The sequence below is a fragment of the Stegostoma tigrinum genome, chromosome 12 (genome assembly GCF_030684315.1).
Source record: "Stegostoma tigrinum isolate sSteTig4 chromosome 12, sSteTig4.hap1, whole genome shotgun sequence".
Lineage (NCBI taxonomy): Eukaryota > Metazoa > Chordata > Chondrichthyes > Orectolobiformes > Stegostomatidae > Stegostoma > Stegostoma tigrinum.
In genome coordinates this window covers 80,647,452-80,931,405 of record NC_081365.1, presented here as the reverse complement: position 1 = coordinate 80,931,405, position 283,954 = coordinate 80,647,452, and the positions used below count along the sequence as shown (strand labels likewise).

At 44.1% G+C, this 283,954-nt stretch overlaps 4 protein-coding genes and 2 non-coding genes across 8 annotated transcripts in view; 3 read left to right on the top strand and 3 right to left on the bottom strand.

Moving 5' to 3' along the window:
* The first annotated feature begins 57,745 nt into the window (after positions 1 to 57,745).
* On the top strand, positions 57,746 to 59,477 carry LOC132210421 (probable G-protein coupled receptor 139). The gene is made up of 2 exons (XM_059650011.1): positions 57,746 to 57,854; positions 58,546 to 59,477. The coding sequence occupies exons 1-2, from the start codon at positions 57,785 to 57,787 to the stop codon at positions 59,475 to 59,477; spliced, it is 1,002 nt and encodes a 333-aa protein (XP_059505994.1). The 5' UTR covers positions 57,746 to 57,784.
* A 68,584-nt stretch (positions 59,478 to 128,061) lies between these two features.
* Positions 128,062 to 128,133, top strand: trnag-ucc (transfer RNA glycine (anticodon UCC)). The gene has a single exon. It is a non-coding gene; the product is annotated as a tRNA-Gly (tRNA).
* A 920-nt stretch (positions 128,134 to 129,053) lies between these two features.
* Positions 129,054 to 129,125, bottom strand: trnag-ucc (transfer RNA glycine (anticodon UCC)). The gene has a single exon. It is a non-coding gene; the product is annotated as a tRNA-Gly (tRNA).
* Positions 129,126 to 138,890: 9,765 nt separating this feature from the next.
* epsti1 (epithelial stromal interaction 1) lies at positions 138,891 to 245,829 on the top strand. Of its 3 annotated transcripts, none has more exons than XM_059650050.1 (10): positions 138,891 to 138,988; positions 184,292 to 184,350; positions 185,596 to 185,679; positions 195,999 to 196,072; positions 214,453 to 214,610; positions 230,002 to 230,095; positions 239,560 to 239,643; positions 240,807 to 240,880; positions 240,997 to 241,211; positions 245,156 to 245,829. In XM_059650050.1, the coding sequence occupies exons 2-10, from the start codon at positions 184,347 to 184,349 to the stop codon at positions 245,290 to 245,292; spliced, it is 924 nt and encodes a 307-aa protein (XP_059506033.1). In that variant the 5' UTR covers positions 138,891 to 138,988; positions 184,292 to 184,346; the 3' UTR covers positions 245,293 to 245,829. The 3 variants fall into 3 exon arrangements, with proteins under 3 accessions (XP_059506033.1, XP_059506031.1, XP_059506032.1); XM_059650048.1 differs by having other exon boundaries at positions 245,153 to 245,829; XM_059650049.1 differs by having other exon boundaries at positions 183,970 to 184,350; positions 245,153 to 245,829.
* On the bottom strand, positions 147,172 to 181,701 carry LOC125457351 (zinc finger protein 239-like). The gene is made up of 5 exons (XM_059650010.1): positions 181,653 to 181,701; positions 171,428 to 171,498; positions 164,832 to 164,861; positions 162,059 to 162,189; positions 147,172 to 151,878 (listed from the first exon to the last, which is right to left on the bottom strand). Exons 1-5 carry the CDS (start codon positions 181,699 to 181,701, stop codon positions 151,149 to 151,151), a joined length of 1,011 nt encoding a protein of 336 aa, XP_059505993.1. The 3' UTR covers positions 147,172 to 151,148.
* A 23,701-nt stretch (positions 245,830 to 269,530) lies between the features above and the next one.
* Positions 269,531 to 283,954, bottom strand: part of tnfsf11 (TNF superfamily member 11) — a 118,466-nt gene continuing 104,042 nt past the window's right edge. Inside the window, exons 3-5 of the mRNA XM_048541192.2 lie at positions 283,455 to 283,491; positions 281,509 to 281,598; positions 269,531 to 270,860 (exon numbers count right to left, since the gene is read on the bottom strand). Of these exons, the coding sequence (XP_048397149.1) occupies positions 270,439 to 270,860; positions 281,509 to 281,598; positions 283,455 to 283,491 (549 nt within the window). The 3' untranslated portion in view covers positions 269,531 to 270,438. The remainder of the gene's footprint in view (positions 270,861 to 281,508; positions 281,599 to 283,454; positions 283,492 to 283,954) is intronic.

Here is a 283,954-nt window from a genome sequence, read left to right as displayed (position 1 = left end):
TTAGTAAAACTAATGAAAGGGGTAGAAATAACTTCTTAAAATGCCACCTGAATTTTTGTCATAATTACCTCAAGTTCTTAACCTTTGAGAATTATACTCTTCTTTATTTCCTCCCCCACAGCATCACAAAACCAGCCCAGCTCATCCCCTCCCCGCATTGCATCCCAAAACCAGCCCAGCCTGTCCCCACCTCCCTAACCTGTTCTTCCTCTCACCCATCCTTTCCTCCCACCTCAAGCCACACCTCCATTTCCTACCTACCACTCATCCCACCTCCTTGACCTGTCCGTCTTCCCTGGACTGACCTATCCCCTCCCTACCTCCTCACCTATACTCTCTCCACCTATCTTCTTTTCTCTCCATCTTGGGTCCGCCTCCCCCTCTCTCCCTATTTATTCCAGTTCCCTCTCCCCATCCCCCTCTCTGATGAAGGGTCTAGGCCCGAAACGTCAGCTTTTGTGCTCCTGAGATGCTGCTTGGCCTGCTGTGTTCATCCAGCTCCACACTTTGTTCTATTGGATTCTCCAGCATCTGCAGTTCCCATTATCCATGGTACAATGCTGGATCTGGTTCTGGGGTAAGAAGCCAGACAATTTATCAATGAGGCCATAGGGGAGCATTTTAGCAATAGCAATCACAACATAGTATCGTACAAATTTCTTACGTACAAGGTAAAAAAATGGCCTGAAAAAGACAACTTTGGGGGATGGCAGAGTGGAAACAACTACTTGCAGGGAGGTCTATAGCAGAGCAATGGAGTGGTGGGGCGTGGGGGGGGGGGGGTTTCAGTCAAAACAGAGCTGGGAGGAGAGTCTAAAATGTACTCTTTTTAGGGTAAAATGTAAGAGCAACAAGTTCAGAAAACCCTGGATATCTAGGGCTATTCAGCGCTGAATAAAGAGGAAAATAGAGCTTTCAGCAAGTCCAAAGGGAGCAACTCAGCATGCGGCCCAGGAGGAAGGTAGTGCAGACAGAAATTAAGGAAGCAATTAGAAGAACGGAAAGGGGACATGAGAAAGGGCTTGTGAACAGGATTTGGGAGCATCCTAAGATTTAATAAATATATTAAAGGGAAGAGGTTAACCAGAGAAAGAGTAGAGCCATTAGAGAACAAGGGGTTAACCTGTATGTGAAGCGGAGGATATTAGAAGGGTGTTCAATGAATACTTCTTTTTGTTCTTCAGTCTGGAAAAGGAGTTCATTGATTCAGATTTCATGAAAAGTGACTATGAAGAACTTGCACTGATTAACACAGAAATGGGGAGTTGTTGGAGGCTCTGTCCGGCTTAAAAACACACAAATCCCTTTGCCCAATTGAATTGCATCCAAGCTGCTGAGACACGCTGGGAAGAATATTGCAAAGGTTTTGACATGAATTTTAAGTTCTTCTCTGGTCATGGGGGAAGTGCCTGAGGACTGGACGATGGCTACTATGTTCCACTTTCTCAGAATGGTGGTGTAGATGAACCAGGAAATTATAGACCAGTGACTCTCGTGTAATTGGTAGGGAAATGTTTGGAGAAAATTATGTAGAAGTGAATTAGTATCGACTTGGAAAAGCAAGGGTCAATTAGGGATAGTCAGAATGGCTTTGCGGGATGGAGGTCATGCCGAACAAATTTGTTAGAATTGTTTGAACATATGATCAAATATGTAGATGAGGGAAGTTTAGTTAATGTATTTATATAGATTTTAGCAAAGGTTTTGACAAGTTTACACATGGGAGGTTGATTGAGAAGGTTAGTAAGAATTGAGGGAAATTTAGAGATGGATCAAAAATTCGCTTTCGTAATAGTACATAAGGAGTGATGGTAAAAGGTTGTTAGAGAGACTGGAAGCTGGTGACCAGCGGTGCACCATAAGGATCAGTACTGTGACCCTTATTGTTTGTAATATACACAAATGGTATTGATGAAAATGTGGGGGTACTGCTGAACAAATTTGCAGGCTGAAACAGAATTGGAAAAGTAGTTAATCCTATCAGTTATTATCTTCTGAACTCTTTGCAATTCATGTTTTACAACAACTAGATCCATGGGTACAGAGATCTGCACCTATTGTAGGCATAGAAGATAAGTTTATATAGGACATAAGAATATAAGAACTAGGAGCAGGAACAGATGATTCAGCAGCCCCAGGTCATTTGAATCGATCAAGGCGGATTTTGTGTCTGCTCCAACTCCACTTTACTTGACACTCTTCATGACCCTTCGACTCATTGCTCATAATTTGCTTCTTTTCATTCTGCTGTCAAAAATAGACATTTGCACATCTCCACAATCGAAGTCCATTTTCTTACTTGCTTAATTACACTTTATTGCCCTATGATGCAACCTTCTATCCATTTCATTACTTATTTTTCAAGATTTGATTGCTTCATGAGCAAACCTTGCAACTTCTGCCTTATCATCCATTCTTCTGCTCCTAGTTCTTATATTCTTATCATCCAGGCCAAACACATAACTAGGAAACGGTTGAAATCCCAGATTTTCTCCCTGTATATTTGCTAACCCAAATAACACCCACGAATACCCACTCTCAGTTTCATTTGAGACAGTGAATCATTTGTCCACACTGATATATGACACCAGGACCTCACACACACCCTTATGGTGTCTCAGACAAACAAAGATAGTGATCATGAGGGAGGGATGAAATCGACAGGGTACTTGAATCACCAGAAAAATTGGCAGTGAGTTTCATGAGTCACACTGAAGAGTAAGAGAGAAATAGATGATAGAGAGAGTAGAACTAGAAAGAGAAAGATTGGATTGGATGGATTTAAGTGAGAGAAAAAAAGAAATTGACTGTGACAATCTGGCAATAATGAAAGGAAGACAAGCTCAGTAGAGTGTTTCTGAAAGAAAAGAATGATATATGAATGTTCATATTGATTTCAAGCATCTGCAGTATTTTCACTTCCATAAGGAGAGATTTATTCTATTTGCATATCTCCAGGAAAAGTACGATGAGATATGAAGACATTGAGGTATTTGAGATATCGTGGTGGACATCTCTTCTCCTGTTATGAAGCCAGTACCATACCTCCTTCAGCCTGGATCACAACTGCCCCTGCAGTTATCACATGCTCGCAGCTTGTGCTACTCCTGCTTTTCGCTCTTTTAAGAGTCTTCAGACAACGTTCCACCTGTGAACTTATATCACTGCAACCTGCCACTAGGGTGGTCCCAGTTGGCCTGTTCATGAACGACTTCAAATCATTGATGCAATTGGGTATATCGCCAGGAGTTGGTCCCCAAACATCAACTGAGTAGCCACGTCAATAAATGTATTTGTGCAGCAACTTAAATTCCACAGCATAAAGCCATCACGTTGAAATGTGAATTCCCAATTGTTGTAATCCCTGGTATATTCTAACACAACCTGGTGCGATATAAGAAACGTAGGACAAAGACCAACCACAGTAGGATGAAACTGCCAGATATGTGGAAAAGCAAAATCATAGACTTCTCTCTAGGTCAATATGATTCTCTACTTTTCTTCCACCTGTTAGTAGCCAGTCACGTCTATAAGGGACTAAGATGTGTCTGACTAATTAAGGTGAATAGAAGCAATGGGATTATAATCTTGTCAAACCAATCGAATTCTATCAATCCAGGCTCAGTACAAAAGTTTATTTTTATATAACAGAACCACGGGACATTGTTGATTACCTTGACAACTTCAAGTATAAAGTAAAGTGGGGTGGGCACTTCTTAAACAGAGCAGAATACAAATTATTGATAGAAGTGCCAGAGTTACTTTCTCAGTGCAGTAATTTGTTTTCAGTCTTTGGCAACAAATGGCCTCAAATTGATCAAAGGAGAAAGTGACGGTGAACCAAACAGGTCAGTTGCTGCAAACTTCAGGATATTCATAACACTGTATACAGGAATAATATACAGGAAAGAACCTGGGACATAATAATAAAGGATGCGCCACAGCATGACCTCAGTGATAGTAACAAGTAGGTCCACAGATGTCATGGAAACCAGGTGTCGATAGGTACAGGTGCAGAGGCCACACTCTCCCTGGGACAGAATGAGAATCGCCAGTAAATTAACTGTCAACAGATAGGAAACAAAAGAGACTGTAATTTATTTACAAATAAACTCTATCTGACTCAGAGGAAGGATGGGAATTCAACACAGAAAGAAAATGATAGAATAGATTTCAAAAGGATAAATAACACAAAATATTCAGTCCTAAGTTCAACATGTCTGAATCCACCCTCATTCTCATTTAAAACTGTCATGATACTGATTACAACAAGCAGAGTTAATGAAATAAACCATCCAAAATTTCTCACTCACAGGATCAGTCATCAAATGGATCAAACCCTCAATGCGGACAAAACTACCTGAACAGAGAAGGACCCTAGAAGAGGATTAGAACTAACTCAGAATCAAACTTATCCCAAGAACACACCTATCCCACCAATAGATCAAACACAATCCAGCTCAGAATGTTCCTGGTGTTTGAATGACCATATTAGGACTGTAGCAATGTTGTCCAAACTGAGATTCTACCTTGCCTTTGATTGGACCTTCATCTTGAATCAGAACTCAGAAATCAGACACTTTTCTGATGTTCCACAGGACTACGCCCAATGTTTCCGTACACTCTCCAGATTCCATACGGGGAACATAGAAACATAGGAATTAGTGTGGGAGTACATATCTCAGCCTTTTGAGCCAAGTTCACTATTTAATTTGTTCTTGGCTGAGCTTACCTTGTCTCAACTCCATTTTCCTGCCTGCTCCCTCTTGCCCTTTATCCCAATTTTCAGAAGAAATATATTCATTTCCTTCTTGAATTTTTTTTTAAAGATTAGATTCCCTACTGTGTGGAAACAGGCCCTTCAGCCCAACAAGTCCAGACTGCCACTTGCAGCATCCCACCCAGACCCATCCCCCTATAACTCACACACCCCTGAACACTGCGGGCAATTTAGCATGGCCGATCCACCTAGCCTGCACAAGTTTGGACTGTGGGAGGACACCGAAACACCCAGAGGAAACACACACAGACACGGGGAGAATGTGCAAACTCCACACAGACAGTTACCCGAGGCTGGAATCGAACCTGGGTCCCTGGCGCTGTGAGGCTGCAGTGCTAACCACTGAGCCACCGTGTCATCCCAAAGAATGATTGATTCTGATCAATTGATTCTGCCTCCACTGTTCTCTGGGGCAGTGAGCTCAACAGATTCAGAAGCCTCAGAGAAATAGGGATGGGTGAGAGGAAGAACAGGTTAGGGAGGCAGAGACAGGCTGGGCTGGTTTTGGGATGCGGTGGGGGAAGGGGAGATTTTGAAGATGAAGTCCACATTGATACCATTGGGCTGCAGGGTTCCCAAGCGGAATATGAGTTGCTGTTCCTGCAACCTTTGGGTGGCATCATTGTGGCACTGCAGGAGGCCCATGATGGACATGTCATCTAAAGAATGGGAGAGGGAGTTGAAATGGTTCGCGACTGGGAGGTGCAGTTGTTTATTGCGAACCGAGCGGAGGAAACCCTGCAGCCCAATGGTATCAATGTGGACTTCACCAGCTTCAAAATCTCCCCTTCCCCCACTACATCCCAAAACCAGCCCAGCCTGTCTCTGCCTCCCTAACTTGTTCTTCCTCTCACCCATCCCTTCCTCCCACCCCAAGCCGCACTTCCATTTCCTACCTACTAACCTCATCCCACCTCTTTGACCTGTCCGTCTTCACTGGACTGACCTATCCCCTCCCTACCTCCTCACCTATACTCTCCTCTCCACCTTCGGTCCGCCTCCCCCTCTCTCCCTATTTATTTTAGAACCCTCACCCCATCCCCCTCTCTGATGAAGGGTCTAGGCCCGAAACGTCAGCTTTTGTGCTCCTGAGGTGCTGCTTGGCCTGCTGTGTTCATCCAGCTTCACACTTCAGTGTCTACGACTGATGTCAGGTTCACTAGCTAGTTGCTCCCTGGCTTGTCTTTGCTAACTTTCTTAAACAATGGAACACATTAGCCACCCTCCTGTCTTCCAGAACTTGACCAGTGGCTAAAAATGAAGTAAAAAATCTCTGCAAGGGCCTCTCCAGTTTCTTCCCTAGCCTCCCACAATGTCCAGGGATGGACATGATCAGGCCCAAGGGATTTATCCACCTTCATGTGCTTTAAGGCTGCAAACACTTCCTCTCCGGGAATGTGTATGCGGTCCAAAACATCCCCACTTGTTGCCTCTATTGCCTTAGAATCCTGATTCTATCCTCAGTAAATACTGTAGAGAAATGTTTATTAAAAGTCTCCCCCATCTCATATCTCCACACACAGGCGGCCATGCTGATCTTTAAGGGGACTATTCTCTCCCGAGCCACCTCATTACTCTCAATATAGCTTAAAACCTTCTGGGATTATCTTTAACTTTGCCAGATCAATCTCATATCATCTTTTTGCTCCTGATATCCCTTTTGAATGTGCTTCTACGCTTTTTATAGTCATCTAGAGATTAACTTCAGCTTGATTGCTTCAACCTAATGAATGCCACCTTCTTTTTCCTGACCAGAACCTCAATATTCCTCGTCAGCCTGAGATCCCTATACCTGCCAGCTTTTCCCTTCACCTTAACAGGGACAAATTGTGTCTTGATATCACAGTTCTAAAAATGTGTCCCATTTGCCATTCTTTCCTTTTCTTTCAAACTGTCTCACTCAACTGAATTCTCCTAGATCATGCCTAATGGCCCCAGAATTGGCCCTGCTCCAGTGTAGCACCCTAACCTGTGGACTTGTCCTATCTTTTTCCATAACTATGTTAGAACAAAGAGTTATGGTCACTGGACCCAAAGTGCTCTCTGACTGACACATCAGTCACTTGCCCAACCTTGTGTCCTCGGAGGGAGTACAGTGCTGCACCCTCCTGAGTAAGGCCCTCTACATCTTGATTTAGACAACTTTCTTTGACAGATTTGACAAATTTTACCATGTCTTGGCCTTTTACACTCTGGGTGGCCCAGTCATTAGAGGGGAAATTAAAATCTCCATCCAAAACTACTCTATTATTCCTACAGGTATCTGCAATCTCTCCATACATCTGCTCCTCTAGTACCTGCTGTCTTTTTGGAGGTCTATAATATAGTCCAAACAGACATCGCCTTGTTTCCACGTTCTATCCATATGGCCTCATTTGATGACCCCTTAAGAATACACTCTCTAAGCACTGCTGTTATGTCCCGCCTTAGCAAAAAGGCAACTCCCCCTACTCGCTTACTTGTACTTCTGTCATGCCTGTAGCTTCTGTATCCTGGAACATTCAGCTGCAAATTCTGCCCTTCTCTAAGCCCGGCTTCTGTTGTGGCTATAATATCCCAGATCTCAGAGCCAATCCATGCTCTGATCTCATCTGCCTTACCAGTTGGACCTCGAAGTCTCGAACCAGAAGTCTTTTTCTTCCATTCACTGTGCCTCTAATTTGTTTAAGTGCAACCTGTCCCTCTTATATAGGTCTACCCCAAAAGATATCCCAATGATCCAAGAACTGAAAACCCCACCCACAACACCACCTCATCATCCACGCATTCATCTGGCCTATCTTTCTATTTCCATTCTCACTAACACGTGGCACTGGGGAATCCGATGATCAGTACACTTGAGATCCTGTTTTTTAACTTCTTAACGAACTCATGATATTCATTCCCCAGGACCCCATCCCTTTGTCTACCTCTGTTATTTGTACTGATGTGCACAATGACTTCTGGCTGTTGAACATCCCTCTTCAGAATGTTCTGCAACTGCTGATACAGCCTTGATCCTGGTACCCAGGAGGCAACACAGCGTCCTAGTGTCTCTTCTGCAGCCACAATTTCTCCTCACACTTGAGTCTCCTATCAGTATTGCTCTGCCTAACAGCACCCTTTCCCTCTGGGCTTCAGAGCCAGTCACAGTGCCACCGACCTGGCTGCTGCTGCTAACCCCTCAGAGGTCATCACCGCCAATAATATCCAAAGCGATCTTACGATTAATGAGGGGAATGGCCATGAGGAAACCCTGCACTATCTAACTTCCCCCTTTACCTCTTCTGGCGGTCACCCAGCTTCCTGCAGCCTACACCTTGGGAGTGACCACTTCCTATAGCTCTTATCAATGATGTTCTCTGTATTCTGAATGATCCTGAGTGCATTCGATTCCAGCTCTGGTTCCCAAACTACTCTGCCAGGAGCTGCAGCCAGGTGTACTTCTCGCATGTGTAGCCACCAGGAAAACTGGGAGGCTCCCTGGTCTCCCACATCCTGTAAGAGGAGCATGCCACTGCCCTAACTGCTATCCCCATTGCCTTCAATCTGGACAGAATGCAAGTAGATTTTAAGAGCTCTTTTCTGCTCTTACTTGTACCCCTGCTCATCCTCATCACGCTGAAGCCTTTCGCGCAAAAGCCTCAGCACTTCCAATCTAACACTGGCCCATTCTCTTCAAGGCTGCTCTCTTTTACATCTTTACCTTGCCAATCGTCTTCTTCATTGAAGCCTTTTTTTTGGGTCAGATGAGGGAGGAAGGATGAGGAACAACAATATAATGTTTCAGCTTTATCCACACCTGACCTGCTACACTGTAATGATGACTGTCTCAATGTCTCCCATGTCCCCACTCATTCTTCTGAACTCCAACATGTATAAGTCCTAGCTATTCAACGGCTTCTCACATGACAGTCCCTTTTTTCCCCTGGAATCAACATTATGAAGCTCCTCTGAACTGCCTCCCACACCACCACATTCTTCCTCAAGTAAGGATACAAAAAGTGGACACAGTACTCCACGTGGACTCACCAATGCCTTATACAATAGCAACAACACTTCTTTACTTTTATAATCCAGTCTTTTTGGGATCGCACACCCACTTCCAGGTGATTCACAATGATGCACAAAGCCACCGAGATCCCTCTGCACTGACGCACTTTGAATCTGCTTCCCCTTTAAATAATAATTTGCCTTGATCTTTTTCCAGCCAATGTGAACAATCTTGCACTTACCCACATTAAACTCCATCTGTCAGAATCCAGCGTGTTCTCCTCACCAATCAAAATGTATCTGCAAACTCTTCATTGGCTCATCACAGCCTACTTGTCCATATATTTTAGTATCATCCACGAATTTTGCTATGTTATAGAGTCATTGTGTCATACAGCACAGGAAAAGATTTACAGTCCAATATATCCATGCCAACCAAGTTCCTAAACTAAACTATTTCCATTTTCCTGTGTGTTTGGCTCACTTCCTTGTATCTTTCTTCTCCCACCATAAAATTATGCCCTCTAGTTTGAACTTCCCTATCCTAGGGAAAAGGCCTTTGCTATTCACCATATCTATGCTCACCACATTTTTATAAACCTCAATAAAGGTGACCCTGTCAACATCCTACACTCCACTGAAACAAAATCCAGCGAATCCAGCCTCTCTTGTAAACTCAAACACTCCAGTGCCGGTGACCAGGACTACACGCTGTACTCAAAAATGGCCTCACCAACATCCTGCAAAATGAAGCCCCAGCTCCTAAATTCAATGGTTTCAGTCATGAACGCTGGTGTGTCAAATGCGTTCTTTACCATTCTGTCCAACTGTGATACAATTTTCAATGAACTATGTATCTGAACCCCAAGATCTGTCTGTTCTACAACACTCTCCAGGGCCCTAAGTATCTGTCTCAGTTTTGGATAGATTCAATTCTGGAACACCTGCATTAGAGAATTTCAAAAATTTATACCCCTTTGAATGATGAAATTTCTCCTCATCTCAGTTCTAAACCAGTGACTCTTTGTCTTGAGACTGTGCTGCTGTGCTTTAGATTCCCCTGTCAGGGAAATCATCTTTCTCATTTTGTCAAGTTCCTTTTGGATCTTCCATGTTTCAATAGATCACTCATTCTCATTATCTCCAGGAATATATGATCCAACTTACTTAGTCAGATACAGTAAGGATCGTCTCATCACAAGATCCAAACTAGTGAATCAACTGTGGTACCTCCTTCAATGCAAATGCATCCTTCCACAGAGACCAAACTGCATGCACCATTTTCACTACATTAAGTGTCAGGTTAAGTAGTCTGGTGTTTCCTTCTTTTATCAATTTTCTGCTTCTTTCAATCAGAATGTTACAATTGGCAACTTCCAGTTAACAAGGGCTGTTCTGGGATCTGTGGAATTTTTGAAATTCTTAGATATCGTGTCCATTATCTCTTGTAGAAAATAAACTGTAGGCCATCAGGTCACAGGGTCAAGGTCACAGAGCCATTCAGCATAGAAACAGACTCTTTTTCCAATTCATCCACACCGATCAGACATCCTTATCTTATTTCACCCCACTTGCCAGCATTTGGCCCATTCAAGCCCTTCCTATTCATGAAGTCCTCCAGGTGACTTTTAAATGTTGCAATTAAACTCCCCTTCAGCACATCCTCTTGTGGCATATTCCATACTTGCACCACCCCCTGCATCCTTTTTAAATTTTTCTCCTCTCAAAACTATACCCTTAGTTTTGAACTCACCCACCTAGAGAAAATGACCATGACCACTCACCATATTATTGTTTCTCATGATTTTATTGGCCTCTATAAAGTCACTCCCAGTATCCATTACTCCAGGGGAAAATAGTCCCAGTCTATTCAGCCTCTTCCAAAAGAGGAAACACTCCGTCTTGCAAAATGCTTGTGAACCATATCTGCACTCTCAATTTAGCAACATCTGTCCTGTAGCAGGGCAATCGTTATTGCCTCACCAATGTCCTACACAGCTGGAACATGACATCCCAAGTCCTATAACCAGTGCACTGACCAATTATGCCTCGCATGCCAAGCATCTTCTTTACCACCCTGTCTACCTGTGACTCAGAAATGCAGAGAGATACAGCATGGAAACATACCTTTCAATCCAACTCATCTGTGATGACCAGATATGCTAAATTAATCAGATTCCATTTGCCAGCATTTGGCCCATATCCCTCTAAACACTTTTTATTCATGTACTCATACAGATGTCTTTTAAATTGTAAATTGTAATTGTACCAGCTTCCACCACCTCCTCCGGCAGCTCATACCATACATGCACCACCCATTGCATGAAAAAGTTGCTCTTTGAGTTCCTTTCAAATCTTTCACACCTCACCTTAATTCTATGCCCCACAGCATTTGGACTCTCATACCCTAAAGATAAAACCTTGGCTATTCACCCTGTTCATGCTCATGATTTTATAAACTCTGCCTCTGCACTCCAGGGAAAATAGCCCCAGCCTATTCAACCTCTCCCTACATCTCAAATTCTCCAACGCTGGCAAAATTCTTCTAAATCTTTTCTGAACACTTTCAAGTTTCACAACATCATTCCTATAGCAGAGAGGCCAGAATTGAAGCATATTCCAAACATCGCCTAACCAATGTCCTGTACAGCCATAACATGCTCAGCAGCTCATGTACTTAAAAGACCCTATACAGACAACATCACATCCTTAAACTCCATCTGCCACCTCTCAACCATCATATCAAGGTTCTCGGAGGTAAACCTCTTGGCTGTCCAATACACCTCAATTTTGGTGTCATCTGCAAACTTTCTACTCATACCTCCTATATTCACATTTATTTGTGTAAGTGATAAAAAGCAGTGGAGCCATCACTAATGTTTGTGGCACTGGCCTTTATTCAGAAAGGTAACTCTCCACCACTACCCTCTCTCTCCTACCTTCGAGCTAGTTATATATCCACATGACCAGTTGTCCTTATATTCTCTGATCTAACTTTTCTAACCAGTCTACCATGAAGAAACTTGTCAAACGCCTTGCTGAAGTCCATCCAGACCATACATCACTTTGCCTTCATCAATTTTCTTCATCATTTCCTCAAAAAACTCCATCAAGTTAGTGAGTCATGATTTCTCACTCATACAGCCATGTTAACTGGACAAAATCAGTCCTTGCGTTTTCAAATACTTGCAAATCCTGTCACTCAGAATCCCTTTGAATAGCATGCCCATCACTGATGTCTGTCTTACCGGTCTATAGGTCCCTGGCTTTTCCTTATCAACTTTCTTAAATTGTGGCTCCACGTTAGCCAACATCCAGTCTTCCAGCATCTCACCTGTGGCTATTGATGACACAAATATCTCAGCAAGGGGCCCAGCAATCACTTCCATAGCTTTCCCATAAAGTTCTGGGGTAGACCTGATCAGATCCCAGGGATGTATCTCCTTTTATGCTTTTTGAGATATCCAGCACCACCTCTTCTGTAACGTGGATACTTTAAGATTTTGCTGTTTATTTCCCCAGGTTCTTTAGCCTCCATATCCTTCTCCACAGAAAGCACAAACACCGATGCAAAATTCTCATTTAGTGTCTCACCCATCTCTTGCAGTTCCTCATGGAGATGGCCTTGCTAATCTTTAAGAAGTACCCTTTTGTCCCAATATGCTTGAAGGATCAATTTGGATTTGCCTTAATTCTCCAACTGTACTTGCACTCTTCCTCAAATTCTCTAGACGTCTAGCATCCCCTATACCTTCCAGTCTTACTGTTCACCCTAATATTGTCTCTGGATTCGCATCTCATTTTTGAAGGCTTTCCATATTCTAGCCATCTGTTTACCTATGAAAAGCCTCCCCCAATCAACTTTTGCAAGTTCTTGTCTACTACCATCAAAATTTGCCTTCGTCCAAATTAGAATTTAAACTTTTAGATCAAGTCTGGCCTTTTCCATCATTATTTTAATATTAATAGAATTATGTTCATCTGACCCAAAGTTCGCCCCCAGTTGCCCTGCCTTATTTCCAAGAGGAAGGTCAGGTTTTGCTTTTGCTCCTTCTCCAGGTACATCCACACACTGAATCAGAAAATATTATTGTACGTATTTAACAAATTCATCTCCATTCAAGTCATTAACACTATGGCAGTACCAGACTATACTTGGAAGTTTAAAATCCCCAACCATTACCACTCTAATATTCTTACAGATAACTGAGATCTCCATACAAATTTACTTCTCAATTTCCTACTGATGACTGGGGGATCCTTTGTATAATCCCGATAAAGGTAATTGTATCAGAGATACTGGGAACTGCAGATGCTGGAGAATCCAAGATAACAAAGTATGGAGCTGGATGAACACAGCAGGCCAAGCAGCATCTTAGGAGCACAAAAGCTGACATTTTGGGGCCTAGACCCTCCCAAAACAGATGAGATTAGATTCTCTACAGTGTGGAAACAGGTCCTTCGACCCAACAAGTCCACACCGCCCCTGAAGCATCCCACCCAGACCCATCCCCCTATAACCTACACGCCCCTGAACACTACGGGCAATTTAGCGTGGCCGATCCACCGAGCCTGCACCTCTTTGGATTGTGGGAGGAAACCCACACACACACACGGGGAGAATGTACAAACTCCACATAGACAGGTTTGATTCCAGCCTCGGGCGACTGTCTATGTGGAGTTTGTACATTCTCCGTGTGTGTGTGTGGGTTTCCTCCCACAATCCAAAGAGGTGCAGGCTCGGTGGATCGGCCACGCTAAATTGCCCGTAGTGTTCAGGGGCGTGTAGATTTTAGGGGGATGGGTCTGGGTGGGATGCTTCAGGGGCGGTGTGGACTTGTTGGGTCGAAGGACCTGTTTCCACACTGTAGAGAATCTAATCTCATCTGTTTTGGGAGGGTCTAGGCCCCAAAATGTCAGCTTTTGTGCTCCTAAGATGCTGCTTGGCCTGCTGTGTTCATCCAGCTCCACTCTGTTATCCCAATAAGGTAATCTTCCCTTTCTTATTCCTCAGTTCCACCCAAATGACTGCACTGAATGCATTTCCCGGAATATCCTCCCTAACTACGGCTGTGATGTTATCCCTAATCAAAAATGCCTCTACCACTCATCTCTTAAAGTAACAGAGTATTACCACATGGAAATAGGCCCTTCAGACCAAACTGGTCTGTGCTGACCATAGTACCCACTCAGCTAGTTCCAATTGCCCACATTTGGTCCATATCCTTCTAAATCCTTCCCATTCACGTCCCTGCGCAAATGTTATTGAAATGTTGTTATTCTGCCTGCCTCAACCACTTACTCTGGTAGCCCATTCCATGTACACACCACTCTCTGCATGAAGGAAGTGCCCCTCAGGTCCTTCTTAAATCTTTCCCCCTCACCTTAAACCTTTGCCCTCTAGTTTTCAATTTCCCATCCCTGGGGAAAAAAGACTATGAATTCATCCTATCTATGCCCTCATGATTAGATACTCCTCAATCAGACCACCACTCATTCTCCTAAGTTCCACGGAATAAAGGCCTATCCTGGCCAACCTCTCGCTATAACTCAGGCCAACTAATCCTGGCAATATCCATGTCAATCTACTTTGCACACTTTCCAGTTTACCTGCGTCTTTCCTATAACAGGATGACCAAAACTGTGTATAATACTCCAAATACAGCCTCAATGACTTGTACAAGTGGAGCATAATGCCCAACTCCTGGTCAGTCAGTTGTGCAGGTTCACTTCCCCCTTTTTCTCCTTCCACGTGGTACGGGCTCTATAATTTCCTCCCATTTTAAAAGGACCTTTATTTTGATTTTTTTTTCCTGAAGTTCCAGAACAATGCAACAGTTTATAAAACAGTAATTACCGCTCCACAAATGTGAGCGAAATCAGCTCCAATACTGAAAAACAAAACCTTCAAAAAAAGCAGCTCTTACAGCTGCATCTTTATTCTGTCTTCCATCTTGGATTACACCTTCAAGGAACTACGTAGTTGAACCTTTGGGTATCTTTGTTGAGCAACACTCTCCAGGGCCCTATCGTTAACTGTACAAATGCTACCTGAGGTTTGCCTTCTGGCTTCTTCCATTCGCCCGCATGGTCATGCTGTGTTGAATTTGCTGTCTGTCGTGTGGACATTTTCTCCAGTTCACACCGTCGTTAACACCCATTTGACATCTCAATTGCTCCTTCACCACCATTCGCAACTTCTGCTTTTCAATCTGTGCACTCTCACCATCTTTTTCTCTTGCTCTTACTTCCCCGCCCTCCCCCCTTCCCACCCTTGTCTACAACATAAAAACGTCATTTTCCAGCACTTTTCGGGTCCTGAATTTTTCTAACACTATTTCTCTGTTTTTCTTACACAAATATGCTCACTTATTAGCTCCTTGCTGACTCTCCATTTCTGGTAAGTACCATCTAATCAACGATGCAAATGATGTACAAAGTCCCAGCCATTTTTGCATTCCTGATGTTAATTTCTCCGACCACTGCTTCAACGACAGCTTTCATTTTAGCTACGCTCCTTTTTTTTAAAATCTATTCCTGAAACTGTCACAATTTTCTTTATATTCCTCGTCAGGTTATTCACATATTCAAGTTTTTTTAAACACTTTTCCAACTTTTTGATCACCCTCTCATGGTTCCTACAGGATTCCCAAATCTCAAGCTTACCTTACTAATCTTTGCAATATTATAAACTTCTTTTAATCTAATACCATCCTGAGCCGCCCTGTGAAACGAAGGATGTTTTTTTTTTGATTGAGATTTTATCCTTTGATGGAATGCATTTGATTTGAACCCATCATTCTAAATTAGTTTGTTCTGAAATTTTCTCTCAGTCATGATTTCCTATGTAAAATGTCATGGGGGTTGACTAATATATCAGGGAATCCACAGGAAACAGATGGTACTCACTGTCCCTGCTTGCAGATCATTTATATCGATTGAGACCTGAGAACCGAACCTTATGGTACTCTACTAGTCACAGTTTGCCATCCAGAGGAGGTCCCATTTATCCCAAACCCTCTGCTTTCTGTCAGTCAGTCAAACCTCTATTCAAGTTAATACTTAACCCCCTGGGATCTAACACTCTTGATCAGCCTTTTATACAGTACGTTGTCAAATGCCTTTTGGAAGTCTAGATATATTACATCCACTGGATTCTCATTGAGGATGTCACCAGCAAGATGGGCAAAGAACTCCAGCAAGTTTGTCAAGCATGACTAACCCTTCATGAAACAGTGCTGACACTGACAGTGGTAATGCTACAATTCAGTTCAGCATTCCGCACATTCATGCATTGGAATTGAATACACTCCAAGATATCACACTTTCCAGCTGTTGGGAAACCAGGTTACAAACAACATCCATTGATGTTTTAAACCTGATGCTTCCCCTTTAGTTCTCACCCTCCAAAAATCTGAGGAAGTCACAGGGTTGGAGATCCTCCGTGGGTTGATGGCTCAGGCAGTCCATTCTTCCCCTTCCATTCCGTGTCCTGCTCCATGGTTTGATACCTCACGAGAGGATAAGAATATCTTCTTGCAATTAGGAAGCAGACTGCCATGGATCCCTTCTACTGTTTCCTTCAGTCAGAATATGTAGTATGATGAGAACTCACTGACCATTGTCAATTTTCAATACCTCAGTGGTAAGAAATACTAGAAGATATAACCTTTCCAACCGTTATACAGGCAAATATTGGGACATAGAGAAAGCAAGGTGAATGTCAGCGATTGGATGGCGTGCAAGAGATGAAATGTTGAAACTCATCAGATCACAAGAAGATTGGTATAATTGAATATTTATTTTACATTTGCATGAATGAGGGCATTCTCACATCAGAATGACTGGAATGGGGGACATATGGGAAACCTGGTAAATGGTAGAATCTTAGACTCAGAGACATATAGTGCAGACAAGGTCTTCCAGCCCATCAAGTCTGTGCCATCAAATTACATTATTACCTGCATTAGCTCTACTTCCCCCCTCCCCCCCAACACGAGACTCATAGATTTGAACATTATGACATTCACCCATGAACTTTTTAAAATTGGTGAGGTTACCACCTCTACAACCCTTCTGGGTTGTGCATTCCAGATTGTCACCAGCCTCTAGATGAGAAATATTTTTCCTCAAATCCCTTCTAAGCCTCCTGCCTTTCATGTTGAGTGTATGCCCCCTTGTTTTGAATCCTCGGCTAAAGTCAACAGCTGCAATATGTTCATGCTTCTCATGATCTAATCCATCTCTATCAGGACTCCCTTCAACTTCCTCTGCTCTAAAGGAAAACTACCTGAGCACATCTAGTTAGTCTTTGTCACTAAAATGCTCCATCCCAGGCAACATCATGGAGAAGCTCCTGTGCATTCCTGCCCGTGCAATTATATCCTTCTTATAGTGTGGTGACCAGAACTGCTCGTAGTACCCCAGCTGTCACCTAAAAAAAGTTCTGTGCAGCTCCAACTTGATCACCGAGCTCTTATAGTCAACGCTTCGACTGACAAATGCAGGTTTCCCGTATGCCTTCTCAGCTAACTCATTAATTTGTCCTGCCACCTTCAGGGATCTTTGGACAAGCACCCCAAGATCCCATTTTCACTCTGAGCTTCCTGATATCATTCAGTACTCCTTTGCATTGTCCCATATTCAAAACTGCATTGCTTCAGGTTTCAGAAACCTTGGTCAGGTTTACATAACATCTGCTACTGTTCTGCCTTTCAGTTTAGATCTTCCTTGAATCTAGCACCTTCCTTCTCACCAATCACCAGGCCAATGCTTGTGTCATCTGTCAAGTTACTTAATGTCCAACAAAATTCTCACTTTCATAATCTATGAGTACCCAACAATGATCTTATGGTACACCACAGCAGACGGGCTCCAGCCACACAAACAATCTTCGACCTCACCCTGCTTCCTGTCACGAAGGCAATGTTGAATCTAACTTGCCAATTTACCATGAATCCCATGAGATTTTCCTTCTTTCCCAGTTTCTCATGCAGGGTCTTGTCAAAGGCTTTGCTGAAATCCATATGAACTACATCAACCACCCTACCCTCATCGACACAGTTGGTCACCTTCTATAATATTTCACTAGATTTGTCAGGTATGACTTCTGTCTAGATAAGACATACTAACAATCCCTGATCAAACCTTGTTAATCTAAATGTGGATTAATTTTCTATTTTTCTACCTTCTCCAATAATTTCCCTACTTTTAATGTTTGAGTCACTGGCCTCTAGTTCCTCAGCCTATCTCTCTGACCCTACTTGAAAAAAGGAATCACACTACCTTCCCTCCAGTCCTCCAGCATCTCTCCTGTGGACAGAGATGATTTGTATATCAGTCAGAGCCCCCTGTAATTTCAACCCTGATCTTCCCCAATGGCCTGTGATACAACTTGTCCAGACCTGGGGATTCTAAATCTACAAAAACCATCTAACACCTTCTCCCTTCTTATCTCGCTCTGCTGAATAACTTCACAGCCCATCTTCACAAATCCTGTATTTTCATCCTCCTCCTCCTGGAGGAAGACAGATTGAAATATTCATTTAACAATCAACCAGTGTCCAGGGCTTCATGTGCAGGTTGCCTCCTTGGTCCATAATAGACCCTAATATTGCAATGGTTGTTCCCTTTCCCTCGATGTACTTGTACAACTGTCTTGAGCTTCTCCTTTTTCTTGCCCTGATGCTGTGAAGTAACAATGGTTACCATGGAGACACTGTACCATGAGATGTAAACACATGTACAAAGTGGTCTGGTATTTTCTTGATTCAAATAGGCTATCAAATATGAGAGTTGCATACCGAACAGAATACCAATCTGTTCATAATAGAGAAAATCTGTTTCGAATTGTTAAAAAAAAACGGTGGGAAATTCCTGACCAACAGCATGAGAATGTGTCGGAGATAACGGGAACTGCAGATGCTGGAGAATTCCGAGATAATAAAATGTGAGGCTGGATGAACACAGCAGGCCAAGCAGCATCTCAGGAGCACAAAAGCTGACGTTTCGGGCCTAGACCCTTCAGAGAGGGGGATGGGGAGAGGGTACTGGAATAAACAGGGAGAGAGGGGGAGGCGGACCGAAGATGGAGAGTAAAGAAGATAGGTGGAGAGAGTGTAGGTGGGGAGGTAGGGAGGGGATAGGTCAGTCCAGGGAAGACGGACAGGTCAAGGAGGTGGGATGAGGTTAGTAGGTAGCTGGGGGTGCGGCTTGGGGTGGGAGGCTGCGAAGCCTCTTCCAGGGATGCCTAACCTGAAGAAGTTACCCTCCTCCCTCCGGACCAACCTCAGGGAATCTCTCTCCCATTGCAACTCTCTTGTAATCTCTTCGGCCTTGAAACTGCTCGACCATGTCCTGAAGCAAACCAGGTACCACAGCCACATCACCTTCCTCAGCACCTGCCTACGGAACCAGATCATCCCCAAGGGACTACAGTCCACATTTCAGCCTTCCCAATTTGGTCCCAACCGTGACCACCTCTACACCCAGAATATTCAGACCCTTCAGAAGCGTTTCTCCCTGTGACTCCTGAAACAGACACTTGCAGCCATGCGCCAGCACCTCCACACACTGCAATCCAGCCTGCCCCAGCTCAGAGCCTCCCTCTCCCAGACCTGCAAAGGACCTCAGCTGTTTTTCATCCTCCGCAGGATCCACAGACTGAACACCCAGTTCCACTCAGCTTTACTGGACACCAAAAATCGTAAGTACAACCAACTCACGGGCCCCTGCCACCCACAAGAGGATTCCTGCGCCTCCCAAATCCCGACTCTGTCCCTGCCCCTCCCCCACCATGTACCCGCCACCATTGACCATGAGGACACGGCCGGAGACCCCACCGATGACATCACATCCGCCTCCGCGGCCACAGAACTTCCGGAACCGCTGCTGCAGTCACCACCTCCACGTCCAGGTACAACACCCCACACACCACCCTCACCGCAGCTGCTGCCGCCCACCCCCATCCTCCAACCGCCGGCGGAACCCCGCCCACAACCTCCACAGCCAGCAACCCCAGAGGAGACGGCCACACTGAGCCCTGCCGCATCTTCACCATCCCCCCAGACCTCCCACTGACTGAGGACGAACGGTCAGTCCTTAGCAAGGGGCTCATCTTTGTCCCCTACAACCACACATCAACAAATACCAGTCACGGTTGGACATAGACGGCGGAAAAACTGCTCTTCGCCTCCATGCCTACTTCTTCAACCGGGAACCCAACCCTTCTTCCACTGACCCCTTCACCCGCTTCCAACACAAGTCCTCCTCCTGGACACCACCCCCAGGCCTCCTACCCTCCCTCGACCTCTTCATCTCCAACTGCCGTCGAGACATTAACCGCCTCAACCTCTCCACCCCTCCAACCTCTCCTCCGCAGAACGGGCAGCCCTCCGCTCCCTCCGCTCCAACCCCAACCTCACCATCAAACCCGCAGACAAGGGTGGCGCAGTGGTAGTATGGCGCACTGACCTCTACATCGCCGAGGCCAGACGCTAACTCTCCGACACCACCTCCTACCGCCTCCTCGATCATGACCCCACACCCGAGCACCAAACCATCATCTCCAACACTATTCATGACCTCATCACCACAGGGGACCTCTCACCCACAGCCTCCAACCTTATTGTTCCCCAACCCCGCACGGCCCGTTTCTATATCCTTCCCGAAACCCACAAACCTGCCTGCCCTGGTCGACCCATCGTCTCAGCCTGCTCCTGCCCCACCGAACTCATCTCCACCTATCTGGACTCCATTTTCTCCCCTTTGGTCCAGGAACTCCCCACCTACGTCCGTGACACCACTCACGCCCTCCACCTCCTCCAGAACTTCCAATTCCCTGTCCCCCAACACCTCATATTCACCATGGACGTCCAGTCCCTGTACACCTGCATTCCGCATGGAGAGGGTTCAGAGGAGGTTTACCAGGATGCTGCCTGGACTGGAGGGCTTATCTTATGAAGACAGGTTGACTGAGCTCGGCCTCTTTTCATTGGAGAAAAGGAGGAGGAGAGGGGACCTAATTGAGCTATACAAGATAATGATAGAGTATATCATAGATAGAGTTGATAGCCAGAGACTATTTCCCAGGGCAGAAATGGCTAGCACGAGGGGTCATAGTTTTAAGCTGGTTGGTGGAAAGTATAGAGGGGATGTCAGAGGCAGGTTCTTTACGCAGAGAGTTGTGAGAGCATGGAATGCGTTGCCAGCAGCAGTTGTGGAAGCAAGGTCATTGGGGTCATTTAAGAGACTGCTGGACATGTATATGGTCACAGAAATTTGAGGGTGCATACATGAGGATCAATGGTCGGCACAACATTGTGGGCTGAAGGGCCTGTTCTGTGCTGTACTGTTCTATGTTCTATGTTCTATATTCTATGAGATGGCCTCAAGGCCCTCCGCTTCTTCCTGTCCCGCAGGCCCGACCAGTCCCCCTCCACCGACACTCTCATCCGCCTAGCTGAACTCGTCCTCACACTCAACAACTTCTCTTTTGACTCCTCCCACTTCCTACAGACTAAGGGGGTGGCCATGGGCACCCGCATGGGCCCCAGCTATGCCTGCCTCTTTGTAGGTTACGTGGAACAGTCCCTCTTCCGCACCTACACAGGCCCCAAACCCCACCTCTTCCTCCGGTACATTGATGACTGTATCGGCGCCGCCTCTTGCTCCCCAGAGGAGCTCGAACAGTTCATCCACTTCACCAACACCTTCCACCCCAACCTTCAGTTCACCTGGGCTATCTCCAGCACATCCCTCACCTTCCTGGACCTCTCAGTCTCCATCTCAGGCAACCAGCTTGTAACTGATGTCCATTTCAAGCCCACCGACTCCCACAGCTACCTAGAATACACCTCCTCCCACCCACCCTCCTGCAAAAATTCCATCCCCTATTCCCAATTCCTCCGCCGCATCTGTTCCCACGATAAGACATTCCACTCCCGCACATCCCAGATGTCCAAGTTCTTTAAGGACCGCAACTTTCCCCCCACAGTGACCGAGAACACCCTTGACCGCGTCTCCCATATTTCCCGCAACACATCCCTCACACCCCGCCCCCGCCACAACCGCCCCAAGAGGATCCCCCTCGTTCTCACACACCACCCTACCAACCTCCGGATACAACGCATTATTCTCCGACACTTCCGCCATTTACAATCCGACCCCACCACCCAAGACATTTTTCCATCCCCTCCCCTGTCAGCTTTCCGGAGAGACCACTCTCTCCATGACTCCCTTGTTCGCTCCACACTGCCCTCCAACCCCACCACACCCGGCACCTTCCCCTGCAACTGCAGGAAATGCTACACTTGTCCCCACACCTCCTCCCTCACCCCCATCCCAGGCCCCAAGATGACATTCCACATTAAGCAGAGATTCACCTGCACATCTGCCAATGAGGTATACTGCATCCACTGTACCCGGTGCGGCTTCCTCTACATTGGGGAAACCAAGCGGAGGCTTGGGGACCGCTTTGCAGAACACCTCCGCTCAGTTCGCAACAAACAACTGCACCTCTCAGTCGCAAACCATTTCCACTCCCCCTCCCATTCTTTAGATGACATGTCCATCATGGGCCTCCTGCAGTGCCACAATGATGCCACCCGAAGGTTGCAGGAACAGCAACTCATATTCCGCCTGGGAACCCTGCAGCCATATAGTATCAATGTGGACTTCACCAGTTTCAAAATCTCCCCTTCCCCTACTGCATCCCTAAACCAGCCCAGTTCGTCTCCTCCCCCCACTGCACCACACAACCAGCCCAGCTCTTCCCCCCCACCCACTGCATCCCAAAACCAGTCCAACCTGTCTCTGCCTCCCTAACCGGTTCTTCCTCTCACCCATCCCTTCCACCCACCCCAAGCCGCACCCCCATCTACCTACTAACCTCATCCCACCTCCTTGACCTGTCCGTCTTCCCTGGACTGACCTATCTTCTTTACTCTCCATCTTCGGTCCGCCTCCCCCTCTCCCCATCCCCCTCTCTGAAGGGTCTAGGCCCGAAACGTCAGCTTTTGTGCTCCTGAGATGCTACTTGGCCTGCTGTGTTCATCCAGCCTCACATTTTATTAGCATGAGAATGTGTGCTGAGCCACAAAAAACACAATTGTTAGGATGGAGAGAATGGATCTGAGGTGTCAGGTTGCAGACAGAGAAATCTCTGTTTTTACACACCCTGAAAACAGAGTTTGAGTTTTGTGATTGTTGCAACTGGTGCAAAATACTGAACATCACATCAAACAAAGAAAAGAAACAGGAAAAGTAGGACTTTTCCCCAGAATGGAAAGATGGCATAATGGTAACAATACTGCATGAGTAGTTTGATTTACCCGTATTAATAACAAAAATAAAACTTTGTAAACATGAGTTAAAATCTCAGAATGGTGAATGGGTAAATAAATTTCAATTGCAACCAGACCATGCTGCTCTGTTATACTTTATTTACCTGGTAGAAATCTTGTCTTTGCTATATTTCACTTCATATTAGTTGATGGAATAAGATGTAAAGGGAAAGGAGAATCAATACATCCAAAAGAATCTAGCAAAATGAAGAGAGAAATGGAGGCATTCAGATGGCTTCTATTCCAGGGAAATCTCTTACTTTTCAAATTACAAGAGTCCTAATTCCATTTTACGAGATTTTTGACACTTCATCTCTTTCTGTTCCCGAACAACTGACATTCCTCTTTTTTCCATCCCACATGTTGGAAAACTATTGCATTTTAACTTCCCTCAGTTTTGGTGAAATGTTAATGGAAAGTCAACACTATTTTATTTTCCCAACCAGCAATATTCCTGCTCTACTCAGTGGTTCTCTGCTTTTCTGTTCTATCTCGTGGCAGATCAGGCATGGTTTAATTGAAATGTTTGTGCATAGCATGATGGCTCAGTGGTCAGCACAACCTCACGGCACCAGGGAGCTGGACTCGATTCAGCCGTTGGGTGATTATGTGGAGTTTGCGCATTCTATCCGTATCTGCGTGGGTTTCCTCCAGGTGCTCAGGTTTCCACCCACAGTCCAAAGATGTGCAGTTTTGGTGGAAGGACTGTGCTAAATTGTCCACTGTGTCCAGCGATGGGTAGGATCGGTGGACTAGCCATGGGAAGTAAAGGGTTACAGGAATAACGCAGCATGGAGTAGGGTAGGATGGTGGGGTAAAATGTTCTTCCGAGAGTTGGTGTGGCCTCAATGTCCAGCTTCAACACTAAGGATTCTGTGAATTCATTCAGGTTTCACCTTAGAAATTAAAAAAAAACCTTGTTTCTTATACCTAAAAACAGGATAATGTTCTTCTATAACAAACAAGGAGAATACTTAAGAAATTCAGCAGGTCTCCCAGAATTTGTAGACTGATTGGGTATGATATAGTACCATCTATTCTCCACTTTTCTGACACCCTCTACATTTGTGTGTCTTGTTAGTTTGCACTTCATGGAGAGGAGAAAATGTCTCCATTTCATATCCTAATTAAAACCACATCTTACATCTTATTATTTCTTTATCTATCATTAGCAACTGTGGAGAGTTGGAGATGCAGAACCAAAAAGTCACGTCACCTTTTCTCCAACAGACAAGAAATTAATTAGATTAGATTCCTTACAGTGTGGAAACAGGGCCTTCGGCCCAACAAGTCCACACCGCCCCTTGGAGCATCCCACCCAGGCCCATCCCCCTATAACCCACAAGCATTTAGTTGGTACACAGGCTCCTCACTGATACAGAAACAGGGAGAGGGAAAAAGACAAAGTTAGACTGAAACAGAAACAAATATCAGGACATAGACAGAAGCCATGATATAGAGACAGAGAGATGGCGACAATTTTAATACATAAACCCTGACTTTTTCCAGGATTAACGCAAGATGTTTGGGAACAGGTACTGTCTTGTACAAGACAATGAGTGGGAAATACAGGAGACAATAGAACATTTCTCGAAGACACAGGACAAGCATCATTCATTCAGATAGTGGCTTCACATTCGTCCTCTTGGTCCCTTTTTGTCTCCTCATTGTTTTGGTCCTCCAAGCATTCCTTGTGAGTCCAATCACGGACACAATGGCCATCTTGGAGTGATGACAACACACACATACCGCTCAGACCCCTGAACTTTTCTGTGACTCAGCGACAGCATTTGCTGACACATTGGAGCATGCTCACTACGAGCTGATTAATACATGTGCTCGGAATTCAGGCGAACACAGCAGTGTGGGGTTGATCGTGTCTAGGGCCAAAGAGATGGGAAGTGGAGTTGAATGGGGGGGGGTGGAGATATGACATGAGGCAAAATAACTGGCACTTGGGGTGGGGTAGAGAGATCAGATTCAGTGATAAAGAGCCTGGGACTGAGGGGATGGTGGGATCAGGCTAAGAATCTGGGTCTGGGAGTGGGAGGGAGAGTTTGGGACAAGAGATGAAGACATTGGGACTTGGGAGGTTGGAGACATAATGATGGGGACAAAGAGACTGGGACAAGGGAGGGGGATAAATCAGGAAAAAGGGGTAAAATTTCCTGAATAAAAGGTAATACCCAAAACAGAGGCTTCTCCTTATCTCCAGATACTGCCTGGCTTGCTATGTTCTTCCAGCCTGTTTGTCTGCCTTGAATTCCAGCATCTGCAGTGTTTTTTGTCTCTCAAGAGATTGTAGCTGTTTGGTGAGAGATTGTGGGGGGGGGGGGGGAGGGGGGGGGGGTGGTGGTGTTGGGAAAACGTAACTGTAATGGAGGTAAGTGTGAGCGATGAGGACAGAGGGCAAAGAGGCTGGGAGGTCAGGGCCAGAGAAGAGATCGGGTCAAGGGACGAAATGTTTGTGCATGGGAGTGGGGGGAGTGAGATCAGGACAAGGGACAGGGAGACTTGGACTAGGGCTGTAAAGAGATCAGGACAAGAGGTGGAGAGACTGGGACGTGGGTGGGGGTGGAGAGAGAAAAATACCAGGCCAAGGACAAAGAGACTTGGACCGGGGTGCGATGAAAGATGATGTCAGTGGAATGATCGTAACTGGGTTGGAAGAAATCATGACAGGGGAAGAAGTCAGGACTGGGGAGCAATAGATAGGAAATTGGAAAGCATGAGAAGCAACAAAAACAGAAATTGCTGGAAAAGCTCAGCAAATCTGGTAGCATCCTTGGAAAGAAATCAGATTAACTATTTGGTCCAGAAATCCTTCTTCAGAACTGATGTTAGTGAGAAAAAGGTTGGTTTTTATGCAGAAGAGGAGAGGAAGTGAGGCGTAAAGGATAGGTTGTGCTCAAGTTCAAAGATAATGAAGAACGGTTGAACAGACAAGAGTGTATACGATCTGCCTGGTAGAATGAATGGCTGAAAATGGGGACTACTTGTGGCCACCAATGAGTTGTGTGTAACAGCAGACCATGTGATAATAAGGCCTGGTGTGTGGGAGTTGGGGGAAGGACATGGGACAAGGTGTCTCAAGCCCTAAAATTGTACGACTCAATACTGAGTCCAGGAGGCTGCAGGGTCCTCAAGAGGAAAGTGAGGCGTTATTCTTCCAGTTTGCACTCAGCTTCATGGGAACACTGCAGCAAGCCTGAAACAGAGATGTTTGGTCAGGGAACAAGGTGGCGTTGATGTTGCAGGCAACAAGAAGCTCGTGTCATTTTTGTGGACAGAATGTAGATGTTCTGCAAAACAATTTCCGAGTCTATGGTTTGTTTCCCCAGCGTAGAGGAGGCTACATTGTGAACAGCGAATTCTGTCGACTAGATTGAGTGAAGTGCAGGTAAAGCGCTGCTTCACCTGAAAGGAGTGTTTGGTCCCTTGGATACTGAGGACAGAGAAAGTGAACAGTCAAGCTTTCCAACTTCCGCTGTTGCATGGAAACGTTTTGGGAGTGAAGGTGGTTTCTACCACTATGTCCCAGAGGGAATGGTCTCTGCAGAAGGCTGACAGTCAAGGGAGAGGAATGTGTGTCTGGTGGTGGTATTGGAGGTGATGGAATTGGTGGCTAATGATCTAATTGTGGATGCTGGTGGGATGGTAGGTGAGAACAAAGGAGACCCTATCACCGTTATGGGAGGCAAGGAAGGGGGAGACGGCTGAAGTGCAGGAGATGGGTCGGATCCAGGTGAGGAATCCTCAGTTGAGGAAGAAGGTGGGCCCTTTGTTGAAGTTGGCATCATCAGAACAGATGTGGCCGAGACTGGAAGTGGAAGAAAGGAACAGAGTCTGTTCAGGAAGCAGGGTGTGAGAATGCATAGTCAAGGTAATTTAGTCAGTGGTGTTCATACTGGTTGCCGATCCCCAGAAATGGAAACAGATGTCAAGAAAGGAAGGGCAGTCAGAGGTGGACCAGTTGAAATTTGAAGCTAAATTGATAATTTTTTCTAATTCCAGATGAGAGAAGGAAGCAGTACAGGTGATATCATTGATATGTCGGAGAAAGAGTTGTGGGCGAGACCCAGAATAGGACTGCCACAAGAAATCTTCCATGTACACTACAAAGAGCCAGGCAATTACTGGAGCTCATGAAGGAGCTGAGTATAGTGGCCATCACCAAGGATAATGTGCTAGAAAAGCTGAATGGCCTGAAGGCAGACAAGTCACCTGGACCAGATGGACAACACCCTAGAGTTCACATGGAAATAGCTGAATAGATAGGAGAGGCGTTAGTGATAATCTTTCAGGAATTGCCAGAATCAGGGAGAGTCACAGCGAACTGGAAAAATCACTATCATGACACCCCTGTTTAAAAAAGGAGTAAGGCAAAAGACTGGAAATTACAGGCTGATTAGCCTAACCTCAATCATGGGTAAGATTTTAGAGTCCATTATGACGAATAAGATTTGTGAATACTTGGAAATCCATGGTAAAATAGGGCAAAGTCAGCACAGCTTCATCAAGGGGAGGTCATGCCTGACAAATCTTTTAAAAGTCTTTGAAGAAATAATAAGCAGTTTAGACCAAAGAGAGATAATAGATATTATCTATCTGGACTTCAAGAAGGCCACTGACAAGGTGCCATACAGGAGACTGCTGAGCAAGTTAAGGGCCTGTGGTGTTCAAGGCAAAGGGATAGGATGGATAGAAGATTGGCTGTCTGGAAGAAAGCAGAGAGTGGGGATAAAAGAGTCTCTCTCAGGATGGCAGCCATTGACAAGTGGTGTTCCGCAAGGGTCTGTGTTGGGACCACAACTTTTCACATTAATGATCTAGATGAAGGAACTGTGGGCATTCCGGCTAAGTTTGTTGATGATACAAAGATAGGTGGAAGGATGGGTAGATTAGATTCCCTACAGTGTGGAAACAGGCCCTTCGGCCCAACAGGTCCACACAGCCCCTTAGAGCATCCCACCCAGATCCATCCCCCCACCCCCCACAACCCACACACCCCTGAACACTACGGGCAATTTAGCATGGCCGATCCACCTAGCCTGCACATCTTTGGACTGCGGGAGGAAACCCACGCAGACACGGGGAGAATGTCTGTGTGGAGTTTGCACAGTTACCCGAGGCTGGAATCGAACCCGGGTCTCTGGTGCTGCGAGGCTGCAGTGCTAATCACTGAGCCACCGTGCTGCCCAATTGTATTGAAGCTGCGGGGAGGCTGCAGAAGGATTTGGGGAGGTTAGGAGAGTGGAAAAAACTGGCAGATGAAATACAATGTGGGAAAGTGTGAGGTCATGCACTTTGGCAGGAAGAATAAAACATGGACTATTTTCTAAATGGGGAGAATATTCAGCAGTCCGAAGTGCAAAGAGACTTGACAGTTCTAGTCCCGGATTCTGTCAAGGTGAACTTGCAGATTGCACCAGTAGTTAGGAAGGCAAATACAACTTTGGCATTTATTTTGAGAGGAAATGAATACAAAAGCAGGGATATACCTCTGAGGTCACATGTGAAGTATTGTGTGCAGTTTTCGTCCCCATGTTTCAGGAAAGATGTAGTGGCTTTGGTGCAGTTTGAGGGGAAGTTCACAAGAATAGTCCCAGGAATGAAAATCTTACTATATGTGGAAAGTTTGAGGACTCTGGTTCAAAACGCGTGGAAGTTTATGGGGATGAGGGTGGGGGGGTTGGATCTAACTGAAACAAAGAAAACTGAATGCCCTGGACACAGTGGATGTTTCCATTGGTAGGAGAGACTAAGACCCAAGAACGCAGCCTTAGAGTGAAGGGAAAACCTTTTGGAAAAAGAGATAAGGAGAAACCCTTTCAGCCAGAATCTACAGAATTCGCTACCACAGAAGGCTGTGGAGGCCAGGTCATTGAGTATATTTAAGACTGAGCTAGATAGGTTCTTGATTATCAAGGGGATCAAGGGTTGGGTGAGAAAGCAGGAGAATGGGGTTGAGAAAGTTATCAGCAATGATCGAGCGGCGGAGTAAACTTGAGCTGAATGGACTAATTTCTGCTTCTGTGTCTTATGGCATTATGTTCAAACAAAAGTATCCATTGGTGAATGGGTAATATTCTTCAAAAAGTTTAAAGTGTTACTCCCTGAAATCTCACAACATTTGAAGCAATTTGTGAGAACGTAAACAGACTGAAACTCAAACAACCAAAAGATGTTAATCAAGCTGAGTTGCAGCTTTTCCAGCAGGATATTGGTTACTTCTATTCTCAGCCAAGACAGTGTGATTTTTTTTAAATTACTGCGACACCAGCAAGTTGTCTGACAAGTAAGTCTACCATATTATCAAAGCACGCAGGAAACCAATCACACTAAAATTACTGCAGCTTCTCAGTGATTCCTCACTGTGTTCAAAATATAATTCCAATTTCTATTTTAGTTTCTGCTTTCACTGTTATGCCTTTAATATTTGAATCAGAATCTTTCTTCATTCAGTCCATGTTCAGGATGACTCAATACTGAGACCAGTGACAATTTCTTGTACTCGAAATAACTGGGGAATCTCATTGCTGAGCAGATTCTTTCCTTTTGCACAAGACCATAATATTTAGGAGCAGAATGAGGCCATTTGGCCCATTGAGTCTGCTCTGCCAATCAATGAGATCATGGCAGACCTGATAACCCTGAGCTCCACTTTTGTGCCTTTTTCCCCATAACCCTTGATTCCCTGATGACTGAAAATCTGTCTCTATCAGCCTTGAATATACTTAATGACCCAGCTTCAATAATCCGCTTTCATTAAAGAAGTCCACAGAGTCACAATTTTCAGAGAGAAGAAATTCCTCCTCATTTCTGTCCAAGCTGGGTGACCACTTACTTTGAGAATATGTCCTCTGGTCCCAGACTCTCCCACAAGTGGAAACAACCTCTCTGCATTTCCACTGTCAAGCCCCCTAAGAGTGTTACATGTTTCAATAAGGTTACCTCTCATTCATCTAAACTTCAGTCAATACCAGATTAACTCATTCAACCATTACCCACAACAAAATCTCTCCATACCTGGGATAACCAGTGAACCTTTTCTAGCGTGCCTTCAATGCCAATATATCTTTTCTTAGATAGGGGACCCAAAACTATACAAAGTTTTCAGCTGTGGTCTGACAATTACTTTGGGTTTTTTAAGCAAGACTTTCCCTTTTTTAAGCTCCAGTTTGAACTCATTCTCAGTATTTATCTTTCAACTCTTCAGTATGTTTATTTTCTTTTAATGAAAGTCACTGAGCTTGTGCAGAAGGGAAACTGTGTGGACAGTTCACAACTTCTCCTGTCTGCCCCTCTTCTGCACTATCTTCACAGCCAGACATCCATCGAGAGGAAACACACAGTGTCCATCAGCACCTATGAAGCTTAGAGATCAGCAAGCTCTGTGGGATGGCAGTGGGGTGGAGTGCATTGTGAAACCCCCGACACTATTCTGACTTACTTCCTCCTCACAGTTTCATTCCTTTTTGCTCCTTTGTTTTTTGTCACACAGCACCCCCCCCACCCCCCCACCATGGGTAATGTTTGCAATTCATTATTAGTTTAAGGAGTCAATTTGGTGGTGGGTTTCTATTCAAAAGTAAAGCTGGGTTTCTCTGTGAAGGCCAGGGTACATTATTTCCCTGTCCAACGTCCTTTTGATTTAGTTCTCTTGGTTTTCTCATATTTTACAACCATGTTACAATGCCCCCCAGGAGCAGCTTTTGTTTTTAATTTGCTTTATTTTAACAAAGGAGTGGGTCTTTTCCCCACTAAAGGAGTTGTCCTCTGGATAGGTAAAGGATCCAGAAGGGAAAGTTCTGCAGGTTACAATAAACCTGTTGTAAATCTCTGAAAATCTTCTGCTGCCTAATTCAATGAACAGATAGTGGTCAGTTGAATGGTAGTAGCAGACAGATTAAATGAGAGACAGGAAATTGGGCAGGAGCTCAACGTAAGAGCAATTGTTGCCTGGAGGCTAGCCAGTCTTCTCTGCCCCTCTTCAAGGTCACACAATTCCCCAAGTAACCAATGCAAGCTACCATACAACACTGGGATTCCTGCAGACCACACCATTAAATTCTAATACTCACTATCCCAACTGATATACAACCAGCATAACGTGGATTTATATTAACATGCTATGTTACGAGCAGGCAAGAGAGCATTCAATTTCACTTTCATAAAAATCTCTATGCTCAGGAAATGTTACAAAAAAGTGTAGCCTTCTTAGTCATTACTTACTTTCAAACGAGGGTTCCATTAACTGATTTTTAATTTCAATACAGACCTCACAGAGTCATATAGTCACAGAGTTGCACAGCATGGAAAGAGACCCCGCAGTCCAACTCGTCCAGGCTAACAGATATCCCAAATTAATCTTGTGCAATTTACCAGCATTTGGCCAACATCCCTCCAAACCCTTCCTACTCACGTGCTCATCCAGACACCTTTAAAATGTTGCAATTTTACCAGCATCCACCACTTCTTCTGGCAGTTCATTCATATATGCACCACCCTCAGCATGAAAAAGTTGCCCCTTGGTCCCTCTTGAATCTTTCCCCTCTCACATTGAACATATGCCTTATAGTTTTGGATTTCCCTACCCTGACAAATGAACATTGGGTATTCACACAATCCATGACACTCATGATTTTATAATATTCTATAAGGTTGCCCCCCCCCCCCCCCCCCCCCCCAACCTCCAACACACCAGGGAAAATAATCTCAGTTTATTCAATCTGTCCCTATCGCTCAAACTCTGAAATCCTGCTAGCATCCTTATAATTTTTTTCTGAACCTCATTAGGCTTCACAACAACTTTCCTACAGCAGGGAGACCAGAATTGAACAGTATTACAAAAGTGGTCTTACCAATGTCTTGTACAGCAGCAACATGACATCCAACTGCTGTATTTAATTGACTGACTAGTAAAGGCAAGTGTATCAAACACCTTCTTCACTTCTGCAAACAACAAATGCTGGTGATCACTGCAGGTCAGGCAGCATCTATGGAAAGAGATCATGCTAATGTTTCAGATGTGGATGACTCTTCATCAGAGTTGAAGTAAAGTGTGGAGGGAACAGCATTTGTGTTAGAGTTTGGAGGAGTGGTGTGGAGTTAGTGGGTGTAGGGTGCTGGTGGAGAAAAGATGTTGTGATAGCTCAGAATAAGTGACTGAAACGAGAAAATGGCAGAACAATGGTATATCTCCTGCCAGATCTGAAAGAACAACAACTGGGATGGGAGGGGGGGGGGGGGGGGGGGGGGGGGACCATGATAATAAGCTAAAAGAAATGGAAGAAATGGTTTCAGAGATAGTAGGAACTGCAGATGCTAGAGAATCTGAGAAAACAAGATGTAGAGCTGGATGAACGCAGCAGGCCAAGCAGCATCAGAGGAGCAGGAAGGCTGACGTCTCGAGCCTAGAAATTTTCTGAAATAGGGTCTAGGCCTGAAACATCAGCCTTCCCGCTCCTCAGATGCTGCTTGAGCTGCTGTGTTCACAGTTTAAAGGTGTTAAACTCAATATTAAGTTCAGAAGGCTGTAAAGTACCTAGTCTGAAGATGAGACATTGTTACTCCAGTTTGCACTGTGATTAATTGGAACATTGCAGTGTGCTGAGAACAGGCATGTGGGCATGAGAGCAGGACACTGTGTTAAAATGACTGGCTACAGGAAGGTCAGGGTTCTGCTTGTGCACAGACTGGAAGTGTTCGGCAAAGCAGTCACCCAGCCGGTGTTTGTTTTTTGCAATGTAGATTAGGCTACATTGGGTGTAGCAAATACAATATACATGGTTGGAGTAGGTACAGGTGAAATGCCGCTTCACCTGGAGCAACTGTTAAGGCCCTTGGATGGTGAGCAGGGAAGAGATGAAGGGGCAGGTGTTACATCTTCTGTGGTTACATGTGAAGGTGCCGTGGGAAGGGGATCTCATGTTGGTGGTTGTGGCAAGAACTTGGGTGTCCTGAAGAAATGATCCCTTTGAAATGCAGACAGTGGGGAGTGAAGGGAAGATGTATTTCATGCTGGAGTTGTCTGAAATGGAGGGGGATGATCTTTTGAATGTTTTTGAGAGTGATGGGAGGGGGGGGCAAGGGTGGAACCAAGGGTGATGGGTCGAATGTGATTGAAGGCCCTGTCAATCACAGTGGGTGAGAAATCACATTCATGGAAGGAACAAGTCATGTCAGCAGCACTGTTTTGAAGGTGGCATCATCTGAACAGATGCGACGTAGGCAAAGGAACTGGGAGAATGAGATGGAGTCCTCGCAGGACTTGAGGCGTGATGGGCTGTAGTGAAAGTAGCTGTGGGAGTCAATGACTTCATAATAGATGGCAGTGGGCAGATTATTCTCTGAAATGGAGTCAGAGGGGTCAAGGAAAGGAAGGGAAGTTTCAGAAATAGACGATGAGGAAGGTATAGGGGGTGGAAACTGGAGGCAAAATGAATGAAGTTTTCAAGGTCCTGATGGGAGCACAAAGTGGCACTGAAGCAGTTGTCGAAGTACCAGGAAAAGAGGTGTGGAAGGGAGCAGTGTAAGACTGGAACAAGGATCCATCCCTCTATAACTTTCACATCATCCTGTTCCGACACATGCCTTCCTTTCCCTGAACTCTGTGATAAAATAAAAGAGCTTAATTTAGAAGAATGCAATATTTCAGAGGAAGGAATTAATCAGCCAGTGCCTGCGCTTTACAAATGCCTAGTACCGAGCTAATTATTCTCTATTTTAATGGATTATGCTGTTGCTTTTTGTTGAAACAAAATCTCTTCTAGTAAACCAACAAAGGGAGATTAACACAAGTTGAACCTTTAATATGAAAATTAGGGCATAAATCCTAAGAGAGAGTGGAAGAAAAGATTGATTCTTGACCAAAAAAAGCATTGTTAACAATGAGAGATAATGGGAACTGCGGATGCTGGAGAATCCGAGATAACAAAGTGTGGAGTGGATGAACACAGCAGGCCAAACAGCATCTAAGGAGCACATGCGCTGACATTTCAGGCCTAGACCCTTCATCAGAAATCGTTAACAATATCCATTATCAACATAAATAGGTTACCGAAAGCAGTTGATAAGAAATTTTCATAAACAAAACTTCAAACTGTACAAGTTTGCATCTTTGGAGATATAAACTGATATAAATTGAGCTCATTTTGTTAATTTGACATATTTACCAGTTGAATCTCAGACAAAAGAGAAAAAATTAGTTTATGGCCTTTATTGACGATATCAGGACAATATTCTCAGATTCTAGATCAATCCATATGCCTGAAAAACATTCAGGCAGAGGCTGACAAATGGCAAATAACAGTCACGCCACACAAATGTTAAGCATTGACTATCCTCGACCAAGGGAGAATCTAACCAATTTCCTTGACATTCAAAAAGCATTATTATTGCTAAATTCCTCACTATTAACATTTTGGGGTCACTATTGACCAGAAACTGAACTGGACTAGCCATTTAAATAGTGTGGTTATGACACCAAGTAAGAGGCTTGGATTCTGTGGTGAGTAACTCCCCAAAGTCTGTCCACCAAACCACAAGTCAATGGTGTAATGGAATACTCGTCACTTGTGAGGATGATGTATTTCAAACAAAACTCAACAGGCTTGACACCATCCAGGACAAAACAGCCCATTTGATCAGCATCGCAGCTACAAATATTCAGTCCCCTAATTATCAATGTTTAGGTGCAGCAATAAGATGCACTGCAGAAATTCATCCAAGATTCTTCGTAATTCCAAACCCATAACCACTTTCATCTCAAAGGACAAGGTCAGCAGATACATGGGAATACCCCCGCCAAGATACTCATCTTTCTGACTTGGAAATATTTCACGGGTCCTTCGCCATTTCTAGGCCAAAATGCTGGAACTCTCCCATTAAGGGCTTTGTAGGCCAACCTACAGCATATGGAGTGCAGTGGTTCAAGAAGACAGCTCTCCACCCACCTTCTCAAAGGGGCAACTAGCTACAGGCAATAAATGCTGGCATCATTAGTGACACCCACATCCCATGAAAGAAGAAAAATTGTCAAACATTTGATATCATTGACAGGCTTGCATACTGAGTCACAAATGATACCTGGAATATTAATCCTGCAGGTAAACAGTCTAGTACCTAGTCGATTATGAAGTATTAGTTCTGGGTTGATTCATACATCAGTTTTCATCATTTAATTTCAGGGCAGGACCTATATATTTAATGGTAAGGTCCTGGGGAGTGCTGCTGAACAAAGAGAGCTTGAAGGTCAAGTTCGTTGTTCCTTGAAAGTAGAGTCACAGGCAGACAAGCCAGTGAGAAAGATGTTTGGTATTCTTGTCTTTATTAGTCAGTATATCAAGTATAGGAGTTGGGAGGTCATGTCACAGCTGTGCAGCACATTGGTTTGGCCACTTTTAGAATACTACATTCAATTTGGCCTCCCTGCTACAAGGAGGATGATGTGCAACTTGAAAGGGTTCAGAAAGATTTACAACGATGTCGCCAGAGTTGGAGTGTTTGAGCTTTGGGAGAGGCCGAAAAGGCTGGGGTGGTTTTCCCTGGAGTGTGTCAGAGGAGGTTGATCAATGACCTTTTAGAAATTTGTAACATCATGAGGGGCACAGATAAGGAGGACAACCAAGGATCCCCCCCACCCCACAGGGTAGGGAACTCCAAAACTAGAAGGCATAGGTTTAAGATGAGAAGGGAAAGGTTTAAGAGGAAACACAGGTGCAACATTTTCACACAGAGGGTGATGCATGTATTGAATGAACTGCCAGAGGCTGGTACAATTACAACATTTAAAAAATATATGGATGGGGCATATGAATAGGAACAGTCCAGAGGCATATGGGCCAAATGGAACTCAATTAATTTAGGATATCTCGTCAACATGGACCATTTGGACTGAAAGGTCTGTTTCCAAATTGTACAGCTCTATGACTCTAATAGCTCTATAAATCACCAATTTCCATAAAATATGGGATGTAAGCAGCAACATAAATGAAACACTTTTCTCCAACTAAGCAATCAATCATTCAGGTTTTTTTTCATTTTTTCATGGGATTGTGGGCATCACTGGCTGGGCCAGCATTTATTACCAAGAGGGCAATTAAGAGTCAACACATTTCTGTGAATCTAGAGAGTCACACGTAGTCCAGACCAGCTAATGAGAGTAGATTCCTTCCCTAAAGGACATGGGTGAAACTGAGGCACTTTTCTAACAAACAGTAGTCATCATTAAACACTTAATTACAGATTTTTATTGATTTCGAATTGTACATCTGCTGTTGTGGGTTTCGAATCCAGAACATCTCACAGGCCATCATTTCCCTTTAGATCAAATAGGTCATTTAGATTATGATGCAACAAACATAGATGAAGGGATATTTAAAACTTTAACACTGTCGAAGAATAGTGTCAAGAGCAATTAGATGTAGCAAATGTAGCTAAAGCTTAGAATTAGAAGTTGGAATGATGGGAAAACAGGTCAAGAAAGAGATATGTGACAAATTGTTGCATGTCTGTAGACAGTTTAGAACTTGCCATTCAATGTTGGCTCAAAGCTTAAGACACGTTCTGCTGAAAGATAACGTTTCAGCTACCGTGAGCTGTGAAACCATGACATCATATGACCTGCCTCAAGGGTATGTGATAAGTGTACATACTTGTCTGCTTGTAAGAACTGTATCAATCTATAACGGCTCGAATAAGTATTGCCTTGTTTTTGTACTCGTTGGAGACTACAGGTCTGACCTTTTCTCAGCATTGACTCCTCGCGAGATCTCATAATAAAGCCTCTTTACCTCGAAGTCTGAAGCTCCAGGGTGTGACTGAATTAATATCCTCAACAATCTGGCGTCGTCTGCAGGATCTGTCTTTACGGCATCCGGACAAATTATTAGGAGTAAGAAAGAGGAGTTCGAGTTTCCCCAGCTTGAGCCACCCGGATCTGATCTCGGGGAGATTGGAAACACGAGGCGGGCAAGATCACGTGTGGAAGACAAGCTCATTGAGGAATAAATGAGCAGTTAGGACAATTGGAACAAAACAGTTTGGGAGGTTGAGGACTGGAGGTGTAACAAGATCTCGGGAAGGGTGAATCAGTTTGTAAGATCAGTGTATAAGAAACGCAATTATAAATTGTGAACGCTCATTTAAATTTAGAGTTTGATCCTTTAGTAAGTGGAGCTTGTTAAGTAATGGGGAGCCAAACAAACAAACAAACAAGCAAGGAAGGCAAGAAACCCGAAGCAAAGGAGTTTCCCGTGAAACAGAAAAAGGCAACTTTTAGGAAGATTCAGGAAATCTAGAAACAGCACAAATTGCTTGGGGACCTGCCGGTTCCTCCCGGATAGGTTTGGCTGGAAACAGGAGACAGCAGATACTCTTAAGTTCTCTGGTGATTTAGTACAGGATAGTTTTGGAAAAAAGAGCGACAGAGGCTGGGGACAGAGACCCAAACCGGGATTATAACTATGATTACTTGTTTTGATAAATGGCTGGGAGTGGCCAGGTGCCATCGACCTCCGAAGCTTAAAAAAAAGGCTATTGCTGATGGAAAGAATATTAAGCGCAGTGCTCCTGCCATGGAATGTATCCAAAGTTAGAACAGTCTGACGAAAGTAAGGAGCAGGTTGGGAATGAGTGCCGTCCCCCCCTAAAAGATAGTTAAGGGCTGTCCTTATTTCTCCTTCTTCTCTTCCCCCACCCCCACAAGGTGGACCCACCGTCTCGCCCACCTCAGGTACCTTTGGACACAGTCGGGGTCCAGACCAGAAGGCGTCGGGCTGCCGAAAGTGAGGTTACTGCCGACAGCATTCCTAAGGAACCCGTTAGTAATACAGATTAACAATGCCCTCGCATCATGGTGGGGGAAGTTGCTGTATCACGCCCCGGGTCCCATCGGATATCTGAAGTATGGCAAGTGAAGACCCGACCACCCCTTAAAAAGAAAACTGGACGCATTTCATAATTTATTAATACAGACGCGTCAAACTTAACCCTTGCCCAGTGATGTGCCGATACTGTTGAAGGTTGCGTAGCACTTCCTAGCCAGTCGTTAAAGATTCGTTTGCTGTCCCATAAGGGCTTGATGGTGACCGGGCTCCTAATGATCTTCAGAATCAGGGAAACGAGTAGAGACAGTTGGCTCCAGACTCGTGCTAAAGATAGCATTATTAATGGAGCTAGGCTATATAGTGATCTTGGTGAGGTGGCTCGTTACATTCAGAAAAAGGGAGAGCAGCCGGCAGACTTCATTGGGAATCCAGTTCTGAGGTGTCTTGAACCCGGCCCAAAGTCCCTGTAACACCCTCATTTTGCCCATTCCTAAACTCGGTAGGAAGGAAGGGTGAGTGGCATTTCGTTCCAAGACCTATGTGCCATCAGATTGTTCTGCCTGTCACCCCCGGTGGTCCCCGACACCGATGTTATTTTGACCACCTTATCCCCTGATGCGACTTGTTACACAGTAACTGACTTCTGCTCAGCCTTTTTTCTTTCTATTCCCCTGCATGAGGATAGCCAAGACCTTTCGCATTTACTTAGTGGCAGACAGTATGCACGGACCCGGCTTCCCCAAGGCTATACTGGCAGTCCGGCTGTCTATGCCGTCACTGTCCGTGCAGACTTTCCTCAAACACACTCCGCCCTGTAACAGTAGAGTTTTACAACATGCCAATGACTTATTAATCGCCTCTATGACTATGACAGCTGTGAAAATGATTCAATTGCTCTCTTCACTTACCTGGCGATTACTGTGTCTCCGCGTCGAAACTGCAGCTCTGTCAGCCTTCTGTATGGTACTTTTAGGTTTTACTTTGGAGAACGGCACACATTGGGGCCTGAACGGGTCGCAGCGGTGCTGAAAGCCCCCCTTGTCCAGTACGCAGAAAGAGATGTTATCTTTTCTTGGTATGGTTAATTATTACAGGCAATGGATACCCGAGTACCGCCGCATGGAGAGATAAGGGGAACTGCAGATGCTGGAGAATCCAAGATAATAAAATGTGAGGCTGGATGAACACAGCAGGCCCAGCAGCATCTCAGGAGCACAAAAGCTCTCTGAAGAAGGGTCTAGGCCTGAAACGTCAGCTTTTATGCTCCTGAGATGCTGCTTGGCCTGCTGTGTTCATCCAGCCTCACATTTTATTACCGCCGCATGGAGCCGTCCTTCGGCAAACTACCTTACGGGGGACATTCCACTGAAAAACATCGCGGAGCCTTGACCAGGCTTAGGACTGCACTGACTCAAGTACCTGCTCCGGGCATTCCAAATTACAACAAGCCTTTTGCACTCCAGGTTGGTGAAAAGGGTTTGCAAGCGGCATACTGACTCCAGTGGGCGGTAGCGCGTTATTCGGTTCAGCTGCCTCCTGTTGAGAGGAATGCCCGGTTGTCTGCATGATATTGCTGTCATCTTTAGAAAATTCAAGTCCTATTGTTTTAGACCACAAATGGGTCACTTTGCGCCCCACCCTCCCCATGCAGACTTACTGCTGCTAAATTCGGCGGTGACTCAGTTTCACTGCACTGGTAATGAAGTCATGTTACTGTCTGAGCCAAATATCTCCTTCCATCGAGCTCCCTCACTAAACCCAACCAGCCTTCTCCCTGACAGTACCACTGTAGACGGCATCGAACACAACTGCCTGCAGCTTGTCGACTCTGTCACATCTCCTGGTCCTGATTTACAGTCAACACCCCTTGCTAATCCCGATTCGGTGCTCTTCACTGGCGGCTCCTCTTACCGGCCTGACGACACCGCCAGTCTAGCAGGCTACACTTATCACTCCCTTTACAGTTCTGGGAGCGTTTGCTTTACCTCCTGGCACTTCCGCCAAACTGTTCGCCCTTACCCGCGCTTGTATTCTCGCAGAGGGTTGCACTACTAACATTTAAACGGACTCGCGGTACGCTTTTGGAGTTCAGAATTTTGGCAGCACCGTGGGCTCATCACCTCTTGTGGTAAGCCCAGTCGCCACGGCACCTTGATTAGCAATTTGCTTCGCGCCGTCCTTCTCCCCTGTGGATTGGCCGTAATTAAGTGTAATGAGCATCCACAGCTCAAGACAATATTTCGCTTGGGATTGCCGCTGCTGATAAAGCAGCCAAAACACCCCGCCCTGTCCTGGGCAACCGTGGTGCCGTCTTTTTTTTGTTTGTCCGCCAATTGATACCAGAGTCAATTGACCTCACCGTCGCGGTACTGGCTCAACAGGGCGCCGGCGCCCCGCCCCACAACAGGAAAAAGATACCTGAGTTATGAAGGGCTGTGCCCAGGACCCCAACCATTTGTGGCCTCCACCCTAATTGTTTGCCCAAAAGTCTCCTCCATGCACTTTGCTGGCCTGGCACATAGGTAAGGGCATGTAGGACGTGGCATCAGGTCACTCAACAATGGTTTGCACCCAGCATAACAACCGCTCTTCAACAAGTAACTGACACATGTGCCATTTGCCAACGGTGTGATCACTGGCCAGTACCGGCTAGACCCTTTGAAAATTTACAAATAGACTTTGTGCATGTGCCATCGTCTGGAGGTTTCAAACATTTACTGGTGATGGTGGCTATGTTCTCCCAAGCGGGTGGAAGCCTTTGCAACCAGGAAAGATGATGCTGGAACAGAGATAGAGTGCCTGATGAAGGATCTCATCCCCAGATTTGAAATACCCATTAAGGTGAACAGCAATAGAGGGGCACATTTTACAAGAAAAATAGTTACAGCCATGGGATTTGAGTGAAAGGTGCACATACCTTACCAACCCCAAACCTCCAGAATATGTCAATGGTACCCTTTTTAAAAAAAAGCTTGAAAATGTCTGTCAGGAAAATGGTTTTAAAATGGCCCAAACCTCTGCTGATGATCCTTTTACACCCTAAGGAATCAGGTAAGTAGAACAACAGGCCTAGCTCCGTTTGAGGTCTTAATGGGAAGACCCATGACTACAGGCGTCAAGCCCTCAATGACAGGGGCTGATGTCGCATTAATTTGGGTCAATGAGAAAACCTACAGTATACACAGGTCCTAAAGTGAGGTAGTCCGGTCATATCATGATAAAGTCTTTGCAGCACGACCAAAGGCCAAGCAGGGGAAGACTCATCCATTTAATCATAGTGATTTTTTTTTGTATGTATCAAAGCACCCAAAAAGAATTCTTTTTCTCCTAGGTGGAAAGGTCCCTATCAAGTGCTACTGGTCACCCGCACTGCGTCAAAGTAGAACAACAGCAGGACTAGATTCATGTCACTCAGTGCAAGCTGCCAAAGAAAGATAAGGTTGCTCTGGAAGTCTAAAGACCTAAAAAGATGCAATGGCTTCTAATGAATCTTGTCTGTCTCCTGGGCAGTCTAGTTAGATTCAATGTACTGGCATCAGTTAGAGTCCACTCACTTTCCAGCTGCTACTGAGCCTCAGTGGTGAAGGAAGTGGATCTTTGTGAAAGTAATGACAAGCAAGTGGGCTGCTTTGTCCTGGATGGTATCAAGTTTCTTGAGTGTTTTTGGATCTGCGCCCATCCAGGCAAGTAGGAATATTGCATCACACTCATTGATTTGTACTTTGTAAATGGTGGACAGGTTTTGGGGAGTCAGGAGGGAGCCTCTGACCTGCTCTTGTAGCCATTATGTTCATGTGGTGAGTCCGGTTGAGCTTATGGTCAGTGATAACCCTCAGATGTTGATAGTGGGGAGTTCAGTGATGGTGACATCAATGAGTGTCAAGGGGTGGTAAGATGATCTCTTATTGGTGAAGGTCATATGTACCTACAGGGGTAACTTGCAAAAGTCTGCACGGAGCTAATTTCTACCAATTGACACTATTGTTCTACGTGTTTATTAGATCACAGTGATTTGAATGAACAGTGAAAGAGAAAGAGTGAATTATAAGGATTAGGCTGGATTTAAGTGAGAGGAAAATGACATTGGCTGTGACAATCTGGCAATAATGGAAGGAAGACAGGCTCAGTAGAGTGTTTCTAAAAGAAGAAAAGAATAATAAATGAATACTCATATCGATTTTCAGCATCTGCAGTACTTTGAATTTATCCTTACGTAAATCATGGTATTTGTATATCTCCAGGAAAAGTACAATGATATTCAAAAACTTTGAGGTGTTTGAGATATTGTGATGGTCTTTCCCTCTCCTCTTCTGCAGCCAGCACCGTACCTCATTCATCCTGGATCACAACTGGTCCTCCATTTAACACATGTTCGCAGCTTGCACTACTCTTGCTTTTGACTCTATTACGAGTCTTTGAGCAAAAATTCCACGTCTGTGAACTCAAATCACCGGAACCTGCCTCTAAAATGCTCCCAGTTGGTTAGCTCATTGACTTCAATCATCGATGCCATTGGTTATTTTGCCAGGTTCCTGAATTGCTCTCTAAACCTCAGCTGAGTAGCTACATAAATTTGTGTAGCAACTTAAATTCCACAGCATAAATCCGACACATTGAAATGTGAATTCTGAGTTGTTGTAATCTTTGGGACTTGCACCAGTTATGTTAGAATATAAGAAATGTAGGACAATGAAGCTGCCAGATATGCAGAAAAACAAAATCATAGATTTCTTCCTGCTCTTCATCTTTGATCAATATGATTATCTGCTTTTCTTCCAACTGTTAGCCCCTTACAGACATGACTGGCTACTAAGATGTGTCTGTCACAGTGTTGAGGAAATAATTGAGGTGAATGGAAAATGGAGTTGTAATTTGTCAAACCAATCAAATCCTATTCATCCAGGCTCAGTATAAAATTATGGGAACTGCAGATGCTGGAGAATCCAAGATAAAGTGTGGGATTGGATGAACACAGCAGGCCCAGCAGCATCTTAGGAGCACAAAAGCTGATGTTTCGGGCCTAGACGCAAAACGTCAGCTTTTGTGCTCCAAAGATGCTGTTTGGCCTGCTGTGTTCATCCAGCCCCACGCTTTGTTATCAGTATATAAGCATAATTTTTTTGTCACAGAACCATGGGGCATTGTTAAATATCTTATCAACTTCAAGTATAAAGTAAAGGGGACACTTTTTAAACAGAACAGAATACAAGTTGTTGATAGAATCACCAGGGTTATTTTCTCAGTGCAGTAACTTGTTTACAACTTTTGGCAACAAATGGCCACGAATCAATCAAAGGAGAAGCTGACATTGAACCAAACAGAACAGTCAGTTGCTGCTCAGAGTATTCATAATGCAGCATTCAGGTGTAACTAACTCAGAATGAAACCCATCCCAAGAACACACCTATCCCACCTATAGATCAAACACAATCCAGCTCAGAATGTTCCTGGTGTTTGAATGACTATATTTGGACCTTTGCAATGTTGTACACAGTGAGATTCAACCTAGCCTTGGATTGGACCTTCATCTTGAATCAGACCTCAGAAATCATATACTTTGCTGATGATCCAAAGGATTACCCCTAATGTAGTTTGTAATGTAATGTTTTACCCCATATTCTCTCCAGATTCAATACATAGGAACACAGAAACAGAGGAATTGCATGTGGGAGTATGTAACTCAGCCCTTTGAGCAGAGTTTACAATTTAACATGATCTTGGCTGGTCTTATCCTGGTCTAAACTCCACTTTCCTGCCTGCTCCCTATAGCCCTCTATCCCAATTTTCATCAGAAACGTATTTATTTCCTTCTTGAAACTGTTGATTGGTTCTGCCTCCACTACACTCTAGGGCCAAACTGTACACAATACTCCAGGCACAGCTTATCAATGACTTACACAACTGTAACTTGACATCCCAATTCCTGTACTCGGTACCTTGAGTAATGAAGGCCAGCATCCTAAATGTTGCATTCACCACCCTGTCAGCCTGCGACGCTACTTTGAATGAACTATGCGCTTGTGCTCCTACATCCTTGTGTTCCACAACACTCCTCTGCATCTTACCACTTACTGTATAAGTCCTAACATGGTTTGACTTTCTAAAGTGCAAAACCTCACACTTGTCTGTATTGAATTGCATTTACCAATCTTCAGCTCTCTTCTCCATCTGATTAAGATTCCTCTGTAATTTTTGATATGAATGTTACCTCTGAATTTTGTCTCATCCGCTGACTCACTAATCATGCCTTGTACATTCACATCCAGATTATTTTTGTAAATAACAAATGACAAAGTTCTCAGCACCGACCCCGAAGCACACCAGTAGTCACATGCCTCCAGTCTAAGAAAAAGCTTTCAGCCATCACTCTTTGCTTCCTACCATTGAACCAATTTTGAATCTAATTAGCCAGCTTTCCTTCAATCCCATGCACCTAACTTTCATGAATAGCCTGCTGTGCGCGATCTTGTCAAAGGCCTTACTAAAGTCCATATAGACAACATCCACTGCCTTACACTCATCCAGCCTCTTGGTTACCTCTTGTAAAACTTTAAAAGATTTATCAGACATGACTTCCCGCACAGAAATCCATGCTGACTATTCCAAATCAGACCTTGATTATACAAATGTTTGATCCTGTCATTCACAATCCTCACCAATAACTTGCCTACCACTGATGTCAAGCTCACTGGCCCATAGTTCCCCAGCTCATCTTTCCCATCTTTCTTAAACAATGGAACAACATTAACCACTCTCCAGTCTTCTGGAATTTCACCAGTGGCTAAGATGAAGCAAAAATCTCTGCAAAGGGCATCTGCAACTTCTTTTCTAGCCTCCCACAATGTCCATGGATGGACTTGGTTTATGCACCTTAATGCACTTTAAGGCTGTAAACACGTCTTCTCTGGTAATATATGTGTGGTTCAAAACATCGCCACTTGTTTCCTTTATTTCCTTAACATCCAGGATTCTCTCCTGAGTAAACACTGAGGAGAAATATTCACCAAAAATCACCCCAGTCTCCTGTAAAAGGCCATGCTGATCTTTAAGGGGACCTATTCTCTCCCTTGCCACCATCTTACTCTTAATTTTGCTATAAAACCTCTTGAAATTATCTTTAACCTTATCTGTCAGATCAACCTCATGCCCTCCTTTTGATCTTCTGATTTCCCTTTTGAATATACTCCTATACTTTCTAGTCATCTAGGATTCACTTGAGCCTGATAGCTTAAACCCAATGTATGCTTTCTTTTCTTCCTGAGCAGAACCTCAAAATTCATCATCAGCCAGGGATCCCTAAACCTGCCTGTTTTTCCCTTCACACTAACATATTGCCCCTTGACTCTTGGAATCACCATTTTAAATGCCATTTGCCACTTGTTTCTTTTCTTTCAAACAGACTCAGCCAATCAACCAGTGCTGGATCCTGCCCAATGGCTCCAGAATTGGCCCTGCTCCTGTTTAGCACCTTAACATGTGGACCTTTCCTATCTTTTTACATAGCAATGTCAAAACTAAGAGAGTTATGGTCACTGGACCCAAAGTGTTCTCTCTTGCCCAACCTTGTTTCCTCAGAGGAGGTCCGGTGATGCAAACTCCGGAGTAGGACCCCCTACATATTGATTTAAAAAACGTTCATGGACACATTTGGCAAATTCAACCCCATGGGAGTGTGTTACATTCTGGATGGCCCAGTCAATACAGAGGAAATTAAACTCTCCAATCAATTTGAGGCTATTTGAGGTCTGTAATATAGTCCAAACAGAGTGACCATCCCCTTCTTGTTTCTAAGTTCTATCCATATCGCCTCATTTGAAAACCCCTTAAGAACATCCTCTCAAAGCACTGTTGTTATGTCCTCCCTTATCAAAAAGGTAACTCCCTCTCCTCACTTACTTGTACTTCAGTCATGCCTATTGCTTCTGTATGCTGGAACATACAGCTGCCAATCTTGCTCAGACTACTCAGTGGCCTTTCTCTTATTCAGACTTCCACCCTTGTGCAAACTAGTTTAAACTCTCCCGGATAACACTAGAAAGGACGTTGGACCCCCTCTGGTCTATAAACCTGTCCCTATAGCACAAGTCATCTGTACCGCAAAAGAGATCCCAATGACTGAAAATCCAAGAACTGTAAGCCACACCCGCTACACTAGCTCCTCATCCACGCATGAGGGGAATAGACAGGGTGGCTGGGAAGAAGCTTTTTCCCAGAGTCGGGGACTCAATTACCAGGGGTCATGAGTTCAAAGTGCGAGGAGGAAAGTTTAAGGGAGATGTGTGTGGAAAGTTCTTTACACAGAGGGTGATGGGTGCCTGGAATGTGTTGCCAGCGGAGGTGGTAGACGCAGACACATTAGCGTCTTTTAAGATGTATCTGGACAGCTACATGGATGGGCGGGGAGCAAAGGAATACAGACCTTAGAAAACAGATGACAGGTTAGACAGAGGATCTCGATCGGCGCAGGCTTGGAGGGCCGAAGGGTCTGTTCCTGTGCTGTAATTTTCTTTGTTCTTTGTTCTTTGCATTCATCTGGCCTATTTCCATTTTCACTAACACGTGGCACTGGGGAATCCAAAGATCAGTACACTTGAGATCCTGCTTTTTAACTTCTTACGTAACTCACAATATTCATTTCCCAGGACCCCATCCCTTTGTCTACCTCTGTTATTTGTATTGACATGCACAATGACTTCTGGCTGTTGAACCTCCCTCTTCAGAATGTTCTGTTACTGCTGATACATCCTTGATCCTGGTATCCAGGAGGGAACACAGTATCCTAGTGTCTCTTCTGCAGCCACAGTTTCTCCTCACACTTGAGTCTCCTATCAGTATTGCTCTGCCTAACAGCACCCTTTCCCTCTGGGCTTCAGAGCCAGTCACAGTGCAACTGACCTGACTGTTCCTGCAAACCCCTCAGAGGTCATCTCACCCATTAGTATCCAAAGCGGTCTTACGATTAATGAGGGGAATGGCCATGAGGAAACCCTGCACTATCTGACTTCCCCCTTTACCTCTTCTGGTGGTCACCCAGCTTCCTGCAGCCTGCACCTTGGGAGTGACCACTTCCTATAGCTCTTATTAATGATGTTCTCTGCATCCTGGATGATCCTGAGTGCATCAGGCTCCAGCTCCTGTTCCCTAACGCAGTCTGACAGGAGCCGCAGCTTGACGTATGTGGCCACCAGGAAAACTGGAAGACTCCCTGATCTCCCACATCCTGTAAGAGGAGCATGCCACTGCACTAACTGCTATCCCCATTACCTTCAATCTGGACAGAATGAAAGTAGATTTTAAGAGCTCTTTCCTGCTCTTACCTGTACCCCTGCTCATCCTCATCACGCTGAAACTGCTCGAACAGAAGCCTCAGCACTTCCACTCTAACACTGGCCCATTCTCTTAGTGGCTGCTCTCTTTTACATATTTACCTTTCCAGTCGTCTTCCTCACAGAGGCCTTTTTTTTGGTCAGATGAGGAGGGAGGATGAGGAACAACAATATAATGTTTCAGTTTTATCCACACCTGACTTGCTACAGGACCTGCTAAAAGATGAAATTACGACTCATTTGGATAGCAGTAACAGAATAGGTCAGAGTCGGCATGGATTTACAAAGGGGAAATTGTGCTTGACTAATCTTCTGGAATTTTTGATGTATCTATGAAGAAGGATAAGGGAGAGTCAGTGGATGTAGTGTATCTGGACTTTCAGAAAGCCTTTGATAAAGTCCCACATAGGAGATTGGTGAGCAAAATTAGGGCACATGGTATTGGGGGCAAAATACTGACTTGGATTGAAAATTGGCTGGCTGACAGGAAGCAAAGAGTAGTGATAAACGGGTACCTTTCGGAATGGCAAGCAGTGACCCTTGAGGTACCACAAGGCTCGGTGCTGGGACCGCAGCTGTTTACAATATACATTAATGATATAGACGAAGGCATTAAAAGTAATATTAGCAAATTTGCTGATGACACAAAGTTGGGTGGCAGTGTGAAATGTGAGGAGGATGTTATTAGAATACAAGGTGACTTGGACAGGCTAGGTGAGTGGACCATGGCAGATGCAGTTTAATGTGGATAAATGTGTGGTTATACACTTTGGTGGCAAGAACAGGAAGGCAGATTACTATCTCAATGGAGTCAAGTTAGGCAATGAGGAAGTACAACGAGATCTGGGTGTTCTTGTACATCAGTCAATGAAAGCAAGCATGCAGGTACAGCAAGTAGTGAAGAAAGCTAATAGCATGCTGGCCTTCATCACAAGAGGAATTGAGTATAGGAGCAAAGAGGTCCTTCTGCAGCTGTACAGGGCCCTGGTGAGACCACACCTGGAGTATTGTGTGCAGTTTTGGTCTCCCAATTTGAGGAAGGACATTCTTGCCTTTGAGGGAGTGCAGCGTAGGTTCACAAGGTCAATTCCCGAATGGCGGGACTATCATATGTTGAAAGATTGGAGCAACTGGGCTTGTATACTCTTGAGTTTAGAAGGATAAGAGGGGATCTGATTGAGACGTGTAAGATTATTAAGGGATTGGACACTCTGGAGGCAGGAAGCATGTTTCTGCTGATGGGTGAGTCCAGGACCAGGAGGACACAGTTTAAAAATAAGGGGTAGGCCATTTAGAACAGAGTTGAGGAAAAGCTTCTTCACCCAGAGAGTGGTGGATATATGGAATGCTCTGCCCCAGAAAGCAGTGGAGGCCAACTCTCTGGATGCTTTCAAGAAAGAGATAGACAGAGCTCTTAAAGATAGTGGAATCAAGGGTTATGGGGATAAAGCAGGAATAGGATACTGATTGTGGATGATCGGCCATGATCATAATGAATGGTGGTGCTGGCTCGATGGGCCAAATGGCCTACTCCAGCACCTATTGTCTATTGTCTACACTGTAATGATGACTGTCTCAATGTTTCCGATATTCCCACTCGTTCTTCTGAACTCCAACAAGTATAAGCCCTGCTATTCAACCACTTCTCACATGACAGTCCTTTTTTTTCCTGGAATCAACATTGTGAACCTCCGCTGAACTGCCTCCAGTGCCACCACATCCTTCCTCAAGTAAGGAGACAAAAACTGGACACAGCACTCCACATGTGGTCTCACCAATGCCTTATACAATAGCAACAACACTTCTTTACTTTTATAATCCAGTCGTTTTGGGATAACTGACATGATTTTGTTAGCCTTCCTTATATGCTGCACCTGCATGCACACTTCCTCTGATTCGTGCACAAAGCCACTCAGATCCCTCTGCACTGACGCACTTTGAATCTGTTTCCCATTTAAATCGTAATTTGACCTGATCCTTTTCCAATCAATGTGGACAATCTCACACTTACCCACATTAAACTCCATCTGCCAGAATCTGCCTATTCTCCTTGCCAATCAATATCCATCTATAAGCTCTTCGTTGACTCATCACAGCCTACTTTCCCACGTAGTTTAGTATCATCCATGAATTTTGCGATGTTTTCAAGTTTTTGACCCGTATCCTTAAATCTTTCACCTTATCCTTGAAAGTTGTCACCCAGGTTGAGACTGTTAAGAAGGCATACAGTGTTTTAGCTTTTATTAATAGAGGGATCGAGTTCCGGAACCAAGAGGCTATGCTGCAACTGTACAAAACTCTGGTGCAGCTGCACTTGGAGTATTACGTACAGTTCTGATCACCGCATTATAAGAAGGATGTGGAAGCTTTGGAAAGGGTGCAGAGGAGATTTACTAGGATGTTGCCTGGTATGGAGGGAAGGTCTTACGAGGAAAGACTGAGGGACTTGAGGCTGTTTTCATTAGAGAGAAGAAGGTTGAGCGGTGACTTAATTGAGACATATAAGATAATCAGAGGGTTAGATAGGGTGGATAGGGAGAGCCTTTTTCCTAGGATGGTGACAGCAAGCACGAGGGGTCATAGCTTTAAATTGAGGGGTGAAAGATATAGGACAGATGTCAGAGGTAGTTTCTTTACTCAGAGAGTAGTACGCTTTGCCTGCAACAGTAGTAGATTCGCCAACTTTAAGTACATTTAAGTCATCGTTGGACAAGCATATGGACGTACACGGAATAGTGTAGGTTAGATGGGCTTCAGATTGGTATGACAGGTTGGCACAACATCGAGGGCCGAAGGGCCAGTACTGTGCTGTAATGTTCTATGTTCTTTTGCCTTAAAACTATGCCCTCTAGTGTTGAACTTACCTTCCCTAAGGAAAAGGCCTTTGCTATTCACCTTAACTATGCTCCTTATGATTTCATAAACCTCTGTAAGGTCACTCCATCAGCCACCTGCACTCCACTGAAAAACATTCCAGCGAGTCCAGCCTCTCCTAATAATTCAAATACTCCAGTACCAGAAACATCTGTGTAAATATCTTCTACACCCTCTCTAATTTAATAATATCTTTCCTTTATCAGGGTGACGAGGACTGCACACAGTACTCCAAAAACGGCCTCACTAATGCCCTGCAACATGAAGCCTCAACCCCTAAACTCAATGTTTTCAGCAATGAAGTTTAGTGTGCCAAATACATTCTTTACCACTCTGTCCAACAATGACACAACGTTCAATGAAATATATATCTGAACCCTGAGGTCCGTCTGTTCTATAGAACTCTGCAGGGCCCTAAGTATCTGACTCAGTTTGGGATTTATTCAATTTTTGAACATCTGCAGTAGAGAATTTCAAAAATTTACACGCATTTAGATGAAGAAATTTCTCCTCATCTCAGTCCTAAACCTCATATTTTCTCGATGTCCAGCATTCCCTACACCTCTCAGCCTTACCTTCACCCTAACAGGAACATATTGTCTCTGGATTCTCGTTATCTCCTTTTTGAAGGCTTTCCACTTTCTAGCCATCGATTCACCCTGTGAATAAGCTCCCCCAATCAACTATTGCATGTTCTCGTCTCATCCCATCAAAATTTGCCTTTGTCCGAATTAGAATTTTAACTTTTAGATCAGGTCTGTCCTTGTCCGTCACTGTTTTAAAACTAATAGAACAGTTCTCCCCCACTGACACCTCAGTCACTTGCCCTGCCTTATTTCTAAAGAGAAGATTGGGTTTACCATCTTCTCCAGGAGAAATATTCATATACTGAATCAAGAAATATTGTGCACACACTTAACAAATTGCAATCCATCGAAGCCATTAACACTATGGCAGTGCCAAACTGTATTTAGAAGTTTAAAATCCCTGACAATTACCACCCTAATATTTTTGCAGATACTTGAGATTTTCTTAGAAATTTTATTCTCAGTTTCCTACTGACTATTTGTTGGGGGGGGGTTCTGTTGTACAATCTCAATAGGGTAACCTTCCCTTCCTTATTTCTCAGTTCCACCCAAATAACTTCACTGGACGTATTCCCCGGAAAATCCTACATACATACAGCTGTAATGTTATCCCTAATCAAAAATGCCTCTCTCACTCATCTCTTATAGTCATAGAGTAATACAGCATAGAAACAGGCCTTTCAGACCAAACTGGTCCATGCTTAACATGGTGCCCACTCAGCTAGTTCCAAATACCCGCATTTTGTCCAAATCCCTATGAATCTTTTCCATCCAAGTACCTGTCCAAATGATTTTTAAGTATTGCTTTTGTACCTGCTTCACGAACCCTCTTTGGCAGCTCATTCCATGTGCGCACCACTTCCTGCGTGAAGGAATTGCCCCTCAGGTCCTTCTTAAACCTTTCCCCTCTCAACTTAAATTTATGCCCTCTAGTTTTCAATTCCCCATCCCGGGGAAAAGACTATATGCATTCATTCTATCTATGCCCCTCATGATTATATACTCCTCAATAAGGTCACCACTCATTCTCCTACATTCGAGGAATAAAATTTTATCCTAGCCAACCTTTCCCTCAGGCCTACTAATCCTGGTAACATCCTTGTAATTTACTTTGCATACTTACCAGTTTAACTGTGGCATTTCTATAACAAGGTGAACGTAATTGGATTCAATACTCCAAGTGTAGCCTCACGAATGATTTTTACAACTTTAACCTAACGTCCCAACTCTTAGTCAGTCAGCTGTACAGGTTCGCTTCGCCTTTCTTCACTGCCCACATGGTACCTGCTCTGTTTTAAAAGGATCTTTATTTTGATTGTTTTTTTCCGAACTTCCAAAACAATGCAACAGTTTATAAAACAGTAATTACTGCTCCACAAATGAGAGCAAATCAGCTCCAACACTGAAAAAAAAACCTCCAAAAAGGAGCAGCTGTTGCAGCCAGATCTTTATTCTGACTTCCATCTTGGATTACTCCTTCAAGGAACAATGTAGTTGCACCCTTATGTTTCTTTGTTCAGCAACACTCTCCAAAGCCCTATGATTACCTGTAAAAGTTCTACACAAGGTTTGCCTTTTCCTGGTTTCTCCCATTTGCCTGCAAGACCGTGTTGCGTTGAATTTACTCCGAGTAGTGTGGACATTTTCTCCAGTTCACACTTTCATTAACACCCATTTGACATCTCAATTGCTCCTTCACCACCATTAGCAACTTCTTCTATTGGCCCTGAGCACTCTCACCATCTGCTCCCCTTGCTCTTTGCAATGTTATAAATTTCTTTTAATCTAATGCTATCCTGAGCTGCTCTGTGAAACTGAGGATGGATTCTTTTGGTTGAGATTTTATTTTTTGATGAAATGCATTTGATTTGAACTGGCTGAGCATATTCAGTCAGTCTTTATAGCTGAAATGCTCCATCCCAGGCAACATCATGCAGAACCACCTCTAAGCTCTGCCTATAGAGTGGTGACCAGGACTGCAACTAGTACCCCAGCTGTCACCTAAAATAATGTTACATACAGCTCCAAAATGATCTCCCTGTTCTTATAATCTATGCTGCGACTGATAAAGGCAAGTTTCCCGTGCACCTTCTTAGCTAATCCATTAACCTGTCCTTCCACTTTCAGGACGAGCACTCCAAGATCCCATTGTCACTCGGAGCTTCCTTATATCATTCATTAGTCCCTTGCATTGTCCCATATTCAAAAGTGCATTGCTTCAGGTTTCAGGAACCTTGGTCAGGTTTACATCACATCTGCCACTGTTCTGCCTATTGGCTTATATCTTCCTGTAATTTAGCACCTTCCTCCTATCAATCACCAGGGCAATGCTCATGGCATCTGTAAACTCACCTATTGTCCTTCAGCGTTCTCATTTTCATAGTTTATGATTGTCACAAACAAAAAGGAACCCAACAATGATCCTGTGGTACACCACAGCATACGGACTCCGGCCACACAAACAATCTTTGACCCCACCTTGCCTCCCGTCATTAAGGCAATGTTGAATCTAACTTGCCAATTTACTATGAATCCCATGAGCTTTTCCTTCTTTCCTAGTTTCTCATGTGGGATCTTGTCAAAGGCTTTGCTGAAATCCATATAAACTTCATCAAGCACTCTGCCCTCATCTACACATTTCGTCACCTCCTGTAATATTTCAATAGATTTGTCAGGTATGACTTCTGTCTGAAAAAGCCATACTGACAATCCCTGATCAAACCTTGACTCTCTAAATAGGGGTAAATTTTGTCTTCCCTGTCTTCTCCAATAATTTCCCTACTGTTGATGTTAGACTCAATGGTCTCTGGTTCCCCAGTCTATGTTTCTGACCCAACTTGTAAAGTGGAATCACATTAACTTCCCTCCAGTCCTTCAGCATCTCTCCTTGGACAGAGGTGATTTATATATTTGGGTCAGAGCCCCCTGCAGTTTCAACCCTGATCTTCCCCAATGGCCTGTAATACAACTTATTCAGACCTGGAAATTCTAAATCTACAAAAACCCTCTAATACCTTCTGCCTCTTATATCACTCTGCTGAATAACTTCACAGCCCATCTTCACAAATCCTGGATTTTCATCGTCCTTCTCCTGGATAAAGACAGATTGAAATATTCATTTAACAATCTACCAGTGTCCTCTGGGCTTCATGCACGGTTTGCCTCCTTAGTCCATAATAGTTATTCCCATGGTTATTCTCTTTCCCTTGATGTACTTGTACAATTGTCTTGGGCTTCTCCTTTCTCTTGACCATCACTGTTTTCTCATATATCCTCTTTACTCTCCTAATTAATTTATTTTGTTCCTTTCACACTTTCTGTACTCCTCTTCAGCCTATGTTGTTTTGCTCCCTTTGCACATGTTATAAGTTTTATTTTTCCTTTTTATCTAGTCCTGAATATTCTCAGACATCTGTGGTTCTCTGAGCTTGTTGTTCTTACATTTTACCCTCGGACACATATAGAATCTGTACCACCACCTCCTACTTTATGAATGTCTCCCACTGTTCTACTGTTGATTTATTCTCAAATTGCTCTTCCCAGTCTAGTTTGTTATGTCGTCAGCTAATTAAATCGGCCTTACCCAATGCAAATGCCACCACCCCACTTTTTGTGCAGAATGTATTTATCCTTTTCCATCACAAACTTAAAACGGACAGAGTTGTGGTTGCTATCACTAACATGTTCCCCCAATATCACATTGAACATCTGTATTATTTAATTCCTGAAAATGAAGCCTCACACTGCACCCTTTCTTGTAGGACCATCTGACATAAAACGCTTTTCTGGATTCATTCAAAAAAAAACCTGCCTCTTCTAGTCCCATTATATTGTGGTTATCTCTGTTATTATTGGGAGAATTGAGACTCCTTAATATAATTGCCCTATCACTATTTTTACATCCTATGTCAGAAATTGTTCATGTCCCAAAAAAACGTCATGACAAGTCTGTGGTGAATGGCCCAGATTAAATTAAATTCTCCATTCAGTGACCTTACAGAAATACACGGTCAGTCACTGTAGTCAGAACTGCTCCAGGTGGCCAACTGCTCATCAGTCTAGACATTTCTCATGAGAGACTTTTCCAGCAATAACTTCACTCAAAGAGTTGCCCTTCACTAAGGCCTGTTTTCACAGTAAAAGTGTTTTCCCTCAAGGCAATAAACTGATATGAGAATGTATGACCAACATACACAACGTTTGTTAGGAAATGATGCAACTTAATGAAATATTTTCATATTTCAGTACAGTTGAATCAACAATGCTATGACACAGAGTGGGAGCCTCCAGTCAGGGAACACTTCAGTGGTCAAGGACATTCAGCCTGCAATCTTTGGCTAAGTGTCCTCTAAGCCAGACTTTGAGATGCACAACGACGTAGAATCACCGAGCAGAGACTGATAGCCAGGCTCCAGACACATGAAGACGACATTAACCGTGATCTTGGGTTCATGCCGTATTACAGGTGACCCTAGCATACTGTTCTGTCTGTGAGACATCTTCCTTACTGTCCTGTTTTGACAGCATTGACAACATTTTGACATCTTGATACTTTAAATAGTTTGTAGAGTTTTGAATTCAGCATGTGAGTCCAGCCATTTAGTTTGTCTCCAGCAACACCTTGTTTTTACCTTTTTGTAATTATATCTCCACCTCAATTAATCGGATTTTAGGTCACTCCTTCACTGGTTATTTAGCTGTTGAAAGTTTTAAGTTACTGAATCACCATCTAACACTCTTGGTCACCTGCAGAGACTTATTATCTTACATTCTACTCACATCAGTTGTGATCTTTTGACCTCTCTGCCCTTGATCTCTTTGCCTACAAACTCTAGGTCTGTATGCTCTACTCTCTCCCTGCACCTAATGAAGGGCCTGAGCTCTAAAAGCTCATGTGATTTCAAATAAACCTGAAGGCAAATACAAAACAAAGAAAGAAGGCTTGAAATAACTTAACATGATTGGAATATGTAACAGAACAATAGATTATTTGCCTGCGAAACAAGAATTGTTCAAATATAGAAATATCCCAGTAGCACAACCTTGACAAAAACAAATTCAGTAAAATAGCTTGTCTCACAATCAATTATAGCAGCAGGAAGAGAACCCAAGCTTTTAGCTGTTAAAGAGAGAGGAATAAGAGCTTCTGCATCGAGCTTCAAGGCTCCACAAATTAGCAAAAGGTACACCAAACTCCTGGTTTTGGTGGTAGATGACCCCACTCTCTCATGCTGCTTCTACTGCTCCAACTTAAAAAAAACCAAGGCATCACAAGCTGGTTACTTTATTTGTTTGGAACTTACTGCTTGCCAGCTCCATCTCAACGTCTCTTCATAAAAAACCAGGACAAACTACAACTCTTACAGCCATTGTATCATCACGTACAATAATTGCTATTCTCAAACTGCATCCACCATGAGTTTAGAAGTTGTTGCTTTCATTCAAATTCACTTTCCAATATCCATCCTTCATATCTAAGAGATGATGACCTTTGCTTTGACAGGTTGTGCTAATGTTTCTTCCAAACCAGAACATATCTTCAAAGCTTAGGTAGGTACTTTCAATTTCAACGCTGTCTTTAAATATCCTAAGATTTTTCCCTGTTACCACAGCTGTTAAACTGAACAGTAGGGGTTTTACTTTCCCCATTACTTCCATCTTTTGAAGCTATTCTATTTTGCTTTACAAGCAAGACATTGAACTGGCTGAAAAGACTCTTGCTAGATGTTGAGTTTGCCTAACAAATTTGCTCGCTTGTACGATAAAGCATATTGCACTCTTCCCTCAATACTGATACCAGAATTAATATTCTAAACTGCTCAGGTTTCTTGATGAACTCTGTGCCAATTTCTTCAATCTGCCATTGATTCTTGCAGAAATTCAAATTTATTTTAATTCTTCCAATGGCCAGTGGGAAATGAAGAAATAACTGAAAATGTAAAAACAGAAGAATTGTTGGAGTTATTTTAGCTTCCTGTGTTGACTGAGACTTCCATAATGCCAGGGGATTAGATGGGGGTGGGAGAGGGGGTGTTTGCAGGTGCATCTAGAGTGTTTCTTGAAACAATATGTACATAGTTCAAATGAGGAAAGGGTCATTCTACGCATGGAATGAAGGAATGTGCTCAGCCAGGTCATCGAAGTTTTTGTGGGGGAGTATTTCAGGAACAGTGATCATAATTCTATAACATTCAAGTTACTCATGGATAAGGTAGCAGTTGTCTTCAGGTGAATGTATTAAGTAGGGAAAAGCTAATGATGACAATATTAGACAGGAACTGGGAAATGTAGATTGGCAAATTTATAGAGGTTCTTAAAATCATGAGGGGCATACATAAGGTAAACAGCAAAAGTCGTTTCCCTGGATAAGGGAGTTCAAAACAAGATAAGGGAGAATGATTTAAAAGAGATGGAGGGGGCAACTTTTTCAGACAGAGAGTGGTTGGTTTGTGAAATGCACTGGCAGAGGAACTGGTAGATGCAGGTACAATTACAACAGTTAAAAGGCATTCGGATCAGTACCTTAAATTAAAAGAATGAAATGGATTAAGGCCAAACGCACGCTCACAGGGCTAGTTTAATGTGGAAAATTTGCTTGATTTGGACAAGTTGGACGTCAGGATCTGCTGCGTTGCTCAATGACTCTCTATCTCAATAAACTAGCAATCTTCATGAATGATATTAAAATAGGTGGTAAACAGGCTGTGATGAGGAGATAGAGGTTGCAGGTGGATATCCATAGGCTAGGAGAATGGGCCAGAATCATGCAGAAAGATAAAAGGAATGTGCATGAACAAGGCAGGAGATTTGCATTGGATAATAAAGTATATTCAGGCAAATGACCTCCTTCTGCACTGTAATTATTCTGTAATACTGTTCCCAGGCGAGGGCAGGGAAGCAGAAAATGTGATGTTATTTGTTTAATGAGTGTAGTTAAAATTCCATATGGTGTAATTGACTTTTATCACCTGGGTACTGCGAGATCCATAAATGGGATTTGCCTGTGGATAGGATCTGCACTTGTCCTGGAACACATCAGTGCAAAGTGAACTCCCATTCCCTTAGAAATAAAATGGGGCTGGCAGCAATCCTCCAGATAAAGGAAATTTACTATCCTGTCCTGGCAACCTTTGGTGTTCCTGGTAAGTCAGTGAATCCTTGTTGGTAAATTGTTGTCACGGGAGGTGAAGGTTTGGTGCCTGATAGATATTTTCGCATTTTCCTCTCTTACACCAGTGCTGCACAATCCCAGAGCCACTGAAATTCAATGTTTCAAATATGTTTGTGGCAAGGGAGGTGTTAATGAAAAATGGGAGCTTGAAATTCATCCATACAGCACAGAATTTCTCTCTCTCACTCTCCCTCTCCCTCCCTCCACCCACCAGCCCCTTGTACAGCTGCAGTGTCTATATTTGAGTGACTCCCATTATTAATCCTCTTTTCAGCCTGCTAACGTTTTGTGTCTGCACCTTCCCATTAATGTATATGATTAAACATTGTAAAGTTAACACCTAATGTACCCGCTAATATATTCCTATTTTTAACTTATTTTGAACTACATATTACTTTTATCAACTACTTTTATCCCTTTGCTGTATTCAAGAATTAGACCTAGGTATTTGTACCTATGATGTTACCATAAGAAGGCAGACATTGGAAAGGTTTTTCACTGTACTATTAGAATGGGACACAAATGACAATTAAAAGGATATTTGATACTGTATATTGTATATGCTATAAACAGCACTCCTGAAAGCCAACGGAAGAAATAATAGATATAACCTTTCCATGTAGGCCACAATAATTTTCCACTTCTCTGTCTGTTTCTTACAGCAAATGTTATGACCATTGTGATTCTCTCCAGGGGTAAGTGTGGCCTTTCGAAATGTGTCTCTGTCTACATGGTGGGCATGGCAGTAGCTGACCTAGTCGTCATGATTTTCAATGTGATTGTGTACTTGATATTTAATTATCACTTTCCATATTCTTTTCTGTCTTACACTGCTGTATGTAAATTTGTGTTGTACATAACTTTCGCCACTCTAGACATGTCAGTGTGGTTCACAGTCACATTCACGTTTGACCGATTTGTGGCAATCTGTTGTCATGACTTTAAAGAAAAGTTCTGCACCAAGAGAATTGCAACAACAGTTATGGTAACATCTTCTGTCCTGACTTGTTTAAAGGGTGTTCCTATGTTCTTTTTATATGAAGCTGAACAGATAATTAACAATGTGCAATGGGGGTGCAGGACAAAAGCAGCTGTTTATACAATACCCGCATGGTCAGTGTACGGTTGGCTGCAGTCAACATCAGTAGTTTTGCTTCCTTTCACTCTCATGGCCTTGTTTAATTCTTTGACTGTCAGACGTATTTTATTGGCTAACAGAACACGCAAGGGACTCCGAACTAAGGGAAGTGAGATACAGAGTGATCCAGAGGTGAAGAATCGGAGGAAATCCATCATATTACTATTCACTGTGTCAGGCAGCTTTATTCTGTTGTGGTTAACATCTGTTGGAAGTTTTGCAGCCACTCGACTATCAAGCAGTGTTTATTATCAAGGTGATTACTCAAATCCTGGATATATAGCCACGGAAACTGGATATCTGCTCATGTATTTGAGTTCCTGCACAAACACATGTATTTATGCAGCAACCCAGAGGAAATTCAGAGAAGAGCTGAGAAATGTTCTGAAGTCTCCTTGGAAAGAATTTCATGATTTTCTTTTAATATGGAGCATGTTAATTCAAACCAAAAAATAAATATCTCGTAACTAAAATGATGTTTTGTCTGGTTTGCTGTATATATGAATGTCAATCGTCCTGAGAATGAGATTCTGACCTTGTCACGGTGGCATGGCAGCACGGTGGATCAGTGGTTAGCAATACTGCACCATAGTACCAGGGACCTGGATTTTATTCCAGCCTCAGGCAAACATCTGTTTGCACATGCAACCCATGTTTGCATGGGTTTCCGAGATAACAAAGTGTGGAGCTGGATGAACCCAGCAAGCCAAACAGCATCTTAGGCTAAGATGCTGCTTGGCCTGCTGTGTTCATCCAGCTCCACACTTGGTTATCTCGGATTCTCCAGCATCTGCAGTTCCCATTATCTCTTTGCATTGGTTTCCTCCAGGTTTTACAGCTTCCTCTCAAAATCGCAAGATGTGCAAGTCACATGGATTGGCCATGCTGAAATGGCCATAGTGTCCAAGGGAGTGCTGGCTAGGTGGATTCGTCATGGAAAATACAGGGTTATGGGGATAGAGTGGGGGTGCTCTTCAGAGGGTCGATGTGGACACAATGGGCCGAATGGCTTATATCCACAATGTAGGAATTGTATGATTCTGTGCAGAAAGTAAGTAAATTCAAACTGTTCACCATGTCAGGGCAGCACTTGCTATGAGGTATCAGTAGTGCCAAAGTAAGCCAATAGAAATTCGCTAAAAACTAGCTGTTAAATTGAACATATGCCCCTCAAGGTAATCATGTTACTTCCATTTGGAAGTATGACAGAAGTAACAATCGTGCCTATAGTTGTGTCTAAGAAAGTTTCTTAGCAAATCCATAGAATCACTTCAGTGTGGAAACAGGCCACTGAGCCCAAATAGGCCACACCGACCCTCTGAAAAGCATCCCATCCAGCCACATCCTACTACCCTATCCCTGCATTTCCCATGGCTAACACACTTAACCTACACATCCTTGAACACTGTGGGTAACTTAACATGGCCCTTCCACCGAACCTGCACATCTTTGGACATCTGTGACAGGAAACTGGAGCACCCGGAGGAAACCCACACAGACATGGGACAATGCGCAAACTCACGCAGACATTCGCCCGAAGGCGGAATCAAACCCAGGTCCTTGACACTGTGAGGAAACAATGATTACCTCTGAGCCACTGTGTTACCAGCAAATGAAATGTAAAAATATATAAAAAGTGATCTGGTATTTTCTTGATTCAAATGGCCCATCAATATGAGAGTTGCATAGCAAACAGAAATCTGTTTCGATTTGTAAAGTCAGTGGGAAATTGCTGACCAATAGCATGAGAATGTGTGTTGGGCCAGAAAAAACACAATTGTTGGAATGCCAAGAATGGATCTGAGGTGTCAGGTTGCATACAGAGAAATCTCTGCTTTTCCACACCCTGAAAACAGAGTTTGAGGTCCGGGATAACAAGGTGTAGAGCTGGATGAACACAGCAGGCTAAGCAGCATTAGAGGAGCAGGAGGCTGACATTTCAGGCCTAAACCCTTCTTCACTGGTGCAAAATACTGAACATCACATTAAACAAAGAAACAAACAGAGGAAACTTCATTAATTTGGTAGAAGTCTAGCCTTTGCTACATTTCACTTCATATTAGTTAATGGAATAAGATGTAAAGGGAAAGGAGAATCAAAACAGCCAAAAGAATCAAGCAAAATGAAAAGAGAAATGGAGGCATTCAGATTATTACAGGGAAATCTCTTACTTTTCATTTTACAAGAGTCCTTCTTCCATTTTACGAGAAAGATTTTTGTCATTTCATCTCTTTCTCTTCCCCAACAACAGACATTCCTCTTTTTTCCATCCTACATGTTTCCACTTGTTGGAAAACTATTGTTTTTTAACTCCTCTCAGTTTTGATGAGATGTTAATGTTTTATTTTCCCAACCAGCAATATTCCTGATCGGCTCAGTGGTTCTCTGCTTTTCTGTTCTGTCTTGTGGCAGATAAGGCATGGAAGATTTTTGACCCAAACATGGGACAGAGGTATTTAAATACTTCAATATGTTTAATTTTCATGATGCTTAACTCAAAACTGGGAGGGCATTCACACCAGTCAAGCAACAACCTCACTTAGTCACAGTCATGGAATGATACTGTGCCTGAGCGATAATGTAAGAATTCTTGATTCACCAACTTGGGGCATTTTCTTAATAACCATCAGGACAGAGGTAGAGGGGCAATAGAATATGATTGGAACTGCATGTCTACTGGAACTATGGAACTATTCATTCCAGAATCATGAAATCTCATGGCATCTTCTGAAGAATGGGACAGAGAACCTGCTGCTGAATCCCATCTCTTCCATCCGACTCATGGGTGATGACTCTGCGCTCCTCCACATTGAGCAGTCTGAGGAGGAAGCACGGATGTTGCATGGACTACCTCTTCATGTGGGACCTAAGTATACATCCCCAACAATCATTTTATAGCACCGATACAGACTGGTGTAGCTAAATGCAAAAGGACATTGCTGCTAGATTGAACTTGTAGCAGGTATTCAGGGAATTTAGAAGGACAGAGAGTGGTGCACGTACAGTATGGGCTGCCAGAGGAAGTGGTTAAGGCATATACAACAGCATCATTTAAATAGCGCTTGGATAGGTACTTGCAATGGAAGGATTTAGGGAAATATTGACCAAGTGTGAGCAATTGGAAGTAACTGAGTGAGTACCATGGTTATTTCCATGTTATTTTACTCTGTGACAAGTGCAACATATCCAAAGCAAGAATATCATTACTTAGGAAAGTCAAGGTTTCATTGTACTGTGTGGGTGTTGGCAATGAGCACTTGGGAAACACAATGTCATCTTTTCATTGGATTCTACACTCCTTGTAAAAGACAGGGACAAAATGGAAAACACATTCTTTATCACTTGTGTTATGAAGAATGCTGATGTTCTTCCTAGTCAAGACAGATCTCAGACTCATATGTCATTTGATATGTATTCTTTATTCTTTTCATTTGACAAGATGGTCTTTCATTGAAACACTACTGTGCATTGCTATAGGGGTCTGGTCTCAACAATAAAACAGCAGTTAATTAAGCAAAAAATGATAAACTAGAATAAGTCAAGCTACATCCAAGTAACACACTTTGAAAGATTTCAACACACACAGTAAACAGACAACACTACATCCACCCCGATGGCACACACACCAGAGAATTTCCTTCTCTGTCACTGATATTCCTTTGATTTAAGTGTTGGTTTCAATGTCTGGTTTTGAGATATTGGTAGCTTCTTCCTTGAGTATTCACTCAACTTTGAGGTCCAACCTTCTCAGCATCAAATAACATTTTATGATTCTAGGAATTCACAGAATTCAGGGGAACACAGCGGAATGGAGTTTGATTAGATCAAGGGCCAAAGAAATGGGAAATTGGGTTGGATGGAGGTGGGGTGGAGATAAGGCAAGAGGCAAAATATCTGGGACTTGTGGGTGGGTTGGAGAGATCAGGTCCAGTCTGTTTCCAGCCACCTGTTTGTCCACCTTGGATTCCAGCATCTGCACTTGTTTTGCCTCTGAAGAGATTGTGACTGATTGGTGAAGAGATCAGGGTGGGGTGTAAAGTCACTGAGATGGAGGTAAATGTGAGTAATCAGGGCAAGGGACAAAGGGACTGGAGGTCAGGGCGAGAGAAGAGATCTGGACAAAGGCAAAGACTTTTTAGGTATAGGAGGGCGATCAGGACAAGGAGCAGTGAGACTTGGACTAGGTCTGTGAAGAGATCAGAACAAGGGGCGGTGAGACTGGGACAGGAAGAGAGAGAGTGAAATTGGGACAAGGGCAAAAAGACTTAGACTGGGGAAGGGTGAAAGAAGATGTCAGTGGACTGATCCAAACGGGGTAGGAAGAAATTATGACAGGGGGAGAGGTCAGGACTGGGGAGTAATAGATAGGAAATTGGAAATCTGACAGCATCTGTGAAAAGAAATCAGAGTTAACTATTTGGTCCAGCGATCCTTCCTCAGATGTTAGTGAGGGAAAGGTTGGTTTTTACGCAGAAGTTGGGAGATGGAGTGAGGAGTGAACAATATTGGAGATAGGGTGCAAAGAGGATGAAGAACTGTTGGACAGACAAAAGAGTGGACAACAAGTTTCGATAGGTATGTCCCTGTCAGGCAGGGAGGAAGGGATAAGGTAAGGGAACCATAGTTTACTAAAGAAATTGTATCTCTCATTGAGACACGATGGTTCAGATGTGGTGATGCAGACTTACAGATTAGCTAGGAAGGATTTAAAGAGTGAGTTAAGAAGAGCAAGGAGGGGTCATGAGCAGACATTAGCAGGTAGAATAAAGGAGAACCCTAAAGCTTTCTATAGGTATGTGACGAATAAGAAGATGAATAGGGTAGGAATAGGGCTAGTCAAAGACAGAAATGGGAAGTTGTGTGTGGACCCTGTGGAGATCAGAGAGGTCCTAAACGAATATTTCTCAACTGTTTTTACTCAGGAAAAGGAGAATATTGTAGAGGAGAAGACTGAGTTACGAGCTACTAGAATTGAAAGGATTGAGGTTAGTAAGGAGGGGGTGTTATCGATCCTAGAAGGTTTGAAGGTAGATAAATCCCCTGGGCCAGATGGGATTTTTTTTCAAGGATTCTCTGGGAAGCAAAGGAGGAGGTGGCGGAGACTTTGGCCTTGATCTTTGGGTCCTCATTGTCTACAGGTTTAGTACCAGAAGGCTGGAGGGTTGCAAATGTTATGCCCTTGTTCAAGAAGGGCAGTGAAGATGATCCAGGTAATTATAGGCCTGTGAGCCTTACGTCTGTTGTAGGAAAAGTTTTGGAAAGGATTATAAGAGATAGGATTTATAATCATCTAGCAAGCAACAATTTGATTGAAGATAGTAAACATGGATTCGTCAAGGGCAGGTCGTGTCTCACAAACCTCATTGAGTTTTTTGAGAAGGTGACCAAGCATGTGGATGAAGATAGGACAGTTGACATGGCGTACATGGACTTCAGTAAAGCTTTTGATAAGGTTCCACATGGTAGGCTATTGGGGAAAATACAGAGGCACGGGATTGAGGGAGATTTAGCAGTTTGGATTAGAAACTGGCTTTCTGTAAGAAGGTAACAAGTGGTGGTTGATGGAAAATATTCAGCCTGGAGTCCGGTTACTAGTGGTGTGCCTCAAGGATCTGTTTTGGGACCACTGCTGTTTTCCATTTTTATAAATGACTTGGACACAGGCATAGGTGGATGGATTAGTAAATTTGCAGATGACACTAAAGTCGGTGGAGTGGTGGACAGTGTGGAAGAATGTTGCAGGTTGCAGGGAGACTTGGATAAACTGCAGAATTGGGCTGAAAGGTGGCAAATGGAGTTCAATGCAGATAAATGTGAGGTGATTCACTTTGGGAAGAATAATAGGAAAGCAGAATACTGGGTCACTGGAAAGATTCTTGGCAGTGTGGATGTGCAGAGGGATCTTGGTGTCCATGTACATGGATCCCTGGAAGTTGCCACCCAGGCTGATGGTGCTGTTAAGAAGGCTTACAGTGTGTTAGGTTTTATTGGTAGAGGGATTGAGTTCCAGAGCCATGATGTCATGCTGCAACTGTACAAAACGCTAGTGCGGCCTCATTTGGAATATTGCGTACAGTTCTGGTCGCCCCATTACTGGAAGGATGTGGAAGCATTGGAAAAGGTGCAGAGGAGATTTACCAGGATGTTGCCTGGTCTGGAGTGAAGACCTTACGAAGAAAGGCTGAGGGACTTGGATCTGTTCTCATTGGAGTGAAGAAGGCTAAGAGGGGATTTAATAGAGACATATAAGATGATCAGAGGATTAGATAGGGTGGACAGTGAGAGTCTTTTTCTGAGGATGATGACGTCAGCTTGTATGAGGGGGCATAGCTACAAATTGAGGGGTAATAGATTTAAGACAGATGTCAGAGGCATGTTCTTTACTCAGAGAGTGGTAAGGGTGTGGAACGCTCTGCCTGCCAATGTAGTTAACTCAGCCACATTAGGGGCATTTAAACAGTTCTTGGATGAGCAGATGGATGATGATGGGATAGTGTGGGGGAGGGGCTTAGACTAGTTCACAGGTCGGCGCAACATCGAGGGCCAAAGGGCCTGTTCTGCACTGTATTGTTCTATGTTCTATGAGTTGCTAAGGAAAATGAATAGCTGCTAATGGGGACTATTCATGGCCACCAATGGGTTGTGTGTAATAGCAGGCCATATAAGAATGCTGGCTGAGATAACAAACTGTCGAGCTGGATGAATACAGCAGACCAAGCAGCATCAGAAGAGCAGGAAGGCTGAAGATTCGGGCCTAGACCCTTCTTCAGAAATCATTTCTGAAGAAGGGTCTAGGCCCGAAACGTCAGCCTTCCTGCTCCTCTGATGCTGCTTGGCCTGCTGTGTTCATCCAACTCTACACCTTGTTATCTCAGATTCTCCAGCATCTGCAGTTCCTACTATCTCGACCCAAGAATAATGCCTGTTGTGTGGGAGTTGGGGGAAGGACATGGGACAAGCTGCCTCAAGCCCTAAAATTATTCAACTCAATATTGAGTCCAGAAGGCTGCAGGGTGCTCAAGAGGGAAATGAGGTGCTATTCTTTCAGCTTGCACTGAGCTTTGTAGGAACACTGCAGCATGCCTGAGACAGAGATGATTAGCCAGAGAACAAGGTGGCATGTTGAAGTGCCAGGCAACAGGAAGCTCTGGGTCATTTCTGCGCAGTGGTCACCCAGTCTATGGTTTGTTTCCCCAGTGTAGAGGAGGCTACATTGTGAACAGCGAATTCTGTCCACTAGATTGAGTGAAGAACAGGTAAAGCACTGCTTCACCTGAAAGGAGTGTTTGGTCCCTTGGATACTGAGGACAGAGAAAGTGAACAGTCAAGCATTTTGACTTCTGCTGTTGCATGGAAACATGTTGGGAGTGAAGAAGGCTTCTACCACTATGCCCCAGAGGGAACAGTCCCTGCAGAAGGCTGACAGTCGAGGGAGAAGAATATGTGTCTGGTGGTGGCATCGCACTGGAGGTGACAGAATTGGTGGCTAATGATCCTCTAATTGTGGATGCTGGTGGGATGGTAGGTGAGGACAAGGGGGACCTTATCACTGTTAGAACATAGAACATAGAACATTACAGCACAGTACAGGCCCTTTGGCCCTCAAAGTTATGCTGACCTGTCATTCCGATCTGAAGCCCATCTAACCTACACTATTTCATGTACGTCCATATCCTTGTCCAATGTGTTGTGGGAGTCAAGGAAGGGGGTGAGGGCTGATGTGCCGGAGATGGATTGGACCCAGGTGAGGAATCCTCCGTTGAGGAAGAAGGTGGGCCCTTTGTTGAAGTTGGTACCATCAGAACAGATGCAACTGAGACAGAGGAAGTGGAAAAAAGGAATAGAGTCTGTTCAGGAAGCTGAGTGTGAGAATGCATGTCAAGGTAATTGAGTCGGCGGGGTGTATAGTTGAAGTTGCTGGCCAGCCAATGCACAGAAACGGAAACAGAGCTGTGAAGAAATGAAAGGGCAGAGCCAGGGATTGACCAATGGAAATTGGTAGCTAAACTGATAAACCTTTCTAATTCCAGACAAGAAAGGGAAGCAGTACAAATGATATCATCGACGCGTCGAAGAAAGAGTTGTGGGTGGCGTCCAGAATAGGTCTGCAGCAAGAAATCTTCCAAGTAACCTTAAAAGGTCCAGGCAGTATCTGGGCCACATGTGTATACCCATGGCCAACCCTCTGACCTGAAGAAAGAGGAGTTAAAAGAGAAGCTGTTCAGATTAAGGATGTAAAGCTTCAAAGGGATCATGGAATATAAGTGGCAAAGCGACTAGACTCAGGGGGACAAAAAACCATGAGGTAGGGAATCCAGTAAGAGATTGTGATTGGGGGTGGTGTGTGTTGGGTGGGAATATGTCAGGACTCGGAGCAAAAAGAGATCAGCGCAAGGTTTTGCACCCCTAGGTTTTGCACATCCCAAATTGCACTTCCCTCCAATGGTCTCTGTCCAACTGCCTGATTTGCACCAAATATAATTCCTTTACTACCCACCTAACATATATGAAAGCTATGTATAGGACTCAGTGAGGAGGTAGGAAATTGTAAACGGATGGAGATACAAATAGGACCATATATTTCCCCTGGTCTTCCCCGGCCATCTGAGATGAATGACTGAGAAATCCAAGAGCTGAAGGAAGAGAGAGGTGTATGTGAGACAGACACATTTTGCTGAGATCAGGATGGGCCCAGAAATGAAAGCCTTCTTTATAAACACATCAATGCCCAAAACACAAAAGGAGTTCATTCAGCCCATGACTGAAATCATCCCATTTTTGGGTTCTCGACCCATAACCCTGGAGGCAATGTTAATACAGTTGACAATCTAAAAATACTGTTAAATGTTATGGTTGCAGCACAAAGGAACATACAGTGTGTCTGCAATGTAAGTTTCTGGCACATGGAACAAGTGTGAAGCTGACATGGCATAGATCCATATAACAAGGACTGATCACTATTGTTAAGCATTACTGATGTCAGCATTAAAATGCGATGCAAGGAAAGGGCAAGGCAAGGATGCTGCATGTTTTAGATATGTTTAAAGTCAGTGAGTGCTAGAACAGCAAGCAATCAGTCCTGAGATGCAACCTGATCATTAGCTGAGTGCCTATCTCCTTATGCACACTATATTCCTGCAGCAACATTGTAATGATAGGTGCAGGCACGCATAAAATTATAACAGAGAACAGAGAACACTACAGCACAATAACAGACCCTTCAGCCCAAGATATTATGCCAAACATGATGCCAAATAAAACTAATCCCTTTTGCCCGCAGTTAGTCCATATCCCTCCAATTCTTGCATGTTCATGTGCTTATCTAAAATTCTTTTAAACTCTCCCATTGCACCTCCACCACCACCCCTGGCAGTGTGTTGCAGACACCTACCACTCACAATGTAAAAAACATACCCCCTCACCTCCTTTGAACTTCTCCCAAATTCCCCCCACCCCCCCACCTTACTTTAAAAGCATGCACCCAGTTTTGGACATTTCAACTCTAGGCTAAAGATTTTGACTGTCAACTCTATGCAGCTTATAATTCTATAACTTCTATAAATGCTGGTGGGATGTTCTTCAAAGGGTTCGTGTGGCCATGAAGACCAATAAAGAGCATTTAGAAAACTTGGACATGGTGTTCAAATATTTCTCCAAGGCAGGTGCATGCCTTAGGAGGGAAAACTATGGGCTCCAGGCACCCAACTTGTACTCCGTACTTGGGCTTGACAGTTGACAAGACCAGGGTATAACTGTTGGAAAATAAAGTGAGGGCAACCTGTGGTGCCCCAGCTCCCATATTAGTACCGGAGCTTAGGTCTTTCCTTGGGCTGGTGAATTATTATGGAAAATTCTAACATAACCTGGCCTCCATCCTGATATCCTTGCACTGACTATTGATAAAGGTCAGACTTGGATATAGTCTCAGAGCCAAGATATAGGTTTTAGGGAAGTGAAGAAATGCCTATCATTGGCACACTATGATCTCAAGTGAGATGTGGTGCTGATGTGAGGCCTCTCTGTACGATATCGGGATAGTTCTGGCTCACTGGTGGTTCAGTGGAGAGGAACGTCCCATAGCATATGCTTCCTGGTCTTTGGCTGCTGCCGAACGAAATTGTGCCCAGTTAGAGAAGGAGGGTTTGGTGGTCATCTTTGGTGTGAGAAAGTTCCATTCATCCCTTTACGGACGCAAATTTGTAACAGTAACGGAACACAAAGCCGCGCAATGACTACTGAACAGGACAGTGCCGTGCCACAAATAGCTTCCTGTCGAATTCAGTGGTGAGCTCTTATTCTGAGTGTACACCATCAGAGGCACCGCTTGAAGAGTCCATTCTGGTTTTGAACTTTCTGAACACTCTTCTGGTCACTGCTAATATTATCCAACTCTGGACAAAAGATGATCCCTCCCTCACCAAACTAAAAGAGTTGGTGGTGATGGAGGATATCAAAGGGGTGATCACAACCAGAACTGAAACTTCTCTGAATTTGGCAAGACCAGATCGTCATCGAGGACAACCTGTGATTATGGGAAGTAAGAGTGATTGTCCTGAGCAAAGGTCACTGCCAGATACTGTCTGAACTCCACCAGGGTCATCCAGCAGCATCCAAAATGAAGATGTTGGCAAGACGTCACGCCTGGTGGCCAGTATTGGATGCCAACAAAGCTGCATTGTTGGGGCTGTGCCCAGCATGTCAACAAGGGCAAAATTTACCACCAGCAGTTCGTCCATATTTGCAGGAATGGCTGGGTAAACCCTGGACTTGCTTAAATATCAACTACACCAGTCATTTCATGAGTTGTACGTTTTTAGTTATTGTGGATACCCATTCCATGTGATTTGATGTGCAGCGAGTTCATTCATCAAAGATGGGCATGACATTTGTAAAGCTGAGAGAATCTTTTGCCATACACAGACTTCCAGAGGTGTTGGTCACAGACATTGGGTCATCAATTACCAGCCAGAATTTGACTATTTCCTAAAGTCGAATGGAATTCAGCATGTAAGGACAGCTCTATCCTATCCACATCCAATGATCTGGCAGAAAGAGCAAGCCAAACTTTGATGACAGACTAAAAAGAGCAAGCCTCCAGCTTCACTCAATACAAACTGTCCATGTTCCTGTTTGATTATAGGACCACCCCTCACCCCAAGTACAGGAACAGCTCCAGCAGAGTTGCTAATGGGATAAAGACACCACACCAGGTTAAATCTGACGTGCCCAGGGCTGGGGGTGCGGGGGGTGGTGGTGAGGGTGTGGGAGTGTTGCGGGTTGAGTGGGGGAGTGGGTGGGGTGTCAGTGGTGGTGAAACGGCATAAGGAGCACCAATGCCGGACATAAGACTCCTCCAAGTGAAAGAGGCAGTTTCACTTCATGGAATAAAATTTGGTGTCAAAGCAACAGGAGTGGCACTGCATAGTTAAGAGGGTCAACGTGAGGACAGGTGCTGGGACATACAAAGTTTGGGTAAGAGCAGTGATCCTGAACATAGAAACTGAAACTTCGCAAGCAGGGTGAGAGCAAAACAAACCTGGCTCCTCAGAGCATCTGGTAATGCTGTCAGAAATGATATGTTATCCACCTCTGCCTAACGTTGAACAAACCCCCGAAGATAAGATCGACACAGAAGGTGTCGAATCTTTGACATCATTACTGCCTGAAGAAGAATATAAATTTCAGCCAAGATGCTCTGGGTGCAAGAGGAGGGATATGCCTCTTGCGCCCCAGATACATGTCTTCCGTATCTGAGGCAGAGTCGGAGGAAGCAGACATGGTGCGAAAATTCCCCAGGAGAAGCTAAATGGGGGAAAGAAAAACAGGATTATGGGCCAGGATTTGGAGGGAGAAGGATGTAGTGAGGTTAGCCAGGTGGACTCATAGAATACGAGTTCCCTGAATAAGACTGATAATTCAATTCGATCAGGGAGCCCTGGCTGACAGATATAAACAAAAGTGAACTTTGTGCCAGCTGGACCAAGTACCATACACATGTAAATAAAGAGTGACTTGGGGACAGGATACTGGGCTTCATGGAGTTATTTCAGCTCAGGTGCTAAACAGTGAGGAGAATAGCCTTAGATTACTGAAGGATGGGCAGTTCAGATCGGTTAATCAGAGGCAAATGGATTTCAATCCAGATAAATGTGAGGCCAAGATTTGGAGATTCTGAGAACCACTGAAGATCACAAGGAACTTGGTATTCATGTCAGATATATAGAAAGGTTATACATGAATGATATTTGTCTTTAATAGCTGTGGCATAGTGTTTGCGCGCAGAGGGATGATGCTGGAATCGTATAAAATGCTAGTTAGGCCACAGCTAGTGTGCGGTTCTGGAATCCACATTATGGGAGAAATGAAATTTCTTTGGAGAGAATGCAGAGCAAATTTACCAGGATGTTGCCTGTGCTGGGAAGTTTTATTTATGAAGGGAAACTGGATCGGTTAGATTTATTTTCCTTGTAGCAGAGGTGATGGAAAGTGGATGTGGTTGAAATTTTTACAATTATGAGAGGCATAGACAGTGTAGACAGCAAGGATCAATCACCGAGGACACAGATTAAATGTGAGGGGCTGGAGGTTTATAGACAACGTGAGGACAAAGGTTTTAACCCAGACAGTGATGGGAGTCTAGAACATAGGGTGGTAGAAGTAAAAATGGCTTAGTGTCCTTACTGCTGAGCCAAAAGGCCTGGGGTCACATTCTATCTGCTTCAGAGGTGTGTCTCAATATCTCTGAGTGGGCTGACAAGAAAATATCAGGAAAAAAATAGTCAGGGTTATAACTATTGCAATTATGACTGTGTGAGTGAAATAAGTTCCTATGGAATGTCAGTAGATGCCAGTGTTTTGCGCAACAGAATGAGCTCTGTAGAAATATGTGAAGTTATTCAGGGTTATGACCTGATGACAGCCATTGGAAGTAAAGTCGAAGCCATATGACACAAAGGTACTCATACCTAGAAGGCACACTAAGCTAAGGGAATAATATAGTGGGAAGGAGGAATACCTACAGTTCCAGCTAGACTCTAAGAAAACTGTCATCACCTCAATGTAACTAAGTCAAAAGATCTGAGTGGCAACCATCCAGAAAAGATTTGTAGGGTCTTGCATTGTCTGTCTCAAGTCACTATCTGTAGAACAGATCCAGACAAATTGCATAGATTTTTTTACAGTGTTGTCTGTATTCTTGACTAATATAATCCCAATAAAGATGAGAGAATTTGTGAAACCAACTCAGTATCTGCTCAGGATATCTTTCAGCTACCCTAATATCTAGCTTTTTAAGACAATAAATGAAATGGAAACTTTTGTTGTTCTGATTAGCAGCTATGGGAGGAGTGAAAGTTGGGAAGGTTCATTCAAAGGCTTGAAAATAAGTCCTCTCCAGACCATTGAAGAAATATTACCCCAACCTTCAACATCCAATGTAAGATAGATATTGATTCATTGAAAGCAGCAGCTTTTTAAAACTTGCAGTGGATGTCATTTGGGATTAGAAATGATAGTATATGTTCTTTGATATTTCCAATGTTCTGGAATGGCATCTGCATAGACAGCATGAAATAGCGAATGATCTGCCAGAGGGGAAAGGGTTGTGAATAACCTGCTAGTCTGTGGATTTGAAGGTACAATAGAAAACAAGCCATAGCAGATTGTGTAACTGAAGATAATTGAGGAAAAATGCGTAACATTCAAAGATGAAGCAGCCAGTGAATATAAAGGTGGTGCAATAATTTTGTTGGATTTGTGAACTAAGACCTGGTCCAGTTTGCCACTCAGAATATGAAGCTCTATGCAATCCAGCTGCAAAGGACATTCACTGGTACCATTTCCTCTTCAGAAACTTTTCTGAAAATGTCACCGGTCATTTCCAGCAGTTCTTTAAATACGTCACAGGTCGCATTATCCTGAAATAAAAAGAATAAAGTTTGTACTTTGTGACGAAAATCTCCACCCTTCCAACCTTGTTTGTGACATGTCCATTACATAAATTAAATAAATCATCAATTATTTGATTATTCCAAATATCCACTTCTTTTCCAGCACTTCCTCTCCCAGAATTCTATGAGAAAAAGAATCTCCTTTGATGCTAGGTTCTACCGAGCAATTTGACTTGTGTGGCATCACAATCAAGATCTGCACATAAAATGAAGAGGTGCAGAGGAGATTTAACAGGATTTTGCCTGGGCTCCAGAGTTTTAGTTATGAAGACAGATTAGACTGATGGGTGTTGTTTTCGTTTGAGCAGTGGAGATTGAGAAGACATTGTTGTGATGTATAAAATTACAATATGGATGAGGTGGACAGGGAAGGAAGTTTTCCCCTAGTTGGAGAGATCAATGGCCAGGGCATTGATTTAAGGTTATGGACAGGGGTTTTACAGGAGATGTGAGGAAATATGTTTTCTCCCAGAGATTGATCTCAAAATCACTGCCTGTAATTGTGGTAGAGGTAGAAGTGGCCTCGTGTCCTTATTGCTGAGCCAGGAGGCACAGTTCAAATTCTGCCTACTCCAGAGGTGTGCTATAGCATCTCTGACCAGATGGGGGTGTACTTTGTGATGAAAATCTCCACCCTTCCAACCTTGTTTGTGATATGTCCATTACATAAATTAAATAAATCATCAATTATTTGATTATTCCAAATATCCACTTCTTTTCCAGCACTTCCTCTTCCAGAATTCTATGAGAAAAAGAATCTCCTTTGATGCTAGGATGCTAGGAAACCACTGGACCACTGTGGTCCAGTGGTTTCCACTGCTGCCTCATAGCACCAGGGGCTTGGGTTTGAGCGAACTGTGTGGAGTTTACTCATTCTCTCCCTGCCTGTGTGAGTTTCCTCCCTCAGTCCAAAAATGTGCTAAAAGTCTGCATGGATCGGCCATGGGAAGTTTGGGTCTGCAGAGATAGGATAGGTCTGGGTGGGATGCTTTTCATAGGGTTGATGTGGACTTGATGGGCTGAATGACCTACTTACACATTATAATCATTTGATGACCAGGTTGACAAGGAAATTTGAAAAAGAACAGGGTTACAGAGAAAATAGGAACTGCCAATCTGGAGAATCTGAGACAAAACGGTGGGGAGCTGGATGAACACAGCAGGCCAAGCTAACATTTTGGGTCGAGCCCCTTCCTGCTCCATGATGCTGCTTGGCCTGCTGTATTCATCCAGGTTCACACCGTTTTATCTCAGGGTTATAACTATCCAAATTATGAGTGTGTATCTATGCGCCAAGTGCCAGTGAATGGGGTTCTCATAGTTACATTGTTATTTTTGAATGGCACAGTTGTTATGGGCTGAAGGGCCTTTATTCTATGCTGTGGATCTCTGTAACTCTAAGTCAGTGACTCCCCATTGTGACTGAAATCTGCGAAGGAAGCACAGTCTAGGATGCAAACTGGGCTCATCCTTATCTAGGCAGTTCTCCATCATTCTGAATGATTTACAAAGTGAGAAGAAGATGAACCTGGACCTGGAAGGTTATTAACCTCAAATATCCATCTGCTCTCCTTTTAAAATCATCAACTGACTTTATTTCCATAAGGAAATATTGTTGCTGTTTGGACTATCAATGTTGGTACAAATGATGTTCCTTCTCTGTAAGTGAGGAGGAACAATACTAAACCATGCAGCTCTCTCGGATTATTCTGCTATTAACACACAAACACACACACACACACACACACACACACACACACACACACACACACACACACACACACACACACACACACACAATTTGTTGATATCCCTCTCCATCCTGCCATACTCTATATTAAGCATACCCAATGTCAGAACTTGCATCCCCCTGCAAGGTAGAGCATTCAAAGGATTCACAACCTGGACTAAAAAAAACTCACGTCCTTGCTGTTAAGTGGTTTCCCTCTTATTTTGAAATAATATTCCACTGGTTCTGTACTTCCCCAGCTGGGGAAAAACATTGTACCTGCTTTAAAAATTTTGTAAGTTTCGATGAGATCACCCGCCATTCTTTGGGACACTAGAGAGCACAAGCCTGATTTACCAACCCCTTTTCAAGAGATAGTCTTGTCATTCTAGCATCATGTCTTATGGACCTTTGTTGTACTCCCTCTACTGTAGAATATCCTGCCTATTTCAGGTCTGGTCTAATAAAGTCTCAATACATTTGAAGCAAGACTTCAATTCTCGCCTTCTCAAATCTGCTTGCAGTAAAAGTTAAAATACCATTATCCTTTGTGATTATCTGTTGTACTTCATGTTAAATGTCAGTGACTTATTATCAAAGACATCCTTTGTACATTTATCTTTTTCACCCTGTTGCCATTTGAGAAATGTCCTGCCCATCTGTATTTCTACCAAAGTGGAGAACCTCACATTTTCAACGTTGTATTTCATTTGCCTTATTATTGCTTACTCATCTGCTCAATTGACAATTTGTAGGAAGGCAATAGATGCTGACCTATCCAGTTATGTCTGAATACCATGAAAGACTCTGTTTTCTGTCTGTTTGACAATCTTCAATTGTTGCCAGGACATTACCTCCTGTATCAAGTGCTTTAATTAGTTAATAGAGTCATAGAGTCATACTGCATGTACCCTTTGGTACAACACCAAACATAGTCCAAACTAAACTAGCCCCAACTGCCTGTTCCTGGTCCACACCCTCTAAACCTTTCCTGTTCATTTATCCATCCAAAGGTCTTTTAAACATTGTAATTGAACCCACATCCACCACTTCATCAGGAAGTTCATTCTGCATGCGAACCACCCTCTGTGCAAAACATTTGCCTTTTTTAAATCTCCCTCTTCTCACCTTAAAAATGTGCTTCTAGTCTTGAAATTCCCCATATTAGAGAAAAGACAACTGCCATCAACTCTATCTATACCTCTCATTATTTTATAAACTTCTATCAGGTCACCTCTGAGCCTCCTAAGCTCCAGTGAAAAATGTTCCAGTCTATCCAACCTTTCCTAATAACTCGAACCTTCCATACCCAACAGCATCCTGGTAAATCTGACCTTTCATTGCAAATTACATCAAAATCTTCTGAAAATCTAACCATGCTATATCTACTGACTCCCCTTTTTCAGTCCTTGAAAGATTCAAACGTATCTCAAACATACTTTGTCATTAACGAGTCCACTCTTCCCATGGAACATCAGTTCATTAGAATCTTAGTGTCTGTTTATCTTCTTTTTATTTCAAAAATATGCTTTATTCATAAAAAGAAATTTATGTATAGTCACAAATGCATTCGTTTTGTACAGTAGTATAAACAAACATTGGAGTTTGGCTCTGTCCAAACAAAGCAAAGTCACCTCTTCCCTGAAACAAATGATGTTTACATGCATTTGAGGCCCCAGGAGGGCTCGATGACTGAACAGACCCCCATTTAACTTCAGTGAGAAGACCTAGTGTCTATTTAACCACATCTTTACCACAGATTCTAAAATTTTCCTGATTACTGATATAAGGCCAACTGGTTTGTTGTTTCATTTAATCTATTCCTCTTTTCTGAAATGATGGACTCGCATTTACTATTTCCAGATTGCAGGAACCATTCCCGAATCTAAAGTAGTTTGGACAATGGATCAGCCTTCGAGGCCTCCTTGCAACACAATGGGAAGTAAGATGTCAGATTCCAGCTTGTGCCAACTTTCAAGTTAAGTTCCTTTAGTTCCTTATTCTGCATCCATCTTCAGATCTCTAAATGTGGGAGATTTCTTTCATCTTCCTCAGTAAAAGTCAAACACAAAGACATAATTCAGCTTCTCTTTTATTTCTTGACTCCCCATTATAATTTTTCTCACTCTACCTATAATGGGGTGATGTTTATCTGAGACAAACATTTCCTTTTCAAGTAGCTTGCAGGACTTTTAGAGCCAACCTTTCTGCCTTTCACACGTTCAAATTCATACATTATTCACCCTTTCTTTATCAGTTTCATAATCCGCCTATGCTATATCCTAAAAGTTTCCTAATCCTTATAGATTCTATTACTATGATTTGTATATATTGTTGTTAATATTATATTTTATTAGCCAGATTTTTGGAGGGTTCTGCGTTATGAAGGAATCTACAGTTGCTGTAAATCATAATTCTGAAAGAATTACCTACATGCTGTGAAACATTTTCATGTATTTTCCTATTGCACTCTAGTAGTTTTTCCCAAATAGCTTTATAAATTACATTGTTTAGATTTATCACCCTGGATTTGGATTGAAATAAAGCTCAAGAGTCCTTTATTCTCTTGTCTAAAAACTGAAAATTACTAAAAGGGAACCCAAGCTGATCCAAATAGATCAAAAGGCAAGCGGGGTTCAGTACCAATGGGGCCAAATAGAACCACATGGAACTATAGTATAAGACTATCTGAAAACATCCTTGATGCGAGATGGTGTTGGCCCAGATGATGTTGGATAAAGGATTCTCAATCAGTAACTGTAACCTAGAGATAATAGAAACTGCAGATGCTGGAGAATCTGAGATAACAAAGTGTGGAGCTGGATGAACACAGCAGTCCAAGCAGCATCGTAGGAGCAGGAAAGGTGATGTTTTGGGCCTAGACCCTTCATCAGAAATAGGGCAGGGGAAGCGGGTTCTGAAATAAATAGGGAGAGAGGGGGAAGCGGATCGAAGATGGATAGAGGAGAAGAGGCGAAGGTGCCAGAAAAACTGTGCAATGTCCAAACATGACCAGTACTAAGAAAGGTGATGTAGCTGTAGTACCTGGTTTGCTTCAGGATATGGTCGAGGAGTTTCAAGGCTGAAGAGATTACGAGAGAGTTGCAGTGGGAGAGAGGTCACCTGAGGTTTGTCCAGAGGGAGGAGGGTAACTTCTTCAGGTTAGGCATCTTTAGAAGAGGCTTTGCAGTGGGGTTAAAAATGTATCATAGATAAGAGGAACTACAGATGCTGGAGAATCATCAGCTTCCCTGTCTGATGAAGGGTCTAGGCCCGAAACACCAGCTTTTGCACTCCTGAGATGCTGCTTGGCCTGCTGTGTTCATCCAGCTTCACACTTTGTTATCAACAGAAATATGAGTCTGGTATCTTTGGCTGAGGGGATAACAAGCAAAAAGGCAAGTTATATCATCCCACACAATATCCCATACCGCAAGCATTCAGGTAGGATCAGAGTCAGTGAGCATTGCGACAGTGAGAGAAAAGCCCAAAGGTACGGCCTGGTCCAGCCTGTGAGCTGGCTGCACGGCCCTGAGTGCGCAGTGACTTTGCTGCAGTGTTACAAGGAACGTTGCTGGTACAACTCAAGGTTCAGCATTGAAGCGCAGAAGTGGCCTGCAAGGGAACAGAAGAGCCAAGAGGATTCTTAAATGCTAACATGTAACAGATGGCCACATGAATTGCAGAGTCATGCTGTTGCCAAGGAGATAACTGGTAGGAGAATGTGGACAGGCAGACTGCCTCAGTTTTCACCAAATTATGACGAATCATATCAGTGTGAATGAAAACTTAAAGCCGGAACACTTCCAATTACGTTCTGGGCAGCAGCACAATGAGTTAACATAAGCTTCGAAGCAAAGCGAAGTGACAATGCTGAATGTCAGTGCATTCCCAGCAGTTAACATCTTACCCGAAGAGAAGCGTAAAGTGGGAAAGAACACAAAAAGTGTTATTATTGCTTTCTCTCTGGGTCAACAATTCTGAATGACTGTTATATAGGAGGAATAACCTGAGTCAAGACTTCATCGTCCAATAACAGAATTATGATCAAACAGGAAAGTTTTACCCAGTAGCATCCATGATTTGCATTAATTTCACCCCAACCCTTTCCTGCAACCAATAGATTTATTCTAGTATGTCAGTTCTTAAATTGATGCCACCGTGCAGTGACTCCATGAGAATTAAGTATTTATATTCTGATGACACCACTTCGAGTTCATAACATGTTCTGTTTTAAGCCATTGGATGATTGAAAAATCCTTTCCAAGGTGCACATCCCCAGCCATATTCCACAATCGTTAATTAAAAACCTGGGTTACCTGTGACTCAGGTTGTGTTTCGGCATCCAGACCAAGCTGCCAACATTTTATCCCCAATAATCACCACAGCTGATGACATAACAGCACCTAGAGAAGAGGCTTTATCATACCTTTGATCGGAATTTAATCTCGGAAGCTGGAGAGAAATGTTGTAGGTAATGTTTATGAAACAAGTTGATTTTTTGTTGCCCGCTGTGTTTTCATCAGTCACATGGTTCAGTTTGTAGAATTCTGAACTTGTATTAACATTGTTGGCTCCAGGTTACCTGAAAGGACTGTTGCTCACATGGGACTGAAACTTAATGGAAAAAAGATAAGGGAAGCACCACTTGTCCAGCCCAAGGCTACAGAGTATATAGTGAGAAATATTCTGAGTTTGCACTGGTATTGTATTCAGTATCCCCTCTCACTCAAGTTTCCAGATGTTGCTAGTGAAATTTATCTCATTAGGACTAGGGTATATTTCAAAGTTTCTAGATGGTTGTAAAGCTCAAAAGGACAGTTAACTGTATTCAAAGGAGATGGAAACAGACTGGTAAAATTGGCTGACAGATGGCACATGATGTTTAACATGGAGAAATGTGAAATAATGCATTTTGTCAGGAAGTATGAGAAGAGGCAATAAGAGCTGAATGATACTGTTTTGAAGGAGGACCAGGAAATTTGCAAATACAAAATCTTGTAAGTGGTGGGAAAGGCAAAAAAGATCTTTGGTTTGATAATTAGAAACACAGCATCAGATTTCCAGACAACACAAGATGAGCGAAATCCTGCATCTGCAAAGCAGCAACCATCTCTTCAGCCCACCATCACATACTTGGCTCAGATTGATGTGGGCAGATGAGGATAGGCTGTGCGAATCTCGATTTGACAAGGACTCAGCTCCACGCCTTGAAGAACCAGTAGAGAGAGGTGGCTGTGTTACATGTTTTACCCAGGTACAAACCTGGAAACCACTCGAGTGGATGTCAACCCATGACGCGTTGTGTACTTACTGTTCATGCCATCCATGTGTGGAAATTGTTGAGTTGTGAGAGCTGGTATATTCAGTGTACATGGCATATATTTAGCATACCGATTAGTCCATCTCTGTTCGCTTGCCATGTTGCCAGTCCACAGGGTGACAGCACAATCTTGTTTTGCTAGAACAGACATGGATGTGAAGAGCCTAGTGTCCTGCCAATTTCCACAAACTCTTAAAACCAAAAGAACTGTGGGTACTGTAAGTCAGAAACAGAAACAGAAGTTGCTAGAAAAGCTCAGCAATTCCTCAGTTCTGAGGAAGGATCTCTCAACCAGTAACATTAACTCTGATTTTCTCTACACAGATGTGGCTGGACCTGCTGACCTTTTTCAGCAATTTATTTCCGCAAAACTGTTTGAGTGTCCCAATTTCAAGTCGGTATTTTTGCACGTTGATGTGGTTATGCAGAGCCTTACTGTATTGCACTGAAAAGATGGATATATAGCTTTAAAGTAATGAACATTGAAGCTTTTGGAACGCTGAATGTTAATCTTCACATTGACAAAAATAAATCCACATCCAGCTTCTAATGTAAATACCACGCATTTGATTTCAAATATGGAAGACTCTACTTTGTTCCATTGTCCACACTATCCACCCTACATCATCCAGGAATAAGATTTGTGCAGATAAGAGCAGGTTTTGTGTCTTGTCCACTTTGATTAAAATGAAACTGATGCAGGTAAAATTTCTACCACTTCCAGGGATTATTTTCATGAAGAACAGGCATAACGCACCCGAAACATTGTCTTTGCAGAGAGTCTGGGATGATGTCCTATTATTTACAGTGTTCAGGAGATTATGTTAGCATTTGCAAAGCATCTAGGGGAGTGTCTTAAAATAAACAGAGGTTCTGGGAGGGGGGGTTAGTACTTACGGAGAGGCCAGGAAAGTGTGTCAGCATTTCCAAAGAGTTTGGTGGATAATGTTCGTGCTTACAAAATGTCGGGGCAGTTTCAGTATTTGCAGAGTGCCTGGAGACAGCTGTGCTATTTACAGAGACTCTCAGATGTGTGCTATTATTTAGAGGGAATCTGGGGAGTGGCGTGGTGACTCAATGGTTAGCACTGCTGCCTCAGAGTGGCAGGAACCCAGGTTAGAACCTAGCATCAGGTCACCGTGCATGTGGAGTTTGCACATTCTCCCCGTATCAGCATGAGTTTCCTCCAGGTGCTCCAGTTTCCTCCCACGGTCCAAAGATGTCAGCAACACATTTCCCCACAAGAGATGGAGACTGGACAATGGACAGATGTTCCTTTCTCAGATATTCAAATAGTAAGGTGGAGCTTGTCCCTTCTGAGTGCTTCTATTCATGCCTTTTCTTTCCATGCCACAATTTGCGAAGCTTGTCTCGTTCAATCCTGCCATCAAAGACAGACCCAGTATGCGGAGAGAATTTTCTCCAGCGAAATGATATTGGGTCAGATGAAAAGAAATGAGTATTTCTCCTGATAGCATGTGGACCCACAGCTTTTATTGACAGCCTAACTGTCCCTGAGCACCAGGTACTAAAACCTTTCAAGACTAGGCAGATTTAGCTAAGCAATATTGAGACTCCAAGCCTCCTCTAATTCTGAGACGCTGTCAGTTTTACTCAGTAATTCGAAAACCGGGGGATCCATATCGGGACTTTTAATTAGGTTAAGATAAGTGGCAGACTTATAGAACTATAAAATCATAGAAACCCTACAGAAAAGAAATCATAGAAACCCATTCATCCCATCAGGTCCACAACGACCCTCTGAAGAACAACCCACCCAAACTCATACCATCCTTGTAACCCTGCATTTCCTGTGGCTAACCCACTTAGCCTCATATCCCTGGACACCATGAGCAATTTATCATGGCCAATCCACCCAACCTGCATATAGAATATGGAACATTACAACACAGTACAGGCCCTTCAGCCCTCAATGTTGTGCCGACCTGTCATACTGATCTCAAGCCCAACTAACCTACAATATTCCACGTACATCCATATGCTTATCCAATGACGACTTAAATGTACCTAAAGTTGGCAAATCTACTACCATTGCAGGCAAAGCGTTCCATTCCCTTACTACTCTCTGAGTAAAGTATCTTTGGACTATCAGAGGAAACTGGAGCACCCAGAGGAAACCCATGCAGACAAGGGGAGAATGCGCAAATTCCAAACAGACAGTTACTCCAGGGTGGAGTCAAAACAAGTCCCTGGAGCTGTGAGACAGCAGTGCTAATCACTGAGCAACCACGATAGTCTGTCTTAACTCAGCTGCCTGAGATCCATTGACAGGTACAGAGAAAAATCGAATCTGCACATTTCTCAGGCTGTTGGCCTGTGTCCCACATACACAAATAGGGAGATGTAGTCTGTAATTAATTGAGGGTGTCCCTGGTCTGTGCTACACCAGCTGACTGACGCAAGTGAGAATGACAATAGAGTGGCACGGTGGCTCAGTGGTTAGCACTGCTGCCTCACAGCACCGGGAACCCAGATTCAATTCCACTCTTAGCTGACTGGCTATGTGGAATTTGCACATTGTCCCCATGGCTGCATGGGTTTCCTACAGGTGCTTTGGTTTCCTCCCACAGTCCGAAGATGCACAGGCTAGATGGATTGGCCAGTAGTATTTACGGATGTGTAGATTAGGGGGATGGGTCTGGGTGGGATGATCTGACGGTCTTGTGGGGCCACGTCAGTGTGGATTTGTTGGGCTACTGTAGGGATTCTATGATCATGATCTATGAATAAGGGATCCGTCCTCTGCACAATTGCTCAATCTGTCCCTGGTCTGTGTTGAAATAGCTGACCAGCGACAATGAACGAGCCATGTCCTTCATAGAACTCAGATTGTCCCAGGTTTGTGTTAATCCAGCTCAATGAACCACTAAAAATGTGACAATGAGGATGCTGTGCTCTGTGTATTTCTTGGTCTTTTCTGGGTTTGTGTAAATCAGCTGACAGAAACCTAAACACACACAGACAAGAAAGGAGCTGCGTTCTGTATATTACTCAGCCTGCTCCTTGTCTGTGTTAACCCAGCTAACTGAGCCCCAACCAAACACAGACATAGCGTGAACTGTGCTCCATATACTAATCCGGCTGCCCTTAGACTGTGTTAACCCAGTTGACTGAGATTCGCACAGAGGCAAATGGGGAGAACTGCTCTGTACTTTATTCAGGCTGTTGCTGCTGTGTTAACACAGTTGAACAAGACCCTCTCACACAATGCCAATGAAGAAACAGTATTTGGCTAAATCGTCGTTTTATCACCGTATGAATGAGTGAATCATATACACAGATCCATGTTTTATAGGTGTGTGTGTGTTAGTGAGGTGTCAGACACATAAATCTTTGTTTTAGTGCTGTGTGTGTGAGCAAGGGTATCACAGACAGAAATCTGTTTTTTTAATCATTGCGCGTGTGTTAGTGTGGGAGGACAGCCACAGACCCTTGTTTTCCCACTGAGTGGGCAAGGAATCACAGACATAGATTCTTGTTCTATTGCTGTGTATTAGTGAGGGAATTACAGACACAGAGATAATGGGAACTGCAGATGCTGGAGAATCCAAGACAACAAAGTGTGGAGCTGGATGAACACAGCAGGCCAAGCAGCATCTCAGGAGCACAAAAGCTGACATTTGGGCCTAGACCCCTCCCTGATGAAGGGTCTAGGCCTGAAACGTCAGCTTTTGTGCTCCTGACATGCTGCTTGGCCTGCTGTGTTCATCCAGCTCCACACTTTGTTATCTACAGGCACAGATACTTGTTTTATTGCTGTGTTAGTGAGTGAGGGAATCATACGTGGCGATGCTTGTTTTATCACTGTGTGCGGGTCAGTCAGGGAAACAGACACAGATCCTTGTTTTCTCACTGTCTGTGTGAGTGAAGGAATATCAGACACAGGTCTTGTTTTATCACTGTGTGCGTGAGGTAATCCCAGAACAGAACCTTGTTTGATCACTGGGTATTCATGAGGGAATCACAGAAACAGATTATTTTGTTATCAGTGTCTGTGTGAGTGAGGGAATCAGACACAAATCTTGTTTTATCACTGTGTGTGTGTGAGAGTGGGGGTATCGCAGACACAGATCATTGATTCATTGTGTGTGTGTTAGTGAGGGAATCACAGGCACTTGTCATTGTATGAGTTTGTGAGGGAATGACAGACATAAATCCTTGTTTTACTGCAATGTGTGTGTCAGTGAGGGAATCACTGACACAGGTCCTTGTTTGATCATTGTGTCAATTGGGGGATCAAAGACACAGATCTTTGTGTTGTTGCCATGTGAGTGAGGGAATCAATGGGAGAGATCCTTGTTTTATCACTGTAAGAATGAGTGAATCATATACACAAACCATGTATCTTCGGTGTGTGCATGTTGGTAACGGGTCAGACACTCAGGTACTTGTTCTATTGCTGTGTGTGAGAGAGAGGGTATCACAGACAATTTTTTTTATTAGTGTGTGTATGAGGATATCAGACGCGGAATCATGTTTTATCGCTGTGTCGGTGAGTGAGAGAATCACACAGTGATCCCTGTTTTACCACTTTGTGTGTGTCAGTCAGGGAATCACAGACACAGTTCCTTCTTTTATCACTGTGTGTGAGGTAATCACATACACAGATCCTTATTTTATCAATGTGTTTTTGTGAGGGAGTCACGAAAACGTAACCTTGTTCGATCATAGAACATAGAACAGAGAACATTGAACATAGAACAATACAATGCAGAACAAGCCCTTCGGCCCTCGATGTTGTGCTGACCTGTGAACTAATCTAAGCCCCTCCTCCTACACTATCCCATCATTATCCATATGCTTATCCAAGGAATCATTGCTTATATTGTGTGAGTGAGGGAATCACAGACACAGGTCCTTGTTTTGTTGCTGTGCCAGTGAAAGGAATCGGAGACACTGATTTTTGCTTTATAACTGTGGGTATAGACAATAGACAATAGGTGCAGGAGTAGGCCATTTGGCCCTTCAAGCCAGCATCACCATTCATTATGATCATGGCTGATCATGCACAATGAGTATCCTGTTCCTGCCTTATCCCCATAACCCTTGATTCCACTATCTTTGAGAGTGCTATCCATCTCTTTCTTGAAAGTATCCAGAGAGTTGGCCTCCACTGCCTTCTGGGGCAGAGCATTCCATATATCCACCACTCTCTAGGTGAAGAAGTTTTTCCTCAACTCTGTTCTAAATGGCCTATCCCTTATTTTTAAACTGTGTCCTCTGGTTATGGGCTCACCCATCAGCAGAAACATGCTTCCTGCCTCCAGAGTGTCCAATCCCTTAATAATCTTACACGTCTCAATCAGATCCCCTCTCATCCTTCTAAACTCAAGTGTATACAAGCCCAGTCACTCCAATCTTTCAACATATGATAGTCCCACCATTCTGGGAATTGACCTCGTGAACCTAGGCTGCACTCCCTCAATAGCAAGAATGTCCTTCCTGAAATTTGGAGACCAAAACTGCACACAATACTCCAGGTGCGGTCTCACCGGGGCCCTGTACAGCTGCAGAAAGACCTCTCTGCTCCTATACTCAATTCCTCTTGTTATGAAGGCCAGCATGCCATTAGCTTACTTCACTGCCGGCTGTACCTGCATGCTTGCTTTCATTGACTGACTCATTGTACTTCCTCTTTACCTAACTTGACTCCATTGAGATAGTAATCTGCCTTCCTGTTCTTGCCACCAAAGTGTATAATCACACATTTATCCACATTAAACTGCACCTGCCATGCATCCGTCCACTCACCTAACCTGTCCAAGTCACCCTGTATTCTAATAACATCCTCCTCACATTTCACACTGCCACCCAACTTTGGGTCATCGGCAAATTTGCTAATATTACTTTAAATGCCTTCGTCTATATCATTAATGAATATTGTAAATAGCTGTGTCCCACCACCAAACCCAGTGGTACCCTACTGGTCACTGCCTGCCATTCCAAAAGGGACCCGTTTATCACTACTCTTTGCTTCCTGTCAGCCAGCCAATTTTCAATCCAAGTCAGTATTTTGCCCTCAATACCATGTGCCCTAATTTTCCTCACCAATCTCCTATGTGGGACTTTATCAAAGGCTTTTTGAAAGTCTAGGTACACTGCATCCACAGGGTCTCCCTTGTCCATCTTCATAGATACATCCTCAAAAAATTCCAGAAGATTAGTCAAGCATGATTTCCCCTTCGTAAATCCATGCTAACTCTGACCTATCCTGTTAGTGCTATCCAAATGAGTCGTAATTTCATCTTTTATAATTGACTCCAGCATCTTACCCACCACTGACGTCAGGCTAACCGGTCTATAATTTCCTGTTTTCTCTCTCCCTCCTTTCTTGAAAAGTGGGACAGCATTAGCAGGAACTGATCCTGAATCTGCAGAACATTGGAAAATGATTACCAATGCATCCACGATTTCTAGAGCCGCCTCCTTAAGTGAGGTATATTATTGAGTGCATCACAGAAAATAATCCATGTTTTATCACTCTCTGAGTGCGGAATTCACAGACACAGATTCTTGTTTCATTACTTTGTGTGTTAGTGAGGGAATCACAGACCCAGAGCCTTGTTTTATCACTGTGTATGAGTGATGGAATCACATGCAGACATCCTTGATATACCACTGGTGTGTTAGTGAAGGAATCACAGACAAATATCCTTGTTTTGTCACTGTGTGAGTGACTAAGTCACAGACACTGATACTCGTTATATCACTGTGTCTCTGAGGGAATCACATGCAGAGATCCTTCTTGTATATCTGTGTGTGAGACTGTGGGAAACACAGACACAAGTCCTTGTTTTAGCATTTGTGTGTGCTAGTGAGGGAATCAAAAAGATAGATCTTGGTTTTATCATTGTGTGTGAGTGAGAGAATCACAGACCAAGATCCTGGTTTTAATGCAGTGTGTGCCATTGAAGGAATCACAGAAACAGATCCTTGTTTCATCACTGTCTACATGAGGGAATCACAGACATAGCTCCTTGTTTCATCACTGTCTACGTGAGGGAATCACAGACATAGATTCTTGTTTCATCACTGTCTACATGAGGGAATCACAGACATAGCTCCTTGTTTCATCACTGTCTACGTGAGGGAATCACAGACATAGATTCTTGTTTCATCACTGTCTACATGAGGGAATCACAGACATAGCTCCTTGTTTCATCACTGTCTACGTGAGGGAATCACAGACATAGATTCTTGTTTCATCACTGTCTACGTGAGGGAATCACAGACATAGATTCTTGTTTCATCACTGTTTTCATTAGTGAGGAGGTCATGGGCACACAGATCCCTCTTTTACCACTGTTTGAGTGACGGAACTAAAGACACACATCCTTGTTTTATCACTGTTTGGGTGAGCAAATCGCACCCACAGATTCTTGTTTTAGCAGTGTGTGTTTGTGAGGGAGTCACCAGCACAGATGCTTTTGTTTTACCGCTGTGTAAATGAGGGAATCGCAGACACAGTTATTTGTTTTATCTTTTGTGTCTGTTAGTTTGGGAATTAGAGACACAGATCAATGCTTTTCCCCTGTGTCAGTAAATGAAACAAAGACACAGCTACTTGTTTTATCACTGTGTGAGTGCATGAGGGACTTGCAGACACAGATCCTTGTTTTATCACAATGTGTATGTTAGTGAGGGAATCTCGGACAAAAATTCTTACAGAGATAGTAGGAACTGCCAATGCTGGAGAATCTGAGATAACACTGTGTGAAGCTAGATGAACACAGCAGGTCAAGCAGCATCAGAGGAGCAGGAAAGTTGATGTTTCGGGTTGAGACCCTTCTTCAGAAATGGGGGTGGGCAAGGGGATTCTGAAATAAATAGAGAGCGCGGGGAGGCGGATAGAAGATGGATAAAGGAGAAGGTGGGGTGAGAGGAGACAGACAGGTCAAAGAGGCGGGTTTAGATCCAGTAAAGATGAGTGTAGGTGGGGAGTTAGGGAGGGGATAGGTCGGTCCAGGGAGAACGGACAGGTCAAGGAGGCGGGATGAGGTTAGTGGGGCGGAGATGGGGGGGTCTTGAGGTGGGAGGAATGGTTAGGGAGGCGGGGACTAGCTGGGCTAGTTTTGGAATGCGATTGGGGGACGGGAGATTTTGAAGCCTGTGAGGTCCATGTTGATACCCTCGGGCTGCAGGGTTCCCAAGCGAAATATGAGATGCTGTTCCTGCATCTTTCAGGTGGCGTCATTGTCGCAATGCAGGAGGCCCAGGATGGTCATGTCATCCGAGGAATTGTTGGGGGAGCTGCTAGTTGAAATGGTTTGCGGCTGGGAGGTGTAGTTGTTTGTTGTGAACTGAGCATGTAGATGAGGCCACAATGGGAACAGCGGATACAGAATATCACATTAACAGATGTGCAGGTGAACATCTGTTTGATGTGGAAGGTTTTTTTAGGGCCTGGGAAGGGGTGAGGGGGTAGGTATAGGGGCAGGTGTAGCACTTGCTTCGGTTGCAGGGAAAAGTGCTGGAGGTGGTGGGGCTGGAGGGGAATGTGGAGCGGACAAGGGAGTCACGGTGAGAGTGGTCCCTCCAAAAAGCATGTAAGGGTGGGGAGGGAAAATATCTTTGGTAATGGGGTAGATTGCAGATGGGGGAAATTTCGGAGCATGATGTGTTGGATTTGGAGGTTTGTGGGGTGGTACGTGAGGACGAGGGGTTCTGTTTTGGTTATTATTGCAGGTAGTGAGTGTGAGGGATGAGTTGCAGGAAATGCGGGAGACACAGTCGAGGGCATTTTCAATCACTCTGGAGGGGAAGTTGCGGTCCTTGAAAAAAGAGGACATCTGGGATGCTCGGGAGGGGACCTGGACAATCCCTGATACCTCTCACTCCTTCCTGGTCCTCTCTGTCTCCATCTCTGGCATCCACCTGGAAACCAATGCCCATTTTAAGCCTACCGACTCCCACAACTACCTAGAATACTCTTCCTCTCACCCACCTTCCTGTAAAAAGGTCATCCCCATGCCCAATTCCTTCACCTCCATTGCATCTGCTCCCAAGATGAGGCATTCCACTCCCCTATTTCTGAAGGAAGGTCTCAATCCAAAATGTCAACTTTCCTGCTCCTCTGATGCTGCTTGGCCTACTGTGTTCCTCCAGCTTCACACCGTGTAATCTCAGTCAAAAGTTCCTTGTTTTATCGCTGTGTGTGTCAGGCAATCGCACAGACAGATTGTTGTGTTATCACTGTTTGTGTGAGTGATGGAACCATAGACAAATTTCATTGTTTTATCACTGTGAGTCTGTGAGTGAGGATATCACAGACACAGATTCTTGTTTTAGCACTGTGTGTGTGAGTGAGGGAATCACAGACGGAGATCTTGTTTCATCATTGTGTGTGTGACAGAATCACAGACAGAAGTCTTGTTTTATCATTGTATGGGTGAGTGAATGTTATACATGGAACCATGTTCCATCAGTCTGTGTGTGTTAGTGAGGAGCCAGACACTCATATCCTTGTTTTATTGCTGCATGTGTGCAAGTGATGGAATCATAAACATAGATCCTTGTTTTGTTACTGTGTATGTGTTAATGAAGAATCACAGACACAGATGTTTGTTTTCATAATGTGTTTGTGTTAGTGAGGGAATCACAGACAAATATCCTTGTTTTGTCACTGTGTGAGTAACTGAATCGGAGACACAGTTACTTGATATATCACTATCTCACTGAGGGAATCACATGCAGAGATCCTTCCTTTATCACCGTATGTGTCTCAGTGAGGGAATCACTGTGTGTGCTCACAGGGCAATCACAGACACAGATCTTGCAAGATCACTATGGGTGTGAGTGAAGAAATCGTGTGCGCCGTTCCTTCATTTATCGCTGTGTGTGTTAGTGAGAGTCACACACAGAGATCCTCATTTTATTATTCTGTTGGTTTGTGCATATGTGAGAAAGAGAGAATCACAGACACAGACCCTTGTTTTATTACTTGACTTTCAGTGAGGAACTCACAGATCCAGATCCTTATTTTATCACTGCGTGCAAGTGAGGAATTACAGTCATGTCCTTGTTTTATTGCTCTATGTTAGTGAGGGAATCGCAGACAAATATCCTTGTTTTGTCACTGTGTGAGTGACTGAATCACAGACACATAACCTTGTTGTACCACTGTCTCAGTGAGGGAATCACAGGCAGGGATCCCTCTTTCATCACATGTGTTTGTTAGTGAAGGAATCACAGTCACAGATCTTTCTTTTCCCACTGTGTGTGTATTAGCAATGGAATCACAGGCGCAAACTTTCAATTTACATTTATGTGTATATATTAGTGGGGGAATCACAGGCACAGAACGTGTTTTGTCACTGTGTGTAAGTGATGGAACCACAGACACAGTTTGTTGTGTTCACACTGTGTGAGTGAATGAATCATAGACACAGATCCTCCTCATTTATCACTGTGCGTGTTAGTGAGGGAGTCACATGCAAACTTTCTTGTTTTATTAGTCTGTGTTGTGTGTGTGTGAATCACAGACACAGACCCTTGTTTTATTACATTGTGTGTTAGGGAATCACAGACACAGATCCTTTTTTTATCACTGTGTGCATGTTTTTGAGGGAATCACAGACACAAATCCATGTTTTGTCACTCTCTGAGTTAGTGAATCACAGACACAGATCCTTGTGTTCTCAATGTTTGTGTAAGGGATTTGCAGACACAGATCCTTGACTTCTCTTCTGTGGAAGGGTCACCAGACCTGAAACATTAACTCTGATGTATTTTCTTCTCAGATGCTGGTTAACCTGCTGAGCATTTCCAGCAACTTCCGTTTTTGTTCTCAGTTACATTCAGGCTGTACTTTATTTAGACTGCCTTCATTTGTGCTAACCCAAGTGACTGAGGCCCAGACATGGACATAATAGTGGGCTGTACTCTATATTGCTCAGGCTGACCTTGATCTGTTTTAACCCAGCAAACTGAGGCCCCACACCGAGTTCAATGAGGAAGCTGGACTTTGCATATTACTCAGGCTGTCCTGGGTCTGTGTTAACCCAGCTGACTGAGCTCTTCTCACAGAGACAATGGGGACCAGTCTGCAGGAAATTACTCAGGCTGTTGCTGGTCTTTGTTAACCCAGCAAACTGAGCTAATTGCACATTGACAATGGGGGAGCTGTACTCTAAATTATTCAGGCTACCCTTGTCTTTTGTTAATCAGTTGACTAAGGCCCATTCACACCGTGACAATGATGCACCTGTCCTCTCCATATTACTCAGTATTTCTCTGGTCTTTGTTAAAATAGCTGGCAAAGGCCAATACACAGAGACGATGAGGAAGCTGTACTCCGAATATTACTGGGCTGCCCTTGCTCAGTGTTAATCCAACTGACTGATATCCACATACAGATAGACTGAAGGGGATCTACACTGTATATTATCACTGTATATTATTTTGAAGCTTGTGAAATCCACATTGATACCATTGGGCTGCCGGGTTCCCAAGCGGAATATGAGTTGCTGTTCCTGAAACCTTCGGGTGGCATCGTTGTGGCCACTGTAGGAGGCCCAGGATGGACATGTCGTCTGAGGCCTATCCCCTCCCTACCTCCCCACCTACTCTCACCTCTACAGGCTCCATCCCCGCCCCTTTAACTTGTCTGTCTCCTCTCCTCTCCACCTATCTTCTCCTCTATCCATCTTTGATCCACGTCCCCCTCTCTCCCTATTTACTTCAGAACCCTCTCCCCCTCCCCCTTTTCTGATGGAGGGTCTAGGCCCGAAACGTCTGTGTTAAATCAGCTGACTGAACTGCTTGGTGTGCTGTCCCCTGTATACTACAGAGCCTGTCCCTTGATTGAGTTAAACCATCAGTCTGAGACCCATCCATACGTATGATGAGGTACTCTGTACATTACAGATAATGGGAACTGCAGATGTTGGAGAATCCGAGATGACAAAGTGTGGAGCTGGATGAACACAGCAGGCCAAGCAGCATCTTAGGAGCACAAAAGCTGACGTTTCAGGCCTAGACCCTCCATCAGAAAAGGGGGAGGGGGAGAGGGTTCTGAAGTAAATAGGGAGAGAGGGGGACGTGGATCAAAGATGGATAGAGGAGAAGATAGGTGGAGAGGAGAGGAGACAGACAAGTTAAAGGGGCGGGGATGGAGCCTGTAGAGGTGAGTGTAGGTGGGGAGGTAGGGAGGGGATAGGCCTCAGACAACATGTCCATCCTGGGCCTCCTACAGTGGCCACAACGATGCCACCCGAAGGTTTCAGGAACAGCAACTCATATTCCGCTTGGGAACCCGGCAGCCCAATGGTATCGATGTGGATTTCACAAGCTTCAAAATCTCCCCTCCCCCCATTGCATTCCAAAACCAGCCCAGCTCATCCCCACCTCCCTAACCTGTTCTTCATCTCACCTATCCCCTCCTCCCACCTCAAGCCGCACGTCCATTTCCTACGTAATAACCTCATCCCGCCCCCTTGAACGGTCTGTCCTCCCCAGACTGACTGATCCCTTCCCTACCTCCCCACCTACACTCACCTCTACAGGCTCCATCCCCACCCCTTTAACTTGTCTGTCTCCTCTCCTCTCCACCTATCTTCTCCTCTATCCATCTTCGATCCACCTCCCCCACTCTCCCTATTTACTTCAGAACCCCCACCCCCTTTTCTGATGAAGGGTCTAGGCCCGAAACTTTTGTGCTCCTAAGATGCTGCTTGGCCTGCTGTGTTCATCCAGCCCCATGCTTTGTTATCTCGAACTCTGTACATTACTAGTTTGCCCCTGGACTGTGTTAACCCCGCTCACAGTGCATCTTACACAGAAACAACAAGGGAATTCTGCTCTCTTTATAACTCAGCTGTTCTGGATTATGTTAAACCAGCAGACCAAATGCCACAACAGAGACAGGATGGATCCTTTTTATACTTAGCCTGTCTCAGGTCTGTTGTCAACCAGCTCACTGAGCCTCTCACAAAGAAACAATGAGGTGCCTGTGCTCTGTGTATTACTCAGTGTATCCCTGTTCTGTGGCTACCCAGCTGACTGAGCCCCACAAATGGACAATAAGGGAACTGTGCTACCTGTACTCCTCAGTCTGTCCCAGGTCTGTGTCAACAGTATGGGCCACTTGCAAGGTTTAGGGTTCATTCTACACAGTCAGTATGGCAGGGTATGAGAAAAACAAGAACTTACGACTGATAACATCCAGTATTCAGGTTTATCAATACTCAGTCTGCAACTTTGAAACATACAGGGAAGCAGATGGTCTCTGTTGCAAGTGATATCATCAAGTGGTCACATCCACATCGTTTTTATTCATAGATGTTTTTAACAACCTATTCAGAGATGCTATGATGTACCTCTGGGGCAGGCGAGACTTGAGCCCATATGTCTGGTCCACAGGTCCACACTACCACTGTGCCACAACTTACATTAAGATTGCGTTGTTAACATTATGTAATGCTCCAAAGTGCTTTATAGTTGAATTACGAAATAAAACATGGATTGAGACACTAAAGCAAATCTGGGGCAAATGACCGAAAGAATGAAATTGCAGGTAGGTTTAAGCAATTCCTAAGGAAATAGAATGAAGTAGAGAGGCAGTGACCTGGATTTGCTTTGAAGCTGTGAGTCCAGTGAGTAAATGATTGAAAAGTGAAGAGCATGAGTCAGGTGGAAAATAAAAAACCTCATTGCTACCTCCATACAACAGAAACAGTATGTTATTACCCAGAACAAAACAAGACTGTCCTTGTCCTTAGGTTACAAGCAGTTACTATATATTTTAATGGGATTGCAGAATGCTGTTAGAATCTTTTCAAGCAAACCTGACAAACTGAGGAGATTTGACAGTCCTGCTGGTGTTAGAGATTGGAGGATGCATGTGTGATTTGCAAAGGTGAAGGAGATAACATCCATCGGGTAAGGGTACAGAGTGACTTGTAAACAGTGATGAGATACGAGAAGTAACTTTTCTGAACTATAGGTAGAGTGTGGCTGTGGAGAGAGTGGACCTGAATGGATGAAGGTGTTGGATCTTGAAACATCTGCAATTTTTTCAGATGGGGAGGCTGGGCTGGTGAACAAACAGTGATAAAGTATTACATTTTGGTGGCAGTGGGTAAGAAATAGCATGTACGCCAAAGGAATAGAGTGGCAAAAATATTGACACAGTTAAAGCCAAAAAGAAGTTTTAGCTTTATCGCTTCTTCCAACTGGTCCCTACCTGGTTTGGCCCACATGTGACTCCAGACCCCCAGCAATATGGTTCACTATTAACAACCCTGTGGACAATTAGAGGTGGGCAATAAATTCTGACCTAACCAGCAGTATCCTCATTCCATGAATGAATTTTTAAAAAAGCACAAGTATATGGTTCATTCATGCTCAAACCTCAGATTGATGAAGAAATAAATGCATGAATGAAAACACAATCCTCAAGGACATGGACATTAATTCAATGTTAATTCATGTAATTTGAGACTCAGTCCTCAAATGCCTGGGAATTTCAGTTGGGTCCAGTTGACTGATTTCCTTTTTAAAGTTGATGAAGACACATTGACATCATCTTTACACCCACTTTTCCAGCAAATACAAGGATTCTTCCTGAATTAAGATTCAAAAGAGATTTGGACAAGAATCATAGAAACCTCACAGTGTGGAAACAGGCCATTCAGCCCATCAAACCTACACAGACTCTCTAAACAGCTTTCCACCAAGACCCATTCCATTCCTGTAACCCTGCATTTCCCATGGCCAATCCACTTAACTTGCACATCTTTAGACTGTAGGATGAAACCAGAGCAACCAGAAGAAACCCACACAGGCACAGGACAAATGTGCAAACTCCACACAGACAGTCACCTAAGAGGGGAGTCAACCCCAGGTCTCCAGCACTGTGAGGCAGCAGTGCAAACATCTGAGCCACCATGCCTCCCTCGTGACAGAATTGGGATCCAGGTTGGTGTGGGTCCTCCCTGGTGCTAGACTCCCAGATGTTGCTGAATGGCTGTATGGCATCCTGTAGGGGGATCAATGATGAGGCAGAGATCAGGCTACATATTGGTACTAATGATATCGGTTGAAAGAGGGATGAGTTCTTGCATTAAGAATTCTGTTTGGCAGTAACCTAAAAAGCAGGACATCTTGGGTTGTAGTCTCCAGTGCCATATGCTAGCAAGCACTGTCTCATAACTTATCCAATCAAGTTCGTTAAAAATTAAAAAGTCCTGAATACAAGAGATGAGAAAAGGTTAGAAATAATGTGAGATAAAAACAAGTGTGGAGCTGGATGGACACAGCAGGCCCAGCAGCATCCTAGGAGCACAAAAGCTGATGTTTTGGGCCTTGAAGGGTCTAGGCCCGAAATGTCAGCTTTTGTGCTCCTGAGATACTGCTTGGCCTGCAGTGTTCATCCAGCTTCACACTTTGTTATCTCGGATTCTCCAGCATCTGCAGTTCCCATTACCTCTAGAAATAATGTGTGCAGCTTTGCTAGTCCTAGTTGAGGATTGGTATCATTATGTTGGAGTGAGTACAGCACAGGTTTACCGAACTTGGCTTTGGGATAGATGTAGCTGTAAGCAAGATGAACAAATTGAGCTGACAATGTCCGAGCTTTAGAAGCTTGAGAGACTATGTGTTTGAAACCTGAAGATTCTAAAACAAATTCATTGGGTAGATGCTAAAACACTGGAGAAGAGTCTCAGTGCAAGGCGGAGCCCATTTTAGTCTGAAATTAAATAAAATTAGTTTGCTCAAATGTTTGGAAGTGGCTGTGACTGTTTAGAATGCTAGAGATTGTGGACGCATTCTTTTGGAATATATTTAAGACTGTGACAGACAGAGTTTAGTTCTGCATGGCACCTGGAGATATTTAGAGCAGGAGGAGAAGTGGAATTAAATGCCAATTTCAGCAATGATTAGACTGAATTGCAGAACAGACCAAATGGAACAAATGATCAATATATGCTTTTTGTTCAGCTGTTTTTGTGTTTCTGTACATAGGTGTGGCATTAATGATGCTGGGTGTTGAAAGGGGGCAACAGATGGATCACCTATCTGCAATAACAGCTCAAAAGTATGTACAAATGCTTCAGACTTTTCAATGCATTCGTATTCAGATTCAGCAAACTTTCGGGGCTGGGCAGAATGTGTGTCCAACCATTTCTTGATATCATGTGGAATGAATTGAATTGGGTGAGGACTGGTATCTGTAATGGGGACCACTGGAGGAGCTCGAGATGGATCATCCACTCGGCTGTGAATACTTCAGCCTTATCTTTTGCAGTGATGTGCTGGGCTCTTCTATCATTGAGGATGGGGCTACTTGTACAGCCTCCTCCTCCTCCAGTGAGTTGTTTAATTGTCCACCACCATTCATGACTGGATGTGGCAGGACTGCAGAGCTTAGATCTGATCCGTTGGTTGTGGCATCGCTTAGCTCTGTCTATCACTTGCTTCTTTCACTGTTTGGCATGCAATTAGTCTTGTTTGGTGGCTTCAACAGGTTGATACCCCATCTTCAGATATTCCCTGTGCTGCTCCTGGCATGCTGTCCTGCACTGTCCATTGAAATAGAGCTGATCCCTTGGCTTGATAGTAATGGTTGAGTGGGGGGTATGTCGGGCTATGAGGCTACAGGTTGTGCTGGAGTACAATTCTGCTGCTGTTGATGGCCAACAGTGCCTCATGGATGCCCAGCCTTGAGTTGCTAGATCTGTGCATAGTCTGTCCCATTTTGCACGGAGGAGGTGCCGCACAAGATGAAAGTTGTTCTGGATGTGTAGGCGGGAATTCTTCCCAACAAGGGCTGTTTAATGGTCACTCTTACTGATACTGTCATGGAGAAATGCAACTGCAGCTGGCAGATTGGTGAGGATAAGGTCGAGTATGTTTTTCCCTCTTGTTGGTTCCCTCACCACCTGCTGCAGACCCAGTCCGGCAGCTGTGTCCTTTAGGACCTGACCAGCTTGATTAGTAGTACAGCTGCTGAGCCACGCTTGGTGGTGGACATTGAAATCCTCCACCCAGAGTCCATTTTGTGCCATTGCCATCCTCAATCCTTCCTTTAAGTTTTGTTCAACATTGAGGAGTACTGATTCATCAGCTGAGGGAGGACGGTACGTGGTAACCAGCAGGAGGTTTCCTTACCCATGTTTAACCTGAAGCCATGAGACTTCATGGGGTCCAGCGTCAATGTTGAGGACTTCTAGAGCAACATCCTCCCTACTGTATACCACTGTGCTGCCACCTCTGCTGGGTCTGTCCTGCCGATGGGACAGGACATGTCCAGGGATGGTTTTGGTGGTGTCTGGGACATTGTTTGTAAGGTATGATTCTGTGAGTATGACTATGTCAGGCTGTTGCTTGGCTAGTCTGTGAGACAGTTCTCCCAATTTTGGCACTAACCCCTAAATATTAGCAAGGAGGACTTTGTGGAGTCAACAGAGCTGTTTCTGCCATTGTATTTTCCAGTGCTTAGGTCAATGCAAGGTGATCCGTCCAGTTTTATTTCTTTGAGACTTTGTAGTGATTGGTACAACTGAGTGGCTTGCTAGGCCATTTCAGAGGGCAATTGAGAGTCAACCACATTGCAGTGGGTCTGGAGTCGCTTGTAGGCCAGACCAGGTAAAGGTGGCAGATTTCCTTCACTGAAGGACATTAGTGAACCAGATGAGTTTTCCCAACAATCGGCAATGATTTCAAGCAGCTCCCATTCCTGGACGTGATGGTAGAATGCAGGGCTAATGGGGAATTTCTGACCAGAAAGATCACACACACGGATCCTAAATTTCAACAATAGCCATCCCAACACCCACAAACACAGTTGCATAAAAACACTGCTCAAACAAGCCACAACACACTGCAGCAACCCAGAACTATACCAAAATGAAGAATATCTCTACCAAGTATCTAGAGACAATGGATACCCAAACAGCTGGGTCTGACTATGCCTGTCACACAAACAACAACAGGGAGATACAGAGATAGTAGGAACTGCAGATGCTGGAGAATCTGAGATAACAAGGGGTAGAGCTGGATGAACAAAGCAGGCCAAGCAGCATCAGAGGAGCAGGAAGGCTGACGTTTTGAGCCATTTCTGAGGAAGGGTCTAGACCTGAAATGTCAGCCTTCCTGCTCCTCTGATACTGCTTGGCCTGCTGTGTTCATCCAGCTCTACACTTTGTTTTAACAGGAAGATACAGAAAACAAAACAGCCCTTCATTGGAGGCTGCACTGATGATGTTACTGAGTAGGATAATGAAACGTCTGCAAACTAACAAACGAGCTCACCAAGCAAACCAACCGCAGCATCCACAACGCAAGCTACAAACCCATTCAAGAACGTTAGATATATTTAATGAATAATTGGTCAAAGAAAATAGGCAGGAAAATGAAGTTGAGGTCGACATAACGTTGGTGTTAAATGGTGAAGCAGCCCTGAAGGGCTGAATGGTCTGCTCCTAGTTCTCATAGTCACTGCAAGGCTCAAGTCCTTGTCTCTTGAACATAGGCTTGGTTCCTGGATTGTTCAATTTGTGTCATTGCCACTTTACCACCCCATTCCCAAATTGGGACAACTCTTGAACAGAATTAATAATAAAACAAAATGATTGTAGAGACAATGGTTTTGACAAAGACACAGGAATGTTGGAAATAGGCAGCAGATTGGAATTGGAGCTTCCTAAATGTGCAGAAATAATAAAGAGAACAGTCACATTGTGGTGCAGTCACAGTGAGAATGAACATGGACAAGTGAACACAGCACTAATGGGTGGCTGGCATTTGTTGGATGAACTTTGCCCATGCATCTTTGTAACAAGGGTGTGGCCAGCTGAGAATCTGAGGAGTTTGAGTTTGCAAATGGGTAGATGTCATTTTAAACATTCCTTGAACCAAGAAATCCTGCCACAGTTTGGAGCTGGTGATAGAAAGGATATGAGATTAATGCACCAGACTGATTGCTGGGATGGCAGGACTGAAGTTGAAAACAGACTGGATCAATGAGGACTGTATTCACTGGAGTTTGGAAGAATGAGATGGTCTGTCATAGACACCTATAAAATTTAAACTGGACTAGACAGGGTAATTGTAGGAAGAATGCTCTCAATAGTCAGGGAGTCAAGATTGGTTACAGTCGAGAGGCAAACTGTAGGACTGAGATTAGGAGAAATGTCTTCATCCAAAGAGTGGTGAGCCTATGGTATTCTCTCCCCCAGAAAGCAGTTTTGTTCAAAATTCTGTTTTTTTTTCCAGAAAGGACTTAGATAAAGTTATTAGGGCTTAAGTGATCAAAGTGTATGGGGAGATAGTATGAACAGAGTACAGGGTTGAATGATTAACCATAATCAGAATGAATGGTGGAGCAGGTTGGAGGGCTGATTGGCCTTCTCCTGCTCTCATTTTCTCTGTTTTGATGTTTCAGTTTGAAATAAAATTGGGGAGGATGGGAACAGCCTGTTTCAACTTCACACTGAAGTGGGGTTGGAGTAAATTGACAGGAAACAAATGTTGCATTCTGCTTCGATATGGATCTTCCCAAAACCAAATGCTATGAGCAGACACAAATCAACCTTTACAGATTGATGAATGAACATTGATACATGGCATTGGCACTCCCTGAATTCAATAATTTCAACACACACTTTAGCCAGTGTCTGGATACAGAGAGTCAACTAAGGCAAAGGAACAGTACATGGGACAATGGGGACAGAACAATTGGCGAGCATGCTCTTGAATTCAAAGGTCACTTTTTTTTTGAATCAATAGCTGAATGGAGATACTTACCAGAAGTTCCAACAAAACCAATGATGGGATAATAATAATGTTCAATATGCTGCAGCTGTACATTATGCTGCAACTGTACAAAACTCTAGTGTGGCCGCACTTGGAGTATTGCGTACAGTTCTGGTCACCGCATTATAAGAAGGATGTGGAAGCTTTGGAAAGGGTGCAGAGGAGATTTACTAGGATGTTGCCTGGTATGGAGGGAAGGTCTTACGAGGAAAGACTGAGGGACGTGAGGCTGTTTTCATTAGAGAGAAGAAGGTTGAGAGGTGACTTAATTGAAACATATAAAATAATCAGAGGGTTAGATAGGGTGGATAGGGAGAGCCTTTTTCTTAGGATGGTGATGGCGAGCATGAGGGGGCATAGCTTTAAATTGAGGGGTGAAAGGTATAGGACAGATGTCAGAGGTAGTTTCTTTACTCAGAGAGTAGTAAGGGAATGGAATGTTTTGCCTGCAACGGTGTAGATTCGCCAAATTTAGGTACATCTAAGTCCTCATTGGATGAACATATGGACATACATGGAATAGTGTGGGTTAGATGGGCTTCAGATCGGTATGACAGGTCGGCACAACATCAAGGGCCGAAGGGCCTGTACTGTGCTGTAATGTTCTATGTTCTATGTTCTATGTAAAATATGGATTGGATTCAGTATTGTAATGACAGGCGTTCAACATGTGGGAAAGAACATAAACATACCAAGGTAGACTCCTGAAATATCTTGTTATGTTGTAGTCTATTGTTCCCAGATTCTGATCCGCTGTGGGAATGTTCCAGGCTATTGTTTCCGAATTCTGTTTGATTGAAGTAACATTCCAATTGATTGTTCTTAAGTTCTGATTGCTTATTCTAAAGTTCCAGCCTTTTGCTCTCAGATTCTGATCTCTCTCTCTCTTTCTCTCTTTCTCTCTTTCCTGTCTCTCTGGAATCACTGATGCTTTCAACTGCAGAGATGATGTTCACACCCACGCTATGGAATAGCTCATTGTAAAGAGCTTTTTAAACACTAGAGGGAAAGCCTCCAGCATAGATCCACAGCAACTGGCCTTATTTGTAAGCTCCAAACAGGTTTAGTTAACACCTTTCACCCTACCATCTCTTACATTTCAATAAGGAGTATTTACCCATTTTAAACTAGCTTTGAATGGGTGCTGTTCAAGGAAGAAATGGTGACTGGTCATCATCTGTCAATACTGCATGTATACTGCACGGTAGTGTCAGAGCTCTGGCAGGTTGCAAATGCCCCACACTGTTTTAAAAAGCAGACAGGTACAAACACTTGAACTTCTGATAAGTTAGTATGATGCCTCCAGTACAAACTGTCAGATAGTCAAGTAGGAGTCATAGTGTAAGGGTCAAGGTAGGACACTTAGAATGGAGCTGAGGAGAAATGGCTTCACCCAGAGATTGGTGAGACTGTGGAATTGTCTGCCATAGAAAGTCATTGAGGCCAAACCATTGGATGTTTTCAAGAAGGAGTTGTGTACAGTTCTTAGGGATTAAGTAAGCTACGGAGAGAAAGTGGGAACAAGAGTACTGAGAACGATGATCAGTCATGATCATATTGAACAGTGGGACAACCTTGAAGGCCGAACGGCCTGCTTCTGCTCCCATTTAGTATGTTTGTAGATGATTGGGTAGCTAACACAAGACAGAGTTGTGATGGGGAGCATGTTTTCAAGAGTGCAGCTTGTAGCGACCAGATTGCCACAGGTAACAAAGTGTCGAGCTGGATGAACACAGGCCAACCAGCATCTGAGGAGCACAAAAGCTTTCGGAGGGAGCAGGGGGTCAGCTGGTACCACAATTATTTACAGTGTATTTCACTGATTTGGATGAGGGAACCGAATGTTCAATGGTGGACGACACAAAAACATACCTGGAAATGCAAGTAGTGAGAATGGCACAAATAATCTGCAGAGGGATACAGACAGGTTAAGCAGGTGAACAAAACCTTGGCAGTTGAAACATAATGTGGGGAAATATGAGTTGATGTACATTGAACAAAGAACAAAGAAAATTTCAGCACAGGAACAGGCCCTTCGGCCCTCCAAGCCTGTGCCAATCCAGATCCTCTGTCTAAACCCGTCATCTATTTTCTAAGGGTCTATATCCCTTTGCTCCCTGCCCATCCATGTACCTGTCCAGATACATCTTAAAAGACACTATCGTGTCTGCATCTACCACCTCCGCTGGCAACGCGTTCCAGGCACCCTCCACCCTCTGCATAAAGAACTTTCCACGCATATCTCCCTTAAACTTTCCTCCTCTCACTTTGAACTCATGATCCATAGTAACTGAATCCCCCACTCTGGGAAAAAGCTTCTTGCTATCCACCTTGTCTATACCCCTCATGATTTTGTAGACCTCAATCAGGTCCCCCCTCAATCTCCGTCTTTCTCATGAAAATAATCCTAATCTACTCAACCTCTCTCCATAGCTAGCACCCTCCATACCAGGCAACATCCTGGTGAACCTCCTCTGCACCCTCCCCAAAGCATCCACATCCTTTTGGTAACGTAGCGACGAGAACTGTATGCAGTACTCTAAACGTGACTGAACCAAAGTCTTAAACAACTGTGACATGACCTGCCAACTTTTGTACCCAATACCCCGTCCGATGAAGGAAAGCATGCCGTATGCCTTCTTGACCACTCTATTGACCTGCGTTGCCACCTTCTGGGAACAATGGACCTGAACACCCAGATCTCTCTGTACATCAATTTTCCCCAGGACCTTTCCATTTACTGTATAGTTTGCTCTTGAATTAGATCTTCCAAAATGCATCACCTCGCATTTTCCCGGATTGAACTCCATCTGCCATTTATCTGCCCAACTCTCCAATCTATCTATATTCTGCTGTAATCTCTGACAGTCCCCTTCACTATCTGCTACTCCACTAATTTTCGTGTCATCTGCAAACTTGCTGATCAGACCACCTATACCTTCCTCCAAATCATTTACGTAAATCACAAACAACTGTGGTCCCAGCACAGATCCCTGTGGAACACCACTGGTCACAGGTCTCCAATTTGAGAAACCCCCTTCTACTACTGTCTGTCTCCTGTTGCCTCGCCAGTTTTTTATCCATCTAGCTAGCACACGCTAGACCCCATGTGCCTTCACTTTCTCCATCAGCCTGCCTTGGGGAACCTTATGAAACGCCTTACTGAAGCCCATGTATATGACATCTACAGCCTTTCCCGCATCAATCAACTTTGTCGTGTTTTCAAAGAATGCTATTAAGTTGGTAAAACATGACCTTCCATGCACAAAACCATGTCGTCTATCACTGACAAGCCCATTTTCTTCCAAATAGGAATAGATCCTATCCCTCAGTATCTTCTCCAGTAGCTTCGCTACCACTGACGTTAGGCTCACCGGTCGATAATTACCTGGATTATCCTTGCTACCCTTCTTAAACAAGGGGACAACATTAGCAAGTCTCCAGTCCTCTGGGACCTCACCCGTGTTCAAGGATGCTGCAAAGACATCAGATAAGGCCCCGACTATTTCTCTCTCGCTTCCCTCAACAACCTGGGATAGATCCCATCTGGACCTGGGGACTTATCCACCTTAATGCCTTTTAGGATACCCAACAATTCCTCCCTCCTTATGCCGACTTGACCTAGAGTAATCAAACATCTATCCCTAACCTCAACATCTGTCATGTCCCTTTCCTTGGTGAATACTGACGTTAAGAATGTCACTCATTTTCTCTCACTCAACGCATAACTTTCCTTCTTTGTCCTTAAGTGGGCCAATCCTTTCTCTAGTTACCCTCTTGCTCTTTATGTATGAATAAAAGGCTTTGGGATTTTCCTTAACCATATTTGCTAAAGATATCTCATGTCCCCTTTTAGCCCTCTTAATTCCTCATTTCAGATTCGCCCTACATTCCCAATATTCTTCCAAAGCTTTGTCTGTACTCAGTCACCTAGACCTTATGTATGCTTCCTTTTTCCTTTTAGCTAGTCTCACAATTTCACCTGTCATCCATGGTTCCCTAATCTTGCCATTTCTATTCCTCATTTTCACAGGAACACGTCTCTCCTGCACGCTAATCAACCTCTCTTTAAAAGCCTCCCACATATCAAATGCAGATTTACCTTCAAACTGTTCCTCCCAATCTACATTCCCCAGATCCTGTAAAATTTGGTATAGTTGGCAGAAGGAATAGCAGAGATGAATATTATTTTAATGAAGAAAGACTGCAGAAAGCCACGGAACGTTGGGATTTAGGAATCCTCCTGCGTGAATCACAAAAAAAATTGCATCCAATATTCAGCATGGAATATGGAAGGCAAACGGAATGTTGGCCTTTATTTCAAAGCAAATGGACTATAAAGGTATGGAGGTTTTGCTAAAGCTCTGCTGTGGCACTCATCAAACCACAGATGAAATACTGTGAACAGGTTTGGGCCCTTTTTTAAAAAAGGGCTCTTCTGGTGTTGGAGGCAGACTCAGCTGATCTCATCAGGGACTGTCGAAGGAGGAGAGCCTGATTATTTTGGCCCTGTATTCATTGGACTATAAAAGAATGAGAGACAATTTTATTGAATCCCCTCTGAACTGATCACTTTAAAGTTGTGCTCCCATGTTATTGATCCTTCAATTAAGGAGAGCGAATGCTTGCTATCCAACTTGTCTATTCATCGGATAATCTTTTACACCTCTTTCAGATCCTTCCAGAGCCTCCAGGGTCGGCACGATGGCTCAGCGGTTAGCACTGCAGCCTCACAGCGCCAGGGACCCGGGTTCAATTCCAGCCTTGGGTAACTGTCCGTGCAGAGTTTGCACATTCTCCCCGTGTCTGCATGGGTTTCCACTGAGTGCTCCAGTTTCCTCCCACAGTCCAAAGATGTGCAGCATAGGTGGATCGGCCATGCTAAATTACCCGTAGTGTTCAGGGGTGCGTGGGTTATAGGGGGATGAGTCTGGGTGGATGCTCCAAGGAGCGGTGTGGACTTATTGGGCCGAAGGGCCTGTTTTCACACTGTGGGGAATCTAATCTAATCAAAGGAAATAACCCGAGCTTATCCAGCCTCCCTTCATAGCTGAACTCCTCTGCGCTCCATCCAGAGAAGTCACATCCTTCCTATAATGTGGTGACAGTACTCTGGCTGTGAAATAATCAAAAGTGTAGCACAGCTCCAACATGACCTCCCAGCTCTTATAATCCATATATCGGCAGGGAAGTCACCTTGATCCAGGGTCTGGGCTGTGGGCCTTTGTCACTAGTGGATCTTGGCAGATCCTGGACGATCATCAGTTGAGCTGGGCTGATTTTGGTGAATCTTTGTGCTGGCTTTGGCCTGGCACGCGTCCAGTAGCTGATCCGCCAGCCAGAGCTAAGGTTAGTGTCTGAACTCTAGGCCAGGCATTCTGCAGCACAGTCGGCCGGCCACACATTCTTCATGAAGGAGAGTCTCCCTGGATTTCTGTGGGTTCCAAGCTCTAGAACATGCCTTTGCAAAGGAAGTCAGGAAGATCATGCAACAGTCCATCCCGATCAGCTCCGTGATGTGGGACACTGTGTTCTACAGTCTGTTTCCTGGGACGCACACCGTGGCAAATGTTGGCTGTACCTGGAGAATCATCAACTCAGTGAAAGATGCTGCTTGGTCTGCCGGAAGCTTGTTGGTCTTCCAGAACAAGGATTTGATCCTGACTGAGTGTTCCAACGTCCAGCACTATGTGCTGAAGGATGCACTAAAGTTCAGGGCAGCTACCTGTAAGGCGCAGTGGGGAAAGACCAGTCTGAGATCTTCAGCTGTTGGGCCCGCCTCATGTGTCATATAGATATAAATATTAGTATTGTATGTGTAAGAGATGTCCTTGATTTTGCATATAGTCAGACGTAAATGAATTGGAGGAAGGTATAGGTGGTCTGATTAGCAAGTTTGCAGATGACACAAAGATTAGTGCAGTAGCAGATAGTGAGAGGGACTGTCAGAGATTACAGCAGAATATAGATAGACTCGAGAGTGTGGCAGATAAATGGCAGATGGAGTTCAATCTGGGCAAATGCGAGGTGATGCATTTTGGAAGATCTAATTCAAGAGCAAACTATACAGTAAATGGAAAAGTCCTGGGGAAAATTGATGTTCAGAGAGATCTGGATATTCAGGTCCATTGTTCCCTGAAAATGGCAACGCAGGTCAATAGAGTGGTCAAGAAGGCATACGGTATGCTTTCCTTCATCGGACGGGGTATTGAGTACAAGAGTTGGCAGGTCATGTCACAGTTGTATAGAATTTGGTTCGGCCACCTTTGGAGTACTGCATACAGTTCTGGTCGCCACATTACCAAAAGGATGTGGATGCTTTGGGGAGGGTGCAGAGGAGGTTCACCAGGATGTTGCCTGGTATGGAGGGTGCTAGCTATGGAGAGAGGTTGAGTAGATTAGGATTATTTTCATGAGAAAGACGGAGATTGAGGGGGGAACCTGATTGAGGGCTACAAAATCATGAGGGGTATAGACAAAGAAGCTTTTTCCCAGAGTGGGGGACTCAATTACTGGGGGTTATGAGTTCAAAGTGAGAGGAGGAAAGTTTAAGGGAGATATGCATGGAAAGTTCCTCACGCAGAGGGTGGAGGGTGCCTGGAACACGTTGCCAGCGGAGGTGGTAGATGCAGACACGATAGTGTCTTTTAAGATGCATCTGGACAGGTACTTGGATGGGCAGGGAGCAAAGGGATACTGACCCTTAGAAAATAGGTGACGGGTTTAGGCAGAGGATCTCGATTTGGGCAGGCTTGGAGGGCCGAAGGGCCTGTTCCTGTGCTGTAATTTTCTTTGTTCCTCGTTATTTGACTCCAACGTTTTGTGTTTACTTGATATGCAACTGTGCAGAATCAAACTGCTTTTATGTCAATGTATATTGACAAACTTTTTTTATGAATAAAGTATATTTTTGAAGTTTAAAAATTAAAAGATATTTTCTGTCTGTGGGTTTTCCCCAGTGGAGACTACTTTAACGTGACCCTTGGGAGCATGAAGCAATGTGAACATCTCTTGAAGGCATTTGAGGAGAAAGGAGGTGAGGGTCCCCTCTCCATCCTGTCTGCATCACCATTGTTTGTTCTCCCTGCACAGAGGAGCCAGGTTACTTCAATGCATTTGTTAAAACCCCCATGTCCTAGCAACAGATGTCCAGACCTTCCAGAGAAGGTCCATGCAGCTTGAAGGAGGCAGCACTGATGGACCCCTTCAGAATCTGATGCCAATGGGAACATCCTCCACCCACCCACCAGCTTCACGATTGGAGGGAGCCAAGGCTACCTGATGTATGCAGAGCAGCCTAGAGTGGACTAAACTCATGGGAGGGCAGGGCACAGAGCAACAGACTGCAAAGTCACCCTCTGCAGTAACTGCAAACAGGAGGGCCACCTGACTAAGGACTGCAAGGAGACCAAGAGCTGCAAGCTGTGTGGGGAAGCAGGCCACCTATATAAGGCCTGCCCAAGACCAGGTTGTGGGCAGGGTGGAACAAGAGGGTCACACCATATGTGCTCAGATGTCCAGAAGTGACACGAGCTGTGGACCCCCAAAGGTCAGTAACGTGCCACCTCCAGCGAGAAAACTAATATAAGGGGTAACAAGAAGGAAGGATGAGCCAGAAAGAAGGTAAAGATAGACAGCATGCAGACACAGCCACTGACACAACCTCTACCTGAACAGGCAGAGTCAATGGAAGAGGAGGAAAGAATAAAGTAGGGAAGTGGATTCTGGTGAGGAATAACCAGAAAATAAAAACATGTCAGGACGCCAAAGCTCCACCGCAAAATAGAAAGAGGCAGCTACACGATGGCTACACCAGCAGTTCCTCTGACAACAAAGACATGCAGCAAGATGGCCATCCAAAAAAAAAGAGCCAGAGCACCAGTGGGGAGAAAGAGAGGAGCACCACACCCCCAGTACAGAAATACCAGAGTTCCCGAGGAGCCCATTGAAGCCCAACCACCAGCCATTGGGAATTACGGGAGCAGTGACTCTCCAAATTATGAGCTCTGCATGACAGTCTCTCCATCAGGATCAGAACTAGACTTGGCTTTGATCTAGTCCCAACAACACCGGAGCAAGGAACTTCCCCTCAGGGAGGAACAGGACAGCTACCAGTTACCTCAGTGCGGAAAGTGTCCAACAGTTCACCCACGCCACAGGGATGCAGGGAGTCCCACCAGTGACAAGACGGCAGGTGAGTGGACTACGTTTACCTGGCCAATGTCGAAGAAAGCCTCCTGTTCTACAAGAAATGGGACCCAGGTTCTTTGATTTGTTCGGGCAAAATGATAGCCGTTCCTTCAGCCTGGCTATTCTGCTGCAATGAGGCAACTTCACCATCTCCAAAGTTAAGAAGATGCGGCTCGGACACCTCCTTGTCGCAGAAGTTACCTACAGAAACACTCCTGTGAGGCTAATTAATATGTACAGCATGTTAGTAAAGAGCAGGCAGCTGAACGTCCTGGCAGTGTCCAGCCTGGATCCGGAGAGGCTGTCAGCAAAATGAACTCCACGTCCAGTTTCCAGATGGAAACAGTTAAAGTCACAAAGCTGCACAATGTCTTCAGCACACCTGAAGATGGAGCGCAGCGTAGATACCTGGTTGCGGCCAGGTGGGTCTGTATGCTCAAGAATAGATTTCCAGTTTGCATCCCACACACTCTCAGTCAGATCCACTAATGTCTCTGACCACTGCCTCCTGCTGACCACCTGTGTCCGACAGGACAACCAGCTGCCTGGCATGAACATGTGGAAGCTGTCTATGAAACTGTTAACCCAGAAAGTATTGAGATGCTCAAAAGGGATTACACAGGCTGGAGAACTGTGAAGGTACTCTTTGACTCTCTGGCCAAGCAGTGGGAAACAGTCAAGGAGAACATCAAAAGGTTCTTTATTCTCAAAGATGTTCAGAAGGTGAGAGAGAGGCAGGGAAAGCTGATAAAACTCCAGAAAGCCATACAGAACTTGCTTCTATTGCAGACAATGGGGGCCAATGTCACAGGAGGTGAAGAGCCAGCTAGCCTCACTCTTTGCCTCAGAGGCCTCCAACATAATCTTCCAATCCAGGGTCCGCACCATGGTGTAGGATGAGGTGTGCTTGAGTTTCTTCTTCCCGAAGGTGCACAAAGCGATCTCAGTGCTCAGTAGCCTGAGGGAAGAAGATGGGATCAGTAACGTTATCTTAGTCCGACATCCTGAGGATCAGCAAATCCTTTTATACCAGACTGTATGACATGAAGCCCACCGATAGTGCAGCCTCCCAGTCATTCCTGTCCTCTGTCACAGAGATGTTAGACAACAACACGTGGGAGAGGTTGGACTAGCATTATCTCTGGATGAGCTGACCAAGGAAAGAAAAGAATAAAACCCCCAGAAGTAACACCTTACCAGCCGAGTTGTATTTGGCTCTGTGGCAATTGATTGGCCAGGGCCTCCTGGAGGTGTAAGACAGGATTCTTCTGGCAGGTGGCATGAGTGATTCCATGAGGAATCAACACCCTCAACTAGAAGTGGAACAGGGAGAGGGAGGAAATTAATAATTGGTGACCAATCTCACTAGTGAATGCAGGCAGGAGAGTGGGCACCTGCCCCATCTACCGGGACCAGGAGAAGGTCTTTGAAGGGTATCTGTCCTTCATGAAGAAATTTGCAAAGAAAAGCACCTTTGACCACAGATCCATCAGGAAGTGGTCAGCACGTGCCATCCTTGTGGGAAAAGAAAAGGATGGACTCTGTCAATACAGTGTGGAGCTGAAGGAACACAGCAGATCAGGCTGAAGGGTGTAAACCCAAAACATCAACTTTCCTGCTCCTCTGATGCTGCCTGACCTGCTGTGTTCCTCCAGCTCCACAATTTATTGACTCCGGCTCCAGCATCTGTATTTCTTGCTGTCTTTTAGGGTGATTCCTGACGCGTGGTTCCCTTAACAAACTATCAAACTCATTTGACAGAATACCTCACCTCCAGAACTTTCCAACAAGCACCAAAACATTGCTTGGCTGATGAATCCTTCATGAATGCCCAGTCAGACTGTACTACCACACTTTGCCTTCAAAGCACCTGCAGGGGTGTTGAGACTGTCACACACCTCTTTTGGAATGAGCATTTTTGTCAAGGTTCGTCCTGAACAGCTCCATGACAGGGGATTCTGTGTTCTTTGGTCTGATCCTCAGGATGCACATTGAAGCAAACATCAATTGCGCCTGAAGGACCATCGACCTGGTGAAAGACACTCTTTGGTCTGCCTGAACCTTGTTGATCTTCCAGAGCATGGAGGTCAACCTCGACCAAGTGTTGTAAACTGGTATATTCCAAGTTCAAGGACTGTGTGTGGGGGACACACTAAAGCTTGGGGCAGCTGTGGGGAAAGACCACAGTCTGAGGTCAGGGTTTATTCAGTTATTAGGCCCTCCTAGTGCCTCAGTGCATGTAAATATAGTCTTGTATGTGTAGGAGATGCCTTTGGTTTGTTTAGATAAAGTCCAACTCCAATGTTTGTTTGGAATAAAACAAAGTTGCTGGAAAAGCTCAGCAGGTCTGGCAGCATCAATGAAAGAGAAAACAGAGTTAACGTTTCGGGTCCAGTGACCCTTCCTCAGAACATGTTTGTATGTTTCCTTGATATGCTACTACACAGAACTGAACTGTATTTGTGATTAGGTATCTTTTATGACTAAAGTATTTTCTTGAAACAAAAAGATTAAAACTTTCATCACAGGTAGACAGAGTGGTAAAGAAGTTGTTTGGCATGCTTAGCTTCATTGCTCAGACAACTGAGTATAGGAGTTGAGATATCATGTCGTAGTTGTACAGTACGTCGGTGAGGCCATCTTTGGAGGGACATGAACTAAACACAGGCAAATGGGGCTTGATTGATTTGGAAAATGTGGTCGGCATAGGCAAATTGGGCAAATGGGTTAGTTTCCAAATAGTATGACTGTAAGATTCTATAACTTGATGGATCTCTTTTTGTTCACAGAACGAAAGACTTGTGTACTTTCACAGCATTTGAACAACTGATCTCATTCATTACATATTTTGCAGGTTTTCCATTTAAAACTGCAATTCCACAATGGCTAGGAATTGAGACTAGGTCAATTGCTTGGAAAGTAGCAAAGCTCACCACTACACCACCATTACTCAGTGGGACAGCTGCTATCAATTCCCAAACAAACTTAACAAGATCCTTATCATTGAAAGTTGAATGTGGCTGAAATAAAAACAGAAAATGCTGGCAAAGCTCAGCACGTGAGAACTCTCAGTTCTGTAGAAGACTCACTGAACTCAAAATGTTAACTCTATTTTCTCCCACACATGTTGCCAAACCTGTTGGGTTTTTGTTTCAAACCTCCATCAACCACCGTTCCTTGTTTCCAATAGAGTTGATATTGACCCACTGAAGGGGGTATGAGATCACTTGACAATAACTCAGTCATAGAGGCAAATGTGAAGGAGCATCTTAAATCAGAAAGGGATTTGGGTAATTGGAGAGTGAAATAACTCCACAGAGGCCAGCATTCTATCACCAAGTCAGCCTTTATTTACACATGAAAAGTTCTTGGCTCTCACATTGCCTTTTCAAAGTCAGCGCTCAGAGTGCCAATCTCTCTGGCATTCCTGTATTTAACGTCAGAGAAGGCTTTCTGATTGGAATTGGATTAACAGCCGCAATCAGAAAACTCATAGTACAATATCCAGCTGGCTGACCTCATTATGATCACTACAGAGTGGTTTAGCAAAGAAGTGGACAGGTTTAGACAGCTTAGCTAAAAGCACAGTGCTTAATACTATAACAAAAACAGAAATTGCTGTAAAAGATCAGAGATAATGGGAACTGCAGATGCTGGAGAATCCAAGATAACAAAGTGTGAAGCTGGATGAACACAACAGGCCAAGCAGCATCTCAGGAGCACAAAAGCTGACGTTTTGGGCCTAGACCCTTCATCAGAGAGGGGGATGGGGAGAGGGAACTGGAATAAATAGGGAGAGAGGGGGAGGCGGACCAAAGATGGAGAGAAAACAAGATAGGTAGAGAGGAGAGTATAGGTGAGGAGGTAGGAAGGGGATAGGTCAGTCCAGGGAAGATGGACAGGTCAAGGAGGTGGGATGAGGTGGTAGGTAGGAAATGGAGGTGCGGCTTGAGATGAGAGGAAGGGATGGGTGAGAGGAAGAACAGGTTAGGGAAGCAGAGACAGGCTGGGCTGGTCTTGTGATGCAGTGGGGGGAGGAGCGGAAGAACTGGGCTGGTTTTGGGACACAGTGGGGGAAGGGGAGAATTTGAAGCTTGTGAAGTCCACATTGCTGCCATTGGGCTGCAGGGTTTCCAAGGTGAATAGGAGTTGCTGTTCCTGCAAACTTCAGGTGGCATCATTGTGGCACTGCAGGAGGCCCATGATGAACATGTCGTCTGAGGAATGGGAGGGGGAGTGGAAATGGTTCACGACTGGGAGGTGCAGTTGTTTGTTGCGAACCAAGTGGAGGTGTTCTGCAAAGCGGTCCCCAAGCCTCCACTTGGTTTCCCCAATGTAGAGGAAGCCACACCGGGTGCAATGGATACAATATACCACATTGGCAGATGTGCAGGTGAACATCTGCTTGATATGGAAGGTCATCTTGGGGCCTGGGATGGGGGTGAGGGAGGTGGTGTGGGGCAAGTGTAGCACTTCCTGCAGTTGCAGGGGAAGGTGCCGGGTGTGGTGGAGTTGGAGGTTGGTGGGGTGGTATGTGAGAACGAGGGAGATCCTCTGGGGGCGGCTGTGGCGGGGGCGGGGTGTGAGGGATGTGTTGCAGGAAATGCGGGAGATGCAGTCAAGGGCGTTCTTGACCACTGCGGGGGGAAAGTTGCAATCCTTGAAGAAAGTGGACATCTGGGATGTGCGGGAGTGGAATGCCTCATCCTGGGAGCAGATGCGGCGGAGGAGGAGGAATTGGGAATAGGGGATGGGATTTTTGCAGGAGGGTGGGTGGGAGGAAGTGTATTCTAGGTGTATTCCCCTTTGTCTGTAGGAAGTGGGAGGAATCGAAAGAGAAGTTGTTGAGGGTGGGGACGAGTTCGGCCAGGCGGATGAGGGTGTCAGTGGAGGGGGATTGGTCGGGTCTGTGGGACAGGAAGAAGCAGAGGGCCTTGAGGCCATCTGCAAGAGGAATACAAAGGGAGTGGCCATTGGTACTCGCATGGGCCCAAGCTATGCCTGCTTCTTTGTAGGTTACGTGGAACAGTCCTTCTTCCGCACCTACACAGGCCCCAAACCCCACCTCTTCCTCCGTTACATTGATGACTGCATCAGCACTGCCTCTTGCTCCCCAGAGGAACTCGAACAGTTCATCCACTTCACCAACACCTTCCACCCCAACCTCAAGTTCACCTGGGCCATCTCCAACACATCCCTCACCTTCCTGGACCTCTCAGTCTCCATCTCAGGTAACCAGCTAGAAACTGACGTCCATTTCAAGCCCACTGACTCCCACAGCTACCTAGAATACACTTCCTCCCACCCACCCTCCTGCAAAAATCCCATCCCCTATTCCCAATTCCTCTGCCTCCGCCGCATCTGCTCCCACGATGAGGCATTCCACTCCCGCACATCCCAGATGCCATCCTGAGAAAGACCCTTGTATCCCCACTCTCAGCTGTCTGCCCTCAGCCAATCTTTTACTTAGGGCCAGGTCATTCAGGAGGAATGTCAGAAAGCACTTCTGGACATAAAAAGTAGTGGAGGATTGGAACTCTCCTCCTCAAGTGGTGGTTGTTTTGCTAATTCAAATGTCCAACCTGAGATAAACATTAATAAGGCATGTATGAGCCCATCATGACCTTTCACTTTGGTGTCACTATCAATCCAACCTATCATTTTAAATAGTTACCACACTGTCACATGGGGTCATGGAATTGGGGACAGTTTACAGCATGGAAAGAAGGCACATGGCTCATCGTGTTTATGTGAGTAAAACCAAGTGAACTCATTGCCAAAACCAGGTTTGAACCAGGCTATAGTTGTAAGAACTGCTGATGCTGGAGTGAGAGATAACACAGTGTGGAGCTGGGGGAACAGTAGGTCAGGCAGCATCAGAGGAGCAGGAAAGTTGATGTTTCAGGTCAGGACCCTTCTTCAGAAAATCCAGAAATTCATTTTCTGAGGAAGGGTGCCGACACAAAACATCAACTTTCCTTATCTTTGAACCAGGTTGGGGATCTTTGGTGAAATATTTCTCACAACTGAACCATTTCAACCAAGAACATAAGGCACTATCCAGCATCTGCAGTGCCTGCTATCTCTGATTCCAATAATCCATTTGGTCTACATCACAAATACTATCTCCATTGACCATTCTTGTTCCTTCAAGGAAAATCAGTCAAGTTCATCCGACACAACCTTCTCCTGAATTAAACTCTCACACCCTAGTTGATGATTTATATTGTGTCTCAGAGATTTTCCAGTTGTTTTCCCACCACAGGAAATATAATAGCAGCCGGTCTCTACTCTTTTCATTTCTAACTCGAACTGTACAACACGAGTGGAACAATCATGTCTGTTATCTTCATCTCTCTAATCTGGGAACTTCGCTCTCCCACAAGCTAGCGTCCACTTCAAGTCGCAAGTGGGAACTGCAACAAGCCCGCATAAAATTTCAGGGTCTGTCAGGGTTAAAGAAACAGCTAATATTAAGAAACAAATTCTGTATGTACATCCCACGCTCCGATTGTGCAAATTTAGATTGAAATATAAAGCAACTGATTCTGTGTCATGATGAATATTGTTTAGACATTTATGAACTTGCCGACTCACATTTTATTCGTGATTGTGCAGTACAAGACAAATTTTGAGTTTAACAATGAATGGGATGAAATACAGAAAGAGTAAATTCCAAATAACTCTGCAAAACCCAGGACCGCTGGTATTTTTGAGGCACCGGTTTACTTTAACCTCTCGTAGATCTGAGACTTTAAGCCTCCCTTTAATACAGGAGTTGCAGATCCTGCTGAGCGGCTCCTGTGATTATTTGAGATCCCCAGTGTGAGCAGCCTCTCACTTCTTGAATACTGAAAGAATTCCTTTGCAGAAATATATATTGAAATATGAAACGGGAAGCAACAGACAAAAAAGAATCGGAATACCAGAGTAATCCTTGAGCTCCTTGAAAACCGTGTTAGGGAAATGGAGCTGGAGCTGGATGAACTACGGATCATTCGGGAGGCAGAGGGGGTAATTGAGAGGAGTTATCGGGAGTTGGTCACTCCTAAGGCTCAGGACGAGGATAGATGGGTTACAGTTAGGGGGAGGAAAGGGGACAGACAGACAGTGCAGAGATCCCCTGTGGGCATTCCCCTCAGCAATAAGTATACCGTTTTGGATACTGCTGGGGGGGTTGACCTACCAGAGGAAAGCCATAGTAGTCAGTTCTCTGGCACTGAGCCTGACACTGTGGCAAAGAAGGGAAGGGGGCAGAATAGAAAAGTACTCGTGGTAGGGGACTCGATAGTTAGGGGAATCGACAGGAGATTTTGTGGGCAAGATCGGGATTCCCGGAAGGTATGTTGCCTCCCTGGTGCCAGGGTCCGGGACGTCTCCGATCGGGTGTATAAAGTTCTGAAAGGGGAGGGTGAACAGCCAGAAATCGTGTTACATATTGGCACAAATGATATAGCCAGAAATAGGTTTGAGGATATAAAAAGTGATTTCAGGGAGTTAGGATGGAAGCTGCAGAGCAGGACGAACAGAGTAGTGTTCTCTGGTTTACTACCGGTGCCACGAGATAGCGAGGTGAGGAACAGGGAGCGGGCGCAGCTGAACACGTGGCTACGCAGCTGGTGTAGGAGGGAGGGTTTCAGATATGTTGATAATTGGGATGCCTTCTGGGCAAGGTGGGACCTGTACAAGAAGGACGGGTTGCATCTGAACTGGAAGGGGACCAATGTCCTGGGTGGAAGGTTTGCTCGAGTAGTTCGAGAGGGTTTAAACTAGTATGGCAGGGGGGTGGGAACCTGAGCTGTATACCAGAGGTGAGCGTTGATGCAGGTGAGGCAGTAGCAAGAGGTAGACCAGCTAGTGGGAAGGATTTTCCTGGGAAGGAACCAAGGGATCGGTTAAAGTGTGTTTGCTTTAATGCAAGGAGTATCAGGAATAAAAGTGATGAACTTAGAGCATGGATCAGTACCTGGTGCTATGATGTTGTGGCCATAACAGAGACATGGGTTTCTCATGGGCTGGAATGGTTGCTGGATATTCCAGGGTTTAGAACATTTAAAAAGAATAGGGAGGGGGGAAAAAGAGGAGGGGGTGTAGCACTACTAATCAGAGAGGGTATCACAGCTACAGAAGCTTCCATTGTCGAGGAAGATCTGCCTACTGAGTCAGTATGGGTGGAAATTAGGAACAGCAAGGGAGTAGTCACCTCGTTAGGGGTTTACTACAGGCCCCCCAATAGCAGCAGGGAGATTGTAGAAAGCATAGGTCGACAGATTTTGGAAAAGTGTGGACGCAGTAGGGTTGTTGTAATGGGTGACTTTAACTTTCCTAATATTGATTGGAACCTCCTTCGAGCAGAAGATTTGAATGGAGCTGTTTTTGTAAGGTGTGTTCAGGAGGGTTTCCTAACGCAGTACGTTGACAGGCCGACGAGGGGAGAGGCCATTCTAGACTTGGTGCTCGGAAACGAGCCAGGGCAGGTATCAGATCTTGTGGTGGGAGAGCATTTTGGTGATAGTGACCATAACACTCTCTCATTCTACATAGCTATGGAGAAGGAGAGGATTAGGCAGAATGGGAGGATATTTAATTGGGGAAGAGGAAACTATGATGCGATTAGACACGAGTTAGGAAGCATGGACTGGGAGCAGTTGTTCCATGGTAAGGGAACTATAGACATGTGGAGATGGTTTAAGGAACAGTTGTTGGGAGTGATGAGTAAATATGTCCCTCTGAGACAGGCAAGACGGGGTAAGATAAAGGAACCTTGGATGACGAGAGCGGTGGAGCTTCTAGTGAAAAGGAAGAAGGTAGCTTACATAAGGTGGAGGAAGCTAGGGTCAAGTTCAGCTAGAGAGGATTACATGCAGGCAAGGAAGGAGCTCAAAAATGGTCTGAGGAGAGCCAGGAGGGGGCACGAGAAAGGCTTGGCAGAAGGAATCCGGGAAAACACAAAGGCATTTTACACTTACGTGAGGAATAAGAGAATGGTCAAAGAAAGAGTAGGGCCGATCAGGGATAGCATAGGGAACTTGTGTGTGGAGCCTGAGGAGGTAGGGGAAGCCCTAAATGAGTTTTTTGCTTCTGTCTTTACGAAAGAAACGACCTGTGTAGTGAATGAAACCTTTGAAGAGCAGGTGTGCATGCTGGAATGGATAGAGATAGAGGAAGCTGATGTACTGAAAATTTTGTCAAACATGAAGATTGACAAGTCGCCAGGCCCGGATCAGATTTGTCCTCGGCTGCTTTGGGAAGCGAGAAATGCAATTGCTTTGCCACTTGCGAAGATCTTTGCATCCTCGCTCTCCACTGGAGTCGTACCTGAGGACTGGAGAGAGGCAAATGTAATTCCTCTCTTCAAGAAAGGAAATAGGGAAATCCCCGGCAATTATAGACCAGTAAGTCTCACGTCTGTTGTCTGCAAGGTGTTAGAAAGGATTCTGAGGGATAAGATTTATGACCATCTGGAAGAGCATGGCTTGATCAAATACAGTCAACACGGCTTTGTGAGGGGTAGGTCATGCCTTACAAACCTTATCGAGTTTTTTGAGGATGTGACTAGTAAGGTTGATGAGGGTCGAGCTGTGGATGTGGTGTATATGGACTTCAGTAAGGCATTTGATAAGGTTCCCCATGGTAGGCTCATTCAGAAGGTCAGGAGGAATGGGATACAGGGGAACTTAGCTGCTTGGATACAGAATTGGCTGGCCAACAGAAGACAGCGAGTGGTAGTAGAAGGAAAATATTCTGCCTGGAAGTCAGTGGTGAGTGGGGTTCCACAGGGCTCTGTCCTTGGGCCTCTACTGTTTGTAATTTTTATTAATGACTTGGACGAGGGAATTGAAGGATGGGTCAGCAAGTTTGCAGACGACACAAAGGTCGGAGGTGTCGTTGACAGTGTAGAGGGCTGTTGTAGGCTGCAGCGGGACATTGACAGGATGCAGAGATGGGCTGAGAGGTGGCAGATGGAGTTCAACCTGGATAAATGCGAGGTGATGCATTTTGGAAGGTCGAATTTGAAAGCTGAGTACAGGATTAAGGATAGGATTCTTGGCAGCGTGGAGGAACAGAGGGATCTTGGTGTGCAGATACATAGATCCCTTAAAATGGCCACCCAAGTGGACAGGGTTGTTAAGAAAGCATATGGTGTTTTGGCTTTCATTAACAGGGGGATTGAGTTTAAGAGTCGTGAGATCTTGTTGCAGCTCTATAAAACTTTGGTTAGACCGCACTTGGAATACTGCGTCCAGTTCTGGGCGCCCTATTATAGGAAAGATGTGGATGCTTTGGAGAGGGTTCAGAGGAGGTTTACCAGGATGCTGCCTGGACTGGAGGGCTTATCTTATGAAGAGAGGTTGACTGAGCTCGGTCTCTTTTCATTGGAGAAAAGGAAGAGGAGAGGGGACCTAATTGAGGTATACAAGATAATGAGAGGCATAGATAGAGTTGATAGCCAGAGACTATTTCCCAGGGCAGAAATGGCTAGCACGAGGGGTCATAGTTTTAAGCTGGTTGGTGGAAAGTATAGAGGGGATGTCAGAGGCAGGTTCTTTACGCAGAGAGTTGTGAGAGCATGGAATGCGTTGCCAGCAGCAGTTGTGGAAGCAAGGTCATTGGGGTCATTTAAGAGACTGCTGGACATGCATATGGTCACAGAAATTTGAGGGTGCATCCATGAGGATCAATGGTCGGCACAACATTGTGGGCTGAAGGGCCTGTTCTGTGCTGTACTGTTCTATGTTCTATGTTCTATGTTCTATGTTCTATGTTCTATGTTCTATGTTCTATGTTCTATGTTCTATGTTCTAATCCTCTGTCGATTCCACAGTGCAAATCATAGAAACCAACATCAGGAGAAACAACAGACACTTTGACGAACCGTTTGCTGTAGAAAGGAAAGCCGGTTTTTAAAGCAACAAACTTGCGAAGGCCGAAGGAGTTGAACCCGGGTCAACTGCTTGGAAGGCAGCTATGCTCACCACTATACCACCATCGCAATACACTGAAAGTCTACCATAATGCCTAAATATACTTTACAAGCCCCTCAAAATGATAAATTTGATAGAACTGAAATAAAACGGAAATTGATGGCAAAATTTAACAGGTCTAGCAGCATCAATCAAAACTTTTCAGTTTCGAAGAAAAAGTCACTGAACTCGAAACATTATCTCTACTTTTTCCCTACAGAGCACGACCAGCGAGTGAGTACAAAAACTGAGACTTTTTCAGCAAAAATCTTTTACATTCTTAAAATCTAAAATTGTGGGTAGTGGTTTTTTTTTTACGTGCTGAAGGCTCTGCCTCCGTACCTATTTCTTTGAACAGGAATCCAACCCAACCTGCCTGCCCTGGTCGACCCATCGTCTCAGCCTGCTCCTGCCCCACCGAACTCATCTCCACCTATCTGGACTCCATTTTCTCCCCTTTGGTCCAGGAACTCCCCACCTACGTCCGTGACACCACCCACGCCCTCCACCTCCTCCAGGACTTCCAATTCCCTGGCCCCCAACACCTCATATTCACCATGGACGTCCAGTCCCTGTACACCTGCATTCCGCATGGAGATGGCCTCAAGGCCCTCCGCTTCTTCCTGTCCCGCAGGCCCGACCAGGCCCCCTCCACCGACACTCTCATCCGCCTAGCTGAACTCGTCCTCACACTCAACAACTTCTCTTTTGACTCCTCCCACTTCCTACAGACTAAGGGGGTGGCCATGGGCACCCGCATGGGCCCCAGCTATGCCTGCCTCTTTGTAGGTTACGTGGAACAGTCCCTCTTCCGCACCTACACAGGCCCCAAACCCCACCTCTTCCTCCGGTACATTGATGACTGTATCGGCGCCGCCTCTTGCTCCCCAGAGGAGCTCGAACAGTTCATCCACTTCACCAACACCTTCCACCCCAACCTTCAGTTCACCTGGGCCATCTCCAGCACATCCCTCACCTTCCTGGACCTCTCAGTCTCCATCTCAGGCAACCAGCTTGTAACTGATGTCCATTTCAAGCCCACCGACTCCCACAGCTACCTAGAATACACCTCCTCCCACCCACCCTCCTGCAAAAATTCCATCCCCTATTCCCAATTCCTCCGCCTCCGCCGCATCTGCTCCCACGATAAGACATTCCACTCCCGCACATCCCAGATATCCAAGTTCTTCAAGGACCGCAACTTTCCCCCCACAGTGATCGAGAACGCCCTTGACCGCGTCTCCCGCATTTCCCGCGACACATCCCTCACACCCCGCCCCCGCCACAACCGCCCCAAGAGGATCCCCCTCGTTCTCACACACCACCCTACCAACCTCCGGATACAACGCATTATCCTCCGACACTTCCGCCATTTACAATCCGACCCCACCACCCAAGACATTTTTCCATCCCCTCCCCTGTCTGCTTTCCGGAGAGACCACTCTCTCCGTGACTCCCTTGTTCGCTCCACACTGCCCTCCAACCCCACCACACCCGGCACCTTCCCCTGCAACCGCAGGAAATGCTACACTTGTCCCCACACCTCCTCCCTCACCCCCATCCCAGGCCCCAAGATGACATTCCACATCAAGCAGAGGTTCACCTGCACATCTGCCAATGTGGTATACTGCATCCACTGTACCCGGTGCGGCTTCCTCTACATTGGGGAAACCAAGCGGAGGCTTGGGGACCGCTTTGCAGAACACCTCCGCTCAGTTCGCAACAAACAACTGCACCTCCCAGTCGCAAACCATTTCCACTCCCCCTCCCATTCTCTTGATGACATGTCCATCATGGGCCTCCTGCACTGCCACAATGATGCCACCCGAAGGTTGCAGGAACAGCAACTCATATTCCACCTGGGAACCCTGCAGCCATATGGTATCAATGTGGACTTCACCAGTTTCAAAATCTCCCCTTCCCCTACTGCATCCCTAAACCAGCCCAGTTCATCCCCTCCCCCCACTGCACCACACAACCAGCCCAGCTCTTCCCCCCCACCCACTGCATCCCAAAACCAGTCCAACCTGTCTCTGCCTCCCTAACCGGTTCTTCCTCTCACCCATCCCTTCCTCCCACCCCAAGCCGCACCCCCAGCTACCTACACACCTCATCCCACCTCCTTGACCTGTCCGTCTTCCCTGGGCTGACCTATCCCCTCCCTACCTATCTTCTTTACTCTCCATCTTCGGTCCGCCTCCCCCTCTCTCCCTATTTATTCCAGTTCCCTCCCCCCATCCCCCTCTCTGATGAAGGGTCTAGACCCGAAACGTCAGCTTTTGTGCTCCTGAGATGCTGCTTGGCCTGCTGTGTTCATCCAGCCTCACATTTTATTATCTACCCTCTAAGGACTCTGATTCCCACCTCCAGTGAACTCCGTCCTCCTGGTTACTACCGCCGGCCTCCTACCCTTCCTCCATCTCTTCATCTCAAAAAGCCATCCACGACATCAATCAAAGAACAAAGAAAATTACAGCATAGGAACAGGCCCTTCGGCCCTCCAAGCCTACCCAAATCGAGATCCTCGGTCTAAACCTGTCATCTCTTTCCTAAGGGTCTGTAGCCTTTTGCTCCCTGCCCATTGACCAAGAAGATAGATGAAGGCACAGCAATAGACATTGTCTACATGGACTTCAGAAAGGGTTTTGACAAGGTTCTTACCTATAGTAGGATCCTGAGAGGTGTTGTGCTGTGGCTGTACAAGACATTGGTAAGGCCACATTTGGAGTACTGTGCTCAATTCTAGTCATCTTGCTGTAGGAAGAATGTTATTAAACAAATTACAAAAAAGATTCACAAGGATGTTACCAAGACTGGAGGGTTTGCAATTTAAAGAAAACCTTGATGGCTAGGATTTCCCCCCCCCACCCCGATTACAGGAGGCTAAGGGCCTTACCACATAGCTGTTTTTAAAAAGGTGTATAGACAAGTTCCCCCCCCGCCCCCCAAGAGTAGGGGAGTCCAAAGCTAGGGGGCAAAGTTTTAAGGTGAGAGGGGAAAGATTTAAAACGTACCAGAGGACAACTGAAATGTTCAGTATTTGGAACAAGCTGCCAAAGGGAGTGGTAGAGGCAAGCACAATTACAACATTGGGAGTACATTTGAACAGGTACATGGTTAGGAAAGGTTTAGAGGGTTATAGGCCAAACACAAGCAAATGGAACTAGTTCAGTTTCAGAAACCGGTCAGCATGGACAAGTTGGGATGAAGACCTTGTTTCCATGCTGTATTTCTCCATAGCAGCTCTGGCAGCATAAAGTCAGAGTTGAGTATGGTTGGCAACTTCTTTTTTTATTGTTGCAGATCTCCAGGCTCTGTAATTCTGTAAGTTAAAGAGAGCTGACCTGCAGAAGGGGATATTAGATTAGGTGATAATAACTCGTTCATACAGGTAGATGTGAAGGAACACCCTAAATTGGAGAGGTTTGGGGGTTGGGGGGAAATGCAGAAGTTTGGACTGCTCAGCTGAAAGCATGTTTCTTAATTCCGTATTGATTAAAACACAGCAGGTGGCAGAGGAGCAGATGAGCTGGATGATGTTTAGGTTGTGCAAGTGCAGTGTGTTCATGTAATGACATTCTATCAGTCTGTCTAATATTAGCCATTCCTGGCACTGGATTCACTAAGGGACAAGTGTTTGTGAACAGAACATAATGTCCCACTTGTTCTATTCCCGATTGCTATTGAGGAAAGGTGCTGTTGCCAATTCTGCCCAATTCCCAGCCTTTATCCTCAGGTGAACTGACAGCTGATGGTCTTATGGTTGTCATTCCTAAATGGCTGCTGTCCAATATAATAACAATTATATAATAAATATAAATAACTAAACATAAAGGTGCCCTCCGTTAATCTGTGACATTCACTGTTCATGAGAGTGGGGACATTTATTGGCTGAAATTTAGGACTGTAATGGAGTTGTTCAAATCTGTAATTAGTTCCAGTGTTATAGACAAGACAATATGTAGTTCGACGGGACACTTAAGATCTCTCTGTAGTTTCATGTTGATTAGTCCATGATAAGGATAACAGATTGGTAACCAATGATTTGTTTACTGAATCCCACCATTCTCCAGGTTGAGAGATAGCAGAAGGGCCCAGACCCGAAACATCAGCTTTCCTGTTCCTCTGATGCTGCTTGGCCTGCTGTGTTCATCCAGCTCTACACCTCGCTACCTCAGAATCTCCACCTTGAATTCCATTTCACAGCTTTTCTGCCCGGCTCACCAGCTGACAAAGATCTTCCTTCAGTCTATAGACGACTTCCCCACTACCAATGACTCATTTATATATGTAAATTCAATATCTTATATCCAATTCCAGATCAGTGATATTTACAAGGAAAAACAGGTGACCAAAACTGAGACCTGAGGATAAGGACTGCAGAACTTCATAGGAAAGAGACTCAGGAGACCTGAAATGTTAACTCTGCTGTCTCCCTACTAAAGGTGCCATACTGCTAACATTCTCCAGCAATTTCTGATTAGCTTCTGGACCTTCAGACACCCAAGTTTCAGCCTAGAACATGCAGCACTCTTCCTAAAATCGATTTGACCTACATCACAAATACTCCCTCCATCATAGATTACAAGAATTGCAGACATTGGAGTCAGAGTTAACACAATGTGGAGCTGGAGGAACACAGCAGGACAAGCAAGATCAGAGGAGCAGGAAAGTTGACGTTTTGGTTCGGGACCCTTTGATTTATTGTTGAGGGCCCCGGGGTTTATTGGTTTAGAACATAGAATATAAAAAAGTACAGCACAGTACAGGCCCTTCGGCCCACGATGTTGTGCTGTGGAATAATCCTAATCCAAAAACAAAACAACCTAACCTACATTCCCCTTAATTCACTGCTGTCCATGTGCATGTCCAGCAGTCGCTTAAATGTCACTAATGACTCCACTTCCACGACTACCACTGGTAAACTATTCCATGCGCTCACAACTCTCTGGGTGAAGAACCTCCCTCTTGACGTCTCCTCTATACCTTCCTCCTAACATCTTAAAACTATGACCCCTCATGGCAGTCAATCCTGCCCTGGGGAAAAGTCTCTGGCTATCGACTCTATCCATGCCTCTCATTACCTTGTACACCTCGATCAGGTCACCTCTCTTCCTCCTTCTCTCCAGGGAGAAAAGTCCGAGCTCAGTCAACCTCTCCTTGTAAGACAAGCCCTCCAAGTCCAGGCAGCATCCTGGTAAACCTCCTTTGCACCTCCAAAGCCTTCACATTTTTCCTATAATAGGGCAACCGGAACTGGACACAATATTCCAAGTGTGGTCTCACCAGGGTTTTGTAGATCTACAGCATAACCTCGCAGCTCTTAAACTCGATCCCTCTGTTAATGAAAGCCAAAACACCATATGCTTTTTTAACAACCTTATCCACTTGGGTGGCAACTTTGAGGGAGCTATGCACTTGAACACCAAGATCCCACTGTTACTCCACACTGCCGAGAATCCTGCCTTTAATCCTATAGTCAGCATTTAAGTTCGATCTTCCAAAATGCATCACTTCGCATTTATCCAGGTTGAACTCCATCTGTCATTTCTCAGCCCAGCTCTGCATTCTGTCACTGTCTCACTGAAGCCTGCAATAGCCCTCGATACTATCAACGGCACCTCCAACCTTTGTGTCATCAGCAAACATGCTAACCCACCCCTCAACCTCCTCATCTAAGTCATTTATAAAAACTACAAAGAGCAGAGGCTCAAGAACAGAGCCCCGTGGGACACCACTCAGCACTGACCTCCAGGCAGAATATTTACCATCTACAACCACTCTCTGCCTCCTGTCAGCCAACCAATTCTGAATTCAGACAGCCAAATCACCCTGTATCCCGTGCCTCCTGACTTTATGAATGTTTAAAAAGAACACGAGGGGCAATGTTTTTACACGGAGTGTGGTTGGTGTGTGGAATGAACTGCCAGCGAAAGTGTTGGATGCAGGTACAGTTACAACATTTAAAAGGACGTTTGGCTAAGCTAATGAAAAGGGAAGCTATGGAGGGATACGGGCGAAGCGCATGCAGGCTGCTTATTTTGGGAACAAGATCAGCGTGGACTGGTTGGAGCGAAAGGTCTGTTTCTATGCTGCATGATTCGATGTGTCTAAAACACTGGAAATTGCCGTGGTTTCTCTCCATCCCAGCAACCCCTCCCCACAACAACTTCGACCCCACCTCTACAAAGTAAAAGAGAAACCTGCAAATCTAGCGGTGGAATCGAAATTTGGATGAAGCACCCATTTCTCGAGAGGTTTCTGCTTCCAGAAATGTTACGTAGAGTTTCCATTCTCCGCAAATAATGCAACATCTGTTCAGTCGATGCAAAAGTTTCTTTTTGCCGCTTTGTTTTACACTTCCTCAGTTGTAGCCCTTCACAAGTTTGATTTCTATGAAAGTTCCAGGGTGCCCTCAGATCTGCTTGAAGTAAGTGTTTTTGATTTACTGCAGGTAGTGAGAAATCAGACAGAAATACTGCTTTGTATCGATTAAAAGGTGACGCGCGGCGTAATAAGAACTATCCAATCAGTGAAGACAGTCCTTTATTACTTCTCGATTCTCCTATTTCGCTGCGAAGTTTCTATCAATATACCAATCACATTTAAACTTAAGAACCAGTGCTCGAACTACATTTGAGATAATGGGAACTGCAGATGCTGGAGAATCCAAGATAATAAAATGTGAGGCTGGATGAACACAGCAGGCCAAGCAGCATCTCAGGAGCACAAAAGCTGACGTTTCAGGCCTAGACCCTTCATCAGAGAGGGGGAGGGGGTGAGGGTTCGAGAATAAATAGGGAGAGAGGGGGAGGCGGACCGAAGGTGGAGAGGAGAGTATAGGTAGGGAGGGGATAGGTCAGTCCAGGAAAGACGGACAGGTCAAGGAGGTGGGATGAGGTTAGTAGGTAGATGGGGGTGCGGCTTGGGGTGGGAGGAAGGGATGGCTGAGAGGAAGAACAGGTTAGGGAGGCAGAGACAGGTTGGACTGGTTTTGGGATGCAGTGGGTGGAGGGGAAGAGCTGGGCTGGTTGTGTGGTGCAGTGGGGGGAGGGGACGAACTGGGGCTGTTTTAGGGATGCAGTTGGGGAAGTGGAGATTTTGAAACTGGTGAAGTCCACATTGATACCATTAGGCTGCAGGGTTCCCAGGCAGAATATGAGTTGCTGTTCCTGCAACCTTCGGGTGGCATCATTGTGGCACTACAGGAGGCCCATGATGGACATGTCATCTAAAGAATGGGAGGGGGAATGGAAATGGTTTGCGACTGGGAGGTGCAGTTGTTTGTTGCGAACTGAGCGGAGGTGTTCTGCAAAGCGGTCTCCAAGCCACTGTAGGAAGTGGGAGGAGTCAAAAGAGAAGTTGTTGAGGGTGAGGACGAGTTCGGCTAGGCGGATGAGGGTGTTGGTGGAGGGGGACTGGTCGGACCTGCGGGACAGGAAGAAGCGGAGGGCCTCCCACTTCTACAGACTAAGGGGGTGGCCATGGGCACCCGCATGGGCCCCAGCTATGCCTGCCTCTTTGTAGGTTACGTGGAACAGTCCCTCTTACGCACCTACACAGGCCCCAAACCCCACCTCTTCCTCCGGTACATTGATGACTGTATCGGCACCGCCTCTTGCTCCCCAGAGGAGCTCAAACAGTTCATCCACTTCACCAACACCTTCCACCCCAAACTTCAGTTCACCTGGGCCATCTGCAGCACATCCCTCACCTTCCTGGACCTCTCAGTCTCCATCTCAGGCAACCAGCTTGTAACTGATGTCCATTTCAAGCCCACCAACTCCCACAGCTACCTAGAATACACCTCCTCCCACCCACCCTCCTGCAAAAATTCCATCCCCTATTCCCAATTCCTCCGCCTCCGCCGCATCTGCTCCCACGATAAGACATTCCACTCCCGCACATCCCAGATGTCCAAGTTCTTCAAGGACCACAACTTTCCCCCCACAGTGATCGAGAACGCCCTGGACCGCGTCTCCCGTATTTCCCGCAACACATCCCTCACACCCCGCCCCCGCCACAACCGCCCAAAGAGGATCCCCCTCGTTCTCACACACCACCCCACCAACCTCCGGATACAACGCATCATCCTCCGACACTTCCGCCATCTACAATCTGACCCCACCACCCAAGACATTTTTTCCATCCCGACCCCTGTCTGCTTTCCGGAGAGACCACTCTCTCCGTGACTTCCTTGTTCGCTCCACACTGCCCTCCAACCCCACCACACCCGGCACCTTCCCCTGCAACCGCAGGAAATGCTACACTTGCCCCTACACCTCCTCCCTCACCCCTATCCCAGGCCCCAAGATGACATTCCACATTAAGCAGAGGTTCACCTGCACATCTGCCAATGTGGTATACTGCATCCACTGTACCCGGTGTGGCTTCCTCTACATTGGGGAAACCAAGCGGAGGCTTGGAGACCGCTTTGCAGAACACCTCCGCTCAGTTCGCAACAAACAACTGCACCTCCCAGTCGCAAACCATTTCCATTCCCCCTCCCATTCTTTAGATGACATGTCCATCATGGGCCTCCTGCAGTGCCACAATGATGCCACCCGAAGGTTGCAGGAACAGCAACTCATATTCTGCCTGGGAACCCTGCAGCCTAATGGTATCAATGTGGACTTCACCAGTTTCAAAATCTCCACTTCCCCAACTGCATCCCTAAAACAGCCCCAGTTCGTCCCCTCCCCCCACTGCACCACACAACCAGCCCAGCTCTTCCCCTCCACCCACTGCATCCCAAAACCAGTCCAACCTGTCTCTGCCTCCCTAACCTGTTCTTCCTCTCAGCCATCCCTTCCTCCCACCCCAAGCCGCACCCCCATCTACCTACTAACCTCATCCCACCTCCTTGACCTGTCCGTCTTTCCTGGACTGACCTATCCCCTCCCTACCTATACTCTCCTCTCCACCTTCGGTCCGCCTCCCCCTCTCTCCCTATTTATTCTCGAACCCTCACCCCCTCCCCCTCTCTGATGAAGGGTGAAACGTCAGCTTTTGTGCTCCTGAGATGCTGCTTGGCCTGCTGTGTTCATCCAGCCTCACATTTTATTATCTCGAACTGCATTTACTTATTTCTGCAAAAAGGCATCGTATAGCGATGGTGGTATAGTGGTGAGCATAGCTGCCTTCCAAGCAGTTGACCCGGGTTCGATTCCCGGCCATCGCAAGTTGCACCTTTTAAATCAGCCAACATAAAAAAAGGTTGAAAATCCTGGTGGGTCCCAAACCGAAGCGTCAACTTTCCTGCTATTTCATCCATCGGCCATTCTTGTCCCTTTAAAGAAAATCAGAAGTTCATCAGATTCGACGAACTTCCTTTAACAAATCCATGCTGACTCTTGGATTAAATTTACTCTCTCTCTCTAGTCATTTATATGGCCTTTCAGAGTTTTCCCAGTCATTTCCCCAACACTTGTAAATGTAATAGCTGCAGCTCTCCACTCATTATTTCTAACCTGCACTATCCAACACAAGGGGGAACAATTATTCTTTTGTTTCCATCAAGGTTCTGCGGGTTAGTGACCACTACTGGCCGCGAGGGAGAATTGCAAGCAACTCGCATAAATTCGCGAAAAAAAGGTTGCTGGAAAAGCTCAGCACGTCTAGTAGCACCTGTGAAGGAAAAAACAGAGTTAACGTTTCGGGTCCGGTGACCCTTCCTCAGAACGCAAAAATTCTCAAGAGTCCGTCCAGGTGAAAGAAGCGGCCTCAGTGAGCAATCTGATTGTGCATTCCACACTCAGATTGGTGTACATTTAGATTGTAAAATAAAACAACCGTTTCGATATAGTAAAGGATATTTATGAACTACCCACCAACGTTTCACTTGATACTGTGCTATTTTTCACAAAAAAAGTGTAACGTTGAAAGGAGTGAAAAACGAGAACATTTCGTTTGAAATTAAAAGAAAAACTTGGGAATTGTACCGTGAGTCCGGTTTATTTGAGCGTTGTACAAACGGGTGCACTCTCAACTTGGTCGTGGTCCCTCTCCAGAGGTTTGGCCGCACGAACTGGGTTGAATGGAAGGATGTGCAAGTCTTTATTTCCTTTTTGCCTTTATTTGGCCGATTTAAAAGGTGCAGCTTGCGATGGCCGGGAATCGAACCCGGGTCAACTGCTTGGAAGGCAGCTATGCTCACCACTATACCACCATCGCTGTGGAAACACGTTCCCAGAAACAAGTAGATGTGCAATTCGAGTACTGATTTTTGATGATAAATGTAATTCATATGTTGATGGAAATTTCACAGCAAAACGGGAGAATCAAGAAGTAATAAAGGACTATGTTTACCGATTGGATAGTTCTTATTATGGTTCGCGTCACTTTTTAAATCGACACAAAGCAGCATTTCTGTCTGATTTCTCACTATCTGAAGTAAATCAAAAACACTCAATCCGTGGCAACCTTGAAGGCGCCCTGGAACTTCCACAGAAATCAAATTTCTGAAGGGCTACAACTGAGGAAGTGTAAAACAAAGCGGCAAAAAGAAACTCTTCCATAGACTGAACAGAGGCAATATTTGTGGCGAATGAAACTCTACGTAACAGTTTGGGAAGCAGAAACCTCTCGAAAAATGGTTGCTTCATCCAAATTTCGATTTCACCGATAGATTTGCAGGTTTCTCTTTTACTTTGTGGAGGTGGGGGCGAAGTTGTTGTGGGGAGGGGTTTCCCTGCTGGGATGGAGAGAAACCACGGTAATTTCCAGTATTTTAGACACATCGAATCATGCAGCATAGAAACACACCTTTCGCTCCAACCAGTCCACGCTGACCTTGTCCCCAAAATAAACTGGTGCCACCTGCATGCGCTTGGCCCACATCCCTCCGAAGCTTCCCAATCATTAACTTATCCAAATGTCTTCTAAATGTTGTAACTGTACCTGCATCCATCGCTTTCTCTGGCGTTTCATTCCACACACGAACCACTCTCCGTTGCCCCTCGTGTTCTTTTAAATCAATGAACCCCAGGGCCATCAACAATAAATCAAAAGTACACCTCAATAAATCCTGGCCATGACGGATGTTTTTTTTAAAATCAATAATCCTCTAGCCCTCATTAATGAATAAATTGGCCATTTAAGTAAATCCTGGCCATTCCCAACATTTTCAATAGTCAATAACCCTCAGACCTCTCATGAGAACATAAAAGTGGAATCACCAACCTCACCCTTTCCCATAGATCTGCCCAACTCATCACAACTCGCTGTATAAAAAGTGTCTCCTTCCAAGATTTTCTGATCTATTTTTTTACTGATGGAAACACTTTGTTTTTCATTATGAAAATGTACTTCACTATGAACTCTTTTATCAATTAGAGGATCATAATTCTGTTTTCTGATGTTTCCAGCATTTTTTCACCAATGGAAGCACATTGAAATCAATCTTCATAATAAAGAACACTTTCACCTCCTTTGTCCAATCCCCCTTTCATCTTTCAGGTGAATATGTTAATTTCTGCAGCCTCTTCATATCAGTGAAGTATTTTTAGTTGTTCATGTCTTGTGAATAAACCCGAAGAAATAGGAGCAGCTTTTCAGCCCATTGAGTTTTCTCTGCCATTTGAACATGGCTGAAATGTTTTTTAACCACATTCTCCTGCCCTCTCTCCATAATCTTTGATCCCCTTACCAACCAAGAACCTACCTATCTCTCTCGTACTTGCACTCGACCACTTGGCCTCCACAGCCCTGTGTGGCAATGAGTTCCACAGATTCACCACCCTCTGGCTGAAGAAATTCCTCCTTGCTTCAGTTCTAAAGAGTCATCCCTTCAAACTGAGGCTGTGCCCTCAGATCCTAGTCACTGGCTCATGGAAAGAGCTTCTCTATATCCACTCTATCCAGGCTTCTCAGGACTCTGTAAGTTGCAAAGATATCTCCCTTCATCCATCTAAACCCCGATGAGTACAGATCAAAAGTTCTCAATCACTTCACATACAACAAGCCCACCATCCTCAGGATCATTCTTGTGAATGTTCTCTGGACTCCCTCCAAGGCCAGCACATTAGAAATGCTTTACTAGAAATGGGGCCGACAACTAATCATAATATTCCAAATATTGTGTGACCAGAGCCTTATACAGCCTCAGCCATACATCCTTGCTGTTCTGTTGAAGCTGTCTCAATGCCGACATTGCATTTGCCTTCCTAACTGCCAACTGAACCTGCATGTTAGACATTGAGAGAATCCTAAATGAGGACTCCTAAGTTCCTTTGTGCCTCAGATTTCCAAAGCCTTCCCCATTTACAAAATAGTCTTTGCTTCTATTCTTGTTACCAAAGTCCGTAACCTTACACTTTCCCATGTTGTATTTCCATCTGCCACTTCTTTGCATAACCTGTCCAAGTCCTTCTGCAGTATCCCCACTTTTTCAACAGTATCCACTTATAGAACATAGAACATAGAACATAGAACAGTACTGCACAGAACAGGCCCTTCAGCCCACAATGTTGTGCCGACCATTGATCCTCATGTATGCACCCTCAAATTTCTGTGACCATATACATGTCCAGCAGTCTCTTAAATGACCCCAATGACCTTGCTTCCACAACTGCTGCTGGCAACGCATTCCATGCTCTCACAACTCTCTGCGTAAAGAACCTGCCTCTGACATCCCCTCTATACTTTCCACCAACCAGCTTAAAACTATGACCCCTCGTGCTAGCCATTTCTGCCCTGGGAAATAGTCTCTGGCTATCAACTCTATCTATGCCTCTCATTATCTTGTATACCTCAATTAGGTCCCCTCTCCTCCTCCTTTTCTCCAATGAAAAGAGACCGAGCTCAGTCAACCTCTCTTCATAAGATAAGCCCTCCAGTCCAGGCAGCATCCTGGTAAACCTCCTCTGAACCCTCTCCAAAGCATCCACATCTTTCCTATAATAGGGCGCCCAGAACTGGACGCAGTATTCCAAGTGCGGTCTAACCAAAGTTTTATAGAGCTGCAACAAGATCTCACGACTCTTAAACTCAATCCCCCTGTTAATGAAAGCCAAAACACCATATGCTTTCTTAACAACCCTGTCCACTTGGGTGGCCATTTTAAGGGATCTATGTATCTGCACACCAAGATCCCTCTGTTCCTCCACGCTGCCAAGAATCCTATCCTTAATCCTGTACTCAGCTTTCAAATTCGACCTTCCAAAATGCATCACCTCGCATTTATCCAGGTTGAACTCCATCTGCCACCTCTCAGCCCATCTCTGCATCCTGTCAATGTCCCGCTGCAGCCTACAACAGCCCTCTACACTGTCAACGACACCTCCGACCTTTGTGTCGTCTGCAAACTTGCTGACCCATCCTTCAATTCCCTCGTCCAAGTCATTAATAAAAATTACAAACAGTAGAGGCCCAAGGACAGAGCCCTGTGGAACTCCACTCACCACTGACTTCCAGGCAGAATATTTTCCTTCTACTACCACTCGCTGTCTTCTGTTGGCCAGCCAATTCTGTATCCAAGCAGCTAAGTTCCCCTGTATCCCATTCCTCCTGACCTTCTGAATGAGCCTACCATGGGGAACCTTATCAAATGCCTTACTGAAGTCCATATACACCACATCCACAGCTCGACCCTCATCAACTTTTCTAGTCACATCTTCAAAAAACTCGATAAGGTTTGTAAGGCATGACCTACCCCTCACAAAGCCGTGTTGACTGTATTTGATCAAGCCATGCTCTTCCAGATGGTTTATCTTTCTTTCATCTGCAAACTTGTAACAGTGTCCTCAGTTCCTTCATCCTAATTGTGGTCCCAACTCTGACCCCTGAAAAACTCTACTAGTAACTGAATGCCATCTTGAAAAAAATCCTTTATCCCAACTCTCTGCCTTCTGTCTCAATGTTGCTTTTAGGATCAACACTTTTTGTCCATTGTTAATTGTCTTTCAGAATGTCATGCTGAGTCACTTGCTGAAGTGCTGCAGTCCATCTGATAAATGCCTTGTCTGTGGCATTGTAATGGTAATTTTGCTCGCATCCTTTCCAGTTCCTGAAATGTGAGACCTACAGTTAGATGCAGTGCTTTTTTTTGGGTCGAAACTAGTAATTAGAAAAGATTAAGTCTAAAATCCTCATTAAAGAGTTATCTCAACATCTCCTGTTTTCATTAAATTTTGTGTGTGTGATTCTTCAAGATTGTCTGTTCTGAGCCACTGTTCAAATTGTACCACAAATTGATATTTTTAATGGAATCTATGATTAAATAAGCATTGGAAGATGAAATTTGCAGATTACATTGGAAAATGTGGGTTAAGGGGTATTTAGACATGAGAATAATGTGGCATTTTAGACCATCTTTAGACACCTCCGCTCGGTTCGCAATAAACAACTGCACCTCCCAGTCGCAAACCATTTCCACTCCCCCTCCCATTCTTTAGATGACATGTCCATCATGGGCCTCCTGCAGTGCCACAATGATGCCACCCGAAGGTTGCAGGAACAGCAACTCATATTCCGCTTGGGAACCCTGCAGCCCAATGGTATCAATGTGGACTTCACCAGTTCAAAATCTCCCTTTCCCACACCGCATCCCAAAACCAGCCCAGTTTGTCCCCTCCCCCCACTGCACCACACAGCCAGCCCAGCTCTTCCCCTCCACCCACTGCATCCCAAAACCAGTCCAGCCTGTCTCTGCCTCCCTAACCTGTTCTTCCTCTCACCCATCCCTTCCTCCCACCCCAAGCCGCACCTCCATCTCCTACCTACTAACTGCATCCCACCTCCTTGGCCTGTCCGTCTTCCCTGGACTGACCTATCCCCTCCCTATCTCCCCACCTATACTCTCCTCTCCACCTATCTTCTTTTCTCTCCATCTTCGGTCCGCCTCCCCCTCTCTCCCTATTTATTCCAGAACCCTCACCCCATCCCCCTCTCTGATAAAGGGTCTAGGCCCGAAACGTCAGCTTTTGTGCTCCTGAGATGCTGCTTGGCCTGCTGTGTTCATCCAGCCTCACATTTCATTATCTTCTGTTATAAGGTTTCTTTGTAGATATCTTGTTTGAAATTTTCCCATCTGTGCCTCTAATCTGATTTACAGAATCTGTACATTCTGACTACTCCTCAATGGATATCAAGGTCTTCTTGTAGAATCACACAATGCAAAAGAGGCCCTTCAGCCAATCAAGTTTATATTCCAAAAATATACTACTTCCACAAGCCCCATTTTATAGCACTAGGCCCATAGCCTTGAACACTTCAAGTGCTTACACAAGAGCTTTTAAAAAAGTTTTGAGGTTTTCCGCCTCAAATACCCTCCCAGACAGTGAATTCCAGATCCCAACATCCTTTGGATGAGAGATAATGGGAATTGCAAATGCTGGAGAATCCAAGATAACAAAGTGTGGAGCTGGATGAACACAGCATGCCAAGCAGCATCTTAGGAGCACAAAATCTGACATTTCGGACCTAGACCCTTTTTCAAGCTCTACACTTTGTTATCCTTCGGATGAAATTGTTTTTCTGCAAATTCCCTCTTAAATCTCCCGCTGTTCACTTTAAAATTTTGCCTCCTTGTTATTGGTCCTTCAACTAAAGGAAACAGCTGCTTTCTATCTGCTCTATCTATGGCCCTCAAAATCTTGCATATGTCCATCAAGACCCCCCTCAATTTTCTCTGCTGTGAAGAAAACAACACAAGCTTATTCCAGCCTCTCTTTGTCACTGAAATGCTCCATCCCAGGCAACATCCTGGTGAATTTCCTATGTAACCCCTCCAGTGCAATCATATCCTTTCTATAATGCCAGTGATGATACATAAGCAGGGCAGGAGATGAAAGCCTGACTAACAATAAATTTTTCAGTTTCATACTGCTAAGTAGTGGAATGCCACAGGGATCAGTACTGTGGCCTCAAATATTTACAGTTGCATTAAATTACTGGATTAGGTTGAGCAAATGGGAAGAAAAAGGTACCTGCAGTATAATGTGGCCATAGCATGAATGTGCCCAATTGACAGGAATAACAGAATACAGAACATTATTTAAAAGGAGACAGACTACAGAGTTCTGTAGTAGATTAGATTAGATTCCCGACAGTGTGGAAACAGGCCCTTCGGCCCAACAAGACCACACCATTCCTTGAAGGATCCCACCCACACACCCCTGAACACTATAGGCAATTTAGCACGGCCAATCCACCTAGCATGCACATCTCTGGACTGTGGGAGGAAACTGGAGCACCTGGAGGAAACCCACGCAGATTCAGGGAGAATGTGCAAACTCCACACAGACAGTTACCTGAGGCTGGAATTGAACCCGGGTCCCCGGTGCTGTGAGGCTACAGTGCTAACCACTGAGCCACCATGCTGCCCTAAAGAGTGATCTGGCTGTTCTTATACATGAATCACAAAAAAATGCAGCATACAGGTACATCAGGTAATTAGGTAGTCAGATGAAATGTTGATCTTTTATGTTAAGAGGGTGACATATAAACCCAGAGAGGTCTTAATACAGATGCGCCAGCCATTGTTTAGACCAGACCTTGAGTACTATATGAAGTTCTGATTTCCTTTGTTTAAAGGATATACCTGCAATGGAAACCATTTCAAGAATAATCACTACACTGATTCATGTGATGAAGGGATCCTTGTTTTAAAAGCTCAATCTCACTGGTCTAGAAACATTAATTCTCTTTTCTCTCCCCACTGATGCTGACACACGTGATGAGGTTATCCAGTGATTTTATTTTTGTGTGTTCCCAGCTATCTGTGTTCCTCCAATTTTGATTGCTTGTGTTTAACCAGTCCCTTGTTGCTTTTGTGAACGTTAATGATTTTGATACAAATGTAGTCTTGATTAATAAGTTCACAGGTTATATGCAAATTAGTTTAGTAAATAACAGGGACAAAAACTTTAGTCTACAAAGCAGTGACAATCGGAATTTCATTCTGAAACATGTGAAAGGATGCATTTTGTGAGGACTAACAAGGGAAAGGAGTGCACAATGAATGGTAAAACCTCAGAAAGTACGGAGGAGCAGACGGACGTTGATACGCATGTCCACAGATCCTTAAAGGCAGCACGACAGGTAGATTGAAGTGGTTTAAAGGTTATAGGGGATACTTACCTTTATTATACTAGGCATTGAGTACAAAGACCAAGGAGTTAGGGAACTATATTAGACAATGGTTAGGCCAAAGCTGGAGTAGTGTGTGCAGTACTGGTTATCAGTCGATAGGAAGAATAGGATTGCACTAGGGAAGGTACAAAGGAGATTCACCAGGATGTTGCCTAGGCTGGAGTGTTTCACCTTTGAAAAGAGTCTAGGTAGGCTGGGCTTGTTTCTCTTGGAGCAGAGAAAGATCTAGATTTTAGTCGACAAATTCATAAGATTAGCTTGATAGGAAGAAACTTTTCCCTTTGGAGTGGAGAGAGTCAATATTGAAAAGAAATTTAAAATAAGGGGCAGGAGATTTAAAGGAATCTTTCACCCTGAGGGTGGTGTACATCTGGCATTCACAGCCTGAAAGGATGGCAGAGGCAGGAATCACCACAACCATTTGAGATGATGTGGAGGTGCCGGGTATTGGATTTGGTGGACAAAGTCAGAAATCACATGACACTAGGTTATAATCCAACAGGTTTATTTGAAATACATTTTCAGAGCGTAAGCCCTTTCAACTGGTGAAGTAAGAGAGAATCACACAGAACACAGAATTTATGGGCAGAGAGATCAAAAGATCATATAAATGGTGTGAGTGCAGTATCAAATAATAAGTCGCGGCAGGTGAAATCTGAAGCATTAGGTTGTGTGAGTAAAGTGTCAACAGTTGAATAACAAGTGAAAGGATGACCTATAATCCAATTAAATGAGGCATAGAAATCATGGTAAAGAATTTAAAATAAGGTGGTGCTGGAGACAAACCAAATGACTGGAATAACATAATAGGTATAAGAGCAGCATATTGAGGGTCTAACCAAAATTATAAGTAATCGAAAACTGTAAAACTAATTAAGGTAGAGATTTCATAACAATTTGTCCAGGTAATGGTGACAAAACAGGACAGTAAAGAACATTTTACGGATACAGAACTGTGTGTGGTGGGGTCACATGTAGCACAACATGAACCCAAGATCGTGGTTGAGGCCGTCTTCATGGGTATGAAACTTGGCTATCAGTTTCTGCTCAGCAATTCTGTATTGTCATGTATCTCAAAGACTGCTCTAGAGGACGCTTACCCAAAGATCATAGAACAGTACGGCACAGCACAGAACAGGCCCTTCGGCCCACAATGTTGTGCTGAAATTTTACCCTAATCCTAAGGTCTATTTAACGTCCATCCCTACCTTATACTATCATCCACATGCTGCCTAATAGCTGCCTAAATGCCCCTAATGAGGCCAACCCAACTACCCTTTCCGGCGATGCATTCCACACCCCTACCACTCTCTGAGTAAAGAGCCTACCTCTGATGTTTCCCCTTTTTCTGCCTCCATTCACTTTAAAACTATGCCCCTTCGTAATAGCTACCTCCACCGTAGGAAAAAGTATCTGGATGTCCACTCCATCTATACCTCTGATCATTTTGTACACCTTATCAAGTCACCCCTCAGCCTTCGTCATTCTAAAGAGAAAAGCTCTCTCAACCTTTCCTCATAAGACTTCCCTCCATTCCAGGCAACATCCTAGTAAATCTCCTCTGTACCTTTTCCAATGCTTCCACATCTTTCGTGTAATGAGGCACCCAGAACTGGACACAATACTCCAGATGTGGCCAAACCAGATCAGAAGTTGAATGTCCTTGACTGCTGAAATGTTCCCCAATCGGGAGGGAACTTTCCTGTCTGGCAATTGTTATGTGGTGTCCATTCATCCATTGTTGCAGGATCTGCATGGTCTTGCCAATATACCATGCCCCAGGACACCCCTGCCTGCAGCATATGAGATAGACAGCATTGACAGTCATGAGTACCTGACATTTTATGGTGTTTTGTGTTCCCATATGTTATAGTAATACCCATGTCAATGATCTGACATGCCTTGCAGATGATGCCATGCAGAGTTGTGTGATGTTGTCCTGAAGGCTGTGTAGTTTGCTGCAAACAATGGTCTGGATTGGTGCTTGTTTGAAGGTGAGAAGTGGGAGTGTAGGGATGATCTTGGTGAGCTGCCCCTCGTCATCTATGATATGTTGAAGGCTGCGAAGAACACAGTATAGTCTTTCCACTCTGTGGCACTACAATGAAAGGTACTCTAGGCTTGAAACGTTAGCTCTCCTGCTCCAAAGCTGCTGTTTGGCCTGTGTTCATCCAGCTCTACACCTTGTTAGCTCTCTGTTGTATATTAGATTCGATACAGTGTGGCCCAAAAGTCCACACCACCCCCTTGGAGGATCCCACCCAGACCCATATAACGCACACACCCCTGAACTACGGGTAATTTAGCATGGCTGATCCACCTATCCTGCACAAGTTTGGACTGTGGGAGGAAACTGGAGCACCCGCAGGAAACCCACACAGACACCCGAGGCTGGATTCGAACCCGGGGCCCTAGTGGTGTGAGGCTGCAGTGCTAACCACTGAGCCAGGGTGCCGCCCTCAGCTTGTATGCTGTGTATGTCTTCTGAGCATGTAATTAGGATTTGTTGCTGTGGCATATTGGAACTTGGAGTTGAGCATTGTGACCCGTTCTTATGATGGCATCCTTCAAATTCTTTAGATCTCCATCGAAGTCTGGAACAGAGAGATTACGCCATGTTCTTCGCAGCCTTCAACGTGTCATCAATTTTAACACATCCCAATCTCCGCCATTCCAGTTCAAAACCAGTCTGCGCCCCACTCCTTCAAACATGACCGTTCGAACTATGAGAACTTACGACACAGTATAAACGTCCGCCTCAGCCTCCTAGTGGTTAGAAAAGGGTAATTGGCAGCCGAGTGGACGAATCGGAACAGGGAAGCAGGAAACCCCGCCCTATAAGAGATACCAAGGTGAAGAGCTGGATGAATACGACAGGCCCAGCAGTATCAGAGGAGCTCTCGTGTTTCCTGCGGTGACAGGTTTCTCGCTGTTTTGTGAAGATGGTAAGAAATGGGACTGTTCTCTCTGGTAATGGTCACTGGAATATTATAGTTATATAACACTATACTCTTTCCCAGATTTGAAATATCTAATACTAGGAGGCATGTAATTAAGGTGACAGAGGGAAATTTTAAAGCAGATGTGAAGGGCAAAATGGCAGGCGAATACCAGATAGGTGGACAGGAGAAAGACAGGTCAAAGAGGTGGGGATGGCGCCAATAAAGGTGAGTGTAGGTGGGCAGCTTTGTTGGAAATAATGCCGTGACATTCATAATGACGTTTTAATGACATGTTTTAAAAAATCCAAGTATCTCTGAAATTTTCAATAGATCCATTCGTCAATAATCTTTCAAAACTACTGTCCTCCAAGTATGTCAGCTGGTTTATTAGTAGCAACAAGAGAGTTATATTGATGAAAATCTTTCTGACAAACTTAATTGATGCTGTATCAGACAGAGTTGGTGGGAATGATGTAGTTCATATTATGCTCATGAGTAAAGAGTGATTTGAGTATCATTTAATGGATGTGTTCACAATATTGAAATATGTGGATTAAATGTACAGTGAGAGCAGGGATGTGGCATTGTTTAGGAGACAGAAAGCAGAGGAGGATGTGAATGTTCACCCTAGAGTGGAATATAATGATATTTGTGGAATTTTGGTATTAAATTACATGCACTAATTAAATGTAATGCAGAGGAAAGTGCAGAAGAGCAGTAGTAAGGGGAGGCATTAGAAACTATAAATGGGATAAATTTAAACAAGGAGCATGAAGTGAGCAACTTGATGTGCACATCTCTTCATTGCTAGAAAGAATGCATGTAGGATGAATGATATTCCAACTTGTAATTATCAACATATATTACAAGATGTGCAAAGTGATGCAAAGACTTTATAAATCATTGAATTTCAGCGGAGGCATTGTGTATTATCTAGGGATGGACAATGAATGGCCAGCCAGCAATAGCCACATTCCACAAAATGAATAAATTTTTAAAAAATTGTGCCCCACTCTGATTCTCCTACCTGTGTCTGTGTCAGGAGCACTATATCTACTTGACAGTAAAACATTTAAATGTTGTTGTGACAGGATATGAAATTTAAGCCTGCTCTCAATGGAACGGAACAAGAAAACCAACAATCTGTTTAGCTGGAGAAGATGCTGCAGAATCCAAATTTTTCAGCACCCTGTTGGGTTTATAATTTGTTGTATCACTTGAGATCCTGTGTGACTGGAAGTTTCAATCTGACTCTTCAAGATATCAGAAGCATTCCCCCATCATGCCTGTGGTCTGTTCCATGATCATAGAACCCCTACTGTGTGGAAGCAGGCAATTCAGCTCATTGAGTCCACACTGGCCCTCCAAAGAGCATCCCACCCAGAACAAGAACCAACCCTATTGCTGCAACCCTGTGTTTCCCATGGTTAGCCTGCACATCCCTGGGCACTACAGGCAATTTAGTATAGCCAATGAACCTAAGCTGCACATCTTTGGATTGTGGGAGGAAACCTGTGCAGACACAGGGACAATGTGAAAACTTCACACAAACAGTCACTTGCAGGTGGAATCAAACCCAGGTCCATGGCATTTGAGGCAGCAGTGCTAACCATTGAGCCACCGTGCCGCCCCTGGTGTAATGCAATAATGTTCCTGGTAGCTCCATTACTCTATGTTCTGTTTGACACCCTCCTGAAATTTATCCCATCTAGTTTCTATTGTCTCCCCTTACTCCTGCTCTTCCTGCCATAGTTGAGACAAATAAAGAACGTTCGTCACTTGAGCTCCAAAAGACCATTGATTAGCAGGAGAAAGGTCTCTGGTAAAGAAGGAATTCCGGGTGAGCTGCTCAAGCACAGGCATTTGCATCGACTCCTGCACCTTCGTGTCGTCCTCCTCTGTTGGGACGTAGGATCTCTTCCACAGGGCAAACTAGATGAAGTCACACAATCTACAACAGTAGAGGTGAAAGAGAAGACTGCAACAAACAGAGGCATTTCATTCATTGGCATCACAGGAAAGGCCTTCCTGAGCTCGTGTAAAGGATTCTATCCACTTGCAGACTGAGTATCTGGAAGTTCAGTGTGCTGTCTGTCTTGTTAGATCTACAGTGGATATGATCTCAAGAAAGCAACTTGTGTAGGTAGCAGGATGTACTCACAACGCAGAATGAGGCCATGCAACTGATCCTGTCCCTTATGATGATCACCTTCAAGATCTAACTACACTAATCCCATTTCCCAGCTCTTGGTCTGTAGCCCTGGAGGCTACGGCAACACAAGCAAATATCTAAACACTGCTGAAATGTTATCAGCCTTTCTGACAAGAATTTTTTTCAATGAGTTTAAGATTCTTATAATCCTCTGGATGACAACTATTCTCAACTCTCCTTCTGGCCTTCTACCACTTACCTTAAACTTATGCCCCATGGTTATTGATCCCCTGCTAACGGAATAAGTGCCCTCTTGTGTTACCTAACTAATCAATACATCTCTATCAGATCTCACCTCAACGTCCACTACTCCAAAGAGAACAAACACCATATCGCCTATCCAATCTTTCCTCCTAGGTCACACCACCTTCTCAAGGGCAACTAGGGAAGGGCAATAAGTGCTGGACAGCAAGCAACACTCACCTCCTAAGAGTAAGTGGAAAAAATCAGACTCTCCAACCCAGGCAGAATCCTGGTAAATATCCTCTGCTCTGTTACCTTATCGCTGATGGTATAATCTACAAGAATAAGGTATTTCTGCAATTTGATGGAATTCTCCATTTTGGATAATGGGCATCTATAAACTTTTAGTTTCTGACTTTTACCTGCCCTCAGCTGTTGTCTCCTCCAACATGACCATGAAATGGTCTGGAAAAAATCCAGAAGATCACTTTTTTACCAATCGTGAGGCTAGAGGCAGGCCTGGGGTGGTTTCCTCCCATTCCCCCAACTGGGGTGGCCCAATCTTCTGGCTGCTTTATAGAACTGCAGAGTTTGGAAGGCCTGGGGCAGGTACAGGAGCAGTGAAGAGTCTGATGCAAAAGTCTCTTTTTTTTTTCCTCTGGAAGGCTTGGATACAGCAGCTGCAAATGCTGTGAACTGAAAATTCCCAGTCTTTGTGAGGTAGCACTGTTATTTCTTTCTATTGTCAAGTGAAAGAAAATGAGATTTTCAAACCCACTTACTGGAAGGAAACCTGTGAAGGTTAATTACTTCACATCCCTCCTGTGCTATAAATGCCTAAGATTCTGTGTTGACAAGTGGCCATACAGTCATATGGATGCATAGCACAGAAACAGACAATTTGGTCCAACTTGCCCATGCCAACCATTTCCTAGATGAAACTAGTTCCATTTGCCAGCATTTGGCTTATTATCCCTCTAAACCGTTCCTATTCATGTACCCATCCAGATGCCTTTTAAACATCGTCATTGTACCAGCCTCCACCAGTTTCTCTAGCAGCTCAGTCCATACACACACACACACCACCCTCTGTGATAAAGTTACCCCTTGAGTCCCACTTAAATCTTTCCCCTCTCACCTTAAATCTATGCTGTCCAGTTTTTGACTCCTTTTCTTCCCCCCCCCACCCCAGGGAAAGGATGTCCCTAATTATCCTATCCATGCCATTTTATAAACCTCTATAAGGTCATCCCTCAGTCGCCAACAGTCCAGGAAAAACAGCCCCAGCTTATTCAGCCGCTCCCTGTAGCTTAAACCCTCCAACCCCGGCAACATCCTTAAGTCTTTTTTGAACGCTTTCAAATTTCACAACGCCTTCTGATAGCAGGGTGACCAGAATTGCACGCAGTATTCCAAAAGTGGACTTAACCAATGTTCCATACAGCCGCAAACTGACCTCTCAACTCCAATACTCAATGCACTGTCCAATACAGGCAAACACAGCAAATGCCTTCTTCACTATCCTATTTTACCTGTGACTCCAGTTTCAAGGAATGATGTCCTTAAGTTATTATCTAGGACTGGCCTCAGTCAAGCCATTTGCACCATGTATTGATGTGATGTTTCAAGCTAAGAGGTATTGGGTATCAGGAGCAGCAGGATGATTTTTTTTTAAATAATGAGATGCCAGTAAATAACAGAACTAATCTGTAACTGATTCTATTTTGATAAGCACCATGTGATAAACACCAGTCCAAAGGTGTGCAGGTTAGGTAGATTGGCCATGCTAAATTGCCCATAATCTTCAGGGTTGTGTGGGTGAGGTTTGGGAAATGCAGGGTTACAGGGATGGGGTGGGTCCGGGTAGGCTGCTCTTCAGAGGGCCAGTGTAGACTCAATGGACTGAATGGCCTGCTTCCACACTGTAGAAATTCTACTATAGAATATGGCCCTCACTCAGAGCCAAGTTATCACATCAAACCACTGTGGAAAATGAGTTTGACCACCCTGAGTTAGACATTGTTAACAAGATCCTCAATCTGTATAACCTCCTCCAGCCCCACAACTCTCTCTGTAAATACAAGCTGTTTTTGGATTACATGCTGAGATACTCAATGTCAATCAGCTTATCTTCATTTCTCCTCATGACATTAACTTCTTCACTAAGCATAGACATGTTTGTATGCAAGAACAGAAACCTGGCAGTAGACTATTCAGAACTGCCCTGCCATTTAGTACAATTGTGGTTAATTGAACACTTCACTGTCTTTCATTCTCACTATACCACAACCATGTAACCAGTGATGTTAATCAGAAATTGAAACACAGCTTTCATACAATCCACCCGTGGAGGCTTTATTCCTTAACTTGTGGCAGCGTCACTGTGACAGTGAAGAGGGATCAGAAAGTGTTGTTTACCATCTCAGTGTGATACCAAAGTACTGTGTCCAACCTGAAATTCTATTCCTGTTGTACAATCTTCCCCTCGAATTATCCTTTCTGAGCTCCAGCCAAGTGTTTTTCAACACTGAGGTGGAAAAGATTGAAATCTACAATGATATATCTCAACCAAACCCGATTCAATCCCAGTTTGAACTTGCTGGTGTTGTGGATTAGACTAACGCTGTTTCCCCCTCAAAATATATGAAAAAGATAGCCTAGACCCTAATGTGTCTTATTTTAAAGGCAAGTACCAGCCACTGCATTCCAGATGCAATTCGATTGGTCAAACTACCAGTCATGAAGCAAAACACTTTATTCATACAAACAAAGAAAATTACAGCACAGGAACAGGCCCTTTGGCCCTCCAAGCCTGCGCCGATCAAGATCCTCTGTCTAACCTGTCATCTATTTTCTAAGGGTAAGTGTCCATTTGCTCCCTGCCCATGCATGTAGCTGTCCAAATATATCTTAAAAGACGCTAACGAGTCTGCGTCTACCACCTTCGCTGGCAAGGTGTCCCAGGCACCCACCACCCTCTGCATAAAGAACTTTCATCGCATATCTCCCTTAAACTTCCCTCCTCTCACTTTGAACTCATGACCCCTAGTAATTGAGTCCCCCACACTGGGGGGGGGAGGGGGGGGGTGGAGGCTACACTATAGTTAAAATGCAACAATTGAAACAACTCTATTGGAAAACTTAACAGAATAATAGATTATCTAACGATTAAGCAGTAAGTGTTCCCATATAGTTAACACATAAACACAAGGCCTCACAAGCTGTTTACATTATGGGCTTTGAATCTGACTGCTCAGCCTTTCTGTCTCAACCTTTCCTCAAACAAAAAGGATGAAATACCCCTCTTAAAGTGATAGTATCGTCACATTCCTCCACTTTTAAAAAAAATCCATCAATACACAAAGATGGCATCATTTTAAATAAAACTTTAGTCTTTTGCTATTAATACACTACAATACATGTACATTACATTGACTCTAAGCATGCAAACATTCACTACGACAGTCCATTTCAGTCCTCCTTTTTCCTGCGACCAAATGTTCCATCTTCCTTCATTAAATACATTAACAATTACTATCTCATCCTGCCACGTGTATAATTTTCAAACTGAATGGCTGTAATAAGAAGTTTGGAATAAACAGTCTGGAAATTTTATCCTTCATTTTTTCCAAAACTTTAAGGGATTATGATCAGTATATACAATTGTCTCAGACACATTACTGGCAATATATACGTTGAAATGTTGCAAAGCCAAGTTACAAGATCAAGGTCTCCTTCACAATTGTGGAATATTTCTGTTGACCATTATTAAGTTTTCTGGAAAAATACCCAATAGGTCTTTCCATTTCCTTATCATCTCCTTGCAAGAGCACAGCACCAAAACCCACGTCACTTGCATCAGTAGCCACTTTAAATGCATTTGTGTAATTGGATGTGGCTAGCGCTGACATTGTGACATTCCTCCATCCACTAAAATTTTCTGCACCACTTCAACAAGTCAGTCAGTGGAGCAACAGCACTTCTAAACTTCAGTGTAAACCTCTGATTTAAAAAAAAACTTGGGCTAATACTGCTCTCTCCGTCAATGGAATGGGAAACTCCCCAATAACATTTATTTCACATCCTGCGGGGCTCTTTCATGTCCGCCGATTTAGCCCAGGAACATGACTTGGGCTTTCGCAAGCTCACTCTTAGCCAGGTTTATCACCAAATCTACCTCATGAAATCGATCAAATAATTTTGATAGATGCTGAAAATGTTCCTTCCACGTGTGACTAAAAATCACCATATATGTACAACACACATTGGGTAATCCAGAAATGACTTTATTGGGTAGTCTTTGAAATGTGGCTAGTGCATTTTTAATGCAAAATGACATAAATTTAAACTTGTACAGTTTATTCTGCACCACAAAAATAGAAATTTCCTTCACTCCTTCGGATAAGAGCACCCTCCGATATCCTCTGTGAAAAGTCCAACTTAGAAATATAAGTTGCTTGTCCCACCTTTTCAATATTGTCTTCCAATGTGGATTAGGATATGAATCAGATTTTGGCACCATTACTATGAGTGAACTCCATTTGCTGCAACTCAGTTTGATTATATTGTCTTTGAGCACGAGTTCAATCTCCTTTTGAATCTGCCAATGTTAAGAGGATTATATCTATAAGGACATTGCTTAACTGGAACAGCATTTCCTATACCAACATCATGCATAATTAGATTTGTATTTCCCAGCTTATTCCCACATATCTCCCAATAAGATTGTAATAACTGTTTTAGTTCATATTGATTTTCATCTGGAAGGTAACAATAATTTATCCCAATTTTTTTAGAACTTCCTCATTGTCCAATTTAATTTGAGGAATATCTAAATTAGTATCGTCTAAACTTAATTCTTTTCTCTGAATTGTAACCAGTACCACATTCTCCTTTTGCTTTCCTTCCTATCAAAATATCTTTTGAGCATGTTCACATGATACAATCTATGAGATTTCCTTCTATATGTCATGCTTATCAAATAATTCACGTCACCCAATTTCTTTTCAATTTGATAAGGCCCACTAATCCTTGCCTTTAAAAGTTTACTTACCACTGAAGTAACTAACACTTTAACCGCACTAACAAAATTGTTTGTCTGCTTTCTATTTCATCATATGCTGTGTTACTTTCAAATGCTGTCTAGCCAACTCACCCACTCTATTTAATCTCTTCCTAAAAGTTGACAAATAATGTAAATGTATGGTCTCTGAATTTTGACTCACCAATTTCTTCTTAATTAATTTCAGTGCTTCTCTCACTTCATGCCAAAAAAGTAATTCAAATGGATGGAATTTAGTTGATTCGTTAGGTGCTTACTTAATTGCACAAAGTACAAATCCAAATCCTCTGGATAGTCTTGACTATAAGCGCTCAACATGGTCTTTTAAAGTTTGATGCCCCCATTCTCATGCTCCCTGCAATTCTGGATGGTACACAGTGGATTTGAATTGTTTTATTCCTAAACTATCCATAACTTCCTTGAATATGTTTGAAGTAAAATTTTACCATGATCTGATAGTTTCACTGTGGACAGTCTGTATCTAGTTAAAAAAGTGAGAAAACCGCTGAAATTAAGAAGAAATTGGTGAGTCAAAGTTCAGAGACCACACATTTACATTATTTGTCAACTTTTAGGAAGAGATTAAATAGAGTGGGTGAGTTGGCTAGACAGCATTTGAAAGTAGCACAGCATATGCTGAGCAAGGTGAGGGCCCATGGTGTTCGAGGTGAGCTACTGGCTTGGATTGAGGATTGGCTGTCTGACAGAAGGCAGAGGTGGGATGAATGGCAACCGGTGACGAGCGGTGTCCCGCAGGGTTCAGTGTTGGGGCCACAGCTGTTCACCTTGTATATTAATGATCTGAATGAAGGGAACGAAGATAGGTGGACAGGCAGGTAGTACTGAGGAGGTGGGGAAGCTGCAGAAAGATTTAGACAGTTTAGGAGAGTGGTCCAGGAAACGGCTGATGAAATTCAATGAGAGTAAATGTGAGGTTTTGCACTTTGGAAAAAAGAATACAGGCATGGACTACTTTCTAAATGGTGAGAAAATTCGCAAATCAGAAGTGCAAAGGATCTGGGAGTGTTGGTCCAGGATTCTCTAAAGGTTAACTTATAGGTAGAGTCCGTAATTAAGAAAGCGAATGTAATGTTGTCATTTATCTCAAGAGGGTTGGAATATAAAAGCAGCGATGTGCTTCTGAGGCTTTATAAGGCTTTAGTTAGGCCCCATTTAGAATACTGTGTCCAATTTTGGACCCCACACCTCAGGAAGGACATACTAGCCCTGTAGCGTGTCCAGCGGAGATTCACACGGATGATCCCTGGAAGGGTAGGTTTAACATATGACGAACAGCTAAGGATCCTGGGATTGTACTCATTAGAGTTTAGAAGGTTGAGGGGAGATCTAATAGAAACTTACAAGATAATGTATGGTTTAGAAGGGGTGGATGCTAGGAAGTTGTTTCCGTTAGGTAGGGAGCCTAGGACCCGTAGGCACAGCCTTAAAATTAGAGGGGGTAAATTTAAAACTGAAATGAGATGACATTTCTTCAGCCAGAGAGTGGTGGGCTTTTGGAATTGATTGCCGCAGATTGCAGTGGAGGCCGGGACGTTGGATGCCTTCAAGGCAGAGATCGACAAATTCTTGATCTCAGAAGGAATCAAGGGCTACAGGGAGAGTGCAGGGAAGTGGTGTTGAAATGCCCATCAGCTATGATTTAAATGGCGGAGTGGACTTGATGGGCCAAATGGCCTTACTTCCACTCCAATGTCTTATGGTCTTATGGAGTAACTCTTCAATCTTGTTAGCTGCAATATTACATACTGTAATTCTAGTAGACAGATATACCAACAAATACCAATTCCCACTTTTTGTTTTAGGTAGGGGTCCTACACAATCAATTAAGACCCTTGTAAAAGTTTCCTCAAATACAGGAATGGGTTTTAAGGGTGCAGGTTTTATCAGTGCCTGAGGTTCTCCAATTACCTGACACATATGACATGTCCAGCAAAATTCAACCACATCCTTATACATTGCAGGCCAAAAAAAAATGTTTTTGCATTTTGGTTCAAGTTTTCCCTACTCCCAAATGACCACCTGTTGGTAATCCGTGTGCTACATGTAACACTTCCTTTTTATGACACACTGGTAATACAACTTGATGAATTTCTATCCATTTCTCATCTGCCTGAACATGCGATGGTCTCCATTTCCTCTCCAAGATGCCATTTTTAAGATAGCAACATTCTGGGGTATACTCATTCTTCTTCTGTTTTTCATTTTGGATACAACTACTTTAGCTTTTCATCTTGCAGTTGTAATTCAGCTAATTTTTTTGAACCAAAAATATCCACTTTGTCCTCCATTTGTTCTTGCTTTTTCTCAAGCATTTGATCAAACATAGTCTCTGCTAATTGAACTTTAAGTTCCTCATCTGAATTCTTTGATTTCTCTCCCTGCTTCAACCTGCAGCTTTGTGACCTTGTTCCAACATAGTCAAGAAAAATCCCAGGACATACTACTTATAACAACGTGTCAGTTGCGTGATATTCCACTGGCTTTTTAACCACACAGTAGGCAACACCCCCACCCCCTGCCCCCATGTCATACAGCTATGTCATCAAAAATAAATTGTATTTCTGGAACTGAGAATTTCTCTATCACTCCTACCAGCTTTTCACCAGACTCTGAAACCTCACCTTATATAATGAAACACTGCTCTTCTCACCATGAATTCCACCTTTTCTGGCAATATTCCTTCTCAATTACATATCTCCTCATCTCTCACCAAAGATTGACCTGCTTCTGTATCTCTTAAAATCTTGATTTCTTTACCTCTCCTCTGACATACACGAGTAAACCTTACCTATTCAAGTAAATCACTTAATGGGACTTGGCACATTCTTCTCAACCAAGCCCTGACCACGTTCTACATTCCTTTGCAGCTTTTAAGCTACCACTGTGCTTTATCACTTCAACAAAACTCATTGGCTTATCCTGTTTTCCCTACTTTGTCTGCCCAGTGCTTTTTCTAAACCACCAACATGACGGCTTCATGTGGCCCACTTTGCTACAGTGAAAACACCTGAGCTTTCTGACTTCTCTTTCCGCCTCATGGGTTTCCTCTTTACCCTGCAGTAAACTATCTTCAGTGAGATCTCCTTTTCCCTCACTACCTGAGAAATTCTCTCTTCCCCAGTTTCAATCTGTGAGAGAGAGAAATTGATGTCAGAAGCCAAACTTTGATTTATGAACAAACTCAATCATCTGCCACTTCCACTGCTAATCTTGCAGTCTTAACTCTTTGCTCTTCCATACAAGCTCTTACTACAATTTTTGAACTCCTGTAAAATAATCGTCTCTCTAACAGCATCATATGTTTGATCTATTTTCAGTGCCCTTATCTACCTATCAAAATTACTTTGTTTCATCCTTTCGAACTCAATGGGTCTCTCCTTAGATTCCGAAAACATTGTTTGTAGGCTTCTGGTACTAGCTCATATGCACTTAGAATAGCACTTTTCACTTGATTATACTCCCCAGATACCTCCTCCAACATTGATGCAAATACCTCACTAGCTCTAGCTATCAGCTTTGTTTGGATCAAACATGGTCACCATAATTCATTAATTAATAATGAATTAATTAATTAATTAATTCATTAATTTAGCTATGTTTTCAAATGAAATGAAAAAGTCTTCTACATCCTTATCATCGAACTTTGGCAATGCTTGAGCATATTTAAACAGATGCCCACCAGGCCTTTGCCTACGATGGGTTTGCTTTCTATTGCTGTCCTCATCACTACTCCAACTTTTCACCTTTTACCTCCACCATTTTAATTCAGTTATGAGTTTTCAGTTCCAACTTACTTTTCTCTTCCTTTTTCTTTTGCCTCTAACTTGGAGCAAGTGAACTGACTCTCCCCAGTATGAACTCGCTGGTGTGTCTGCAGGTGGGCTGACTGACTGAATCCCTTCCCACACTTGGAGCAAGTTAATGGCCTCTCCCCAGTGTGAATTCGCTGGTGCACAGTGAGTTCAGACTGACGTTTGAACCCAGTCCCACAGTGATAGCACCTGAACGGTCTCTCATCAGTGTGAACGCATTGATGGGACACCAGTTCCCCAGAGCTTTTATAACAGTTCCCACAGTCTTGGCATATAAAAGGTTTCTCATCAGTGTGAACTCGCTGGTGTCTCAATAGGTTGGATGACTGTGTGAATCCCTTCCCACACTCGGAGCAGGTGAACGTCCTCTTCCCCAGTGTGAACTCGCCGGTGTCTCAATAGGTTGGATAACTGAGTGAATCCCTTCTCACACTCAGAGCAAGTGAATGGCTTCTCCCCAATGTGAATACGGTGGTGTTTAGTGAGTTGGGACGACCACCTGAACCCAGTTTCGCAGAAAGAGCACCTGAATGGTCTTTCATCGGAGTGAGCCCGCTAATGAGACAGCAATTCCCCAGAACTTTTACAGCACTTCCCACAGTCTGGACACACAAAAGGTTTCATGTCCGTGTGAACTCGCTGGTGTCTCAGTAGGTGGGATGACTGACTGAAATTCTTCCCACACACAGTGCAGTGAATGGCCTCTCTCCTTTGTGAGTTCTCTGGTGTCTCAGTAGGTGGAATGACCGAGTGAATCCCTTCCCACATTCAGTGCAGGTGAAAGGCCTCTTCCCAGTGTGAGATCGCTGGTGTGCTGACAGTTGAGATGATTTTCTGAAACTCAATCCACATTGAGAGCATCTGAATGGTCTCTCATCTGTGTGAACAAGTTGATGCGTTATCAGGTTCCCAGAACGTTGAAAGCACTTTCCACACTCCTGGGCATCGGAAAGGTTTCTCTCCACTATGAGCTTGCTGGTGATGCAGCAGGGTGGACGATTGCCTAAATCCCTTGCCACACTCAGAGCAGGTGTATGGTCTCTCCCCAGTATGAACTTGCTGGTGTCTCTGCAGATCAGATAAGACAACAAAACCTTTCCCACATTCAGAGCAGGTGAATGGCCTATCCCCAATATGAAATCGCTGGTGCTGCAGCAGATTGGATGAGTTAGTGAATCCCTTCCCACACTCAAAGCATTTGTACGGCCTCTCCTTGCTATGAACTCGCTGGTGTTGCCTGAGGTGAGACAACTGAAAAAATCCCTTCCCACACTCTGAGCAGCTGAATGGTCTTTCCCCAGTGTGACTATACTGATGAGCTTCAAACTCAGATGGGTAATTAAATCCCAATCCACAGTTCTCACATTGCCACTGTTTCTTTGCAGTGTGAGTGCGCTTGTGTTTCGAGAGTCCAGATGATCGTTGGAAGCCTCTCCCACACAAAGAACACATGTACCATTTCTCCCCATTGGGAGCAGCACCTTTTCCTTCCACGTTCAAAATCCAATGAGATTCCGTTGACAATGAACTGGGTGATTCCATCAAATCCTGATGTGAAGTCTGGTTTGAGGTTCCCAACTGCAAATGTTCCCTTTCCAATTCCCTGTGAATATGATTTAAAACAGAAAAATGTGAGTAAGGACCGACAAAAAACACAAAGGCAGGTTGTGTAACAGAGCTGAATGAACAGCCAACACTAGGGGAAAGTCAAGAAAGTTACTGGATTCTCATAAAACCCCCAGATACTTCACTATTGCAAGGGGGAGGGGGAGAAGGGGATGCAGGAGAAGGGAAGGAAAGGGTGTGTATGTATGAGAGAAAGTGAGAACAAGAATGAGGGAGAGATAGGAAAGGCAGGTGATGAAAAAATATCATTTTACCAATCAAAAACCTGACCAAAAATTTAAGAAACGTCCCAACAACTCAAAGTCTCGACCATGGAGAAGGACCGGGGTTTGCGAACACCATCGCCATCACGCACCATCCTGACCAGTTCTGGATAAGCACAAATTTCTTCCATTTCAATCTTGAGAAGTCTGAAGCCATTTCCTTTAGTTCCCTACTACAAACTCTGCATTCCACCAACTTTACCCTTCTCCCTCAGTTAACTCTCTGCCAGATTGGTCACAAGAGTGTCAAAAGGATGAGTTTTCAACCATATACACCTTTCATCAATAAGATCTCTGATATCCACCTCAGTAACATTAACTGACTCCAACCAAGCTCAGCTCATCTGCTACTGAAACTCTCACTCATTTCTTGGTTACCTTGATTTGACAGTACTAAAACATTCCCAACTGGCCTCCTACATTCAACTTCTCTGTAGCCTTCAAGTCTTTCCAAAACTCTGCTCCTTGTGTCCTTCCACACACCAAGTCTTACTCATCCATTCACCTGCGCTCACTGGCTTAAAAAGCATCCAGGATAAGATGCACCTAAACTTTAATTTTAATCCTTCTTTTTAAATCCCTTCATGGTCATGCCTTTCCTAATCTCTGGAATCTTCTCCTTCAACCCTGTAAACTATCTGTGCTCCTCTAATTCTTGAACATTCATGGTTTTTACTGTTGCAACTACGATGTCTATTCCTTCAGCTACCAATACCATGAGCTTTAGAATTCCTCCCCTTCATCTATCTACCTCAACTTCCTCTTTTAAGATACTCCTTAAAGCTAAATTTTGGATATGTACCCAAATGCTCTTTCCTCATTACCTCCTTACATTACAAAATTGTGGGGGCACTTTTACCAAAAAGCCTGCAGCAGTTTAATAATGTCAATTATCATCTTCTCCACAGGAGCTGGGGATCAGAAATATCTGTTGTTGGTCTTGTCAGTGAAAGGACAGGGGACTGGAACGAGTTGATTTGTTATAGCAGAGAACCAGCACAGGTGCAGTGGGCTAAACAGTATGTTTCGGTAATTTAACTACTTGATGATTCTGTGACTCGCTTAAAAAGTGCAGGCTCAGGACCAAATGCTGAACAAACCTCAACTTTGACACAAACCTGCTCTTAATTGGTCTGTTTGTGTTGCTAAACTCGACTCTGCATGCATCACCTGCAACAAAATGATAGCAAAATAATGCAGTTGCAGCAAATCTGGAATGAAGACAGTTAATGCTGCAAATACTCAGCAAGTCAGGCCATCTCTGTGGAGGCAGAAGCACAGTTAATGCTTCTGGATGTGCACAGTGAATTATAGGGAATAAAAATGATGCAGAATGTGATGGTCAATACGAGCTCAGAAGAAGGGAAGTTGACTATAATGCAGGAAAAAAAAAAATCAGTTCCTACTGTGAAAAATACTGTGGGAGGATAATTCCAGTAAGTCAGGAGCATGTGGTCAAGGGATTTGTAATGGTGGAGAGTTCACTTAGACCAGTCGACAAAAGTAGCAGTGAACTACTAGAGAGTTAATGTACACAATTTTAGAGACAGGGATTGTCAGACAATAGCAGAGAGTTGACCAGGGAGGACAGATGTGAATCAGTGAAAATGATGGATATGGATTTAAATCACTGTAAATGAGTCATATCAACCCAACAGACATGAAACCTCTTCAAGTTAACAGAATACAGCTCTAAAAGCTCTAAATTGTAGATGCATGGTCAAAAATTCTCACCTTTGAAATAAATTCAGCTTTCAATTTTAAAATCTCCTGTTGGATCCTGCACCTGAAAAGATATCCAAAACACTGGAGTCAGAGAAAAGTCTCTCAGTCGAGGAAATCCCCAGGGAACGGTGGTGTTGTGTTGTCAATGTGCAATTATTGGCTCGTGACATTACAACACATAGTCCTGGTTCTGTGCAAACTGGTGTCCACCACACATTGTGAAGGCTGTCAGGGTGTTCGAAAGGCTGCAGGGAAGATTTGTCAAAAATGGTTTGATGGTTGAAGAATTCTAGTTGCAAGGTTAGATAGAGAAATGGGCTTGTTGTCTTCAGAGCAGGTTAAATTGAGGAGAGTTGGTGGAGGTATGCAAATTTATGTGGATGCTGATATCTCGGACGATTAAAGTCAGTCAAGTCACAAGCACCCACAGGTGGCCTCACATTCCAGGGACGGAGCAGGCTGACGAAGAAGAAAGGAAGAGCTATAGTAACAGGGGATTCTTTAGCCAGGGGCACAAACAGGAGTTTCTGCAGCTGAAGATGTAACTCCAGGATGGCATGTTACTACTTTGGTGCCAGGGTCAGGGCTGTCACTGAACGGCTGCAGGGCCTCCTAAAAGGATAGGGTAATGAGTTAGAGATCAAGGTACACGAGGTTGTAGACTTGCTCCCTGAGCCGGTGTGTTTGATTGTAGATGTTACATGACCCTGCTAGGTAACATCATCAGTGCGTCTCCGTCTGCAACTAAACACACTGGCTTGGCGAGCAAGGCTACAAGCTGATCCACAACCCGAGCTACAAATCTTCTCAAACTTGAGATCATAGTACATGTTGGTGCTAAAGATATAGCCAATAAAGTGAGGAAAGAGGTCTTGCATCGAGAATTCAGGGAGCTAGGTTGTACATTAGAAGGCAAGACCTTGATCATAGAATCCCTACTGTGTGGAAGCAGGTCATTTGGCCATTGAGTTCATACTGACCTTCCAAAGAGCATTCCACCCAGACCCATCCCATCCCTGCAACCTTGTATTTCCCATGGCTAATCTATGGCTAATACACATCCCCGGACAGTATGGGCAATTTAGCATGGCCAATCCACCTAAACTGCAATCAAAGGAAACCCACACAGACACGGGGAGTATGTGCCCAGTTGCCCAGGGGTAGAATTGAACCTGGGTCCCTGGCACTGTTAGGCAACACTGCTTACCAATGAGCCACCGTGATGGTCATAATCTCTGAATTATTCCCAATGCCACATACTAGCGAGTACAGAAATAGGAAAACAACACAGATGAATGTGTTGTTCAAGAGCTGGTGCATTAGGGAAGATCTTATATTCCAGAAAACCTGGGATTGATTTTAGGAAACGTGGGACATGTACAAATGGAATGGTCTGCACGTGAACCACATTGGAGCCAACATCCTTGCAGGCAGGTTTACTAGGGCTGTTGGGAGGTTTTTAGACAAGTCTGGCAGGGGCAGGGAACACAGAATATTGACAAAAGAGAGACACATTATGCTACAGCAAAGGAAGCAGGTCAGAGTGAGTCTAACTATGTTGAGTATCAGGAAATTAAGACAAGCCTAGATGGTCTTTAACATTAGGAGTGTAATATGTAAAACTGATAAGTTAAAGGCGTGCATTGACACATGGAATTATGATATTGTTACCATCAAAGAAACTTAGTTGAGGGAAGGGCTGGACTGGTAATACAACATTCCATGACTTAGAATCTTTAGGACAGACGGAGGAAAGTGTAAAAAGGGTGGTGGTAGTGGAAGTATTAATTAAGGAGTCAATTGCTGCAATAAGGAGGGATGATGTCTTGGAAGAGTCCTCAAATGAGGCTGTGTGGGTAGAATTTAGGAACATTAAGGGGCAGTCATGTTACTCGGACAGTATTAAAGGTCCCTAAAGAGTCAGTGGGAAATAGAGGAGCAAGTATGTAGACAGCTCACAGAGGTGTGTAAAAATAATAATCAACTACACTATACCAGGGGATTTCAACTTTTCCAACATTAATTCAGACAGCCATAATGTTACGGGATTAGTGCGGGCAGATTTCTTGAAATGTATGCAGGCGAGTTTTTTGTGCCAATGTATAGAAGGCCCAATGAGGGACAGCACAATGCTGGACCTGGTTCTGGGGAATAAAGGTAGACAAATGTTAAATGTAGCACTGGGGGAACATTTTTAGCAATAGCAACCACAACATGATATGGTTCAAATTTGTTATGGACCAGGAAAAAGATAACTGCAAAAGATGACTTTGGATTGGAGGAAGACAGAATTTATCAAAATAAAGCAGGATCTTTCCAAAATTTATTGGGAACAGCTCCTCGTGGATATGTCTATAGCAGAGCAGTGGCAGGGAGCATTAAAAAAAAGCTAGAGTGTGTACAGGTCCGTATGTACCATTTTGGGTGAAATACGGGAGCTGTAATTTCCAGGAACCCTGGATATCTAGGACAATGCAGAAATGGATGAGCAATAAAGCAATTGCAATAGCGAACTGAAGAAAGCAATTAGAATAGCAAAAACGGAACATGAGAAAGAACTTATGAACAGGATTAGGAAGGACCCCAAGATATTTTTAAAATACATTGAAGGAAAGAGGTTGACAAGAGAAGTAGTGGGGCCTGTCAGGGGCAGTGTGTGAAGCTGCAGAACATTGTCTTTGGCCTTCACTCTGGAAAAGGAGAATGTAGATACAGGATTCAGGAAAACAAAGTGTGAGGAACTTGCACAGTTTGATATAGGAAATAGGGACATATTGGAGGCTCTGTCAGGCTTAAAAGCAGACAAATCCACTGGCCTGGATGAATTGCTTCCCAGCCTACTCTGGGAGGCAAGGCAGGAAATTGTAGGGGCTCTGACACAAATATTTTATTCATCTCAGGTCACAGGAGAAGTGCCAGAGGACTGGAAGATGACTAATGTGGTTCCACTGTTTAAGAAAGACAGTGGAGGTGGATTCAGGAAATTACAGACCAATGAATCTCACATCAATGGCAGGGAAACCACTGGAGAAAGTTCTGAAGGAGGGAATTAATATCCATTCGGAAAGGCATGGGTTAATTAGGATAGTCTGCATGACTTTGTCAGCGGTTGGACAATTCTAACAAATATTAAATTTTACGAAAATGTGAGCCAGTATGTGGACAGTGAAAGTTCAATAGATATAGTTTATATGGATTTTAGCAAAGCTTTTGACGAGGTTCCACATTGGAGATTGATTGAGAAGGTTAAAGCACATGGAATTCAGGGAAACTTGGTGAGATCGATCAGAAACTGGCCTAATAATAGGATACAAAAGGGTAGTGGTAGAAGGCTGTTTGAGTCCCTGGAGGCTGGTGTCCAGCAGTATACTACAAGGATCAAAACTGCGACCCTTATTGTTTGTTATTTATATAAATGATACCGACGAAAATGTGGGGGTAATGTTAAGCACATTTCCAGAAGACACCAAGATTGACTAATGGTGAAGATGATGGTTGTAGTTTACAGGAAGATATAGATGGGTTGACCAGATGGATTGAGCAGTGGCAGATAATATTTAATCCTGTCAATGACGTGGTGATGCACTTTGGAAGAAACAGGATGAAGCAGTATTTAATGAATGGCAGGACACTGAATACTCAGTGGAACAGAAGGATCTTTGGCTAATTATTTGCAAATCCCTGACATCAGCAGAGCCCATGAACAGGATTGTTAATAACGTATAAGGAACACTTAAACACACTTACATTCATCACTCGTAATACAGAGTAGAACAGCAAGGAGGTAATATTCAAGTTTTACGGAGTGGTGGTTAGGTCACAACTGGAGTACTGTGAGCAGTTCTGGTCATCTCACTACAAGAAGGATGTGATAGCACTCGATGGGATACAGAGGAGGTTCACCAGGATGCTGCCTGCGTTGGAGCAACTGAGCTGTAAGGAAGGCCTGGATAGGCTTGGATTATTTTCTTTAGATCAGAGAAGGCTGAGGGGGGACATGATTATGGTGTATAAGATTATGAGGGGTAATGAACAGGGTGCATAGGAAGCAGCTGTTCCTCTGGGTTGAGGGGTCAATTACAAGGAGGCATAGTTTTAGGGTAAGGGGCAAGAGATTAGGAAGGATTTGAAGAAAAAACATTTTTTGTCAGACGGTGGTTGGAATCACAGAGAATGCACTGCCTGGGAAGATAGTGGAGACCAGAAACCTTACAACCTTAAAACATATTTGGATGAACACTTAAAACATCATAACATTCAAGGATATGATACAAATGCAGGAAAATTGGAATTCATGCACCTTCAGTGGTAGTTATTAGCTGATGCAGACTCAATTGGGTGGAGGGCTTTTTCTACACAGTATGACTCTGAGATAGAAATTTGAAAGAGGCAAACATTTCTCTACCTTTTTGACTTTGTTTCACGGGACACCGCAAGTTCGTGATACAAAAATAACCCACTCTACCCAATCCGTCCATACCATTTGAAAAAGCAGTCACACATCCTGCCTCAATTTGCTAGCATTTGGTCCTTGGCCCTGCAGGTTATAACACTCCAGGTGCACATCCAGGACTTGCTCAATAAGTTGAGGGTTTCTCCTTGCCAAACCTTTCAGGCAGTGAGTCTCAGACCCCAAATACTGTCTGGGTGAAAAAAATGATTCATCATTACTAATCTAATCTTACAACCAATCATTGTAAATCTATTTCCTCTCGTCACTGGCCTCTCTCTTAAGATAAATAGGTCCATTCCAACTGTTCCCCTCATAATTTCAAATATCTTAACAAAGTTACCCCTCAGCCTCTTGTATTTGAGCCTATTCCAGGTTTGCTCATAGCTGCATTTTTCTCATCCTGGCAACATCCTGTGCACCCTTTCTACAATCAGGTGACCAGAACTGCACACTTCGCTCAAGCTGTTGCCTCACGTATGCACACTGCTATCCATTGTCCCACACAAAGATGATGCCTCTAACGTGGGCCCTTACTCCAGGAAAAAGCACTGTGGCCACCAAACTGAAATAATTACAGGGCCAGCAGTTTCAGACCATGTAAAAGTTGTTTTTCCCATCTCTCTCCTAATCTTTTAACAAATAGGTGATGGATTTCAATGTCCACCACAAACAGTGGTTTGGCACAAGCACCACTGATCAAGCTGGTCAAGTGCTGAGGGATCCTGCTGCGAGACTGGGTCAGCAGCAGATAATAAGGGAACCAACAAGTGGGAAAAACATACTTGACCTCATCCTTACCAATCTCCCCACTGCAGATGCATCAGTCCATGACAGTATCAACAAGTGACCACCACACTAGTCCTTGTGGAGTTGAAGCCCTGCCTTCACATTCAGAATAACCATCCATTATGTCATGTGACACTATTTCCATGTGAAATGGGACAGATGTTGAACAGATCTAGAAACTCAAGAATGGACATCCATCCATGAGGTGCTGTGGGCCATCAATAGCAGCAGAATTTTACTCCAGCACGATCTGCAACCTCACAGACCAACGTATCACTCAGTTGATGACCATTGCCACCAACCCAGTGGATCAACCCTGGTTCAATGGAGAGTGCAGGACAGCATGACAGGAACAGCATAAGGCATACCTAAAAACAAAGTGTCGTCCTGATGACCCTAACAAATAGGACTACTTGCACACCAAACAGCAAGTGATTGACAGAGCTAACTGATCCACCACCAACAGGTAAAATCTAGCTCTGCAGTCCTGCCACATCCAACTGTGAATGGTGATGGACAATTAAGCAACTCACTGGAGGAGAAGGCTCCACAAATATACACATCCTTGATAATGGAACAGCCCAGCATATCAGTGCAAAAGATAAGGGTGAAGCCCTTATCTGACCACCACTAAGCCCCAAGCCATTTACATTCTGAAGCAGTCCCCACTGACCAGAAACTAAAAGCCATAAAAGTATTGTGAATAGGAGAGCAAGTCAGAAGCTGGGAATCCTGCAGCAAGTAACTCACCTCCTTATTCCCCAGAGACTCTTCATCATCTGCAAACCACAAGTCAGGAGTATGAGCAAATACACTCCACTTACCTGATTGGATGCGGCTCCAAAAACTCTCAAGAAGCTTAACACCATGTAGGTCAAAGCAGCCTGCTTAACTGGCATCACATCTGCTCCCTCCACCACCAATACAGAGCAGCAGCAATTTGTACTATCTGTAAGAACTACCGAAGAAATTCACCCACATTCCTCAAACAGCACCTTTCAAACTCAACCACTTCCATCTAGAAGGATAAGAGCAGCAGATGCCTCAGAACACCGAACATCGGAACAAGTTCCCCTCCAAGCCACTCACCAACTTGACTTGGAAATATATCACCATTCATTCACTGTTACTAGTTCAAAATCCTGGATTTGCCTACTTTACAAATTTATGGGTCGGGACACAGCAGGTGGACTGCAGTGATTCAAGAAGGCAGCTCACCACTACCTTCAAGGGCAACTAGGGACAGGCAATAAACGCTAGCCAGCCAGCGACACCCACATCCCATGTATGTTGTGATCACTCATCCCCCCCAAGGGTCTCTCACAGCTAGATTAGCAATGAATACCTTCTCATTGCACAGTACCCAGTCTAAATGACCTGGAGTCTAGTTGCTTTCTCCACATATTGGTAAAGAAAACATCCCATACACAGTCTAGAAATTCCTCCTCTCCAACATTGTGGCTAATTTGATTTGCCCAATCTCTGTGCAGATTTACTTTGTAAGCAAAAACAAGGCAGCAGATTACTACCTGATAGCTATAAATTAGGGGAGGGGAGTGTGCAGCAGGACCTGGGTGTCCTTGTGGACTGGTCACTGAAGGTAAGCATGCAGATGATAAAGAAGGCAAATGGTAGTTTAGCCTTCGTTTTGAGTACACGAGCAGAGAAGTGTGTTGCAGTTACACAGGGCCTTGGTGAGGTCACACCTAGAATATTGTATGCAGTTTTAGTCTCCTTTTCTGAGGAAGGATGGTATTGCTCTTGGGGAATTGCAGCAAAGGTTTGAGGCTGATTCCAGTGATGGTGGGACTGACATATGACAAGAGATTGACTTGTTTGGATTGTTTTCACAAAGTGGGGGGGGCAGCAGGGGGGTGGAATCTCAGAGACTTATAAAATTCTAAAGGACTAGACGGGGTAGATGCAGGGAGGATGTTTCTTATGGTGGGTGTGTCCAGAACCAGGGGTCACCGTCTGAGGATTCAGGGTAGACCATTTAGGGCAGAGATGAGGGGATATTTTCTTCACCGAAAGAGTCGTGAGTCTGTGGAATTCATTACCACAGGAAGTAGTTGATGCAAAAACATTGAATGTATTCAAGAGGTGGCTAGGTATAGAACTTGGGGTGAATGAGATCAAAGGATTTGGGGAGAAAGCAGGATTAGGCTATTGAGTTGGGCAATCAACCATAATCATGATGAATGGCAGAACAGTGTTGAAGGGCTGAATGGCCTCCACCTACTCCTCTCTTCTACATTTCTATGAATTTAAAAAATGCTTTTAAATCTATTCCGTCTCATCACTGAACTCTCTGCTAAAGTAGATCCTTCCTATCCGCTCTGTCCAGGCCCTCACATTGTTGAATATCTCAGTCAAAGTTCCCCTTCGCTTCTCCTGTTTCAGCCTTTCCAATCCCTGCTCAAAGCTGTACTTTCCAGGAATGGCAACATTCTTTTAATTCTCCTGTCCAGCCTTTGGAATTGGTTGCAATTCCATCCTTTCTGTAATGTGGTGACCGGAATAGCAGTGACAAGGTGTTGGGCACCCGCATGCGCAATGCTGCCCATTGCTTCTCACAAAGATGGCGGTCACACACGTGCCCTTCTGGATACTGTGCTTCCTAAAGAATAACGAAGTGTGAAGCTGGATGAACACAGCAGGCCAAGCAGCATCTCAGAACAAGAGCTGACCCCTGAAGGGTCTAGGCCCGAAACGTAAGCTTTTGTGCTCCTGAGATGCTGCTTGGCCTGCTGTGTTTATCCAGCCTCACACTTCGTTATCTTTCAAAAAAATATGCCGGGTCTGACAATAACGATAGCAAATCGGTGTAAACGTGAGTCTTCGAGTTATTTTTATTTTACAGCTCGAGGTCAGTATGGTCGCTTATAAAACATCTTTCCTCACATGCCGGCTCATTGATCTTCACTCACCCACTATCTCTGATCTTTCGCTGCCGTCCTCGTTGCTGTAATAACCAAGACCGGTAATACGCATGCTCCAGAGAGGTTTCACTGCGCTTGCCCCAGTCCTTGCTGGTCAGTACGCATGTATCATAATACCCCTGATAGCAAGATAAGGCTTATTCAGACCCCCGATGAATGCTGGGTCAGAGGGCCGCCATTGGAGGATTATATGGCCCAAATCAATGTCACGACTCACGGATACGTGATGGAGAGTGAGCCCATCTATTCAAGGTGTGATCGCAAAAGTTAAAGCATTTACAAGGGAAAAAAAAAGTGCTTGAGAAATTCAGCAGGTCTGGCAGCATCTGTAAAGGTGAAGATCACTCAATTTGAAACCTTAACTATTTACCTCTCTATCGATGCTGCCAGATTAGCTGTGTTTCAACAGCACTGTCTGGTTTTGTTTCAGATTTCCAGCATCAGTACTTGTTTGTGTTTACTGAAGATTTTATGAAGTGTTCAAAATTCCTCAATTTACCAGACTTTAAGAGTCAAATTTATACAAAGGATGGACCAGACTTCTATACTGAACAAGAGATATTATTCCTCACGTAATTAGACTCTAGCTGCAGATAAACAGTTATGTAACGATACTAATTAAAACACTAATCCTCATATATATGTTCCCAATGTACACAAACATACAGACATAGATAATGAAAACTGAAAGAAACATGCAGAGGGAAGGAAATCTCGGAAAGCTGTTCAGTATTTTTTTTATCCACAGGAATATGGTTACAAGGAGATCAAAACTGGGAACTTAACATTCAGGGATATTGGCCTTTAGGAGGAACAGGAAGGATGGATAGCACTGTTAATAAGAAATTAAATGAGGATAGTTAGGAGAGAGGATCTCAGCTCCGACAATGTTGAATCCATTTGGGCAGAAGTAGAAATGGCAGAGCTGTTAAACAGATATCTTGTATCTGTCTTTATGGTAGAAGATACTTTGAACGTACCATTAATGTAAGAAAATGGGGAGGAATTAAGTACAATCACTATCAACAAAGAAGTAGTATTAGAGAAACTAACGGCAGTAAAGGTAGATAAGTCCCCTGACCCCGATGCCTTGCATACTAAGATCCTAAAAGCAGTACCTACAAAGATAATGGATGCCTCCATTGTAATTTTCCAAAATTCACTGCATTCTGGAGAAGTACCAGTTAGTTTGAAAGCTACCACTGTGACACCCTTATTCAAAATGGGAAAGAGGTAAAACTGGGTGACTATAGGTCAAGTCTGAAACCAATTGTTGGAAAAGTATTGGAATCAATTATTAAGGAAGTAATATTTGGAAAATCATAATCTAATCAAGCAGAGTCAGCATGGCTTCATGAAGGGGAAATCATGTCTGACTAATTCATTAGAATTTTTCAAGGAAGACTCAACTAAGTGTTGACAGAGGTGAACCAGTAAATATGATGTATTTTGACTTCCATTTGACAAAGTACCTCACAACTAGTTTAGTCATAAAATAAGAGTCTACAGTGTCCAGGATAGTATATTGACATGGATAGGGCATTGGCTTTAAGACAGGAAACAGCAAGTGAGGATAAGGGCTTCTTTTGTTCACATTGGGAACACATGACTAGTGAGGTTCCACAGGGATTAATGCTGGGACTGCAATGTTTACAATATATATTAATGATTTGATGGAAGGAAGTTAATGTACTGTAGCCAAAATTGCAGACAACACAAGAATAAGTGGAAGGGTGGGTTCGATGTGAGATGCAAACAGTTTACAGAGAGATATTGATATGGTAAGTAAGTGGATTAAAAGTTGGCAAATAATATACAATGTGGGAAACTGAAGTGGTTCATTCTGAAAGGGAGAACAAAGATAACACAGTGTTAGCGAGTTTTGAGAAGATTTGTAGCTCCGGTTGAGGTTCTGGATGTGAGTTTGCTCGCTGAGCTGGAAGGTTCGTTTTCAGACGTTTCGTCACCATTCCAGGTAACATGATCAGTGAGCCTCCGACGAAGCGCAATACGCTAAAACTGGCCCGAAGATGGGAAACCAATGCCATCCGACAGAGTGCCACCCGCGCACAGCTGTACTTCCTGCATGAATGCCTAAGGAAACGGGTACTACCTAAATGTCTCAAATACAAACCTCCCCTTAACACCACTCTAGCCAAAAGAATAGCTGAGCAAAACGGCCGCAGAATGCTTAGAGAAATGATCAATGACGCTCACAACAGACTCCGTAAATACAACCAGGAAATTTCGTGCCAAAAAACTTTACTCACTAACGCGACAAACCATGAATGGACAGACACAGTACAACGAGCCATAGACATCAGACAGCGGCAAACACAAAAAACGAAAAAACTAGACAAACTCACACAAAATAACAACACAGACAGCACAGAAGCATGGATAAAAAACTTCTGACTGACCACTAACAGACACTGAAAAAGCCGTCTTAGTAAGAGGATTAAATTACAACTTCCGGGATGCGGACAAGAAAGATTTCTCAGCTGCGTTAGAAACAACGCTAAAGACAACAAACTCACAGAAGAAGCCCAGCAAACCAACAAACAGACAGTCGCACCTACACTAAGCAGGAAAAAGGAAGAAAACACACTCAATACACAAGAAAGGAAAGCCCTAAAAGGACTCAAAAAAGATAAAAAATATCGTTATCCTACCTGCAGACAAAGGACGCTTGACAGTCATTTTAAACCGAACAGACTACATTGAGAAAGCGAACGCACTGCTTGCAGATACCGACACTTACCAACAGGCGGCGATAGACCTGACCCCACAACTAGAGAACCGAATCATAGCCCTACTCAAAAAACTTCAAAAATCTGGAGAATTAAACAAGAGAGACTTCCAAAAAATGAAACCAGATGGATCCAACACACCACGTTTCTACGGACTACCAAAAATTCACAAACCAGGAGCCCCCCTCAGACCCATAGTGTCACTACCTGGAACACCAACCTGCAGATTAGCCAAGGAACTACACCAAAGACTAAAACACCTAGTAGAAGACTCCCACCACTCTATTCACTCCACCCAAGAATTCCTGAACACCATCAAAGACACCAAGATAGAAGAGGATGAAATAATGGTCTCCTTTGACGTAACAGCCCTGTTCACATCCATCAACATCAACCTGGCCAAAGAAACACTGACGACACTATTAGAAGAACAGAAGACACATACACCAGACACCACCAACCTCATCAGCAAGGACAACATCATCAAGCTAGTGGACCTATGCCTCACCACCCACTTCACTTTCAATAACAAAACCTACAGACAAACCAACGGTACGCCCATGGGATCTCCGATATCAGGGTTCTTAGCAGAGGCAGTAATGCAGAGATTCGAACAAACAGCTCTGCCAATCATCCAACCCAAACTTTGGGTCCGCTATGTGGATGACACCTTTGTCATTACTAAACAAAACAAATTAGAGGAGACCTTCAAGACCATCAATAATACTCTTGCTGGCGTAAAATTCACAAAAGAGGAGGAAACCAACAACAAACTGCCATTCCTAGATGTCACAGTACAGCGAACAGCCAATGGGGAACTTCAAACCAGCGTCTACAGGAAAACAACACATACGGACCAAATACTGAACTACAGGAGCAACCATCCCAACACCCACAAACGAAGCTGCATTAGAACATTATTCCAACGAGCCACCACACACTGCAGCACAGAGGAACTATGCGGAGCAGAGGAAAATCACCTATACAGTGTATTCAAAAAGAATGGGTACCCTACGAATACAGTCTGCCAATTCCTCAGCAATAAACCCAAACAAACAGACAAAACGGGCCCAGAAACCATAACCACTCTCCCCTACATCAAAGACATTTTGGAAATGACTGCCAGACTACTCAGACCTCTTGGCATCAGGGTAGCCCACAAACCCACCAACACACTAAAACAGCAGCTAATGAACTTAAAAGACCCTATACAGACAACAAATAAACCGAACGTCATCTACAAAATACCTTGCAAGAACTGTGACAAACACTACATTGGACAAACTGGCAGAAAGCTAGCCACCAGGATACATGAACATCAACTAGCCACAAAACGACATGACCCACTATCACTTGTATCCTTACATACAGATAAGGAAGGACACCACTTTGATTGGGACAACACATCCATCCTAGGACAAGCCAAACAGAGACATGCACGAGAATTCCGAGAAGCATGGCATTCCAACCGGAACTCCATCAACAAACTCATTGATTTGGAGCCCATCTACCGTCCACTGAGAAAAAGAATAGGAAATGACATCACCAACCCAAGGAAACCTAACCAGATAAATAGAAAGCGGGACATAACACCAGCGCTTCGACGGAGGCTCACTGATGATGTTACCTAGAATGGTGACGAAACGTCTGAAAACTAACCTTCCAGCTCAGCAAACAAACTCACATCCAATAACACAGTGTGGAGCTGGAGAAACACAGCAGGCCCGGCATCATCAAAGGAACAGGAAAGCTGATGTTTTGGGTTGGGAGCCTTCTTCAGAAATCAAAAAGAACAAAAAGAACAGAGTATTATTTAAATGGAGAAAAACTGGCAAAAGCATCAGTACAGATTGATTTGGGGCACTTGTGCATGGAACACAGAAAACTAGCACACAGGTGCAGGAGTAAATCAGGAAGGCTAATGGATTGTTGGCCCTTATTTTGAAGCAGTTGGAGCATAAGAGCAAGGAAGTCTTCTGCAAATATACAAGTTGATGGTGAGACCACATCTGGGGTACAGTGAGCCATTCTGGTCCCTTTTATTGAAGGAAAGATATCATTTTATTGGAGGCAGTTGAGAGAAGGTTTCTTAGGATAATCTTTGGCATGAAGGGATTGTGTTATGAGCAAAGGCTAAACAATGATCAGAGGGCATTGTCTCAGAATTAAGACTGAGATAATAAGGAATTTCTCCTCTCAGAGGGTTGCGAGTCTTTGGAACACTTTGCCACAAAGAGCTGTGCAGGCAGAGTTGTTGTGTGTGTCTAAGGCTGAAATAGATAAATTCTTGATCAGTTGCACATCACTTTCACGACTGTGTTTTAACTGACCTGCATTATTCAATGTCAGAGAAAATAAAATTGCCTTCTATTGTTCAATCAATCCCAAAGAATCTTGACCTATGAGCCAGGACAATGTATGGCCTTACAAATAGGGAATCTCGATGGAGATGGAGTTTGATTGATGGAGTGTATAACTTAAGTCATTGTTTCCCAAACCATTTTCCACAGTGGCACCATACTGAGGGTTGAAAATTGATGTAACACTTCACATTTTTAGCTCTTGGCCCGTAACCCAGGAGACTATAGCAACACGAGTCAATATCTAAACATTGCCAAAGATGCCCAAGAGTGAACTATACAGTAAATGGAAAATTCCTAGGGAAAATTGATGTACAGAGAGATCTGGGTGTTCAGGCCCATTGTTCCTTGAAGGTGGCAATGCAGGTCAAGAGAGTGGTCAAGAAGGCATATGGTAGGCTTTCCTTCATTGGACGGGGTATTGAGTACAAGAGTTGGCAGGTCATGTTTCAGTTGTATAGGACTTTGGTTCATCCACATTTTGAGTACTGTGTACAGTTCTGGTCGCCACATTACCAAAAGGATGTGGATGTTTTGGAGAGGGTGCAGAGGAGGTTCACCAGGATGTTGCCTGGTATGGAGGGCACTAGCAATGAAGAAAGGTTGAGTATATTAGGACTATTTTCATTAGAAAGACGGAGATTGAGGGGGAACCTGATTGAGGTCTACCAAATCATGAGGGGGTACAGACAAGGTGGTTAGCAAGAAGCTTTTTTCCCCAGAGTGGGGACTCAATTACTAGGGGTCATGAGTTCAAAGTGAGAGGAGGAAAGTTTATGGGAGATATGCATGGAGAGTTCATTACGCAGAGGGTTGTGGGTGCCTGGAACATGTTGCCAGTGGAGGTGGTAGGTGCAGAACAATAGTGTCTTTTAAGATGTATCTGGACAGGTACATGGATGGGCATCAGCAAAGGGATACCGACCCTTAGAAAATAGATGACTGGTTTAGACAGAGGATCTCGATCAGCGCAGGCTTGGAGGGCCGAAGGACCTGTTCCTGTGCTGTAATTTTCTTTGTTCTTTGTTAGGAAAATCTCTGACTCAACCACTCTTTCAGGCAGTGAGTTCTATCTCCCTACAACTTCTGAGTGAAAATATTTCTCCTCAACAATCCTCTTATCCTTCTATCTATCAGTTTAAATCTTTTTGCTCCTGGTTATTGGCCCCCTTCTCCTATTAATGGAAAAGGTCCCTTCCTATCCACCTTACATGTCCCTCATATCTGTATGCACCTCTGTCAGGTGCCTGTAAATCTGCACTGCTCCAGGTCAAACAGCCACCAGCCTGTGAGGCCAGGAGTATGCCTGCAGGAATTCCCTCTCACCACCCTGCCCCACCCCATCTGGGATAATGCATCATGCTGAATAAGTTGCAACTGCCTGGGATAGCACATTATAAATTGAGTTCCACTATTTCCAGAGTTATAAAAAATGGTAAGTTTGATTAAAGTACACAAGTACCCCAATTTAACTGATGTTCAGTGCAATGTTAATAGAAAAAAGTTGATTGGGTTTCTGTACTGAACAAGAATTATTATGTTCTGAAAAAGGGTGACGAGACTCAAAACTTTCACTCTGCTTTCTTTGCACAAATGCCTATAGACCTGCTGAGTTTCTCAAACACTTTATGTTTTTTGTTTCCAATCAGAAGTGGATCTTCAGTTCTCTGGTTTATTAAATAATTATTGTTTATTACAAGTAATTAAACTCTGGATATTGGAAAACAGACGTAAATTGTTGACATTTAAAATTATTAATGAAATCTCTACTTCCCTTATAAAATCCCCTTACATGTACATATACACAAATAGGGAAAATAGATTATTGGCGGAGGTAGAAAAATATGGGACAGTTCGATGGTCTTCGCTTTCCAATTCGGATGTTGAAATGATCCTGGCAAGATGTCAAAAGTGGTGTGCCACAGGATTGATGCTGAGACCTGCACTCCTTACAATTTATATAAATGATTTGGAAGAAGAGACCACAGGTATGGTAGCCATATTTTCTGATGATGCAATGATAGGTAGGAAGGTGAGGTGTGAAGAGGATATAAGGAGACTACGAAGGGATATAGAGAGGTTAAATGAGTGGGCAAAAATCTGGCAAATAGTGTATATTGTGGGAAAGTGCTAAATTATCTATTTTGGCAGAAAGAATAAAAAGAAGCATATTACCTAAATGATGAGAGATTGCAGACCTCTAAGATGCAGAGGGATCCTGGTGTCCTAGTGCGTGAATCCCACAAGATTAGTATTCAGGTACAGCAAGTAATAAGGAAAGCTAATAGAATATTATATTGGATTGTGAGCAGAATTGAATGCGAGAGTAGGGAGGTTATGCTTCAGCTATGCAGGCAATTGGTGAGATGGCATCTGATGTACTGTACAGTACTGGTCACTGTACTTACAGAAGGATGTTAATGCATTTGAAAGCAGTTTAGAGGTTTACTGGACTAATGCCTGGAGAAGTGGGTTGTGTTGTGAGGAAAGATTGAACAGGTTAGACTATGTCCTTGGAGCTTAGAAGAGTCAGAGTTGCCTAAATCGAAACATATAAGATAGTGAGGGGACTTGACTGGGTGGATGTGGAAAGGCTATTTCCTCTTATGGGAGAATCTAGAATGAAGGATCATAGTTTAATGATAAGGGATAGCCCATTTAAGACTGAGTTGAGGGAATATTTTTCTTTCAAAGGGTTGTTAGTTTTTGGAAGTCCTTGAAACCTAACCATTTCCCCTTGACTTTCAATGGCATGACCATCATTGACTCTCGCTCTATCAGCATCCTGGGGAGTACCATTGACCAGAAGCTGAACTGCACTAGCCATATAAATTCTGTGGCTACAAGAGTACTGAAGAGGTTAGGAATCCTGCAATGATTAACTCACCTCCTGACTCCCAAGGCCTGTCCACATTCCAGAAGGCACAAGTTTAGAAGCTTGACACCATCAGGATGAAGTGGTTTGCTTGATTTGCAGCACATCCACATCCAGTCCCTCCACCACCAATGCTCAGTCGTAGCAACAACTGTCATTGTAATGCTGCATCAAGGACACTGTGCACTCAAGCGACTCAAATCATGGACTGAACCAGGCTACATCTTCAGTCTCTTCCCTCCTTGCCTTATCGCTCCCTCACTCTAAGCCTACCCACTGTCATTTTGTGCCAATTAGTATGCTCACAAAGCCTCAAAACTTGTTACTGGATGTAAGCAGGACTCCATCAAATCACGGGATCCCAATAGAGTAAGTCAAGGGCAGTCTACATTACCAGGTCCAGACCCTGCTGGGGGTGGTCAGAATCAGGGTGATATCCTCACAAGGGATGAAGAGCCAAATTACCAGTAGCTCACCTCCTGTCTTGACTTTTTCTGCCTGGGTGTGGGCTGTTTTCCTCCTGAATGAGAGAGAGGCAAGAATTAAGGGAGATAGAAATGGTGATATAGCTGCTACTGTTGGTCCAGGTAGGGATGTGTCCTGAATGAGTGAGTAGGTAGCACAGGAAGCACACAGGGTAAGCAGTGTTGCAGGTTAGGATGGGTGACAGTGAACGAGGGAAGATGTTGCAGGCAGGAGTGAGAGTGGTAGAGCATGACTGTGTGTTTGGTAGCTGAGATGGAAAGAGTAGAAGGTGTCTGAGAGAAGATGATGGCAATTATGCTGGTGAAGTGTGGAAAGTCACTGATCTACTTCCTACATTACTGGGAATTTCTCCAGACTGTTGAGACTGCAGTGACCTGGGTGGCAACCTCATACCAGGCTGGCATGGCCTAGAGTCATATGATGGTCACTGCTGGTCCTGGGTGAGGAGAACTCCGGAAAAGAAAAGTTTTGGTATGAGGCCAGGTTCACAGAAGTGAATAGTCAATGCCCTGTCCAGCAGGAGCTCCAGAAACCTGCCCACAGAAAAGGGCCTATCTGCCACATCCAGAACAAATGCCAAAAATCATGCGCAGTAGCTCTTGACTGTCGTTGCTTGTCTGGGGGAGCAATGGAATTTTAAAGGTGACATTGGTGTAAGGAATACTCTAGTTTCTAGGATAACTGCTGAGATGAGTTTTTCTGGGAATGGCATATCGTGAGCTGAGGAGGTAAATCGAATGGGAGAGACATCATCATAGGGGTGTGGTATATAATTAATAAGGCATGAGGTGGAGGAACGCAAAGGCTTCCCAGCAATAAATCCTGCAAAAACTCAATGTAATGCAGGGGAGAATGGAAGATACTGCTTTTAACCAAGGAAACTGACTAAGGAGATGGCTGCAGTTTTAAACATGTGTACCAGAGCATATTGTGAATCATATACAATGCTGCCATTAACTGGAACAGTGACAGCAAAGACAGGCAGAATTAATCCAGTAGAAACTTAGGGAAGCCTACTTGACAACAATGTTTTGATTGACTCCTGGCCATGTACCCATGGCTTGTGTGGGACCAGTGCAGCAGAAACATCTAGTCTGCACAGAGAAAGAGTCAAAAATCTCTTTGTTCTGTTTCCTCTGTGGAAGTATAAGCAAGTGTCCAGTAACAACTAGCTATCTTCCACTCATCTTTCCTTGCAAATCTCCTAAGGAGGAACAAAAGCTTCAAACACATCGAAGGATGAACTTTTAACTGGTGAACGAAAGGCTGAACATTAGTGTACAACCAATGTCATGTCAACATCAAATAATCTGAAGGAAGGGCAAAAATACAATGTATCGAACGCTTTGCCTGCAACGGTAGTAGATTTGCCAACTTTAGGTACATTTAAGTTGTCATTGGACAAGCATATGGACGTACATGGAATAGTGTGGGTTAGATGGGCCTCAGATCGGTATGACAGGTTGGCACAACATCGAGGGCCGAAGGGCCTGTAATGTGCTGTAATGTCCTACGTTCTATGAGTGCTATGGTCCATACGGGTACTAGCGAAACGTGTTTCCCTGATTATGTTCTTTTTTCACCCTTAATATCCATGCCTTGTCTGTGTTTGTGTGTCTATCTAACTGTAAGAGAGGGAATTTAAAGGTATAGAATTTAAATTGTGGGAGAATTCAAAGATAACAATCATATTTATTCCTCCCATTGGTTAAAAACAATCTGTTTCTTTGTTAAATACAAAAATCTGGTGTAGACTTTCCTTTCATCTGAGTCTGTCAGTCAGGTAAATTGGATAGATAGATGGCATCTTCTTACATACTGGAAATAGTGGTGGTTTATTTCCAGTATGCTACCCCAGTGAGTTGTGACCAGTTCCACCTCTGTGAACCTGTTCTCATATCAAAATGTTTCTTTTCCGGGAGTTCTCCTTGAGATATTCCAAAGGGCTCATTTTTGATTTTTGGGGCTGTATTATTTTAACATAGAACATAGAACATAGAACAGTACAGCACAGAACAGGCCCTTCAGCCCACAATGTTGTGCCGACCATTGATCCTCATGGATGCACCCTCAAATTTCTGTGACCATATGCATGTCCAGCAGTCTCTTAAATAACCCCAATGACCTTGCTTCCACAACTGCTGCTGGCAACGCATTCCATGCTCTCACAACTCTCTGCGTAAAGAACCTGCCTCTGACATCCCCTCTATACTTTCCACCAACCAGCTTAAAACTATGACCCCTCGTGCTAGCCATTTCTGCCCTGGGAAATAGTCTCTGGCTATCGACTCTATCTATGCCTCTCATTATCTTGTATACCTCAATTAGGTCCCCTCTCCTCCTCCTTTTCTCCAATGAAAAGAGACCGAGCTCAGTCAACCTCTCTTCATAAGATAAGCCCTCCAGTCCAGGCAGCATCCTGGTAAACCTCCTCTGAACCCTCTCCAAAGCATCCACATCTTTCCTATAATAGGGCGCCCAGAACTGGACGCAGTATTCCAAGTGCGGTCTAACCAAAGTTTTATAGAGCTGCAACAAGATCTCACGACTCTTAAACCCAATCCCCCTGTTAATGAAAGCCAAAACACCATATGCTTTCTTAACAACCCTGTCCACTTGGGTGGCCATTTTAAGGGATCTATGTATCTGCACACCAAGATCCCTCTGTTCCTCCACGCTGCCAAGAATCCTATCCTTAATCCTGTACTCAGCTTTCAAATTCGACCTTCCAAAATGCATCACCTCGCATTTATCCAGGTTGAACTCCATCTGCCACCTCTCAGCCCATCTCTGCATCCTGTCAATGTCCCGCTGCAGCCTACAACAGCCCTCTACACTGTCAACGACACCTCCGACCTTTGTGTCGTCTGCAAACTTGCTGACCCATCCTTCAATTCCCTCGTCCAAGTCATTAATAAAAATTACAAACAGTAGAGGCCCAAGGACAGAGCCCTGTGGAACCCCACTCACCACTGACTTCCAGGCAGAATATTTTCCTTCTACTACCACTCGCTGTCTTCTGTTGGCCAGCCAATTCTGTATCCAAGCAGCTAAGTTCCCCTGTATCCCATTCCTCCTGACCTTCTGAATGAGCCTTCCATGGGGAACCTTATCAAATGCCTTACTGAAGTCCATATACACCACATCCACAGCTTGACCCTCATCAACCTTACTAGTCACATCCTCAAAAAAACTCGATAAGGTTTGTAAGGCATGACCTACCCCTCACAAAGCCGTGTTGACTGTATTTGATCAAGCCATGCTCTTCCAGATGGTCATAAATCTTATCCCTCAGAATCCTTTCTAACACCTTGCAGACGACAGACGTGAGACTTACCGGTCTATAATTGCCGGGGATTTCCCTATTTCCTTTCTTGAAGAGAGGAATTACATTTGCCTCTCTCCAGTCCTCAGGTACGACTCCAGTGGAGAGCGAGGATGCAAAGATCTTCGCAAGTGGCGAAGCAATTGCATTTCTCGCTTCCCAAAGCAGCCGAGGACAAATCTGATCCGGGCCTGGCGACTTGTCAATCTTAATGTTTGACAAAATTTTCAGTACATCAGCTTCCTCTATCTCTATCCATTCCAGCATGCACACCTGCTCTTCAAAGGTTTCATTCACTACACAGGTCGTTTCTTTCGTAAAGACAGAAGCAAAAAACTCATTTAGGGCTTCCCCTACCTCCTCAGGCTCCACACACAAGTTCCCTATGCTATCCCTGATCCCATTTTGTTATGGCTTTCTTTATAATTCTGACTTGAATCATTTATTTGATGACGGAGATGGTTTATGGTGTGTTTAGGCTCACATAGAAAGAGAATTTAAAGAATTTATCAATGTTCTCAGTTCTCAAACCTCCCTTAAACTTAAAGACACAAGACAGACATTAATCTCATATACAGAGTAGGGAGGGCGACCTTGCTCTGATTGCTTGCCACAGTATTTGATTTTTAAAGGGTGATTTCCTGGCCTCTTGGGATGAAAGTGCCCCCAGCCCTCAGCTATTTTGTGCACAGCACCCACCCCATTATCCTTAGGGTGTGGGGTGACCACTTGAAAAAGAGGAATAGCTGACTGAATTTGGCCTCCCTGAAGGCAACGGTCCCTGTGATAAGCACTGCCTGAATTATCCTCTCCTGGACCTTGTCTTTTCATGATAACTTTGCAGCTATTTTGTGTTCGCGGGCTCTAAAATTTGAATTCTAACATAAAGTTGAAGGTTTAGGACTAATCTTTCACATACAACATCTTTAGGAACATTCCAAATGTTAACACTTATAAATTAAAAAACCAGTTCTGTGAAAAATCATGAATTAATTTCATGTTTTATCAACTATTCATCTATAATTGAGACTCCAGTTTTATTTTCTGTTCCTGTATTGGCATCTAATTATGAGCTTGTTACGAGCTTCTGCCAGAAGTGAGGACATTCTGTATACAATTTAAATGCCATTCTTTCTAATGTGTATGACCTAGCAGAATAAACTATCATGAGAAAAGTGTAAATGTTCAGTGTCAATTGTGCTGATTAGGGTTAATTCTTCACTTTTGCTGTCAATTAATCTGTTTTGTCTGGTAAAGGTTTCATATGTTATCACAGTCCAAGTCACACATGTTTCTTCATTGTTGCTACAACTGACTACATTGTGATTCAGAGCATATCCTGGCCCACAGAAATACCAAAATCTATTCTGAGATGCACACTAGACCACATGTTGAACCAAAAATAATTGTATCCAGTCAAGTTGCCCTAATTGACTGCAAGTGAATTCACTTAAAACTTGCTTAGAAAGTTTTAAGATTTAAGTGGAATAGTGAGTGAGCAAAAACCTGGCAGGAGCATAATATGGGAAAATGTGAACTGGTCTGTTTTGGCAGGAAGAAAAGCAGCAGATTATTCAGATTAGATTAGATTCTCTACAGTGTGGAAACAGGCCCTTCGGCCCAACAAGTCCACACTGCCCCTAGAAGCATCCCACCCAGACCCATTCCCCTTTAGCCCACACACTCCTGAACACTACAGGCAGTTTACCATGGCCTATCCACCTAGCCTGCATATCTTTGGACTGTGGGAGGAAACCGGAGCACCAGGAGGAAACCCACGCAGACACGAGGAGAATGTGCAAACTCCACACAGACAGTTGCCTGAGGCGGGAATCGAACCTGGGCCCCTGGCGCTGTGAGGCTGCAGTGCTAACCACTGCGCCACCATGCAGCCCTAAAATTTAAATGAAGAGGATTACAGAATGCTACAGTCCAGGTGTATGAATCACACCAAGTCAATCTGCAAGTTACAATGAGTGATTTGGAAGGTAAATGGAATCCTAGCTGTTGTTGCAAGGGGGAGTGGAGTATCAGAGTAATCGTCTTGTTACAGTTGCAAAGGGAATTGGGGGAAACTATCTACAGTTTGGGATAATAAAATGTGAGGCTGGATGAACACAGCAGGCCAAGCAGCATCTCAGGAGCACAAAAGCTGACGTTTCGGGCCTAGACCCTTCATCAGAGAGGGGGATGGGGAGAGGGAACTGGAATAAATAGGGAGAGAGGGGGAGGCGGACCGAAGATGGAGAGTAAAGAAGATAGGTGGAGAGAGTGTAGGTGGGGAGGTAGGGAGGGGATAGGTCAGTCCAGGGAAGACAGACAGGTCAAGGAGGTGGGATGAGGTTAGTAGGTAGCTGGGGGTGCGGCTTGGGGTGGGAGGAAGGGATGGGTGAGAGGAAGAACCGGTTAGGGAGGCAGAGACAGGTTGGACTGGTTTTGGGATGCAGTGGGTGGGGGGGAAGAGCTGGGCTGGTTGTGTGGTGCAGTGGGGGGAGGGGACGAACTGGGCTCCCCAGAGGAGCTCGAACAGTTCATCCACTTCACCAACACCTTCCACCCCAACCTTCAGTTCACCTGGGCTATCTCCAGCACATCCCTCACCTTCCGGGACCTCTCAGTCTCCATCTCAGGCAACCAGCTTGTAACTGATGTCCATTTCAAGCCCACCGACTCCCACAGCTACCTAGAATACACCTCCTCCCACCCACCCTCCGGCAAAAATTCCATCCCCTATTCCCAATTCCTCTGCCTCCGCCGCATCTGCTCCCACGATTAGACATTCCACTCCCGCACATCCCAGATGTCCAAGTTCTTTCAGGACTGCAACTTTCCCCCCACAGTGATCGAGAACGCCCTTGACCGCGTCTCCCGTATTCCCCGCAACACATCCCTCACACCCTGCCCCCGCCACAACCGCCCCAAGAGGATCCCCCTCGTTCTCACACACCACCCTACCAACCTCCGGATACAACGCATCATCCTCCGACACTTCCACCATTTACAATCCGACCCCACCACCCAAGACATTTTTCCATCCCCTCCCCTGTCTGCTTTCCGGAGAGACTACTCTCTCTGTGACTCCCTTGTTCGCTCCACACTGCCCTCCAACCCCACCACACCCGGCACCTTCCCCTGCAACCGCAAGAAATGCTACACTTGTCCCCACACCTCCTCCCTCACCCCCATCCCAGGCCCCAAGATGACATTCCACATTAAGCAGACGTTCACCTGCACATCTGCCAATTTTGTATACTGCATCCACTGTACCCGGTGCGGCTTCCTCTACATTGGGGAAACCAAGCGGAGGCTTGGGGACCGCTTTGCAGAACACCTCCGCTCAGTTCGCAACAAACAACTGCACCTCCCAGTCGCAAACCATTTCCACGCCCCCTCCCATTCTCTAGATGACATGTCCATCATGGGCCTCCTGCACTGCCACAATGATGCCACCCGAAGGTTGCAGGAATAGCAACTCATATTCCGCCTGGGAACCCTGCAGCCATATGGTATCAACGTGGACTTCACCAGTTTCAAAATCTCCCCTTCCCCTACTGCATCCCTAAACTAGCCCAGTTCGGCCCCTCCCCCCACTGCACCACACAACCAGCCCAGCTCTTCCCCCACCCACCCACCCACTGCATCCCAAAACCAGTCCAACCTGTCTCTGCCACCCTAACCGGTTCTTCCTCCCACCCATCCCTTCCTCCCACTCCAAGCCGCACCCCCATCTACCTACTAACCTCATCCCACCTCCTTGACCTGTCCGTCTTCCCTGGACTGACCTATCCCCTCCCTACCTCCCCACCTATATTCTCTCCACCTATCTTCTTTACTCTCCATCTTCGGTCTGCCTCCCCCTCTCTCCCTATTTATTCCAGTTCCCTCTCCCCATCCCCTCTCTGATGAAGGGTCTAGGCCCGAAACATCAGCTTTTGTGCTCCTGAGATGCTGCCTGGCCTGCTGTGTTCATCCAGCCTCACATTTTATTCTCTCTGGAATCAACCAGGTGAACTTCCTCTGCATCCCCTCCAGTGCTAGTATATCCCTTCTCAAGTAAGGAGACCAAAATTGCACACAGTACTCCAGGTGTGGCCTCAACAGGACCCTATACAGCTGCAGTATAGCCTCCCTGTTTTTAAACTCCATCCTTCTAGCAATAACAGACAAAATTCCATTTGCTTTTTTAATTACCTGCTGTGCTTGCAATCCCACCTTCAGCGATTCATGCACAAGGACACCCAAGTCCTTGCAATTTTTACCATTTAAACATAGTCCATCTTGCTGTTAGTCCTACCAGAATGTCCTATCATACTTATCAACAGTGTACTCCATCTGCCAGATCTTTGCCCACTCACTTAGGCTATCTATATTCCTCTGCAGTGTCTTCTGCACACTTTGCTGTACCACTCACCTTAGTGTCATCTGTAAATTTTGACACACCACACGTAGTCACCAACTCCAAATCCCCAATTCCATGCAAGAAACTCCCAACGAACTACGCAGCTGCTGAGTGGGAACATTGCTGTCGATGCCGTGGACTCTTGTTAAGTAGCCTTCTGTGCTTTGAGAATGGAAGCAACACAAGGAGTTATGAATATGGCAGGTTGAGAAGAAAAATGGGCATTTGCAGAGGGAAAAGACAGCTTTCTAAAGGAGAAATGCTACAATATCTCTGTCACATCCTGAGCACCACAAAGACAACCCCACCTTTCCACACCGCTTCATGGCACTGTCATCAAACGTGTTTCAGAATCGGGGAGCCACATTCAGAGGACGTTCTGAGCAGGGACCAATGGCTCAGTCAGGGAGTGTCTTAAAAGAAGAGGGAGAGAATTCTAGGACTTGGGGCACCAGCAGTGAAACCCTGGAGCAATTGAAATCAGAAAAGGATCAATTTTTATTTTAGATGGATATATGAATAGGAAGATTTTAGAAGGATATGGGGCAATTGCTGGCAAATAGGATTAGGTCGATTGGGATAATTTTTTTTCCTCTGAAGAAGGGTCTAAGCCCAATACATCAGCTTTCCTGCTCCTAAGATGCTGCTTGGCCTGCTGTGTTCATCCAGCTCCACACCTTGTTATCTCGGATTCTTCAGCATCTGCTGTTCCTGTTATCTCAGGTCAGATTGGGATGTCTGGTTGGTATGGATGAGTTAGACTGAAGGGTCTGTTTCTGTGCTTTATGACGACTTGTATAGTGCCTTTCATTATTGGTGGCTATCTCAGAGCAATTTGCAAACTGTTAGGTACAATTTGAAAATTCAATTCCCATCATAATTTTAAAAACTACAGCTATTAATTTGTACTTGGCAAGACCCCACAAATAAAATGACACTGCTTTCTGTTTTGTTGTTCTTTGGGGGATGAATGTTGGCAAAGAGACTGGGAAGGAATTTTTTTTGCCCATTTTCTTTTTTAAAAAAAAAGTCATTTCTTCATGAACGCTGCACTGGAACATCAGCCTGGAGTTTCTGCAGTAGGCACCACCTAGTGAATGCAGAGACTCACCCGTTACGCCTTCAGGGAAGGAGGGGGGAAATCCTCTAACTGTAAAACTTGTGAACAGAATGAGCCTGGGGTTTTAAAAACAAGTCTGTAGCACTTCTGTGTGATAGTATCAACTGCTCAATTGGCTATTGGTGCATTTGATGTCATTGTGATGTGCAAGAATAGGACGGGAGTGGTGTTGTGGATCCCAGTGCATCGACATTGAGAGCAGGGGTAAGGAATATGCTGCCTGGAAATGTGGAGGCAGGTTTAATTGAGACACTCGAGGGCATTGGATGGTTATTTGGCTAGAAATAGTGAGCAGGGATATAAGGAAAAAGGCAGGAGTTTGGCACATTAAAAGAACTGATGCCGATGGGATGCACTGTGATTCTATAAAGGTGGCAGTACTAGACTCTGTCAAAGACTTTGACATTCAGAGTGAGGGAATTACAGGATATCAGAACAAGCGAGTGTACTGACAGATGAATGTTAAATGTAATTTATACTAAGTGTTCTTGGACTGTGACTACTTTCCTGTAGTGTTGTTGAAGAAATAGCAGTAACATTTCTTTTTAAAGAAATGTGTAGACTAAATATTTTGAGCAGAGAAATACAACTATAGTTGGTGTCTCATCTACAAATTGTGGCATAGTAATATGAAAAGGGCCCAAATGGAAAAGAAAGACCATTCAGCCAGCCGTATTTGTACAAGCTACATATGAACAAATGGTTCTGAAGTTCAGTGACACAGTCTGTTTCCATTATTCACCTGACAATTAAGAGAATTCCTGATTTAAAAGTGAACTTGGGAAGTTGGTGCTTTTATCATTAAGGCAAAGATGCGAAAGGATAAACACTGTTTAGATAATGTAGGAGTGTCAGGTAAACAGTGACGAGCACAAGGAAATGAATCTTAAGAAACAAGTTTCAGTTAGAAATCTCAGAATATTTTTGTTTTCCCCTTGATTCATTCATGGGATTAGGGCATCACTGGTCAGGCAGCATCTATTGCCCATCCCGAATTGCCCAATGGGTAGTTAAGTGCCGACACAATGCTTTAGGTCTGGAGCCACATGTAGGCAGTTGGGTAAGTAAGAATGGCAGTTTCCTTCCCTAAAGGACATTGGTGAATCACATGGGTTTTTCCTGACAATTAGTGGACAAGTAGTGGATTTTTGGTTGTCATTACATTCTTAATTTCAGATATTTATTGCATTCAAATTTCACCATCTGCCATGGTGGGATTCAAACATGGTCCCCAGACAGCTGGGTCTTTGGATTAACAGTTCAGCAATAATACTACCAGGCCATTGCCTCCCCTACAGGGGCAGCCAACTGATGGAAGCTTTTGAGAGTCCCTCATTCAATCAGTACAATGCTTTAAGCTGGTAGGGGCATTATGAAAAAGATAACTGTTGCTCAGACACTATTAGAACATATTAGAGACTATTAGGATAGCAAGCCTCAGTACCTTCATTCTTGTTTCAGCCACTACGATATTTGTTCAGACAGCTGACGATGGAAAGTAAACATATATTTATAGTGTGAGGACATATTTATAATGAGGTGTCACCCTGGCACGTAGTGCCCTCAAAGTCATCTTGTTTTGTTTTCCTTCCACTACATTGAGGTGCAGTCCTGGGATCCTCCCCTAGAAAGGCGTGAACTTGACCTATATTATAGCCTCGTGGCCATAGAGTTTTGGTTGGGCAATCCTGGGGGCATTTATGCCCAGATTTGCTGAGAGAGATGAAGGTGCACCCTCCTCACCTTGAAATCCTGCAGGTTTGAAGGTGGAGGTAGAAGGCCCAGCCCCCTCTCTCTCTCAGGACACTCCAGGAGACTTCTAGGGCCTGTGTGGGATTCCTTCTCCAGCTGGGTGCCTACTGTCACTGCCTGTGAGGACAGAGTTTTCATCACCCTGTCGCTTTGCTGTTTGGTACTGAGAACTGATGATTAGAGCAATGAAGTGAAGGCCTGTTTATAGGGACATGTGCAGATGCCATGCCAGGGGCAGTATGGTGCAGATAAGTCTTCCAATCGTTCTGTCAATTTGCCTAATATCCCCCTCAAACCTGCCTGCTGCTCCTATGTTTGCTTGTATATATGAATGAAATTCTGAATGGCCAAAACCAGGGATCCTCTCCTGCCTGGGTCTGAGTAGCTGCCTGGTCTCTGGCAGCCCTTCAAATGCCAGCAACCTGGGACATAACTTCCTGGGGCAAATGCATTAATGATGTGGTAATGTGTTGATGCGCTCTACAGCAAGTCCTATCAACTCAAATCTAACATACAGCCTGAGGTGGCAGCATCTGAGCTGGTGGTGGGTTCAGGAGACAGCATTGCTGATGACTCTTCTGAGGGATCTGTGGCTTCTTCCTCAGGCGGAGGAAGAGATGATGTCCTGAAGGGCTGCTGTCTTCAAGAGATGAGAGAGAATGAGTTGTGAAATAGTTCTGAAGCTTGGCCGTGTTAAGAATACATTCTCAATGGAGGTATATGGGAGAGCAGCACAACACTTGGCATTGATTCTTACGTGATTACTGGTATATGGAGTTCTCAGCAATACCACATGAGCAGTCACAGTCCTTTCCCACTCGGGTCGGGATCCTCTCATGGAGAGACCGGGAGAGATGTTGGTCACCCTACTTTGTGTCTTGGCCCCCTCTACCCTTTCATAAAAAGCGAAGTGCATCAAGACCTGGATGCCGTGGTGGAACAGTTGCTGAAGGTTGGCATGCAGGTGCAGCAAGTGGAGAGGAAAGCTATTGGTACGTTGGCCTTCATTTGTGAGAGGATTTGAGTGTGAGAGTCAAGATGTCATGCCACGGTAATTCAGGTCCTGTCAGCAAATTTGGTTGCCAACTTGCCCCTGTTGGCCACCTGAAAAGGCACCGTTACCACCACGAACAGCAGCTCTTGGGCGATGTTGCAGCAGATTAAGCTGAAACGAGGCTCCAGAGATCCTGTGAAGTTCTGACAGTGCCAAGCACTTGCGTCTGTGGCAAGAGAGAAGACATAATGAGTGAGAGGCCATTGGGGTGTGGTGTCTAGGTAATGAGGCCAGCTGCAGGGAACTGAGTGAGAAAACTTGCTGATGCTCACAGAGAAACCATGCATGACACTTCTGGCCAAATTCAGCCTTCGGTGATACCAGCCTGAGGCAATTCACCCTTTTGACTGTATCAAATCAGCAAAACAATTTATTCCAAATTGCTAAGTTTTAGCAATACAAAAGCTTGAATCCACAGATATTTTAGGAAAGAATTCTTAAATACAAAGTTTTTTTATAAATCACATTTCAGTGAGCACAGAACTAAAATGAATTTATCAAATAATTTTGAATTGTTAAACCCTTGTGAAAGGCTTTGATGGCTGAAGCCATGAAGATGCCCTGAGGGTGAATTTACAAATAATATTTGTCCCTGGATGTGAGTTTGCTCGCTGAGCTGGAAGGTTAGTTTTCAGACATTTCGTCACCATTCTAGGTAACATCATCAGCGAGCCTCCGACGAAGCGCTGGTGCTATGTCCCGCTTTCTATTTATCTGGTTAGGTTTCCTTGGGTTGGTGATGTCATTTCCTGTGTTAGTGATGTCACTTCCTGTTCTTCTTCTCAGAGGATGGTAGATGGGCTCCAAATCAATGTGTTTGTTGATGGAGTTCCGGTTGGAATGCCATGCTTCAAGGAATTCTCGTGCATGTCTCTGTTTGGCTTGTCCTAGGGTGGATGTGTTGTCCCAATCAAAGTGGTGTCCTTCCTCATCTGTATGTAAGGATACTAGTGATAGTGGGTCATGTCGTTTTGTGGCTAGTTGATGTTCATGTATCCTGGTGGCTAGCTTTCTGCCTGTTTATTCAATGTAGTGTTTGTCACAGTTCTTGCAAGGTATTTTGTAGATGACGTTCGGTTTATTTGTTGTCTGTATAGGGTCTTTTAAGTTCATTAGCTGCTGTTTTAGTGTGTTGGTGGGTTTGTGGGCTACCCTGATCTCTACTACTTGGACCTCTTGGCGTCAGGGTAGCCCACAAACCCACCAACGCACTAAAACAGCAGCTAATGAACTTAAAAGACCCTATACAGACAACAAATAAAACGAACGTCATCTACAAAATACCTTGCAAGAACTGTGACAAACACTACATTGGACAAACTGGCAGAAAGCTAGCCACCGGGATACATAAACATCAACTAGCCACAAAATGACATGACCCACTATCACTAGTATCCTTACATACAGATGAGGAAGGACACCACTTTGATTGGGACAACACATCCATCCTAGGACAAGCTAAACAGAGACATGCACGAGAATTTCCCAGGGCAGAAATGGCTAGCATGAGGGGTCATAGTTTTAAGCTGGTTGGTGGAAAGTATAGAGGGGATGTCAGAGGCAGGTTCTTTACGCAGAGAGTTGTGAGAGCATGGAATGCGTTGCCAGCAGCAGTTGTGGAAGCAAGGTCATTGGGGTCATTTAAGAGACTGCTGGACATGTATATGGTCACAGAAATTTGAGGGTGCATACATGAGGATCAATGGTCGGCACAACGTTGTGGGCTGAAGGGCCTGTTCTGTGCTGTACTGTTCTATGTTCTCTGTTCTAATTCCTAGAAGCATGGCATTCCAACCGGAACTCCATCAACAAACACATTGATTTGGAGCCCATCTACCATCCTCTGAGAAGAAGAACAGGAAATGACATCACTAACACAGGAAATGACATCACCAACCCAAGGAAACCTAACCAGATAAATAGAAAGCGGGACATAACACCAGCTCTTCGTCAGAGGCTTGCTGATGATGTTATCTAGAATGGTGATGAAACGTCTGAAAACTAACCTTCCAGCTCAGCGAGCAAACTCACATCCAGAACCTCAACCTGAGCTACAAATCTTCTCAAAACTCGCTAATATTTGTCCCTTTCAAATTGCAGCAGAGGAGGATATTCAGTGGTTACACCAAATCAGAACAGGAGATCACATCTGCAAATGAGTAAGTATTTAAGAAATGGACATGGGGTTATTTTTTTTTATTCAACTAACCTGGTAATTTATATTTTAGTCCCCTCCAGATACCAGGCCTGTCCTGGCATGCTTTCCATCTTACAATGTCCGTGTACTTCAATGTATAAACCCCTGTTTATTTCTGACACTCAGGAGCTGTAGTTTCCCTAATACCACTGTGGTCCCCAGTCCTGTAAGCACTTTACATTTAAAATTCTGTCTCTGTCCTTTTCCAAGCCTTCCAGGGCATCTGCCGCTCCTATATTCTTGTAATCTCCTCCAGACATTCAACTAGCTGAGACCTCAGTAGTTCTCCTGCAATGACCACTTGTGAATCATTCGGATTCACACTTGCCAAAATTTGCGAAGTCAAATTGTGGCAATGAGGAATTGTAGCGGACAGAGTCCCTGAGTCAGCCTGTAGTCTCTAACCAGTAAGTTATGTTATAATGAACAATGAGCAAAAAGCATTGAAAATTACAGCATGGAACAGGCCCTTCAGCCCTCCAAGCCTGCATAGATATGCTGCTTGTCACAACTAAAACCCCTTACACTTCCGGGGATCATATCCCTCTATTCCCATCCTAGTCATGTATTTATTAAGACGCCCTTTAAAAGCCACTGAAGTATCTGCTTCCGCTACCTCCCTTGGCAGTGAGTTCCAGCCACTCATGACGCTCCGTGTTTTTAAAAAAAAACAACTTGCCTCATAGATCACCTTTAAACCTTGACCCTCGCACCTTAAACCTATGGCCCCTAGTAACTGACTCTTCCACCCTGGGGAAAAAGCTTCTAACTGTCCACTCTGTCCATGCCTTTCATAATCTTGTAGACCTCTATCAGCTCTCTTCTCAACCTCCGGCATTCCAGTGAGAGCAACCCAAGTTTCTTCAACCTCCCCTCATAGCTAATGCCCTCCATAGCAGGCAGCATCCTGGTAAATTTTTTCTGCACCCTCTCCAAAGCCACCATATCCTTCTGGTAGTGCAGTGACCAGAATTGAACACAATATTCCAAATATGGCCTAACTAAGGTGCTATAAAGCTGCAACTTTACCTGCCAGTTTTTAAACTTGATGCCCTGGCCAGTGAAGGCAAGCGAGCCACGTGCCATGTTGACTATTTTTCCATCTGCATTGCCACTTTCAGTGACCCGTGTACCTGCAAGTTATGTGCCATTTTTTTTGGGCTTGTACCATGAGCGATGGGCTATCACTGTTTCTTTTTTATTCTAGTGGCAAACAAGGAGCTGGAGGATCTGAGAAAATGGAAGGAAGCTAACCGGTTCGGTCCAATCAACTTGACTCCCACACAGTTGGGTATGAAATTTTTTTACAATTTGTTTAGAGGTTATGGGTGATGCTGTCTAGACTGGTGTTGATTGTCCAACCCTACCTGCTCTGGATAACATAGTGCTGAGCTGGTTTCTTGAACTGTGGATGCCGATATGGAGTAGGTTGAGCCCCAGTACCATTAGGGAGAGAGTTTCCAGGATTGGAACCCAGCAACAGCAAAGGAATGACGGTATTTTTCCAAGGCAGGATGGCGACTAGCTTGAAGGGGAACTTGCAGCTGGGATATTCCCAGGCATCTCCTGTACTTGCCCTTCGAGATGGAAGTGGTCATGGGTTTAGAAGGTGCTGTCTAAGGAACCTTGGTGAATTTCTGCAGTGCATCTTGTAGATAGTAGCAGTGAGATATACCAAATATTGTTGGTGGAAGGAGTGGATGCTGAAGGCAATGGCTGTGATACCAATCAAGCGGACTGCTTTGTCCTGGATGATAGAACATAGAACAGTACAGCATAGTGCAGGCCCTTTGGCCCACCTAAGGTCTATCTAACCTCCACCACTACCTTCTAATATCATCCATGAGTGCCTATTCAGTGCCTGACCTCATTGCAGCCTTGCTTCAAACATGAATGGAAGAGATACATTCCAGAAGTGTGGTGAAAGTGACTGCTCTTAACATCAAGGTAGCATTTGACCAAAAGTGGCACCAAAGAGCTCCAGCAAAACTTGTGTCAGTAGGAATTGAGGGAGAAACTCTCCACTGGTTGGAGTCGTACCTAGTACAAGGATGTCAAGCTTCTTGACTGTTGTTGGAGCAACAGCCATACAGGCAAGTGGGGAATGTTCCAACTGACACATGATCCCAGCTGATATTGGAAAAATCAGATCCCAGACTGAAATCTGGATGAACGATCCTGGTTTGGTTTTAACAAGGTAGATTCTCACTGAAACATAAGCAGACAATGGTTTTAGTAATGAAACTATATTTTTTATTTCATGAAAGATATGAAGATAAAGTAGAATAAACTCAAGCCATTTACACAACATTATTTTTGAGATTTTTGAAGTGTACAGTAAAATATAATCCAAAAATGTGCCTTTACAAATCCCAGGACAGTACTTCCATCAAAAAAAATCCCTCTTCTAACTCGTTAAAAGATTTAATTTAACTGCAGTTTCAACACGCAGTCTGGATAGCCTTTTCTTGGAGCTTTCATACTCGAAAGCTTGAATGTTCTCAGGTTCAAGTAACCTCTTGAGGGCTTAGTTCAAACACTTTTGGGCCTGGAACTATTACTTAACTCCTTGTTCTAATCTAATCTACTTTTTACGATCTTCTCCCTTTCTCAGGTGCACTGTTTTACATGTCTATCTTCTTCCAAGGACTTCTACAGATCTGCTTCAAACTGAAAAAAACACCTTTATTTTCAAGTTATCAGAGCTTTCCCCTAAACTTAAAATCTAGAAATTCTTAATGGCAACACTGATGCACAATTATTTACTTTTCTCAATTGCAAACTTAGAAGCAATGTGCACAAACACGCATTAGTTTTGATCTACATTTCTATCATGTTTCTTTATAAGAAATCACCATGACTACAGAAGTACTTGCAAGTTTATCATTAAACTCCTTCAGACACACAGAAAAACCCATAAGTCAAAATTCAAACGTCTAAACTTAAAAACAAATGATATTAAAATAGATATAAATCTCACACCATGTATCTTGCAACGCATCCTGACTTGTGCCTTCTGGATGGTGGACAGGCTCTGGGGAGTTGGAAGGTGAGTTATTACAGGATTCCCAGGCTCAGACCTGTTCTTTTAGCCATAGTATCAGTATAGCTGTATTGTCAAAATGGAAAATCAACTTCAATAGGATAACAATAATTTAGATTCAAAGGTTGGCAGCGAAAATCTGTGAATTGATATTCACACCTGATTATTTCAAATGCATCAAATTCAACTCACAAATGCCCACCTTCAGCACGTCCTGCACTTTGTGGATTAAACCACAGATTGCCCATCTTATCATCCATATATCTTGAAACACTATATTTCTAATGATCGATTGTTATTCTTAGTTTGGTAATCAGGGTAAAATTTCCACGACCTCCACTTTGAATCACCCTATAATAGAATCAATGTAACACCACCTGTTATGTATGGCTTACAATCAATTACTTACTTGAACTGTTGAATTTCTAGAATTGGTTAACCAACACCCTTTACTAATGTTTGGAGATATTAATGTGAATTTCCCAATATTTATGATTAATGAAGATGATGATGAATGGGATTAGGATAACGACATCTGACTGATCCTAGAAGATTTCCTAGAAGAAGCACCAGTTGTGTGTATGGACACCCGTCAGAAACAAATTTACTGAAACTCTTTGATTAATAGGAATTGTCTCACCACGTGGAATTTGCCTAACAACATTGTCAACAAATTGTCCAGCAACCAGTTCAACTATACCAGCCTTTATTAAACTTCCCTCTTCTAGCATCTGAACACCTACCAACTCATCATTGGTTCTTGCATTCACTCCTGCAAATCTGACAAAACAATTGTGATCACCTCATAATCAAAATATTTTCTTGGACCCTCATGACTGATCTGACAAAATACCAGATGTACTCTCTGTCTGACCATCTATGGAACCTTCAGACTCGTTATCTGACTATCTCTCTGTAAAGCCAGTGTCGAGAAACCAGACAAAGAAGAAGCAAAGTGGAAATTAGAAGGGTGAGTATAGGGATCACATGCATCTGACCTAACAGGATACTGATGATTACACTGAAGACCATATGACTTCATTTGGTTTACATAAAACCATCCAGTTTTATCCAGAATCCAGTAACACTTTCTACACTAAGGACTTATTTTACTGACAGTAAAATGAGGTCCATAATATCTAGGTGACCAAAATATACCTGCTTGATGAACTTGAAGCATATCTGTTGTCCCACCTTGTACTCTATAGAATCCACTTTACAATCAATGTAAGCCTTGCTCTGTTTCCTTTTGTGACCCAGGTTCAGAAAAGTTCAACCCTAAAAGAAATTCAGTTTCCCCATCATCAAAATATGTGGAGTAAATCCAGTTGAACTAGAGACTATAATTTCACACTATCATTAGAACAAACGTTAGTAATGTGTTCCTTGTATAATTGTCTTCTGAACCATGTTGTTTGAACTATGATTCATTCTCTCTGCTATCCCACCTGATTGAGGATGTTAGGCAATATGGAACCTTTGATCCCAAGTAAGGTCATAATATCTTGCATTATTTGAGCAGTAAAATGAATGCCTTTATCTGATTCAATGCTACAGGGGAGTACCCATCTAGTAAACAGTTGTAACAGGACAATTAATGGTAGGACTTTGGGTAGTGTTGTAGAACAGAGGAACTTGGGGATGCAGGTACATAATCTTATAAAATTTGAAAACTCATTTGGCATGCTATGCTCAGTCCTTTGAATATAGGAGCTGGGACATTATGTTGAGGTTGTAGATGACTCTGGTGAGGCCTCTGCTGGAATACTTTGTCCAGTTCTGGTCACCCAGTCATCAGAAGGACATTGTCAAGCTGGAAAGGGTTCAGAAGAGATTTACCAGGATATTGCTTATCTGAAAATGTATTCATTTCTTCTAGCAGTCAGCCAATAAATTGATCAAAGCCTGATCAAATAGTTTGACCCCAGCCGATGGAATTTACTGGTAAACGTCTCCTAAATGTTTACACCAAGCCGTAAACAGTGACATTCCATGCTCCATATAAGATAGTATTGGTGCCAGTATGTCTAAAGACCACCATGACAGCCTTTCGTAAAGACCGTTCATTCCACGACACCCTGGTCCACTCCACACTCCCCACTAACCCCATCACTCCAGCACCTTTCCCTGCAACTACAGGAAGAGCTACACCTGCCCATACACCTCCCCACTCACCTCCATTCAAGGCCCAAAGCAATCCTTTCATATCTGACACCTGCACATCCTTCAGTTTGGTCTATTGTAACCATTGCTCCCAACGTAGCCTCCTGTACATTGATGAGATCAAGTGTAGACTTGGGGACTGTTTCATGGAGCATCTGTGCTCTGTATGTGACAAATGACAATACCTACTGGTTACCAACCATTGTAATACCCCCGGCCTGACTCCCTGGGTGATATGTCCAAGCTAGCCCTCCTCCAATGCCATAATGATATCACAAGGAAACTGGTGGAGCAGCGCCTCATATTCTGCCTCAGGAGCATACAGCCCACTGGCCTAAACATGCAAATAACCAGTTTTAAAATCTCCCCACCCTCAGCCTCATCCCACCAAACATCCCTCTCATACCTGCCTCCTTTACCTGACACAACCTGTCCATTTTCTCCCTCACCTATTCCCCTACACTTCCCGCCAACAATTCCCCACCAACCCCTACCTATATCCAACCTATCACCACCCCATCTACCTTCCCCAGCCCCGCTCATACTCCCTCCAGTCTCCTTGACCTGACACAACCTGTCCATCATCTCTCCCATCTATCTGCCCCACCCATCTCACTGACCAATCCCCACCATTCCCTACCTGCATTTACCTGTCACCATCCCAACTACCTTACCCAGTCCCATCCCTCCTTTCCTATTTATTCCCCAGCTCTATTACCCCTCCCCATTTCTGAAAAAGGGTCCCAACCCATACTGTCAACTCTCCTGTTCTTCTGATGCTGCGTGGCCGGCTGTGTTCCTCCAGCTCCACACTGTTGTCCATGGTAGTTGCCTTATTTGATCAACACAAACTGCAGGTCACAACAGGTCCTGCTGCAGTTTTAACTCTGGTCATAATTTGAACAAGCTTGACCAAAATTTCCAGCATGTCTGCTTATAGCTCTTAAACAGCCTCCTAGCCATTTCTGCTGCTGGCCACCTGACCAAAAGGGGCTGCAGCAATATGGATACAAAATCAGCTGAGTGATAGGAAACACGGACTAATGATCAATTGATATTTTTCACACTCAAGAAAAGATGGTAGTGGAGTTCCACAGGAATCTATGTTGGCATCCTTGCTTTTCCTGGTTTATAAATTTAATCATTAAAACCTTGGTGTTCAGGGGCAATTTCGGATAACTCAAAACTTGGCAGTGTTGTACACACACAGGCTATCCTCAATCGATCTACATTAGACCGTGTCACTATTTAATTTTGGCCCAAATTATTGTTTCTAGAAGTTTTGCAACTACTGAGTTATACTGACTGCTTGCTATGTAATTACTGATTATTTTTTACAACCTTTTGTTTATATAAGGAAGCAATGTTTATTACTGTCTTGTCCTCTGGTAATTCCCTGCCTCAAAGACTGAAAAATTGCCAATGCCTCTGCAATTTCTATTCCGCTATTTAAGGATGTGTGTCAGATAAATGGCAGATGAAGCTCCATGCAGAGCAGTGTTTGATTATTATACATTTTGGAAGAATGGACACAGTGAGACAAGATAAAACCTGTAATAATTCTAAAAGGGGTGCAAGAGCAGAGTGACTTGGGCTATATGGGTGTGCGTTATCGAAGTTGAGAGAACTGTTCATTAAGCATAAAGCATTCTAGGCAAATTTAGTAGGGGCACAGAGTATACAGACATTGTATAGAACTTGTATAAAATGCTAATTCGGCCTCAGCTGGAGGCTTGTATGGTTCTGGGCACTGCACCAAAGGAAGGACGTGAAAACATCGGAGAGGCTCCAGAAGAGACTTACAAAACTGAAATTCCTCATTGCAGGATCCATCTATCAGGATAGATTGGACTGCTATAGAAAGGATGCTATTAAATTGGAGAGGGCTCAGAAAAGATTTACCAGGATGTTGCTGGGAATGAAGGGTTTAAGGTACAAAAATAGGCTGGATAGGCCAAGACTACTTTCACTGATGCATGGGAGGTTGAGGGGTTACCTTATAGTAGTTTGTAAAATGAATAGGGGCATAGATAAGGTGAATACCAAAGGCCTTTCTCATAGGGACAGGGAGTTCACCACTCGATTTACCTGTTGCACTGCTGAGGATTCACAGCTGACTAGACTTCTGATTGGGAGTCAACGAGGAGTCCACGAGTAGATTTGCCAATCCAGGCCTCCGACCAATGGTGCTAATTATGCTCCTAAGATGCTGCTTGGCCTGCTGTGTTCATCCAGCTCCACACTGTGTTACCTCGGATTCTCCAGCATCTGCAGTTCCCATTTTCTCTGATACAACTTCTCCTCTATCCATCTTCGATCTGCCTCCTCCCCTCTCCCTATTTTATTTCAGAACCCTTGCCCCCTCCCCCTTTTTCTGATGAAGGGTCTAGGCCCAAAATGTCAGCTTTTGTGCTCCTAAGATGCTGCTTGGCCTGCTGTGTTCATCCAGCTCCACGCTTTATCTCTTACTACCAATGGTAATGGGTTCAGGAGCTGCTTTTGTCCCCACCAAAAGTGTCCGGAAGTAAGTTTCAGAATGTAGAGTCTGAGCTGAGGCCATCTTACACTGGTGTTGGAATGGCTGGGATGGCATTCTCACTGTTGGCACTAGGCAGTGCCCAAGCAGTGTAAAAGCACATGTATTTGTGTTTTCGATCACCTCAGTGTGGAGGTCAGTTTTTCCAGTTTGCATTTATGAAATGTCTCTTGGAAATGTAGTCTTTGCCCCTCTTACAGCACAGTGAAGGGAATCAGTCTTGTCATGAGGCTCCATGGAAGGGGTTTGCTAATGCTGATTCCAGAAAGGCCTTTGATAAGGTTCCATGCTGCTAGGCTGCTCTGGAAGGTTAGATCACTTGGAATCCGGGGAGAGCTGGCAAATTCAATACACAATTGGCTTGATGGTGGAAAGCAGAGAGTAATAGTAGAAGGATTTGGAGAAGATTTGTAGCTCAGGTTGAGGTTCTGGATGTGAATTTGCTCGCTGAGCTGGAAGGTAAGTTTTCAGACATTTCGTCACCATTGTCCTAGGACAAGCCAAACAGAGACACGCACGAGAATTCCTGGAAGCATGGCATTCCAACCAAAATTCCATCAACAAACACATTGACTTGGAGCCAATCTACCATCCCCTGAGAAAAAGAACAGGAAATGACATCACCAACCCAAGGAAACCTAACCAGATAAATAGGAAGCGGGACATAACACCAGCACTTCGTCGGAGGCTGACTGATGATGTTACCTAGAATGGTGACAAAACGTCTGAAAACTAACCTTCCAGCTCAGTGAGCAAACTCCCATCCAGTAGAAGGATGCTTGTCGTGCTGGAGGCCTGTGCCTAGTGGTGTGCCTCAGGGGTCAGTGCTGGGCCCATTGCTGTTTGCTATCTATGTCATCCAAATCATTGTACATTATCAATGTGGGCCAAGAAATGGCAAATGGATTTTGAAATAGACCAGTGTGACATGTTGCATTTTGGAAAGTCCAATCAAGGTAGAGGTTTCATGTTGAAGGGTATGGCCTTAAGGCGTGTAATGGAACAGGGGACCTTGGAGTTCAGGTCCACCGTTCTCTGAAAGTGGAGTCCAGGTAGACAGGGTAGTGAAGAAGGCTTTTGGCACACTGCCCTTCATCAGTCAGAGCACTGAGTATAGAAGTTGGAAAGTGTTGTTGTAGTTGTACAGGATGTTGGTGAGGCCACTCTTGGAGTATTGTGTTCAGTTTTGGTCACATTGTTGTAGGAAGGATGATATTAGACTGGAAAGAGTGCAGAAGAAAATTGCAAGGATATTGCCAGGACTCAAGGGACTGAGTTATAGGGAGAGGTTGGACAAGCTAGGACACTTTTTTTTTTCTTTTTGGAGCGTAGGAGATTGAAGGGGAATCTTGTATAAGTGTATAAGATCATGAGAAGCATGGATAAAGTGAATGCACTGTCTTTTTTTCCCAGGGTTGGGGAATCAAGGACTAGAGGGCATAAGTTTAAGATAAGAGGGGAAAGAATACATGGAAACTGAGGGGCAACTTTTTTTTTTACACAGAGGGTGGTACGCATATGGAATGAGTTACAAGTGAAAGTGGCTGAGGTGGGTGCATTAACAACATATAAAAGGCATTTGGACAAATACGTGGATAGGAAAGGTTTAGAAGGATATGGGCCAAGTGCAGGGAAATGGGGTTAGCGTGGATGGAGATTTTGAGCCAAAGGGTGTGTCTCCATGCTATAGGACTCTATGATGCACTTCCCCAATTTACGACTGTAGTAGAAACTGAAAGAACTGTGAATGCTCTAAATTTGATTTTCAGCATCCACAGTTCTTTCAGTTTTTATTTAGTTTATATTTAACTCTCTGCCACATCTCTTCTAGGTATGCCCACCTTGAAGAAGCTTTGCTCCTATCTCTGATGGGATTTCCATTACAATCCTCCTCCTTGTCCACAGACATTAATTTCACTGTCATTTCTGGTGTTTGATCAAGTATTTGCTGAAACTTGTTTCCGCAGCCACATCACATTGCTCAGTAACTGCCTCCGACTCAGACTTGCCTCCAGTCCTGAGGAAGGGTCACCAGACCTGAAACGTTAACTTTTTTTTTCTTCACAGATGCTGCCAGACCTGCTGAGCTTTTCCAGCCGCTTCTGTTTTTGTTCCTGCCTCAGTAAGTTGAGCTGTCGTGGTGAGGGTCCCTATTTGGGACCCAGTGTGGTCACCTGCAGTCTAATCCAGTCAGCCCTTTCTGTAATAAAAACCAAAAGAACTGCAGATACTGTAAACCAGGAACAAAAACAGAAGTTGCTGGAAAAACGTAGCAGGTCTGGCAGCATCTGTGAAGGAGAAAACAAGAGTTAATGTTTTGGGTCTGGTTACCCTTCCTGAGCTCAGGAGGTGAGTCTGAACCGGAGGCAGTCACTGAGGAATGTGATATGGCTATGGAAACGAGTTTTAGCAAACACTTGATCAAACATTAACGTTTTGGGTCTGGTGACCCATCCTCAGAACCTTCTAAGTCACTGGACATGAAACTTTAACCCTGTTTTCTCCTTCACAGATGCTGCCACACCTGCTGAGCTTTTCAAGCAACTTTGTTTTTGCACCCACTTCTGTACCTTTATTTATCCAGATCATCTCCAACAAAGTACTGTCAATGCTAAGAAAACTTAGCAGGTCTGGCAGCATCTTTGGAGAAAGAAATAGTGAGTGTTTCAAGTCTGGCTTGATTCTTCAGATTGCATTACGGATGTTAGATGTAATTTTCTTTTTCTTTTCCACTATTAGACCTGCATTAAATAACCTCTGCAATGGTTGAAACCTTCAGTCTTTAAGAATTGGGAGTGCAAATAGGCCCCAAGAGCTGAAGAGCCTATTCCACCTTTCAAGAGTAGTGGAATTGATCCATTTGTACTCTGAGTGCCACATTCCTACTTGTTCCTGATAACCTTTTGATTTCCCAACCCAACAGAATCTATCCACTACTGCCTCAAAAACATTTCAGTGGCCATGCATCCACTCCCTTCAGACACATAGAATTCCAAGTTCTCAATCCTCGGAAGAAAGTACCCTGCATTTCTATTTTAAGAGGAAGACTTCAATTTTAAAACAATGTCCTCTACTTTTGGACTCTTTTCCCCCAAAGAGGAAACCTCCTTTCCATGTTGACCTTGGCAAGATCATTCAGAATCTCAAAATTCAATCAAATGATCCTCCTTGTTCTTCTAAACTTTAGTGGAAACAAATTATGCCTGACCAAGCTATCCTCCTCAGACAGCCTGCTCATTCCAGGAATCAATTTCGTAAATTTCCTCTGAGCCATCTTCAGATGATCATTTATCTGTAGTATAAAATATCCTGACTGACAAACTCAACTTGAATTTGCTGTATAGTGGAGTGGTGACGTTGTGATATCAATGGAGCAATGATCTGCATTGAATGCTTTGGGTTGACATTACACCATGGCAGCTGATGGAATTTCAATTCAATTAATTAATAATTGGGAATTGTCAATTTTGTTTCAAATGTTGCTGCTATCAACAATGGGTTGCTTTTTTTTAAAAAGTCATTTTAGGGAAGGAAGTCTGCTGTCCTTACTGGCTCTGGCCTAGATGTGAGTCCAGATTGTCAGCAATGTGCTTAATTGCACTCTGAAATGGCCCAGCAACCACTCAAATGGCTCTGTACCGGTTCTGATGGTAATTAGGACTGAGCCATAAACAAGCCTTGCCAATGATGCTCACATCCTAAGTTTAAAAAAAAAGGGAGCCTTTTAGAGTTTGATGAGCAGGACAAAAATATCACTAATTTGAATAATATCTCAAACCCACCCATTTGATGGGCATCTTAGGGAAATTTCCCAGACCCTGATTATATACCTGGATCCTTGCTGAATTTTTTTTTTGTTTTCTTTTAGGTGGAAGCATTTCTGAAGCTGAGGCACGCCAACGACAGCAGATAAACCTCCGAGACGCCAGGTTCCAAAAAAACGTTCGTATGTTCAGATATAATGCAAATCATTGGCCTCCTTCTCTGCCATAGGTTCATTCAGCCCAGCACTTCCAAGGGACCAACCCTGTTTAGATCTATGCTTTGTTTGCCAGAGCCCTGCACACTTTCACCAAGTGTTTGCCTGATTCCCTTTGCAAGGATATCATTGTCTCTGCTTCCAGCACCTTTTTCAGTCAATGTTTTCTAGATCGTAATGATGAACTGCGTATTTTCTTAAAAATTTCTCCTCCTTTCTCTTCAGTTGCATTGTCACCCTCTTGAATCCAGTGTAAATCCTGAGTCATCACCTGTAAGCACCCTCGTAACCCTAGTTTTAGCTTGCGGCAATGGCAGGTGTTAGTCTTCAGTTCAGGAACTGCAGGTTGGACAGTTTCCTCATGTCACCTTCCCAGCTCCCTGAGGGCAGCCTCTTCGCCAGATATCTTGGCCTCGGGATGTTGGATGCAGGCTGGAGTGTATACCCAAACCACCTTAGGAAGGAACAAAGGTGAGCAGGTGGTGTGACCACTAGGTTAGAAAACCCAAGCTCACTTCCCAGGACATTTGACTCAGAATCATAGGATCCCTATAGAGTGGAAACAGGACCTTCAGTCCAACCAGTCCACACCAACTCTTGGAGCATCGCAGCCAGACCCATCCCCCATAACCCACCCAAGCTAAACATCCCTGGGCACTATGGGAAATTTAGCATGGCCAATCCAACTATTCTGCACATCTTTGGACTGTGGGAGGGAACTGGAGCACCCAGAGGAAACCCACGCAGACGGGGGGAGAATTGAACCCGGGTCCCTGGTGCTGTGAGGCAGCAGTGCTAACCACTGAGCCACTGTGCTGACTTCTTAGATCCTTTAGTCCTTCCATCGCCACCTACATGTCCCTTCAATGTCAACCCTTAACTCCATTCCAGCCCAAAACACCAATACATGCCCACTCGCCCAATGTTTACTAGGTATGGAACCATGAGCCAAAGACTGGCAAGTCTTTGAAATGTTTGAGGAAGAGGATTGGCCATTTGAAAATCCTGACCTCTGCTTCTTTTTCAGATTCTGTCTCAAAAGCCTCAATTGAAGTTGCTTCTACTGTACAGTTAGGACATTCAGATCCTAATCACTTAATGTATGAAAGAGTTTCTCTTCCGTCACCATTGTTGCTTTTGTCAATTAACCCTAAAATATATATTTTCTCTAATTCTCAATCCTTCCACCAGTGGGGACAGTTTATCCCTATTTACTTTGTCTTGACCCTTCATGATTTTGAACACCTCGGCCATCTCCTCTTCAAAGAAAATACCTAACCTCTCAAATATTTCCATGTAACAGAAGTTCCTCATCCTTGCAATCATTCTTGTAAATTTTCTCCACACACTCTCATGCCTTTGCCTTTATTAGTCAGGGCATTGAATGTAGGAGTTGGGAGAACATGTTGCACCTGCACAGGACATTGGCTACGTAACTTATTGAATATGGCATTCAATTCTGATCACCCCGCTATAGGAAAGATGTTAAACTTGAAAGGGTTCAGGAAAGCTTTACAAGGATGTTGCCAGGGTTGGAGGGTTTGGCTGCAGCTATTTTCCCTGCAGTTTTGCAGGCTGAGGCGTGACCTTTATAGAAGTTTTATAAAATCAGGAGGGGCATGGATTAGGTGAATAACCAAGGTCTTTTCCCAAGGGTAAGGGTTTCCAAAACTAGAGACCATAGGTTAAATGTGAGAGGGGAAAGTTTTTAAGAAGGGATTTAATTCCACTTCTTCCATGACCTAGGTAGTATAGAATCCTACAGCACAGAAATGGACTCTTTAGTCCAGCCAATCAATGCTGACCACAATCCCAAACTAAATTAGTCCTAACTGCCTGTCCTTGGCCCATATCCTTACAAACGTTTCTTGTGTACTTATTAGAATGTCTTTTTAATGTTGCAACTGTGTCTGCATCCATTGTTCCCTCTGGAAGTTTAGTCCACGTACAAACCACTCTGTATTTTTTTTTAAAAAGCCCTTCATATTTTTTTTTTAAATCTTTCTCCTCTTTCACCTTCAACGTGTTCCCTAGTCATGAAAGCTCCCACCCTAGGGAAAAGACACTGGCATTCACCTTATCTGTATCCCTCATGAGTTTGTGTATCTTTATAAGGTCACCTCTCAACCTCCTGCACTCCAATAAAAAACGTTCTAGCCTATCCAGCCACTCTTAATGACTCTCAACCTCCATTTCTAGCACCATCCTGGCAATTCCCTTCTGAGCCCTCTCCAGCTTCATAATATCCTTCCTATAACAGGGAGACCAGAATTGGACACAGTACTCCAGAAGAGGCCTCATCAATGTCCTGTATAACCTCAACATATCATCCCAACTCCGACACTCAAAAGATCTGAGCAATTAAGGCAAGCCTACTAAATACTGCCTTAACCACCCTCTCTATATGTGAGACAAACCTCAAAGAATTATGTGCATGAACCCTGAGGTGTCTCTATTCTACAACACTACCCAAGCCCTGTTTTAATTGTGTAAGTCTTGCCTCTTTTATTTTGCCAAAATGCGATAGCTCACATTTATCCAAATTAAACACCTACTGCCACTTGTTAGCCCATTGACAAAAACGTTCAAGATCTCTTTGTAATCTTAGCTTTCTTCACTGTCCACTATACCGCCAATCCTTGGTATCATCCGCAAGCTTATGAACCATGCTTTCTACGTTCTCATTTGTCATTTCTACAAATGATTTAAACAAAAGTGGACCCAACACTGATCCCTGTGAAATACAGCTGGTCAGTGTTTGGTAAAGACTAATACAAGGCATTGACTTTATACCTCAACTACCTACCCTGCTTCTAAATATAATTCATATTTTTTAATTCCTAATCACTTCCACTTTTTTTTTTGTCAAACCTTTTGCTCTTTATATTCCAAAGGCCCCCATGAAGAAACTTTTGAACCTCTTAATTATTAATTCATGCAATATGACAGTCAGTGGCTAGGCAAGCATTTTATTGTCCGTTGTTTTTGATTCCTCTCTCTCAAATCACAAAATAGTTGTTCACAGACTGGAATTTCAAACTATTGAGAAACCATTTTCCCTACGTTCTCCCCATGTCTGCGTGGGTTTACTTCAGGTGCTCCGGTTTCCTCCCACAGTCCAAAGATGTGCAGGCTAGGTGAATCGGCCATGCTAAATTGCCCGTAGTGTTCAGGAGTGGGTTATAGAGGAATGGTTCGGGATGGGATGTTCCAAGAGGCAGTGTGGACTTGTTGGGCCGAAGGGCCTGTTTCCACACTGTAGAGAATCTAATCTAATCTACACATATAGTGAGGGAGAAGGAGAGGTTACTGCTAAACTGAAATCAACTGTATACCCAAACTGACCACACTGACTCAGACCTCGGGCAGGCAATCTAAACTTCTTAGATTTGTGAAACTTGTACCTTTATTTCCAACAGTCAGCCTACACCCAGTACCCCATGCCCAAAAAATGCCACTATATCCCACACCCATCTGTATCCCATAGCTGATACCAACTGTAGGAGCGTACCCCTGACAGGGGACAAAGACACAGTAGGCAGGTAGGATCCCGTCAAGTGGAAGACTTTTTTATTCAAGCAGAAACTGGTTGATGCAGGAAGAGGGCCAAAGGACCTTCCTTGAATCTGGCCTCGATATAGAACAATACAGTGCAGAACTGGCCCTTTGGCCCTCGATGTTGCGCTGACCTGTGAACTAATCTAAGCCCCTCCCCCACACTATTCCATCACCATCCATATGCTTATCCAAGGACTGTTTAAATGTCCCTAAGGTGGCTGAGTTAACTACATTGGCAGGCAGGGCATTCCACGCCCTTACCACTCTGAGTAAAGAACCTGCCTCTGACCTCTGTCTTAAATCTATCACCCCTCAATTTGTAGCTATGCCCCCTTGTACAAGCTGAAGTCATCATCCTCGGAAAGACTCTCACTGTCCACCCTATCTAATCCTCTGATCATCTTGTATGTCTCTATTAAATCCCCTCTTAGCCTCCTTCTCTCCAATGAGAACAAACCCAAATCCTTCAGCCTTTCTTCATAGGGCCTGCACTCCAGACCAGGCAACATGCTGGTAAATCTCCTCTGCACCTTTTCCGATGCTTCCACATCCTTCCTGTAATAGGGCGACCAGAACTACACGCAATATTCCAAATGAGGCCGCATTAGTGTTTTGTACAGTTGCAGCATGATGAGAAAGCAATTTTTCCCTTAATCTTTGGCTCAGATCAGAAGAGAGATCACTTACACACACTGATCTTCACAGCAAAATACAGAATTTTTCTGCATTGTAATGCAAAACGATCAAATACAGCATGAACACTGTCCTTTTCCCGTTAATCCACACACCCAGTTCCATGGGACACCTAATCATGGCTGGGCATTCCTGTGGACAGCCCCAGATTCCCTTGATTTTATGGCATTTACCACACATTATATTCCCCAGGCTTTGGGATCTTTCTATGCATCATATTCATTCGCATTCCAAAGTTACTTACTATATTCCTTTAGATCTGTCTCAGGCTTCCTTATCTCTGAGGAGAGCTTGAATTGTATTTCATGTACTTTATCAAATTCAGTTATTTCTTTTTATGTTTCTCACTGTCCCAATTGTATATGTAAAAGTGCAAAAGACACTTAGAAATTAACCTTATTGCAATTAGTTTAAATTGTTATAAAATTCATTGTAACATGTAAAATTATAGAACTACTTACTGTTAGCAATTGGTAATTAAAATTAATGAGCTGTGAACAGTCTGTTTTAGTCAGGACCTAAGAGAAGGCATTTCTTTCACATCCACGTTTAAGTATGTTTTTCTTAATGTTTGCATTATACTAATGTTATATGTGTATCTCTCCTTTTATGTTGAAAGCTACTCCTGTGGTTATCTGAAGAATCTTTAACTACAAGCTATTTTTTAATATTGTGATTGACTTCAAAGAAACGATTATTTACCGCAAAATAACTTTAGCAGCTGCAAAAAGCAACAGCTATCAGAGATAATGGGAACTGCAGATGCTGGAGAATTCCAAGATAATAAAATGTGAGGCTGGATGAACACAGCAGGCCAAGCAGCATCTCAGGAGCACAAAAGCTGACGTTTCGGGCCTGGACCCTTCATCAGAGAGACATGTCTCTCTGATGAAGGGTCCAGGCCCGAAACGTCAGCTTTTGTGCTCCTGAGATGCTGCTTGGCCTGCTGTGTTCATCCAGCCTCACATTTTATTAGCTAAGGGAGTTATAGTAGGAACTGCCAATGCTGGAGAATCTGAGATAACACGGTGTAGAGCTGGATGAATACAGCAGGCCAGGCAGCATCTGAAGAATGGTCTCGACCCAAAACGTCAGCTTTCCTGCTGCTCTCATTAGTATAATGCAAACATTAAGAAAAACATACTTAAACCTGGATGTGAAAGAAATGCCTTCTCTTATGCCCTGACTAAAACAGACTGTTCACAGCTCATTAATTACCAACTGCTAACAGTAGGTATCTCTATAATTTTACATGTTATAATGAATTTTATAACAATTTAAACTAATTGCAACCCCCATACCCCTTTTCTCAGCTCGAACCACATCTAGAGCAATTCAGTTCCTCTCCCAGTACCCGTCAGTATATCCTTCTTGACCAAGGGAACCCCAAACACGTCTCTCCTTTCACAGGTTGGCCCTAACCTGTTGACCTTCAAGAACCACATGAATAAGGGAACTTTCCAACAGTGCTGGGACCCAGAGGCGATCATTGAATTGACCCGTACAACAGCACCTTCTGTGTATTCAGACACAGACCTTACCCTGGCTACCAACACTCTGGACAGTGTCATGTTACCTGAGTTACGTGGTACTGTTGTGCTGCCTTCGTATCTTCTCCGGGAGGAATATCATGTGGTGCATCAAATGTGCAATTTCAGAAACAGCGAGGTTCTCGGCCATATTGATACCCAGGTACAGTACAGCCAAGTTAGCCAGAGGATCTATCAATTTGGCTGTAGTCTTAGAATAAGTGGCCAATGATACCCCACAAGCCCTGGACAAGGTAAATGCAAAAATGGTCACCATATGAACCACGGCATTGCAAAACTTAATTGCCCTTGACATGGTACTAGCTAAGAAAACGGGTATGTGTGCTGTCATCAGAAAGGAGGGCTGTATGTACATCCCTGTAAACTTGGAGAAAATTACTGATTTGGCTGACCATATCTGAAAAAAAATGAACAAACTCATATAAACCACATCGCCAATCCTATGGAGTTGGGCAACAGGGTGTCTGGGATCCCTGGGGATGTCCATTGCCCAGGAAATAATAATTTTTGTTGTTATTACTATGTATGTGTTATCTCAACTTTTTAGTTCATTAAATGTGGTGTCATAAATCTGGGTAGTTACTAAATCCCACGGGCGTTCCCTTTCCCTGGTTTTCAACCCTTGCCAAGCAGACCAAGCTGCCAGGCCTCCCTATTCCTGTTGTGCTAGTGAATGTGATGAAGTGGGGTGGTCTTGTAGTTGGGTGGGTACCATCCTGCAAAAGTGGCCAGGTTATATCCTGCTGGTTTCCATTGTGCTCTATCTCAATCAGTCCTTACTAAGTACCTCTCACCATTGGTAGGCCACCCGTCTCTATCCCTCTGCCCTGAACTATTCTGCCTCCATACCCATTCAGCTAGGTCCGAGGTGTTAAAAGGGATCACACTGGTGTCTCTCCGTTACAATGTATGAGGAGGATATGTGTACAGACCCAGTAACTGGACATGTTATGTCTTTTTGATACATGCAAGATAAGTATAAAAATGTGTTCAACTCTCTCTTCTCTACTCCCCTATCACCCTTGATGAGATCAGCATTGAGAAGCTCACAGACACTTAACATTTTCATACTTATGCTAATTTCAGCAATATTCTTAAAGTTTTCACCGCGCAACCATATCACACAAATTTACGTGCAATCTTAATCTACCCCGGTTGTCATCCTGGGGTCAAGGATCCTGTTCCTGCTGTTTGTTGGTGCTCACAGATGAGGGCACTTTAAAACCTCCAACAGGGAAAGACAGACAGAGAGCGAGCTTACCAGACTAGCAGGCTGGACTGTTACACTATTAACACTTACGTACCCTTAACTGTGTAGGATTACCAGTTCTGTTTTTAATAATAAGTATGCTTCTGTTACCTGGTCATATTACCTCATGAGGCCCCTCCCATCAGGGGACAAGGCTCCCTTGTTTGGGATTATTTTCACGAGGACCCTTGATCTTGGGGCTGGCATTTTCTGTTTGTCCTGGGCAGCCACTCAGACTTGCAGTCCTTGACGAGCTGCTGGTCTTGTGCCTGTCTGTGAAGTATGTGTAAATGCTTACAGAAGGATTTCATGTAATCCCAGACTTGTCCCTTGCTGTTGGTCCATTCTGTTCCCCTAGTGATTAGGTCCTGGGACATCCCCAGAGATCTCAGCCACCTTGTTGCCCAACTCCATTGCCTTCTGGACCATCAGAATGGCTGGTAGATAACAGACCCATTTAACCCCTTCTATCATTGCCTTGTCAGAGCATTTTTCAGCATTCTATTCATTCTCTCTTCATGCCCGAGCTCTCTCGGGTGGTAGGGGATTTGATACCTTAGTCCCAAAGTTTACATGCCTTCTTCAGGTACTTGCTGTAAAGTGGGTCCCATGGTCTGAGTCCAGTTGTAAGGAAGATCTCCACCTAGATATTATTTCAGCTGCCAGTGTTTTTGCCATAGAAGTTGCAGTACAGTTCTTTGTGGGGCAAGCTTCTACCCATCTGGTAAACTGGTCGACCATGATCAGGCAGAATTTCTTATTGTGGGAGTGGTCCTATAAAATCAATAGACAATAGATGCTGGAGTAGGCCATTCGGCCCTTCAAGCCAGCACCACCATTCATTATGATCATGGCTGATCATCCACAATCAGTATCCTGTTCCTGCCTTATCCACATAACCCTTGATTCCACTATCTTTAAGAGCTCTATCCATCTCTTTCTTGCAAGTATCTGGAGTGTTGGCCTCCACTGCCTTCTGGGGCAGAGCATTCCATATATTCACCACTCTCTAGGTGAAGAAGTTTTTCTTCAACTCTGTTCTAAATGGCCTACCCCTTATTTTTAAACTGTGTCCTCCTGGTTCTGGACTCACCCATCAGCAGAAACAAAATCCATTTAAAGGTGTTGTCATGATCCATGTGGACAGAGCTGATGGCTGATTTTGATTTTAATTCCCTGTCCTGGTTCTGTCTGAACACATGCAGTGCATCTCTGGCAAAATCTAGCCATGTCTTTTCACCACCAGCAATTAGATATCAGCATCATCATTTTATCCCTCCCTATGAGTGCTAAGCCATGGTAAACTTTGCTTAGGTTCTGTTGGCAGAATGTGGGAGCTACCACTTTGACTTCCTTTCTCCAAATATCATCTGGTCCTAACACTGCCCTGTCTTTAATCTATCCTGCTTTTTCATCCGAGCTAGCTGCTGCTTGTAAATTTAAAATGTTCCATTTATTATCTTTGGCTTCTTGTTCTCTCACAGCTTCTGTCATCACTTCCTGTTCGAACATTGCTTTTGCATAGTTGTTTCTTCTTTGGTCTGGTGTCGGAATCTTTGTGTGCTTTTGCTGTAGGTCACTGCTGCTTCCTTCAGTTCAGTAGCTGTGGCCACTAGGTCTTTGACTAAGCCCTCGTGCTGAATTGCACTATCACTCGAGGTAACCTAACCTCCCCTTGCCCATGCCATCATGTTGTCATGGACTAAACTGAAGACATAGAATATAGAACATTACAGCGCAGTACAGACTCTTCAGCCCTCGATGTTGCGCCGACCTGTGAAACCAATGTGAAGCCCACCTAACCTACACTATTCCATTATCATCTGAATGTTTATCTAATGACCATTTAAATGCTCTTAAAGTTGGCGACATGCCTGTTGCAGGCAGGGCATTCCACGTCCTAACTACTCTCTCAGTAAAGAATCTACCTCTGACATCTGTCTTATATCTATCATCCGTCAATTTAAAGCTATGCCCCCCCCCCCCAATGCTAACCATCGCCATCCGAGGAAAAAGCTCTCACTGTCCACCCTATCTAATCCCCTGATCATCTTGTATGTCTCTATTAAGTCACCTCTTAACCTCCTTCTCTCTAATGAAAACAGCCTCAAGTCCCTCAGCCTTTCCTCATAAGACCTTCCCTCATAAGACCTTCCCTCCATACCAGGCAACATTCTGGTAAATCTCTGCACCCTTTCCAATGCCTCCACATCCTTCCGATTAATGCGGCGACCAGAACTGTTCGCAATACTCCAAATGTGGCCACACCAGAGTTTGAACAGCTGCAACATGACCTCATGGCTCTGAAACTCAATCTCTCTACCAATAAAACCTAACACACTGTACACCTTCTTAACAACCCTATCAACCTGGGTGGCAACTTCCAGGGATCTATGCACATGGACACAGAGATCCCCTCTGCTTATCCACACTACCAAGAATCTTACCATTAGCCCAGTACACTCTATTCCTGTTACTCCTTCCACAGTGAATCACCTCACGCTTTTCCACATTAAATTCAATTTTGCACCTCTCGACCCAGCTCTGCAGCTTATCAATGTCCCTCTGTAACCTGCAACATTCTTCCGCACTATTTACAACTCCACTGACTTTAGTGTAATCTGCAAATTTACTAACCCATCCTTCTACACCCTCATCCAGGTCATTTAGAAAAATGACAAACAGCAGTGGCCCCAAAACTGATCCCCACTAGTAACTGAACTCCAGGAAGAACATTTCCCATCGACTATCACCTCTGTCTCATAACAGCTAGCCAATTTCTGATCCAAACCACTAAACCACCGTCAATCCCATGCCTCCAAATTTTCTGCAATAGCCTACCGTGGGGAGCCTTATCAAACGTTTTACTGAAATCCATATATACCACATCAACCGCTTTACCCTCATCTACCAATTTAGGCACCTTCTCAAAGAACTCAATAAGGTTTGTGAGGCACGACCTACCCTTCACAAAACCGTGTTGACTATCCCTAATCAATTTATCCCTTTCAAGATAAATCCTATCTCTTATAATTCTTTCCAACATCTTACCCATAATCAAAGTAAGGCTCACTGGTGTATAATTACCAGGGCTGTCTCTACTCCCCTTCTTGAACAAGGGGGCAACATTTGCTATCCCTCAGTCTTCTGGCACTATTCCTGTAGACAATGACAACATAAAGATCAAAGCCAAAGGCTCTGCAATGTCCTCCCCAGCTACCCAGAGAATCCTAGGGTAAATCCCATCTGGCCCAGGGGACTTATCTATTTTCACACTTTGCAGAATTGTTACCACCTCCTCCTTATGAACCTCAATCCCGTCAAGTTTAATAGCCTATATCTCAGTATTTTCCTCAACAACATTGTATTTTTCCTTTATGAATGCTGACAAAAAATATTCATTTAGCGTCTCTCCCATCTCTTTGGACTCCACGCACAACTTCCCACTACCGTCTTTGACTGGCCCTAATCTTACTCCAGTCATTCTTTTATCCCTGACATACCTATAGAAAGCTTTAGGGTTTTCCTTGATCCTACCTGCCAAAGACTTCTCATGTCCCCTCCTAGCTCCTCTTAGCTCTTTCTTTTGGTCCTTCCTGGCTAACTTGTCACTCTCAAGCACCCTAACTGAGCCTTCACGCCTCATCTTTACATCAGCCTCCTTCCTCCTCTTGACAAGAGATTCAACTTCTTTAGTAAACCATGGTTCCCTCGCTTGGCCACTTCCTCCCTGCCTGACAGTACATACTTATCAAAGACACGCAGTAGCTGTTCCTTGAACAAGCTCCACATTTCAATTGTGCCCAGCCCCTGCAGTTTCCTTCCCCATCCTATGCATCCTAAATCTTGCCTAATTGCCTCATAATTGCCTTTTCCCCCAGCTGTAACTGTTGCCCTTTGGTATATATCTATCTATCCCTTTCCATCACTGAAGTAAATGTAATCAAATTGTGGTTACTAGCACCAAAGTGCTCACCTACCTCCAAATGTAACACCTGGACTGGTTCATTACCCAGTACCAGATCCAATGTGGCCTCGCCTCGTGTCGGCCCTTCGTCATACTGTGTCAGGAAACCCTCCTGAACACACTGGACACTCCTACTGTCTGTGTAGATGTTAACCCTTTGTCCTCTCCCTAACTCCGGGGCTGCAGTAAGTGCTTTTAGTCCAGCTACCTGGGTGGAGTAACATCCTTCTGTCCACTCTCCTGCTAAAAGCCTCTTTCAAATAACCACGGCCCACCCTGTCCAAGCATCACAATCATAATACTTCTGTGCTCCATCTACAACCATGCAATTCACATCTGGCCCCTGTAAGGAAGAGCCATTAACTCGACCTTGTCTCTTCTCTTCCTGCTCCATAAGTAGGGGATACAATCATATGGCTCTCCTTCCTGATTCACATAGTTTGCTGGGTTCTCCCTAGTAACTATAACCACTTGCACATGTTTGTCTCCTGACAACAGTGCAGCTTCCCATTTGACATGCTGACTAAGCGTAAAGACAATTTGCCAGCTTCCAATAACTGGACTATGCTATGTGGAGAGCATAATATCATCATCCCTGGTTGTGTCAAGGGGGAGGATGTCATTAGTGCTTAGGTAGCGAATTGGATGGCTCGAACACACAAGTGTTGTCCCCTCGTGACCGGATCTATTTTTCCCAAGTAGTATCCCACAGACCGGAGCTTGTCTCCAAAACTCTAACAGTACTGTGGATTGATTGCCATTGCTTTCTCTGCAAAAGAGAAGAAAAGGCTTTTTCAGATCAGGGAGTCCTATTGCTGGTGCAGGAGCCAGAGTCTGTTTGATATTGACAAAGGCTGTCTCCTGCTCAGGTCCCCATGCAATCTTCTATGAGCTAGCCCCCACCCCCTGACTTTGGTAAGGTCTCATAGGGATCTGGCTAGTTTGCTGTAATTTTCTACAGAGCTGCTGCAATAGTTAAATAGTCCTAGGAGATGCCTTACCCCTTTAACAGTAACTTTTTTTTTCTTTCTGGTGGAATTCTACAGCTGGCTTGCATTACTATCTGTTGCCAGCAGCAACCGGCTGGGATTTCCCTGTTTCTGTATTGGTCCCTGTCCGTGCCTGCTTCCCAGGGTCAGGGGGTGGATGGGAGAGAAACCAGTAGTTTTATTTCACCGCCCCCACCCCCCACAGTTCTCACAATTAATGGTTTTACTAGGACAATGTTTGGCAAAATGTCTTCCCTTATTGCACGTGAAACACTCTCTCCTTTAGTTGTTTTGGGCAGGCTCCCTGTCTGTTTGTGCTCCCTGTGACAACTGCTGCTAGTTTCTTACTATTCCCTTGGTTGTTTTTTTGCCTTAATAGCCCAACTGAGTACTTTATTAATTTGTGTGTGATGTTGTTTTTAATCAACCAGTGCTCTATCCACAGATTACTTCACCCAAGAACAGTAAAATGACATCGTACATGAACTTAATTTCTAAAAGTATCCATCCATTCTATGTCAAGCAGAATGGGTTAATATTAGTATTGATCTACAGATGTAAAAAGGAAGTGGGGTATAAACTCACACATAATTACATCATCCATCATTTCCCTGTCCTGCAAGAAAGTAAATGTTACAGTTTTTAAGAAATAAAACACCTCTATTAAGTTTACTTTTTCTAATTCATCTATCAAATATCTGAGATTTTAGAACGTAGTATTAGAATTTTGTTCAAAGAGAATTGCATTTCCAAGATTCCAAATTTCCTACTGTTTGCATATTCTTGCATCACAATACATTTAAGAGGAGCAAATCTTATCATCCATTCTTAAAGATTCACTTGTGTTAAAACAGTATTTGGATGTTCATTTCTGGCCAGTAAATGAAATTCCAAACATGGTAATTTCTGAAATCAAAATTTACAAAATTCAAAGACAACATAGAGCCAATTCTAAAAAAAGGTAAATTTTTACCGAGATAGCAGGAACTGCAGATGCTGGAGAATCTGAGATAACAAGGTGTAGAGCTGGATGAACCCAGCAAGCCAAGCAGCATCAGAGGACCAGGGAGGCTGATGTTTCGGGCCTAGACCCTTCTTCAGAAACATTTTCTGAAGAAGGGTCTAGGCCCGGAATGTCAGCCTTCCTGCTGCTCCGATGCTGCTTGGCTTGCTGTATTCATCCAGCTCCACACCTTGTTATCTTACATTTTTACCAAGCTTTACAAACCAACTTTTTAAATCAACATTTCACTGCAGACTTGTGCTTAGCACAACCACTGACAGTTTCCTAAACTGACATCGCATTAACCATTCAAGTCCCAGACTTACCCTGGCACACTACACTTTTAAATCACTGTACATTCCCAAAATGCAGATTAGCTTCAATGCCTCCCCTAGATCTGAAGATCCAGGGAACAAAAACACACAAGTTGCACAAGATGACATTAGCAACCAACGAGCAAAGGTGCATTCAAACCAGACCACAGAGTTAACCCTGCTACAAATTTCAGTGAACTAGCAGAGTAGGTCTTCCTGTCTCTCCTTCTCACTTATGGCTACTGCACTTGGTCTCTGGCTTTTGTTTTAAAACACCGTCTGCGCATGGACTGGTCTGGATCCCAGTCGGTTTTTCCCCAGTCCTTCTCTGCCATTCTGCCAGATTCCCTCCCAACTAGGCCTGCTTCTATTCATTGTTACTATTTTTTGCCCAAGGATTTTCAATTCCTTTTTTACCACATGGCTTTTGTGATGAAGGCACCATGCCTCACTCTTCGTTTTTCACAATTCACTGGTGTCCAAGACTTCCAGTGACTCCTTACCCACACTCTCTGGCACCAGGACTCATGGTCCCCTCTTTACCATAAGCTCTTGGGCAGGATTCAGGCACATGGAAGACTTTTATTCAAGCAGAAACCGGTTGATGCAGGGAAAGAAGCCAAAGGATCTTCCCCAAGTCTGGTCTCAACATGAGTAAGCAATTTTTCCCCTTAATCTTTGGCTCAGATCAGAAGAGCAATCAATTACACACCCTGATCTTCACAGCGAAATGCAGCATTCTTATTCATTTTGTGTTACAATGATTAAGTACAGCATTGTCACTGTCCTTCCCCCTTAAACCACACACCCAATTCCGTGGGATAACTAATCAATGATGGGCATTCCTATATTAGCCCCACCTTCCCATGATTTTGTGGCATTTCACAGACATTGTAGTCCCCAGGCCTTGGGACCTTTCTATACATCCTATTCATTCACATTCCTAAGTTATTGACTATACTCCATCAGATCTGTCTCAGGCTTCCTTATCTCTGAGGAGAGCTTGAATTGTATTTCATGTGCTTATCTTTATCAAATTCACTTATTCCTCTGTCTCAATTATATATGTAAAAGTTCAACAAATTGCAATAAGATTAATTTCTGTTATAAAGTTAGTTATAACGTGTAAAATTATGCAGCTACTTATACTGTTAGCACTTTGTAATTAATGGGCTGTGAACAATCCATATTGTTCAGCATATAAGGCATTTCTTAAGACTAATTAACTTTTACATCTAGGTTTAAGTATTTTTTTTTCCGAATGCTTGTATTATACTTTGGTTGTATGTTTCCTTTATGTTGAAACCTACTTCTATGATTATCTGAAGAATCTTTAACTGCAACCCATTTCTTAATATTGCAAGTGACTTCAAAGAAACTATTTACTACAAAATAATTTTAGCAGCATTTGCAGCTGCTTAGGGAGTTAATTTGGCTGGTTCTTAGGCTGAGATTCCTGCCTGGTATTATTCATTTACTGGGACAATCATCCTTTCATAAATGAAGGTCAAACAGCATCTGAGGAGAAGGGAAGTTGATGTTTTGGGCTAAAACCCTTCAATAGGACTGGGGAGAGGGAGGGGACTGAGTAGGCGCGATGGAGATAGTTGGATGCAGTGGACGGTTATTGTGGTTGGTCAGTAGGAAGGGCGGAGTGGATAGGTTGGAGATGGAGAGATGTTGAAGCTGGTGAAGTTAACAAGGTAAAGTCAATAAGGGCTGTAAGCATCAGTGTTGTTCATCCAGTTTACACTTGCCCTCACTCTGACAGTGGAGGATGCCAAGGATGGACTGTCACCAGGGGAGTGGGAGGGCATAGTTAAAGTGCATGGCAACCGGAAGGTCAGGCTGGTTGGTGCATACAAACGAGTCCCGGAGTTTGCGTCTGGTCTCCCTGCTATAGAGAAGTCCACACTGGAGCAACTGATGGAGTAGATGAGATTAGATGAAGTGCCAGATTTGGAAGGATTGTTTGGGGCCTTTAACAGAAGTGAGAGGACAGGTGTAGCACCTCCTGCAGTTGCAGGGAAAGATACCAGTTGTGGGGAGGAGTTGGGGGGTTGGGGGGTAGTGTGGAGCTGATAAGGGAGTAAGAGTGAACAGTCCCTGCGGAAAGTGGACAGGGCTGCAGGTGTGAATATCTTTTTGGTGGTGGGGTCTGATTAAGTGGCAGAAATGTCAGACGACAACGCGTTGTATTAGGAGGTTGATGGGGTGATTTGAGAGGATTAAGTGGACTCTCTCCTTACTGTTGTTGGGGGGGGGGTGAGGAGGGTTTGAGGGCTGAACGATGGGAAAAGGGGGCAGATTCGGTTGAGGGCTTCCTTAATAACAGGAGGCGGAACTATGGTCCCTAAAGTACTAGGATATCTGGAAAGTCCCAGAGAAGACCGCTTCATCCTGGGCGAAGATGCAGCGGAAGCAGAGGAATTGTAAAAATTCTATCCTATACTCACAGGATGGGCGAGAGGAGGTATGGTGGAGGTAACTTTGGGAGTTAGTGGATTTGAAATGGATATCGGTGGTGAGTCGGTTACTGGAGACAGACAGAGAGGACCAAGAAGGGGAGGGAGGTGTCAGAAATGGACCTGAGAATTTGAGGGCACGGTGGAAGGCGTTGACTAAGTTGATGAAAGGTTCAGTTCCTCGCAGGAGCACAAGGCAGCGCCAATACAGTCATTAATGTGGCAGAGGAAGAGATGAGCGACAGTGCTGCTGTGGTTATTGATGAAGGACTGTTCCACGAGTCCCACTAAGAGGCCAGGTCACAAATCACATGACACCAGGTTATAAACCTGTTTGAACTATTTGTAAACACAAGCTTTCAGAACCTCACTCATACTTCAGATGTTGGTGAGAGAGGTGATATCAAACACAGAATTTATACGGAAAAGATCAAAGGGTCACACCACTGCTGAGGAGTGGAGAAACAATGCCATGTTCTTCTCTGCCTTCAACACATTATCAATGATCTCATCAAGATCTTACCCACGCCTCCACTTCTCATCTTCAAATAAACATCAAATTTTAGACACCAGCACCTCCACATCATCTCCACTACAAAGAGGCAGGCATATCTACTCCAAAACCTTACAGACAGGCATAGCTTGGGCCCGTGCGGGTGTATATGGCCATGCCTGTGCTTGCAGGAAATGGAAGAAATCAAAGGAAAAATTTGTTGAGGGTGAGAACTAGTTTCACCAAGTGAGGAAAGAAGTGGAGGGCTTTTAGGCCATCCTTATGGGGAATACAGATCTACAGGAACTGAACATCCGTGGTGAAGATGCGGTATTGGGGGCCAGGGAATTGAAACTTTTGGAAAAGATGGCGGGCTGGGTCATGTCCCAAATGTGAGGAGTTCCTGGACAAAGGGGAGAGAATGGAGTCGAGGTAGGAGGCGATGAGCTCAGTGGGGCAGGAGCAGGCAGAGACAGTGGGCGGACTGACGCTGTCGGGTTTGTGGATTTTGGGAAGGAGATAGAGGCAGGATTGGGGAATTATCAGGTTGAAGGCTATGGATAGGAGATATCCCAAGGTGATGGTGTTGTCGATGATCAGAAATGGGGTCATGATTGAGGGGATGATAGCAGGAAATGTCAGAGAGTTGGTGATTGATGTTGCTGTCGCTGTTGGAGATGAAGAGGTTGAGGGAGCTTAGGTGGCCAAGACGGAGTGTCCTGGAAGATGGAGTTTGCTGGAGTTGGGAGAAGGGGTCGGCAAAGGAACGCAGACTAGGGGACTGGTTCGCAGAGCACCTGTGCTCTGCACACACCAACCAACCTGACCTCCCTGTTGCCATCCACTTTAACTCCCCCTCCCACTCCCCAGGTGACATGTCCATCCTTGTCCTCTTCCAATATTAGAGTGAGGCCAAACATAAACTGGAGGAACAACACCTGATATTTTGCCTTGGGAGGTAATAACTCGTTGGCCTTAATATTGACTTCATGGGCTTAAAGATTTCTCCACCCCCAACTTGTCCATCTCCTGACTCACCTATCATCTCCACCTTTCCCACTGACCAACCACAATAACCACCTACCTGCATCCAACTATCTCCATCTCACCTACTCTCGCCCAGCCCTACCACCCTCCCTCTTTATTTCTGGACTCCCCTTCCCCAGTCCTGATGAGGGGTTTCAGCTGGAAACATTGGCTTTCCTGCTCCTCAGATGCTGTCTGACCAGCTGTGCTTTTCCAGCTCCACATTTATTGACTCTAGCTTCTAGCATCTGCAGCCCTTACTGTCTCATTTCATTAATGAAGCTGGAATACATTGCTTGGCTATCCTTAGCTATCTTTTTATCAGACCTATCTAAGATGATTGCTTGCAGGGCCCCTTTACTGATCTTGGAGTAGTCCTGTTCAATGGTACCGTTATGTTTTGTGCGAGCAGGATGTTTAGTTTTACGTAGTTTCTGTCTGCCATTTTGCAAGCAGGCATGGGCCATTTAGTATAGGCAGGAACAGGTCACTTTTTTGGACAGGTGTGGGTCACCCCCACACACCCTACAAACCATTCCCAGCCTGTAGATCTGTACCACATTGCCAGTCTCCAACTCAATATCACATATTCAGCTTTCATCCCTCTATCCCACATCCAGCTTGAACTCCATCTCTCTCGCTAACCACTTCCTGCAGTATCCCATATCTAGCCAGACCCAAAAATCCCAAAGCTAACATGTCCCCAATATCCACATTCAGCCTGCACCCCAATATCTAATATCTGGCTTGCCCTGTATCGCATGCTCACCCGTTCCCCAGTATCTCATGCACTTCTTACTCCAATATTTCACAATTAGCCAGTACCTCTAAATTCCACACAGCCTGTGCCCCTCACCCATTCTGTATGCTTATGTCCAAAACTGTATACGCCAATACCTTTTACACACATCAAGGATGCTCATACATACCCACAGCCACCTCTCACTCCTGTATCACAAAAGGAGCCTGTACCCTTTTCACCTAATTCATGCCCAGATTGAACATTTCATATTAAACTGCTTTTTTCCTTCTGCAGGCTAAGAAAGAAGACTATAATCGCAAACGGAAAGAAGCTGAAGAGCTCGAATATCAGAAGAGGAAGGAGATTCAGCGAGAAAAAGCCACTAAGCTCCTGGAGAAGCAGAGACAACAGGAGGCACAGAGAAAAACTCAGCTCCAAGCAGAACACCAGCAGTGAGTTTCAGATTTAACAGCCAGCTTCATACTGCAACAGACATTTGATACTTTTGAAGCTGTCAAACAAAATCCTCAGGGGACCTGTGGGAACCTAATACCAGTCCCATCCCCAAAAGTGGTTTGTGATGTTCAGCTGAATGTGCTGGGGTTTAGCTGATGGACAGTGTCACCTTGAGAGGCCCATTCAAACTCGGACAATGCTTGAATGGTGAAGACTAGTGGCTGTCAGCTTCTGTAGCATTCTGTTTGACTACATAATCATTACCTCCCATTTACCCCATTACGTGTTCAGGCAATTGTGGAAATGGCAGAAGAGAACGGCAGAAGTTTGTTTTTTGGAATGTAGGAGAATGAGGGGTGCCTTACTGCAGTGTATACAATCATGAGGGGCATAGATAGGATGAATGCATATAGTCTTTTTCCCAGGGCTGGAGAATTGAAAACTGGAGGGCGCAGGTTTAAGATGAGAGCAGAGAGATTTGAGAAGGACCTGAGGGGCGACGACTTCACGCAGAGACTGGTGTGTATATGGAATGGGCTGCCAAAGGAAGTGACTGAGGCAGGTACAGTAGCAACATTTAAAAAACATTAGGATAGATACATGCATGAGAAGAGTTTAGAGGGTTATGGACCAAATGCAGGTAATTGGAACTGGCTGAGTGGGCACCATTGTCAGCACGGACCAGTTTGGGCCTAAGGGCCCATTTCCATGCAGTATTATCCTATGAATATACCAGTTCAGTCATCATATCTCTGGCTGTGCTCAGAACTTCAAGAGCCAAGGGACAGGGATGAGTGCAGTGGTTGTCACGAAGGAGAAGTTGCTTGGGAAGCTGAAAAGTCTGAACGCAAATAAATTCACTGGGCCCAGATGGACTACACCCCCAAGTTCTGAAGGAGATGGCTGAGGAGATTGTGGTAGCATTGGTGGTGTTCTTTGCAGAATCATTGCCATCAGGGAGGGTCCTCGAGGATTAGAAAAATAGCTAATGTTTAAGAAGGGAGAGAGGCAGAAGACCAGAATACAAAGTTCGGTTAGCCAGACTTCAGGTATTGATAAGATTTTAAGAGTCCGTTAATAACAATGAGAATGCAGAGTACTTAGATGAGCATGGTAAAATAAGGCTAAAACAGTTTGGCTTCATCAACGGGAGGTAATGCCAGACAGATTTGTTAGAATTCTTTGAGGTTGTGACAAGCAATGGAGAGCCGGTGGATGTGATATATTTGGATTTCCAGAAGGTCTTTGATAAGGTGCTGCACAAGAGGCTGCTAATTAAGATAAAGAGCCCGTGGTGTCGGGGCACAGTACCGGCAGAAGGAAGAGAGTGGGGCTAATAAGGTCTTTGCTATGGTGACAACCAGTGACTAGTGGAGTTCCACAGCAGTCAGTGCTGGGACCACAACTATTCATATTATAATACATTAATCATCTGGTGAAGGAAAGGAGAGTATTCTTTCTAAGTCTGCAGTTGATGCAAAGATAGCTGAAGGGATAAGTATTGAGGACGTGGAGAGGCTGCAGAAGAACTTAGACAGACTAGGAGATCTCTCTCTTTTTCCACATCGTATTCCATCCACCAGGGCAAAGATGTGGAAAAAGAGAGCGGTTATGCACTTTTGTAGGAAGAATAAAAAAGGTGTAGACTAATTTCTAAATGGGAAAAGGCTTCAGAAGTTTGAAGCATGAAGGGACGAAGAGAATCCTGAATTTGGACTTCTTCAGGTTAACATGCAGGTTCAACTTGCAGTTAGGAAGACAAATGTGATATTATTATTCATTGGTGTCCGTGTACACAGATCCTTGAAAGTTGCCACCTAGGTTGACAGGGCTGTTAAGAAGGCATACTGTGTTTTAGCTTTTATTAATAGAGGGATCGAATTCTGGAACCAAGTGGTTATGGTGAAGCTGTACAAAACTCTGGTGCGGCCGCACTTGGAGTATTGTGTACAGTTCTGGTCACCGCATTATAAAAAGGATGTGGAAGCTTTGGAAAGGGTGCAGAGGAGATTGACTAGGATGTTGCCTGGTATGGAGGGAAGGTCTTACGAGGAAAGGCTGCGGGACTTGAGGCTGTTTTCATTAGAGAGAAGAAGGTTGAGAGGTGACTTAATTGAAACATATAAAATAATCAGAGGGTTAGATAGGGTGGTTAAGGAGAGCCTTTTTCCTAGGATGGTGATGGCGAGCACGAGGGGGCATAGCTTTAAATTGAGGGGTGAAAGATATAGGACAGATGTCAGAGGTGGTTTCTTTACCCAGAGAGTAGTAAGGGAATGGAACGCTTTGCCTGCAACGGTAGTAGATTCGGCAACTTTGGGTGCATTTAAGTCATCATTGGACAAGCATATGGACGTACATGGAATAGTGTAGGTTAGATGGGCTTCAGATCGGTATGACAGGTCGGCACAACATCGAGGGCCGAAGGGCCTGTACTGTGCTGTAATGTTCTATGTTCTATAAAGAATCTCAAGTAGGGCTAGAATACATGACCAGGGATGTACTGCTGAAGCTGTACAAGCCTGTGGTCAGATTGCATTTTGAATACTGAGCTGTTTTGGTCCCATATCTAAGGAGGGATTTTCTGGTCTTGGCAGTAGAAGTTTACAAAAATGAGCCTGGGATAATGGCTTCTCATGTGAGGAGCTTTGAGGGTTCTGAATCTGTACTCAGGCAAGTCGAGACAGATGAGGAGGTTAAGTTTCTGAATCTTATGGAATACTGAGAGCCATGAATAGAGTTGATGTGGAGAAAATGGCTAGAGACTAGGCCTCAAGGTCACTGACTTGAAGTGAGGGGACAACTCTTTAGAACTAAAACGGGAACGATTTTATTCAGCCAGTGAGTTGTGAATCTGTGGATCTCATTGCCACAGAAGACAGAGTGCATTTAGGACAGAGAATGATTCTTGATTAGTAAGGGGATCAAGGGTTACTGGGCGAAGGCAGGAGAATGAGGATTGAGAAATATAATCGGCCATAAAGCGAATGGTGAAGCAGACTTGGTGGGCTGAATAGCCTAATTCTGCTTCTGTAATCTAATGGTGCTATCAATTCAAATCCCATTCTTCACTTAGTTCAACCCTAAACCCTAACCAGAGTGCAGATTGCTGATGGAATTCCAAAGTGTTCAATGACCGAATTGACTTCTCTTGTCATTTTATCTCGCTCTCACTGGGATCTATTTTGAATTTTGAACCCAAGTGTAAAGTGAGTGTCAGTAGTGAAAAGAGTGGATCTTTGTGAATATGGTGCTGATCAGTCAACAGTTGGTGTCCTGATGGCATTGAGCTGCTTGCTGATTAGGAATTGTATTTATTCAGGCATGTGTTGATTAGTATCATTGAATTTCATGGGGAAAATGGTTAGTTTCTCTTGTTTGAGATGGTTGTGGTCTGATCCTTGTGTAGCATGAAAGTCACTTTCCACTTGTCAGCCTAAAACTGGATATTGTTAGATCCTGCTGCACTTGAACATGCATTGCTTCGATATCTAAGGAGTTGTACAATTATCAGTGAAGGTCCATGAAATAACACCATGAAGGCCAGTATGTAGTCACCTAGTCTCTCCATATTTAGATGTACGTAATACAGGACACTGATTCAGCTAGCTCCTAGAATAAACCTAATGCTGACACTTTGTATCTGAGCCAGGACACCCTGCTTGGGGCTGTTAATCTGATCCCATGATGGACGTTATTCTGTAAAATCCACTTGCTTGATCTTGTTCCAATCACTATCCCTTTCCCTCTCAGTCTGTATTGGGGCGGGGGGGGGGTGCTTTCACACCTGGTCTGGTTCCTCCAACTCTGCCTTGAATATTGGTGATATATACTGGCTCTTAGACCCTCTGGGTGTGAGGTGGTCTCAGCCAGTATTCTTCCTGTGGTAGCATCTGCCATATCCATCCCACCCTTGGGTTTTTTCACTAGGTGGAGGGGGAGGAACCCATGAGTTCCAACAACCTTTCTGGCCGTTCTGAGGGGCCGGGTATATTTTGCTTGTGCTACTTTTGCAAGGTTTCATGTAGTCCATGTGCTTTGTGGCCTTTCCTACCAAACTTTGTACATTATGGGACATGACCTTGTGTCAACCATGCCCCCCACCCATGCAGAGCCATTCCTGTGGTTTTGACACCAAACTTCACTGCTTGAAGTAAACTGCCTCTTGCTGTTACAGGAGTCTTATATACAGCATTGGCATTCCTGATACTCCCCATTCAGAAACGGCACAGTGGTTAGCACTGCAGCCTCACAGCACCAGGGACCCGGGTTTGATTCCAGCTTTGGGCAACTGTCTGTGCAGAGTTTGCACGTTCTCCCCATGTCTGCATGGGTTTCCTCTGGGTGCTCCAGTTTCCTCCCACAGTCCAAAGATGTGCAGGCTAGGTGAATTGGCCATGCTAAATTACCCATAGTGTTCAGGGGTGTGTGGGTTATAGGGGGATGGATTTGGGTGGGATGTTCCAAAGGGCAGTGTGGACTTGTTGGGCCGAAGGGCCTGTTTCCACACTATAGGGAATCTAATCTAATCTAAAAAGATCAGGCTTAACCTGGTGTGGAGTCTTCTTCCCATTAGCAACTCTGCTGGAGCCATCCCTGTAATTAAGTGAAGAACAGGAACAGCTTGGTATTGACTGAAGCTGTAGACTGTTTCTTAAAATGTGCCTTCAAAATTTGGACTTCTCTTTCTGCCAGATCATTGGACAATGAATGGTAAGGAGCTGTCCTTACATGCTGAATATCATTTTTATTTTAGGAAATTCTCAAATTCCCTGCTGGTAAATGTCTGATTGTCTGTGACCAACAATTCTGGGAGTTTGTGTATTGCAAAAGATGTTTGCAACTTTTCAACCATTGTCCCTGTTTAAGTGGTGAGCTCTATGCACTTCCACTTAGAGTGGGCAACTACAGTGATTAAAAACCGAGCCCATGAAAGGGCTGAGTCCAGCACTTACTTGACCATTCCCTTGAATAGGGGGGAGCTGCTGGCAGTAATTTGTCCTCATTGGCACTCTGGGCACTGCCGCACCAACACAGCTATATCAGTATCCAATCCTGCCCACCAGACACAACTTCTTGCCAATGTTTCCATTTTGGAAATCCCTGGATGACCTTGGAGTTCAGCCAGTATCTGGCAGTGACCTTTGCTCGGGACAATCAATCATTCTTGCGGTCCATAATAATATGCTGTCTTCTGCTATGATCTTGTCTCTATGGGTCCAGAAAAGTTTCAGTTCTGGTTGTGATGGCCCTTTTGTTTCCCACATCACCATCACATGAGTTGGTTTCACCAGGACAGTATCTTCTTGTGACCACAGTCACAGATGGACTCTGCTAGTGGCGATACCACCGGTAGTATATCTGCCAGAGGGAGGTATTTCAAGGCATCCACATTTGCTACTTGGCCTCCCAGGTGGTGTTCCAACTTGTAATTGTACATAATCAGAATTCGACATGAAGCACCATCCTAAAGAGACAGGCCTAGCAGGGGTCAGAGATCCATTATGATTAAAAACATACTCTGTAAAATGTATTGGAGGAACTTTCTCACAAAGATTACCACCAAACCTTCCTTATCTATTTGGGTGTATCTTTGTTTGGCATTAGCCAAAGTCCGGGAAAGTATACTTCTAACATTCCTTTCCATTAGGCCATTGGTGAGTCAACACTACCTCAGTACTGCATGGGGAGGCATCACATGTCAACACCACCTCTCACTTGGGATAGTAATGTGACACACCTTAGATAGCAACAGCTGCTTCTTGACTTCCCTAAAGGCTACATCTTGACTACGAGACCGTTTCCAAGGCAGATTCTTTTTCAGTAGCTGATGCCAGGAAGGAGGCCAGGTTACAAATTGTAATGGAAATTCCACCAACACAAGGAAAGACACAAGTTCCAGTACAGACATGGGAACCATGGTAGCTTTGATTGCCCTCATTTTATCTTCCAAAGAGTGTAACCTGGTTTTATTGACTCTGTAGCCCAAGTAAGTCACTTTGGGTGCCTGGAACACATTTTCCCCTCCTAGGGCATTCACTTGCTGTGGAGGCACATTTAAGTACTCTGTCCAAGTCCTCATGCTCTTTATTGTTATTATCATGTCACCCAGATAAATAGTGATGTGGGGTAAACCTGGTAAAATGTTCTCCATCATCTGCTGGAAAGTGGCACGGCTGATCCCTAAAAGACAGTCTTGTATAAAGGTGCAAGCCCTTATGGGTGTTAATTGTAGCATACATCTGTGAATCCTGATCTAATTATAATTGTAGGTATGCATGGCTCATGTCCAGCTTCATGAAGGATAGTACACTACACCCCACTCCCACTTCCACCTGCCAGTTTTGCACATAAGCCCTTTATGCAATGGGTTGGGTATTTATCCAACCGAGAGAAACAGTTTACCATTTGTATGAAATCCCCACAAAGGCAAACCAACCCCTTGGGCTTCACAATCAGTATGAGCAGTGCTGCCCATTCTATGAACTCTACAAGTTTTGATTATTCCTTCACTTTCCAGCCTCCTGGTGTTTGCCTCTATTTCTTGCATGCAAGGCAAATGGCACTGGGTAGGTCTTACAAAGATCATAGAATTGCACCTTGGTCAACATGTAAGGTGGTCTTGATGCCTTTGATAGAACATAGAACATAGAACAGTACAGCACAGAACAGGCCCTTCAGCCCACAATGTTGTGCCGACCATTGATCCTCATGGATGCACCCTCAAATTTCTGTGACCATATGCATGTCCAGCAGTCTCTTAAATGACCCCAATGACCTTGCTTCCACAACTGCTGCTGGCAACGCATTCCATGCTCTCACAACTCTCTGCGTAAAGAACCTGCCTCTGACATCCCCTCTATACTTTCCACCAACCAGCTTAAAACTATGACCCCTCGTGCTAGCCATTTCTGCCCTGGGAAATAGTCTCTGGCTATCGACTCTATCTATGCCTCTCATTATCTTGTATACCTCAATTAGGTCCCCTCTCCTCCTCCTTTTCTCCAATGAAAAGAGACCGAGCTCAGTCAACCTCTCTTCATAAGATAAGCCCTCCAGTCCAGGCAGCATCCTGGTAAACCTCCTCTGAACCCTCTCCAAAGCATCCACATCTTTCCTATAATAGGGCGCCCAGAACTGGACGCAGTATTCCAAGTGCGGTCTAACCAAAGTTTTATAGAGCTGCAACAAGATCTCACGACTCTTAAACTCAATCCCCCTGTTAATGAAAGCCAAAACACCATATGCTTTCTTAACAACCCTGTCCACTTGGGTGGCCATTTTAAGGGATCTATGTATCTGCACACCAAGATCCCTCTGTTCCTCCACGCTGCCAAGAATCCTATCCTTAATCCTGTACTCAGCTTTCAAATTCGACCTTCCAAAATGCATCACCTCGCATTTATCCAGGTTGAACTCCATCTGCCACCTCTCAGCCCATCTCTGCATCCTGTCAATGTCCCGCTGCAGCCTACAACAGCCCTCTACACTGTCAACGACACCTCCGACCTTTGTGTCGTCTGCAAACTTGCTGACCCATCCTTCAATTCCCTCGTCCAAGTCATTAATAAAAATTACAAACAGTAGAGGCCCAAGGACAGAGCCCTGTGGAACCCCACTCACCACTGACTTCCAGGCAGAATATTTTCCTTCTACTACCACACGCTGTCTTCTGTTGGCCAGCCAATTCTGTATCCAAGCAGCTAAGTTCCCCTGTATCCCATTCCTCCTGACCTTCTGAATGAGCCTTCCATGGGGAACCTTATCAAATGCCTTACTGAAGTCCATATACACCACATCCACAGCTCGACCCTCATCAACCTTACTAGTCACATCCTCAAAAAACTCGATAAGGTTTGTAAGGCATGACCTACCCCTCACAAAGCCGTGTTGACTGTATTTGATCAAGCCATGCTCTTCCAGATGGTCATAAATCTTATCCCTCAGAATCCTTTCTAACACCTTGCAGACGACAGACGTGAGACTTACCGGTCTATAATTGCCGGGGATTTCCCTATTTCCTTTCTTGAAGAGAGGAATTACATTTGCCTCTCTCCAGTCCTCAGGTACGACTCCAGTGGAGAGCGAGGATGCAAAGATCTTCGCAAGTGGCGAAGCAATTGCATTTCTCGCTTCCCAAAGCAGCCGAGGACAAATCTGATCCGGGCCTGGCGACTTGTCAATCTTAATGTTTGACAAAATTTTCAGTACATCAGCTTCCTCTATCTCTATCCATTCCAGCATGCACACCTGCTCTTCAAAGGTTTCATTCACTACACAGTTCGATTCTTTCGTAAAGACAGAAGCAAAAAACTCATTTAGGGCTTCCCCTACCTCCTCAGGCTCCACACACAAGTTCCCTATGCTATCCCTGATCGGCCCTACTCTTTCTTTGACCATTCTCTTATTCCTCACGTAAGTGTAAAATGCCTTTGTGTTTTCCCGGATTCCTTCTGCCAAGCCTTTCTCGTGCCCCCTCCTGGCTCTCCTCAGACCATTTTTGAGCTCCTTCCTTGCCTGCATGTAATCCTCTCTAGCTGAACTTGACCCTAGCTTCCTCCACCTTATGTAAGCTACCTTCTTCCTTTTCACTAGAAGCTCCACCGCTCTCGTCATCCAAGGTTCCTTTATCTTACCCCTTCTTGCCTGTCTCAGAGGGACATATTTACTCATCACTCCCAACAACTGTTCCTTAAACCATCTCCAGTCCTTAGAAAATCTGTGTTTAATTATAACTTCATTTGGGCAGCCATTTACTAATTGCAAGATGTTGAGCCATCTTTTTCAACCAATTTTGCCCCATCAAGCTTGGGCCTGAACCTTTACAATGGTCGGTGGTAACTGGTTCCAGTCACACGAGAACCAGCTGATTCAAAGTTATACCCTTAGGTTGTAGGGGTTCCCCAGTATAGGTTCGCAGCCTGGCCAAGGTTTTATGTAAACCTAAGCGTTGGAGTCCGAGTAAATTTTGGTAACAGCTGGTTCTGTAATCTAAGCCAATATCAATCACCATTAAATCTGGGTGACAATTTAAACTACTTGATTCTGATTTGGATGTTGCTAAGCAATTTAACTGTTCCGAACCACACATAGGAGGGCTTGCCAGCATGTGTACTCTCTTGGATACCAGCCCACTAGGTGTCTTACTCAATTCACACCTATTGAGATTCTTTTGCCATCATGAGCCCACATTCCAGCAGCAACTATATTGACCTGTTGGCCCAGATCCTCAAAAAAATTAACCATGTGGCCAAGGCTTGGCTTGGTTTTGGGGTTTTTCTGTGGACTGTCCTAGAGTTTCTCTGAAGTTACAGTTACCTTCCCTCAAGTGGTGTTCCTGAAGCTCAGTCAGCCTGGTAAAAAGTGTCCAATTTCATTAGAATACTCTGCAACTCATAAGCTCCACTTAACCACATTTTCTAACAAAGCCAGTTGTAGTACCTGAAGGTCAGTTGGTCTTTGCTAAATAATCGGCACTTTTGCAGGGTCACATCACTAATCCCACACATCAAATGGTTTCTCAGCACCTCACTTAAGGTTAAACTAAAATCAGATGCCTCTGCCAGTCATCTTAACCTCAAAATCCCAACACCAATTTCCATGGTTCAAGCTCCCAAGTAAAATTGATAGCATCTCAGAATTAAAGGAGGCTTGGAGACTTTGCAAAACCAGTAAATTCTTGAAAAGGTGTATCTTTAGTATCTTGTGCCTCAGGGAAGGCTAGATTTCTAATAACATTTTTAAAAAAAACTGTGGATCCACAAGCTATCAGGAGCATCTAGGCCCGAAACGTCAGCTTTTGTGCTCCTGAGATGCTGCTGGGCCTGCTGTGTTCATCCAGCCTCACATTTTATTATCTTGGATTCTCCAGCATCTGCAGTTCCCATTATCACAGGACCATTACTAGTAGCTTTACCTCTGCCCAATGTCATTTGCCCAGGAAAAAAAAACACACATTCTTTCCACATACTGCTCCCAGTCTTCAGCAGGATCAAATGAAACAAGCTTCCCAAATAACAGCTTGATGTCAGAAATGCTTACAAAATGCTTTTTTACCCACCCCCTTGCCTGTACATTGCTGAAAATTAGAAATCTATCAATCTCTACCTTAAACATTACCAAAATCTGAGCTTCCATAGAATTTTGATGATTCACAAACCTCTGATTAAAACAATTTCTCCTCATCTCTGCCATAATGAATCACATTTATTTTTAGATTGTGTCCTTGATCTGAACTCTCCAACCATGGGAAGCATTTGAAATGCATCTATATAGTCTGTCCATTTTAAGTATTTTGTCAGTTTCTCATTCTTCAAAATTCTCGACAACATAAGCCCAATTTGCCTAATCTGTCTCCACAGGACTCTCCCGCCAACCGTGGAGCAACTCTGGTGAATTTTCGTTGAATCCCCTCTATGGCAATAATATTTTTCCTTGAGTGAGGAGACCAAAATTGAATACAGTATTCCAGGTGCAGTCAAAACAAACTCCTATACAGTTGAGTTCTACATTCACAACTTCCAGAACATAGAATAGTGCTGGCCCACCATGTGCTGACCACGATGCCATTCTAAACTGCCTGCACATTCTCATTATTCCGCAAAAAAGTAAGCATTCTTTTCACATGCTGGGCCTAGTCTTCAACAGCAGGATTGAATGAGTCAAGCTTCCCAAACTGCCTGTTTCACATGTCTGTCAGACAGTTGTATGGTCATAGTTATGCAGCACAGAAACAGACCCTTCGGTCCAACTCATCCACGCCAAACAGATATCCTAAACTGACCTAGGACCATTTGCATTTGGCCCAAACCACCTTATTCATATACCGTTCAGATATCTTTTTAAATGCTGTAATTGTATCTGCCTTTACCACTTCCTCTGGTAGTTCATTCCAAACACGCACCACTCTCTGGGAGAAAAGGTCCCCCTTTCACTTTAAACGTATGCCCTCTAGTTTTGGACTCTCGTACCCTGGGAAAAAGGCCTTGGCTATTCAATCTATCCATGCTCCTCATGATTTTCTCAACATCAATAAGGCCAGCCCTCAGCCTCTCATGCTCCAGTGAAAATAGCCCAGCCTATTTAGCCTCTTCCTATAGCTCAAACCCTCCAATCCTAGCAACATTCTTGTAAATTTTTACTGCACCCTTTCAAGTTTAACAAGATCTTTCCTGTAGCAGGGTGGCCAGAATTGAATTATAGTATTCTAAAAGTGGCCTCACCAACATGATGTGGCCACAACATGATGACCCAAATCACATACTCAGTGTGCTAATCAACGAAGACAAGCATGTTGAATGCTTTGTTCAGCAACACTCCCCAGGGCCCTACCATTAAATGTGGAAGTCCTGCCCTGCTTTGCCTTACCAAAATGCAACACCTCACATTTATCTAAATTAAAGTCAATGTGCTATTCCTCAACACATTGACCCATTGAATCAATGTCCTGTTGTACTCTTACATAACCTTCTCCATTGTCCACTCCACCTCCAATTTTAGTGTCATCTGCAAACTTATTAACTGTATTTCCTATATTCACATTCAAATCATTTATATAAATGACAAAAAGCAGTGGACCCAGCACCAATCCTTGCAGCCTAACGCTGGCCACAGGCTTCTAGTCTGAAAAGCAACCCTCCACCACCACCCTCTGTCTCCTACCTTTAAGCCAGTTTTGTATCCAGTTGGCTAGCTCATCTGGATTCCATGCGATCTAACTTTATGAATCAGCTACCATGCAGAACCTTGTGAAAAGCCTTGCAGATGTCAAGAAACACAACGTCCACCTCTCTCCCTTCATCAATCTTCTTTGTTGCCTCTTCAAAAAACTCGATCACATTAGTGAGACATGATTTCCCATGCACAAATCCATGTTGCCATTCCAAATGCTTGTAAATTATCTCCCTCAGAATCCCTCCCAACAACGCCTTTAAATGTTGCTAACATACCTGTTTCTACCATCTGACCTACAACCCTCAATGTTTTAAAAAAAAACTTGCCTCACACATTTCTCTTAAACTTTCTCCTCTCACCTTAAACCTATGCCCTCTATTATTTGACATTTCCATCCAACTATCCACCCTATCCAAGCCTCTATTTATTTTATGTACTTCTATCAGGTATCCGTCCGATGCTCTAGCAAAAACAACTTCTGATAGCTATCCTTTACTCAATTCCTCCTACTATAAAAGTTTAATGTTCCTTTTGCCATGCAAAATTGCCCATAGTGTTCAGGGATGTGTAGATTAGGTGGGTTATAGGGGTATGAATCTGGGTGGGATCCTATGAGAGTCAGTGTGGACTTGTTGGGCCAAAGGGCCTGTTTCCACACTGTCAGGAGTCTAAGTCTAAATCAAAGTTAGCTTGCTGCACCTGTATGTTAACCTTCAGTGTCTGATCAAAAGGACATTTAGGTCACTTTGTACCTACTAAAGTGGACAACATCAGATTTTCCCATATTATATTCTGTCTGCAAGCTCTTGCCCATCCACTGAATCTGTCCAAATCCTCCAGAAGATGCTTAAGATCTCAATGACAACACATTGCCACTGAGCATTGTGTCATTTGCAGATTTGGAAATATTACATTTGATTCCCACATCCAAATCATTGATATATGTTGTGAATAACTGGGGTCTATGCACTAAATCTGGAAGTACCCCTCTAACACAATAAATGTGACATTGACGTCAAAGCCTGTCACTCTTATGTCATCTCTGGAATTCAGCTCTTTTGTCCACATTTGAACCAAAGGCGGTAATGAGGTCATAAGCTGAGTGGCCCTGGTGGAATTCAAACCGTGTGTTAATGAGCAGGTTATTGCTGAACTGGTGCTGCTTGATAGCACTGTTTATGATACCTTCTATCACTTTCGATCACTGATGATCGAAAGTAGACTGGGGCAATAATTGGCTGAGATAATGGGAACTGCAGATGCTGGAGATTCCAAGATAATAAAATGTGAGGCTGGATGAACACAGCAGGCCAAGCAGCATCTCAGGAGTACAAAAGCTGACGTTTCGGGCCTAGACCCTTCATCAGAGAGGGGGATGGGGGGAGGGAACTGGAATAAATAGGGAGAGAGGGGGAGGCGGACCGAAGATGGAGAGTAAAGAAGATAGGTGGAGAGAGTGTAGGTGGGGAGGTAGGGTCGGAAGTGTCGGAGGATGATGCGTTGTATCCGGAGGTTGGTAGGGTGGTGTGTGAGAACGAGGGGGATCCTCTTGGGGCGGTTGTGGCGGGGGCGGGGTGTGAGGGATGTGTCGCGGGAAATGCGGGAGACGCGGTCAAGGGCGTTCTCAATCACCGTGGTGTAAAGTTGCGGTCCTTAAAGAACTTGGACATCCTCCGACACTTCCGCCATTTACAATCCGACCCCACCACCCAAGACATTTTTCCATCCCCTCCCCTGTCTGCTTTCCGGAGAGACCACTCTCTCCGTGACTCCCTTGTTCGCTCCACACTGCCCTCCAACCCCACCACACCCGGCACCTTCCCCTGCAACCGCAGGAAATGCTACACTTGTCCCCACACCTCCTCCCTCACCCCCATCCCAGGCCCCAAGATGACATTCCACATTAAGCAGAGGTTCACCTGCACATCTGCCAATGTGGTATACTGCATCCACTGTACCCGGTGCGGCTTCCTCTACATTGGGGAAACCAAGCGGAGGCTTGGGGACCGCTTTGCAGAACACCTCCGCTCAGTTCGCAACAAACAACTGCACCTCCCAGTCGCAAACCATTTCCACTCCCCCTCCCATTCTCTTGATGACATGTCCGTCATGGGCCTCCTGCACTGCCACAATGATGCCACCCGAAGGTTGCAGGAACAGCAACTCATATTCCGCCTGGGAACCCTGCAGGCCATATGGTATCAATGTGGACTTCACCAGTTTCAAAATCTCCCCTTCCCCTACTGCATCCCTAAACCAGCCCAGTGCATCCCCTCCCCCCACTGCACCACACAACCAGCCCAGCTCTTCCCCCCCACCCACTGCATCCCAAAACCAGTCCAACCTGTCTCTGCCTCCCTAACCGGTTCTTCCTCTCACCCATCCCTTCCTCCCACCCCAAGCCGCACCCCCAGCTACCTACTAACCTCATCCCACCTCCTTGACCTGTCCATCTTCCCTGGACTGACCTATCCCCTCCCTACCTCCCCACCTACACCCTCTCCACCTATCTTCGGTCCGCCTCCCCCTCTCTCCCTATTTATTCCAGTTCCCTCCCCCCATCCCCCTCTCTGATGAAGGGTCTAGGCCCGAAACGTCAGCTTTTGTGCTCCTGAGATGCTGCTTGGCCTGCTGTGTTCATCCAGCCTCACATTTTATTATCAACCAATAATTGGCTGAATTGGATCTGTCCTGCTTTTTGTTTACAGGAAATATTGGGCAATTTTCCACATTGTCATTTGGATGCTGGTGTCGCAGCTGTAGTGAGAGTGTTTAGCTCAGGGCATGGCTAGTTCTGCAGATCACTTCTTCAGTGCTGTTGCCAGAGTGTTGTCAAGGCCCATAACCTTTGCAGTGTTCAGTGTCTTCAACCATTTCTTGATATCATGTTAAGCGAATTAAATTGGCTGAAGTCTGGCGTCTGTGATGCTGGGAACTTCTGGAGGAGGCCAAGAGGGATCTTCCAGTCGGCACTTCTGGCTGAAGATTAATATGAATGCATCTTTTACACTGATGTTTTTGGCTCCCCCGTTAGAGCTTGGAGATGTCCTGAGGGAAACCTTGTTAATACATTTATGCTTTTATGACCAGTCCTAACCTCCTTTAGCAGGCTATATGTAAACCCATTCCTCTCGTGACTTCTGGGAAGCTAAGGATGAGCCGACAAGTGGGTGAAGAGTCAGCCAGGAATTGCTGTGATTCGTGATTCACAACAATACCTGTCCCTTTCCTTAAAGTAATTTCCGTATGAGCAGCATTAGCAGGAAATTCTGAATTCAAAACAGACCTCAAAACCAGAGTCCAGGTTTTAAAATGTTCCAGCAACACTATCAGAGTATTTTTTTGCCAGAAACCTCTTCACTCCAGTCTGTGGTATCCCATCAACTGATGCTTTTCTCTTGGAAACAAGTATTTCAAGCACTAACAACAACAACAACAACAAAAAGTTGCTGGAAAAGCTCAGCAGGTCTGGCAGCATCTATGAAGGAGAAAACAGAGTTAATGTTTCGGGTCCGGTGACCCGCTCTGATTTCAAGCATTAATCCTGTTTCTAACCCATTTAGTGTTCCCCTACCTAGTTTTGATCAGTCTTGCCTATATTGGGAATAATGCAGTTAGGTTGAGCTTCGAAGTCAACATGGATTTTTTGACTGCGTTCCATTTTAAAATTTCCCGATTGTAGCTCATACATATAATTACTTTGTGTATTCGCAGAGCAAACCAGCAGTTTCTTCAGAGGATTGAGACCAACAGATCGTACAGGCAATCGCCCCTGCCTCCCAACTGCACAGCTCAAACTACAGCCTGGGTAAGCACCGCAAGCCAAAAGTTGCATTTTTTCACAATCCGAGATCTGCCTCATCCCCTTTCTCAACACCCTCCCTGGTCTCTTTGTCCCCCTTTGCCAACATTATGGAGTAATCATAATGGGGGACTTCAATAAATTGAGACTGGGATACTGGTAGTGTAAGGGGCAGCAAGAGGCAAGTCATCCTAGATTGTTTGTGAATGAGAGTTTCTTACAGCTATGGGTCCAGTCCACCAAGAAACGATGGATTGTTACACCTGGTCTTTAGAAATGAGGTGAGATAAGTGGATCAAACATCGGTGGGTTGATCCCTTATCTCTTTGTCCCCTTCGTCCCACTTCTGTTGCTCTTAATTCCTCCCTCCCCTTGGTAAAGCATTTTGTTCTCTAACAACTGTATGGCTATATCAGTTGTCACAGAACCTGTCATGACTGAACCTTAAAGAGTAGCCTGATTAACAGATCCCACTCTTCCATAAGCATCACAACTGGGTGGCTCATTGAGACTATAAAGTGTGAAGCTGGATGAACACAGCAGGCCAAGCAGCATCTCAGGAGCACAAAAGCTGACATTTCGGGCCTAGACCCTTCATCAGAGAGGGGGATGGGGTGAGGGTTCTGGAATAAATAGGGAGAGAGGGGGAGGCGGACTGAAGATGGAGAGAAAAGAAGATAGGTGGAGAGGAGAGTATAGGTGGGGAGGTAGGGAAGGGATAGGTCAGTCCAGGGAAGACGGACAGGCCAAGGACGTGGGATGAGGTTAGTAGGTAGGAGATGGAGGTGCAGCTTGGGGGTGGGAGGAAGGGATGGGTGAGAGGAAGAACAGGTTAGGGAGGCAGAGACAAAACCAGTCCAACCTGTCTCTGCCTCCCTAACCTGTTCTTCCTCTCACCCATCCCTTCCTCCCACCCCCAAGCCGCACCTCCATTTCCTACCTACTAACCTCATCCCACCTCCTTGACATGTCCGTCTTCCCTGGACTGACCTATCCCCTCCCTACCTCCCCACCTATACTCTCCTCTCCGCCTGTCTTCTTTTCTCTCCATCTTAGGTCCGCCTTCCCCCTCTCTCCCTATTTATTCCAGAACCCTCACCCCATCCCCCTCTCTGATGAAGGGTCTAGGCCCGAAACGTCAGCTTTTGTGCTCCTGAGATGCTGCTTGGCCTGCTGTGTTCATCCAGCTTCACACTTTATTATCTTGGATTCTCCAGCATCTGCAGTTCCCATTATCTCGGCTCATTGAGACTGTCTCCCATCGATGTTTGGTCCACTTATCTCACCTCATTTCCAAAGACCAGTTATAACAATCCATCATTTCTTGGTGGACTGGACCCATAACTGTAAGAAACTCTCGCGCGCACACAATCTAGGATGACTTGCCTCTTGCTGCCCCTTGCACTACTAGTATCTCAGTCTCAATTTATTGAAGTCCCCCATAATGATTACTCCATTCTGTTAGCAACACTGTAGCTTTCCCACCTATTTGTTCTTCTACATCTTTGGGTTCTATAGACTGCACCAAGCAATATAATTGCATGGTTTACATTCCTTTGCTTTCACAAAATTGATTGTGTCCTTGAAGCCTCTGAGACATCTTGTTTATCTCCAGCTCTTTGGTGCACTCCTTAACCAACATTGAACCTTCCCCCATCCTTTTCTTTCTTTCCTCAACACCTTATACCCAGAAGGATTTATATCTCGTACTGCCCTTCCCTGAACCAGGTCTCTATTATCACCGCAACATCATATTTTCACAGGGTAATTTGTGTCTGGAACGCTCCAATCTTACACTGCATTCATTCCTTTACGTAGACAGTAACCCTGATTTAAATTTCACTTCTTTCTTCTTTACTCTGACTTCACCAATTTAATTTTTATTCTCTCTGCTAGTGCTAATTTCCCAAACATTTTATGAACACTGCTTTTCTTCTGCTATGCTCTCTTTGTTAGTTAATTAGTTTAAAGCCCTCCCAACAGCACTAGCAAAATTGCCTGCAAGAAACTCAGTCCCAGCTCTGTTTAGCTGCAACCTATCTGGCTTCCTTTTCCCAGAGCCAGTACCACTGTCCAGGAATCTGAAACCATCCCTCCCTGCACCATTCATTCCGACCACACATTCTGCTTATCCTTTTTATTTCTGCATTCAATTGCACTGTGAGCAATCCATTGATTACTATTTTTGAGGTCCTTCTTGATAACTTTCAACGTTGCTCCCTAAAATCTGATTGCAGGGCTACATTCCCTTTCCTAGCCAAGTAATTCCCATGCATTCTGTTTTCATTTGAAGTCCCTTTTTATTTGCATCATTTAAAGCCAGTGTTCACCCTCTCTCTGTCTCTTTTTTCTTTTTCATTGCCCTTCCCTCTCTGCTGGATCTTTAGTTATAGAACATAGAACATAGAACAGTACAGCACAGAACAGGCCCTTCAGCCCACAATGTTGTGCCGACCATTGATCCTCATGTATGCACCCTCAAATTTCTGTGACCATATACATGTCCAGCAGTCTCTTAAATGACCCCAATGACCTTGCTTCCACAACTGCTGCTGGCAACGCATTCCATGCTCTCACAACTCTCTGCGTAAAGAACCTGCCTCTGACATCCCCTCGATACTTTCCACCAACCAGCTTAAAACTATGACCCCTCGTGCTAGCCATTTCTGCCCTGGGAAATAGTCTCTGGCTATCAACTCTATCTATGCCTCTCATTATCTTGTATACCTCAATTAGGTCCCCTCTCCTCCTCCTTTTCTCCAATGAAAAGAGACCGAGCTCAGTCAACCTCTCTTCATAAGATAAGCCCTCCAGTCCAGGCAGCATCCTGGTAAACCTCCTCTGAACCCTCTCCAAAGCATCCACATCTTTCCTATAATAGGGCGCCCAGAACTGGGCTAGACTTTTAAATTTTCTTTAGTGTGCTCTATCCTCTCTCCAAAAAGCTTGTTGTTCTTTTCCTTTATCTCTTTCTTCAAGATCAAGTCATTTAAATTCCAGTTTGCTCTTAATTTCAAGCTGCTTTAATTTTTTTAAGTGAAGGCTGCTTTAACTGCAGTTGCATTCTTGCTCATTTATGTAATTCGTTGCTTATTTATATAAATGATTTGGATGTGAGCTGAGGACATATGGTTAGTAAGTTTGCAGATGGCACGAAAATTGGGGATGTCGTGGACAGTGAACGTTATGTCAGTACAATAGGACTTTAATAAGATGGTCCAAGGAGTGACATATGGAGTTTAATTCAGGTAAATATCAGGTGTTACATTTTGGTAGAGCGAATCAGGGCAGGACTTGTATGCATGTATATAAGGTCCTGGGGTGTGTTGCCGAACAACGAGACTGGAGTGCAGGTTCATAGTTCCCTGAAAGTGGAGTCACATGTAGATGGGGTAGTGAAGGTGGTGTTCTGTGTGCTTGCCGTTGTTGGCCAGTACATTGAGTACAGGAGTTGGGAGGTCATGTTGGGCTGTACAGACATTGATTAAGGCACTTGTGCAATATTGCATTCATTTATGGTCTCCGTGCTATAGGAAAGATGTTGTCAAACTTGAAAGAGTTCAGTTAAATATTTACAGTGCTGTTGCCAATGTTGGAGGGCCTGACCTATAGGGAGAGGCTGAATATTTTCCTTGGAGCGTCAGGGCTGCGGGGTGATTTTACAGAAGTTTATTAAATCATGTAGGACATGGATAAGGTGAAAAATCAAGGTCTTTTCCCCAGGGTAGGGGAGTCCAAAATGAAAGGTCAGAGGCTTAAGGTGAGAGGGGAAAGATTTAACGGGGACCTAAGGGACAAATCTTTCGCACAGAAGGTGATGTGTGTATAGAATGTGCTGCCAGAGGAAGTGGTGGAGGCTGGTGCAATTACAACATTTAAATGACATTTGGATGGGTATATGAATCGGAAGGGTTTAGAGGGAAATGGGCTAAATTCTGGCAAATGGGACTAGATGGATTTAGGATATCTGGTTGGCGTGGACAAGTTGGACTGAAGGGTCTGTTTCTGTATATCTCTATGACTCTATACTTGAGGTACCAAGTCCCACCTGTGTTAAAAGTAATAGACATTCATACAGCATAGAAACAGACCCTTTAGCACCTATTCCATAGCCTACTATACCCTGGCATGTTAAATGCTCATCCAGATGTTTCTTGAATGTTGAGAGGATACCTGTGGCCACCCTCTCAGGCAGCAGGTTCCATATTTCTACCATCCTCTGGGTGAAAAATTTCTCCTCAGATCAAAGCAACACCTTGCACTTATCAAAATTAAGTTCTATCTGCCATTGCTCTGCCCTGTTTACCAGCTGTTCACCAGGAGTGTGGTGATTCAGTGATGAATACTGCTGCCCTGCAGTGCTAGGGATGCACGTTCGATTCGAGCCTTGGGTAACTGTCTGTCTGTATGAAATTTGCACTTTCTCCCCGTGTCTGTTAGGGTTTCTTCTAGATATTCCAGTTCCTTCCCGCAGCCCAAAGTTGTGCAGGCTCGATGGAGTGGCTATGCTAAATTGCCCCGACGTGTCCAGTTGATGTGCAGGCTGGATGGTCTAGCCATGCTAAATGAGGGTTTATAGCGATAGCATGAGGGTCTGGGTGGGATGCTCTACGGAGGGTCAATGGGCCAAATGACCTCTTTCTGCACCGTAGAGATTCCATGATTCTATTCTATATCAGACTGTAGCCTGAGACCATCTCCTCACAATCAACAACGCCACCAACGTTTGTGTCATCTGCGAACTTGCTAATTATACCTTAAGCATTCACATCCAAATTGTAAATGTACATAACAAATAGCAAGGGGACCAGCAGTGATCGCTGTGGTACACTGCTGATCACAGACTTTCAATCACAAAAATAATCCTCCACCATCACTCTTTGCCTCCTATTTGCAAGCCAATGTTGGATACAATTTGCCAACTTGCCTCAAATCCCATGGGCTGTTACCTTCTGGACCAGCCTTTCACCTGGACTACATTGTAAAGTCCATGTGGATCATATTAACAGCACTACCTTCATCAATATACTTTGTTATCTTTTCAAAAAAAACTCAACTAAATTTAATTGGGGAAGGGGAAACTATGATGCGATTAGACATGAGTTAGGAAGCATGGACTGGGAGCAGTTGTTCCATGGTAAGGGAACTATAGACATGTGGAGACGGTTTAAGGAACAGTTGTTGGGAGTGATGAGTAAATATGTCCCTCTGAGACAGGCAAGAAGGGGTAAGATTAAGGAACCTTGGATGACGAGAGCGGTGGAGCTTCTTGTGAAAAGGAAGAAGGTAGCTTACATAAGGTGGAGGAAGCTAGGGTCAAGTTCAGCTAGAGAGGATTACATGCAGGCAAGGAAGGAGCTCAAAAATGGTCTGAGGAGAGCCAGGAGGGGGCACGAGAAAGGCTTGGCAGAAGGAATCCGGGAAAACACAAAGGCATTTTACACTTACGTGAGGAATAAGAGAATGATCAAAGAAAGAGTAGGACCGATCAGGGATAGCATAGGGAACTTGTGTGTGGAGCCTGAGGAGGTAGGGGAAGCCCTAAATGAGTTTTTTGCTTCTGTCTTTATGAAAGAAACGAACTTTGTAGTGAATGAAACCTTTGAAGAGCAGGTGTGCATGCTGGAATGGATAGAGATAGAGGAAGCTGATGTGCTGAAAATTTTGTCAAACATTAAGATTGACAAGTCGCCAGGCCCGGACCAGATTTGTCCTCGGCTGCTTTGGGAAGTGAGAAATGCAATTGCTTCGCCACTTGCGAAGATCTTTGCATCCTCGCTCTCCACTGGAGTCGTACCTGAGGACTGGAGAGAGGCAAATGTAATTCCTCTCTTCAAGAAAGGAAATAGGGAAATCCCCGGCAATTATAGACCAGTAAGTCTCACGTCTGTCGTCTGCAAGGTGTTAGAAAGGATTCTGAGGGATAAGATTTATGACCATCTGGAAGAGCATGGCTTGATCAAATACAGTCAACACGGCTTTGTGAGGGGTAGGTCATGCCTTACAAACCTTATCGAGTTTTTTGAGGATGTAACTAGAAAAGTTGATGAGGGTCGAGCTGTGGATGTGGTGTATATGGACTTCAGTAAGGCATTTGATAAGGTTCCCCATGGTAGGCTCATTCAGAAGGTCAGGAGGAATGGGATTCAGGGGAACTTAGCTGCTTGGATACAGAATTGGCTGGCCAACAGAAGACAGCGAGTGGTAGTAGAAGGAAAATATTCTGCCTGGAAGTCAGTGGTGAGTGGAGTTCCACAGGGCTCTGTCCTTGGGCCTCTACTGTTTGTAATTTTTATTAATGACTTGGACGAGGGGATTGAAGGATGGGTCAGCAAGTTTGCAGACGACACAAAGGTCGGAGGTGTCGTTGACAGTGTAGAGGGCTGTTGTAGGCTGCAGCGGGACATTGACAGGATGCAGAGATGGGCTGAGAGGTGGCAGATGGAGTTCAACCTGGATAAATGCGAGGTGATGCATTTTGGAAGGTCGAATTTGAAAGCTGAGTACAGGATTAAGGATAGGATTCTTGGCAGCGTGGAGGAACAGAGGGATCTTGGTGTGCAGATACATAGATCCCTTAAAATGGCCACCCAAGTGGACAGGGTAGTTAAGAAAGCATATGGTGTTTTGGCTTTCATTAACAGGGGGATTGAGTTTAAGAGTCGTAAGATCTTGTTGCAGCTCTATAAAACTTTGGTTAGACCGCACTTGGAATACTGCGTCCAGTTCTGGGCGCCCTATTATAGGAAAGATGTGGATGCTTTGGAGAGGGTTCAGAGGAGGTTTACCAGGATGCTGCCTGGACTGGAGGGCTTATCTTATGAAGAGAGGTTGACTGAGCTCGGTCTCTTTTCATTGGAGAAAAGGAGGAGGTGAGGGGACCTAATTAAGGTATACAAGATAATGAGAGGCATAGATAGAGTTGATAGCCAGAGACTATTTCCCAGGGCAGAAATGGCTAGCACGAGGGGTCATAGTTTTAAGCTGGTTGGTGGAAAGTATAGAGGGGATGTCAGAGGCAGGTTCTTTACGCAGAGAGTTGTGAGAGCATGGAATGCGTTGCCAGCAGCAGTTATGGAAGCAAGGTCATTGGGGTCATTTAAGAGACTGCTGGACATGTATATGGTCACAGAAATTTGAGGGTGCATACATGAGGATCAATGGTCGGCACAACATTGTGGGCTGAAGGGCCTGTTCTGTGCAGTACTGTTCTATGCTCTATGTTCTATGTTCTATGTTCTAAATTCATCAGGCAGGATCTCCTTCTAACAAATCCATGCTGACTATCCCTGATCAACCCCTGCATTTCCAAGCGTTGATTAATCCTGACCCACAAATTTCTTTTCTAATTATATCCCTACTGCTCATGACAGACTAACTGGTCTGCAATTACCCTGGGCTATTCCTGCTACCCATCTTGAACAAAGGAACCACATTAGTTATCTTCCAGTCATCTGGCTCTTCACCTGTGGCCAGCAAAATATTAAATATCTCGACCAGAGCCCCATAAATACTCCTCTCTTGTCTCCTACAGCAGTCTGCGATTCACCTCATCAGCTCCTGGGGATTTATGCACCGTTTTTCCTGCTAAAACATTTAATACCTCCTCCTTATTCAGCTTAACATGTTTTGGAACCTCACCCTTCCAACTGAAATCTCTGGCTACAATGTTGTTCTCTGTGAATACAGATGAGAAATATTAATTTAAGTCCCACGTCCTCTGGTTCCACCCACATGTTGGTCTCTAATAGGCCCACTCTTTCCTGGTAATCCAATTGCTTTTAATAAAAGCCTTGGGATTTTCCTTGATCCTGTCATAGCCTTTCTTCACTGTCCTAATTTCTTTTTTAAGCAACCTCTCAATTCTCTATAGTTCTGAAGGTCATCTCCTATTTTTAATGCTCTGTACCTAACATATGCTTTCTTCTTTTTCTTTATCAAACTTTTGATATCCCTTGACATCCAGGGTTTAATAGACTTGCTGTCCTTGCTCTTCAGTCTTAGAGGAACATGCTAGCTCTGAATTCTCACTATACTACTTTGAAAATGCCTCCACTTTTCAAGGAGGAGGTATTAAAAGGAGAGGGACCTGGCTTTCCATAGCAAAATAAGATGGTACTGGGAATAGCTAAAACCATTCTGTTGTTGGAAGAGGTATATCTGATAGATTTATAGGAATTAATAAAAGCCAGACTAATAGATTTAACAAATACACTGGTGGTGGAATTCCATGCCGAAGGTAAGTCTACATTTGAAAATGCTCCCACTTTTCAAATGTAGACTTACCGTCGGCATGGAATTCCACCACCAGTTTATTTGTCAAATCTATTAGTCTGGCTTTTATTAATTCCTATAAATCTATCAGATATACCTCTTCCAACAACAGAATGGTTTTAGCTATTCCTAGTGCCATCTTATTTTGCTATGGGAAGCCAGGTCCCTCTCCTTTTAACCTCTACCAGTTACCCTAACTCTGTTTGCAACATCCTTGTTCAAAGGTCCTGGACTGTGAGCCCCCAAATTTAGTCCCAAACCACTGGGTAACAGACCACTAATAACTAAATCTCAATATTCCACAAGCTGTCACTAGTTAAACCAACAAGATGATCAGTTTGCTTGGTGAACTGCTACTCAGGACAGACCGATTGACACATTGAGGGATGGGAAAATATGGGCAGGCAAAGCAAAATCTGTAGAGTGATGATCTTTCTTGATTCAATAGCTGATTGGATGAATCGAAGTCTTTTTTGTGCACTCAGCTCAACCACTGTTATCAGATATGTTTCTTTTTTTCCTGAACTCAAAAATTCTGACCTCCCTCTGAATAATGTCTGAATAATGTATCTGCTCCAAAAGGAAAAGTCTCGTACAGTTAACAATGTGCACCATTACTCAAGTTGCAGTATTCTCCTAGTATTTCAGCTACCGTAGCAGTGTCCGACTTCAATTCCAACTCGTAGTCCAAAAGGGAAGAGTGGTCCCTTACCAAGCTTGGTGCACAGACAGTGGCCATTCAGCCCACTGTATCAAATGATTGCATTCATCCTATACCTGTGATGTTGCTGCCATAGCCCTGCATTCAAATTCTGTGAAGTCTGAATGCTGCTGAGAGAGTTGGCCAAACGCTAGTTATTAAAGAATGTGATAAGTGTGACTGATAGGGGTTAGTCAGTTTCCTGACCAAGGCACAGTGTGAGCAGGGATTTGTGTCTGAGACCAGATTTTGAAAGGTATTGTGAGGAAATATTACGGCTCACAGGCTGAGTCTGAGAATGTCCCTACATCTCTGCTGTCATCAGGGAACTGAAACACTGCAATCCAACTTTATGGCGTTCATTCTGGATTGGTTTCGGGGACTGAGTTAATGAAGTGACTGACACTTCCTTTGCCTTTTTTTCTCTGCGAGACAAGTGGAGATGTGGCCAACAAACTATCTGAGCTCAAACAGTAGATTTGTGTTTGTATCTTAGATCAAGAACTTTAGCTACCGCGAGACTCAGAGGGAGGCCGAGCTGCAGAGACTGCCGGAACACAAAGAAGAACAGAGGAGAAAGGTAAGGCTGACCACTGAGTCAAATTGTCCAACACCTTTCGGTGCAGCGACAGTGTATTTTTTCTCAGGAATAATAGGGAATAAATAGTAGGGAATAAATGCTTCAAATGTTCTGTGTGTGCAATTCTTCAACTCCCTGGAGATAAGCAATTGCCACCCCAATTTCTGAACTTTAAGATATTTAATTTGCTGCTTAGTCTGTGGAAAGGACACACCGCAGGAATGTGCAGCATTGTCTGCGTCTCTCCACAAGTGAATATCAACTGACCAAACTATTGGGGCTCAGTTGACTCTGATCAATCTGCCATGATGTATCGAGGGTAAGGACAAACTAGGGGGGCCCCATGCATTGTAGGATTGCTGTCAACTGGTCAAAGCGGCTCCATGTTGTTAGATAGCTCCATCACGGAGCTGGCCTGTTCTCCAGATTGGACACAATAACATTTTAGGGTCATCCGAAAGGCGAGGCAGCTGATTGAACTAGACTCCTTCCAGTAATCCAGCGGTCTTAGCACAAGATCCTTATTCACTTGTGGAGAGACACAGACAATGCTACACATTCCTGTGGTGTGTCCTCTCTGCAGACAAAGTGGCAAATTAGTTATCTTAATATTCAGAAATTGGGGTGGTGATCACTTGCATCCAGGAAGTTGTTAAACACACTGAATAAAATATATTACCTGGAGACCCTGCTGCCCACTATATATTCTGCAGAACACTAAGTGAAAGTGGTGGCTAAGATCACTACACTTCTTCCTACACTGCAGCTGCAACTATTTGAATAGGAGCTCCTGGAGATTTCAGCTGCTGTGGTAATCTGTGTTCAAAAAGCTTGCTGTCTCTTTGGTCAGGGAGAACGTGACAGTCGCTCCCTCCCACTGCCTGAAACAGTGTTTCCAGGTGCATCCAGGAGAACCCAAGTGTAACACTTAATCCCGGCTTCAACTCTTCCAGCTATGAGGCACCCAGCGAGCAGTGAAGGCTGTGGTGATGTCAGTGTTTTCAGTTGGAACTAGCTACAAGAAGCCGGCAAAGTGAATAGAATGAGTGGCTTGTGAATAGATTGAGTGTATAGAATGAGTGGCTTGTGAAATGCAAGCGTGGACTTGGGCAGATTTAAAGTTAAGAAAGTGAATATAATTATTCTATAATTTTCTTGATAAGAGTGAACTTGCAGCAGAAAAGGTATCTCGACTGGAATCTGAAAGACAGCGGTGTCTCCAGGAAGAACACAGGAGGTGAGTATTCCACAATCTTTGTATCAATAGGTATTTCATTGTGAGTGAGCTATGCCCCGGGGACACTGCCATGGACTGAATCTTTACAAAATTAGCTCTTTCTCTCTTAACTGAAGGAAAAACCAAATTTTTTTGGACAATCTGGAAAGGAGCCGAAAATCTTTGGAGAATTTGTCTGGCTCGTCCCCTCCTGTGTCTGATGAGGAGAGCTTTGAGCCCCATGCCAACCAATGTGTCCCTGCAGTGAGGTCACCTGAAGTTCTGACAGAAATGTACCAAGACAGCTCCAACACTACAATGGAAGACACAGCCTGCAGAGACTCCCGTGAAGGTAATGAATCATTTTAAATAGTGTAAACCACCAATGTTCATCACCCAGAAATCCAGGTTAATCTTCTGGGGATATGAGTTGAAATCACATCCTAGCAGTTTGTGAAATTTCAACTCAATAAAAATTTGGAATAATAAGGGCTACATAGTGGTGACCACAGTCATAAAAACCCAGCTGGTTCACTAATTTTTTTTTGAGGAAGGAAGATGGTGTCCTCATGTGGTCTGAGCCTACACGTGACTCCAGACTCACAACAAAATGGTTGACTCTTAACTACCCTCTGGACAACTGGGGACAAACAATAAATAAAAACCAACCGAACTGCAGATGCTGTAAATCAGGAACAAAAACAAAAGTTTCTGGAAAAGCTGAGCAGGTCTGACAGCATCTGTGAAGTAAAAAAAAACAGAGTTAACGTTCCAGGTCAAGTGACCCTTCCTCAGAACTGCAAACAATATGTGCTGGTCTAACAAGCGGCACCCTCATCCTGCGAACAAATTTTAAAAAGTTAAATCACCATTTCTGCAGCAAACACCCCTTCATTGTGAAGTGGAAATGTAGTAATTGGAACTTAGCCAATGTTCACAGATGGCCATCAGCAGTCCACTTTGCTTTAGATGTTTGACAGACAGGAGCTACCCCTCAAGGGAGAGTGCTGCACATTAAGCATGACACAAGTGGGTGGAGTTGGCGTGGAAAAGAGTTTCCTAGAGCTACCACAGTTGAACCCAAGTAGTTGGAATTCATCATCAATTTAATAGGTTTTAAAAGTAGTGCAGTGGTTCCATGGTTAGCACTGCTGCCTCACAGCGCCAGGGACCTGGGTGTGATCCCACCCTTGGGCGACTGTCTATGTGGAGTTTGCACATTCTCCCTGGGTCTGGTAGGTTTCCTCCAGGTGCTCAGGTTTCCTCCCATTGTTCAAACATGTGCATGTTAGGTGAATTGACCATGAGAAATATGGGGATAGGTGGGGAGTGTGGGTCTGGGTGGGATGTTTTTTGGAGGGTCATTGTAGACTTGATGGGCTGAATGGCCTGCTTCCATACTGTAGGGATTCTATGAAATAGATCAAAAGTTCAGCTTGAGTCCGACAGGGCACCAAAACTGTCTGTCAGACAGGCATGGAGATGAAATGACTACTGAGACAAGTGGCCAAGGGTGCTAGCTTTCATCTTGCTGTTGTGTGACTGGGAGAAATGGTTATTGATCTGAAAGTGAATTAAAGAGTCCATGTGTTGATAGAGGGAGGTTGAGCATAGCCCCATGTTGACAGCTGTTGGATAAGGCTGAAGACAGCAGTCTCTACAGTGGGCTGTTGCGTGAATGGGATTACGCGGAGTCCAAAGATGTGCAAAGTAGGTAGATTGGCCATGCTAAATTGCGTATAGTGCCTCAGGATGTTTAGATTGGGTGGGTTAGACATAGGAAATCAGGATTAGGTGAATGGGGCTGGGTGGGATGCCCTTCAGAAGGGTGGTGTGGACTTGTTGAGCCAAATGGCTTCTTTCCAAGCTGTATGGATTCTATGATTCTGTGATTTATTAAGGTCAGTTAAGAGCTAAGATTGCAGGAAATCAGTAACTGCCATCTCTGCCAAATAAGGACAAAACAGTCAGGATTGGTCACTTGCATGAATAATTCCAGATAAGGCATAAATTTGTCGTAGATTGTGTATAAAGCAGTCTGGGAGACCCTGTGATTTTTTTCAGCAGAACTTCGGAGAATAACACTGCAAGATCAGGAGATGTGGTGAAAGCAATAAACTGAATTGACCAAAATATTCAAGCCTTGCAGAAGCACCTTTTCTGATTTAGGCGATATACTGAAACTTAAACACGATGTTACACAAGACCTGATTTCTCTCTGCAAAGGGATACTAAGAATGATAGACTACTTTTTAAGTTCAAGAAGAGTGTCAGCCTGGCTAAGCATCATCCAGGGCGGCATGGTGGCACAGTGGTTAGCACTGCAGCCTCACAGCACCAGGGATCTGGGTTCGATTCCAGGCTCAGGCGACTGCCTGTGCGGAGTTTGCACATTCTCCCCGTGTTTGCGTGGGTTTCCTCCGGGTGCTCCGGTTTCCTCCCACAGTCGAAAGATGTGCAAGCTTGGTGGGTTGGCCATGCTAAATTGTCTGTAGTGTTCAGGGGGATGGGTCAGGGTGGGATGCTTCAAGGGGCAGTGTGGACTTGTTGGGCCAAAGGGCCTGTCCCTACACTGTAGGGAATCTAACCATTTCTCCCAGGTTATAACGTTTGGAGTTCATTACAGAACCCAGCGTAGTGAAAGACAGTGATTGAGATATCCTTCGATGTTGTGTGATTTCTGCCATTGTCTCACAGAGACAGGCAACATAGCTAACATTGCCTAGGGCAAGTGTGTACTTCACTCTTGGGAGACTCGAGAGGAACAGTGCAGAGAGAAAGGGAACGAGAGTCATTCTGGCCCTCTGTTATGACTCGATGAGGGCGAAACCAGGTCAGACATGTTCCACTCAGGTGAACATGTGATTTAGGAGCAGCATAGACTATTCTGTCCCTCAAACCTGAACCACCATTCACTAAGGTCATAGCTGATTTGATTGTGCTATTTTGAAGGATTGTTCTCTTGGAGAGAAGGCTGAGAGGAGATTTTATAGAGCAGGCTGGATTGAATAGATCAGGAGAAGCTGTTCCCATTAATTTTTTTAAAAAAAGAACATCTTGAAAATGATGTGCAGAAACAGCAAGGGTGAAGTGGGAGAAAAACACAGCAAGTAGCTTGGGTATGGAATTTACTACCTGGAAATGTGGTGGACGCAGGTTCCATTAAGGCATTCAGAAAGGCACTGGATATAGAAAAAGGCAGAAAATTGGCATGAGGTGACCAAACCAGTGAGGCATGATGAGCCAAATGACTTCTTTCTTTGCCGTAACAATGCTGTGATTCTGTGGTAACATACTTTCCAAACCAGAAGGAAGAATTCACCACACCCACTGTCGCACAGTCACAGGATGTCATCCATGACACTGAGGCTGGAAGAACACATCAAGTCAGGTAGCATCTGGAGGAAGGGTATTACCCTACATCAGGACTAGATGTGGGGGTAGGGGGAGCTGGAGATAAAAAGAGGAGGGGAGCGGAATGGTGGTGACAGGTGGACACCAGTGGTAAATACAACCTGGTTGGTCAATGGTAGGGATGAATCCGGTTGGTAGCCAATAGGAGGATCAGTAGGTGGAATGGAAGGGAGAAGGTGGAGCTGGAAAGGGAACCAGGGGTTGGGTGGGAAGGTCATTTGAAATTAGTGAATTCAATGTCAAGTGCTCCAGGCTCTAGGGTGCCCAGACGGAAGATAAGGTGTTGTTCCTCAAATTTGCGACCTGGGCCTCTGACACCAGAGGAGGCTGAGGATGGACGTGCTTGTGGGGGTTGCGGGGGTGGGGCGGTAGTTGAAATGGGCGGTGACTGGGAGGTTAGGTTGGCCTTTACAAGCCAGGCAAAGATGCTCGGCAAAACAGGCACCGAGTCTGCCTTTAGTCTCGCCGATATAGAGAAGACCACATCATCTGCACTGGATGCACTAGACTAGGTTGGAAGAGATGCAGGTGAAACTCTGACTTACCTGGAATCACTGAAAAAGTTCTTTTGTTAAAATGTTTGGGGCAGAAACCTGATTGAAGGGATAGACCACTGAATTCCGACAGTGTTGAGAAGTGAAAATGCATTCAGGAATTTCAAAGTAGACATTGGAAATGTAGTGAGGGGTCACGGGTTACTTTTCTGTGCAGGGGAATGATGACAATGGTTTTAAAAGGGTCGGGAAGTAACATGAGCCAGTTTGTCTGGTGCTTGCAATTGTTGAGAGATCTAGGACAGGGCTAGGCTCTGCTGCAGTAACTTTCACACAATGAATTTTACTGAGTCACTGTCCCTATTTCCCACCATGTTTTGTTAAGCAGATATTGATTATGACTGGAATTTGATGAAACTCCAGAGCTTTTTCCCTGATTATGAAGCATCAGTTCTTGGAGATCTCCTGCTACAGTGTGACAGCGACGTTGAGAAAGTGATCCAGCTTCTACAAGGAACCAACTGAAATGAAAAGGTGGTGAAAATGAAAAATGAACAAGTGGTCCAGCATCTGTGCAGTCTCCAACCTGATCTTCTGCTAAATTCATCTTCACTCATACTTCAGTGTCATTATTGACTGGAAATGATGACTGCCCGTTATGTGTGTCATAGGATAGCCCCTTGGAAGTTGTTCTGACCTTCATTTAGCTAATGGCTACTTCTGTTCCATTTTCCACCTTTTATCCCGTATCTTCAATCTATAAAACAGACCTGCAGGGGTAAAATATTAGTCATTGCTGGGAAACCAAATCACAGCCCTAAATGTTGCCCATCCCCTTGGGGCTAGGCAAAGGCTAAAACAACAATGGCTCCTTAATCCTTTGAACTGAACATAAAGCCGTAGCCATTGTCTCTGTTACTGAGGAGTTTGATCAACTGTGAAGGGTTTCTTACAGAGAGAGTTCGAGGCTGTGAGGCATCTTACTCACAAGTGTTGCTGAAATACTGATTTAATCAAAGTTGCTGGAAAAGTTCCGGTCTGGCAGCATCCGTGGAGGAGAAAACAGAGTTAACATTTCAGGTCTGGTAACCCTTCTTCAGTTCTGAGGAAGGGTCACCGGACCCGAAACATTAACTCTGTTTTTTCCTTCACGGATGCCGCCAGACTTGCTGAGCTTTTCCAGCAACTTTGTTTTTGTTCCTGATTTACAGCATCCACAGTTCTTTTGGTTTTTACTGATTTAATCAGTGTGGCTTGAAAAAGTAACATTTCACCCTCAGTGATAGTAGGAACTGCAGATGCTGGAGAATCTGAGATAACAAGATGTAGAGCTGGATGAACACAGCAGGCCAAGCAGCATCAGAGGCGCAGGAAGGCTAACATTTTGGGCCTCAACCCTTCCATCAGAACTTCCTGCTCCTCTTATGTAGCTTGGCCTGCTATGTTCATGCAGCACTACACCTTGTTATCTCAACATTTCACCCTCAGTAGGTTTCTCTTTGACTTCCTCTAAATTGTTTAGTATCTATGCCCAGCTAAGGTGTATTTCGATATTGCTTTCAGTGGGCTGGGTTGTGTGAATCTGTCACATAACTTTGATAACAAACAGTTTTACCAGTCAACCCAATCAGGACAGGACAGGCACTCCTTGAACAATGTTTCAAGTGCAAAATTTGGGCTACACATATCTCAAGTTCTGATAACTGTAGAGTTTGTTTTGCACTATTAATTCAACTATTCAGCTCATAGGTTCAGATTTTCCCTTTCTCCCTGGTTGCATTGGAACAGATTAGGATTGTTACTCACTGAAGCCAGAAATGATTGCAGTTAAAATTATGCTCTACTTTTGTCATTTAATGTCTTCATTAGTTCAAAAAGGATTAACTTGTCACAACAACAGATCATAATCCTGAATTACTTACAAACATAATGATCATTTTAGCATGATCTGTTTTTGCTTAAAAAGTCAACAATGTTAAGGTAAACCCTGTAAATAGGATTCAGTGACTCCCAAAAGTCCTTGTGTGAGAATCATAGACTATCATAGCTGAAGAGAGTCAGGAAAGCTTCAGACAGACTTAAAAAGGAGAGAAGCAAGACCAAAACTCAGCAGGAAAACGATCTCCTGAAGGTCATATCCCAGATTATACATATTATATTTATGTCTTGCACACTCAGGAATACAAGAAAATATTTAAAAATTCACTGCAGCCCTAGTCTCTGTGTGTTAGTATTTGCTAGTGTGAACCACTGTATTTTGATGATCACAGCTTGAAAACAACCATTAGACATTCCTGTGCGGCAGGTAATGACAGACTTTCTCTCTCATTCCAAGTACTGAATTCCAGGCAAGCCAACAATGTCACGGTCATGGTGGAAACAGAACAAAAACGCTCATGGCAGTGTAAAGAATCACTGCTTCATGGCCAGTTACTGACATCATCCAAATTACTGGTTGCAACATTTTACTATTTACGCTTCACAGAAGCCAGAGATTGATCCATATCTCTTAAAATCTAATCTTTTTACTCTATTCACATTTCTATCCTATGTCTGTGTGTCTTGTGTTTTATTATCTTTTCTCATGTTTAACAACTAATAAACATGTTAAAATTAACCAGACTTTCCTGAGTTAGTTCTTTTCATGTACGTATACATTCATTTGGATTCAGAAAAGGTATTCACGAGGAAAGTAATTTGTTCTTAAATGGGCTATTTGTGACAAGCCGAGGAACTAGATTTTACCTCCTCACCCAGCGTCTAACCCCCTTTCCACCTGCAATCCAGGGCCAGTTGTAAATTTAATGGCAACAGTTGTGGCTTCTTTCACTGGCAGGAATATTACAATATTATAATATTCTGTATTACCTCCATTATGTACATGAGGTAAGAATCAGAAATGATTCCTCATGTCCTATAAACATTCACACACATAAGACAAGAAAGCATGGTTTGTACTAGGTGGACTCATTGGGATGGGAAGGCTTCCTACTGAACACAACCTCCATGAAGAGAGGCATTTCTCACTTGTGACAGCAGCTTTGGCTAGGGTGAGGGGGCAAGTGCATATATAGCTTTTAAACCTCAACATGAAGGGAGGACATTCTCCAATTTAAAAGAAAAACAGAACGCTGGAGAAACTCAGCAAGTCTGGCAACTTCTGCGGAGAGAGTGAAATAAAATTATCATTTTAATCCTGCAAAACTCAGATTGTTCCTCCAAAGCCAAGCAGTCTCCAAGCTCTTTCTGAAGAAATCCATGAAGAGCAGCAAGTGGGAGTCACCAAGTCATACAGCACGGAAACAGACCCTTCGGTCCAACTAGTCCATGTCGACCATGTTCCCAAACTAAAGTAGTCCCACCTGCCTGCAATTAGGCCCGTATCTTTCCAAACCTTTCCTATTCGTGATCTTATCCAAAAGTTTTTTAAACATCGTCACTGTACCTGCATCTGTGTCTTCCCCTGCAGTTCAAAATATTGTAAAAATATTGCCCCTTATGTCCTTTTTAAATCTTTTCACTTTAAAATATGCCCCCTAGTTTTCTATCTGAGGGAAAAGACCTTTTGCTGTTCATGTCATCCATGCCCCTCATCATTTTATAAACTTCTATGAAGTTACCCCTCAACGTCCTACACTCCAGTGAAAAAAGTCCCAGCTTATCCAACCTATTTTTATAACTCAGACCTCCATTCCCAGCAACATCCTGGTAAATCTTTTCTGAACCCTCTCCAATTTAATAACATTCTTCCCACAACAGGATGATCGCAACTGCACTCCAGAAGAGATCTTGCCAATGTCCTGTGCAACATCAACATGATGTACCAACTCCTATACTCAAAGGTCTGCGCAACAAAGGTGACTGTGCTGAATGCTTTCTTAACATCCTATCTTCCTGTGATGCACATTTCAAAGAATTATGGTCTCTGTTCCACATCACTACCCAGGACGCTACCGTTAATAACTCTTCAGCTGCTTCATTAGTGACTTTCACTCCATCGTGAAGTCAGAGGGATGTTTGCTGATGATTATACAATGTCCAGCACTGTTCACAACTCCTGAGATACTGAAGCAATCCATGTTTAAATGCAGAAAGATCTGGATAATATCCAGGCTTGGACTGACAAGTGGCAAATAACATTTGTGCCACACAAAAGCCAGGCTATGACCATCATCAGTGAGAAACAATCTAACCATCATCCCTTTATATTCAACACTATGAACATCCTGAGGTTATCATTGATCAGAAATTCAGCTGGACTCACCACATAAACACAATGGCTACAAGAACAGGTCAGAGGCTAGGAATACTGCAATGAGTAACTTATCCCCGAACTCTCCAAAGCTTGTCCATCATTGACAATTCCCTCCTTAATGGCATTCAATTCAAACCTCAGTGGGTGGACTGCAGCGGTTCAAGAAGGCAGTTCACCACCACCTTCTCAAAGGCATATAGGGACAGGCAATAAATGTTGGCCAGCCAGTGACACCCACATCGCACAATGAACAAAAAAATTGTATAAGTTCTGCCTTTGTTTCTCCAAAATGCAACATTACCTCACATTATTCCAAAGTAAACTTCATCTTCCATTCTTCAGCCCATTGACGCCAATTGGTCAGGATCTCTTTGTAATCTTAGATAAGCTTTTTCACAGTCCACTATACACCAATTTTTGTGTCTTCCAAAAATTTACTAACCATGCACCTATATTCTCATCCAAATCATTTCTATAGGTGATAAAAAGTGGACCCAATACCAATTCCTGTAGAACACCGCTGGTCACAAGCCTCCAGTCCAAAGAAGAAAATAACTCTCCACTGCCATCTTCTGTCTTCTAATGAAAAGCCAATTTTGTATCCAATTGTTTCAACAATAGTAGATTATCCTTAAACTTGTGTGCCAAGGCTATCTCATAGTGACAGAGAGCCACGCAGACCTACCAATAGACTGGGAACAAAGGCCAGAATCAGACAGTTCAGTTGTAGCATAAACAAAGGGGCAGACTCACAGAGTAGAATTCTCCAGCATCTGCAGTTCCTACTATCGCTGAAACAATTGTCAGCCCAAAGAAAAGACCCTTTCTGAAGAAGGATCTAGGCCCGAAATATAGCCTTCCTGCTCCTCTGACGCTGCTTGGCTTGCTGTACACCTTGTTATCTCTTTGTGTACAATTGGCAAGCTTACCCTGAATCCCATGTAATCTAACTTTATTAATTAGTCTACCATGCAGAACTTTATCAAAGGCTTTACTAAAACCCAAGTAAATAACGTCAACTGCTCTGCCCTCATCAATTTTTTTGGTTCATTTCTCAAAAAACTCAATCAAGTTTGTGAGACATGATTTCTCTCACAAAACCGTACTGGTTATAGCTAATCATTATTTGGCTCTCCAAATGCATGTCAATTTCAGAATCACCTCCAACAACTTTCCTACAACCAATGTCAGACCCATAGGTCTATGGCTCCCAGGCTTCTCCTTACAGTTTTTCTCAAATAAGGGCTAAATGTTAGACATCCTCCAGTCCTCTAGCACTTCACCTGTAGTTGAAGATGATACAAATATTTCTGCAAGGGGCCCGCAATTTCCTCCCTAACTTTCCACAACATCCTGTGATACACTTGATCAGGTCCTGGAGATTTATCCGTCTTTATGTTTCCTAAGTCCTCCAGCACTTCCTCTTCTGTATTGTGAACTGCTTTCAAAACAGCAATAATTATTTCCCCAAGTTCTCTAGCCTCCATTTCTTTCTCCACAGTAAAAGCTAACAATAAATATTCATTTAACATCTGTTCCCATCTCCTTAGGTTCAACGCAATGATGACCATGTTGAACTTTAAGACACCCTCTCCCTCGATGCTCTTTTGCTCTTAACATATTTGTAGAAGCTCTTTGGATTATCCTTAGCCTTGTGTGCCAAGGCTATCTCATAGTGACGGGGAGCCACGCAGACCTACCTATAGACTGTTTGGGAGCAAAGGCCAGAATCAGACAGTTCAGTTGTAGCATAAACCAAGGGGCAGACTCCAGAGTAGAATATTCACAACCACTGAACCATGTGGGCAGCGGACAGTCAGGTGTAATCAGCAGATATTAGATTCTCAATGTCAAGAGGAAAATATTTGTATGTCCAACCAACGGTTGAACAGTAACACAGGAATCTTGCTAGGGAGCAGCAAGAGGCTCATTACCATTATTACCTCATCTCGCCTCATTCATACATACTTTCCCATTCTCCCACCCACCAAATACAAGCCAAAATCTAGATGTGGCAAAGCGTTGGTAGCAGCATGTTTTGGCAGTACAGACTTGATGGGCCAAAGGGTTTCTTCCCTGCTGTTTGGTTCTATGGCATGAATTTCTGATGTAAAAGTCAGAACGGCTACCTGGTGTTTCCAGCTCACTTCTAGTCCTCCGTCATAGCCAGCAGGCACCAACATTGTGGGGCACCCTGGATGGGTTGTGACTGCTTGCACTACACCCTCAGCCTGTCCACAAACATTGGCATTGGGCAAGCACTAGCCCCACCGCACTCTCTTGACACATCTCCCACCAACTTACAAAGGAGTGTTCTCCTCCAGCACCTTTCATTGTAATGCTGGACAGGAACAGGCACCCAGCTCACAGGTTGGCTGTATCTCTGTGCTCCTCACTTGGTCTCTTGTCACTCACTCATTTTGCTCCTTCCTGGATGTTCACAGCATCTTTGCCTTACCTTTTTGTACCTTGACCTTCAGCCAGAGGCTCTCTCTACTTCAATCTTGCCTTGCTGTTTAGCACGCACACCAAACCAGGCAGCTTGTCATGTTTGCCAGCACTGACCAGTTGAGGGGATAGACATGTTGCTGCATGGCAGTGTGCTACCTCAGTCTCACATCTGCAGTATGTCAGCAGCATTTGCAGGGAAATCAAAGAACATAAAACAGTACAGGCCCTTCGGCCCACAATGTTATGCCGAACTTTTACCCTAATCCTAAGGTCTATCTAACTTCCACCACTACCTTATACTATCATCCGTATGCCTGTCTAATGAGTCTGACTCCACTACCCTCTCCGGCAATGCATTCCACTCTCTGAGTAAAGAACCTACCTCTGAGGTCTCCCCTATATCTACCTCCACTCACTTTAAAACTATGTACCCTCAGAACAGCTACCTCCACCCTAGGAAAAAAATCTCTGGCTGTCCACTCTATCTATGCCTCTGATCATTTTGTACACCTGCATCAAGGCTCCTCTCATCCTTCGTCATTCTAAAGAGAAAAGCCCTAGCTCTCTCAACCTTTCCTCGTAAGACCTTCTCCATTCCAGACAACATAGTGGTAAATCTCCTTTGCACCTTTTCCAACACTTCCACATCTTTCCTGTAATGAGGCGACCAGAACTGGACACAATACTCCAGATGTGGCTAAACCAGGCTTTTATATAGCTGGAGCATAACTTCACAGCTCTTGAACTCAATCTCTCTATTAATGAAAGCTAACACACCATATGCCTTCTTAACAAATCCATCCACCTGGGTGGCAGTTTTCAGGAAACTGTGGACATGAACCCCAAGATCTTCTGCTCCTCCACACAGCTGAGAGTCATTCTGTTAATCCTGTACTCTGCTTTCAAGTTTGTCCTTCCAAAATGAATCACTTCACACTTTTCAGGATTAAACTCTATCTGCCACTTCTCAGCCCAGGTCTGCATCCTATCAATGTCCCTTTGTAACCTAGAACAGCCCTCCGCACTATTCACAATTCGACCCACCTTCGTATCGTCCGCGCACTTACTAATCCACCCTTCCATTCCTACATCCAAATCATTTACATACATGCATGCATGACTCAAAGTCCTCAACCAGGCCAAGAGAGACAGCCTTCAGTCAAGAAGGCCCTGACACAGTCATTCAAGGACAGCCTTGGATTCTCAGTTCAGGGCTTTGAACACAGTCAGGCAGCCACTTTGCAGTGGATAAGGTCAGAGGGACTGTATCACAACATTCTGTGGAATGGGCCATTTTCAGTCCTGCAGATCCAATGTAACCAGTTTTGGGAATTCACAGTAAATCAATCAAGCAAGGGTGCGATCAGTTATGGCCAACATGGGGGACAACTCAACCCAAGTGAAATCAGGGACCGCTGCTGGAGTGCGTAAGTTGAGGGGTTAATTGTGAAGATCAGTGGCTGTATGCTGAGATATACAAGAAACAATAACTGCAGAGATGAGCTATTCAACATTTAAAATATTGTGTTGAAGGACTTGGGCCGCTGTGGGACAGGGGCAGTCATTGACAAGCCAAGTCACCCTGGATTCAACAGTGGGACAGTGCAGCATCAACTACAAAGCTGTAAAGCTGGAGCTATTGGGAGATGAAACCTTGATTCGAAAAGCTGTGTAAGAACTTATGGAAAACCAATACTGATGGGGTCAACAGGAAGAAAGGAACATTCCAGTTTGGAGGGGGTGCGTAAGGGATGATGAGGCTGGGACTGCCTGTGCCAAGTACAACCTACATTGCCTTCTACAGCTCTGTAAATCTGAAATGCACATTGGAAATGGAAAATGGCTGCAGGCACACCTGGAATGGCCAGAGGGAATGTTTCATTTTCTGTCTGAGCACACTGGTGTATAATATGAGGCCCTTGAAAGAAACAAGAGGATGTTTCCCCTTATGGGAGAGTCCAGGACCAGGGACGATTTCCCAGAATACAAAGGTATCAATTTAAGACTGAGACTGGGATTCTACGGAACTCCTTACCACAGACAGTCCTTGTGTCTTTGTAGGGCTGACATCGACAGATTCGTGATCAGTAGGGGCATTGAGGATGACAGGAGAAACACAGGAAGGTGGAAATAAAGAATGTCAGAGCAGCTATGATCCTATTGAATGACAAAGCAGGATTGAGGGGCCGAAGGCCTACTCCTGTTCCTATTTCTTATGGCCAATTGCACAAATCAGGCAGCTGCATTGACCAAGTCAAAGATATCAGTAATCACAATACATAGTACATGAAATACTGGTCACAAGCAATAGAAGATAGAACAATACAGCGCAGAACAGGCCCTTCGGCCCTTGATGTTGCGCCGACCTGTGAACTAATCTAAGCCCGTCCTCCGACACTATCCCATCATCATCCATATGCTTATCCAAGGACTGTTTAAATGCCCCTAATGTGGCTGAGTTAACTACACTGGCAGGCAGGGCATTCCACGCCCTTACCACTCTCTGAGTAAACAACCTGCCTCTGACATTTGTCTTAAATCTATCACCCCTCAATTTGTAGCTATGCCCCCTTGTACAAGCTGACGTCATCATCCTCGGAAAGACTCTCACTGTCCACCCGATCTAATCCTCTGATCATCTTGTATGTCTCTGCTAAATCCCCTCTTAGCGTCTTTCTCTCCAATGAGAACAGACCCAAGTCCCTCAGCCTTTCTTCACAAGGCCTTCGCTCCAGACCAGGCAACATCCTGGTAATTCTCCTCTGCACCTTTTCCAATGCTTCCACATCCTTCCTGTAAGGGGGCGACCAGAACTGCATGCAATATTCCAAGTCAGGCCACACTAGCGTATTGTACAGTTGCAGCATGACATCACGGCTCCAGAACTCAATCTCTCTACCAATAAAACCTAACACGCCATAAGCCTTTTTAACAGCACTATCAACCTGGGTGGCAACTTTCAGGGATCTATGTACATGTACACCAAGATCCCTCTGCACATCCACACTACCAAGAATCTTTCCATTCACCCTGTATTCTGCCTTCCTATTATTCTTCCCAAAGTGAATCACCTCACATTTATCCACATTGAACTCCATTTGTCACCTTTCAGCCTAATTCTGCAATTTATCCAAGTCTCCCTGCAACCTGCAACATTCTTCCACACTGTCCACCACTCCACTGACTTTAGTGTCATCTGCAAACTTACTCACCCATACACCTATGCCTGAGTCCAAGTCATTTATAAAAATGACAAACAGCAGTGGTCCCAAATCAGATCCTTGTGGCACACCACTAGTAACCGGACTCCAGGCTGAATATTTTCCATCAACCACCACTCGTTGCCTTCTTACAGAAAGCCAGTTTCTAATCCAAACTGCTAAATCTCCCTCAATCCCATGCCTCTGTATTTTCTCCAATAGCCTACCATGTGGAACCTTATCAAAAGCTTTACCGAAGTCCAGGTACACCATGTCAACTGTCCTACCTTCATCCACATGCTTGGTCACCTTCTCAAAAAACTCAATGAGGTTTGTGAGACATGACCTGCCCTAGACGAATCCATGTTGACTATCTCCAATCAAATTGTTGCTTGCGAGAGGATTATAAGTCCTATCTCTTATAATCCTTTCCAAAACTTTTCCTACAACAGACGTAAGGCTCACAGGTCTATAGCTACCTGGATCATCTCTACTGCCCTTCTTGAACAAGGGCACAACATTTGCAATCCTCCAGTCCTCTGGTACTAAACCTGTAGACAATGAGGACTCAAAGATCAAGGCCAAAGGCTCTGCCACCTGCTCCCTAGCTTCCCAGAGAATCCTTAGAAAATCCCATCTGGCCCAGGGGATTTATCTACCTTCACATCTTTTAGAATTGACAACACCTCCTCCTTACTAACCTCAATCCTTTCAATCCTAGTAGCCCATAACTCAGTCATCTCGTCTACAATATTCTCCTGTTCCTCAGTGAAAACAGATGAAAAATAATCATTTAGCACCTCTCCGATCTCCACAGGGTCCACACACAACTTCCCACTTCTGTCTTTGACTGGCCCTATTCCTACCCTATTCATTCTCTTATTCGTCACGTACCTGTAGAAAGCTTTAGGGTTCTCCTTTATTCCATCTGCGAATGTCTGCGAATGTCCCGTCCTTCCTCTTCTTAACTCTCTCTTTAAATCCTTCCTAGCTAATCTGTAACTCTCCATCGCCTCATCTGAACCATCTCGTCTCATTGTCACATAAGCCTCCCTCTTCCACTTAACAAGAGATACAATTTCTTTAATAAACCACGGTTCCCTTACCTTATCGCTTCCTCCCTGCCTGACAGGGACATGCCTATCAAGGTCACACAATATCTGTTCCTTAAACCAGCTCCACATTTTGATTGTCTCCATCCTCTCATTTTGCTAACCCATTCTATGCCTCCTAAGTCTTGCCCAATTATAAGTGCCCTTCCCCCATCTATAACTCTTGCCCTGTGGCATGTTCCTATCCCTTTCCATCGCTAAACTAAACATAACCGAATTATGGTCACTCTCTCCAAAGTGCTCACCTACCACTAAATCAAACACCTGGCCTGGTTCATTACCAAGTACCAGATCCAGTGTGGCCTCCCCTCTTGTGGGCCATTCGACATACTGTGTCAGGAAACCGTCCTGCACACATTGGACAAAAACTGATCCATCTGACGTACTAGAGTTATAGCATTTCCAGTCAATGCTGGGGAAGTTAAAGTCTCCCGTAATGACCACCCTGTTCCTTTCACTCCTTCCCGGAATAGTTTTGCCAATCCTCTTCTCCACATCCCTGGAACTTTGGTTTGGTTTGGTCATCGCAGTTTGAAGATAGTCATCTCTGTGAAACAAAAGTCATCATAGGTGACTTTTAAAATGGCACCCATGGGCCATTATTCTCAGAGACGATATAAGGTCTCATAGGCTATGCAAGGTCAGGGGACTGATTTCCTCAGCCCCTGAACTGTAAGGTTTCAGTTGCTCAGTACTTGGAGTATAAGAATTGGGATATCATGTTGAGGCTGTACAGGACATGAAGCCTCTTCTGGAATACTGTGTCCAGTTCTAGTCACCAAGTTATAGGAAGTGTATTATTAAGCTGTAAAAGGTTCAGAAGAGATTTATTAGGATGTTGCCGGGTATGGAAGGTTTCAGTTATAAAGGCTGGATAGGCTGGGAAATTTCTTTTGCTGGAGCATGGAAAGTTGAGAAGTGACCTTATAGAGATTTCTAACATCATGAGGAGAATAGATAGAAATTAATGATAAGTGTCTTTTCCCTAGGATAGGAGTATTTCATTATTTGGGGGCACATTTTTAAGATAAGAGGAGAGAGATTTAGAAAAGGCATGAGGGACAATCTTTTTACACAGAGGGTGGTCCACGTGTGGAATGAACTTCTTGAGGAAGTGGTGGATGTGGGCATAATTAGAAAGTTTAAAAGACATTTGGATAAGTACATGAACAGATAAGATTTGGAGGGATATGGGCCGGGAACAGGCAGGTGGGACTTATCTAGTTTGGGATTATGTTCAGCATGTACTGGTTGGACCAAAAGATCTGCTTCCACGCTGTCACAGGAACAAAGGAATATGAGTAGACCATTCAGCCTGTCAAAGCTGCTTCACCATTCAAGGTGATCAAGGATCAAAGAACTATTTCCACAACTCTTTAGACAATAGACAATAGGTGCTGGAATAGGCCATTCGGCCCTTCGAGCCAGCACCACCATTCATTATGATCATGGCTGATCATCCACAATCAGTATCCTGTTCCTGCCTTATCCCCATAACCCTTGATTCCACTATCTTTAAGAGCTCTGTCTATCTCTTTCTTGAAAGTATCCAGAGACTTGGCCTCCACTGCCTTCTGGGGCAGAGCATTCCATATATTCACCACTCTCTGGGTGAAGAAATTTTTCCTCAACTCTGTTCTAAATGGCCTACCCCTTATTTTTAAACTGTGTCCTCTGGTTCTGGACTCACCCATCAGCGAAAACATGCTTCCTGCTTCCAGAGTGTCCAATCCCTTAATAATCTTACACGTCTCAATCAGATCCCCTCTCATCCTTCTAAACTCAAGCGTGTACAAACCCAGTCGCTCCAATCTTTCAACATATGATAGTCCCACCATTCCGGGAATTGACCTCGTGAACCTACGCTGCACTCCCTCAATAGCAAGAATGTCCTTCCTGAAATTTGGGGACCAAAACTTCACACAATACTCCAGGTGCGGTCTCACCAGGGCCCTGTACAGCTGCGAAAGGACCTCTTTGCTCCTATACTCAATTCCTCTTGTTATGAAGGCCAGCATGCCACTAGCTTTCTTCACTGCCTGCTGTAACTGCATGCTTCCTTTCATTGACTGATGTACAAGAACACCTAGATCTCGTTGTGCCTCCCCTTTACCTAACTTGACTCCATTGAGATAGTAATCTTGACACCAGTGATAATCAAAAAATTATCAACCTTTACTTTAAACATAGTAAAAGACTGATCTTGCACAGGCCTCTATGGTAGAGAATTCGAAAAGTTCACAACCTTCCGAACAAAATAATTTCTCATCTCAATGGGGTTTTGTTTCCAACACACTGCTCCCTCCAGAGGCACATGTATCTCCCCAATAGCTGCTGCTCTAATTTAGACGTGGAAAGAAAGTAAAACTTTCCAATTTTCTATCTCCAAAGAATCCAGAATGCTAAACAGACAGGTATGCAAGTAAACTACCGTTTTAGCTGGAAAGAATGTTTGTGGACCTCGGGCTGTATCCAAAACCCAGTGGAACGGAAAATTCTTGTTATTTTCAGCACTCATTTCTCAAACGGCAGTTTCTTTTCAGCCCTTATAGATGGCAGTATTTCCCCAGTTTAACAGATTCACGCTTTTGGTGCCTTTAGTTATGGCTAAAATAAACACCATACCCTCCTTATTAATTTATCTTTTAATAGTTAGTGATTTATTCTCTGGGATAATTTTTTTGTGGTACCTTGACCCTGGTGTTTTATCCTGCAATTACAGAGTGACAGAGAACAAAATGGAACAATGGTGTTTATGATGTATCCTGTGAAGTCTTCATAACATCCCAAAATGTATGTCGTCAAAACAAAACATTTTCTGCAAGTCTAGTCACTGTTTTAATGTTTGCAGAAGCTGGAAATGAATTACATGCATTTGTGCATTGGGGGTGTTGCCGGCTGGGCCAGCATTTACTACTCTTCACTAGTTGCTCTTGAGAAGGTGGTAGTGAGTTGCCTTCTTGAATCACTGCAATTCACCTACTATGGGTTGAGCCACAATGCCATTAGGGAGGGAATTCCAGGATTTTGACCCAGCGACAATGAAGGAATAGCGATGTATTTCCGAGTCAGAAAGGTGAGTGTCATGGAGGAAATCTTGAAGGTGGTGGCATTCCCATAATTCTGCTTCCATTGTCCTACTAGGTGGAAGGTGCTGTCTGAGGATCATTGATGAATTTCTGCAGTGCATCTTGTAGATAGTACACACTGCTGCTTCTGAGCATCAATGATGGAGGGAGTGGATGCTTCTGGATGTAGTGTCAATCGAGTGGGCTGCTTTGTCCTGGATGGGGCCAAGCTTCTTGAATATTGTTGGAGCTGCAGCCATCCAGGCAAGTTGGGAGTATTCCATCAGACTTCTGACTTTTGCCTTAGAGATGTTGGACTGGCTTTGGGAAGTCAGGAGATGCAGTATTCTACAGTATTTCTAGTCTCTGACCTGCTTTTGTAGACACTGCTGATTTGATGAATTCAGTTGAGTTTCTGGTCGACAATAACCCCCAGGATAAGACCAGAAATAATAAAACACCAGGTTATAATCCAACAGGTTTATTTGAAAACACAAGCTTTCAGAGCCTGAGTCCTCCTTCCGGTGTTAGTGAGAGAGGCAGTATCAGTCACAGAACTTATAAGTAAAAGATCAAAGGGCCACCTTAGTGATGAGGATGTTTTAAACAAACCTAAGATGCTGTCAAATCTTTAATCAGTTAGAACGTTTGAATTGATTAATATGTATCTGTAAATCCCCGAATACCTTTGAAGTCACTGTCCTGAGAGAACTAAAGGTTGTATCAGAGCAAAGAAGGTGTGACATTTTAGGTCAGACAATGTATGTTAAGTGTGAGGCTTTGTTTAGAATCTGTTTGTGTTTTGGTTTGGAGTCAGACTGGCTTTATTTCTGAAGTAGGAATTTATAAAACGCCACATTGACTGACTCTCCATCAGTGGTGTGACCCTTTGATCTTTTATTTATAAATTCTCTGACTGATATTACTGCTTTCACTAACACCTATAAAAGGGTTAGGCTACGAAAGCTTGTGATTTCAGAAACCTGTTGGACTCTGACCTGGTCTTGTGTGATTTCTGATCTCGTCCACCCCAGCTCCACACCAGCATCTCCACATCATAACCCCCATGATGTTGAAAGTGGGGGATTCAGTGATGGTAACACCAAGGGGAGTCTGAATGTCAAGGGGCAGTTGTTAGATTGTATCTTATTGGTGATTGTCATTGCCTGGCATTTGTGTGGCATGAATGTTATGTGCCACTTGTCAGGTCAAGCCTGGATATTATCCGGATCTTGTTGCATGTGAACATGGGCTGCTTTGGTATCTGAGCTGATGTGAATGGTGCTGAACATTGTGTAATCGTCAGCGAACATCCCCACTTCTGACTTTATGATGGAGGTTGTTGATGAAGCAGCTGAAGATGGTTGGGCCTAGAACACAACCGTGAGGAACTCCTGCAGCACTGTCATGAAGCTAACTGACATTTCACAACCACAATCGTCTTGCTATGTGCCGGATAACACACCAGCCACCAGGGAGTTTTCCCCGATACCTACTGATTCCATTTTGCTTAGGGGTTCTTGATGCCACACTTTGTACATGCAGCCTTGATTTCAAGGGCTGTCATTCTCACTTCGCCTTCTGAATTCAGCTCTTTTATCCATCTTTGAGCCAAGGCTGTAATGAGGTGAGGAGCTGAGTGGCTCTGGCAGAACCCCAACTGAACGTCACTGAGCAGGTTATTGCTGAGCAGGTGCTGCTTGATAGTACGATCAATGATACCCTCCATCACTTTACTGATAATCGAGAGTAGACTGATGTGGCAGTAATTGGTCTGATTGGACCTGGCTTGCTCCTTGTGCAAGACAAGATCGCCAAACCAGACTGCAGGTTTGATGAACCTGTCTTTGGAGGCTTATGGTTTAGGGATGAATGTTGGTCAGGCCACTGGGAGAATGAACTCTCTGTGCTGCTATATGCGACGTTGGCTGAAAGCTGGCACCTCTAACCCAGCATTCCATTTGAAGGGTGAGCCAAGTGTTCGGGGACTTTTCTCTGAAAACTCTTCAAGTCCCAGAGTAAAGGCTGAATCAAGCTGATGAACATTGCTGTGGGTTCAGACTCCCTGTGTTTCAGGTCTTTGAGCAAATGCTGAAGGCACTGACCCATGCAGTAAGCCACAGTCTGATGCCCGAGCTGTCAGTCTCAGCGCTAAGATCACATTCTGCGATCCACTGGCAAACTCTGGGCATAATACATTCCCGTGGGTCCAAGCCCAAAACCTCAGCTTTCCTGCTCCTCTGAAGCTGCTTGGCTTGCTGTGTTCATCCAGCTCTACACCTTGTTATCCAGTACTGGGAGGCACTGTCTTTTAGACTGAAGCTGTCTCTTGTGAATGTAACTCTGCAGCACCATTTCAGAAACAGCATGGGAATTCTGAGGCCAGACCAATGTCAATCCCTCTATTGAAATCCCTTCATTAAAATCTTGCTATGTATTCCTCTGTGAAGTCCTGTTGTGTTGAACTTATCTGCCACACTTGTCCCTGCTACATCAGTAATATTGTCATCTTCAAAATGGCTATACTGGGATACTCTGCAATGTTGAAAGCTACCACTGCCACGTTTGTCCTGACTTGATTAAGGAGCCTTTATGCCCAAACTGCCAGAGGTCACAGCTTTAATATGGTCCACATTGAAGGACAGCACATCCCTGCTTCCCCACCACACCGGACATGGCAACTACAATTGTGTACTCACATCTGTGGATGGGATTGAACCCGCTACCCATCAAAATCAAAGGCAACAGCTGCAGTCAACAGTATAGCTCAGGGTCTTTCACCAGCAAGCCTCAGCTCTCAGGATTCCTTGCCTTTTGCTGTAGCAAGCTGTAGCATAGCCCCCTCAGGCATTCTGCTGTCAGAGGTAGGAGGTGTTGCACATTCCAACAAAGACACTTCTGCTAAGGAATCCAACAGAGAGGTTTGTGAGAGCTGGACCTAGCTTTCATCACTGGCACTCCCTCGCAGGTGAAGATGAATTTCTTTCACTCCCAGGGTGAGACTGTAAGGTGTCTGCACAGACCAATGCAGCTACTTTAGGCTCTGTTACACCTGGTGCAGGTGGTTGTTATGGGAAGGGATGGGTGAGATGTTGGTGTGCCAGCACGGTTCTTTTGCGATTTTCACCTGGCTTTGATCTTTCCCCCACGGCAAGTCTCAAGGTGCTCAATACCTTCCTGGATGCTCCTCCTGCAATTTGGACAGTCTTGGGCCAGTGATTCCCAGGCGCCTATGAGAATGCCGCACTTCGCCAGTGAGGCCTGGAGTGCATCACTGAAACGCTTCCTCTGTCCACCTGGGGCTCGCCTGCCATTACAAAGCTGGGAGCGGAGCAGCTGCTCAGGGAGTTTCGTGTCAGTCATGTGTACAATGTACCCAGCCCATTGCAGCCAATCAAAGGCACTCAGTGCCTCTATGCTGGCGATGCAAGGTTGGTCGAGGACACTGGTGTTGGTGCATCTTCCTTCCAGGATCTTGCAGAGGCAGTGTCAGTGGTACTGCTCCAGTACTTTGAGGCCTCTGCTGCAGACAGTCCATGTCTCAGAGGCCATATAGGAGGGTTGGATCCACCACAGCTCTGTAAACCACGATCTTGGTATCAGATCTGGTGCTGTTGTCCTTGAACACCCTTTACCTCAGGCGACCAAAGGCTGAGCTAGCACACTGAAGATGGCATTGGATCTCTTCATGAAAGGCTGTTTTGGCCAGAAGGTCACTCCCAACGTATTGTAAGTGGTCAATGTTTTCTAAGGCCTCCCTGTGAATGTTGATGGCCAAGGTTTTGCTCCACAAAGACAGGGCAGTTTGATCTTGCAGATGTTCAGTGTGAGACCCATGCCATCATATGCCTCTGTAAAGGAGCTGACAATGATCTGGAGTACATCTTCTGAGATTGTAGATACACAAGAATCAACTGTGTACTGCAGCTCGATGACACTGGTTCAGGGTGAATTTGTCTTTGGTTTGAAGGCGGTGATGATTGAATAATATCCTGCCGGCTCTGTAAGTTAGCTCCACTCCAGCATGGAGCTTGTTAGCGTTGAGGTGAAGCATTGGCAGAGAGGTGAACCATTGCAGCGAGGTAAATTGAGAACAGTGTCAGGGTGATGACGCAGCCCTGTGTAACTCCAGCCCAAACAGGGAATGTGTCGGTAGTGGAGCCATTTGTCATTACCACAACCTCTGTGTTGTCATGGAGCAGGTGAAGGATGGTGACAAACTTCATGGTGCAGCAAAGCGGAGAAGGACAATCTACAATGCTTCCTCACTGACAGTGCAAAGGCCTTTCTACGGTCGAAGAAGATCATGTCCAGGGTAGGTAGTTTCTTTTCTTTGCATTTCCCTTTCAGCTGTCGCACGTATCTTTTGTGCCCATCAGTGGCCAGAAGTTGCACTGCAATTCCGGGAGGAGTTCTTCAGCCACAGGTCGGGGGGAGACGGCCAGGGAGGAACATGACGATGACATTTCTAACAGTCGACAGCAGGGAGATTCCCCTGTAGTTACCAGGGTCAGACTTGTTTCCTTTTTTGAAAATGCTCATGGCATCTCAGGGCTGTCTGGCTGTGCTCTCCTCCTTCCAGATAAGGCTGACAATGGCAGGTAGCTGCAGCAGAAGCTTTATGACTTCACACTTTAATGACTCAGTGAGGATACTGTCTGGTCCGGCAGCCATGTTCATCTTAAGCTGGTGGACAGCCTTCTCTACTTTGTGCAGAGCTGGGTTGTTGCTGAGTTCGTGGCGTGTAGCGTGCTGTGGGAGACATTCAAGGATGCTTGGGATGACAACAGATACCTGGTTGAGTAGATGTCTGAAATCCAGCATTGTTTGATGGATTCTTTATCATTGATAAAGAGTCGCTCCACCCTTGGCCAGGAGTGAAGTGGTGATTGGGTTGTTTGGTCCATGTATGGTATTGACAGCACAGAAGAAACCATGTGTGTCATGGTTGTCGGCCATTCATTGGGCCTCCATTGCTTCCTCCACCCACAACTAGTTCTGTATGTCGCAGGTTTGTTGTTGGACCGAACAGGAATCCCATGACAACACTAACTATTCAAGTGTACTACGGATGGGTCACTAAATGCTGGATCATGAATGAATAAAGAAGAACTAATGATGGGCATTGATATTCTTTCCTGAAATGTTCCCACACACTGACTGAACAGCACGCTTACCACCAACCCCACACCATCTTCCATCTGACCAGAAGAATGCAAAACAATAAAGTCATAGAATGATACAACATGGCAACAGACCCTTTAGCCCAACTCGTCTGTGCTGACCAAGTTGCCTCAATAGACCTACTCTCATTTGCCAGCATTTGACCCAATTCGCTCTAAACCTTTCTTATTCATGTACCTTTTAAATATTGTAATTGTGCCAGCCTGCACCACCTCTTGTGGCAGCTTATTCCATATGCTCGCAGTCCACTGGGTGAAAAAGCGGTCCCTCAGGTCCCTTTTAATTTTATTCCCCTCTCACTTTAAACACATGCCCTGTAGTTTTGGACTCCCCTACCCTGGGAAAAGAACCTTGGCTACTCACCTTACCCATGTCTCTCATCATTTTATAAACCTCAGCTTCTGACGCTCCAGAAAAGATACCTTAATCAGCCTCTCCCTACAGCTCAAACCCTTCAACCCAGTAATACCCTTGTAAATCTTTTCTGAACCCTTTCAAGTTTAACATCTTTCCTATAGCAGGTAGTCTAGAATTGAGCACAGTATTCCAAAAATGTCCTCACCAATATCCTGTAAAGCCACAACATGAAATCACAACTTCTATACTCAGTTATGACCAATGAAGGCAAATGTACCAAACACTTCTTCATCACCCTGTCCACCTGCAACTCTACTCTCAAGGAACTACGTACCTAGGTGCTAGGTTCTTCCTTTCAGCAATACCCCCCAGGTGCTTACCATTAAGTGTATAACTCTTGTCCTGATTTGTCTTACCAAAGTACAACACCTCACATTTATCCAAACTCCATCTGCCATTCCACAGCTTATTAGCCCATATGATCAATGTCCCACTGTACTCTGAGATTTGTTCATCGCTGCCCATGAGACCACCAATTTTGGTGTCATCGGCAAACTTACTAACCATACCTCCTGTAATCACATCCAAATCATTTATACGAATGATGAAAAACAGTGGACCCAGCACCGATCCTTGCAGCCCAGGCTTAGTCACAGGCCTCAAGTCCGAAAAGTAACTATCTACCATCACCCTCTGCCTCCTAACTTCAAGCCAATTTTGTGTACAATTAGCTAGCTCTCCTAATTCCATGTGATTTAACCTTGCAAACCAATCTAAAGAACCTTGTCAAATGGCCTGCAGGCATCCATATAGATAATATCTAGTGCTCTGCCTTCCACAATCTTTGTTGCCTCTGCAAAAAATTCAGTCCAGTTAGTGAGACATGATTTCCCACAAAGTCACGTTGACAACACCTATTCAGTCTTTGCCTTTCCCTCAAAGTCCGCTCCAACAACTTACACACCACTGATGGCAAGCTCACTGGTCTCTATTCCCTGGCTTTTCCTTATCACCTTTCTTAAATGGGGCAGCTCACTAGCTCAGTGGCACCAAGGACCCAGGTTTGATTCCACCCTTGGGCATGGAGTTTTCACATTCTTCCCACGTCTGGGCGGGTTTCCTCCCACAGTCCAAAGGTGTGTAGGTCACGTGGATTGGCCGTGCTAAATTGTCTGTGGTGTCTGGGAATGTGTAGGCTTGGTGAGTTGGCCAAAATACAGGATAGGGAGTTGGGATGCTCTTCAGAGGGTCTGTGTGGACTCGATGGGCTGAATGGCCTGCTTCCACGCTGCAGGGATTCTATGATTCTAAATAATGGCACCACATTAGGTTTTTTAGCACTTCGCCCATGGCTGTCAATGATACAAACACGTCAGCAAAGGGCCCAGCAGTCTCCTTGCTGGATTCCCACAGAGTTCTGGGATACACCTGATCAGTTCCTCGGGATTTATCTACCCGTATGCATTTAAGACCTCCTTGTCTTCTGTAATATGGACACTTTTAAAGACATCACTTTGTTCCTTAGCTTGTATGTCCTTCTCATGGTAAGTACTGATGTGAAATATTCATTTTTGTATCTCACTCACCTCTGGTGGTTCCACGCACAAATGACCCTTTGATCTTTGAGGGGCCCAATTCGCTCCCTAGTTACTCTTTTGCCCTTTTTTCAATTGCTTTGGATTCTCCTTGACCCCGTTTGCCAAAGCCCTTTCATATCCACTTTTTGCTCTCTTGATTTTCCTCTTAAGTATTCTCCTATTGCCTAAACACTCTATGGATACACCCGATCCCAAAGAGCTTGTACCGATAGCTTATGTCAGGGTTCCTCATAGGTGCATGTTGACAAAACTGTGTGCAAAGGTAAACACCATTAAGAAAAAGAAGTTTTATACTTTTATATATGGCACCATCCTTTGAGTTTCCATTTTGCTTTACTGTCACTGTTGTGATGTAGGGAGTGTTGTGTAAGGTAATGGTTCTGAAAGGGTTAAGGTGGAACACTGCTTAAAGCTCTACCCAATGTGATAATGTTTAGACAGAGTTGAGTGGGAATAAGGCAGAAAATCCCAAGATCTCTTGGAGCATGGACCCATGTCACAGGACTCTTCATACAATGTCTGGCGTGCAAAAGGCCACATTGAGTTTAAGGCAAGAACCTCTTTCTCATTAAGACTCTGTTAAAATGGCCTTATCCACAAGCTGCTCGTGTCTGGTATCCCAAAATCAAACATAATAGAGAACAAATAATTTGCATGCAGCGAACTCCCACAAACTGCATTGTGATATCAACCATAGAATCACAAAAGGTGCTAGAGAAACTTAGCAGGCCTGGCAGCATCCTTCCAGAGGGAAGAATCCCTACAGTGTGGAAGCAAGCTATTTGGCCCATCGAGTCCACACTGAAACTCTAAAGAGCATCCCACCCAGTTCCCCTACGCTTCCCATGGTAACCCACAGAGCCTGCACATCTCTGGACACTACAGGGAAATTTAGCATAGCAACTCACACAGAGATGAGGGGAATGTGCAAACTGCATACAGAAAGTCACCCAAGGCTAGATTAGAACCTGGTGCTGAGGCAGCAGTGCTAACCATTAAGCCACCATGTCGCCCTTGTGGGGAGAGAAACAGCACTAACATTTCAAGTCCAACATGAGCCTACTTCAACCTGCAATGCCTACTCTTCCTGATCCTGCACCATTCCCTCTGGTATTCTTCAGGATCAGCCCTTTATCCTGATTGCTTCCAATCTATATGTTTCCACTTTGGTGATGCCACATTAAGTTTTGCATGTACACTGTCAACTCCCGGGTTGATCACACCCCAACTTTGACCTCTGCCTCCAATTTGTCACTCCACTTATCTGAAAAACCCAGTTCTGGATAAGCAGAAATTTAACCCCATAAAATATTTGGAGAACTGCATCCATTATCAACAGATTCAGTGGGAAATTCTAGCACCTGATTTCATCTCTCTGATATATATCATTACTACAGTTACATATCAGAGTAGGAAATAAAGTGTATGTGATTTTGTAGGGAATCTTTGCCCTCACAGCACCTAGATAAGCATGTAATGTATAAGGGAACTCATATGAGCTCCATGCCAGCAGCCTGCAGGATTAAACAAGACTGGGATCTTACTCCTTGAAACTTGAATATAATTCTTCAAAAAACACAGACCAGATTGGAATATTTCATCTTCTGTCTCTGACTTGCCAGCAATCTGGTGACTCCAAGGCGAGTTTCTGAATCCATACCATCTTCATTCATGACATGGAGGTGCTGATGTTGGACTGGGGTGGACAAGGTCAGAAGTCACACAACACCAGGTTATAATGCAACAGGTTTATTTGAAATCACAAGCTTTCAGAGTGCTGTCCTTTCCTCAGGTGACTTGTGATTTCAAATAAACCTGTTGGACTATAATCTGGTGTCATGTGTTCTTCTGACCATCTTCACTGTAAACACCAGATACTTTGATCCCCATGACATTCCCCTCGCAGTTGTTGTTGAGTGCATATTTTTCCAAGGAATCTGCACCCTCTTCTTTAATTTGAAAGGTGCCGATCTGTGTTGATGCAAAACAATATGCTCAAAATCTTTATTTAAAACAGATTCAAAAGGACAGTTAATGATATTTTACAATAAGTCTTTCAGTACTCCTGAAATCAAAGTACTGAATGGCAGATTGTGAAATAAAGTTCAAATATACAACAGATCTGGTCAGATCACATCCAGACTTCTCTCAAACAGGTTTACGGAATAACGACAACAATAATACAAGCTCATTTTCCACTTTTCAATAATACTGAGAAGGGCATCGAACTCCTAACAAATGGGTACTGATCTTCTTGTATCACCATTTTCTATGAAGAAAAGTCTTTGAGAGGCATTGGGCTAATTGCATCTCAAGACAGCACGGGACAAACAGTTTTGCTTATTGGTAATGAATACCAAATAGAGCGGCACGGTGGCTCAGTGGTTAGCACTGCAGCCTCATAGCACCAGGGACCCGGGTTTGATTCCAGCCTCGGGAGACTGTCTGTACAGAGTTTGCACATTCTCCCCGTGTCTGCATGGGTTCCCTCCGGGTGCTCCGGTTTCCTCCCACAGTCCAAAGATGTGCAGGCTAGGTGGATTGGCCATGCTAAATCGCCCATAGTGTTCAGGGGTGTGTGGGTTATAGGGGAATGGGTCTGGGTGGGATGCTTCAAGGGGCAGTGTGGACTTGTTGGGCTGAAGGGGCTGTTTCCACACTGTAGGGAATCTAAACTAAGAGAGGGGTCAGGATGAGTATGATGGGAAATGCTTGAGTGGTGGTCAATTCTTTGAAATGGTGACTCAAACATTCTGATACAGCTTTTGTCTATGCAAAGTAATCATTCATCACATCACTTGTATGTGGCTTTGGTACCCAGGTCCTGCCTCTAGACTTAGCATGTTTCAGAGGAAGCTTCATTTGGACCATCTCCTGAACTGCAATGCTTCAGCTAGATTAGTTAGACTGGGCTCCTGATTGTTTCCTCAAGAATTACTTCACGTACCTGGTAAATTATAGTGCCCATGGGGTTTTAGTGCCCGTCCTGAATCCTTTTCTTAAAAGGAATCAGCAATCTTATGGCCACACTCTGGCAACAGTTTGGAGTCTTAAATTGCCCAGAATTCAGCTTTGCTAGTTCCATCAGATTAAAGGACAATATTGAAACAAAAGTGTCTGACCCACAAGACTGCTGTGGAACACTGCTGGAGTTGTCTTATGAGCAGATGGCTGAGCAGTCGACAGTATAGCTCCTGGTTGGCTCAATCAGTGACACACAAGCGTATCATTCAGGCAAAGGAATATATGATGGCTGTTTAATCCTTTACACAAGTCGTTTTCTGTTTGTGTCTCTCTTGTTCACAAGTCCCTTCAAATGGGAGTCAATCCCAATCTTAAAAGTTAATGAGCGGCGACGTTGACAATCAGTCCAAACATAGGCCTCCTCAGTTGCCTGACAGCTTCAGTGAGGGTCAGATCGCTCAATTTTGTGACTCCAACATTGTCATCGTCGATTTTCAGTGTCCATATGACTAGAGTTTTCTTTCAAGGAATCTCAGCATTTGGGGATTTGTCAGATTGGTGAGAGTGTGTGTGAGTGTGTGAGAGTGTGAGAGAGAGAGAGAGAGAGAGAGAGAGAGAGAGAGAGAGAGAGAGAGAGAGAGAGACGGTGTTGGGGAACCAGGTTTGGGAATGTTCAGTGCACAAGAGGTGAGACAAGGGTGAACACCAAATTGGAAATTATCTAACTCAGGCTGGATCGAGGTTGGAATTGGGTCTATTTCAGATTGCAGTTGTATTGATCATTTTAAAAGACGTACATAGGGGTGGCATGTTAAAAGGCACATCTCCATTTCAATCAAAGGTGGAAACTTATCATTTAATACAACTTATCATTTTCCAGCTTCTTTCAGTTCTCAAGAAAAGCCATACAGGATTCAAAACATTAAATCTGTTTTCTCTGCACAAACACTCCCAGCACTGCTGAGTTTCTCCAGCAATTTCAATTTTTATTTCGCTCATTTTCTTTGCTGCTTAAAAGAGGGGGTCTTATTATGTCCCATTGCTAACAGCAGTTCTGGTCTGTGTCTGGTCCTGAGAGGTCTGTTATAACTTCACATTAGCTATGGCCCTCAAACCTAATGATCTGTTCATTATTTGCAGGTCTGGAATCCATCAAAATTAACATCCATTGTCAATTGCTCATGGGCAATCTGAAATAGTTTATTTTGGGTATGTTTACATGATTGATAGCCTCTACTTACTCTCCCTATTGAAGCAGACCAATGACCTAACTCAAAGAACTTAATAGTATGAGAATTTCCTTGTTCAGCATTAAGTAGGACAATCCCAACCCTAGGTGGAAGGTCCAATTTCAAGTTCCTGTTCTGCACGTGTGTCACAACAGGCCATCTAAACACAATTGTTTCTTTTTTTAAATTGTTGACTATTTACTTTTCATATTTAGAGACAGGGAATTAAAAACCATATTGATATAAACTGAATTTAATCTAGTTTGAATGCTCCCAGGTAACTGGATGCTTCATCAGCATCTACCAGCGTTAGATTTGACACGGTAACAAAGAGTTTGTCACCACTGTTCAAGGTGAACACACCTCCTTGATAAACCGAATACAAGTTGTGGTTCCCTGAGCACCAAGTGCTGGCACCTCTCAGAAGCAAAGTTGACTTTGGATATTTGGCCATTTTCCTGTAGACATATTGAACTAGCTGATACTCTCTTGTGCTCATGGGATAATCCGCATGGTAACGGAATAAAATCTGGGAATAAATGTAGTATAGGCCTTGGCGCTTGATTTCCAAGGCCCCCTCGCTGTAGCGCATCTCTCTCACATGTGCCACTCCCAACTTCTCCTCCCAAGAAGTGATGAGTTTCCCTTTCAATCCTGGAAGTCTGGCCTCGAGATCTGAATGGAGAGACAATGCATGTGATCAGAGAGAGCTGAGTGAACACAATGACGTGCCTCTATCTGCTGCGCTGCTACCTCTATCAGTTCATCTGCCAACAAGTCCCACCTCTGAGCTGCAGACTTTACAGGGGATCGGCGTGAAACATGCTCTAACTCGTGGCTAACTATTAAACTGAACTCCCAACCCATTCCCTCATCCCTGCCCAACTCACCACGACTACCCTCCACGCACCTTCCAAAACCTTCCCACCCACTCTGAATCAACATCACCCCATCTCCCCCACAGCATCTCCGAACCTGGTCTGACACCCCAATAACTTGAAGACCCTCAGTCACACATGCCCACCACTCCACACACTGACTCAACTTCCCCGGCCTGACAGCCCACAAGGACCTGCCACCCCTTCCCTCCCAAACCATCTCCACCAGAAACACACCCAACAGCCTTTATTTGATTGCTCCCAGCATCCGCACAACTAGCCGCTCCACATGATCCACCTTTTCTCACAACACCCACCCCTCCGCACCACGTGTCACCCTTACCCTTCAACTTATCTGTCTGCCAATCAAATCAGTAAGCTTCCTGAACGGTTATCCTTCCACATGTTGTAGGGGCTTGAATTAATAATTTGGGGCAGAATGCTCCGGGGAAGATAAGGAAAATGGAGCAGAGCAGCATTCTAATTATGAATGGCCCTCCTTGGAAGATTCAGTAATATGTGTGGCTCTCATTGAGCAAGTGGAGTTGTGAGCATATTATCATGAAGGGGATTGGTTGAACACAGCATTCCTCACGGTGATTTTCATTGTTTATAATTCAGAATATAATTCAATCAAAGTGACAAAATTAATTTCAGCAGCACATCTGTGTATAATGGGAACAAGTTCTGCCATTGTGTCAAAGTAATGTGAGTCATTAAAATCACCAAAGAAAACAGTGAGAGTGAGTGATGTATCTGAGCTCTGGCAAATAGATAGAATGCAGTGAGAGGACAAGGAAGCCCTGCAAATATTCCCATTCTCAACAATGTAGTCTAAAAACAGAGGAATCTAGAGGTTCAGGGATTGAATAATTCTTTGAAGTTAGCATCACATATAAACAGGGTGGTTAAAAAGACTTTTAGCATGCTTGCTTTCATTGCTCAGTCCTTTGAGGATAGGACTTTGGAAGTCATGTTGAGGTTGTACAAGACACTGGTGAGGCCTCTTCTGGAAAACTGTCTCCAGTTCTGGTCGCCCAGTTATATGAAGGATATTATTAAGCTGGAGAGGGTTCAGAAAAGATTTACTGGGATATTGCCAGGTATGGAAGGTTTGAGTTTAAAAAAAAGGTTGGATAGGCTAAGACTATTATCACTGGAGTGTAGGAGGTTGAGGGGCAACTTGACAGAAATTTATGAAGCCATGAGGAGTATAGATAAGGTTAATGGTAGGTATCTTTTACCTAAGATGGGGGGGATTTCAAGATTAAGGGGCACACTTTTAAGGTGAGAGGAGAGAGATTTTGAAAAAGACATGAAGAGCAAATTATTTACAAGAGGGTCGTTTGTGTGGGGAATGAACTTCCTGAGGAAGTGGTGGATGTGGGTAAAATTACAACATTTAAAAGACATTTGGATAAGTACAGGAATAGGAAAGGTTTGGAGCAGGCAGGAGGGAATAGATTAGTTTGGGATTATGTTCGGAATGGACTGGTTAGACTGAAGGGTCTGTTTCTATGCTGTATGATTCTATGACTGCTTTCTCATTAGACAGAAAGAGAGAGAGAGAGACAAATGGTGGTGGTTTAATCTGAGGGTCACCACACCTTAGGCAAGGGGAGAGGTTTAGATGGAGAGTCCTTCATGGTAACTTTAGCCAACGCAGGAAGTAAACCCATGCTGCTGGTGCCATGCTACATCACAAACCAGCCATCCAACAACTAAGCTAACTGACCCCCAATGTAGCATAAAGGATATAATTAACTTTCCTAGAACCATACAATCCCTAGAGTGTGGAAGCAGACCATTCGGCCCACTGAGTCCACACCGATCATCCAAAGAACATAGTGCCTACACCTACCCCCACCCCATCGCTGTAACCCTGCATTCCCCATGGCCAATCCACCTAATCTGCACATCTTTGGACTGTGGGAAGAAGCCTGTGTAGACACAGGGAGCATGTGCAAACTCCACACAAATAGCTGTCTGAGAGTGGTATGTGCTAACCACTGTGTGCCACCATGCTGTCCCAGAAATAGCTGTAAATCAGAAAGTAGAAGGGAAGAACTCAGGAAAATTACAAAGACCAGGAAAGTGGAATTGAGCCAATTGTTGGAGCTGACAACTCCCAGTTCCTGTTGGACTTCATCCTGGGGTCTTAAAAGAATTGCCTAGAGAGTTAGTTGATGCATTGGTTTTAATTTTCTCAAACTCCTTCGAGTGAAGAAGGTTGGAAGATACTAATGTAACTCATGTACAAAACAGGAAAATGAGAGGCAGAACACAAGAAGCCAGTTATTAAAAACATTACAACAGTGCACTTCATTAAACTCCAGGATATCAAGTAGAGCCAACTATGATGTGTGAAATGAAAACCATGTTTAACAATTTGCTCTGGAGTTCTCTGAGGAAGTAATACACACCGCAGATAAAGGGAATCCAGTGTATACACAGCACCCAGATTTTCAGAAGACATTTGATAAGGTAACACATCAAAAGTTTTTTTCAGCAAATAACACCTCCTGGTGTAAGTAGTAGTATTTTGGCACAGCTAGGTAATAGGTAGTCAGTAATGGGCCTTTTTCAGGTTGGCAGAATCTAATGAGTGATATGCCACAGGGATCAGTGCAGAGAGCTCAACAGTTTATAATTTATATAAATATCTTAGGTTGAAAGAGGGTTGACAAATTTAATGACACCACAAAGTTAGCTAGGAGAATAGGTTGTGAACATGACACATGGAGTCTACAAAAGATGTGAAAACCAAATACTGAACTCAAATCATTAACACTTTCACTCTCCACTGATGCTGCCAGAACTGTTGAGTTTTCCAGCACTTTCTGCTTTTATTACAATCGTCATATATTGGTAAAGGGAGTGGGCAAAGATGAGACAAACATAATGAGGGAAAATGTGAAATTTTCCATTTTGGCAGGAAGAATTAAATATAACCACGTTGTCGAAATGGTGACAGGGAGCAGAGCACTGAGATGCAGAAGAATTTAGGTGTCCACGTGCATAGTTAGTACACAGGTAAACAGAGTAATCAGGAAATTTAATAGAAATTTTTTTTTTGCAATGTAAGTTGCAATTGTAGGGAGATTATGCTTCAGTTAATCAAGTGATTGGTGATACCACGAAGGATAATATTGGTCTCCTTACTTGTAAGAATAAGAAGCAGTTCAGAGACAGTTTACCAGACTAATACCGTAATGAATGGATTGCCTTATGAGGGGAAGATTGAACAGGCTGTATCTCCTGAAGTTTGGAAGATTAAGAGTTGAGTTGGGGGTCATGATTAGGTAGGCCTGGAGAGGATATTTCCTCTTGTGGGAAAATCTAGAACTAGGGGACACTCTTTATAAATAAAGGGCCAACCATTTAAAACAGAAATGAGAAAGTTAAAACATTAAAAATATAAAATAGAAATTTAGAACATTTAAAACACAAACCATTTTAAACAGAAATATTTTACTCTGAGCGTTGTTAGTCTTTGGAACTTGCCTCCTCAAAAAGTATGGAAGTAGAGGTCTGGAATATTTTTAAGCCACAAGCAGATTTTTGATAAGCAAGTAGGTGGGAAGTTACAATATGTAGGCAGGAATATGGTATAGTCAGGTCAGCCATGGACATATTGAATGGTGGAGCAGTCTCAAGAGGCCAAGTGGCCTACTGCTGCTCCTATGATCTTACATTTATATGTGGAGGACAGCACATTAGTGCAAAAGTTCAGGCAACAATCTTCAGCCAGAAGTGCAGAATGGATGATCCAACTCAGCCTCCTCTGGTGATCTCCAGCAACAGAGGTGCCAGTCTTCAGCCAAATCAATTCACTCCATGTGATATTTAAAAATGGCTAAAGGCGCTAGATAGAGGAAAAGTATTAGGGCCTGACAAAATTCAAGCAATAGTATTGCAAACTACTGTTCCAGGATTAACCATGCTGATGGCTAAGCTGTTTCAGTACAGTGACAACATTGGTCTCTACCTTGCGCTTGGATATAGAAACATAACAAAAATAGGATCAGGTGTGGGCCAATTGACCCTTCTAGTCTGCTCAAATACAATCACGGCCGATCATCCAATTCAGTACCCTGACGCTGCTTTCTTCCTCTAGTCTTTGATTTCTTTAATCCTAAAGCACAGAGGGTGGTTCACAGTAGAATGAACTGCCAGAGTGGTCGGTGCAGGTACAGTTACAATATGTAAAAAAATTTTGGGTAGGTACATGGATAAGAAAGGTTTAGAGGTACATGGGCCAAACACAGGCGAGTGGGACTCATTTAATTTGGAAAACTTAGTTGGCATGAACGAGTTGGACCGAAGGGTCTGTTCTATGCTGTATGGCTCTATGACTATATCTAACTCTCTACATAAACTTAATGAATATTCTTAATAATTTAGCCACAATAGCCCTCTAAGAAAAGAATTCCACAGATTCATTACGTCCTGAGAAATCTCTGTCATAAATAGGCAACCTTTTGTTCTGAGATTTTGCTGTCTACTCCTAGGCTCTCCCATGGTGAGAAACAACCTGTCCACATTATGCAGTCCCTCTGCACAGCAGCATGCTGCAATTTTTTACCAATTAAAACATAGTCCATTTTGCTGTTATTCCTACCAAAATGGATGACCTCACACTTTTCAACAGTGCACTCCATTGTACTTTATGACAGTAATTTCTGCGATTAAACATGAAAGAAAAGTTTTGGATCTAACAAGCGAGGTTTGATGGTGCCTCTGACTTGTCTAGTATTAACAGCTGGGATCATAACAATATGCATCCCACCACACCCTCCTCTTCCCACACAAGTATTATACATTTTTCAATCAAATCACCATTCACTCTTATAAACTCTAGCAGATATAAACATAGCCTGCCCAGCTTTCTCTTGCAAGATAACACAACCATTCCAGGTCTCAGCCTTGGTAAACCATCTCTGAACTGCTTCCAATGCATTTGATCCTTCCTTTAATAAGATGTCCAGTACTACACACAGTACTCAGTCGTGCCTGACAAACCTGCTAGAATTCTTTGAAGAGGTAACAAGTAGGTTAGACCAGGGAAACCCAGTGGATGTTACCTATCTAGACTTCCAAAAAGCCTTTGACAAGGTGCCTCACAGGAGGCTGCTGAGTAAGATGAGGGCCCATGGTGTTCGAGGTGAGCTACTGGCTTGGATTGAGGATTGGCTGTCTGACAGAAGGCAGAGAGTTGGGATAAAAGGCTCTTTTTCAGAATGGCAACCGGTGACGAGCGGTGTCCTGCAGGGTTCAGTGTTGGGGCCACAGCTGTTCACTTTATATATTAATGATATGGATGAAGGGACTGGGGGCATTCTGGCGAAGTTTGCTGATGATACAAAGATAGTTGGACAGACAGGTAGTACTGAGGAGGTGGGGAGGCTACAGAAAGATTTAGACAGTTTAGGAGAGTGGTCCAGGAAATAGCTGATGAAATTCAATGTGAGCAAATGCGAGGCCTTGCACTTTGGAAAAAAGAATACAGGCGTGGGCTATTTACTAAACGGTGACAAAATTCATAAAGCTGTAGTACAAAAGGATCTGGGAGTGTTGGTCCAGGATTCTCTAAAGGTTAACTTGCAGGTAGAGTCTGTGATTAAAAAGGCGAATGTAATGTTGTCGTTTATCTCAAGAGGGTTGGAATATAAAAGCAGTGATGTGCTTCTGAGACTTTATAAGGCTCTAGTTAGGCCCCATTTAGAATACTGTGTCCAATTTTGGGCCCCACATCTCAAAGGACATACTAGCCCCGGAGCGTGTCCAGCAGAGATTCACACGGATGATCCCTGGATTGGTAGGTTTAACGTATGATGAACGGCTGAGGATCCTGGGATTGTATTCATTAGAGTTTAGAAGGTTGAGGAGACTTACAAGATAATGTATGGCTTAGAAAGGGTGGACACTGGGAAGTTGTTTCCATTAGGTGGGGAGACTAGGATCCGTGGGCACAGTCTTAGAATTAGAGGGGGTAAATTTAAAACGGAAATGAGGAGACATTTCTTCAGCCAGAGAGTGGTGGGCTTGTGGAATTCATTGCCATGGAGAGCAGTGGAGGCTGGGACGTTAAATATCTTCAAAGCGGAGATTGATAAATTCTTGGCCTCACAAGGAATTAAGGTCTACGGGGAGGTGCTTGACTATTCTAATGTAAACTAACTTCATCAGCTGGCCTGAAACTCTTGCGATTTTTTTTCAACAGGCTCACTTACAATCCAAAGACACTGTAGGAGCTCAATGGGCTGACACTATCCGGTACCAAAAGTGACAATCTAGAGCCACATCACTCCCAGCCTCATAGATCCCACCCTCTCCATCCCAGTCAGATCTCCACCACAAGGCAGCAGCTACATAAAGACTGGCCTCCAGGCACAAATCTCTTGTTGCTACCACTCTAGCCAAGAGCAATTATTGTTTTTATTTTTTGCCGGTGACACAATCATTTGCTCCCCATCCCTAGCTGTCCTTGAACTGAATGACTTGCTGGGCCATTTCAGAAAGAGTTGAGAGGATTGTTGAGGGTCTGGAGTCACATTTGGACCAGACAGAATAAGGATGGTAGATTTCCTTCCCAAAAAGACATTGGTGAACCAGATGGGTTTTAACTTCAATCCAACAGTGACGATTATCTCAGAGAACACAATGGAATCTTTTTATCAGGAGGGTCGAAGGACCGAGTAGTGGCAGATGGAGTTTAACATAAATAAATGTGAGGCGCTGCATTTGGTAAGACAGATCAGGGCAGGACTTATACACTTAGTGGTAGGGCCCTGGGGAGTGTTGCCAAAAAAAAATGTTGGTGGGAAGGTTCACAGTTTTTTAAAAGTGGAGTCGGAGGTAGACAGGATACTGAAGGCGGCTTTCGGTACACTTGCTTTTATTGGTCAGTGCTGATATCTTTGGAGCGCTCTTAACTCCTGCACTTTATGTCTCTGGCTATAACTTGGTGACATCACATCATTGCTATGAAAGGATTGCTCGATATACACCCCCCCACACCAACATAACGCTTTTACTGGTTGTCCAACATTGAGTGTCATGTTGTGCCAATAAAGGACATTGGGTAGGCCACTTTAGGAATTCTGCTTACAGTTCTCATCTCCCTGCTATGGGAAAGATGTTGTTAAACTTGAAAGGGTTCAGAAAAGATTTACAAGGATGTTGCCTGGGATGGAGGGTTTGAACCACAGCGAGAGGATGAATAGGTTTACAGGCACCATGGTGGCTCAGTGGTTAGCCCTGCTGCCTCATAGGACTAGGGACCTGGGTTTGATTCCACCCTCAGCTGACTGTCTGTGTGGATTTTGCACATTCTCCCCGTGTCTGCGTGGGTTTCCTCTGGGTGCTTCCCACAGGCCAAAGATGTGCAGGCTAGGTGGATTGACCATGCTAAATTGCCTGTAGTGTTCAGGGCTGTGAAGGTTAAGTGGGTTATAGGGCGATGGGTCTGGGTAGGAAGCTCTGAGGGTTGGTGTAGACTTGTTGGGCGGAAGGGCCTATTTCCACACTGTAGGGATTCTATGATGAGGTTGGGACTACTTGCTTTGGAGGTTGAGAGATGACCTTATAGAAGTTTATAAAATCATGAGGGACATGGATAGGGTGAATAGCCACAGTCTTTTTCCCAGGGTAGGGGAGTCCAAAACTAGAGGGTATAGGTTTAAGCTGAAGGGGAAGGATTTAAAAAGGACCATGCAAAAATGGTGCATGTATGGACTGAGCTGCCATGGGGAGTGGTGGAGGCTGGTACAATTACAACATTTAAAAGGCGTCTGGATGGGTTTATGAATAGGAAGAGTTTAGTGGGATATGGGCCAAGTGCTGACAAATGGGACTAGATTTATTTAGTACATCTGGTCACCAAGGATGAGTTGGACCAAGGAGTCTGTTTCCATGCTGTACAGCTCTATGACTATAACATAGTCTCATGGTCACTGTTACTAAGAATAGCTTTCAATTCCAAATATATTAATGAATTGAACCTAAATTCCACCAGTTCCTATGGTGGGCTTGAACCCATGTCTCCAGGCATCAACAACTTTGAGGGCCCATGGTGTTCGAGGTGAGCTACTGGCTTGGATTGAGGATTGGCTGTCTGACAGAAGGCAGAGAGTTGGGATAAAAGGCTCTTTTTCAGAATGGCAACCGGTGACGAGCGGTGTCCCGCAGGGTTCAGTGTTGGGGCCACAGCTGTTCACCTTATACATTAATCTGGATGAAGGGACTGGGGGCATTCTGGCGAAGTTTGCCGATGATACAAAGATAGGTGGACAGGCAGGTAGTACTGAGGAGGTGGGGAGGCTGCAATAAGATTTAGACAGTTTAGGAGAGTGGTCCAGGAAATGGCTGATGAAATTCAATGTGAGTAAATGTGAGGTTTTGCACTTTGGAAAAAAGAATACAGGCGTGGGCTATTTACTAAACAGTGACAAAATTCATAAATCAGAAGTACAAAGGGATCTGGGAGTGTTGGTCCAGGATTCTCTAAAGGTTAACTTGCAGGTAGAGTCTGTGATTAAAAAGGCGAATGTAATGTTGTCGTTTATCTCAAGAGGTTTGGAATATAAAAGCAGTGACATGCTTCTGACACTTTATAAGGCTTTAGTTAGGCCCCATTTAGAATACTATGTCCAATTTTGGGCCCCACACCTCAGGAAGGACATACTGGCACTGAAGCGTGTCCAGCAGAGATTCACACGGATGATCCCTGGAGTGGTAGGTTTAACATACGATGAACGGCTGAGGATCCTGGGATTGTATTCATTAGAGTTTAGAAGGTTGAGGAGAGATCTAATAGAAACTTACAAGGTAATGCATGGCTTAGAAAGGGTGGACACTGGGAGGTTGTTTCCGTTAGGCGGGGAGACTAGGATCCGTGGGCACAATCTTAGAATTAGAGGGGGTAAATTTAAAACGGAAATGAGGAGACATTTCTTCAGCCAGAGAGTGGTGGGCTTGTGGAATTCATTGCCATGGAGAGCAGTGGAGGCCGGGACGTTAAATGTCTTCAAAGCGGAGATTGATAAATTCTTGGTCTCACAAGGAATTAAGGGCTACAGGGAGAGTGCAGGGAAGTGGAGTTGAAATGTCCATCAGCCATGATTAAATGGCGGAGTGGACTCGATGGGCCAAATGGCCTTACTTCCACTCCTATGTCTTATGGTCTTATGATCTACTCCAGATATAGTCTCACCAGTGGCTTCTAAAACTGAAACATAACCTCCCCAACTTATAAAGTCACAAAGAGATCTGCAGCATAGAAATGGGCCTTTTGCCATTCAGAAACAACACCTAACTATTATAATCCCATTTTCCAGAAATTAGCCCATTGTCTTGTTCGCCTTGGCATCACAACTGCACATCTAAATACTTTTTTAATATTATGAGGGTATTTGCCTCTACCATCCCTACAGACAATGAGTTCCAGATTTTCACTACCTTCTGGATGAAAAAGCTTTTCCTCACATCTCCACTAAACTTCCTGCCCTTACCTTAAATCTATGTCCCTTGCTATTGATCCCTCCACCAAGTGGAGAGAGTTTTCCCTGCCTACCCTATCTATGCCCTTCATAATTTTACACATCTCAATCATGTCCCCTCTCAATCTCCTCTTCTCTCAGGAAAACAGCCCCAATCAGTCCAATCTCTCTTCATAACTGAAACATTCCAGCCCAGGCTAAACCATGGTAAATCTCCTCTGCACCCTCTCCAATGCTCACAACACTCCAACAATATGGATTCCAGAACAGCACACAATACTCTATAGCCATGACCAGATCAACATTTCGTACAGTTCCAGGATAGCCTCCCTGCTCTTAAGCTCCACGTCTTCACAATAAAGGCAAGTTTCCCATTTAACCACTTTATTCATCCGTTCTGATAACTTAAGCGGCCAGTCTGCATGCACGCCAAGGTCTCTTTGATCCCCTGAGATTCTCATAGTCCTACCATTCACCATATATTCCCTTACCTTGGTTGTCTAGCCTAAGTGTAAAACCTCGCATTTATCCGGATTGATTCCATTTGCCACTGATCAGCCCATCTGGCCAGCCTGTCTATATCCTCCTGTAATCTAGGGCTGTCCTCCTCATGATTTAGTATCCCATCAATCATACAGAAGGATTGTGGGGAGTGTTAGAAATGTTTTGTACCTTTCTGACCCTTTGAGTACTTCCTCGTGGAATATTATAGACGGGGGAGAATAGGTGTTTGGTTGAGGGTGAGAGAAGAGTGTGATGGATACAGCTGATGAATCCCAGTCCCTAGGCCTTCCTACTCAGGGTGCAATGGAATTAGAAAGGCGCAGAGCAGCATAAAGAGGTTAGCAGGATTCCTCATAGCAAACATGAAGTAACGCCTGTTGTGGCCGTGGGAGGCAAGTGACAATTCCCAGTTCTTCCTCAGGAATACAGGATGGAACTTACCAGAAGGAGTTTTAATCAGTTTCTTCACAGTGAGGTGGGCATAGGGTGTCAGCTTCTTTCTACTCTTCCTCGTGCGACTGGGGGCCGACCCTGAAAAAAAAACATACTGCTTATGAAACCCGATGACAACAAACAGCTTCATCTGCAGGGTCTGAACATTGCTACACTCTCAGGTATAGTTTGAGCACAGATTACAGACATCTGTAGAAGAAGCCTTTCAAAGGAACAAGGAAGATGACAAGAATCCAGATTCCTGTTCACGAACAGACAGGACAGTGAGACTTCTGCTGAGTGCGACAGTGGCTGATTAAGCATATTGGGAATTTGGTTTGGAGTGAGAATCGGGTGCAGGGGAGATGGAGGGATACTGCAGAAGTGCACCAAGTGGGGTATTTGCTGAAGGAATTTGCTGTAAGAGACTAAGTTTTATCAGCATAATAAAGTTTATTGGTAGTGCAAAAATTATTGGGAGGTGTTGGTTGTTCTAAATATAAACTAATGAATTAGCAATTGACATGGAAAGCATGTTTCCTCTTGTCAATCAGAACAGAGTCAGGGCTCATGGTTTCAAAATTAGGAGTCGCCCTTTCAGTACAGAGGCTGTGCAAATTTGCAATTCTCAAAATTTGAAGGTGATGAAGGCATGATATTATATTTGGAGTGGAGGTCGATGGATTCTTTTTAGGCAGGGAATCAAGGGTTATCACAGGAATGTGGGAATGTGGAATTCAAAAAACAAACAAATCAGCCGATGTCTAATTGTACAGTGGAGCAGGTTTACAGGACCACATGGCCTAGTTCTGCTCCCATTTTGTATGTTCTTATGTTTGTAAATCTGGAATTGATGGAGGCCCAAGGCCCACAATACAAGCAGAGTAAAAGCTAGGGCTCAGGGCTGATATTGTGGAGTATTTCCTGACATTAAGGCAGTTAAATATAGAGTGGAAATTAAATAAGAATGGAATTAGATACAAATCTCCATTCTTACTACAGTACTAATAACATGCTTAATTAACCCCACCTCCTTTTCCTAGCCTCCTGTGTTTTTGAATGTCAAATATTGCCCAAAATTTATTACTGAACTCTGCTTACCTTGCAACCATGTCTCTATAATGGCTATTAGCTCTGACATGTTCATTTCTAGCTGTGCTAACAACTGATCTATGGTTTTCTGCCTATTATGGACTATGCATTTTTATTACATTACAATCTCCGAAGTTATCTGTCAGTGCTCGCTAAAGTTTATGTGGTCTGTCATTTCCTGTCTCACACTATTTATCATTATCCCAGTCATGATCTTGTCTATTACTTCACTGGTTTCATTTCATTTATCACTTTTCTTCTGACATGATCCCTTCCTCTCACCATTCAGATTAAGGTGTTTAGTTTAGGATTTGACTGCATGAAGGATTAAGTATGTGATGTAATGACTTTGTGAAGAATGAAGTTGTGAGGAAGGAACAGTGTGAAGAGGTGAGTGTAAGTAAGTGAGTGAGAGAAGGGATGAATTTGTGAGGCGGTGACTGTGTGAGGAAATGTTGGAGTGACTGGGTGAGTGCGTCTGAGGGTGAGTGAGTGAAATGGTGATGGAAAGTGTGGTGATGAGAGAGAGGAAGAGTGCGAGGCATGACTGAATGCAGTGGTCAGTGAGTTTGAGAAGAAAAACTGAGATGAAGCTAGAAGAAATGGGGATTCAAATAAAGGGAGGAGAGCCAAGTGAGGCAGATAAATGAGCGTGAATGGAAACGGGCTTGGGTCTGATCCGACGACTGGTTAAGTAGATAACACTCATCATCCTAATTCAATCAAGAAAGTGCACTTTGGGAGAAGCTGCTCCAATGGAATTTCCCTTCATCCCAAGTAAGGACCTTCCACTTTCTGGACAGCATGTGACTTACCACACTCACATATATCCTTGCTCCTGGATTACAGACACCAAAACTTACCCCTGCTTTGTTCTTTGTCTGCTGCACCAGGATCCACCTAAACAAACAGAGGAACAGTTAGTATCAGAGATAATGGGAACTGCAGATGCTGGAGAAGGGTCTAGGCCCGAAACGTCAGCTTTTGTGCTCCTGAGATGCTGCTTGGCCTGCTGTGTTCATCCAGCCTCACATTTTATTATCAGAGGAACAGTTAGTGTCTATTTCTATCAGACCCAGTGAAATTTGCTCGGTTCCAGGGCACGTGGTGTAGATCGGTGGTGTCTCACACTTCAGGTAGTGCCATGCAAATGCATGAAGACTAATTGAGAGATCTGGAGTTAAAACTCCTTTTGCTGAATCAGAGTCATTCCCTGCGCTGGACTTTGTCCTGTGAAGAAATACACAGCCCACAGCAACAAAACCCACACTCTTATAAAACTGGAGTAAAGACAACACTCTTTTATTCTCATTAGTCTTGGATGACAGACTTCTCCCAAGTAAGACAACAGGTTGAGTGAGCA

Excerpts from the sequence above, each read along its gene's own strand:
- LOC132210421 (XM_059650011.1), top strand. The coding sequence starts at position 57,785 with ATGGGGCTGGCAGCAATCCTCCAGATAAAGGAAATTTACTATCCTGTC. Across the intron at positions 57,855-58,545 it reads GGCAACCTTTGGTGTTCCTG|CAAATGTTATGACCATTGTG; the intron begins GTAAGTCAGTGA and ends TGTTTCTTACAG.
- LOC125457351 (XM_059650010.1), bottom strand. The coding sequence starts at position 181,701 with ATGCTGTCTCCTGAACCCACCACCAGCTCAGATGCTGCCACCTCAGGC. Across the intron at positions 171,499-181,652 it reads AGATGCTGCCACCTCAGGCT|TTAATGGCAGCATTGTATAT; the intron begins GTATGTTAGATT and ends TCACTGTTCCAG. Across the intron at positions 151,879-162,058 it reads CGAAAGATCAGAGATAGTGG|GGAATTGGAAAGGGAACATT; the intron begins GTGAGTGAAGAT and ends TCATATTCACAG.
- epsti1 (XM_059650048.1), top strand. Across the intron at positions 239,644-240,806 it reads AAGAAGAACAGAGGAGAAAG|AGTGAACTTGCAGCAGAAAA; the intron begins GTAAGGCTGACC and ends TTTCTTGATAAG. Across the intron at positions 241,212-245,152 it reads CTGCAGAGACTCCCGTGAAG|CAGATATTGATTATGACTGG; the intron begins GTAATGAATCAT and ends TGTTTTGTTAAG.